This window comes from Sus scrofa, chromosome 12, assembly GCF_054392235.1.
Source record: "Sus scrofa isolate SSC_HxYL_T2T_F1_AM1 chromosome 12, Sscrofa_HxYL_maternal_Yorkshire_Landrace_v2.0, whole genome shotgun sequence".
Lineage (NCBI taxonomy): Eukaryota > Metazoa > Chordata > Mammalia > Artiodactyla > Suidae > Sus > Sus scrofa.
In genome coordinates, this window is record NC_139394.1 from 14,317,821 (window position 1) to 14,561,613 (window position 243,793).

Genomic DNA, 243,793 nt, shown 5'->3' on the forward strand with positions numbered 1-243,793 from the left:
ATCCCCGAAATAATACCTGTCGTCTAAATTCTAAGAATACCCCTCTCCCCGTAAAAGGTACTAGGGTGACCGACAGAGACCAGGCTCCGGCATATTCAATGGTGTCATAAATATAAAATGGTCACTTAGTTTCAATACCAGGTTTAAATTCTGGACATGGCTTATTGCAACTGGAGGTGTCCAGGGCTAATATGTGGACTCGGAAGAAAAACCCGTCCGGAGTGATGTACAGGCGGCTCATCTTGTACAGCCCGTCCCGGTCCACCAGCAGAGTCACCAGCCGGATCCCTGTGCCGAGCACGTCCACATCATGCACGATTCCGTTCACTGCTGCTTGCAAAAAACAAAGAGTTTGGAGAAATACAGAGCGCTCCCTTCCTCTTTCTCTCCCCAGAGCGTTTTTAACAAATCGCGAAATAGTCCACACGGCTCTGGGGCCTGCAGGACCGAGCGGGTGGGATTCTCTAGGGTTTGGTTTAGGATCCCGGTGTACAGCCCGACTCCCTCGGCTCGGAAAGGCTCTCCCCGCGGCCGGGGCTCGGCCGTCCGGGCCCGGGAGGAGCGGCGGGCGGGGCTCACCGAACTCGCTGGCGCAGTAGGACTCGCGCACGTCCAGGTCCGCCCCGCAGGCGCGCGCGCAGGGCTCGGCGCCTGGCTCGGCGTCCTCCGTCCGCGGCGGGCGCGGCGGCGGCGGCGCGGGCGCGGGTTCCGGGAGCGGCGCGGCGGCGCGCGGCCGGTTGAGGTAGGCGGGGTCGGCGGGGGCCTCGGCGGCGCGCGCGGGAGCTCGCGCGGCCGGGAGGCGCAGGTGCCGGGAGCGCGCGCGCCGCGGGGAGTCGTCCAGCGCGGGCACGCGGCGCGGTGACGCGCGGTTCTCGGCCTGCGCGAGGCGCGGGCTCGGCGGGTCGGCGGCCGCGCGCGCTGCCTCCCGGAAGCCGGCCCGGTTCTCGGCGGGCGTGGGGGGCTTCCGGCGCCGCAGGTCCGACCAGGCGCGGGGAGCGGCGTCGGCTGCGCGCGGCCGCCGTTGGGTTTCGGGGACCGGCTGCGCCCGGGGCCCCGGTGTCTCTTCAGCGCTCGGGCCGCCGCCGGGGTCGGGCTTCCTGTTGTGGGGCGACGAGGCTGTAGGGAGAGAGGAGCAGAGGCCCGGGAGGGCGTCAGGGGAGGGGAGGAGAGGCCGGGCGGGCAGAGGGGACGGAGGAGGGGACGGGGAGAGGAGGGGGCCGGCGTGGGGGTGGGGGGAGCGTCGAGGGGAAGGGGAGAGGCCGAGACGAGAAGGGAGAGAGGAGGGGAGGAGAGGTGAGGCCGGGGAGGCTGAGAGATGAGGCTGCCGAGGGGGAGAGAAGCCAGTGGGGGGGAGAAGAAAGGGCTCCGGGAGGGGAGGAGATGGGGGACAATGCAAACGTAGCAGACACCTGCGAGAGGCGAGGTGGGGCGGCCAGGAGACTTGCAAGTAAAGGAAAAAGAATGGGAGGGGGAAGAGGAAGGCCCCCCAGCTTCTGAGGAGCACAGGTTTCCTAGGCCCCACAGGAGGACGGAGATGAGGGTCTTGCCCTCTAAGAATGAGGCCAACTAGGAAGAATTTTCTCACCGCATGGGAACATTTCATTTTGTTAAGGAACCTTCGCAAAGCAACGGCTTTTAAAATTACAACCACCTATTTGTTCCAGGACTAAACATAACTGACAACTTTGGTTAAATAACAAACTCTTTTTGCCCTTTCTTTAATGTATATATAAACATCCGCCTTTTTGCTCTGTACAGTTTGTTGAGAAAGTACCAAGAGCAAACCCCAGGGGGAAAGGGCTCATATTACAGGTTCTCCTAATTGTTTAAGCGCCCCTGACAACAGAACTATTTGGTTTTCCCATCCGTGTTTACACTGTCATCTTGGTCTCTGCAGAACCCAGCATTTGTGAGTGGATTTTTATCTGGCTTCTTGGACACCACTTATTAGTAAAACACAGCTTAGAAAGATTTTTAAAGTGTGGCCGGGAGGCAGAGGCCCTTGGTGAAGTATAAAAGCACACACATCACTTACATTGCCCTCCCACCCCCGCCCCCTTGCATGGTGGAGGAAAAGCTCCTAAATGGCATATGGCATGAAAACACATTTTTGAAATTATTAGTGATTTTCCCCAGCTCTGCAGGCAGGTTGGTGAGCAAACTTCAGCCAGCTTAGAAGCTGGGCAGCTTTCCATGCCCAGTTACACAATATCACCTCCCCGTTTGCCTGGGTCCCAGTGCCCTCCAGACGGGCACAAGAGTCCAGCTTTATTTTTCTATTGTTTTAACGGCTGGTTTTTAGCATTTCTCTCCTCTGGCATCGAAGAGCTTGGTCTGTCCATGTGCAGCTCTTGCAACACTTCGTTTAAAGTGATTTATCTTGCCAAATGGACAATCTCCCTTAAAATCAGCTTTCACCCAGCAATAATAGCTGGTTATAGTTCATGTTTTTGCAAAGAGGTTGATTCTGACTCATTATGTTCAACGTTGCCCATACACAGCTGAATAAAGTTCTGGTGGATATCCAATTCCTGACTGTCAACTGTTGACCTCACAACTGCTTCCCCATTGATATCACCATCTGTTGTCATGGGAAAGATTGTCTGATATTTGGGTTAAATGCCACTGAAGTCATTCAATTTCCATGTGGAAAAATAACCCAAAGTAAATTGCCCTGTGAGGTGCGGAAGCTATTTTTCCCAGAGATAGTGGATAGAACAGAAACATCCAAATAAAAGCAAAACAAAAACACCTCCCGTAGAGAACCTCATGTCTTCGTTCCCTCTGTAATTTTCATCTCATGCAATGAAATTGTGTGTGTGTATTTTAAAGACTCAGGTGTCCCAGGGCCATGGGTTGGGGCTGCAGGGAGAGAGGAGAAAGGTCTGAGATTTCAGGCTCCCTGCAAGCCCCCAGCCCCGGCAGGGCGCACCCAGCGCCTCTGATCGCTCTCGGGACAGGGACCCGGGCGCAGGGCGGACCCCGCGCTCCTCCGGGCGCCCGCCGCCAGCCGCGTCCCCAGAGCCCGGCCCGCACGGCTCCCGAAAGGCGCGCCACGACCCCTTTTGACACTTTCCCTCCTCTGTGATGGAGCAACTACTTAACATGCAAAGTTTTCTCCAGCCTGCCCGGCTCGCTCGCGATCATTTCAGTAGCTGTGCTGGCTTCTTTCCGAAAAGGCTGCCAAGACACACACAATCTTGGGGACACATTTTGCTCCTTTCGAACACGAACACGGACCCGGAGTCTCCTCTCTGGCAAGCCCTGACCGCTTTCTCGTCCCGCCCTTCATCGCGCCCTCTCCCCAGCTCCCCCCGGATCCCAGCCCCTTTCCCAGGGCTTAGCGTTTCATCGATCTTACCTTTTCTCTCCGCCACTGGGGCTTCGGGAGATGATCCAACGATCAAACAGAGGAGCCAGAAAGCTCTAGCTGTCATGTTTGTAGACACGGTTCCCAGGCTCTAAAACTGAGCCTGGGCTTTTGCTCTTTCTCTCCCCCCACCCCTTCTCCACACCCCCACCCCCGTTCATGCTAATGAGGGGCAGCCTTTGGGGAAACGGGAATCACTCACTGAACAGACCATTGGAACAAAACGGAGCTGCAGGGATTTTTCCCACCTCCTAAGGGGGGCGAGCACGTGGCCTCTCAAAGTTGTCCCTGGGAACGTCTGTCCTGTGATGTGTGGGCAATGAGAGCATCAGAACCCACACTTTAGACCCGTGGGGGTTCGCGGGCTGCGGTGGGGTGGAGGAGAGGGCGAGGTGGCAAGGGAAGAGAAGAAGGGTGTGAGGGGCTGAGGGACTGGGTGGGGGCGAATGAGGGATATAGTTCCTTCTAGATTAAGCCAGCAACAAACAGGCAGATTCGTGTTTAAGACAGGCTTGTGGAAGGGAGGGGATTCCAGATGACAGAGAATTCATCCCAAGATGTGTCAGGGGTTCGAGAGGAACCAAGGCACTGCATCCTAGGTTTGATGACACTATTTTACTACCTAAACAATATTGATCTTCTCAATCAGAAGGGGGGGGGGGGACCTCAGCCAAAGACCTTTTCTTCTCCCTTTCCCTCCCCTCAATTGAAACTGCTCTCTACTTGGCTAGATCCATTAAGCCCATAGGAATGCTTTTACCCACCAGGTGCTGGAGGATAAAGAAGTAGAAATCCTTCCTAGCTCTCTAGTGATGGTTCATCTCCTCAAGAAAGGTGCATTTTTCTTGTCTTTCTAAGACAAATTCATTCGCCACTTGGGTCTGAATTCTTGAAATTGCTCTGTATGCCAGCCTTGAGCTAAGGACCTTGTCCCTCAGACGGAACAGAAACAGCATTCCCCCAAAAGGGATATTAGCTCACCATAGTCCACGCACAACCAGTGTGTATCTCATTCCAACAGCTTCGAATCCAAAAGAAAGGGGGAAATGCCTTGAGACGAAGGCGTTTTTATCTGAAGCACTCGAGCCAACAGTGAGATGCAGCTGCTACAAGAAGTAACAGACCTTTGCTGTGTCTCAAAAATAATAGTGCCAGTGGACCGATCAGATGGGGGGGGCAGATCATGTTTTCGAGAAAGGCTCTGGAAAGCTAGAAGGAAAGCAGAAGGGAGGTGAGACAGCTGGACTCCATCGTGGTCAAGTTCTTTTCGAGAAACTGAGGATAGGGAGCCTAGGCACACAAAAACACTTGTTATATTTTGGGAAAGAACCAGTAGGTAGAAGTTATGTGGTGAAAGCTTTCATTTCAGTTTGAGAAAGAATATTCTAACAACTCAGATCTCCAAGAAAGCAGGCTGCTCTGAAGAGTTATGACAATGAATTAGAAGTGTTGTGGTTTGAGGAATACAGTGAGATAAACATGTTCTAGAGAGGAGCTGGCTGTCTAGTCACAGACTGACAAAATGTTGAAGGGGTCACACTGTCTGTAATCTCGTCCTCAATTTTCCTCATCTTGAAATTCAGTGTTGTCAATGGAGCAGATTTGAGGCACCAACTCATATTAACCAAACTCATAAAAAGTAGATGTATAAGCCAGAAGGTCTTTTATTAATTTACCATAGAGAGAATATAGCAAAAGCGATTTATCTTTTTTTTTTTTAACCTTAAAAACTTAAAAAAAAAATTATTGGAGTATAGTTGATTTACACTGTTGTGTTAACACAAGTGATTTAGAAGTCTAACTATTAATCAGAAGTTTGCCTGTTGAGCACTAAATCAAATTGCAGTCGAAAGTGGGCTAATCTTCCTTCATTCGAGTTTTAGAGGAACGAATGCTCTGTTTCCTCCAAAAGAGTGTCTCTCTCCAGTTACCGCAAGGCTGATATACACCAGAGTTGGTGTCTCCAGATTCTGGCCAAGACCAAAGAACTCTGTGAAACCCATGCTTTTGGGTTTATAATTTATAGATTTCCTTCGATCCCCTTCTTTCACATGCTCTTTCTTCAAGTTAAGTGAAATAAAATTAATTAGGCTTAAGCTTTCTCGATTACAACCACATCTCAGACATAACTGCCTGAGATTATATTCAAGTCACCCAGATCCGATGTGGGGTGTTCCCGAAACTCTTCTGTGGCAGGAATGTTGTGAATGCCCTGAGCCCACACCCTGAAATGTAGAGTCAGAGAGCTGTATGGAAGGCTCCCACAGGCTCCTAGAGGCTCCCAGCTTGGCACCAGCCTGGAAGAACTTGCCAAAGTCCAAGGCTGGGTCTTGGGCATCACATAGCTTGCAGGCTCAGGAGCCAGATTCATGGTGGGAAACTCCAAGAGGTCAAAGAACGCCACTTTAGGAGTTCCCGTCGTGGCTCAGTGATTAACGAATCCAATTAGGAACCATGAGGTTGTGGGTTCGATCCCTGGCCTTGCTCAGTGGGTTAATGATCCGGCATTGCTGTGAGCTGTGGTGTAGGTGGAAGACGCGGCTTGGATCCCGCATTGCTGTGGCTCTGGAGTAGGCCGGCAGCTACAGCTCCAATTAGACCCCTAGCCTGGGAACCTTCTCCATATGCCACGGGAGCAGCCCCAGAAAAGGCAAAAAGACAAAAAAAAAAAAAAAAAAGAATGCCACTTTAATGATTTAGGCAGGGGTTCCCATCATGGCCCGGTGGAAAGGAATCCAACTAGTATCCATGAGGATACGGGTTCAGTCCCTGGCCTCGCTCAGTGGGTTAAGGATCCAGCATTGCCATGAGCTGTGGTGTAGGTTGCAGACCTGGCTCCGATCCCACATTGCTGTGGCTGTGCATAGATTGGCAGCTACAGCTCCGATTTGACCTCTAGCCTGGGAATTTCCATATGCCTCAGGTGTGGCCCTAAAAAGAGGAAAAAAAAAAAAAAGGTAGGCAGACCTGCAGGCTTGTGTCAGCCAGGCTAGTATTCTCTTTCTATAAACAAGTCACCTAAGAAGCCAAACATCAGGGTTCTTGGTAATATAAACCAGAGCATGAGGAGTTTGTCATATGATTAGAATATTTAAAGATATTAGTTTCTCATAGCCTACTAAATCCATTTCCACATGCCCATCTTCCACATATCAAGTGGAAGAATCTAAGAGCCTAGCTGCCTTCCCCTCCCATCAATTTGAGTGTGTCTTTCTACTTTGCAAATATTTGTTGAGCATCTGCTACATGTTGTATAATAAAGAATTTGTGGCATTCCCACTATGGCACAGTGGGGTTAAGAATCTGACTGCAGTGGCTCAGATTGTTGTGGAAGCTCGGGTTCAGTCCCTGCTCAGGAACTTCCATATGTCTCAGATGTGGCCATGAAAAAAAAGGAAAAAGGAAAAATTTGTGCCAGGTTCCTGGTATGGAGCTTCTAGCCCTTGGAATTTCCCAAGGGATGGAAACATCTTAATTATTCATGAGCTCCCTGGATCACACCTGAGTTATGCTAATGAGGTGACTCTTGAAGGGCCCCCTGAGACCTTTAGGGTGGGACCTGGTCACCAGAAAGATCAACCATGAGATTAGAGGCTTGGGACTTTGAGCCAGCCTGACCTCCAGGGAGCTGAGAGGGGCTGGAGACTGGGTTCAGTGCGATGCTCCACGATTTAATCCGTCGTGCCTGCTTAATGAAACCAAGGACAACTCAAGGGAGCTTCCTGGTTCGGGACCACACCGATGTGCCAGGAGGGTGTTGCACCCTGACCCATGGAGAGAGAACCCTGAAGCTATGCATTGGAGACCCCCCCAGATCTTGCCCTATGTGTCTCTTCATTTGGCTGGTTCTGATTTATATCCTTTATAATAGATCTTTGATCATAAATATAGCACTTGCCTGAGTTTTGTGTGTTATAGAGAATGATCAAATGTGTTGCAGAGAAGAAGTGTGAGAACACCCTAGATTTGTACCCGGTTGCTGAAATGAGGGCAGGATGGTTCTGGATCCTGCCCTTTAACTAGTGGTGTCTTCGCTAACTCTGGGTGGTGACTGTCAGAGGGAACTGCCGTCCACCACTTGGTAGGTATCAAAACACTATGTGCCAGGCATTTTAGAAGCCAGAACTACCAGTCATCATTCTTCCAAAAGAGTACAATACTATTGCTTTGGTCCCCATTAAGTAAATTAGGGTCATGTCCTAGTTGTATTTCAGGACCATCTTGATCAGGGCTGGGGTCTCCCCAGATGCCTCAGGCTTTCACAGGTAGCTGCTAGGTTTACTCCCATAGGCACTGGGCGAGGTCCTGGATGATTGGGACATAAAGCCTCCCTCAGGAGGCTCACAGACTGCTATGGGAAATACCACTCTGCTGCAGTAAGTGCAATATTAAAAGGCTATACCTGTTGGAGAGAAAGGAGCAGTCTGGGGTTCACCAGAGAGACCAAGGAGGGCAGGCAGTGCAGGCTGAGACAACAGCACATGCAAAGGCACTGGGGTAGAAGAGACTATGTGAGTCTACCCAGGCCCAGGAAGCATGGCAGTGCTCTAGGGAAGGAGCCCCTATGGCGAAAGGGGCTGAGACCCTCCACGCCTTATAGACGACTCTCCCACAGACAATGGTAAGTACCTGCTTTTTAATTCATTTTGTTTTCCTATCACTCTACATTATTGTAATGAAACATTGGGGGTGGGGTGGGAGAGTAGACGTGAGAACTACCACCATAACCCCAATAAGCACTTCAGTATTCCTATGGTTTTCCTTCTAGGCTTTTTTTTTTTTTTTTTTTTTTTTTTTTGCCACACCACATCATGTGAAAGTTCCCTAGCCAAGGATCAAACCTATACCATGGGATCCTTAACCCGTTTCACCACAAGGGAACTCTCCAGGCTCTTTTTTTTTTTTGTCTTTTTAGGGCTGCACCCGTGGCATGTGGAACTTCCCAGGCTAGAGGTCAAATCAGAGCTGCAGCGGCTGGCCTACACCACAGCTCACGGCAATGCTGGATCCTTAACCCACCGAGTGGGCCAGGGATCACACACACATCCTCATGGATGCTAGTCGGGTTCATTACCACTGAGCCACAATGGGAACTGCCCCGGGCTGTTTCTTGGATACCATTTTGACACAGGTGCCACCAGAGGACCTGCACTAATTTGGATCCTGTGTCTTTCACACAACGCCGTGACCAGGGCATTTCCGCATTTCATGTATCCTGTGTACAGTTTTGTGTTCAGCTTTTACTCAGTGAAAATTGTTCAAATATTAAAGCTCTTTGTAGATACATAATCTCATAGCTGCATAACATGTTCTCTTTTTTTTTTTTGTCTTTTCGTCATTTTAGGACCGCACCCACAGCATATGGAGGTTCCCAGGCTATGGTTCGAATTGGAGCTGAAGTCACCTGCCTATGCCACAAGCCACAGTAACACTGGATCCGAGCCACATACGCAACCTACACCACACAGCTCACGCCAATGCTGGATCCTTAACCCACTGAGCGAGGCCAGGGATCGAACCCTCATCCTCATGGATGCTAGTCGGGTACCTTAACCGCTGAGCCACGATGGGAATTCCTGATCTGTTAATTTTTTTTAAAATTTTTGACTGCGCCCGTGGCGGGCAGAAGTTCCCAGACCAGGTATCAAACCTGAGCCATAGCAGTGACAAGGCCAGATCCTTATCCTGCTGAGCCACCAGGGAACTCCTGACCTATTAATTTTTGATATCTTAAATAAGAAATGTTATAAGTTCCTTTGTGGTGCAGTGGGTTAAGAATCCGGTGTTGTCACTGCAGTGGCCCAGGTCACTGCTGTGGTGTGGGTTCAGTCCCTGGCCCTCCACATGCTATGGGCATGGCCAAAAAAAGAAAGAAAAAGGAATGTTACTGTTTATATAGTCAAATCTATTGGTTATTTTTGGTGATTCATTCGTCCCTTTAGAAGAGCCTTTAAAATTTATACAAGTTATACATATTAATTGCAGAAAAATTAGATATTAGATATAAGAAAAAAGAAAAAATCAACTATAATCCTACTGTTTAGAAATAACTACTGTAAATATTTTGATGCACCAATTTCCAGACTTTTTTCCTATACATATGTGTACATTGTAACTGTTACATAATTTCTTTCTTTTTCTTTCTTTCTTTCTTTCAGTCTTTTTAGGGCTGTACACATGGCATATGGAAGGTCCCATACGGATCAAATCAGAGCTGCAGTTGCTGATGTACGCCACAGCCACAGAACACAGTATCTGAGCCTCATCTTCGACCTACACCACAACTCACAGCAATGCCAGATCCCTGACCTACTGAGCAGGACCTGGGATTGAACCCGCATCCTCATGGGTACTAGTTGGGTTCGTTACTGCAGAGCCACGAGAGGAACTCCACATAATTTCTTTATATAAAAATGGGATCCTGGTATATGCATATTTTATGAGATGGTTTTGAAAATTTTAACAGTATGGTAACATCTTTTCCTCAATAAATACAGGATTCCATAATCTTTTTTTTTTTTTTCCTTTGGCCACACCCAAGGCATGTGGAAGTTCCCAGGCAGGGATCGAACCCATGCCACAGCAGTGACCCAAGGAACAATGCCAAATCCTTAACCTGCTGTACCATAAGGGAACTCCCCCATGATCATCTTTAATGACTGAATTCCTGGACTATTACATTACTGAATCAGAAGATAGGATAATTTCAATATTTTTGCTGCATATTGCTGAACTGTCCCCCAGATATGTTGTATCAGTTTACACTGACTGTCAGTCAGCAGAGGCATGAAATAACAAGTATTTCTCCATATCAGAATATCAAATCATCATTATTTTATATCCTTGCTGTTCTGAAGAGGTTTTTTTTAATATTTCTCTTTGTTTTAATTCACATTTCTTTGACTGCTTGTGATATTGCACACTTTTTCTTTTTTTCGTAGATATATTGGCCATGTAAATTTCTCTTGTTAATGGCCTGTTCATATTCTTTGTCTGTTTATTAGGATGGTGATACTTTTCTTTGATTTCAAGAGCCATAAGAATTTTAACCCTTTGTCCATTATGCATATCGCAACTATTTCCTCATAAGAATTTTGTTTGTTTGTTTTGCTTTTTAGGGGTGCACCCGCAGCATATGGAGGTTCCTAGGCTAGGGGTTGAATCAGAGCTGCAGCTGCCTGCCTACACCACAGCCACAGCCATGCCAGATCCTTCACCCACTGAGGCCAGGGGTCGAACCCATAACCTCACGGTTCCATTCATTCCGTTGTGCCACAATGGGAACTCCAGAAGTTTTTTTTTATATTAAACCTTTTATTTGCTTTAGTTCGCCATATTCTTCTTTTTTTTTTTTTTTCTTTTTTTTTAACTTTTTTGGCCATCCTGGCAGCATATGGAGTTCTGGGGCCAGGGATCAGATCTGAGCTGCAGCTGTGACCTTATGCCCTAGCTGAAGCAAAGCCAGATTCTTAACACACGGTGCCAGGCCAGGGACTGAATCTGCATCCAGGCGCTCCAGTGACACCACCGATCCTATTGCGCTACAGTGGGAGGGAACTCCTAGAACTTTTAATTTTGTAGAGTAAAATCCATCAACTTTTTGTTTAGCAATGTCCTTGGTTCTTTTGTATCATGCTTAGAAGGACTTTCTTTAACCCCAAATTTTGTTATATCTATTTTTTTCTAGTGCATGGTTAAATCCTGACTCCATCTGGAAATTATTTTGGTATGCAGTATGAGGTAAGAATCTAATTTTATTTTTTTCTTAAATAACTAGAATGTTGTCTAATCCACTTGGCAAGTAAATCCATCCTTTCCCAAATTTGAGATGTCACCTTTAACATGGAGAGTATGAACATCTAAAAATGTAGGTCTAGGGCGTCCCCATCGTGGCGCAGTGGTTAACAAATCCAACTAGGAACCATGAGGTTGTGGGTTCAATCCCTGCCCTTGCTCAGTGGGTTAAGGATCTGGTGTTGCCGTGAGCTGTGGTGTAGGTTGCAGACGCGGCTCGGATCCCACGTTGCTGTGGCTCTGACGTAGGCTGGAGGCTACAGCTCTGATTAGACCCCTAGCCTGGGAACCTCCATATGCCGCCGGAGCGGCCCAAGAAATAGCAAAAAGACAAAAAATAAATAAGTAAATAAATAAATAAATAAAAATGTAGGTCTATGTCTATATTTTCTTTTCTTTTTTTTCCCAGTGTACAGCAAGGGGATCAAGTTATCCTTACATGTATACATTACAACTACATTTTTTTTCCCCATCCTTTGTTCTGTTGCAACGTGAGTATCTAGACAAAGTTTCAATGCTACGCAGCAGGATCTCCTTGTAGATCTATTCTAAGTTGTGTCTGATATATATTTTCTTCTGTTACTTCATCTATTTCTTCCATGCCTCTATGTCCACATTGGGACATTGTTATAATCACAATGATCTTATCATATATCTCTCTTTTCAAAAATTGTTTTAGCTATTATAGTTTTTTCCCACATGAATTTTAGGATTGTTCTGCTAAATTAAAAAAAAAATCCAACAGGATTTGCATTCAATTACAATTGCATTAGGAGTTCCCCGGGTGGCCCAGCAGGTTAAGGATATGATATTGTAACTGCAGTGGCTCAGGTTGCTGAGCCACAGATTCGATCCCTGGCCGAGGAGCTTCCACATGCCACAGGTGCAGCCAAAAAAATTCTAATTCCAAATTTTGGAATATTCCATATAAATGTGTACTTGTAGTTCAATACATGATCTTAGAAATGAATGGTGGTGTACAACTACAAATGTAATAAAATTGAGTAATTAAAAAATAAAATACATTTCTATAAAAAAAGAAATGAATGGTAATAAAATTGGGAAATTTTTCCTTTTTTAATTTGGGAACTGCCTTGTCTCATATTACAATGAAATGTAAAAGAATATCTATTGTTAATAATCATAAATTAGGAGTTCCTGTTCATGGTGCAACGGAAACAAATCTGACTAGGAACCATGAGGTTGAGGGTTCGATCCTTGGCCTCCCTCAGTGGGTTAAGGATCCGGCATTGCTGTGAGCTGCGGTGTAGGTTGCAGACGAGTCTCAGATCTGGCATTGCTGTGGCTGTGGCCTAGGCGGGCAGCTGTAATTCCAATCAGACCCCTAGGCTGGGAACCTCCATATGCCGCGGGTGCGGCCCTAAAAAGACAAAAAGACCAAAACAAAAATCATAAATTATAGTAATAGCTGGCACCTATGAAGCACTGTTCCAAGTTCTAGATCCTTATGTAAACATGAGCTTATACTTTTAGTATCCCAACTTAGGGATAAGAGAAAGGTGAAGTAGCTTACCCAAGGTTATGCAGCTAGTAGTCAGTGGATACCAAAACCATTAGCTATGACCAGTGCTCTTTATGCAAGGTAGCAATTAAAGAGAAGGGAAAAGATCAGTTAACATAAAATAGCCGTGGAGTTCTCCTGTGGCGCAGCAGGTTAAGGATCTGGAGGTGTCACCTTAGTCCTTGGGCTGCTGCTGCAGTGCGGGTTTGATCCCTGTCCTGGGAACTTTCACATGTTGCAGGTGCAGCCAAAGAGAGAGAAAGAGAGAGAAAACCCACAGCTGTTAGAAACCTCCTCTACAAATGGCCATGAGGTCTGAGTTGATCATCACAGCTGTATTCTTGCATCACATTCGTGTTGCTTCTACCCTCAGCTGGGCAGAGCTCTAGGCTTGGTAAGGAGACTCAAAACTTTATTCCTGTAGGACTTGAGTTCTTGATGGTCCTGTCTTTATTGGATTGCTGTCCGTTCCCACTCACCAAATCTTCAGGACAAGGGATGTGTCCCCAGTGAATCCTTGGATTCCAGACATTTCCTTTTTCCTCCACTAAGCAGCAGAGCAGATTCCCTTGGCAATCACACTTCGTGAAGGCTGAGTTTGGTGACTGCCGTGGCTGGGGCTGCTAAAACACACCACCATAGACTGAGCAGCTTAAACAGCAGGTCATTTCTCACAGTTCTGGTCATTTCTCACAGATCCCACAGACCGAGATCAGGGTGTCAGTCTGGTTGGGTTCCAGTGAGAGTCCTCTTCCTGGCTCAGAGAAGGCTGCCCTCTTACTGCACCCTTACATGGCAGAGAGAGCACAACAGAGAGACAGAGAAAGGAAGGGCTCTGATTCTTCTCCTTCTTCTAAGGACACTAAATTCCATCATGCAGCTCGACTCCTGTGACCTCATCCAAAAACCTCAACTCCTAACACCATTACACTCGATTGTGGGGTAACATAAACATTCAGCTCCTATTAGTGACCCCCTTTTCTGCCTTTTGATTCAGCAGCATGAAGGGTCCCAGGCATCAGGGAAGCAGCTTCGGCTCCAATTGAATGGAGCCATGATAGTGTTTTCTGCCATAAACATCCCTCCGCTGGGCACTAGGACCTCTGGACCCACTGAGCCTCAGATGACTGGCAAGGAAAGCAAAAAAATTCTTCCAGTGAGTTATTAGGGGTCATAGTGAGAGAAGCCATCCCTACCTCCTCTCCTTGGAACATTCTGGACATGTCTAAGTCCAGACGTGGTAGTGCTAGCAGAAGCCCTGCTGGCAAGGAAGGCAAATCCATACCCAGAACACGTGTCTGTCCCTGTGAGGACCAGGCGCTGTCCACACGTCTTAGTCTTCCTGCTAACAAGAGACTATTGTTTTGCCTTCAGGGTGAGACCTTCCCCTTGGAGAGGCGCCCTCTGCTGGCCTTTCCTAGGATCTGCGGCCTTGAGCATCCTCTTCTCATTGGCCTGTATCCCTTTTGGGGGTTCCTCACTCCTTTGGGTAGTCCTTGATTTGAGGAGTTTCAGATGTCTCCTACTTTCATCGATAGTGTCGTTTGCGGTTCTGCTTCTCATTCTCCTTGTGCTTTTGTGGGATAGTCGAGAGGCATAGAGAAAAATGGCAACTTGACTGTAGTTTTTAATACTGAAATCTGGTAAAATTTTATAAAGTATGGTAATTCGAAATGTTGTTATTGGATTGTATCTTATTATAAATTATGGTGTCCTCTCTGGCATTCTTAAATGAGTTTTGAAAATTTGGACTAATACAATACTAATAAATATTTGTATTCATCTAAGTCTCTAAGATTTTTAAGTTCCAAAGCAATCCAGTACAAGAAGAAGAAAAACGAACTGATGATGTTAGAAATAAGGCTACTGGAGTTCTCATCGTGGCTCAGTGGAAACGACTCTGATTAGTATGTATGAGGACGCAGGTTCGATCCCTGGATTAAGGAGCCGGCGTTGCCATGAGCTGTGGTGTGGGTGGCAGACAGGGCTCCGATCCTGAGTTGCTGTGGCTGTGGTGTAGGCTGGAGGCTACGGCTCTGATTCGACCCCCAGCCTGGGAACCTACATATGCTGCGGGTGGGGCCCTAAAAAAAAAAAAAATAAGGCTTCTGGTCAGTCTGGGCAGCAGTCATTGGAGGGGGCTGGGATGGGAGCTTCTGCAGGGAGTCATGGTCTGTTTCTTGATCTGGGTTCTAGGTATACAGCGTGTTCTGTTTGTTAACATGAGTGAACTTGCTTAGGATATGTGATTTTTCTCTATGTATTTTATGTGTTAACAATTATTTTTAACCCAAATTAGAACACCCTATAATTAAAAATAAATAATTATCCTAGTAAGTATCTGATGTTTATCTGCTTCAGTTAAAATGGAGAGGAGAGGAATTCTCACTGTGGCCCAGTGGGTTAAGGATCCAGATTGTCTCTCTGGAGGCACCGGTTCCATCCCTGTCCTGGTGCAGTGGGTTAAGGATCCAGTGTTGCTGCAGCTGTGGTTTAGGTCGCAGCTCCAGCTTGGATTTGATCCCTAACCTTGGAACTTCCATATGCTGTGTGTGTGGCCAAAAAAAACAAAACAAAAAAATGAAAAGAAGGATTTTGTGGAAAACCTTCAAATATCTGAATTTTGCTGTATTCTTCCATTTATTAAGGATCCTATCTTTGATTCTAAGTAATGGGTTGTTGGGGTTTTTTTTGATAAGGAGCTGCATAAGGTATTTGTATATTTTGGAGATGAATCCGTTGTTAGTCACTTCATTTGCAAATATTTTCTCCCATTCTGTGGGTTGCTTTTTTGTTTTGTTTATGGTTTCCTTTGCTGTGCAAAAACTTTTAAGTTTAATTAGGTCCCATTAGTTTCGTGGATTTTTTGTTTGTTGTTTGTTTCTTTGTATTGCTTTTTTTTTTTTTTTTTTTTTTTAGGGCCTACACCACAGCCATAGGAACACCAGATCTGAGCTACGTCTGCCACCTACACCACAGCTAAGGGCAACACCCAATCCCTGACCCACTGACTGAGGCCAGGGATCAAAACCGAGTCCTCATAGATACTAGTTGGATTCATTTCTGCTGTGCCACAACAGGAACTCCTCACAATTCTTTTGTTGATGGCATCACATGAGAAGCCCCAGGCCAAACAACCAACTAGATGGGAACACAGCCCCGCCCATCAGCAGACAATCTGCCTAAAGTCCTAGGCACATAGCCGTCTCTAATCATACCCCTTTCCATGGCCCTGCCATGTCGGGAACTAGAGGAATCAGTCTCCCAGACTTCAGACTATACCACAAAGCTACAGTCATCAAAACAGTATGGTACAGGTGCAAAACAGAAATACAGATCAATGAAACAGGATAGAAAGCCCAGAAATAAGCCCACACACCCATGGTTAACTAACCTACAATTAAGGAGGCAGGAACATGCATCGGAGACGAGATAATCTCTTCAATAAGTGGTGTTGGGAAAACTGGACAGCTACATGTAAAATAATGAATTTAGAACATTCTCTAACACCATACATAAAACTAAACTCAAAATGGATTAAAGATCTAAATGAAAGACTGGATACTATAAAACTCTTAGAGGAGGCAGAGCCTCCTTGCCTGGCCGCTTGCATCTCTTACAAGCACCCCATCTTAATAAATGTATTTCTTGCCAAAAAAAAACCTCTTAGAGGAAAAACTAGGCAGAATGTTTTCTTTGCCATAAATTGCAGTAATATCTTTTCAGTCCCATCTCCTAGAATAGTGAAAATAAAAACAAAAATAAACTAATGGGACCTGGGAGTTCCCATTTTGGCTCAGCGGTAATGAATCCAACTAGTATCCATGAGGATGCAGGGTTGATCCCTGGCCTCGCTCAGTGAGTTAAGAATCCAGCATTGCCGTGAGCTGTAGCATAGGTCACAGACACAGCTCGGATGTGGTGTAGCTGTGGCTGTGGCTAGGCTGGCAGCTGCAACTCCGATTGGACCCCAAGCCTGGGAATTTCCATGTGCCGTGGGTGCAGCCCTAAAAAGCAAAAACAAACAAACAAACAATTGAGAGAGATTGGAGAAGGAGGCTGCTGAGGTGGGAAAAGGCACTTCCAAGTATGCTGGACAAACTGGAAGCTGACCCTGAGTGTGGTACCACCACTGATCGCTCCCTGTGGAAATTCACCAACAGCAACTACTCTGTGACCTTCGATGATGCTCCAGGCGCTGAAACTTTATCAAATCACCATCACCAGCACATCTCAGTCTGATGGTCCTGTCCTGATGGCTGCTGCTCATGATGGGGAATTTGAAGCAAGAATCTCCAAGGATGGGAAGACACCCCCCCCACCTTTTTTTTTGTTTGTTTTGGCTGCACCCAGGTCGTGTAGAAGTTTCTGATCCAGGGATCGAACCTGTGCCACAGCAGTGACCCATGCCACTTCAGTGACAATGCCGGATTCTTAACCCACTGCGCCACAAGGGAACTCCCCAAATTCTTGAAATCTGTTGATCCTGCCCTCTGTGAGAGGGTTCCTGGCAAGCCCATGTGTGTTGAGAATTTCTCTGATGATCCTCCTCTGGGCCCTTTTGCTGTTTATAACATGAGAGGATGGTTGGGTTCATTACTGCTAAGCTACAGGAGGAACTCCAGAAAGGAGAATATTTTATAGACTATTTGTTTTGTGTGCATGTATGGCAGTTTTAAGTTATTAGTTCTTAAAATCAATACCTTTTAAAGGAAAAAACTGAACCGAAACTCTGTCAGAGAGGAGTTTCCATTGTGGCTCAGTGGTAATGAACCAGACTAATACCCATGAGGACATGGGTCCATCCCTGGCCTTGATCAGTGAGTTAAGGATCTGGCATTGCCTGTGAGCTGTGGTGTAGGTCCCAGACTCGGCTTGGCTCCCGAGTTGCTGTGGCTGTGGTGTAGGCCAGCAGCTGTAGCTCTGATTCGACCCCTAGCCTGGGAACCTCCATATGTCACAGGTGCGGCCCTAAAAACAAACAAAAAAACCAAACTGACAAACAAAAATCTGTCAGAGAATTTTGAGACCCATTAAAACAAAGTTGAATGGAGGGGGAAAAAACGACAACCCAGTCTGGAATTCCCATTGTGGTTCAGTGGGTTAAGGACCCGACATTGTCTCCCTGAGGATGTGGGTTTGATTCCTGGCCTCAGTAGGTTAAGGATCCGGTGTTGCCGTGAGCTGTGGTGTGGGTGGCAGACAAGGCCCATGTCTGGCGTTGCTGTGACTGTGGTGTAGGCTGGCAGCTGCAGCTCTGATTTGACCTCTGGCCTGGGAACCTCCATATGCTACAGGTGTGGACAGAGAATAGAAAAAGTAGGAGTTCCTGTCGTGGCGCAGTGGTAAACAAATCCTACTAGGAACCATGAGGTTGTGGGTTCGATCCCTGGCCTCACTCAGTGGGTTAAGGATTCGGTGTTGCCATGAGCTGTGGTGTAGGTCGCAGACATGGCTCGGATCTGATGTTGCTGTGGTTGTGGCGTAGGTTGGCAGCTACAGCTCCAATTAGATCCCTAGCTTGAGAATCTCCATATACTGCGAGTGCGGTAGCCCTAAAAAGACAAAAAGAAAAGAAAAAACAAGCAAAAAACCCCCCTGCCAAGTCTACCTCACCTAAAATCAACAGTGGTGATGGAACAATTACATGGAATACTAAAAATAAAATGTATGAAATTTGTGCCAAGGAAAGTTGCCGGTGTTTTGTGTGGCTAGCGAGCATTCATGCCTCTTTTTCCTTTTAAGGAATTACCTCGTCCCCTTCATGGGAAGAACCGGGGGTGGGTAGTCCCTCTGTGGTCCCATGAATCAACAGGAGAAAGACCCATGACCCAAGGGAGCCGATTATAAGCTTTTACCTAGAACTTTTAATTCTGGAGCAAGTGGATGGGACCGAGAATGAAGAAAACTATCGGTGTCACTGATTGCAGCTTGAGCTGGTGATAAGTGACAATGACAGCAGCAGTGGTGGCATTCTAACGGGTGTTTCTGACTCTGAGAGTCATTGTGCTTTTTGGGGGGGCCATTGGCATGTCCTTGTTTCCTGCTAGTTCCCAAGCCAGCTCCTCTAGATTTGCCCCAGCACCCCCGGCTTTATCAAGCACCTCCCCTATCCCATGTCTTTCCAATGAATGATCATTTGCTTTGCTCAGGTTGACCTAGTTTGTTTCCAGAAACAAAAGGGACCTAGCAAAGGAGATGGCGATGTCGCTCGGAGAAGCAGGAAAAAGAGATTTTTCTGGAAGCCTGGGAACAGAGAGTGTTTCAACAAGAATTTCAAACTTCAGGGCGAAGTCAAGCAAGATGAGGACTGGAAGGTATTTCTTAAATCTGCCACTGTAGAGGTCACTACTGTCCGAGAGGAGGGTGGCCGGCAACAGGGGAGGGAGGAGACCACGGCAAGTGGGTGAAAGGAGACACTGGGGGCGTGGAAACTGCCCTCAAAGCAGCCTGGCTGCAGGGAGTGAGGGACCCAGGATGCAGGTCAGGTGCCCAGGACCAAGGCTGGGCAATTAAGGAGTGGAGAAGCTGTAGCAAGTTTAGGGCCTGAAAGGAAAGAGCCAGCAGAGGGAAACTAAAGACAGGCAAAGGGGAAATGAATGGCTTGCACCTTTTGAGCGTTTACTGGACTGGTTTCATGAGGGGAGAGGGCTTGGATTCAAAGCAAAATCAGAAGGAGGGACTGGCCTGGGACCAGAGGAGGGACAGCTCTTCCTGTGAGACAGAAGAGGGTAGAGGGAGTTCCTGTTGTGGCTCAGCAGTAACAAACCCCATTCATATCTATGAGGACACCAGTTCGATCCCTGGCCTCGCTCATTGGGTTAAGGATCTGGTGTGGCTGAGCTGTGGTGTAGGTTGCAGATCTGGTGTGGCCGTGGCTGTGGCACAGGCCGGCAGCTGCAGCTCCGATTCGACCCCTAGCCTGGGACCTTCCATGTGCTGTGGGTGCAGCCCAAAAAAGGAAAAAAAGAGGGACGAAATGGGGAAGACGCCAGCGGTGAGGGAAGAGGAGAATGTGGATCTTGCACGGAATGACTCGAACCTGGGGCGTTCAGTAGGCACTCAATGACTTTGCTGCCCTCAGCTGAATGAACTCTGGTGCGTGAGCCACACAGCAGGAGTGGGGCTGAGGGAGAGAAATGAGATGGGAGAGACCGGTGAGCCTGCTGGAGGCCTGAGCAGGCCAGGCAGAAGCCCACGTAACCTTCAAGGAGTTGTCCTGCACAGTCCGTGGGCTGAATATTGCCATCTGAGAGCCGTCTTGCCTTTGGGGACCAAGGAGACATGGCGACTGTCCATTGTTCCCAGACCCTGCCTACAGATGGGAGGCTGGAGACGATGCAGTTCAAGTGTTGGGGGGAGTTCCCTAGTGTTCCAGTGGTTAGGATTTGGCGACTGCTGTGGCCGAGGTTCAGTCCCTGGCCTGGGAACTGAGATCACACATCACGCTGATGCACGCTGCAGATCCCTCCCCACAAAAGACAAGATTTTTTGAGCATTTACTGTATGCAAGAACCTAATGTGGCCCACTCTGAGATTCCATGAGCGGAGCTAGAAATTATCCCCTGGGCTTATTTATTTGCCACCGTGCTCTGGTTTTCAAATTCAGCACTACATTTCTAATCTTAAAAAAGGATGGTAGGAGTTCCCGTCGTGGCTCAGTGGTTAATGAATCCGACTAGGAACCATGAGGTGGTGGGTTCGATGCCTCGGCTTGCTCAGTGGGTTAGGGATCCGGCGTTGCCGTGATCTGTGGTGTAGGTGGCAGACGCGGCTCAGATCCCGCGTTGCTGTGGCTCTGGCGTAGGCCGGCGCTACAGCTCCGATTGGACCCCTAGCCTGGGACTCTCCATATGCCGAGAGAGAGGCCCTATAAAAGGGAAAAAGACAAAAAAAAAAAAAAAAAAAAAGGATGGTAACGGTATCAGCTATATTTTCTCATTGATTGCGTGGGGATTTTTTTTTTTTGGCCTGCACCTGAGGCATGCAGAAGTTCCTGTGCCAGGGATAGAACCAGTGCCACAGCAGCAACCTGAGCCACTGCAGTGAGGACACCGGATCCTTAACCCGCTGAGCCGCATGGGAACTCCTGGTTTTCTTTTTAAAACACTTTTAATTTTGGATAATTTCAGATTTATATGAAAGTTGCGAAGATAGAACTGAGGGCTCCCATGTACCCTTCATTCACTTTCTTTTAATGTTAACATCTTACGTAACCATGTACATTTGTCACGAGGAAGAAATCAACATTGGTAGACTGCTGGTCACTAACTAGAGAATGTATTCAGAGTCCGCTTTTTTTTTTTTTTTTTTTTTCCATGAACATCCAAGCTCAAATCCAGGTATGACACTGCATTTAGTATTTTGCTGTTTTTCAAGAGTAGGAGTTAACTCAGTGATATTCGTCTTATACAAGTTTTACAAGAAGAGTTTAAACTTTTCTAGTCAACTGAACCAGTCTGAAAAGCGTAAAAACTCGATTGTATTTCTTTTATTGCAAATCAAATACACACACACAAACCTTATGATCCAGCTGTAATTTGTTGTTCATAATACTTTAGGGACAGAAACCATAAATTATATTTATTATATTTGTATGTTTTAATACAGTTAAAAACACAGTTGCTTATACATTCTCCTTAGTACTGGAAATAAGTCTGGAGTCAACACAGTTGGATCTGCTCACACTGTGAGCAGGATGGGATAAGGATGGGGAGGAAGTTTTGTCTGTGTGGCTGCCCATGGAAAACTCAGTTTATTCATTTATTTTTAATTTTATTGGAGTATAGTTGACGTAAACGTTGTAGTAATTTCAGGTGTACAGCAAAATACATATAAACTCAATTTAAAAAGGCAGAGAAAGAGGTGATGCCATCTGTCAAATTGGCGGTTCCTTTTCCTCAACCTTTTTTCCTTTAAAGACCCGTATAAACTAAATGATTCTGTAGGTGAGATTGTGACTTTCACTTGCAAGTTCTCACTTGCAGTGCTGTTAAAACACGGAGATGCATTTCCTAATTTGTAAGTACAACAGACCTCATAGCTCTGTAGAGAAAGCGAAATAATGACATTTCAAAATCTACTTTGAGTTCTAAGTGCCTGTAATCACTTTTTTCCCCTTGCACCAAAATTAGTCTGTGTACGACCCAGATGGGACTCGAACCCACAATCCCCAGCTCCGGAGGCTGATGCCTTATCCATTAGGCCACTGGGTCACCACAGGATCCGCGTTCTCACACCATCTCCTTACGCGATGCCATCATCGCGCCCCGCCCCCGAGCTTGGCGGCCTCACGTCGGGCGGCGTGGGATTTGGGAGCCGCCCCCAGCGACGGCAAAATGCGCCTGCGCTCTCGGCCCCGCCCGCCCTCAGCCCCGCCCACCAACCTAGCCTCCCCGCGCATGCGCGTTGTCCTCCCCACCCGCCTTCCCCGATGGTGCGTGGCCTGCCTGCGGGATTCTCTGCGCCGCAGTGAGTGGCCTCCTACCTGTTGGGTTCTTACGGTAAAGGTCTCAGCACTGGCTGCATACTAGATATTAAGCGCACTTGGGGAATTGTAAAGAAAATTCCGAAGCCTGTCCTCCATCCCACCCCGTTCTAATTCTATTCACCTGGGTAGGCCCAGGCCTCTGCATTTTACAGAGTTCAGGCCCCTTCCTCTGCCGGAAGGTTCTCCTGCATCCCCCTCAACCTTTCCTTCTTTATCAAACTACTTCTTTTTCATTCTTGCATTTAGTCAACGTACATTAATTGGATAACCCATTAAGGAAGGCAACTGTTAGGTCGTTGCAGGGTGAACAAAATTTTCTTCAAATTTGCCCGTCTAGGTTTGAATGCCATTTGTTCCTGTGTGAACCTGACAAGTTACTTAACCACCCGCTCTTCTCTTCTGTGAAATGGAACAGATAGTAATACTACCTCACAGAATTGTGAAGATGAATTTTCATATCGGTAATACAAAACACTTCTAGGCACGTAATACCGATATTTTCATGCAAAAGAAAGCCCAATTACACTAACTTAAACAACAAAGGAAGTGATGATATAATTATCACAAAGGATGATATAATTGCAGCCTTCTGAGGTAGGTCAGGATGGTGATCAAAGCTTTCATGGTTTCTCTACAATTGTCTTAACTCAAATTTCTAGAACTCACATCACTCAGTTCGGAACAGAGCCTGCTTTCCCACCTCCAATCATTAAACAAAAAGCATAGGCTTCACAACTGGATGAAATTAGGTCAGATGACTGCCCCTGAGCCATTCATTGTAGCAAAGGGAATGCCTTGCAGTGACTGGTTTACAGGTGAATTCCTTCCACGTTTTCGCATTTGGGCAGATAGGATTATACTGATTGGGTAGGTGAGAGGAGACAACCTCCTGTGATTCCCTTGGCTGCTACACAGTGCATGAAGCTGGCAAAAATGCCTGCAAGAAGAGACGAAGACCATTGTTTGAATTTATAGTAAAAAACACACAAACAACAAAACCAATACAGCTTTTCTTAAAAATACCCTTTTCAGAATACGGAAAAATTATGAAAACAAAGTGGCCTATAACACTGACATTACGAGAACCATCACTGATGCTTTTTTAAAAATTACAAGAAAATGCAAGCATTTTATTCAGAAATGTATAAATTGTAGCATAAGTCATTACTGGAACAACTGACAAAATTTGAACATGGACTATATAATAAATCACATCGAAGTTCAGATGTCTTGAATTTGATGATTGTGGAGTGGTTATATAACAGAATGTCCTTATCCTTCCAAGGTGCAACCCAAAATATTTAGGGATAAAGGGACATGATTTCTCAAACTTACCCTTCAAAAGGTTGAAAAGTATCATGTAAAAGCTATGCATATGGGCCTACTAGTACGTGTGGGTATTTACACAGAGAAAGAAATAGTAAATGTGGCAAATGTTAACACTTGGCAAATATGCATAAAGATTTATAGTTCTTTTGTATTTGAAAATAAAAAATAAGACTGGAGAAACAGATGTAGTAAACCTTTTGTTACCATTACTTGTGCCGTCTATGCAGTCTTTTATGATGCAAGTTAGAAGAAAAAAAAAACTAAACTAAAAAGTGCAGCACAAATCTGCTTTATCCATCCCCTCCTTGGTGGCCCTGCTAACCTTTGGTGGCCTTTTTCTTCTGAGTCCTATCAGAGAAAAAAATACATAGCAATGTATTTCTATATCGAAATTTTAAAAATTATTTGGGGAATCATTTGTGGTTCTCTTAAGGCAGACGCCAAGGGTAACGACCAACCACTGTACACGAGTAAACCCTCGGTAAAGGACCGAGGCTATGGCCAAGGCGGGCTGGAAACTAGCCCTTCGCGCTGCACGCCGGGACCTGAAGGCTGCCGCCTCCGAACTGCGGGGCGCTCTGGGATCGCCCGGCCGCTCCCTCATCTCGCGATGCTATCGTATCTTCTGGGCCCTCTGACCCCTCCCAACGTGTTTTTCAAATCCACCAATGGACGTCTAGCATAAGCTCGAACCAGCCAATCGGAATGCGGAGCCACCGGGAAATTTAAATCGCGCCGGCTGCACGAGCCACACTGTCCTCGCGCTGACCGTGGTGGACGTTTTGAGAGACCCTGAGCCGCAGCCTGAGCGCCCCTGACCGCCTCCTGTGGAAGCCTGAGCCGGCTGTGTAGGTACGAACCTAGGCCGCAGTCCGGCCTGAGTGGCAACGGCTGGCCTGTAGGCCGGGCTCGGCTTGTGGGTGGCGGGAGGGAAGGCCCGGGCTATACGCCTGGCCTAGCTTTGGCTTCTTTGGTTGACGAGGCCTTTGGGGTCGTTCGTTTACGAGACGGGTGTTTGGGGATGCGGGTGCTTGGGTTTTAGGGCCCGAGGCTCTGCAAACCGCCGCAATGGCATTTACTCGAGAATCAGAGTGAGGCCCGAGGGCGAAAGCCCAAGTAGGTTGCCGGGCGCCTCTGGCTCCTCCTCCGTCAGTTCCCGGCTGCTCCTTCCCCGAAATGGGGCGGGGAGGGGGGAGCAGGGGAAGGGACTGGAGATGGAGGTGGCAGTTGGAAGTGCTGTCTCTTAAAACACGTCGGCCCTGGGTTGGTTGTGTCACTATTTCGTAAAAGAACAAAATGAAATTAAAGATAGCCCCCTCCCCCCCTTAGGAGGACTTTTCCTTTTGTGATCTTTTGGGGAGTGCGCTTAAGTAGCCACGTCTGAGTGAAGCACAGCTGGGGATATCAACCTAATTTGGTGCATTCACTCGGAATTCCTCGAAAGTGTGCGAAGATGCTGAAGATGAAGAACTGCGTCGCGAGTTTTCAGTGTGGACAGGACATTTTATGAAAGACTCCATAACGTAATGATGAGTCAGATTTTTAACAACTTTCAACTGTGGAGAATGTACCTGTTAGGCCATTTAAAGACAGTGGAGCCTCCAGAGGATCTGAATTTATGGCCCCTAGGACAAAGATTTTACCTATAAGCTCAGTCCCCCTACTCCGAGTTCAGTTAAGTATTTGTAGATCCTCTATAGAGTCTAGAGCCGCTCTGTGCAGTGCGGTAGTCGCCAGACGCAAGTGGCTAGTCTGAATCGAGTTGTGCTGTAAGCTTAAAGTACAGATCTTGAAGAATTGGTAGGAAAAAAGAATGTGAAATATCTCAGTAATTTTTTTGATATTTTAACGTGTGGAAATGAGAATATGTTGGATGTGTTGGGTTAAATATTAAAATTAATTTCATTTGTTTCTTGTTACTTTTTTTAAACAAAATGTGGCTACTAGGAAATTTAAATTTAGGCTGCTTGCTTTATATTTCTGATGGACAGCACTGCTCCAGGAAGTCTCAGCCCTTCGGAGGGGAGGGGCCAAATATCCTTTGGCTAAAACTACATAGTGCTGAAAAAGGAAGTTCCTCTTCCATTACAAAAGTGTGGATTCAATATGTTTTCGATAATTCCCTTGATGCTTACCGTATTGCCAATCAAAATGATAAAAGGGAATTTTTTTTCTCTCCCTCATCTTATAGATACCTCCCTCCCTTTGTCTCATAACCATGTCCACCAATGAGAATGCTAATTCACCAGCTGCCCGCCTTAACAGATTCAAGAACAAGGGGAAAGACAGTACAGTGAGTACTTTCTGTTGCTTTCCTGTGGTATTTTTTAAATGGCAATATATTTGAAGGGGTCAAAACTTTGAAGGAATTTGAAAAAAATGCCATCACTTGGCAACAAAAACTGGTGTAATAGGTGAAATGATATGTAATTTTCTCTCAAGGAAATGAGGCGGCGCCGAATAGAAGTTAATGTGGAGCTGAGGAAAGCTAAGAAGGATGACCAGATGCTGAAAAGGAGAAATGTCAGCTCTTTTCCTGATGACGCTACTTCTCCACTGCAGGAAAACCGCAATAACCAGGTAAGGATATTTCAGCTTGTGATTATGGTAAACCCAGAAAATCAATATGGGTCTTTTCTTAGAAATTTAAATAACATTCCTAGCTTTATAGTCTTAACTATCAAATGTGAAGATCTTTTATTTTTGTGCTCCCAGTCAGTAATTCTAGTGAGCTGTCTTCTTTCCTTCCCACACTTAATAATCTACTAAAGTTGATTCCAAGATTGTCTTTGGCTCTGATCTCCCTTCAAGACTACCTGCATTTCTAGCTGTCAGCTTCGGACCTTGACCTGGTCATTCAAGTGTTAAGTGAAAGTGTGTGCAGGACCAACTTATTTCTACCTTTGTCTTTCTTGATTTTTTTTTTTTTTTTTTTGCTTTTTAGGGCTGCACCCTTGGCATATGGAATTTCCCAGGCTAGGGGTCGAATTGGAGCTACAGCTGCCAGCCTAACCACACCCATGTGTGACCTACACCACAGCTCATGGCAATGCCAGATTCCTCGACCCACTGAAGGAGGCTAAGAAGGATGAGTCCGCATCCTCATGGGTACTAGTCAGATTTGTTTCTGCTGAGCCACAATGGGAACTCCAGTTTTGTTTTGTTTTTTTTGGCCTTGCCTGTGGCATGTGGAAGTTACTAGGCCAGGGATTGGACCTAAGCCACTGCAGTGACAATGCCAGCTTTTAACCTGCTACAGCAGAAGGCAACTCTTTCTTGAATTCTTTTTTTTGTTTGTTTGTTTTTAAAGTATTCTCTATTTTTTTGTACTTGTCAGCAGCTTTAAAAAAAAGGAAAAAGTCAGATCTTTTTCCTCCTGAAGCATTTTCAGTAGTTTGCTAATTTTTTTTTTTTTTTTTTGGCCACTTCTTAGGCCGCTCCCACGGCATATGGAGGTTCCCAGGCTAGAGGTCGAATTGGACCTGTAGCCACCGGCCTATGCCAGAGCCACAGCAACACAGGATCTGAGCCGCGTCTGCGACCTATACCACAGCTCAGGGCAATGCCAGATCCTTAACCCACTGAGCAAGGCCAGGGATCGAACCCACAACTTCATGGTTCATAGTTGGATTCGTTAACTACTGAGCCACGTCGGGCACACCAGTACTTTCCTAATTTTATCCTTCCTTTCTTTCTATGCCACATACTATTAACCTAAAAAATTTCCTGGAGTTCCCGTCATGGCTCAGCAGTAATGAACCCAGCTAGTGTCCATGAAGACGAGGGTTCAATCCCTCTCCTGACTCAGTAAGTTCAGAATTTCGTGTGGCCATGAGCTGTGGTGTAGGTTGCAGATGCACTTGGATCCCACATTGCTGTGCCCGTGGTGTAGGCTGGCAGCTGCAGCAATTCAGTATCTAGCTGGGAAACTTCCATATACTGCATGTGCAGCCCTAAAAAGCAAAAAAAAAAAAAAAAACAAACAAAAAAAAACCCCACAAACACCTAAAATGTTGCTTTAATCATCTTAAGAAACTTTGATAATTTTTTTTTTTTTTTTTTTGTCTTTTTGCTATTTCTTGGGCCGCTCCCACGGCATATGGAGGTTCCCAGGCTAGGGGTCGAATCAGAGCTGTAGCCACCGGCCTACGCCAGAGCCACAGCAACGAGGGATCTGAGCCGCGTCTGCGACCTACACCACAGCTCACGGCAACGCCGGACCCTTAACCCACTGAGCAAGGGCAGGGACCGAATCCGCAACCTCATGGTTCCTAGTCGGATTCGTTAACCACTGCACCACGACGGGAACTCTGAAACTTTGATAATTTTAATCTACATTCTTTCAAGGTTTTTTAGTAAGTTAAACCCATTTTAGATTTTCAAATTTCTCATCTTTCAAAGATATATAGGCACTTTCTTGCTTTTTTCACATTATGCTTTCCTGTAGTGTGTCACATTTTATCAGTGCTTGTTTTTTGAATAACTATAGCATTGGTTCACAAACCTATTTTGATCACACCTATGCTGTTTATATTTGCAGCACTGCTGTGGAAATGCATAGGTAACAAACTTAGATATGAAAATTTCTAGCTCATGGCCTCTAACTCCACCTCTTTTTCCATAAAAGCATATCTGAATACAAGTGATTGAGAGTAATAAAGGAATAACTTTCACAGTGCTCTAATTTTATTTTTTTGTTGTTGTTCATTTTTGGCTTTGGCCATACCCAGGGTATGTGAAAGTTCCTGAGTCTAAGGATCAAACCCTTGCCACAGCAGTGACAATGCTGATCCTTAACTTGATGAGTCACATGGAAACTCCATCAAATTTCTTTCTTTTTTTTTTTCTTTTGTTGTCTTTTTGGGGCCACACTCTTGGCATATGGCGGTTCGCTGGCTAGGGGTCCAATTGGAGCTGTAGCCGCTGACCTACACCACAGCCACAACAATGCAGCTGTCAGAGCCATGTCTTCGACCTACCCCACAGCTCACAGCAATGCCCAGATCCTTAACCAACTGAGTGAGGCCAGGGATCAAACCTGTGTCCTCATGGGTGCTGGACAGATTTGTCTGCTGAGTCACGACGGGAACTTCTAATTTTATTTTTTTAATTGTTCACAGCCACTTTTTTTTTTAGCAACAGTTTGCTGGGGGTACTCTCATTACTTGAGACTTCATTGAATCATGACACCAAGTTTGACAACTGTTCTACATATTAAATAATGAACATTTAATTAGGCAGATTTAAATGTAGGATTCAGAAGTTCCCCTGTGGTGCAGCAGCTTGAGGATCCAGCATTGCTGCAGCTATGAGGCAGGTGGCAACTGCAGTGTGGGTTCAGTCCCTGGCCCAGGAACTTCCACATGTGGGTATGGCCAAAGAAAAAAAAATGTAGGCTAAACTTTTCATAGCTGTTAGAACAGTTTACACATTGCTGGTAGGGATTTTACTGTTTGTAGTTAATCTTAAAAAAATGATAGTTTGCAAAATTAATTCCACTGTTCTCTTAGGGCACCGTAAATTGGTCTGTCGATGACATTGTCAAAGGCATAAATAGCAACAATTTGGAAAGCCAGCTCCAGGCTACTCAAGCTGCTAGGTAAGCCTTGTCTCTATAGCATGGATAACCTTTTTAGATTTTTAGATTTTTTTTTTTTTTTTTTTTTTTGGTGGGAAAGAGGTGGTTTGGGTAAAGTCAAAGTTAAGCCATGCATAGGCCTGTTTTCATTAGAATCTTCCCTTGAGAGAATTTAAAGATTTCAGTAATTGCCAAAGACTCCATGCACCTCCACTGATAATGATTATTAGCTTTTTGGTGTATATTTAAGAAAATTACAAAGTTTTTATCAACATGGCATTTTAAGTCAGTGTCAGGGAAGAAGGAATTATTCAGTAAGTGGGATTGGTCCACCCATTTAGGAAATAAGTATATTTTTAGACTCTTATCTCTGTAGACAAATAGTTTTGACATCCATTTTAGCAAGGATTAATAATCTCTGGCTTGACAGTGTGCAGAAAAGCAAATCTAGTTGACAGATGATCATGGAAAAATGTTAAATGAGAGTGTAATGCTATCAGATTGTTAGTTTTTTTTGGATTTTTTTTGTTTTTTGTTTTTGGTCTTTTTAGGGCCACACCTGTGGCATATGGAGGTTCCCAGGCTAGGGGTCTAATCAGGGCTTGTAGCCACCGGCCTACACCAGAGCCACAGAAACACTGGATCTGAGCTGCATCTGCGACCTACACCACAGCTCACGGCAACGCTGGATCCTTAACCTACTGAGCGAGGCCAGGGATTGAACCTGAAACCTCATGATTCCTAGTCGGATTCGTTTCCACTATGCCACAACAGGAACTCCCAGATTGTCAATTTTTTAAAAGTGACAAGACCTAAAGTAGATTTCTGCAGGGATGCATCGAGAAGGGTTCTACATTATTGGTAGTATTTCAGTATGGGGGAAAAAGGTAATTTAAGACATCACATATAATAGCACCATGCAACCAGTCTGTTGAGGTCCTCTTAAATTTTAGGATATCTCAGCACTTAGTGCTTTACTGTAAAAGGTTGTCTAATGCTCTGAACTCCTGAGTTACATTTTAAATTGTTTTTCACTCAAACCTATTTTGTTAATTACCTTCATCTTTTGTTTCTCCTTTTATTTACCCTTAGGAAACTGCTTTCTAGGGAAAAACAGCCTCCCATAGACAACATAATCCGGGCTGGTTTGATTCCAAAATTTGTGTCCTTCCTGGGCAGAATGGATTGTAGTCCCATTCAGTTTGAGTCTGCTTGGGCCCTCACTAACATTGCCTCTGGAACATCAGAACAGACCAAGGCTGTTGTAGATGGAGGTGCTATCCCAGCATTCATTTCTCTGTTGGCATCTCCCCATGCTCACATCAGTGAACAAGCTGTGTGGGCTCTCGGAAACATCGCAGGTACTTGGATTTCAAGTTCTTTTGACTGAATGTCTCTAATACTGAGGTTGGTTGAAGTGCCTTTGAGTTAGGGATTGAACTTGCTTCCAGTGCTTATAAGAGGTAAAAGTGTCATTTATTTATTTTAGGAACTATCTGAGTGTTTCCTTGTATCAAGACACTGGTACTCAGTCAGTGAAATTGATGGTGCTAGACAAGTAGTTATGATTAACCTTGCCTTTTTAAATTTTTTTTAAGGGGATGGTTCCGTTTTCCGAGACTTGGTTATCAAGTACGGTGCGGTTGACCCGCTGTTGGCTCTTCTCGCGGTTCCTGATATGTCATCATTAGCAGTAAGTTACTTAACCATAAGTCAAGTTACTTGTTGATTCTGATTTTGCCCACCCCCTCAAAAAATGGAGAACTTCATTGCATTTTTCTTTTCCCCCAGTGTGGTTACTTACGTAATCTTACCTGGACACTTTCAAACCTTTGTCGCAACAAGAATCCTGCACCCCCCTTAGATGCTGTTGAGCAAATTCTTCCTACTTTAGTTCGTCTCCTACATCACGATGATCCAGAAGTTTTAGCAGATACCTGCTGGGCTATTTCCTACCTTACCGATGGTCCAAATGAACGGATTGAAATGGTTGTGAAGACAGGGGTCGTACCCCAACTTGTGAAGCTTTTAGGAGCCACTGAACTGCCGATTGTGGTAAGTTAATTTTCAAATGAGAAATAAAGTATGAAGAGCATAATCAGTCAGTACTAATATTGACATACTACCTATTTTAGGCCACAATGAGCCTCTTGTCCAGACTTTTAGGGTGTAGCGACTTCGAGCAGTGGTAGAAACGATGAAGGATAACCAGCAACATCAGCATTTTTCCCTTTCCAGACTCCTGCACTAAGAGCAATAGGAAACATTGTCACTGGCACAGATGAACAGACGCAGGTTGTCATAGATGCAGGAGCACTCGCCGTCTTTCCCAGCCTGCTAACAAACTCCAAAACAAATATTCAGAAGGAGGCTACGTGGACAATGTCAAATATTACAGCTGGTCGCCAGGACCAGATACAGCAAGTTGTAAATCATGGATTGGTCCCATTCCTTGTTGGCGTTCTCTCGAAGGTAAGAAGCCTTAGGCCTTCATAAAGGATTGCTTCCAGAGGCCACTTGGTAGAACTGTACTTCATAAGGTTCTTAATGTACTAATGTTAGGTCCTACTTATAGTCTTTTGCTAAATAATAGTCAGATGGTAGTTTTAGTCACTATTTTTCTAAAAGAGTACTTTTGGAATCTTATTTTTATGCCCATTCTGAAATACACCTGTTTTCTTGTGTTTATTAGGCAGACTTTAAGACACAAAAGGAAGCTGTATGGGCTGTGACCAATTACACAAGTGGTGGAACAGTTGAACAGATCGTGTACCTTGTCCACTGTGGCATAATAGAACCATTGATGAACCTCTTAACTGCAAAAGATACCAAAATTATCCTGGTTATTCTGGATGCCATTTCTAATATCTTTCAGGTAAGTTGCCTTTTTTTTTTTTTTGGCCACACCCTTGGCATGCAGAAATTCACAGGTCAGGGATCAAAGCTTAGCCTCAAAAGTGATGACACTAGAGGTTTGGTGGGTTTTTTTTGTTTTTTGGTCTTTTTTTAGGGCCGCACCGGTGGCATATGGAGGTTCTTAGGCTAGGGGTCGAATTGGAGCTGTAGCTGCCAGCCTCCATCACAGCTCATGGCAACGCCAGATCCTTAATCCACTGAGCGAGGCCAGGGATCAAACCTTTGTCCTCATGGATGTTAATCAGGTTCGTTTCCGCTGAGCCATGGTGGGAATTCCCTGGTTTACTATTTAGATGATGGCAAGGTGGGGGTGGAGGCAGCTAAATTTCCTGAGTGGGCCACAGAATCAGAAAGCCTCTTCATATGAGCCACACTCTTGATAAAATAAGACCTGGCAAGGATTATAAGAGATATAAAAGGAATGACAAATGCATGATGTGACTGAATTGAGGTCAGGTACATATGTGGACACGATTCATATCTGTTTATTTTGTCAAGATGTCTTAATCCCCCAGTTTTTGTTTTTTGGTTTTTTTTTTTTGGTCTTTTGTCTTTTTAGGGCCGCACTGGCAGCATATGGAGGTTGCCACGCTGGGGGTCGAATCAGAGCTGTAGCCACTGGCCTACACCAGAGCCACAGCAACATCAGATCCAAGCTGCGTCTGCGACCTACAACACAGCTCACAGCAACGCCAGATCTTTAACCCACTGAGTGAGGCCAGGGATTGAACCCAAAACCTTATGGTTCCTAGTCAGATTTGTTTTCTGCTGTGCCATGACAGGAACTCCTGATTCCCCAATTTCATACTGTAATTCAGTATGAAATTAAATTTGACCAACCAGGAGTTCCTGTCGTGGCTTGGTGGTTAACGAATCCAACTGGGAACCACGAGGTTGCGGGTTTGATCCTTGGCTCGCTCAGTGGGCTAAGGATCCATCGTTGCCATGAACTGTGGTGTAGGTCACAGACGCGGCTCGGATCCTGCGTTGCTGTGGCTCTGGTGTAGGCTGGCGGCTACAGCTCCTATTAGACCCCTAGCCTGGGAATCTCCATATGCTGCAGGTGCAGCCCTAGAAAAGGCAAAAAGAAAAAAAAAAATTCGAACGACCCGGTCAGTTATATTTTTCTTCTGGTTTCAAGCCCTGAGTGATCCACATGTGCTGGCACATGGCACTTTGTCAGTATTTAATGGTGGTTAGGTCTTACTCAACAACTTTGATTATGGAAATTTTCACATATCAAAGTTGAGTTTAGAATATGATTACCTAACATAAATAAGTCGGCAACATTTGGCTTCTTTTCCTACTCACACTTACCTTAAGTTTTTATTTTGAAGCAAATACGTTATTTTACTTGTAAATATTTATGTATGTCCTAAAAGTTGAGGACTTTGAAAAGTATCTGACCACCGTACCATTCTCTTGGTATCAACAAATGATCCAGTCAGAGGAATTTGTTTTTACAAACCACAGGCCATCTTTACCCTTGGACAGTGATTCTCCACTCTTACTACATACACCTTGGGATTATCTGGAGTCTTTACAAAACAGTAATTTCCTATTCCCATCACAGGCCAACTGAACCTGGATATAGTGTCATTTTTAAAGTTGCCTGGGTGATTTTGATGTACAGAAAAGGTTAAGAACTATACTAAGATCTTTGTGGCTGAAAGCTACAGAAGTAGTTGCTAAGAAGCAAAATCTGATTCGCTTGAATTTTTCAAAAATATAAAACATAGGTAAAATGCAGATAGTTCTCTCTCATAGGGTTGTTAAATAAACTCACGTGTTTATTTCTGTCTGATACACATGGACACTAAAACATAGAAATTGTTTTCTTCATTAAAATAGAACTTTCAGGGAGTTCCCGTCATGGCACAGTGGAAATGAATCCAACTAGGAATCATGAGGTTTGGGGTTCGATCCCTGGCCTTGCTCAGTGGGTTAAGGATCTGGTGTTGCTGTGGCTGTGGTGTAGGCCGGCGGCTACAGCTCCATTAGACCCCTAGCCTGGGAACCTCCATGTGCTGCAGTTGCGGCCTTATAAAGACAAAAAGACCAAAAAAAAAAAAAAAAAAAAAAAAAAAAGGTCTTTCAAAGTGTAGGCTACTAAACTTGGAATTTTTTGCAGGCTGCTGAGAAACTAGGTGAAACTGAGAAACTTAGTATAATGATTGAAGAATGTGGAGGTCTGGACAAAATTGAAGCTCTCCAAAACCATGAAAATGAGTCTGTGTACAAAGCTTCATTAAACTTGATTGAGAAGTATTTCTCTGTGGAGGTGAGTAGCAATGTCAATAAGAACTGGAAAAATACACATTTAAGGTTAAGCCCATAAGATATTTTTCCTCATACTTTTTAGATGAGCGCTGTTCAGTATAGCAGTATATCATATCAGTCTCAAGTGGGGTATAACATACATATTTGTTCATCTCATGTTTGACTTGAAGATAATACCATCTTTTTAAACTGAGGTATTAAAAAGTCACCCATTTACTTTCAAATGAATAGCCTTAGAGAGCTTAGACTATCTTGAGAGTGAGTTTGTATAGACGTTAGAGAAGTGAGCCTCTGGCCTAATAAGCTGCCTTCTGAAGTGACAGGTTAAGAAAATCTCTGCTTTTCTGTTGCCGTAGTAGCATTTCTTAACCTGTTCATAACTTCCCTCCCAGGCACTCATGAGTTGGCAAGTTTCAGAGCTTTCCATCCACTCTTTCAGATATTGAAAATATGGCGCAGGATTACAAAAGACAAAACAAAGGGGGGAGTTCCCATCTTGGTGCAGTGGAAATGAATCCGACTAGGAACCATGAGGTTTCAGATTCAATCCCTGACCTCACCCAGTGGGTTAAGGATCTGGTGTTGCCGTGAGCTGTGGTGTAGGTCAGAGACGCAGCTCAGATCTGACATTGCTATGGCTCTGGCGTAGGCTGCTGGCAACAACTCCGATTAGACCTCTAGCCTGGGAACCTCCATATGCCGAGGGTGCAGCCCTAAAAAGACAAGAGACGGAAAAAAAAAAAGATACAATGCAGGATTAAAGGTGAAATATGCAAATGAGGACCTTAGGAGTGAATACCTAGTAGGTATTTATGCTAAGTGAAATGAGTTAGACAAATACCACCAGGTGATCTCTCTTATATGTGTGATGTTAAAAACACACACACGGAGTTCCCCTGTGGCTAAGCAGGTTAAGGATCCTCTATTGGTGCTTCTGTGGTGCAGGTTCTATCCCTGGCCCAGGAACTTCCAAATGCTGCAGTCATTGCCATGGCCAAAAAGAAACATGCACACAAGAACAGATTTGTGGTTGCCAAAAGTGGGGGTGGGAGACATGGGTAAACTGGTTTTCGTTTTCAGCTTAGAGATAAAAGAAGAAAAAAGAGTAAATACAAACTTGTAGGCATCTGCCTCTTAGAAACATTTTATATTGTTTTGTTTTTAAATACTCCAGGAAGAGGAAGATCAAAATGTTGTGCCAGAAACTACCTCTGAAGGATATACATTCCAAGTTCAGGACAGCGCTACTGGGACCTTCAACTTTTAGACTGCACATCTGAGGCATAAAGTTGTTTGTTGCGTACTATGTTTGATAAAAGTTGGTCTTACTGTTTCTCTACTAAGAGCTCTTTTTAAATGTGGTTTGTTATTGTAGCACTTTTTACAACTGAAACTATACTTGAACAGTTCCAAACTGTACATACTGTATGAAGCTTCTACTCTCAGTAGGGTTCTTATTTCTATGTGGAATTTCATATCTTGCAGTGTCCTGTAAATAAAGATTAAATTCCACCCTTTTCTTTACTTTGCATTTCCTATGTGTTGCTTTCTAGTTTGGGGCTCCTAAAGGTTATAGATGAGGGGGAACTGAACCATGACTACCAAAGATGTTCTGGTTGCAGACATCATTTTGTCATGTCATCAAGGATATGGGCTTGATAACTTCCTGCCCACTTTTGATTCTGCTTTGTTTTTTTTTTTATGGAACGCTTCACGAATTTGCGTGTCATCCTTGCGCAGGGGCCATGCTAATCTCTGTATCTTTCCCATTTTAGTATATGTGCTGCCGAAGCGAGCACTGATTGATTCTGCTTTGTTCTAAACTGCTTCCCCTTTTGGTTGGTAAAAATGGCCAATGGCGCTTTCAGACTTCACATCCATTTCACACCTATCAATTTTTTCAGAAGTTTTCACTGGAGAACGAGTAAAATTTCCCAGAAACCCTCAGCCAGTGTCTCCATAAGTCTTACTGGCCAGGAAGATGGGATAAAAATCTTAAATTTCATCTTCATTTTTTCCTGGAGCTACAAGTGCAATTCATTCCTCCCAAACTTCAAGGCTGAAAGTGGTTTCAAGGCTGCACGTTGGCATCACCTGGGAAAGTTTAGTCGGGAAGGAGTGGGATTCAAGTCCTGTAGGTTCTGTTTTTTAATTTCATCCCTGTCTGTGCCGTCTGGGTTGCGAAAGCCACTTGCTGCTCGGAAGAGGTAGCTGTGCCATTAGCAGAAGTGGCAGGGGGAGGGTGGAGTATTGACTCCAGCGCCCCAGGAAACCAACTGCATTTTTAACGTACTGTAAGCCTCTGCTTTTTTGATGAGCGGAGAAGTGATGAGCCAAGTCTTCACTGCTCTGTTTCCCCCACAGAAGGTAAAAGCTGTGGTGGCAGAGGTGGGGATTTGGGCTGAAGACTCAAGGTGAAAGTAATTTATGACTGTAAGGGCTACTGTATTCAGAAAAATGAGAGAGTTCCTTCAAGTCAGTTGTACGATGCACTGAATTTCCACTTACCTCTCTCAGTGGGTGTAGTGGTAAGCGAACTTAGCCCAGTTCGTTCACAGACAAAAGTACATTTTGCTCTTTGTAGATAACAGGCTTTTAAAGTTCCTTCCACAAATAGTGCTCATCTTGTTTGTTTACAGAAATAGAGAATATGTTGGCTAATGCTTGTTTAAAGCACCTCTCACAGCCAAGTTCCTAATGAACCCTGTTACAGGTGTTCCTCCTAGAAATTCGGGGCACCTTGTTTGGAGCGCTGGTCATTTTCTCGGCTTTTTCTGTACAAATGCTCTCATTAAGTGGAGGGAGGAGAGAAGTGACCGGACTAGATCTGCAGCCTGTCCGCCTTCCCCGCCTACCTTTGCTGGACTCCCCATTTCCCCTCTCTTTCCCCCCAAGGAAGTCCCTTGGTTGCTGGATCCAAAAGGCTTTAACTTGGGAAAAGCAAGAGTGGAAGCCATCCTGGATGTCCTAGATGTTTGTTTTAAGGTAGGTGGAGTTTTATGGCTTTAAAGGGGCTGGTGTGATAACATAATACACTTGGATCACAGTATAAGGTCTGGATTTGCTGGTGTAGAGGCACGACTGAAGTAACGGACAGGAGCCAGCTGATTTCCAAAAATACATTTTTATATTTTAGATAAAATTCGTAACATGCTAATTTCCTTGGAGTTAAAATTTAGACAGGCATTTGTTTTTATTAACTTTAACTGGATAAAATCTTATATCTTTGAGTTTTTATACTCAGCTAGGTTTGTTTGGTTTTTTTTTTAATTTTTTTTTTTTTTTTTTTGTCTTTTGTTGTTGTTGTTGCTATTTCTTGTTTTGTTGTTGTTGTTCTTGTTGCGGCATATGGAGGTTACCAGGCTAGGGGTCTAATCGGAGCTGTAGCCGCCAGCCTACGCCAGAGGCGCAGCAACGCGGGATCCGAGCCGAGTCTGCAACCTACACCACAGCTCACGGCAACGCCGGATCGTTAACCCACTGAGCAAGGGCAGGGACCGAACCCGCAACCTCATGGTTCCTAGTCGGATTCGTTAACCACTGAGCCATGACGGGAACTCCTGGGTTTTTTTTTTTTAATTTTTTAGGGCTTCGCCCATATCCTTTGGAAGTTCCCAGGCCAGGGGTTGAATTGTAGCTACACCACAACCACAGCAACGCCAGATCCCAGCCGCATCTGCAACCTGCACCACAGCTCATGGATACTAGTCAGGTTTGTTAACTGCTGAGCCACAAAGTGTTTTTAAAAGTTAGGTTAGGTTTTTAAAAGTTGTGGTAAAACCCTACATAGCCACCCACCTTTCCCTCTTTCACAAAATGATAATGTCTAAATTTATGTATTAATGCACTACATTTTTTTAGCACCTAGCAATTTTAAATCTCAAGATTGCAATGAATTAATCTTTTAATGAATTATCTTCTGATAACTGTATTAGTTGTGGTAAGTAAAGGGGGAAGGTAACAATTTTAGTCAAATATCAAAGTAAAAACTGCTGACACTTCGCTTGTGGCAAAAAAATCTTTTTGGAGTTCCCGTCGTGGCTCTGGTTAACAAATCTGACTGGGAACCATGAGGTTGCAGTTTCGATCCCTGGCCTTCTCAGTGGGTTAAGGATCTGGCATTGCCACAAGCTGTGGTGTAGATTGCAGATGCAGCTCGGATCTCTAGTTGCTGTGCCTCTGGTGTAGGCTGGCGGCTACAGCTCTGATTTGACCCCTAGCTTGGGAACCTCCATATGCCGCGGAAGCGGCCCAAGAAATGGCAAAAAAAAAAGAAAATCTTTTAAGGAGTTCTCATTGTGACTCAGCAGGTTACGAAACCAACTAGTAGAGGATGTGTGTTCAATCCCTGGCCTTGCTCAGTGGGTTAAAGATCCAGGGTTGCCATGAGCTGTGCTGTTTGATCTGGCGTGGCTGTGGCTGTGGCTGTGGTGTAGGCCAGCAGCTGCAGCTCGGATTAGGTCTCTAGTCCGGGAACTTACAACATATGATGCAGGTGAGGCTCTAAAAAGCCAAAAGAAAAATGTTTTTAAAAGTTAGCATTACCGTAAAAGATTGAACATCAGTGTTAAATATTGATTCTTTAAATTGCTACATTTCATCTTGGCTTTTAATCCTATCAAGCAATGACTTTCTAGAAGGCAGGAAATAAACATTCCATTTCTTAAGGTTGTTTGGTATTTTTCCTCCCTCAAATTCAACCTGCATCCTCAATGAAAAGAAATTCTGAGTAATTTCTTGTTATAGTAAATCCTCATTGTTAAATAAGATTTTTGCTTCAGTCTTTGGCCTCTTAAATCGCTTTTTTTTTTTTTTTTTTTGAGCTTCTCAGAGCCAAGTCGATTAAAACCAAAATTGTCCTTAGCGCAGTGGCACATTCCTTTCCATCCTAAATAGTGGTAGAAGCAAAATCTTGGGTTTTTGTTTGTATGGGCGGTTGGAAACCTTGTGAGCTACGGGACCCCAAGTTCAGAAAGCCATTCAGGGAAGTGTAGCTGGCGGCTCCTTACCTCCCTCCACCCTTGCTGAAGCTTGCCAAAACCCAGCTGGCTCAGCTTGGAAAGCCCTTGAAATATGTCATTAATGGTGCTTGCTTTTGAGATTGGGCTGTTGACCTAATTTGTGATGAACAAAACCTGGCCAAATCATGCAGCGCTCCCCTCCCCCAAGGGAAAGTGTTAGTGAAAAGTGCTTCAGCAACATCGCTGATTTAAATTTCATAACCCCAGCTAATAAAGATGATAAAACACACTCAAGCCGTCACGTGGCGGCGGGGGTGGGGGTGGGGGAAGAAGAGCAATTTAATTTTGAGCATTTGTATATGAAATGGCACGTTGTTGGCATGGTTTGAAAGCATAATTCTGGTGTCTATAAACGCCCGGTTCCTCCTAAATATTTGGGACAGTTTCATAACACTGTGTAGCAGTTGTGCTCACCAAACCCTCTAAAACTGATCAGTTTGTGCATTCCTCCCAGGCTTTTCACAAAAATATCTTGCCCTATCCTAGTTCTGGGAAGTGGTACAGTGGAATAGACTAAAAATTAGGAGCCAGATCAGCCGAGTTCAAAGTCGGCCTCTATTGTGTTTTAGTGACTGACTTTTGGGCTGTTAAAGCAGCACAACCCCTGGTGTAACAGAAGTATTCTAGGAGTTCTCTTGTGGCACAGCAGGTTAAGGACCTGGCGTCGTCACTGCCAATGCTTGGGTGATGCTGTGGCTTAGGTTCGATCCCTGGCCCAGGAATTTCAATATGCTGTGGGCACAGCCAAAAATAAATAAATACATACTCTACAGATACTAATTACTATATTACTAAATACTATACGAATTACTCTTACTATACTAATTACTCTTCCAATACAATCATAATACAGTATTATTATACTATTAATATTAATATCCTTGATAAATATCGTAGCCATAGAACAGCTATTCCCAAATTTTTTTTTGGGGGGGTGTCTTTTTTTTCTTTTTAGGGTGGTACATGCAGCATACGGAGGTTCCCAGGCTAGGGGTCTAATTGGAGCTGTAGCCGCCGGCCTACACCAGAGCCACAGCAACACGGGATCTGAGCCGCATCTGCGACCCATACCACAGCTCTCAGCAACACTGGATCCTTAACCCACTGAGCGAGGCCAGGGATCGAACCCGCAACCTTATGGTTCCTAGTTGGATTCGTTAACCACTGAGCCACGATGGGAACTCCCTATTCCCAACCTTTTTTTTTTTCTTTTTGCCATTTCTTGGGCCGCTCCCGCGGCATATGGAGGTTCCCAGGCTAGGGGTTGAATCGGAGCTGCAGCCACTGGCCTACGCCAGAGCCACAGCAACGCAGGATCCGAGCCACGTCTTCAACCTACACCACAGCTCACGGCAACGCCGGATCCTTAACCCACTGAGTGAGGGCAGGGACCGAACCCACAACCTCATGGTTCCTAGTCGGATTCGTTAACCACTGCGCCACGACAGGAACTCCCAACCTTTTAACAGCAGTTTTCTTTTAGTTCTTCCACAGACCTCTCTGTTGATGTATTTCACCTTCTAGGCTAAGTTTATCATTACTCTTCCTGTTTTTTTCCTTATCAGTCACAGATATGCATCATCATGAGACATTACATGGTTTGCCTCTATACTCAATGGCAGGATTCTATCCCCAAATTGGATGTTGTCTCAGCCTTTCAGCCTTTTACAGGCTTGCTAGAGCTTTGCAAACAGGGGGACTGGCCTGAGGCCCACCAGCTTTTTTTGGAACTGGCTTTGCAGCTAAACCCAGTGAGAGCTCTGACTTCTCTTCTGTGCCCCAACTCCATCCCCCTTTCTCTTCATTCTACTGGACAGTTTATTTGGGGCATCTGCTCATCTAATGAGAACAGCCCTGTCTGAGCCACCCAAGGCAAGCTGGTGATGGTTTGCTCAGAGGCTTGTCAGTACAGACCACAGATAGGCCTTGACTTATGAGTGATACGAAGCTTCTCAAGTGAGCAGACATTTCACTGTGGGACAGCAACGCAAAGCTGTTATTTTCTACTCGAAAAAGGTTGAATGTTTACGACCGGTTCAGGTGGAGATGTTGGAAACTTGGCCATAAAAACAAGGGAATTTGAGGAAGGATTGGATGAATTGGAAAACTTTGAATTAATTCAAAATGAATGAAAAGTACTCACAGAACAGACTTGGGGTGGCCAAGGGGGAGGGAGGGGGAGGGACAGGGAGTTGGGGTTAGCAGATGCAAACCATTACCTTTAGAGCTGATAAGCAGTGAGGTCCTGCTGTACAGCACAGGGAACTCTATCCAGTCTCTTGGGATAGACCATGATGGAAAAGAATATAAAAAAGTATATATGTGTACAGCAGAGTCACTTCGCGGTACAGGAGGAATTGGTACAACCTTGTAAATCAACTATAATTTAAAAAATCTTTTAAAAAGAATGAAAAGGCAAAGGGTAATATAAATATATATGGAGTTCCCATCGTGGCTCAGCGGTTAAGGAACCAGACTAGGATCCATGAGGACGCGGGTTCCATCCCTGCCCTTGCCTTGGTTAAGGATCTGATGTTGCCTTGAGCTCTGGTGTAGGTCACAGACCTGGCTTGGATCCTGCATTGCTGCGGCTGTGGTGCAGGCTGGGGGCTACAGCTCTGATTCAACCCCTAGCTTGGGAACTTCCATATGCTGCAGGTGCGGCCCTAAAAAGCAAAAAATAAAAATATATTAAATAAATATATATGGAGCAAAAGGCTGTTCTGATTGTAGCTACAAAAGCCACGTGATTTTTCAGCAAGATTGTTGGATAGAAGAAAAATGGGAAATTGTAGAAATGAGAAGACTTTTTAAACTCCTTGACTTAAACCAAACTTTTAGGTGACCCCGTGACTGTCTCCATACCTTGCCTAGCCTTTCAACCAATGTCTCTCTCACTCCGAGAAAACATTAATTTCATGAAATATAAACTTAGTTCTTTTCTGTCTTTCTGGTAACTTGGTAAAATAACTTTTCCTAGTTACAGAAATGATCCTAATTTTGAAAAATTTAAAAAACAAACACTATGAAGATTAAAATAGCCTAAAATCCCACCACTGAATTGTATTTATTTTCATAGACATGAATTCTTTTTTTTCCAAGTTATTTTTACTTTTATTAAAAAAGAATACAAGGAAAAATATAACCACAGGACATAGTAGTTTTACATATGCCTAATTAGTATTGGATTTTTAAAAACTGACGTGTAGTTGATTTCCAATATTAGTTTCAGGTGTACAACTAATTATACAATAGTGAATCAAGATTTTTATGGAGTTATTATAAAATATTGACCCTATTCCCTATGCTGTACAATATATCCTTGTAGCCTTTTTATTTTATACATAGCAGTTTGTAGAGATAGAAAATTTTAATCTGAGTAAACAAATTCAGAGAAGGCCTTACAGGGCTCATGAGCCCCTGAAATTATATGCAAAGTTTACTGTCAAATATGTAAGTATAGCTTTAAAGGAGCTCATACCCTGATGAAAATTAGAATTTTATAGGTGTAGCCACCTTCAGGCATTCCTATTGTGGCGCAGTGGAAACAAATCCAGCTAGTATCCATGAGGATATGGGTTCAATCTCTGGCCTTGCTCAGTGGGTCTGGGACCTGGCGTTGCCGTGAGCTGTGGTGTAGGTGGCAGACGTGGCTTGGATCCTGCATTGCTGTGGCTGTGGTGTAGACTGGCAGCTGCAGCTCTGATTGGACCCCTAGCCTGGGAACTTCCATCCATGTGCCTCAGGTGCAGCCCTAAAGAGCCAAAAAAAAAAAAAAAAAAAAAAAAAGTGTAGCCACCTTCAAAATACTACAAACTTTTGAACTTTCTATTGTGGCCCTCCAGCTAACAAATCTGACTAGCATCCATGAGGACACATGCTCGAATCCTGGCCTCACTCAGTGGGTTAAAGCTCTGGTGCTGCTGTGAGCTATGGTGTAGGCCAGCAGCTGCAGCTCCTATTCGACCCGTAGCCTGGGAACATTCATATGCTGTGGGTGCAGCCCTATAAAGCAAAAAATAAAAAAATTAAAAACTTTAGGTTTATATTTCTAATTTATTTTCTATGTATTGGAGGTGTGCTTTATTTTTTCTGTCTTTTTAGGGCCACACCAACTGCATATGGACGTTCCCAGGCTAGGGTTCGAATCTGAGCTATGGCCACTGGCCTACCCACAGCCACAGCAACACTGGATCCGAGCCACGTCTGCAACCTACACCACAGCTCATGGCAGTGCTGAATCCTTAACCCACTGATCAAGGCCAGGGATTGAACACGCGTCCTTTTGGATCCTAGTCGGATTTGTTAACCACTGAGCCACGACGGGAACGCCCTGTGCTTTATTTTTTAATGCATCATCAGAGCTTGCTTCATGCAGTAGCTTAACACCTCAGATAATCTAGCTATAACTTGACTTGTGGTTGCCAAGGAGGAGGGCAGGGAGTAGGATGGACTGGGAGTTTGGAGTTAGTAGATGCAAACTATTACATTCAGCCTGGATAAGCAATGAGATCCTGCTGTAGAGCACAGGGAACTATAATCACTTGTGATAGAACGTGATAGAAGATAATATGAGAGAAAGTATATACATATATATATGTGTGTGTGTGACTGGGTCACTTTGCTGTACAGCAGAAATTGATAGAACATTGTAAATTAACTATGCTTTACTTAAAGAAATTTAAAAAAGAGGAGTTCCTCTTGTGGTTCAGCAGTAACAAACCCGACTATTATCCATGAGGACGAAGGTTTGATCCCTGGCCCCACTTGGTGGGTTAAGTTTCCCGTGTTGCCATGAGCTTCCATGCAGGTTGCGGACATAGCTCAGATCTGGCGTGGCTGTGGCCGTGGTGTAGGCCCAGCAGCTGTAGCTCTGATTCGACCTCAAGCCTGGGAACCGCCATATGCCGCAGGTGTGGCCCATTTAAAAAAGAAATTAGCAGAGTTCCCGTCATGGCCCAGTGGTTGATGAACCTGACTAGTATCCATGAGGACATGGGTTTGATCCCTGGCCTCGCTCAGTAGGTTAAGGATCTGGCATTGCCATGAGCTGTGGTGTAGGTCAAAGACGCAGCTTGGATTCTTTGTGGCTGTGGCTGTGGTGTAGGCTGGCAACTATAGCCCTGATTGGACCCTTACCTGGGAACCTCCATATGCCTTGGGTGCTGCCCTAAAAAGCAAAAAAAAAAAAAAAAAAAGAAAGAAATTAGCGGTAATTTGACTAAAGAACTCAAGCTGAACAGGAGTTTTAACTGCTGTCCCTAAAAGATGGCATTTGATGGACCTTCGTTCCAGAAGCATGATGAGGTACACTAAGAATGGGGTGGCTTTGTCCCCGGAAAGAGTTGATGGCAGGGGGTTATATTTCTCTGTGGCCTCCAGTTCAGCTTCCCCGAAGGCCCCAGAGGGTGGGCGGTAACAGACATGCAGTTTGGCTCCCGTCCTCCTGCTGACAGCCAGGTCTGAGAGGCAAATCCCAGCCTTCCCAATGCTGGATCCCAAGCACGTAGAGGGGAATGGTTTCTAATTGTTCTTAGGGAGCAGGGAACTTGCCTGGCCTTCAGCAGCATAATCGGATCTGTCATTCTCTTCGGGAATTGGCTGGCTTTCTCGGCCTTGTTCTTTGCTTGGGAGGCAAAACTGCCATTTCCCCCTGGTATTTCGGCCGTGGTAATCCTGCTAGCCCTTTCATCGGAGCCTGGGGGAATGCGCTGGCCAAAGTCACAGCTGGCTCCCAGATGGCTCTCATGACCCCACCAACATCCCAGCATTGATTTGCTTGGGAGGCTTAAACGTGGCCAGCAGGGCAGGCTGCCTGCGGACCCCCACCCTAAGAGATTTATGGGCTCAGGCCTTGGAGGGGGCAAATCTCTGGAGGTGGGATGGGGCTAATCAGCCTCCTTCTGTTGCACGTTCTAGAATTCTGCCTAAAACAGAAGAGGCTGACCTCATTCTTAACCCCACCCGGAGATGGCAGATAACTAGATAACTAGCAAGCTGTTACTGACATTGCTAAGCCACCTGGCAAGGAACGTTTCTTTCGGAGTTCCCTTGTGGCACAGCGAGTTAAGGAGCCGGTGCTGTCCCTGCCGTGGCTGGGGTCGCTGCTGCGCCGCAAGTTTGGTCCGTTCCTGGCCTGGGAATTTCCACGTGCCGTGGTTCGGTCCAAAAAGAAAAGAGAAAGTTTCCTTCTCTCTCTCTCTCTCCCCTCGCTTCCCTCTCTTCTCCTCCCCTTTCTCCCCCCCAAACACACACACACACACACACACACACACACACACACGCCGGAGAGTTCTCCTCTAGGGCATGTTCTTTAAGACACCGAGTATGACATCAAAATGATCTAAGGAGATTGTCATCTCCAATTCCCAGAATAAGAGTCTCCATCCCATTCAGGTGGAAATGAGCAACAGAGCCCACATAGTTTCTCGTTGCAAAGAAATTCTTCGGCGTCTATTTCCTGGAGATAATGTAGAGAATGTTAGCAGGTCTCTAACATACTTCAGCTGTTCAGGAAATACTTGAAATAATTTCCTGCTCTAGAGAATAGGAGGAGGGCCAGAAAGTTGGAAAGTATTACTCTCTTTTCTTTACCGTCTCAAATGCACTTCCCAAGGACTCCTTCCTCTATTCACACACCGGCTCCTATGAGCTCTTTTCTGGCTCTCTCAGCCTTTTTATGCGGGAATGTTCTTTTCAAGAGTGTGGCAGGAATCCTAGTAGCTTGGACTTCCCATCGCATCCTGGCCTGAGCTTCCTAAGGAACTTTACAAATATGAACTAATTAAGCTTGGAAAGCCCCATGAGAGCTCCCCGCCAGCCGCTGTTGAAATGTGGCCAGCTCGGAGGTGGACCAGCCGCTGTTTTTTCGCCCTGCACAGCAACCATTCAAACAGTGGAGAGGAAGGGAAGTGGGCTGCCTAATGCGATTGAAACTACAAGGAAGAAGCCAGCTGGGCAGCCCGTAATTAATTGCCTCCTTGATTTGCTTTTGTGTTGCATTCCGTGGGGTTCAGATCCTGGTGTTGAAATGGGGTCATTTCAAGTCATTGCAAAAAAATGTAACACGTCCCAGAGTCATTTTTATCTAAAGCAGTGGTTCTTAGAGTTCCCTGGTGGCTTAGTGGGTTAAGGACCTGGCGTCATCACTGCTGTGGCTCAAGTGGCTGCCGCGGTGCTGATTTGATTCCCGGCCCTGGAATGACCTCATGCCACGGGTAAGGCGGAAAAAAAAAAAAAAAAGTTGCTCTCCATCGAAGGTGCTTTTGCAACTCCAAGGGGATGGATGTCGGACAATCTGGAGGTTCATCTTGAGGACACAACTGGTTTCCAAGTGGGTAGAGATCAGGGGTCCTACTGAGCATAGTCTCTACAGCACAGAACAGACGACTCCCCCTCCCCTGACCCCCACAGTAAAGAATGATCTTGCTCGACATGCCAGTGGTGCTGAGGTTGAAAAACCCTGGCGTCAGTCTTCCAAGTGACTCAGCGATGGCTTGTGTCCTCTCTCTCAGCCCTGCATCTGGTGACCTGTCAGCCCATTCAGACCTAGGAACTAAGCTGGGTTCCTGGGCTCAGCCTGGAGCATGAGGACAATCTCCCAAGCCGTGTGGGTTGAAGACACACCTCTCCCCACACCCGGGTTCCCTGGAACCAGGTGCATTTTGCATTGTCCTTTTAGAAAAGGAACCACTTTGGCCACGGCTTCCGGTTGGGCCCCCCGAGCTTCGTGGTCCTGTTTGCCCCACAATAAATAGACTGAGCCATTCTGTTGCTCTGGCAGGGCCTCTTCAGTGAGCAGCTATTTCTCTTCTCCCTCCTCAAGGCCCAAGGAGATCCCAGGCTGTCACTGTCCAGCCTTCAGCAAGAGGCAGCCACAGGGAATTCCAGCCGAGGGACAGAGACTGGAGAATTTCACTTTCATCTCTCATTTTTGCAAACTTGAACTGTCCTTGGGAGTTCTCCCTATGGTGCAGCGGGTTAGGGATCTGGCATGGTCTCTGCAGCAGCCCAGCTTTGATCCCTGGCCGGGCACAGTGGATTAAAGAGCCAGCGTCGCGGAAGCTGTGGTGTAGGTCGCAGATGCGGCTCGGAATCGATCCCTGGCCCAGGGAACTTCCACATGCTGTGGGTGCAGCTGACAACGAAAGAACCGAACTGTCCTTCATGGAGGATCCTCCTGGACAGCCCTATGCAGTCCCTCGCTCTTCTCTGCCACCCGCTTTGGCCCCCTCCTGCCACTGCCCTCACCAAGTTGTGTCTATACCATTCCTTAGGGGAAGGGGGTCCCGTCATCCTGCTGACCATGGGCCGCCTGAGGACAATGTATATTCTTAGTGCCCCCCAACACCCGGGTAGACATTTAAAGCCAGAACATCCAGCCATGTCCCACTGGGTGGGGAGTACGGATGCCCCCGAAACTTGCTCCAGAAGCCAGGCAGCCTGTGGCTTCAGGGCCAGGGGTGGCTCAAATACTCTTTGTTAGGACAGAAGGGCTACTCAAGTGACCTGACCACGGTCTCAGTTTCCCGGGGCTGTGGTGATGAAATACCACAAACTGGGGCACTTAAACACCAGAAATTTATTATCTCAGGGTCTGGGGGCCACGAGTCTGAGGTCAAGGTACTAGCAGGTTTGCTTCCTTCCGAGGCCTGGGAGGAGGGTCTGGACCAGGCCTCTGTCCCTGGCTCGCCGACGGCCGTGCTCTCTTCACGTCATCTTCCCTCCACGCGTGTCTGTCTCTGTGCGCAAATTTCCATTTTCATGAGGACTCTTCGTGTTGGCCCCCTGCCCCCTCGAATGACCTCATTTTAACTTGAAGCCTGCTGTAAAGACCGTATTACCAAATAAAGTCACATTCTGAGGTACCAGAGATTAGAAGCTTGACATATCTTTTATTTTTTTATTTTTTATTTATTTTTTTTTGAGCGGAAACAATTCAATTTGTGACAATAACTCAATGCAGTCCATGATCTGGGATGGGATCCTTGACTGGGGGCAAATGTACATTAAAGGGGTTATGAAGGCAGATGCTGAGATCCAGGACACAGCCTGAAGGCAGGGATGGACCAGGAGGTGGAAAGTAGAGGCAGCCACGCTGTCTTTCTAGGTGAAGCTGGGAGAAAGAAGAGTGTGAAACCAATTTGCTTTTTAGGGCCACTGGTGAGGCATATGGAGGTTCCCAGGCTAGGGGTCCAATCGGAGCTGTAGCCACCGGCCTACACCACAGCCACAGCAACACGGGATCCGAGCCGCATCTGCAACCTACACCACAGCTCACGGCAACGCCGGATCGTTAACCCGCTGAGCAAGGGCAGGGACCGAACCCGCAACCTCATGGTTCCTAGTCGGATTCGTTAACCACTGCGCCATGATGGGAACTCCTGTTTATTTTTTTAATGGTGGCACCTGGGCATATGGACGTTCTCTGGCCAGGGATTGAACCTGAACTGCAGCTGCAACTTTTGCTGCAGCTGTGGCAATACTGGCTCCTTTAACCCACTGCGCCTGGGCTAAAGATTGAACCTGTGCCTCTGCCGTGACTCAAGCCAATGCGGTCAGATTCTTAATCCAGGGCGCCACAGCAAGAACTCCCAGCGGGGTCTTTTAAAAACACAAATCGCCTCCTATCACTCCTCTGCTTAATACTTTACAATGGCTTCGCAATACACTTGGAATAAAACTTGCTGTGGTGTGCAAAGCCTTCTGTGAACTGGCTCCCATCTGGCACCCAGCTCTCTGACCTCATCTCTCATACTTTCCCAGGCTCACTGTGCTGAGGCTATACTGGTCTTTCCTCTAGTCCTGAACCTAACCTTATTGCTGCCACAGGGCCTTTGCTTGTGCTATTCCCTCTTCCTGCAGTAGTCTCCCCACACATCTCCGTGTGACTCCTTCCTGCTAGGTCTTGCCTCAAACATTACCTCTTCCTAAAGCCTCTTATGACATCACTCCTTTTTTTTTCCATATAAATATATATTTTTATTTTTATTTTTTGCTTTTTTATTACTCAAATGAATTTATCACATCTGTAGTTGTATAATGATCATAACAATCTGATTTCACAGGATTTCCATCCCACAACCCAAGCGCATCCCCCCACTCCCCAAACTGTCTCCTCCAGAGAACATAAGTCTTTCAATGTCTGTGAGTCAGCATCTGTTCTGCAAAGTTCCGTCTACCCTTTTTTCAGATTCCACATGTCAGTGAAAGCATTTGATGTTGGTGTCTCATTGTATGGCTGACTTCACTTAGCATGATAGTTTCTAGGTCCATCCATGTTGCTAAAAATGCTGGTATTTTGTTCTTTTTAATGGCTGAGTAATATTCCATTGTGTATATGTACCACATCTTCTTGAGCCACTCCTCTGCCGATGGACATTTAGGTTGTTTCCATGTTTTGGCTATTGTAAATAGTACTGCAGTAAACATCAGAGTACATGTGTCTTTGCGAGTTGTGGTTTTCTCTGGATAGATGCCCAGGAGTGGGCTTGCTGGATCAAATGGGAGTTCTAGATTTAGTTTTCTGAGGATTCTCCATGCTGCTTTCCACTGTGGTTGCACCAATTTACAATCCCACCAACAGTGTACAAGGGTTGATACCACTCCTTTTCCCATCCCTTTACTTTGTTTCATTTTGCAGTACTTACTCCCCCCCCAGAAGCCTTGCTTAGAGGCCAAAGCACCCCCAGATCTCAGTAGTTTAACATAAAGAGGATGAGATCTTGCTCACATTGCATTCTGTTGGGGGGAGGGGGCTCTGCTCCACATGCTCATTCAGGGACTCAGGGTCTTTCCATCCACCGGCTCCATTATTTTCTAGGGGTTCAGCATCTGACCAAGCCAAGACAGAGCATGGACAACCAAGGATGTGTTCTTATAGGCCAGGCATGGAAATAACATGCATCACTTCTGCCCACATTTCACCGGCCGGAACTGTGACATGATTGCATCTAACTTCCCAGGAGGCTGGGGAGTGCAGTTTAGTGGTGTGTCCAGGGAGAGGAAGGCTCGGACATCTGCATGTACAGGGTTTTACCTTGTCTGTACTCACCACCATACCCAGGACAGGGGCAGGCACGTGATACGCACAAAGCAATCATTCACCCACTGAGTGCACCCTCACACACACACACACACACACACACACACACACACACACACACACTTGCCCAATAGATGGGCACAAAGCACCTTCATGATGGTACCAGGGAAAACTCAGAAACCTGAGATAGCCCTTTCAGTCAAAATGTGGGGAGAAATGAAGAAAAGGCACACAGCAGTCACTGAGTTATATCGGCAAAGGAGAGAAGAGACCACATAATTCCACATAGTCGGAGTTCCTATTGTGGCTCAGCAGTTAACAAACCTGACTAGTATCCATGAGGACGGAGGATTCGACCCCTGGCCTCGCTCAGTGGATTAAGGATCTGGTGTTGCCGTGAGCTGCGGTATAGTTCAAAGATGCAGGCAGCTCAGATCCTGCGTTGCTGTGGCTTCAGCGTAGCTGGCAGCTCTAGCTCCAGTTGGACCCTAGCCTGGGAATCTACATATGCCACAGGTGTGGCCCTAAAAAGACAAACAAAAAAAAAAAAAGAATCTGACTGCAGCAGCTTGGATCCATGCAGAAGCACACATCTGAACCCCAGCCCAGCACAGTGGGTTAAAGAATCCAGCGCTGCTGCAGCTGTGGCATGAGTTGCAGCTGTGGCTCAGATTCAGTCCCTGGCCTGGGAACGTCCATATGCTGTGGGTGTGACCCTTTAAAAAAAAAAAAAAAAAAGCTTTCTGTGTGAAGTTGGTGAGAATGCGTGGCTGTCCTGGGCGGCAAAGACCATGCCCACCAATGATAACAGCTGAGTCTGCCAAGCACTGACTGGGTGCCCCGGCACTGTTCTAATTGTTTTACTTGTGTTAAGTCATTTACCCCTCACAACAACCCCCCGAGGGTGGAAACTCTTTTCCACATTCATAGATGAGGAGGCTGAGTTACAAAGAAGCGAAGTAACTACCCAAGATCACCACGAGTAAGTGCTAACGGGGGCTCGACGCCGACACAGCCTCTCTACCGGGCACCCTCCCTGTTGCTAGCATGGGGGACTTCCAGGACAGAGAAGGTAGAATGAAAACCAGGTCCGGTCCCAGGGGTGCATCATTCCCCTTCTCCGGGCCTTGGCTTACCCGTTTAAGACGATGTGGAATTTTTTTTTTTTGGTCTCTCCACTGGGTGAGGCCAGGAGTCGAACCTGCATCCCCGTGGATACTAGTCAGATTCTGAACCCGCCGAGCCACAAAGGGAATACCTGCAGTCTGGTTCTTAACCTGTTGCGACACAGTGGGAACTCCCCACACTGAAAGCTTTGACTCAGAGGCAGAAACATTTGGAAAAACTAACACAGTATCTCCATTCATGGCAATATTTTATTTCACATATTTGCAGGTTCACTTCCCCCTGTCCTCACACTCACTCTGGGCCTCAGAATGCCATCATTGGGTCATCCCCCTACTCTCTTCTTTGCCCTTTTCTTGTGGCCCAAGAAAATAGTAAGGAACCAAATGCCCAACCCAACTTTAATTCAATCCTCTCACCCAGGCAAACCCCATCAGTTCTGTTCCAATCTGCTAATGAAAGGGGCCATAGGAGTTCCCCTGTGGCTCAGTGGTTAACGAACCTGACTGACAACTCTCTCTACCCTCTCTAACTTGGATTTTTCTTCTTCTTTTTTTTTTTTTTTTTTTTTTTTTTTGCCAGTCTGGTAGCTGGGAGATAGTTTCTCCACATGGGAGTTCCCATCGTGGCTCAGCGGTAATGAATCTGACTAGGATCCATGAGGACTCGAGTTCGATCCCTGGCCTTGCGAAGCCGGTTAAGGATCCAGCGTTGCCGTGAGCTGTGGTGTAGGTCGCAGACGTGGCTCGGATCCCGTGTGGCTGTGGCTGTGGTGTAGGCTAGTAGTTACACCTCTGATTCGACCCCTAGCCTGGGAACCTCCATAGGCTGCAGGTGTGGCTAAAAAGACAAAAGACAAAAAAAAAAAAAAAAAGAAAAGAAAAGAAAAAGGGCCACATTTGCTTCCAATCCCAGCAGATACATCAAGCCCACCCCACCCCTCCTTTCCGCTTCCCCACACCTTACCCACCACAGCCCAAAACCGGCCTCCCAGGCTGAAAACTTTGGCTTTAGCCTGTAAAAGTTTTAACAGAAAGACAGTAAGCCTGCCTCCCCGACACCTGAGGTAGCTGAAACACTGATGTGAAGAGCAAAGGTGTTTCTAAAACTCCGCAGATGGACCTACCTCGTCATTCCAGATGTAAGTGTCCAAACAATTTCTCCGACCAGGCCGAGCATCCTCGGATTCCCCTCCCTGGACTCAACCCTGGGGCTTCTAAATGGCTTTCAAGAGTTGACGGTGAGTGAATTCTTTTGGTTTCATATTGAAAGGTGAGAAAAATAATGCGTTCCTTGAGATAATCTAGAATCAGAGAAAGTGGAATTTGTTGGTAAAAAAACCTCACACTAATGGTATTTTCTTTTCTCCTGGTGGGTTACTATTTTTTGTGAGGTTTGCTATGAAATGCAGCATGAGGGACCCTGAGTTCTATGTGTCAAGGGCAGGGAGGTTTTTGTGAAAGCTGGTGTCTTCCTGCCAACTGGAAAAACCACCACAGGGGGGCAGTAGAGCTTAGTGGTTAATAGTGTGGGCTCTGGACTGGGACAGATGTGAATTTGAATTCTAACTCTGGCACCTCATAGCTGTGTGACCTCCAGATAGTTACTTAACTGCTCTGTGCCTCGCTTTCCAACTCAGCAAAATAGGGATGAAACTGGTATCAAACACCTAGGGATGTTTTAAGGCTGAACATGAACAGCTCAACAAGTAAACTCTCCATGAGTGTTAGCTGAAAAAAGCAGGAGTTTAAGGAGGTGGCAGGGGTGGGGTTGGGGTTGGGAACTGAAGACAATTTTCAAAGAGATAAGTGAATAGATGGGTTTTTTATTTTTTTGCTTTTTAGGGCTGTACCCACGGCACATGGAGGTTCCCAGACTAGGGGTCTAATAGGAGCAGCAGCTGTGGGCCTACACCAGAGCCAGAGCAACTCGGGATCCAAACCTCATCTGCGACCACAGCTCACAGCAATGCTGGATCCTTAACCCATTGAGCAAGGCCAGGGATGGAACCCGAAACTTCAGGGTTATTAGTTGGATTTGTTTCTGCTGCGCCACAACAGGAACTCCAGATTTTTTGTTGTTGTTGTTGTTGAGAGCACGATATATTTAAGGCTGTGCAAAATGGCTTAACTCCAAAACACTAAACAGTTACTCAAAGACCCTGTACCTATCCTAACCTATCATCGCATCCCATTCTAATCATGAAGCAAAAAATTTTTCCTCATCATTTTAGGGTCCCACCTGCAGCATGTGGAAGTTCCCAGGCTAGGGGTCAAATCAGAGCTGTAGCCTCTGGCCTACACCACAGCCAGACCCAAGGCGTGTCTGAGACCCACACCACAGCTCACGGCCATGCTGGATCTTTAACCCACTGAGTGAGGCCAGGAATTGAAACCTCAACCTCGTGGGTTCTAGTCGGATTCGTTAACCACTGAGCCACAACAAGAACTCTTATTTTTTTTAATTTTAATTTTCACTTCTCTGTCTTCTTAGGGCCACACTTGTGGCATATTGAAATTCCCAGGCTAGGGGTTGAATCAGAGCTGCAGCTGCCAGCCTACACCACAGCCACAGCAACTCGGGATCAGAGCCGTGTCTGTGACCCACACCACAGCTCATGGCCATGCTGGATCCCTGACCCACTGAGCAAGGCCAGGGATTAGATTTGCATCCTCATGAATACTAGTTGGGTTCTTAACCCACTGAGCAACAATGGGAACTCTTATATTTGGGGCTTTTTATTTAGGATTTCACAGAGTTGGGAAAGGCTGCTTTTTTCCTGCTCTTTTTCTGGTTTCAAGGTTTCAAAGAAAGAGCTTATAGCAAAAGCTTTCAATTTGTGTGTTGCTTACACTGAGCAGGGTCCACGTTTCAGGAGGGTAGTTAGATCATGACTGGTAGTTAAGTGGGTGATTGTCTGACAGTTAATTCTGTGTGTTGGGCTCTGAGCATCAGATGAGAGGAATTTAGATTTAATCACCTGATGGGATCACGGTTCCATCTGAAGATTGTCAGCTGACTTATAGGCGTGGGTTAGATGTTGCTGGAATTTCAGATTTCTCACTTGTGAGAGGGAAAAGAGAGACACAAAAGAGCCAAAGCGGAAAGTGAAATGTCACCTGTCCGTCCCCAGCCTCATTCTGACGGGGATGATAGCAACTGTGGGGTACAAAGCCCCCCTAAGATGTTTGCTCTCCACTAGAAGAGATAAGACTGGATCCAAATGGATTCCAAGAGGAGCGGCGTCATTGACGGAGGGCTTTCGGGAGCTGACTGTATCTTCTTCCGAGTTCCTCGAAGAGACGTACTGTGGCCCCGGGGAAGGAGGAACTGTTGTTCCCATCTTCCTGATGGAGACCCTGGGGCTCAGAGAAGTTGAGAAAGCACTCTAGATTCCACAGCAAGCCGTCGTGCCTTCCCAGCCAAGGGAGGCACCAGGGGAAGCGCAGACAAGCCCTGTGGGTGGAGGTGATTACATTTGGTGTGTGTGCGGCTCCTGCCTCCTTCTGGGCCTGAGATGCGTCATCGGCATGTCACAGCCCCAGCCCCTCTGGACACACGAGGAGGCTGTTTTGTACATTAGGGAGCGCCGGGTCCAGAGAATGGGGTTCTAAGCAGAGAAGCTGGCTTCATTCCAACCTCGGCCCCTCTGTAGAAGGCCCTGGGGAGCTGGCCAGGCCCGGTGACCCGTGGAAGAGGCGATGTGGTGCCCTGTGTCCAAGTGCAGGTGGGGCCCGGTCGCCTGGGCTCCTTCCAGCTCAGAAACCCGTTTGCTGTTGCCCTTCGATATGAACCAGATGTGTGAACACCTCACTCTGCCGGGCAGAGGCCACTCGGAGGCCCCTCAGCCCCTGGGGAGGGGGCTCATCAGAAGCTGCGGCTGGTGGCCCAGCCCCGCCCCCTCCCCCCTGCTCCCCTCACTCCCACATCCCATTCCTCCCTGGCCCCCCCACTTCCCTGCATCTCCCCTCCCCACCAACAGGAAGTGACACTGGACAGATCTCAGACGTCCTTATGTCCTGGACAGTCTCTCTAGGAATTTTCTGGGCCTCTGGTTTGCTCTATGTGTCATAGCCTTTCCATCCAAAGCACTTTTTTTAATAGGAAAAAGGAAAAAGAGAGTGAGCATCCTTCTTCCCGAGCTTCCTTACCCCCTTCTGATCCTCGGCAAGGAATTTGTTTGTTTGCGTGAACTTGTGGATTCAACAGGTTACTGTCCATTATTCTGATAATTAAATTATTCCACATTTGGCTGGTGGGAGCCCATTCAAGGGGGTCGTCTGCCTTTTGGCCACGAGCTGTCATTTCTTTGAGCTTTTTTCTAGCACAGGATGTTCCAGGCTCGTCTTGCATTTTCCGGTTTCTACCCTGGAAATCATGTCCAAGGAACATGATTGGTTTTAGTGAAAATGGTATTTAGAAGTCAAGATCTGAACGCCGGGTGTGCTCATGGCTCCTAGAGCAAGGCCTCCCAGACCCTCTCCGTGGACAGAGCAAGGAAGTGTAGGTGTGTATATGCACACACACACACCACACACACGCAGTGTAACACACACACACACAATCATTCACATCTATATTTATCATTTTTAAAAAGTGTGGTGGTGGTCCCTGCTGCTGGGCAATGGGTGGGTTAAAAATACAACTGAGGCAGATCTGGTGTTGCCCCAGATGCGGCTCAGATTCCTGGCCCAGGAACTTTCATATGCAGTGGGTGCAGCCATAAAAAAAAAAAAAAATTGTTGTAAAATACTCTTAACATAAAACAATCCATCTTAACCACTTTTCTTTCCCCCTTGGTCTTTTTAGGGCTGCACCCATAGCATATGGAGGTTCCCAGACTAGGGGTCAAATCGGAGCTGTGGCTGCTGACCAATACCACAGCCACAGCAATGCTGGATCCTTAACTCACTAAGCGAGGCCAGGGATTGAACCTGCGTCCTCATGGATACCGCTCAGCTTCGTTTCTGCTGCACCACGATGGGAACTCCCATCTTAACCACTTTTAAGTGTAGAGTTTAGCGGCCTTAAGTATGTTCCCAGTGTTGTACAATCATCACCAGCATCCATCCACAGAATTCTTGTTGTTTTGCAGAACTGAGACTCGACCTGTTCATCACTCATCTCTGTAGTTATTCGTGGGTCTCTCTGTCTGTGCTGGAAGCCGTGAGTTCACACCCATGTGTTCAATTCCCATCCAACCCTGGATTTCCTTCTAGTCCTTTCCATGATTGTCCCACTCTTCTCTGACAGCCTGCTTTCCTCTCGCTGTTGGCCTCTGACCCCTCACTCCAGGCCACTCCTGGGTGGTCCCTCTTCCCACCCTCCGCAGGCTCCGACTCCTTCTGTCTCCCTCCCACTGCGTGGACACCCCCCCTCTCAGTCCCTGCTGCTCCCCACACCTTCCATGGGGGACGCCCATCTTGCTCTGTCCCAACTAAATTTTAGGGCTGAATCATCTGGGAAAGAGAAGAGGGGTTTGAAGAGAAAGAGCTACTAGTCTTATGATTTAAAAACTAAACTACATGGAGTTCCTATCCTGGCTCAACAGTTAACGAACCTGACTGGCATCCATGAGGACACAGGTTCAATCCCTGGCCTCGATCAGTGGGTTAAGGATCTGCATTGCCATGAGCTGTGGTGTAGGTCGTAGATGCGGCTTGGATCCTCTGTTGCTGTGGCTGTTGTGTAGGCCTGCGGCTAAAGCTCCGATTGGACCCCTAGTCTGGGAACTTCCATATACAGCGGGCGTGGCCCTAAAATGAGAGTAAGATAAAACAAACAAACAAACAAGAAAGTAAACTATAGGAGTTCCGATTGTGGCACAACAGGATCAGTGGCATCTCTTAAGCACCAGGACACAGGTTCGACCCCCAGCCTGGCACAGTGGGTTAAGGATCCGGTGTTAGGAATTCCCATTGTGGCGCAGCGGAAACAAATCCAACCAGTATCCATGCGGAGGTTGGTTCGATCCTTGACCTAGCTCAGTGGGTCAGGGATCTGGCATTGCCATGAACTGTGGTCTAGTTCGCACACACTACTCAGATTCCCTGATGTGGTGGCTGTGGTAGGTCAGCAGCTGCAGCTCTGATTCGACCCCTAGCCTGGGAACTTCCATATGCCGTGAGTGTGGCCCTTAAAAATAAAATAAAATAAAATAAAGGGATCTGGTGTTGCCACAACTGTGGCATAGGTCGCAACTACAGCTCAGATCTAATCCCTGACCCGGGAACTCCATATGCTGCAGAGTGGCCAAAAAAGAAATTAAAAAAAACCCAAACAACTATAGATGTTTTTTTAGATTTCACCAGTTCTACTCATGGCCTTTTTCCATCCTAGTATCCAGCTCAGGGTACTTGTGGCTCTGAGTTGTCACGTCTTAATCTCTTCCCATTTGTGGCAGTTCCTCCGTCTATCCTTGTTTTTCTCTGTCTTGACACTTTTGAAGTGTCCACTCAGACATTTTGTATACTGTTCCTCAATTTGAGCTCGACAGATGTTTTCTCAGCATGAGGCTGGGGATGTAGATTTGGGGGCAGAATGCCAAAGAGGTGAGGCGCTCTTCTCGTGACAGCTCACAAAAGGGTGTGTGGTCCCAGCATGTATGAGTTACGTTTTAAAGATGGAGCAACTTGAGATTCCAAGGCTGTCACCTGCCTCAAGTCACACAGCCAGCAAGGGGTAGAGGGAGGATTTGAAACTGGACCCTTCTGAGCTTTGGGCCACTTCCTTTGTTTGAGAGGAACAGCTGGCCAGTGAGGGAGATGAACGGAGGCCGCTGGTGTGGAAGGGAAGGGTGGGATGTGGGGAGACTTTGCATCCATATTAGGTCCGTCAGCCAGGGTGATTCACCACCATGGCCCCTTCCCCAGGGCCCTGTCCAGTCTTGTCTAAATTCCCTCTGTCAGGTGCACATGGCAATGAGGTCTCCTCTTGCAACAGATCTGGTAAGATGAGCATTTGCCCATTAAAGGAGATTGTCTGGTCCTGGAGCCCCAAGGGATGGGATGAAAATAATCTGATAATTCAAAAAAAAGCTGCATTTTCCATGAGGGTTCAAGTTATACAAGGGTCCTGTAACCAAACCAGCTAGCGGTCACAAAACTATCTGTCCATCCCCCCGCTGCACCCCCGCACTCAGCCTTCAGTCTTCCTGCCTGCTCTTTGGGCCTCTCCCCCAGGGGTGCCTATAGGAGAAGCCATCCAAATGGAACTGGTTTATGGGTGTTGGGGACACTGGCTTTCCTTGGCCTGCTCTTGACTTCTTTGTCTAGCATTTATCAGCGGAATTACTGTCACCACCTCAGAAACTCCAGAACACCCTAAATTTCAGAGTAGACGTTCTAAACACATCTTCTGGGCAGTGGTCAAGTAGCATATGGGTTTTGTTTGGTCCTCACTTAATTTAAAAAAGTTTGAAATTAGTTTCCAACATGAAAAAATCAGGAGCTCATCATAACAGTCTGGATTTTGGCTTCTCTTGAAAAACCAGATGAGGCAAGAGGTGACCCACATTGCCCATGGCAGCAAGTGGCCGGAGCTGAGTAGTGGCTGCCCCTTTAGACATGGCATACGTGCTCCATTGCCCTCTAATCCTCACCACTCCCTGCTATCCACCACTCTCAACCACAATCACTTGTATGGTCTGCCTTGTTTCTGAAGGCATTCAACTCCCAAACCCCTGAGTTTGGTTCTTAGAGTTCATTTATTCACTCAACAAACATGCACTGAGCCCCTCCTGAGGCCAAGTTCTGTGCTAGGCTCCCAGATCAACAGCATGTGCGCTGGTGGTGATTTAGGAACCATGTGGTTAAGTCCCTATAAATTCCTGGTGGCCTAGTAGTTAAGGACCTGGCATTGTCACTGCCATGGCTTGGGTCAGTGCTGTGGCATGGGTTTGATCCCTGACCCAGGAACTTCCACATGCCGAGTAAGTGCCCCCCCAAAGATAAATCCTACTGATGTGGGAGCATTGCAGAGTGCTCCTAGCCTGGAGGGAGTCAAGGGAGGTATCCTGCTGGAGACACTTGACTTTTTTTTTTTCCACTCAGCATAAAGACCTAAGATCCCCTCAAATTGTTCCATGTATCAATAGCTCATTCCTTTTTATTGCTGAGTAGTATTCCATTGTATGGCAGTACCACAACTTGTTTATCCATTCACCTGTTGAAGGAAATTGACTTATTTCTGGTTTTTGACCTGTGATGGTTAGTTTTAAGTGTCACATTGCATGGGCTGCAGGGTGCCCAGATATTTGGTCAAATTTTATTCTGGTTGTATCTGTGAGGGCATTCTGGGTGAGCTTAATGATTAAATTAATAGACTGAGTAAAGCAGATTACCCTTCTTAATGTGGGTGGGCCTCCTCCGATCAGTTGAAGTCCTGAATAGAACAAAAAGGCTGGTTTCCCCCCACATAAGAGGGACTCCTGGAGTTCCCATTGTGGTACAGGGCTTAAGACTCCAACCACAGGAGTTCCCATCATGGCTCAGCGGGAACAAATCTGACTAGCATCCATCAGGATGCAGGTTCAATACCTGGCCTTGCTCAGTGGGTTAAGGATCTAGTGTTGCCGTGAGCTGTGGTGTAGGTCACAGAAACGGCTCGGATCTGGCATCGCTGTGGCTGTGATGTTGGTTGGCAGCTATAGCTCCAATTTGACCCCTAGCCTGGGAACTTCAAACTTCCATATGCTGTGGGTGTGGCCCTAAAAAAAAAAAAAAAAAAAAAAAAGAATCCAACTGCAGTGGCTTGGGTGGCTACAGGTTCGATTCTCAGCCTGGCACAATGGGTTGATGGATCCAACATCACTGCAGCTGAGGCTTAGGTTGCAGCTGCGGCTCGGATTCAGTCTCTGGCCGAGGAACTTCCAGATGTTGTGGGTGCAGCCACAAGGAAAAAAAAAAAAAAAGGTAATCCTCCTGCCTGCCTATCTCGAGCTGGTGTATTGATTTTTCCCGCCTTTAGACTCAAACTGAAACTTCAGGTCTTTCTCGATTTCAGACCTTCGTACTCAGACTGGAACTGCACCATTGGCTGGCTTCTGTCTCCAGCTTGCTGACTGTGAAACTCAGAACTTGTCAGCCTCAGGGATCATGCGAGCCAGTTCCTTATGCTAAATCTCTCTCTTTCTCCCTGCCTCTCTCCCTGTGGTTTCTTTTTCTCTGAAGACCCCTGCCTAATACATGACTCTTACAAATAAAACTGCTATCAACATCGATATACAGGATTTCATGTGAACACAAGTTTTTGTTTCTCCGGGATAAATTCCCAGGAGTGCAGTTGCTGGATCTTATGGCAAGTGTATATTTAACTTTATAAGAAACAGCCAAACTGTTTTTTAGAAGGGCTGTACCATTTTGACATTCCTACTGTTCATCATGTTTGTTATGTTCCTAAACTAGTTAAATTAGTTAAATTTGAGAGGGGCTGACATTTCGCAGGCTGGCCATGCAGGGGGTTTTGCCCACTTAAATTATAAATCACGGCTATCACACGCATCCTTGTTCTAACTTTCTGTTTACTCACCAAACACAGAGGTCTGCAGGGTTAGAGATTTGAAATAACAAACCTGGCTGCCTCAGATTTTCTTGGCTGGCACCAGGTCTTGCCAGGGCTTTGAATCAGCTGGGTGCAGGGAAGGGTCACCAGGAAACTCAGGCTGCCGTACCCGACAGGAAGCGTGGGACGAAACTTACTCTGGGTCTGGCTCGTGGTCAGCCCGGCTGGGGCCTGAGGCTTCCAGACCAGCTCAGTGAGCGCTGTCAGGAAACAGCTCTGGCTCTTTAAATCGCCCCACCCCTGGAAAAATAAATTCATAAACAAAGAAACCCTGAGCTCCTTCTTCTTCTTCTTTTTTTGGGTTCCACTCACGGCATGTGGACGTTCCTGGGCCAGGGACTGAACCCATGCTACAGCAGCAATCTGAGTTGCTGCAGTGATAACGCCGGATCCTTAACCTGCTGCACCACAAGAGAACTCCTATTTACAAATATTTTAGGTATTTGAAATGCAACTGTATTCAGATCTGCTTGCAAAATGAATGAACATTATTGTACATCAAGAAGCTGCCACTAGGAGTTCCCGTTGTGGCTCAGCAGAAACAAATCTGACGAGCATCCACGAGGACGCAGGTTCCATCCCTGGTCTCACTCAGTGGATTAAGGATCCGGCGTTGCTGTGAGCTATGTTGTAGGCCACAGAAGCAGCTCAGATATCGTGTTGCTGTGGCGTAGGTCAGCGGTTATAGCTACAATTTGACCCCAAGCCGGGGAACCTCCATATGCCACGGATGCAGCCCTAAAAAGACAAAAAGGAAAAAAAGAAAAAAGAAAAAAGAGGTTGCCACCAACTAATCATGATGTGACTAGAGCAGTCTAATACTTAAAGTCAAGGCAGTGATGGAGTCTAAAATATGGAGTAACTTGTTAAACCATCACATGCACTCCAGGGCTAATTCGTTTCCTGCAATCAAGCCTGTGGTTTGCTTGGCTATAGGATAACGTGGCAAACACTCTTGATGCCGCAGTGCAGCCTATAAAACTGCACTTCTGACCCAGGGCTTCAACTTGTTTTCTCAACATCTTCCAGGAAGGATGAGCATCTGAGAAATCTCCAAGTCACACTCCCATATGCTGTCCTGAGCCTCCTCCAGGGGAGCATTGGGGCAGGGGGTGGGGAGGTGGGGGTGGGGGGAGAACAGGCTACCAACTCCAGCGTAGGCTCTGCAGTGTGTGTGTGTTTTAAATCAAAATGTAATTCTCATTCCATAAAATTGACGCTTTTAAATTGTATGAGTCAATGCTTTTAGTATATTCCATTGCACATCACCACAATTTAATTTCAGGATGTTTCATCACTCTGAAAAAAACTCCGTACCCATTAGCAGTGAGTCCCTGTTTACTCCTCCTCCCCAGCTATAGGTACCCACTCATCTGCTTGCTGGGTCTATGGCGCTACCTCTTCTGCACATTTCCTACAAATGGGATCATGTAACACATGGACTCTTATGTTGGCTTCTTATACTCAGCATGTTACCCAGGTTCATTTATGTTGAAGCATCTATCGGTTCCTCATTCATTTGTATTGCCAAGTAATAGTCTATAATACGGGCATATCACATTTTGTGTGTATCCATTCATCAGTCTATGGGCATTTGGGTTATTTCCATTTGGGGGCTCTTATAAATGACGGTGCTATGAATATTTGTGTACAAGTTTTTATGCGGACATATGTTCTCAGTTCTCCTGGGTATATAGCTAGAAGTGGAATTGCTGCATCATAGGGTGAGTCTATGTTTAAGATTTTGAGGAACTGTCAAATGTTTTCCAAAGTGGCTGTACTTGGAGCTCCCTTGTGGCACAGCGGGTTAAGGATCCTGCCTTGTCACTGCTCTGGTGGCATGGGTTTGATTCTTGGCCTAAGAACGTCCACATGCTGTGAGCGTGGCCAAAAACAAACAGAAGCCAAAACAAAGTGGCTGCACGATTCTCCATTCTCCGTAGCAATGTGTAAACACTCCAGTTTGTCCACATCCTTGCCAACACTCTTAGTATCCATCTATTTGACTATAGCCATGTAGAGGGTATGGGGTGGTATCTCGTCGTTCTGATTTGCATTTCCCTAATGACTGTCGATGCTGAGTATATTCTCATGTGTTTTACTGGCCGCTAGTATGTCTTGTCTGGAGAAATATCTATTCAGACCCTTTGCTCACATTCCTATTGGATTATTTGTCACTTTGTTGATGAGTTATAAATGCTCCTTATATATTTTGCATACGAGGCCCTTATCAGATATATGAATCGCAAATATTTTCTCTCATTCTGTGGGTTGTCTTTCCACTTTCTTGATTGTGTCCTTTGCAGCACAAAAGTTTTAAGTTATAATGAAGTCCAAGTTATTATTATTTTTATTGCTGTGCTTTTGTCATAGCTCAGAAATCACTTGTCTAATCCAAAGTCGCAGAGATTTGTGTCCATGCTTTCTCCTATGAGTTTTATGGCTTTCGCTCCTTGGGTCTTTGCTCTATTTGAGTTAATTTTTTTTCTGTATGGTGTGAGGTAGGTGGTCCAGCTCACTCTCTTGCTTGTGGATATCCAGTTGTCCCAACACCATTTATAGAAAAGATTGATCTTTCCCCCCTGAGTTGTGTGGCCACCCTTGTCGAAAGTCAATTGATCGTAAAAATAAGGTCTCTCATTTCTGGACTCTCAATCCTATTCCATTCATCTACATATCTTTTTTTTTTTCCCTCTCTTTTTTAGGCTGTACCTGCAGCATATGGAAATTCCCTAGGCAAGGGCTCAAATTGGAGCTGCAGCTGGGGCCTATGCCACAGCCACACAATGCGGGATCCAAACTGCATCTGCGACCTGTGCTGCAGCGTTTGGCAGTGCTGGATCTTTAACCCACTGAACAAAGCCAGGGATCAAACCCGCCTCCTCAGGGACACTGTGTCAGGTTCTTAACCCACTGAGCCACAATGGGAACTCCTGTATGTCTGTCTGTATGCCAGTAGAGCACTGCCTTGATTATTGTAGGTTTGTAGTTTTGGAATTACAAGGTATGAGTCCTCCAAATTTGCTCTTTGTTCTTTTTTTTTTTTTTTAAGATTATTTTGGCTATTCTGTGTTCTTTCTAAGTCTATATGCATCTTAGGGTCAGCTTCTCAATTTCTACAAGAAGGGCTCCATTTTAAAAAAGTCATTAAACATTTCAAGTAGAAGATCAGAGTTTAATATAGTATCCTCTGTATTTACCATCTATTTGAGTAACTTTTGACATTTTGGTATTTTGACTTCTGATTTTTTTTGTTTTTAAGTAAATGAAGCATTACAGATAGAGGTTGCTACCACTGCTCCTGCTGTGTAACTCGCCAATCTTGCTTCCTTTCCTCCTTTCTCCAGAGCTAAATACTCTCCTGAATTCTGATGATGTCCTCATAACTCTACAACTTATATAGCATCCACAAATAATAAATAGAATTGTTTGAACTATTTATTGACTCTATTTAAATTACATCATGTACATATTAAACTTCAACATGCTTTCAATATATGGTTTTGAAATTTATCCATGATGATATATGCATATCTAGTTTTTTTTTAAGCTCCTCCATGGTATTCCATTATACAATTCTACGCAATTTATTTATCCAGTCTTTTATTGACAGATAATTTGCAATTTTTTGCTATTACAGAGTTGCAATGGGCATTTTTTTTTTAACTTTTTAAATTTATTTTTTTAGGGCTGCACCTGTGGCATATGGAAGTTCCCAGATTAGGGGTTCAATTGGAGCTGCAGCTGCCTGCTTACACTGCAGCCACAGCCACAACCACGCCAGATCCAAGCCGAGTCTGCAACCTATGCCACAGCTCGCGGTAATGCCAGATCCTTAAGCCACTGAGTGAGGCCCAAGGATTGAACCTGCATCTTCATGTATGCTAGTAGGGTTTGTTTCCACTGAGCCACAATGGGAACTCCAGGTATTTTTTTTTTTTTTAATTGAAGCTTAGGTGTTCCTGCTGTGATACAGGTGGTTAAGGATCTGGAATTGCTACGACTGTGGTGTAGGTTGTAGCTGTGGCTTGGATTGAATCCCTGGCCTGGGAACTTCCAGGGATGAAGAAGAGTGTACATTGCAAAAAGCAAGGCCCTACTATATAACAGAGGGAAGTATATCCAATATCCTATGATAAACCATCATGGAAAAGAATATTTTAGAAGAATGTGTGTTATATATAGCTGAATCACTTTGTTGTACAGCAGAAATTAACAGCCCAAAAAGAAAAATAAAATTGAAGTTTAGTTGATTTACAGTTTGTGTTAATTTCTGCTGTACAACAAAGTGATTCAGCTATATATAACACACATTCTTCTAAAATATTCTTTTCCATGATGGTTTATCATAGGATATTGGATATACTTCCCTCTGCTATACAGCAGGGCCTTGCTTTTTGCAATGTACACTCTTCTTCATCCCTCTTTGAGTGAGTGAGTGAGAGCTTGCTTATGGTGTATATCCAGAAGCAGACCTGTTAGACTGAAGCATTTGTTCACCATTGATTTTATTAGTGGTGGCCAACTTTTTATCAATGTGGTTATACTGGAGTTCCCGTCATGGCTTAACAGTTAACCAATCTGACTAGTGTCCATGAGGACGCAGGTTCAGAATCTGGCCTCGTTCAGTGGGTTAAGGATCCTGCGTTGCTGTGGCTGTGGTGTAGGCCGGCAGCTACTGCTCCAATTCAACCCGTGGCCTGCGAACCTCCATATGCCACAGGCGCGGCCCTAAAAAAAAAAAGGTTGAGAGTCTCTAAGTTAAACTCACAAAATGAAATCACTGAACCACTGCCTTCTGATTTAACGTTCAGTGGTAAGACAGGGCAAAACCCAAGGATCATACTTCCTACTTTTTATGGGACAGATGGTTGAATGGCTGAGCCCAGGTCATAGGGGCTTGTACCCCAGATACATAGGAAGAGGATTCAGATGCTGGGTGACCAAAAAGAATAAGTATCCACTACAATTACAAACACTCAGCACCTCACTAGCTACCTTGGTCATTAAGAGAGGCAGATTAGTACAGTGGTTATAAGTATAGATTCTGGAACTAGTTTCTTAGTCTAATAGTCGTGTGCTCTTGAGTAAGTTATTTAACTTTTCTGTACTTTGGTTCCCATCTGTAAATTATGGATAATAACAGTAGTTACGTCATGGGGCTCTTGGGAAGATTAAATGAGTTTATATATGTAAAGGTTTTCTTCTTCTTCTTTTTTTTCTTTTTACAGCTTCACCTGTGGCATGTGGAAGTTGCTGGGCTAGGGGTCCAATTTGAGCTACAGGTGGGGCCTATGCCGCAGCCATGGCAACACTGGATCTGAGCCACATCAGCGACCTATGCCGCAGCTTGCGGCAATGCCAGATCCCTCACCCCTTAAGTGAGGCCAGGGATGGAACCCGCATCTTCATGGACACTGTGTCATGTTCTTAATCTGCTGAGCCACAGCAGAAACTCTGTTCTATGTAAAGTTCTTATACCCATGCTCGGCACAGAAAATGCACTATATACTCTTAGCTATTGTGTTAGCTACCAGTCACACATGTATTGTTCTTAGAGTCACATCTGGAAATAAACGGCACACACCAGCTGTATAATTGGAGGAGAGTTTAGAAAAGGGTATTGGAATTTCCTTGTGGTGCAGAGAGTTAAGCATCAGGTGTTATCATAGCAGCAACTTGGGCCACTGCTGTGCCATGGGTTCAATACCTGGCCTGGGATTTTTCACATGCACGGGCCCAGCCAAAGAGAAAAAAGGGGCAATTATTTACAAAGGTGTATGTATTAGTCAGGGTTCTCCAGAAAAACAGAACCAGTAGAGAATTCCCGTCGTGGCTCAGTGGTTAACGAATCCGACTAGGAACCGTGAGGTTGTGGGTTTGATCCCTGGCCTTGCTCTGTGGGTTAAGGATCTGGCGTTGCTGTGAGCTGTGGTGTAGGTCGCAGATGTGGCTTGGATCCCGCGTTGCTATAGCTACAGCTCTGATTAGACCCCCTAGCCTGGGAACCTCCATATGCCACGGGGGCAGTCCTAGAAAAGGCAAAAAGACAAAAACAAAAAACAGAACCAGTAAGATGGTTGGATAGATAGATAGGCATTTTTTTAAATTTTTATTTATTTATTTATTTATTGTCTTTTGAGGGCCGCACCCGGGCTGCACTGACATCACTATGCAAAGACACAATGTTAATGACACCCAGGGGTCCCCCATTACCGCTCTCATCTGAAACTCAAACTGGTCTTCATATAAGCCAAAGGGGATATATAAACACATATATATCCATTCCACTATGATCTATTACAGGATAATGAATATAGTTTCCAGTGCTGTACAGTAGGAGTTTGTTGTTTATGTTTTTATTTTTGTTTTTTTGTCTTTTTAGGGCCACACCCATGGCATATGGAGGTTCCCAGACTAGGGGTCAAATTGGAGCTGCAGCTGCTAGCCTATGCCACAGCCACAGGAATACCAGATCCGAGCCACATCTGCAACCTCCACCACAGCTCACGGCAATGGCAGATCCTTAACCCACTGAGCAAGGCCAGGGATCAAATCTGCTTCAGATTCATTTCTGCTGAGCCATGACTGAAACTCCTGTCTATTTTATATGTAGTAGTTTGAATCTGCTAATCCCAAACTCCAGTTTATCCCTCCCCGTCCCCTTTCCCCTTTTGGTAGCCAAAAGTTTTCCATGTCTGTGAGTCTGTTTCTGTTTTGTAAGTTCATTGGCATCATATTTTAGATTCCACATATAAGTGATACCATGTGATATTTGTCCTCTGTCTGGCTACTTCACTTAGTGTGACAATCTCTAGGTTCATCCATGTTGCTGGCATTATGTCATTCATTTTTAATGGCTGAGTAGTATTCCATTGAATATATATACCATTTCTTTTTTGCCTTTTCTTTTTCTTTTTTTTTTTAATGGCCACACCCATGGCACATGGAAATTCCTGGGCCAAGGATTGAATCTGACCTGCACGTGCAAGCTCTGCTGCAGCTGTGGCAATGTCACATCCTCTACTCCACTGTACAGGGCTAGGGATAAAACCCACAGCTCCATAGTGACCTGTGCCACGGCAGTGGCATTCTTAACCCACTGCACCACGGTGGGAACTCCTGCCTTGTCTTTTCAGATTTTTCCCTCTGCCATCTGTCTGCCAGTCAAAAGAGGTTGTATGAGCTATTTGTGTCATTTGGACATGAAGTCCTTTTTGGTCACATCCTTTGCAAATATTTTCTCCCCTTCTATAGGTTGTCTGTTTGTTTTGTTTAAGCTTTCCTTTGCTGCACAAAAGCTGTAAGTTTGGATAGGTTCCATTTGCTTATTTTTTGCTTTTATTTCTGTTGCCTTGGGAGGCTGACCTAAGAAAATATTGCTACAATTTATGTCAGAGAATGTTTTGCCTGTGTTCTCTTCTAGGAGTTTTAAGGTGTCGTGTCTTATATTTAAGTCTTTTAAGCCACTTTAGGTTTATCTTCGTGCGTGGTGGGAGGGAGTGTTACTTCATTGATGTACACGCAGCCATCCAGCTTTCCCAACACCACTTGCTGAAGAGACTGTCTTCTCTCCATTGTATATTCTTGCCTCCTTTGTTGAAGATTCATTGACTGTAGGTGTGCGTGTGGGTTTATTCCCCAGAAACTTCTTGTCCCCAAGTTTCCAGCCTTGTACTTTCCAAGCCCCTGACCAGTCAGCCAACCCCTTAGCCACTGCCCATGAATCAGTGTGGATCCAAACCACAGGCCATCTTTCATTCCGCACAAAGTGGACAACCAGATGTTTGGTCTGAAGTCCTGCCCGCTGGCAAGATTCTCCCTCACCCCTGGCGTTGGGGGCTGTGCCTGAGTGGGATATGGTCCAGTCGCCATCTACTTCAGCTGATGCCAGCATTCGGTCCTAACTCAGCCAGAAACCAGGCCTACTGGTCCTTCCTCCTCTGTTAACTCATCAGAGGAAAACTGCCATGTGTCCATAGTTTTAGGGGTAAGGGGTATATGGCGAAGTAGCAGGAGCTCCCTGTCACCTGCTCATACAAACACTTGCACCTTCTGGGTCCTCCCCAGCCTGGATCCGATAGACCAACTGCATTTTATAATGGAAAGCTGGAATGTGGCTGTGCCTGTGGCTTGGTGGCCTGTGATCAGGTGTTGACACTTCTACCAGAGGCAAACCAGAAGCTGCTTTTCAAATGGAGAATAATTATTGGTTAGAAGAAGACGTGACCTTTCTCCAATCTGCTGCTCTCCTGTTGGAGCTTGTCAGCGCTCCATAGCGTATCTCTGTTGGCCAGAGACACTTGTGGTTCCATTAGGCGTGCTGAATCCTAAGGCCTAAAGGCAGAGCTGTCTGCACTGTAGGCTTTTTTTTTCCCCTTTCTTTCTTATTTTTTTTGCCAAGCCCAAGGCATGTGGAAGTTTCCAGGCCAGGGATCGAACCCACGCCACAGCAGTGACCCAAGCTGCTGCCGTGACCACACCAGATCCTGAACCTGCTGAGCCACAATGGGAACTCCCAGAGCCCTTTCTTACTCTAAGCCCCATCAACACTGGCCGACTTCTGGTCACCAGAGTGGCATGTGCAAATGTGTGCAGAGTGGCGTGTGCCATCCCCAAAATTCAGAGGTCCACCAGGGTTGCACCTTTATCTTCATGGAGGGGGGGGGCAAGGCCAAGTGTAACAACATATCTCTTACTTTCGAAGGGATGTTTTCACATGGCCCAGGCTGCTGGACCCTAAACACGTCACAACCTGGTAGGCTTTGAAAATCTCTGGGGCTTATCTTCCATCCTCCAGAATATGTTGCTTTACTGAGACATCCTAGCTGAGGACTACTTAAAGCTCTTCCGTGTAATGAACCAACGTGATGTTCTACAGGTTCAAGATTATCCACGCTTTCTGGACTAGATTACAACGAGAGAAAGGAGAGCTCATGGGGCCCTAAAGCAAAATGGTAAAAGATCATCTGCGGAGCTCCCTCTGGGGCTCAGTGGTTAATGATCATAACCAGGATCCATGAGGATGTGGGTTCGATCCCTGGCTTCGCTCAGTGGGTTAAGGATCCGGTGTTGCCCTGAGCTGTGGTATAGGTCGCAGACATGGCTCAGATCCCACATGGCTGTGGCTGTGGCGTAGGCCGGTGGCTACAGCTCTGATTGGACCCCCAGCCTGGGAACTTCCACATGCCGTGGGTGTGGCCCTGAAGAGCCAAAAAAAAAAAAAATCATCTGCATTGGCCCCTGCTTCTGATTTTCTTTTACTGCTGGGCACAGGGAATAAAGCACTTTTCTGGTGAGTAGCTCTGTATTAAGTGCCTAGAATAACAGCTAAAATTCTCACAGCTGGTGCCTGATTACACTCTGGGTCAATCTTCTGGCATTCTCCATAATCACTTGGGGCTTACACTATTCAAACAGGGGTGTTAGAGTTTTGAATAGTGGTGCTGCGGGTTAAGGATCTGCTGTCACGGCAGCAGCTCGGGTTGCTGCTGTAATGCAGGTTTGATGCCTGGCCCTGGGGATTGCCACATGATTTGCTATCCTGGCGGGGTACTGGGGGTGGGGGGATGTCCATAGCTTCTCCTTGGCCATTCCTACCATGATACTCGCATGGCCTGGGTCAGAGCATCAATGTGGCCGTTCAGCCCTTTTCCAAATGTGTTGATGTTTTATGACTATTGTAACAAATTGCCAAAACTTTCGTGGCTTAGAACAAGGCATAGTTGCTAACAGTTTGGGAGGTCAGAAATCTGAAATGGAGAGTTCCCACTGTGGCTCAGCAGTAACAGACCTGACTAGTATCCATGAGGATGTGGGTTCGATTCCTGGCCTGCTCAGTGGGTTAAGGACACAGCATTGCTCGGAGCTTTGGTATAGGTTGCAGCTGCAGCTGGGATCTGGCGTTGCTGTGGCTGTGGTGTAGGCCTGCAGCTGTGGGGCGGGTTTGACCCCTAGCCTAGGGACTTCCATGTGCCCCAGGTGCGGCCCTAAAAAGAAAAGAAAAGAGAAAAAGTCTTAGAAGTCTGAAATGAGTCTCACCGAGTTAAAAGTGTCCACAGGACTCCATGTCTTTCTGAAAGTTCTAGAGGAGAATCCATTTTCTTGCCATTTTTAGCTCCTGGAGCCTGTGTGCATTCCTTAGCTTATGGCCTCTTCATCTTTCGAGCCAGCGATGGTTGGTCAGTCTGGTTGGTTAAGTCTTTCTCATTTCATATCACTCTAACACTTCATATCACGTTGACTCTTCTGGCTCTCTCTTCCATATTTGAAGGATTTTTTTTTTTTTTTTTTTTTTTTTTTTTTAGGGCCACACCTGCGGCATATGGATGTTCTCAGGCTAGGGGTCCAATTGGAGCTACAGCTGCTGGCCTACACCACAGCCACAGCAACGTGGGATCCAAGCCTTGTCTGAGACCTACACCACGGCTCACGGCAATGCTGGATCCCTAACCCACTGAGCGAGGCCAGGGATCGAACCTGCAACCTCATGGTTATTAGTTGGGTTCGTTAGCCGCTGAGCCACTCACTATAGAAACTCCATATTTGAAGAATCTTGTGATGACACTGGGACCACATTATCCAGGATAATCTCCCTCTTTCAAGGTAATCTGATGAGAGAACTTAATACTTTCTATTTAATTCTCCTTTGCCATGTAAAGCAACATATTCACAGGCTCTGGGGATAAGGATGGACACATCTTTGGGGGCACCATTAGTCTGCCTCCTACACTAAGTATGTAACTTCCTTGTACACATTCGGGGACCAGGAAAAGAACCACAGGGCCCCGGACTTGGGCTGGGGTTCCATTTGTACCTGGTCTCCCTAAATTCTTATTCTTTTTTTTTTTTTTTTTTTGCTTTTTAGGGCTGTACCTGAGGCATATGGAGGTTCCCAGGCTAGGGGTCTAAATGGAGCTACAGCTGCCAGCCTACACCATAGCCCCAGCCACAGCCACAGCAATGCGGGATCCGAGCCGCATCTGTGACCTATGCCACAGCTCATGGTGACACCGGATCCTTAACGAACTGAGCAAGACCAGAAATCGAACCCACAACCTCACAGATCCTAGTCAGGTTCGTTAACTGCTGAGCCTTGACATGAACTCCTAAATTCTTACTCTGATCAGTAGATTACAGGAGTGTTTTGGGGCCTCCAGAAACATCCATTCAGAGCCAATATCTAAGAACCCCTAGAAAGTCTGGGTATATTTTTCCCCCAGGGCACCGCTGCCCTGGTAAATGGCCCTGCGCTCCTCTGTGGGGAAAGAGCCCCAGTATATACTGTGACTGCACTCCAAACCTCATCTCAAAAGGTCTTGGCCTCTCTCTCAGTCCGTGGGACCTGGGTCTGTGAAGTGGTAGCTCTGGGAGCTGCACATGAGGACATGAATCCTTAGCATAACAATTTGAGGAGTTCCTGTCGTGGTGCAGAGGAAACGAATCCGACTGGGAACCATGAGGTTTTGGGTTCAATCCCTGGTCTCGCACAGTGGGTTAAGGATCTGGCATTGCCGTGAGCTGTGGTGTAGGTCGAAGACGCGGCTTGGATCCCGAGTTGCTGTGGCTCTGGCGGAGGCCGGTGGCTGCAATTCTGATTCAACCTACAGCCTGGGAACCTCAATATGCCTTCAGTGCGGACCTAAAAAAAAAAAAAAAAAAAAAGACAAAAGACAAAAAAATAGCAATTTGAGTTAGATTTCTACCCACCAGCTCTGGACTTTTTCGTCCTTATGTGTCAGGTAGCATCTTACCACGCTGCTCACTTACTTAACTCTCAGGGACCCTATGACCAATTGGCCATCCCTGCAGACCCCCACAAGCCACTGTCGTCTGGTTACCATTCCCCTCTGTTGTTTATCAAGTTGTGATTGCGCCATGTGGTCTGGCCTCCACCCTTCTAGAATTTGGTTATTCCCATTAAAATCGAAGACTCCTATTTCTTTTCTTTTTTTTTTTTTTTTTTTTGCTTTTTATGGCCACACCCGGGGCATATGGAGGTTCCCAGGCTAGGGGTCTCATCGGAGCTGTAGCCACTAGCCACCAGCCAACAACACAGCCACAGCCACACCAGGGCCGAGCCGAGTCTGCAACCTGCACCACAGCTCACAGCAACGCCAGATCCTTAACCCACTGATCAAGGCCAGGGATTGAACCCGAAACCTCATGGTTCCTAGTCGGATTCGTTTCTGCTGCGCCACTATGGGAACTCCGAAGACTCCTATTTCTTTGGGGCACCCTTGACCTCATCTCCAGTCCACAGTGACAGTCACCACAGAGGTCCCTAAGGATACTGGTGCCCCCATCACGTTTCTATAAAAGTCTTCAGTAAAGGGAATGCCCTCTAAGCCTTGAGGGAGAGGAAGGGAGAAACCGTTGGCTGAGAGGTCACATCTAATTGATTCGTTTAAACCTTCCTATTTCTTTGAGTTTTCAGACTCCTTCTTTCATGCTCAACCGTGCTAGGGAATTTTTGGCATCTTAGCTTCATTATCTCTAGATCGCAATTAAATTTAGTCTGAAGTAGCCATTGGAAGAGATTATTCATGCCAAACTCCAAAGCCCAAGTCTGGGCACTCAGATGTCAGGGAATGCAACCCAATCAAGCCTTTATTTACCCTCCTTGGGCTATTGCGTTTAGAATCCATTCCCATGCATATATGTTCCCAAGACTCTCCCCTTGAATTTTCAGCTCCTGCAGCTGTTCCTGTGTCTAGGCCACCTCTCAGGGGCAGGCCACCTGGGCTATGTTGGGAATCTAATGTTCCTTTTGGCCCTGGAGGACTGAGGAGGGCGGCTATCCCTTTTGTGAAGCATCTGTCCTCAAGGCAAGGAAAAGTCGGTTCCCCTAGACAGGTGATGGAACAAGGGAAGTTCAAGGGGATTTGAGAGTTCAGACTTCTCACCCTTGTCTGCAGGGACCCAGATGCCCTCATCCTAACCTCAGGGTCCAACCACTTCCCCACCGTGTCCTTCCCTCAACATTTCATTGGAGCTGCATTTCTGCTGCATGTAGGGCAAGGCCCTGGGTTCAGTCTTCAGCCATGTCCACTCTGCAAGAACAGGAAATGAGGGCTCCTTCAGAGCTGCCACCAAGCCTTTCCCATTGTCCGCTGCTTGATCAGTTCGACAGCTTTCAATGTTTCATTTTCTCTATGTATTTTTCCAGTAGAAGACAAGCGACTCCATCATCTTTATTTTTTTTTAACTTTTTGGTCTTTTCTAGGACCGCACCTGCAGCATATGGAGGTTCCCAGGCTAGGGGTCCAATCGGAGCTGTAACAGCTGGCCTACACCACAGCCACAGCAACGCCAGATCCGGGCCGCATCTACGATCTACACCACAGCTCACGGCAATGTCGGATCGTTAGCCCACTGAGCGAGGCCAGGGATCGAACCCGCAACCTCATGGTTCCTAGTCGGATTCGTTAACCACTGAGCCACGACAGGAATTCCTCCATCATCTTTATAATGACCATTACTGGCCTAGTATCTAAGTGCCCGAGTCACTCCAAATCCTAGTCCCTTATCTGCCTTCTGTCCTAGATCCCATGCCACCCACAATAAGTTGAGTGATTATAATGCCACCAAATGCCATGGGTTACACATGATCTATTTTGTGCCTACCACTCCTTCAAGGAGGTTGTCACTGCTCCCCTCAATTAAATAAGCAACCTATCACAGGATTCTCTTTTGAGGGGCTTGCCCTTGGTACTGGGCCATCCCAGTTTACTAGCAGGAAATAGGTAGCCCATTCAAGCTAGGTAAGATGAGGAGAGCTTAATGAAAGGGAGACAAAGACAACAACGAGTCGGAGTGCTTTGCCATGTCTGGGCCTGACCTGGCAAGGGTAGGAGTGGTCACTGAAACGAGAGATGGGGGACGGGGCTGCCTAACAGGAGCTGTGACCGTCAGTCAAGGGATGGGACCGCCCAGACAGGCAGGTAGAGGAATCAGCACCCCAGTCATGAGCCCTCCTCCTGTCTTTTCTTGGTGCCCCTATTGGCTGAGCCCATCAGAAGCCAGGGAGTGGCTGAGGTCACTGCTATGGCATCGGTTCAGTGTCTGGCCCCGGGAACTTTCATATGATACAGGTGCAGCCAAAAATAAAAAATAAAAAAATAAAAAGGGAGGAGTTCCCGTCGTGGCGCAGTGGTTAACGAATCTGACTAGGAACCATGAGGTTGCGGGTTCGGTCCCTGCCCTTGCTCAGCGGGTTAAGGATCCGGCGTTGCCGTGAGCTGTGGTGTAGGTTGCAGACGCGGCTCGGATCCCGCGTTGCTGTGGCTCTGGCGTAGGCTGGTGGCTACAGCTCCGATTGGACCCCTAGCCTGGGAATCTCCATATGCCGCAGGAGCGGCCCAAGAAATAGCAAAAAGACAAAAAATAAAAAATAAAAAATAAATAAAAAGGAAAAGAAACTGACAAGGGCAAGGAAGCCCATTGATGGGGTCCTTAGGCTCCAGGGACAGGGACCTACAGCAGAATGGGGAAGGGTGAAGAGTGACGTGAAGGGACTGAAGTCCAGCAAGGCTATTATTGTCTCATTATAATTTTGATATTTAACAACCCTTGAATTCCCAAGGTAAATCTCAATTTTATTATTTTATTCTGTCTTAATTTATTGTTCTCCCTAATTTTAGCTACCTGTAAAAGAATGAAATTACCACATTCTCTAACACCATAAACAAAAATGAATTCAGAATGGATTGAAGGAGTTCCCATCTCGGCTCAGTGGTAAAGCACCCTGACTACTATTCATGAGCACACGGGTTCGATCTCTGGCCTCGCTCAGTGGGTTAAGGATCCAGTGTTGCCGTGAGCTGTGGTATAGATCGCAGACAATGGCTTGGATCCCACATTGCTGTGGCTGTGGTGTAGGCTGGCAGCTGCAGCTCCAATTCGACCCCTAGCCTGGGAAGCTTCATATGCCACAGGTGCGACCTTAAAAAGACCAAAAAAAAAAAAATTTAAAGACCTAAATGTGAGGCCAGATAACTATAAAACTCCTAGAGGGAAACATAGGCAGAACAACATAAATCACGGCACCATCCTGTTTGATCCACCTCCTAAAATAGTGACAAGAAAGACAAAAATAAACCAATGGGACCTAATTAAACTCAAAGCTTTTGCACAGCAAAGGAAACCATTAAAAAAAAAATGAAAAGACAACCCACAGAAGGGGAGAAAATCTTTTCAAACCATGCAACCGACAAGGGCCTCATCTCCAAAATATGCGAACAACTCATACAACTCAACAACAAAACAATCCAATTAATTTATTTTAATTTTAATTTGTTTGTTTTGTTTTGGTCTTCTTTTGTCATTTTAGGGAGCTGTAGCCACCAGCCCACGCCACAGCCCCAGCAGCTCAGGATCTGAGCCGCGTCTGCAACCTACACCATGGCTCACGGCAACACTGAATCCTTAACCCACTGAGCGAGGCCAGGGATTGAACCTGTGTCCTCATGGATACTAGCTGGGTTCATTAACCCCTGAGCCATGATGGGAACTCCCAATTTTAATTTGTTTTGATTCATTTTTTTTACTCCCTAATGACTTCGCTTGGCAAATATATTGATTAGGATTGTTAAGTCTTTGTTCTCTTCTAGCCCACCAAGGGATGGCTTTCCTCAGTCGCAATTAGTTTTGGGGGAAATGTCCTTGATTCTTCTTTTGGTTGAGCCAATGGGCTTTTCCCAGTGATCTTGTTCTTAATATCCATTTCCCTCTCCCACGTAGTATAAGACTCTAAGAATGTCTTCCTGTGCTTCTCCAGAACTCTGTGCCCCATAGTTAGAGTCTTACAAGTCAGTGGATCCCACCTTTGGTACCATCGTGATGCAGACAGAAAGTCCTACTTGTGCATGGTGGGTGGGGTAATCAGTGCAGCTGCCGGTGGCTGGGGACGCCCACCAGGCCAGCCTCCCCTGATGTCTGAAGGCCCGAGGGGCTCCCTCTCGAAGACTCACCTATGACCCATTTGCTCCCAGACACGGTCGTCACGACCATGGTCTGGTCTGGACTATTGTGGGCCTTTGACACATTAGATCTCTCTCTTTTTTGCTTTTTTTTGGGGGGGGTACTTTTTTTTTTTTCAGGGCCGCACTCAGGGCATATGGAAGGTCCCAGGCTAGGGGTTGAATCAGAGCTACGGCTGCCAGCCTGCACCACAGCCACAGCAACTCAGGATCTGAGCCGCATCTGCGACCTACACCACAGCTCACAGCAAGGCCAGCGATCAAACCTGCATCCCCATGGATACTATTCGGGTTCATTTCCACTGAGGAACTCCTGACACATCAGAACCTGAAGGAAGGCCACCCACTCTTGTCTGTGTTTCTCTGGGGGCTTGTTTCTGGGGTTTGCATTACATGTGTGATCCTTCCTTATAGAATCTATAAGAAAAAAAGAAAAGGAAAAACAGAGAGGGAAGGACACAGGACCCAAAATGTCATTTATCCCTTAAGGGAGCCAAGGCCCCAGCTCTGACCCCCCCTTTTGGCAGAGGGGAGCCTGGCTTCCTGTGGTGGCTTCACTTCTCAGACATAGGCTTCACCTCGGCTCCGAAGGTCCCAGATCACCTCACCCCTCCCTGAGAACTCGACTTCTTGTGCAACCACATAAAGGTGACCAGTGTCTGGTGGCTTGTTGGGACAGACGTGTAAGGACTTCCTGTCTTTTGATGCATGCCATTCCTGTGAGCTGGGCTGGGCCTCTGAAGACGAGAGGACCCTGTAGACTTCCGGAGTGTCTCAGCATTCAGACTCTTGGGGTTTGTGGTCTGAGACAGTGTCGTGAACATTGTGTTGTATCAAGTGTGCCTTCTGGGTCCTGCAAAATTAACAAGCAAAGCTTTGTGCAACTCCCCCCGCCAACCAAACTTACCCAGAAGGTCCGAAAGACCCTTGCCCTTGCTGCCTTTGGTGGGGGATGAGTGAATGGCTGGCTAACTCTGGGAGGACGAGGGGACCTGTCTGCCTGAGGGGGTGGTGGCAGCAGGGACCTCCACTAAGACATTCCTTGCTCCCACTCAAAGGTCACCAGAGATTTCTTCAGTACTTGCTATGGCCAAGGGCTGGACACAGGTCCCTGCATTGCAATCATCTTCCCACTTACAGATGAGGAAACTGAGGCTCAGTGAGATTAAGCCAAGAGTCTGGGGAGAGGCTACGGCTGGCCTCAGCCACGCGGAGCCCCTGCAGAGTGGGAAGCAGTCGGCATCCTTGGCTGGCCCACCTCCTGGTGGCCAGTTCTCCTCTGCTTCCCAGGCATCCAGCCCCTTTCCTGGTGAAGGTTTCCAGGGTGGCCGTGGGACCTAAGCAGATCCAGTGGAGTCTCAGATGGTATGCCTTCCAGAAATTTCCAAGCTGACCTTGGAAGAACTGTGAAAGGGGATCTCCAGCAACTCAGTTAAAATTGACCATGTCCCCCTGATGCCCCATGATTCTGGGAATAGGGTGACTAACCCTCCTGGTGTTCCTGGGACTGACCCGATTTTAAAACTCTAAGTCCCGTGTCCTGGGAAAAACCCTCTTTCTCAGGCAAACCAGGAGGGTTGTTCACTCTACGAGGAAGATTGGTCGCTTTGCCTTCCATCTGCGGCTTCTAGGAAGGAAAAAGTGAAGTTGGAGTAAGGCGAGGGGAAATTACAGGAGGGGAAACTCAAGGCAGCCTAGTGGCAGCCTTGCACCTTTCTAGCTGTCCCATGGAAGAGGGGGCTTGGACAAAAGATGGACCAGTATCTCCTTAACTGAACAAGGGCTGGGGTAGTGAGCTTCTCCTGTGGGAACCTTGAGCAGAGCTTCTAGTACAATGGATGCCTCCTTTGGGGCCCCCCTCCAGGTCATTCCCGAGATGACTCTACTTCTTCCACGAAGGAAGACCTCTTTAGCATTCCCACTGTGGCTTAAGACTCCAGCTTCAGTGGCTTGAGTGGCTGGGGAAGTAAGGGTTCGATCCCTTGCCCAGCGCAGTGAGTTAAAGGATCCAGCATTGCCCCAGCTGCAGTGGCCACAGCTCAGGTTCAATCCCTGGCCCAGGAACTTCCGTATGCTATGGGGGGTGGCCATAAAAAAAAAAAAGAAAGAAAGAGAAAGGAAGACAACTTTATTTCTCGGTTTAGAGAAAGCATATAGAAGAATGTAGATGTGTACATACTGATGTGAAAACATGATCACAATCAACTGCTTACGCAAAAAAGAAAAAAGGTTGTGGGATGCCTTGCGCCCTAGGAGCTCTTGTCTGTAAATAAATGCATTAGGAGCAGTCTGCCCACATGACACCTCCTGCTATATTTAACCTCATATCAAAGACAAGCTTAAAGATGCTTGCTTTATTTTTTGGAGAGGAAGAAAAAAAAAAAATACCGCAGCTTTTCTTATAATAATCGTAGTGCTCATGATAACATTCCAAACTTTGAGCTGCTCACTGCGTTTCGCCATAAACATAAGGCCGAGCTTGCCTGGAGATTGCTGTGGTCGCACCAAGTGTTGAGAGAGTTTTCTTGCTTTTTCTGTCCTTCTGGGAACTTGAATTGACGCATCTGCCCGTTTCTATGCCGAGCACTGTGTTTGTGGTTCTTGTCTTACATGGCCAAGCTGTTTTTCATCAAAAGTTTCCTGGTACAGATTTTATGACATTAATGCCCTCTGGCCAAAATGCAGAGTCCACATTTTTGAGCCCACCAGGGCAGCACTGCCATGGAGAGTCTGCAGGAACTGTTTCTCTCTCTTCTGGCTGCAACCTAAGACTTCAGACCACAGCCTCCCTGGTCTGGAGGCTGGACCACCTCCATCAAGCTGGGAAATTCCTCTGCTTGGGCGCCTGAGTTGAGAGGCCAAGCTTGCTCCCTAGCTCACACCCGGGGAAGGCACAGAAAGTAGGTTGCCTAAAGATCCCCAGAGAATGAAGAGCCTTCTACGCTGTCTAACCTCCGACCTCAAATCAAGGGCTACGAGATTGGTAAAATGACTTGCTAGAAAGCTGCCCCTCTTGACAGTTCCTGCAGAGCCTAACAGAGGCGCTCTTTCCTCTCTCTGCCACTGAGTTGTCCCTCCCCCAGGCGGCAGACAAAGCAACGAGACCTGCCGCCTCATTGCCCCACTCGCAGCATCCCCAGGGAGGCATTGGCACAGAAGTGGGTTAATCTCCCAGCCCACCCGAGCTGGCTGTGGGCTTGGCATGACCATCCTCTCCCGTCAGCAGTCAGTCACCCAAACTGGAACCCCAGAGAAGGAAACACCTGTTCGCCCTGTCTTAGGGATGGGCTGCACATTCCCCAAGATACAGAGTGAGTCACCGCAGGCCCATGGAGCGGAATTTACTCATCCCCCAGGAATGGACCCTTGGAAGGCTCCAGAATGACTAGCCTCAAGTGTTCTGTCTCAGGCACAGGGCATTTTCCCCCCCGAACCCTGTCTGCAGTCACTTCCTCTCTGGACACATCCTGTTTCTGAGAGCAGGCGACTTGCCAGGCAGATCGCAGCCTCTGCTGCTGGGAGCAGACGGGCGGAGACATCCTTCCTCTCATTTCTGGTACCTAATCCCATCTTCCTTCCCAGTCAGAGATATTGATCAGCATCTCCGCTTTTCCCAGGTCCCTGCACGCCAGGGAGAGAGCGTATAGCAGGAATATGTTTCTATGGGCAACTCCAACTCACTGGAGATGCTTAGAAGCCACCGCTGATTCGGCGCCAGCTTCGCAGGCGCAGGTAACCAGGACGGGATCTAAGGCAGAGGTCCTTTCTATCCATTCCTTCACTCATACAATAAATATTAAGTATCTACTATGTGCCAAGCCCTATTCTAGATGCTGGGCTATGGAGGTAAACAAAACATAAAAATCAATGTCCTCGTGGCAATTACGTACGATCCTCTGGCAGGGACAGCTGATAAACAAGATAAAACATATAAAAAATTATGGTGCGTAAGATAGTGATAAATGCTAAGTGGAGACAACAAAGCTGGGAAAGAAAATATGAAATGTTGGGTGTGGAGGGAAGTGTGAAATGTTAAACCAGGAGGCTGGAGGCTCCTTGCTGGAAGAGGAGTCTTTCAGTAAAGACTTGAAGGAGGCTGAGTGTAGGGGTAGGGGGCGGCAAGAGCATTCCAGGCAGAGAGAACAGCATGTGCAAAGGCCCTGAGGTAGAAATGTGCCTGGACTGTTGGGTGAACAGGGGAAAGGCCAGTGCAGCTGCAGTGGAGTGAGGAGGGGACAGGCACAGGAGTTAAAGTCAGAGAGGTAAAAGGAGCCATGTCACGCTGCCACCTGTGAGTGGGAGTATGGACTTTCGCTGTCACCCTGTGATATGGGAAGCCACAGGAGAGTTAACAGAGGAGTATCAGGATCTATTTTATGTTTCAACGAGACCTCTTGGGAAGCTATATAGATAGTAGCCTGAAGCGAGTGAGGGCAGGATGTGGAAACCAGGAGACCACTTATATGGGGGACTGCAGGAGACTAGGGGAGAGATAATGGTAGCCTAGAGAGGTAGCAGCAAGGGGTGTTGTGGCTCAGCAGTTTAAGAACCTGACATAGTGACCATGAGGATGCAGGTTCGATCCCTGGTCTCACTCGATGCATTAAGGATCCTGAGTTGCTGCAAGCTGCGGTGTGGGTTGCAAATGCGGCTCAGATCTGGTGTTGCCATGGCTTTGGTGTAGGCTGGAAGCTGCAGCTCTGATTTGACACCGAGCCTGGGAACTTCCATATGCCACAGGTTTGGCCATAAAAAAAAAGAAAAAACAAAAACCCCATACAAATGGTATTCTGAAGATAGATCTCACAGGATCTGCTGGTGGAATACAGGGCATGAAAAAACATGAGACAAAGATAACACCAATGTTTTTAGCCCAAGGAAGTTGATGGAGACCCCATCGGAGGAGTTGATCCGGGGCAGAGTATCAGGAGCTTGGTATTGGCCAGAGAAAGTGAATGCCCATTATATGTCCCCATGGAATTGTCAAGTAGGCTACGAAGATATGGGTTTGTGGTTCAGAGTAGAGGTCCCCTCTAGAGATATAACTTTGGAGTCCTGCTTTCAGTTCTGGCACTGGTTAGCTTGGGTTTTATGTCATATGAAATAAAATGTGATCTTTAAAATTTTCTAGTGGAGTTCCTTCATGGCTCAATCAATGGGTTAAGGATCCGGCATTGTCGCTGCTATGGCTCTGGTTACGGCTGTGGTGCAGGTTCATTCCCTAACTTGGGAACTTCCACATGCCATAGGCATGGCCAAAAAAAAAAAGTGAAGACAGTTCGGTAGCATCTATCAAAGCAAAACCTATGTCCCCAAGTCCCATCCCTGATATCTACTCAACTGAAATGCATACTCACGTGTTCCAGAAGACACAGATGAGAATGCTCATAGCACTATTATTTGAAATAGCCCTCAAACTGGAAACAATCCAAATGTTGATTGATGGCAGAATAGAGAGAGAGATTGTAGTGTATTCATGCAGTGCCACACAGTAATGAACCCAAATGAACCATGGCTATCCATAACGACATGGACAGATCTCACAAACATGACATGGCGTGAACAATGTCAGATACCAGAGGGTAATACCCTATGCTTCCATTTGCCCGAAGTTCAACAACATGCAATACGGTAATGGAATAATATTGCTGTAACTCTTTGGTAGTGGAGGTTGACATAGTGGCTATCCTTGTGGGGATAATGGCCAAGGTGGCATGAGAGAGGCTTCAGGGGTGCTGGCAATGTTCTGTGGCTCGGTTGAGAGGGTGGCTCAGATGGGTGGGTCCAGCTGGTGAAAATTCATTGAGCTGTACGTTTATGATTTGTGTACTTTTCTCTACCTGTGTTGTATTTCCATAAAAAACTTACACAAAGTCCTTATCTGAAAGGCCCTATGATAACACCACTGCCTCTCCCTAACCCCCGTTTCTGACTGTGCCCCAACTTTGCTCGCACCACTCTTCCATAGGCTGTTTCTTGTTCCTCCCTTGAGGATTTTGCTCTTGCAGCTCTGTCTGCTTCCAGATATCCACACAGCCAACCCCTCACCTAGTTCAAGTCTCTGCTTGAACTTGTCCTCTTCAGAGAACTCTCCCCTGACAAACATCTGTGAAATAACACACATGGTCTCCTTACCCTTCTTTATCTTTCTTAAACATTTATCACTGCTTTACATATTACAGGGTTCTTTGTTCATTCATTTACTGCCTATCTCTCCTACTAGCATCTAGAATGAGAATAGATACTTTGTTTGCATTCACTGTTGTATTCCAAGGGCCTGAATTGGGACCTGGCACATAGTAGGTGCTCAGTAAATATTTATTGCATGAATGAATGCAATATACAGTGCTAATAAGACAGACAAGGTTCCTGCCCCCATGGAGAAAAGAATGCTTAGACTTTAAAAGTAATGTAAATTGTCTAGGTGGCTCTTAGGAAGCAGTTGTATTTCTTTGTATTTTTATAGGGTCTAGGACAGGGACTGACTTTTAGAGTGAATTTTCTTCTTTTTTTTCCTTTTTTTTTTTGTCTTTTGTCTTTTTAGGGCTGCACCCACGGCATATAGAGGTTCCCAGGCTAGGGGTTGAATCAGAGCTGTAGCCACCGGCCTACACCAGAGCCATAGCAACTCGGGATCCAAGCCGCATCTGCAACCCACACTCCAGCTCACGCCAACGCCGGATCCTTAACCCACTGAGCAAGGCTAGGGATCGAACCCGCAACCTCATGGTTCCTCATTGGATTCGTTAACCACTGAGCCACGACGGGAACTCTCGCTACCCTGTTCTTCTAGTGACGGGAGCGTTTGGCCACAGCCTGCATCAGGTTGCCCCTGCACTGCACAGCTCTAAACCGGAGTGCTGACCCTCTGGTGGCAGGAGAGCATCACAGGATTTTAAGGGTTACACAACCGATAATAACCCCCCTCCCACCTGTTGGGTCTTTTATCCCCCCATCCCGCATACCTCCTCAGATAGTAATTAACCTCCCTGCAGCCCCAGGTGGAAGCCAGAGGATGTTAAACACAGCATTCCTTGTTCAGTTGGGAGAAAGGAGGCAGGAGCACGTCTAAGTGTCTTGGCTGGAGGGCACGCACAGTGAGTCAGCCACGTCTCCCAGGAGGGGAGTCTGGAGTCTCGTCCACAAGTGACACGGTCTGCTTTAATCACCACCCCACCCAGCGCCTTCTGGCTGCGTCCTTCGAGGCTCCATGGTGTCTGTCACCACACCTCCATCAGATTGTTTTCTCCCCAAAAACGTGTTGGAATTTTTCAACCATGAGCTCTTTTCCTTCCTTGGTTGGGAGGTAGGTTTGGAATCTTTTTACTTCTTTACAGTCACTGTCGCGAGGTGGCCCAAGGCAGAGGAGGAAGACCCATAGGGACAGGCTGCCATTATTAAAAATTAAATTTGAAAGTTTTACTGATACCACCACTTTCAGAACATTCAGGGGAAGAGGGAAGGGGAATCTCTTGTCTCTCCTCCCAGCAAAACCACTATTATTCTGGTGTATTGCTCATATGATTCTTTGCTATGCATGTTTTCAGAATGTGGTCATATTCTTGGTGAGCATAATTTTATAGCCTTTTTTGCACTTGACATTTGCATCAGAAGCATTTCCCCTACATTTGGACGAAATCTTTTTAATCATTGCTTAAAAGGAATTTCATCAGGGAGATTTACAGGAATATACTTTAACCAGAATCTTATTGTTGGTCTCTGTTAACAAACATTTAATATATCCCTGGTATTAATTCATAAAGAGTGTCTACTCAGTATTTTTTTTAAACTGGAAGAAGCTATCATTTGAAAGTTGCTGGTGAAATTTGACGTAAGAGTTAAAAATTAATGGGAAATATAGATAATTTTTTTAAATAATGTTGGGGACAACTAAGTAGCCATCTGGAGGAAAAAATCCTCAGATTCATATCATTAGGGTAAATTTCAAGGGCACCAAATATTTAGATATCAAAAAAAAAAAATCCAAACCCCACAAAAAAACCCAGAAACTATAAAAATCCTTGAAAAATCCATTGGAGAATTTTTTTATTATTTCATAAATGGAAATCTTGTCCAAGTATGAAACAAATTCCAGCACCCATAAAATAAAAAAGTGAATAAATATGGTCATATAAAAATCTAATTTCTTCATGGCAGAGACTGCTATAAAAGCTGTCAAAAGACAAATGACAAACTGTGAAAAACATTTTCAATTTCACATACAAAAAAGACTAATTTCTCCAATGTATTAAGATTTCCAAGGAGTTCTCATTATGGCGCAGTGGTTTAAGAACCTGACTGCAGTGGCTCTAGTCCCCGTTTGATCTCTGGCCTGGCAGAGGGGTTAAGGATCTGGCGTTGCCACAGCTGCCATGTAGGTCACAGCCAAGGCTCAGATTCAATCCCTGGTCTGGGAACTTCCATATGCTGCACAACAAACAAACAAAAATTGTTACTACAAATTGGTAAGGGAACAAGCCAATAACCTAGTGGAGAAATAGTCAAAGACTAGGAACAAACAATTCACAGAGAAGGAAACACAAAACTTTCTTTAACGTGTGAAGAAATACTCACTTTCTTTCATAGTAAGAACAATTCATAGGAAAACTACCTGGACAGTGACAGTCTTTATTTCTCGGATTGAGAGGGTCCAGAAATGCAGTTTGGTTTAGTGGTTAAGATCCTAAACCCTGGCTTAGGCTTAGAGAACCTTAGCTTGAGTCCCTATCCCACCACCTTTGGGTTTGGTGAATATATTTACTATTTAATCATTGATTTTTCATGAGCTATGATACCCCTTTGTGATACTGTGATTTTTGTGTGTGTGTGTGGTACTGTGATTTATAATAAGAAATAGGATAGGCAATGAGATCCTGCTGTATAGCCCTGGGAACTATGTCTAGTCACTTATGAAGCATGATAATGTGAGAAAAAAGAATGTATATATGTATGTGTCACTGGGTCACCATGCAGTACAGTAGAATATTGACATAACACTGTAAACCAGCTATAATGAAAATAAAAATAAAAAAATGAAAATGAAAGCCCTGGAAAAAAAAAAGGAAAAAAAAAAACAAAGAAATATACATCAGGTCTTGGTCCTGTTTCTGGCACAAAGCTCCTAAAACCCTTGGCACCCCCGAAGGGAGGAGTGTGGTAAAGGTGTCTTTTGTTATGTTAATATGACTTTTGGACCGCACTGAAGGTTAGGGGCTGGTTGCCTGGAGACCCAATCACGTGATTAGAGGGTTGTAACTTTCAGTCCCACCTGCCAGACCTCCCAGGTGGGAAAAGGGGCTGGAGATTGAGTTCAGTCACCAGTGGCCATGATTTAATCCATCATGCCTGTGTAAGGACGCCTCCATAAAAACTCCAAAGGAGAGGGTTCTGAGAGCTTCCTGGTTGGTGAACACGTGGAGATTGGCAAGAACAGAGCTCCTGGAGAGGATGGAAGCTCTTTGCCCTTTCCACGTACCTTGTCGCATGCATTTCTTCCACCTGTCTGTTCCTGAATTATATATCCTTTCTTTCTTCCTTTTTTTTTTTTGGTCTTTTTGTCTTTTTGTCTTTTTGCCTTTTCTAGGGCTGCTCCCACGGCATATGGAGGTTCCCAGGCTAGGGGCCTAATCGGAGCTGTAGCCACCGGCCTCTGCCAGAGCCACAGCAATGCCAGATCCAAGACGCGTCTACAACCTACACCACAGCTCACGGCAACGCCGGATCCTTAACCCACTGAGCAAGGCTGGGGATCAAACCCGTGACCTTGTGGTTCCTAGTCGAATTCATTAACCACTGAGCCATGACTGGAAGGCCTATATATCTTTTTATAATACACTGGTCATCTAGTAAGTAAAATATTTCTCTGACTTCTGTGAGCTGCTCTAAGAATTTAATCGAACCTCAGGAGGGGGTTGTTGGACTCTCTGATCTGGAGCCAATCAGTCAGAAGTACAAGTAACAACCTGGGCTTGAGGATGGCTTCTGGGTGTGGGCAGTTTTGTAGGACTGAGCCCTTAACTGTGGCATCTGACACTATCTCCAGGTAGATAGTGTCAGAATTGAATTGAATTGTAGGATACCCAGCTGGTGTCCGAGCATTGTTTGGTGGTTTGGGGGGGAAAAAATCCCTCTCTACACATTGGAATTTGGGTGCAGAAACCTTTTAAGTTTATAAGGGTATTTGCTGCATTTTTGATTGACTCGCACAAGATTGAAAACAACCTAAATAGGGGTTGGTTAAATAAGGTATATCCAAGTTGGGAGTTCCCACAGTGGCTCAGCCATAATGAATCTGATTAGTATCCATGAGGACACGGGTTCAATCCCTGGCCTTGCTCAGTGGGTTAAGGATCTGGCATTGCCACAAGCTACCGTGTAGGTCACAGAATCCGTTCGGATCCTGAGTTGCTATGGCTGTGTTGTAGGCCAGCAGCTACAACCCTAGCCTGATAACTTCCATATGCCGCGGGTGTGGCCCTAAAAAAAAGACCAAAAAAACCAAAAAAAGATATATCCAAGTTGTGCCTTGGTGTGGAATAATAATTAAAGAAAACTAGGTGTGGAAAAGATTATGTATTATCAGTTTTCGAGTTGTAATATTGGCTAGTCCCTAATACTATCCCTGAGCAAGGGGCTGGGATAGGATTGAATGATGACTTTTCACTGTGTACCCCTTTGTATTTTTCTGATTTTCCAGTGAATTTTATTTCCCGTTCACAGAAAACAAATGTTCCCATTTTAAAAATTAGAAATGGGAGTTTCCATCGTGGCTTAGCAAAAACGAATCTGACTAGCATCCATGAGGACACAGGTTCGATCCCTGGCATCGCTCAGTGGATTAAGGATCCGGGGTTGCCGTGAGCAGTGGTGTAGGCCACAGATGCGGCTCGAATCCCCTGTTGCTATGGCTGTGGTATAGGCCGGTGGCTACAGCCCTGATTCAACCCCTAGCCTGGGAACTTCCATATCCTGTGGGTGCGGCCCTCAAAAAGACAAAAATCATAATAATAATAAAATAAAAATAAATAAAAATTAGAAATAGAAGCTGCCAGCAGAAGGGCTGATCTTCGGGAAGAACTCCCTTGGGTGGCTCCTTGTGGTTTGGGACGTGTAGTGAGGCAAAGGGTCAGCGTCTGGGGGCTTCCAGAGTGTAGAGTGTAAGGCCCTTCCATCCACACTCCTTGGAAGGCAGAACTCCTTGTTGGGGAGGAGTGGAAAACTCTGCCCCGAATGAGGCTTACTGGTGTTAGAGTCTCCCTGATGGGCTGAGCTTATCCTCACTGTCGTCTGAAGGACATGGGGGACGGGAGGAGGAAGTCACCAAGGTGGGCCAGCGAGGGGCTGGGGCTGCAAGCCTGCCCTCCAGGGGAAATGCCTTGGGCATGGCCCAAAAACATTGTTTTTAATTGGAAACAACCTAAATGTTCCTCACTATGGGAAAGGGTAATAAATCAGGTATATTTACAGGATAAAATACTATATAGGCACTTATAATGCTAACTAATTATATGGAAACGGTTTCATATAAGTGAAATCCTGGATATAAAATTGATTTTAGGAGTTCCCGACAAATCCGACTAGGAACCATGAGGTTGTGGGTTCGATCCCTGGCCTTGCTCAGTGGGTTAAGGATCTGGCATTGCCGTGAGCTGTGGTGTAGGTTGCAGACGCTGCTGGGATCTGGCATTGCTGTGGCTGTGGTGTAGGCCGGCGGCTACAGCTCGGATTAGACCCCTAGCCTGGGAACCTCCATAGCCAAGAAGTGGCAAAAAGATAAAAAAAAAAAAAAAAAAAAAATTGATTTTACAGTATGATCCCTCAACTTGTTTTAAAAATATTTTTTATATTTGTGTATAAACTACAAGCTAAATAGAAATATTAATGTGATTATATAAAATTTTCTCCTTTGTACTTCTGATTTTCCAAATCTTCTATAATCAGAAAAATATCATTTAAAATAGATAAATTTGCATAGATGGCTCAGTGGTTAAGGAATCCAACTAGGAACCATGAGGTTGCTGGTTTGATCCCTGGCCTTGTTCAGTGGGTTAAGGAAGGATCCAGCATTGCCATGAGCTGTGGTGTAGGTTGCAGACGAGGCTCGGATCCTGTGTTGCTGTTGCTCTGGCATAGGCCGGCGGCTACAGCTCCGACTGGACCCCCTAGCCTGGGAACCTCCATATGCCGAGGGAGCTGCCCAAGAAATAGCAACAACAACAACAACAAAAAGATAAATTTGCACAGAATAAGCAATAAAAGGAAATATACCAAATTGATAACAATGGTTTTGAGTGGTAGATAATAAATTATTTTTAGTTTCTCCTTTTTTTTTTTTTTTTTTTTTTTTTTTTTTTTTTGTCTTTTTTGTCTTTTCTAGGGCCACTCCTGTGGCATATGGAGGTTCTCAGGCTAGGGATCAAATCAGAGCTACAGCTGCCGGCCTACACCAGAGCCACAGCAACGCAGGATCCGAGCTGCGTCTGTGACCTACACCACAGCTCATGGCAATGCCAGATCCTTGACCTGATGAGCGAGGCCAGGGATCGAACCGCAACCTCATCGTTCCTAGTTGGATTTGTTTCCACTGCACCACGATGGGAACTCTTATTATGACCATTTTTAATGAACATTTTTAATGCTCTTGAATATTCAGCTAAGATATAATTTTTTTAATTTATTTTGGCTGCACTGGCAGCTTATGGAAGTTTCTAGGCCAGGGATTGAATCTGAGCCTCAGCTGCTACCTACACCACAACCGCAGCAACGTTGGATCCTTAACCCATTGAGCCACAGTAGGAACTCCTAAAATAAAACTTTTTTTTTTGTTTTTTTTGGTGTTTTTAGGGCCACATCTGCAATATATGGAGGTTCCCAGGCTAGGGGTCTAATTTGGAACTACAGCTGCTAGCCTACACCACAGCTCATGGCAACACTAGATCCTTAACCCACTGAGCGAGGCCAGGGATTGAACCCAGGTCCTCATGAGTGCTAGTTGGGTTCGTTAACCACTGACCCACGATGGGAACTCCAGTCCACCACTTTAAGTTCTTTATGCGCTCCTGAAAGAGGAGAGCCCAGCTTCAGATTTCTCTCCAGAGTAACAGGGTACTTACCCCCCCCCGGGGGGGGGGTGCAGTCTAGACCAGTGTCTCTCTAACTTAAATGTGCATTTGAGTCACCTTAGGCATCTTTTTGAACTGCAGGTTGTGAATGAGTAGGTCTGGTCTGGCCCTGAAACCTAGCACTTGTTTTCTAATGGGCTTCCCCTGAGGTCCACGCTAGAGTTCTGCAGACTGCACTTTGAGGAGTAGGTTCAAAGCCAGTGTATCTTTTGCCAATTCATCTGACTCAAAAAGGCTTCCTCCTGTCTCAACAGAATTTCAGTCCCAGCTCCACCATACTGGTTGTGGCTCCTCCCTACAAAACCATGTGCAAGAAGTTTAATTCCCCTGAATGTGATTTGTATTGAGTATTTTTTTTTTTTTTTTTTTTTTTTGTCTTTTTGCTATTTCTTGGGCCGCTCCTGCGGCATATGGAGGTTCCCAGGCTAGGGGTCAAATCGGAGCTGTAGCTGCCAGCCTACGCCAGAGCCACAGCAACGCAAGACCCGAGCTGCGTCTGCGACCTACACCACAGCTCACGGCAACGCCAGATCATTAACCCACTGAGCAAGGGCAGGGACCGAACCTGCAACCTCATGGTTCCTAGTCAGATTCGTTAACCACTGCGCCACGACAGGAACTCCCATATTGGGTATTCTTTAAAATAAATTTTATTGGGGTATAGTTGACTTACAAAGTTATGTTAATTTCAGGTGTGCAAGAAAGGGAACCAGCCATACCTATACATACATCTCCATTCTTTTTCAGCGTCTTTCCCCATATAGGGCATCACAGAGTACTGAATAGATTTCCCTGTGCTATACAGTAGGTCCTTGTTATCCATCAACTTTGTATATATAGTAGCTCCCAATCCATCCGTCCCCACAATGTTTCCTCTTTGGTAACCATAAGTTTGGTTTGGAAATCTCCGAGTATGTTTCTGTTTTGTGAATAAGTTATTTTGTATCATTTTTATTAGATTCCATATGTTAGTGATCTCATCTGATATTTGTCAGACATTTCACTTAGTATGATAATCTCTAGGTCCATTCATGTTGCTGCAAATGGCATTATTTCATTCTTTGCTTCTTTTTTTCCTTTTTTTTTTTTTTTTTGTTTGTTTTTTTGGGTTGCACCCATGGCACATGGAGGTTCCCAGGCTAGGGGTTAGGGGCCTAGTCGGAGCTGTAGCCCCTGTCCTACGCCACAGCCACAGCAACGTCAGATCCAAGCCGAATCTGCGACACAGTTCACAGCAACCCCAGATCCTTAACCCAGTGAGCGAAGCCAGGGATCAAACTGGCGTCCTCCTGGATGCAGGTCAGATTCGTTTCCACTGAGCCACGACGGGAACGCCTTCATTCTTTCATTCTTTTCTTATCAGTTATTTTAAGGCAGCTGATGTGTTCCTCTGAGTTTTCCTTCTCAGTTTTTTTCCAGCATCCTGCATGGGACAGGGCTTGAAGCCCCTCAGCATCTTGATTCCTTTCTCTCTTGTCCCTCTTGCAGTGTAGCACCCAGAACTGAAAGGAGTGCTTATAGCGGCGGCTGATGAGCCACAGGTAGAGAGGGCCCATCATGACCTTCACCCCTGATAGAATCCTGCTGTGGATTCAGCCAAGAGCCCATGACACTGGAATGACTCATGCGGAGCCCATGGTCAGCTAAGAGCCAGCAGCCGTTTCCACAGGAGCTGTTGTTGCTTCACATCTCCCTCAGCTTCTGCTTGAGCAATTGACTCTTTGAATCCAAGTGACCCAGGGGATGCCTGTTAAGCTTCTGTTTTCTCACGTGAATTTGGCACGGGGCTGTCCTTGCCTCCGAAACATGCTATGACCACAGGAAGGGGGCGGTGTTGAGTCAGGGATCCCACCACCATTTGGACCAATGTAAAGGTGGGGCAGGTATTTGCAAATGACAACATTATTGGCTTCAGTTAGGAATCCTGCTGTTGACAGTCACATATCTGAAGAATGAATCTATAGCAATTGATGATAATGCAGAAGTATTTCTTTTTAGTTTATTGAAGTAATCTTTCTCCTAACTCTAACCATTTCCCTTCCCCTGCCCATTTATCCAATTTGAAGTGAAGTAATTTGTTTAATAGTGTGTGCTATTATTAACATACGTAGTATGATTTTATTATATGCTGTGTGTGAAAAATTCAGAAAACATTGAAGTTAAAAGGAAAGTGAAAATCTCACAGCAGAAATTAACAGGACATTGTAAATCAGCTATGCTTCAATAACATTTTCAAAAATAAAAAAACCTTATTTTTTTCTTAAAAAAAAAAAAGGAAAATGAAAATCCCATAGGATGCCATGATCTAGTTGATCATGTCATTTAGTTAATACACCACTGTTGATAATCCCAGGCTAGAAATTGTATTGGAGCTGCAGCTGCCGACCTACGTCACAGCTCATGGTGATGCCGGATACTTAACCCACTGAGTGAGGCCATGGATCGAATCTGCATGCTCATGGATACTCGTCGGGTTCGTTTCTGCTGAACCACAATGGGAACTCCCCTGTAGCTTACATTTTAAAAGTATATTTCCAGAAATTCCCTGGTGTCTCAGTAGGTTAAGGATCTGGCTGTTGTCACTGCTGTAGCATGGGTTCAATCCCTGGCCTGGGAACTGCTGCATGCCATGGGTGAGGCTTTAAAAATAAAAATATATTAATATATTTATATAGTATTATTTTGATGACTGAATATGAATGTACCATAATTTATTTAACTGTCTATGGTTAGATATTAAGATAGTTTCTGGAGTTCTCATTGGTTAACGAATCCGACTAGGACCCATGAGGTTGCCGGTTCGATCCCTGGCCTTGCTCAGTGAGTTAAGGATCCAGCGTTCCCGTGAGCTGTGGTATAGGTCGCAGACATGGCTTGGATCTGGTGTTGCTGTGGCTGTGGTGTAGGCTGGTGGCTACAGCTCCAATTGGACCCCTAGCCTGGGAACCTCCCTACGCCATGGGTGCAGCCCTAGAAAAAAAAAAAAAAAAAAAGATAGTTTCTAATTTCTTGCTGGAATATACATTTTTAAATATTTTATTTTTAAAAAGTATTTATTCATAGAGTTCCTGTCGTGGCTCAGTGGTTAATGAATCCAACTAGGAACCATGAAGTTTCGGGTTCGATCCCTGGCCTTGCTCAGTGGGTTAAGGATCTGGCATTGCTGTGAGCTGTGGTGTAGGTTGCAGACTCGGCTCGGATCCCGAGTTGCTGTGGCTGTGGGTGTAAGCCGGGGCTACGGCTCTGATTTGACCCCTAGCCTGGGAACCTCCATATGCCGTGGGAGTGGCCCAAGGAAAGGCAAAAAGAAAAAAAAATTATTTATTTATTTTGGTCTTTCTAGGGCTGCACCCACAGCCTATGGAGGTTCCCAGGCTAAGGGTCGAATCAGAGCTGTAGCTGCCAGCCACAGCCACAGCCACAGCAATGCCAGATCTGTGCCACATCTGCGAACTTCACCACAACTCACAGCAACACCGGATTCTTAGCCCACTGAGCAAGGCCAGGGATTGAACCCATGTCCTCATGGACCCTAGTTGGGTTCATTATCTCTGAGACACAATGGGAACTCCTAAATTTTTTTTATTTTAAGTGGAATCACTCACTAGGTCATGTGTTCTTAACTTTTTGTTAATATGTATTACTTGGTGATGCTTAACTCAATGTTCTTAAATAGTTTTTAAACTTTAATTTATTACAAATACGCATTCAGTGTATCAATATAGTTTACTTACTTGACATTTTTAATGGCTAACACAGCATTCTATTAGTTGAGTACATTATAGATTACTTAGCTATGACACAATCATAAATGGCACACTCAAAATTGCTATTCCCAATGAGAAAACTGGCAAGGGACATTAAACAACACAGTAGATAGATTTTGTTTTTATTTTCTAGATATTCTTATATTCATACTCATGAACACTTTCTAACATTTTCTATAGTCATGCCTCTTCTCAAATCTGTAGCAGCTGAGATAACTCAAGCCAACAGAACTTTCTCCTTTCGGGCTACTCTACTGTGAGGGTAGCTATATTTCACTTCAGTTAACTCAAGAGTTCTTTCTTTCTTTTTTTTCTTTTTTTGGCCCACACCCATGGCATATGGAGGTTCCCAGGCTGGGGGTCGAATCAGAGCTGCAGCTGCCAGCCCACACCACAACCACAGCAACGCCCGATCTGAGCCAAGTCTGCAACCCACACCACAGCTCACAGCAATGCCGAACCCTTAACCCACTGAGCAAGGCCAGGGATTGAACCTGCATCCTCATGGATGCTAGTCAGGCTGAGCCATGACGGGAACTCCTCAAGTCCTTTCTTGTGTCTCCTGGATAATGATGCAGCAGAGGAATTCCCTCCATGGTCTGGATTGGCTGAAATCCTTTTTATGGCTCCAGTTTTCTGGAACACTATTTCAGAGAATGTTTAGGGAACTTACTCTGTATGATTGCACATTGTGAGGATTTACTCTGTAAGAATATTATTTCACCTGTAGTTAGAGAAAGTTGCTAGTTTGGGCAAGCCCTCTTCTGTTAGGAGAATTCACGAATCAAATTCCACTTTCAGAAATGCTATGGGCCAAGCTTCATGCTGTGTAAGTTCATCCCTAAAGACTGCAAATTTCTGAATGGGTTCATAAGATAAAAAACAACTTACTTGTGCTCACTGCCTTGCCTTAGAAATTAATTCCAGAATGTTTTAAGTGCCTCCATACCATCATAGATTTAAATGAATGACAGTAGTGAGTGAATTCAGAAAAAAGACATCAATATTTTCAGATGGACTAGATCATATGTTTTAATAATTTTGCAATAATTTTGCAATTTTCCTTAAATAAGGAAAGTCTGATATTGAAGAGAAGCCCTCTTGGCTCCTGTAAAAATAATACAAGTCATTCTGAAAAATATTTTTAAAGGCAGTAACTTGAAAATTAAGAATTCCACCCATTTCAAGTTTGACAGGGTTTGATACAATAAATATTTGATGAATGAATGTATAGTTCACTTATTCTATCAGGATAGTAAAAAATATGGCTCTGATTTTTTTTTTTTTTTTTTTTTTTTTTGCATTTTAGGTCTGTACCTGCGGCATATGGAGGTTCCCAGACTAGAGGTCCAATCGGAGCTGTAGCCACCAACCTACACCACAGCCACAGCAACTTGGGCTCCGAGCTATGTCTGCGACCTATCCCACAGCTCATGGCAATGCCAGATCCTTAACCCACTGGCCAGGGATCAAACCCGCAACCTCATTGTTCCTAGTCGGATTTGTTTTGCTACACCACGACGGGAAGTCTGGCTCTGATCTCTTGATTGCCACTTGGAATATCTTTTGGTGGGGACATAAATTGACTGGGTGTCATTTTGTCTTTGGGTTTAATTATTTAGTTTTCAGGTGTTCTCATGTTGTCTTATCCCGGGCTCTATCCACTGACCATAGTGCTGCTTTTCCAATTCTCTGCCCTAAATCCATGTTCCAGCTCTTGGCATCATTTGCCAGCTGTGGTTAAGAGTCCTTGTCCTTTAGAAGGTCTAAGTGATACTGGCCATGAAATAGGCCAACCTCTGAATACTCCCTAAACTACGTGGGAATAGGACATAATGTTTATAGCATTAATCTTTCTGGGGAGTGAGAAAAGAAAATCCTTTTTCAGCTCAGTCCCTAATCAAAAAAACTTTTCCTAGAGCTGAGCTAAGACTCAATAGACCTTACACAGTTCACTCTCCCTCTTGGCGCTCTGCCCCGTCTCCCTGTGAACAAGCCCCGTCTTGCCTGCTGGAGGATGAGAGACCACGTGGAACAAAGACAAGCCATCCCACCTGAGGCCATCCTTGGCCAGCCAGTCCCCAGTCACTCTGCTGGCTAACTGGCAGCCAACCAAAGATACACGAGGGACTCCAAGTGAGACCAAAGCCCTGTCCACATTGCGGACCCATATAATTGTGAGCTAAATGAATGACTGTGGATTCTACACACTGAATTATGAGGTGGTTACACAGCAAAAGCTATGTGGTTCACCCTGCTAGGGAGGTCTGCTCACATCACAGGTTTAATAACGGGCTCAATTTTCCCTGATTTTGAGGCAGGGTCTGGCACTATCCTCTTCCTCCCCGGCGTCCCCAGCTCTGCACTTTAGTGCGGTGATGGAGGTCTTGGGCCCTGCAGTCACAGGCCTGGGTCCGAATCCAATGTCTTTCACTTATTAGCTGTGTGACCTTGGGCAAGTTACTTTCCTCTCTCTGAATCTTACTTTGTCACCTGTAAAACATGGACAAGAATAGCATCTAATAATGTCACTTGCGGTTGCTTACCCAATATCCATTCCTGGCTCCCATATTTCCCTCCTAAGAGAACCCTGATTTCATTCAGGTGTCTGTGCAGCCTCTGCATTGTTGTCTGAATTCTTTGTGTAGCCTAGATCAGCGCTGAGTCCTGATTGGTCTCAATTACTTGTGGAAATTCCATTCACTGTGCCAATGATAGGTTTAAGAGTAGGCTAGGATCCAATTCTGACCAATGAAAGTTGAGAGGGAAAGAGGCTAGTGTGGAGGGGCTTCTGGGAAAGATTTCTTCACTTCTGAGAAGCAGACAGAGGGAGAGAGGATCTGTTTCTTCAGAAGACACTTTGGTCTGTACACAAGGCCTGGGCTGGTAGTAGCCATCTCAGGGTCATGGTTACTTTAAAGCAAAACCAAAGTGCTGAGGAAGGCAGAGGCATAAGATGGAAAGAAACTGGGGTCCTTGAACATATCACTAAACTGCTGAAACTCCAATTATGGAATCAAACTTATCTCAGAGCTACTTTTGAAATGAAATAATACGTCTTCACTTAAAGTATGTTTCAGTCAGGTTTTCTTTTCTTTTCTTTTCTTTTTTTTGGCTAACCCAAGCATCCTAAATATGTCCTTTAAGGCAGCATCTGACACACAGTGAGCCTTCAATACACATTAGCTTTTGGGAGCTCCCAACTAGTATCCATGAGGATGCGAGTTCGATCCCAGGCACCACTCAGTGGTTTAGGATCTGGCGTTGCCGTGGGCTGTGCTGTAGGTTGCAGATGTGGTTTGGATCTTGCATTGCTGTGGCTGTGGTGTAGGCTGGCAGCTGTAGCTCCAATTCGACCCCCAACCTGGGAACTTCCATATGCTGTGGGTGCAGCCCTAAAAAGACAAAACACAAAAACAAAGAAAAAAAAAAAAAAACAACGTAAGCTTTTGTTAGAATTGTATGGTCTTCTTTCCCTCAACCATTAAATGGCTTTAGATTTCACAGATCTTGGAAAAACACCTTATTGCGTTCTACTGCCCTCCCAGCTGCGACTCTGATCTCCTTACTTACGGCCTTGGAGCCAGAGCAGGGGTTAGCACTATGGACAGTGAGCCAAATCTAGCCCACTACTTGCTTCCGTAAATAAAGTTTTATTGCAAAACAGCTATTTATCTATTGCTGCTTTTGCATTACCACACCCGAATGCACCAGAGTGGTTTTAGGGTTTTTTTTCGCCTCTTTTTTTTTGCGAGGAGGGGCATTGAACTGAGCCTGTCGCATGTGAAAGTTCCTGGGCCAGGGATTGAACCTGTGCCACAACAGTGACAATGCCAGATCCTTAAGCACTAGGTTACCAGGGAACTCCTACAATACCAGAGCTGAGTAGCTGCAGTATAGGCTGCATGGCTGGCACAGCCTGAACTATTTATCCTCTGGCCCCTTACAGAAAAAAGTGTGCTGGCCCGTGTTCTGGAGCTAATTCTTCAACTCCTTAACGTTATTCACTTGGAGATCTCACTAATCATGCAGACTGTAGTTTCTATCCCAGAGATTCTGCTTCCCTGAAGGTATCAGCTAGGGCTTTTGTTGGCAAGTGACTGAAAACCTGACCCCAGCTATGTGATGGCTTTAGGAATGGCTGGATCCAGGGGCTCCATGAGATAATGAGGATCAGATTCCACTCTGTCCATCTCTTGGCCCCTCTTCTTTTGTGTCGACTCCAGTCTCAGAATGTGGCCGCCACTGAGGGCTACAACATGGTCCAGCAGTTCCCCTCCTTCCTAGTTTATGTTTAGTGGGAAAGAGGTAAATTCTTTCTCAACATGTTCAGTAAAACTTTGGAGAATCACTGTGACTGATTTGACCTAACCATTGAAAATACTTTCTAGAAAGCAACAGATAATTCCCTTCTTATCCTTTTTTTTTTTTTTTGTCTTTTCTAGGGCTGCACCCATGGTATATGGAGGTTCCCAGGCTAGGGGGTCTAATTGGAGCTATAGCCATGGCCTATGCCACAGCAACACCAGATTCGAGGCCAATGAGCAAGGCCAGATCCTTAACCCACTGAGCAAGGCCAGGGATCGAACCTGCAAACTTATGGTTCCTAGTCGGATTCGTTAACCGCTGAGCCATGACAGAAACTCCTCCTTTGTATTTTATGCATTGTTTCCTTGTTAGTTGTCTTCCTCCACCAGATTACAAGCTCTAAGAAATAGCCTTCAGCAGCTAGTATATGCTTAGTACATATTTTGAATGAATAAATGTCTATTTATTTAAAAATTGGAATCAGGCAGTTCCCATCATGGCACAGTGGAAACAAATCCGACTAGGAACCATGAGGGTGCAGGTTTGATCCCTGGCCTCGATCAGTGGGTTAAGGATCCAGCATTGCCGTGAGCTGTGGTGTAGGTTGCAGATGCAGCTAGGATCTGGCGTTGCTGTGGTTGTGATATAGGCTGGCAGCTGTAGCTCCAATTCGACCCCTAGCCTGGGAACATCCATATGCTGCAGGTGCGGCCCTAAAAGGCAAAAAATAAAATAAAATAAATAAAAAAATAAATAAAAATAAAAAATTGGAATCATTCCTCACATCCATTTTTGTTTTCTGCTTTTTAAAAAAATTACTTATATCATGAGATTCCCTCTCTGACACTAAAGCTGTTTGGAATGGACTCTAAAGGCAATGAGCAGCCATTGAAGATTTTTAAGCAATGGTTGACATTGACCCACTGGCTTATGAGCCATGTTGATCTCATTCTGGCCCATATTCTCTACATTACCCATAAAGACTGCATCACACAAATATTTCCACATCTCCTCCCATCCCGCCCTTAGAGAATCATGTTGTAGCTACTACAGTTTTTATTTTGAAGATGATTGGGTATGACTCTTTTGTTGAGCCTGCTCATGTTGCTCGGTTGTCCAAAGTAGTTGCAGTCGAGTGATGCGTCCGCTCCCTTTCCCCCCGGGGCTGGGGCTGCTACCTCATCCCGAAAAGATGTGTTGCTTCATGATATCAGCTTACAGCAAACCATGCACAGATAACTTTTCAAACATTTCATTGTAATACTTCCACGCTTAAATCACCAAAATGGCTTTGGAAAATATGCAATCTCTTCAAATTACATTCTCTTTTAACTCAGAATTCCCAATATAATAGGGCAGTCTGTATACTTAAGACACTTGAAAATGGGTGCATAAAAATGGCCTCAATTTACAGAATTCTTAATTTTTTTTTAAAACAGTACAGGGGAGTTCCTGTCGTGGCGCAGTGGTTAACGAATCTGACTAGGAACCATGAGGTTGCGGGTTCGGTCCCTGCCCTTGCTCAGTGGGTTAACGATCCGGCGTTGCCGTAAGCTGTGGTGTAGGTTGCAGACGCGGCTCGGATCCCGCGTTGCTGTGGCTCTGGTGTAGGCTGGTGGCTACAGCTCCGATTAGACCCCTAGCCTGGGAACCTCCATATGCCGCGGGAGTGGCCCAAGAAATAGCAACAACAACAACAACAACAAAAGACAAAAACAAAAAACAAAAAAAAACAGTACAGGATTGTAAATGCAACAAGTGATGAAGATTATTTATACACTATGCCTTTTTACTTGTATGATAAATAATATAATTGGGTATGGAAGGGACTGAGAGGTTGTTTTAATTTCTTTTTTTTTTTTAATCTTTTTGCCATTTTTTGGGCTGCTCCCGTGGCATATGGAGGTTCCCAGGCTAGGGGTCGAATCGGAGCTGTAGCTGCCTGCCTACGCCAGAGCCACAGCAACGCGGGATCCGAGCCGCGTCTGCAACCTACATCACAGCTCACGGCAATGCTGGATCCTTAACCCACTGAGCAAGGGCAGGGACCGAACCCGCAACCTCATGGTTCCTAGTCGGATTCGTTAACCACTGAGCCAGGACGGGAACTCCCCTGTTTTAATTTCTTAAGACTCTCTTGACAAAGTATCACCAACTGGGTGGTGGAAAATAAATTTATTCTCCCACAGTTCTGAAGGCTAGAAGTACAAAATTAAGGTGTCGGCAAAACCTTGGCGTTCCTGCTGTAACGCAGCAGGTTAGGGATCTGGTTGTGGTGTAGGTCACAGCTGTGGCTCGGATTCAATCCCTGACTCAGGAACTTCCATATGCAGCAAGTGAGGCTGGAGGAAAAAAAAAAAAAGGCAAAGACCATACTTTCTCTGACACTCTGGGTGGAATCCTTCCTTGCCTTTTCCTAGCTTCTGGTGCGGCCAACAATCCTTGGTATTCCTTGACTTGAGGCTACACACTCCAATCTCTGCCTTTGTCATCACGGGGCATTATTTCTGCGTGTCTCTGACTTAAAACAGCATTTTCCTCTTCTTTAAGGATACTAGTTATATTGAATCATTGAATCAGGATCCACCCTAATGGCTCATCTTTTTTTTTTTTTTTTTCTTTTTTTCTTTTTAGGGCCACATGTGCAGCATGTGGAAGTTCCAGGCTAGGGGTCGAAATGGAGCTGCAGCTGCTGGCCTATTTCACAGCCACAGCAACACCAGAACTGAGCTGTGTCTATGACCTACACCACAGCTCATGGCAATGCCAGATCCTTAACCCTCTGAGCGAGGCCAGGGATTGAACCTGCATCCTCATGGATCCTAGAAGGGCTCATTACCACTGAGCCACAAGGGGAACTTCCTGGCTCATCTTAATTTGATTACATCTTCAAAGACCCTATTTTCACATAAGATGACATTCACAGGTATAGGGGGTGGAGTTTAGGATTGCAACATATCTTTTGGGGGCACAAAATTCATCCTATAACTGAGGTCATCTAGTCCATCTCTTTACTGGACATATGAATCTGTTCTATACGATACGTCCAATCTTAAGACTTAGGCACAAAATATGATTGTCAATTTAAGTTGAAACCAGGGAGAGGGAATAGGGACCGAAAGAGGGTCCTGGCACAGAATCTTCCTACACTCACTAGGGTGAGATGGTTGCTATTGAACTGACCTAACTATAGAAACTGGTTGCAGAGGAGTTCCTGTCGTGGCTCAGCAGAAACGCACCTGACTAGCATCCATGAGGACCGCAGGTTCCATCCCTGGCCTTGCTCAGTGGGTTAAGGATCCAGCCTTGCCGTGAGCTGTGGTGCAGGTCACAGATGTGGATCGAATCCCGCGTTGCTGTGGCTCTGGTGTAAGCTGGTGGCTACAGCTCCGTTCCGACCCTTAGCCTGGGAATCTCCATATGCAGCGGGTGGAGCCCTAAAAAGACAAAAAAATAAAAAATAAAATTGGTTGCAGAACTGGGTGGGCAGGGTAAGGTCTAAAGAGTGGTACAGGGAATGTCTGGCGCTGGGCAGAGCACAGAGCCCACTGGTGGGGCATCCAGCTGGCTGGCGGCGAACATTCTGGAGGTAGATGTGGGCTGGCCATCATCCTCTAGATCACCACTGTTCCTTCAATGGAAGCAGAAAGTGAGTCACACTTGTAGTTTCAGATTTTCCAGTAGTTATATTAGAAAAAGCAACGGGAAAATTTAGACTTTATTTAATCCCATATATCCATAACAGTATCATTTCAATGTCATTAATATAAAAACTATTAAGATATTTTGCCTTCTCCCCCCAACATGAAGTCTTTAAAATCCAGTGTGCATTTTATTTTATTTTTTCCACTTACAAAAATTTTTTTTTGGCCCCCACTCACAGCATGTGCACGTTCCCAGGTCAGGGGTCAGACTTGCGCCACAGCAGTGACACCACCAGATCCTGAACCCGCTGAGCCACTGGAGAACACCAACGTGCATTTTGTATTTGCAGCACATCCCTAAGCCTATTTCGTGAGCATGACAGCCACACGTATTAAAATACACGGGATTCTAGAAATGCTGCTCTTAGGTGGTAGGATCCAAGCCACAGGCTGGGATGCAAGTGAGACTCAGTTCTGGGTGAGGACACAGGCAGGAGCAAGGCAGACTCTAAGGGTGTCTGGGGGAGAGGGTAGGAGAGCCCGAAGAGGAAAAGGTGCTCCAAATGGAGACAAAGTGAACGAGAGGGAGAGGGATCCCCTTAATGTGCTTAAGTAAGGGGTGCGGTGGTTATTGCCCACAGTGAGATCCCTTGGAAATGACTTGTAAGAAGTATTCCTGGGCCAGGAGTACTAGCAGGAAATTAGTCAGACAATCACTCTCTTTGTTTCCCTTTTTGGTGTTATGAAGCCTCATATCTCCACTTCTTTTTGCCTGTTTTCTTAGTCTCTTTCTACACACTCATTTCCTCCTTTTTGTATCTAATTGAACCTTAAAATAGCTTCCTCAGCTGCTAACTCTAGGACTTCTTGACTTAGCTCCCCACCACGAACTCAGTTTCCCTGTGTCTCACTGCATGTTCCAAGGAGAGAAAGTCTGATCAGCCAGTAGGTCAGCCATTCCTCCTTGGCTCAGCTGACCGAGGCCAAGGTGACCTCGTACAATCGGGGCCAGCGAGGCTCATCCTTAGTCTAATGCACTGGTTCTCAAAGTGGGTTCTCTCCACCTGCAGCATTTGGAATATTAATTCCGGGATCCCACCCCAACCGGCTGAATCAGTATCTCTGTGGATGGAGCCTAGGATACTGTGTTAGAGCCACGTGTAAGGGCAGATTCCCTCAAAAGAGGATGGGAATAAGCACTACCATCTTGGTACACCAAGGTGCACCTAGAAATACCCCTAGAAGGCAAAAGCCAAGGTGAATAGCATGGGGGAGCCCAGATCTAGAGAGACACTTGTCCTGGATGTGACCTTAGCTTCCACCTTGGGGTCCAGGTCTGCTGGGAGCGGGTCAGGAAGGGGTCACAGAGACCAGCTCGGACTGTGACTTAATCCTAAATCATATGTGAGGGTTTTTAGTGAACCTAACTTTGAGGACCTGGGTTAGGCAGAGGGGGAAGAAATGAGTGGATTTGGGTCAGCGTCAGTTGGATAAGAGCAAGTATGCAGGGCCTCTCCTGGGCTGCTTCATCTGTGACAAGCTGATCTGGAGGAAGCTAGAACTAAATAGTACATGAAGTAATTTTTAAACATTAAAGAAAGTTGAAATGTTAAGCAGTGGTAGAAACTGCTGAGTGCCTGATGTTTGGTTTTTCCATGGCACATAAACTGCATTAACTGTGAAATTTACACTACAAAAATAGCTTCACAGGGGTACCGTTATTAACATAACCTTACCTCAGACACATTTTTTATTACTGGAGACAACTCTCCAATGTACAAAACATACTAATGGCTGGAGCAGAAGAAAAATACCAACTACAGATGGTAAGCATTTTCTTGCAAACTCACATCAAATTTAACATGAGCCTTGGAACACAGAAACATATTTAAACAAAGGGTTTTCATTATTCTTAGAACCCTGTGTAGATTTTCACCTCTGTTCTAGAACACCATCATAAAGAGCACAACCTTAAGTGATTAAAATAAAGTCCTGGAAAAGCTTAAATCTTTTGCTCAAAAATGCCATTTAATGAGTTATTGTTACAGCACTTTCGTTGGAAGATTCTATTAGGTGGCATTTATGGAAAAAGACATATTTCACTGGTATGAAATAGGTGGAGTTGGTATACTTGAGACAGATGCCTACAACAATGATTCAGTAAAAGGTGCACAATACCCCTGAGAGCAAATTTGAGTCTTGAGGGAATACAAAGGCTTTGAAAAGATTTTCTGCAATTCCCATACCCATTAAAGACATATGCAGGTACAATTTACATTAGAAGTAGATTTCTTTTTTCCTTTTTTTTTTTTGGCCACGTCTGAAGCATGCAGAAGTTTCTCTGCCGGGGATTGAACCTAAGTCACAGCAATGGCAACACTGGATCTTTAACCGCTAGGCCACCAAGGAACTCCAGAAGTAGATTTCTATTTTAGGAAGCAGAAAAAGAGTGAATTCCTTAAAAATTGTTATTCCTCCTTTCTTTTCTTAAAAAATATGTCTAAAAGTGTTGCCATGATAAAACGATGCAATGCACCTAATGCTGAAATTTAATCTAATGAAAGTTTAGCTCTCTTTAATGGTATGAATGGGTTTAAAGTATTATTGGTATCATGTGAATCTTTTTTTCCTTTTGACCCCCACACCCGCAGGATATGTAAATTCCCCCATTCAGGGATTGAATCCAAGCCACAGCTCTGGCAAAACAGGATCCTTTAACTCATTGTGCTGGGCTGGGTAGTAAACCCCTGCCTCCACAATAACCTGAGCTGCTGCCCTTGGTTTTTTAATCCACTGCACCACAGTGGGAATTCCTTAAACAATAAGAGTTAAACTTACATGAAGGCAAGCCTAAACAGAGTTGTCTTCTGCATATCAAGCCTGTGTACATTTTTTCTGAACTGTCACATATTTGAATGTTTAGCTTTAAACTTGACAAAAAGGAAGGACCTGTTGTAAACACAGGGAACTATTCTCAACATTTTGTAATAACCTATAAGGGAAAAGAATCTGAAAAAAATAAATCATATATGTATGTAAAACTGAATCACTTTGCGGTACACCTGAAACTAACACAACATTGTAAATGAACTGTATTTCAATTTAAAACAGAGAACAAAGAGTTCCCATCGTGGTGCAGTGGTTAACGAATCCGACTAGAAACCACGGGGTTGTAGGTTTGATCCCTGGCCTTTCTCAGTGGGTTAAAGATCCGGCATTGCCGTGAGCTGTGTGGTGTGGGTCGCAGACGAGGCTTGGGTCCTGTTGCTGTGGCTCTGGCGTAGGCCAGTGGCTACAGCTCCGATTCGACCCCTAGCCTGGGAACCTCCATATGCATTGGGAGTGGCTCAAGAAAGTGCAAAAAGACAAAAAAAAAAAAAAAAAAAAAAGTAAATAGATAAAAAATAAAAAAATAAGCTCCACAACAGTCAATCTCCACAGCTCCTGCATTATATTGTAAAATTCTAACTTCTATTACCTAATACAAGGCTACAAATTTTGCTGGTGGGTGGTTGGGAACAAAGTGTGTGCCATTAAAATGAGGCAAATGTGTATGTATACTTCAGTTTGCTAAGTTTTGTTGCCATTATCCACCCAGTCTTTTAAATTGTGATAGCAGCTATTGTTGAAATTGATTACTGTATTTTCAGAGCCTCTGTAGCACAAAGAAGCATTTCTAAAGGATCGTGTTCACTAGTTTACACGTAGTAAGCACTCAGTATTTGTTGAATGAATTTCTAGCACTGTACCTTGAATTTCTAGTCTGTCTTATAGAACTTTATATAATTTTGGATCGCTTTAATTGAGGACTGTATCCAGATTGAGGAGATGTTCCTGGGGGCAACCTCATCTGGAGAATAAAATGACAGTACTGATGACTTTTTAAAAAGACTGACATTGAATTAGGATTAAAACATGCTAGACCGTATTAAACATTTAAAATTGCAGTGGAAGGGAGTTCCCATTGTAGCTCAGTGGGTTACAAACGCCACTAGTATCCATGAGTATACAGGTTGATCCCTGACCTTCCTCAGTGGGTTAGGGATCTGGCGTTGCGGTGAGCCGTGGTGTAGGTCACAGGCTGGTTGGGATCCCCACGTTGCTGTGGTTGTGGTGTAGGCCAGCAGCTCATCTCCCATTTGACCCCTAGCCTGGGAACTTCCACATGCCACAGGTGCATCCTTAAATAGTGAAGGGGGAAAAAAAAAAAAAAGCAATAGTGGCAGCCTACAAAGGACAAAAAAAAAAAAAAAAAAATCCCCCATGGGTACTTTTGCATGAATACATACTTTTTATTCTGTTTTTAAACTTTGATTATTTGTAAACTCTTCCATATTATATGATCTTCTTAATTGCCACTTAAATGGCAGCATTAAAGCCCATGAATTTTATGTGATTTACCATTAGGCTGTTAGCTCATCTATCTTTTGTTTTGTTTTTGTCTTTTTAGGGCCACACCTGAGGCATATGGAGGTTCCCAGGCTAGAGGTCTAATCAGAGCTGTTGCTGCTGGCCTAAGCCAGAGCCACAGCAACCCCAGATTCGAGCCATGTCTGCGACCTACACCATAGCTCGCCACAAAGCCGGATACTTAACCCACTGAGCGAGGCCAGGGATCGACCCCACAACCTCATGGTTCCTAGTGGGATTCGCTTCCACTGTGCCACAACGGGAATTCCTACCTTCTGTTATTAACCGAACTTTGCAAAGAACATCTTCTGTACTATGTATGATATGTCAAGAATAACTTCCTAAGAGTGTAATTACATGGTCAAAGGGTAAGGTACACTTTTTTATTTCAGTTTTTATTTTCTCCTTCTGAGATAACGAAATACAGTTCTGCAGAAAAGCTTTCCATACATTGTTCTCCAAGGCTTATCTTGTTAATAACCCCTTTAAGGCATTATCATCCTCCTATCCTTGCACTACAGCTGAAAAAAGAGCCCAAGTAGGCTGGTAACCTGATCTCATTCACCAGGTGAGTCCTGAATGAAGGTGGCACCTATGGTATCAGTTGCAAAACACCCCTGGGGATTTGCTGGAACCCTCGGTGTGTCTCTTCCCTCACCCTAGCGACGTTCAACCCAGAGGGCTGCGGATTTAGTTCTAACTTTGCTCGCCCCAGCCTCACAGAGCCCCTTGCACGCAGTGGGCGTCTTATAAAAGCAGTCTGCATTGCACGGACAAAAGCTCTCTCTATTAAGTGGGCCAAACGCTAAGGCCCTCCTGGCGGCACAGAGCTCCGCGCCAACACCCTGCTCCTTTGTCTACTCCTTCCTCAAGTTCTGCGTGGCATCTTCTGCAACCAAGCACACCGGCCCGGACCGCCGCGCCCAGGCCGACACCGGGCCTGGCGCCCCGGCGCCCCGGGCACCCGGCGCGCGCCCGCACAGGCCCCGCCCACCGGCCCCGCCCTGCCCCGCTGGCCCCGCCTCTCGTCTCCTCCTCTCCTCCCCCCCCACCCCCCCGAGCAGACGAGTGGCGGCGGCGGCCCCAGGACCGGGTTCCCTCAGACAAGAGGGCGGGTGGAGGAGGAAGCGGCCGAGCCCTGAGTCCCGCTCCGGCGCCGCCGAGCACCGCCCGCCTCAGCCCATCAGCCCCGTCGGCTCCTGGGCCTCGCGGAGCCGAGAGGAGGGAAAGGCGGAGGCGGTTGCGTGGAGGCGGCGGGGTGCGGGCGGAGGCGGCGCGGCCGGCCGCGGCTACCGCTTTGTTGTGCGGCCCGGGCGGAGGAAGGAGAAGTGGGAGGAGGGGGGAGCTCGGCGTCCCGCTCCCTCCGCGGCTCATGGCGACGACGCTCGGCACATCCGGGACCCTCCGGCCGTGGCGGCCGCGGCGCCGGCTGCTCGGGCCCCAGCCCCGGCCGCTGTGGTGACTGCGCCGCGCCTCGCCGTCGCCCCCGCCCCGCCCGCCGGCTCCGGGCCCCGCGTCGGGGCCGTAGCCCCGCCGCCGCCGCCCCCGCCGCCGGGGACATGTCTAACCCCGGGGGCCGGAGGAACGGGCCCGTCAAGCTGCGCCTGACAGGTGAGGGGGTTGGGCGGGCGGCGGGAGCCGGGCTGGGGCACCGGTGGGGTGAGCAAGCTGGCGGGGGGTGCCTGTGGCCTTGAGAGGGGCCAGGGTCGCGATCAACGGTGAGTTGGGGGTCGGGGACGTGAAAGGCCTAGTTCAGGAGAGTAATTGCAAAACCACTCTCCCTTGTTTGGAAATTCTTAAAAAAGCCACGGGTGACTCGGGGGTCTTTTGTTGGGGGGGGGGGGTGTCCCGGATTGGAATTCCGGGAGGTTTTGAGGTCGAAAAGCCGTGGCGGAGAAGCTCGACTCTCTCCCGGGGCCTCGGGGAGCAGCCCCCGGGCTCCTGCCCAGCTGGGGTCGTCGAGAGGATGAGGAGCTCCTGCGGCGGGGATTATTGAATCCGGCTGCTGGCTGCGCGCAGTAAACACTCCTTAAAGATGGAGCGCTTAACGGGAGGGTGTGTGTGTGTGTTCCCTGGTTGTTAACTTGTTGGCCCACTTATGCCCGCCTGCAAAACCTTTCCTCTCTGCTGCCAGCGGCGGCAGCCGGTGCCACACACCTGAGACGCACGACTTTGAAAGGGAAGGAGACTGAGGTTGACTTTTCCGGTGTGTCTGCCTGATCCGACGACTCGGGCGCATTGTACACTCTGTGTTTTGGAAGTGTTTGATTGTAGGGTAGCATGCTTGGGGTTGTTCCTTGTAGGCCGCAGAACTTGTGTTTCACTTCTAGCTCTAGACCTGCTTTAAAAACACATTTTGCGGGTTGGGGGGGATACATTTCTATATACGTGCTCATATAAACTTCAGCGAAGCAAAGTTTTTCTCGTTCCCAACTCTGCACCCCTTTCCTTTCTAAATGGAAAAGAATGGAAGGGTTGCTAGATAGCAGGCTTTTCTTACGAAGTGTTTATGATTCCAAGGGTATTAAATCTTTAACATTACAGGTACGTTTTGCTTACAGTGCTATTTTTTTTTATATTCTTACATGGTCATGTTACCCCATTTTAAGGAAAAATTGTTTTGGCTTTGAAAAGAGTAGAGACCAGTGTATTTATTCCTAGTTTCAACATTCACTGTTAATAAATTACCCGCGTTGATATTCGGATTTGTCATGAGAAAAATGGCTTTCTTTAGAGAATCTGTGTGTACGTGTGTGGGGGTGTGTGTAAGAATAAACTAATTATGTTCGCCTACAGTAGACTTTGAGATTTATATGGACTAATTTTGTAATTGAGTGCTTGTGTGTCACATCCCAGTCCACTGGCTGAACTTTGAAGATAAAAACGTGCAGCTGAATTAGGTATTTGAAAATTTAGCCTTGACTGTATGTTGGCTGCAATTTTTAAAATACATTACTTTCATGACAGTTTTGCTTTCCCTAGGGAAAACCCACAAAAAATTATTAACTGAGTGGTTCTTAATGGAAAACCTGGGTTGCGGGATGCCTGTCCCCTTCATTTCCCCCATTCAGTTTCCTTATTTTCCTATGAGTCAATGGAAACCTTTATAAGGGATCTTTGTTGCTTTAGAGTTTATCTACTGCTGTTCCTCCCTGGAGTTAGTCTTGTGCCCGTGATCATGGAAAGAACCTGTGATTCCAGGTGTGCCAAAAGCATCAAATAGGCTGGTGGCCATTTAATTCCTTCTAGGCTATATTCACAATAGAAAATGAGGGAGAAAATGAGGATTTCGATTTTCTGCAAATAAAATGAGTTTCAGGTTTTTAGTGTGACTTAATCTTAAAGTGTTTTTCTGTGGTTTCCTTACTGCATATGATACATTATAAAAAGTCATGAGTAAAGTTAGGATAAAGATTACACTTATTTTTTGGAGGGAGGTGGAATACTGGGCTAATTTATAGAGTGATTTTGTATTTTTAGATTTTTCTGAGGAATTTTTAATACACTGTATCCCCTTAATTGCAAAAACAGTTGGAGATACTGTCAGTTTCTTAAAATCGTTTTGTTTTGAATTTGTCTCAGTCATATGTCATATTTTAAGAGAAAACCATTCAAATATTAAAAACATTGTCCTCTCCCTTTTGGTTACACATGGTAGATTCTCTTCTGTTTTGCCAGGAAAGTTAACGTGTATTTTTTCATTTTTGTTCATTTACAAATTAGATGGTATAGATTTTAACAAATAGATTTCAAGAGCTGGATTCAATTAGCAGCTTTTTAGGACATAAACATTAAAGAGTTAGATGGAAAAGATTGTTTTGACTGACTGGATAAATGACAGGGCTGTGTTTGATGTGCGTCCAGGAATTGGTCTGGAGCTGGTGCCCAACTTTTCAGTCCGTCTTGAGAAGCCAAATAAAATATTTAACCTAGGCCTCATTTTGTTTTTAAAAAAAAAAAAAAAAAGGTTGATTCTTTGTTAAGACTTTAAGAAATGTTTGGCATACCTTTAGACTAAGTGTTTAACAGTTCATTTAGATCCGGGTTCCATAATAGAGGAAAATTACTTAAAAAAAAAAGTGGATTCCATACTGAATTTTTATTTGGTTTACAATACACGTGGTCTGTAAGGTGATTTTAAATTGTTCTTTGCTTTAAGTTAATACCATGCTAGTATTTTAAATTTATAGTGCCTTTAATTCCAAGGTGCTTTATGAATTGTAGTTACTCAATTATATCCTTAATGTAGAGGTGCCCTTTTACTGAAAGGTGTAAACAGTTCTTGCATAGTATCTGTCTGTCTCTCTCTCACACGCACTCTCACATACACACAAACAGAAGAAATATTTGAACCATGAGCTCTCTGCCCACAACAGATATTAGACTTTGCCACGTATTATTTGTAAGACCACAGTCATCTAGCGAATTGTTTGGTGTTTTTTGATGAAAAGAAGGCAGGGCTAATTTAATCCCAAATTTGAGATTCCTCAGGTCATTGGTAGTTAAAATCTGACTTGGTCCATCAAGCTATTTTCTTTTTTATGACACAATAACACTTGATCATTAAAATGGGCTGTAAGGTAAAACTATCAATTTCAACTAGTATTTGTGGAGCAAATTGATTATAAAATGTGAAGTTTGTGTACAATTACTTATGATTAGGTTTTTCTTTGAATGATTTAGATAGAAGATACTCTTTGATTATGTTAAAAAATTTTGGGCATTTTTTATATTATCATTGCTTTTGAAAACCAAATGCTGGAAAAAGCAGTTTAGTATAATTGCTAATTTTTAAGATTCTTAGATACGGAGAAATAAGATTACTTTTCCAGAACATTTATTGCAGTTCTTTTTGTAATTTAAATGTTTTTGTTATGCTGCTCCTCATGTTACTAATTTATAAAATCCCCGGTAGTAATGAGGTTAACCTTGTCTATAGCTACAGGAAAATTAAAGGTCTCATGGTAGATATGCTCGTATCTTAGTATTGTTTACTGTGTATTTTATTGATTGAACGCTTCGAAAATTACAAATTGATTATATTTCCGAGGTTTCTAAGTAGGAATAGGCCTGCATATCATAATAACTTGTTTTAGGTGTGTTAGTGATTTGAATGTCCCCAATTCATTTTATTTTACTGGTTTCTGAGGAGGAAGCTCAGCTCTTTTCTCTTAAGTTTATGTCTTCTCGTCTAAGCTTCAGGCAGGCGGGCTGAACCTGCTTAGGTTCTTCATGTAGTTTGGTTTTCATTGGTGAGTAAAGAGTCTGTGTGTGTGTGTGTGTGTGTGTGTGTGTATGTGTTTCATAGTGGATTCTACTTTTTTCCTGTAGTTGGACTGTAACTGTTACAGCGTACTAACACGTCATTTATTTAGTATGCATTTTAGCATTTTTAGAATATAACTCAATTTTCAAGATAAATGAAGGTCCACAATTCGGTCATGTAAATTTTTTATTTTAGCCCTTTTGATGTCTTTTAAAGCTTTTGAGGGCTTTTAAAGATGTAATATGCCCTACTCCATTCGAATAGACCATACTTAACAGAACTTAATGTTTTATTTATGATTCAGTATCATTATGAATATAAGTTATTGTGTTCTTGTAATGCATACTGTGAGGATATCATCATGTGTGTATAGAGAACTGTTTGATTCTGGCTTATGGCGACATGTTTAACTCTCTTTTTACTGTTTTTTTTCCCCTCTGCCCTTGTTTTTGCTTACTGTTACTTTCTTTGTTCTAAGAACACAGAACCCTTGAAATATACTGTTGTAATCAGCATTTTCATGTGTCTGTATAATGGACATGTGTTGAATGCTTATTAAGTGCCAGACACTGTATTAAGTTTACATCTATTATTATTTCTAATTCTCATAATAGCTCCAAGAGGTAGGAGACACTCAGAGAGGTTAATTTAAGTACATGTCAGAGCTCAAGTTGTTTATCTAGAAAGCCTGTTACAAATCTCCTGTTATGACATTTTGTGTGGAAAATAAAACAATTTCATTTATTTGGAATTACCCTTGCCCCTTGAGATCCTTGCTCATCTTTTAAGGCTCAGCTCAAGATAACCCTTATCCATAGATCTTTCCTTGACTTGTGTTGACCTTTCCTCTCTGACTAAGAGGCTCTTCCTCTAGTTTTAGACCTAACTCACTGAATGGCATTTCTTGTCTATGCTGTAAGCTCCGTGAAAGCAGAATCCTGTTTTCAGCATGGATTAAGAGCTTTTTGGCATTTTATTGAATGAATGCTGGAAACATAAAAGTTATTTTACATAGTTTTTATACATGTTCTTTATGGCGAATGCACTGGGTGTGAGTGGCAAGAGATGAGACTGCAAACAGGGACCAACCCATTTAAGACTTTGTTATAAGTTGCCAAGAGGTTTGGTTGGGTGTTTTTTTTTTTTTGGCTGTGCTACAACATGCGGAAGGTCCCAGGCCAGGGATTGAACACGGGGCACAGCAGTGACCCAAGCCATAGCAGTGACAATGCCAGATCCTTAACTCAATGAGCCACCTGGGAACTCCTTGATTTTTGGGGGTGGGGGAGGGTGTCTTTTTTTTTTTTTTTTTTTTTAAGGGCATACTTGGCATATGGAGGTTCCCAGGCTAGGGGTCAAGTTGGAGCTGTAGCTGCAGCCTACGCCACAGCCATAGCAATGCCAGATCTGAGCTGGGTCTTTAATCCACAGCAACGCTGGATCTTTAACCCACTGATCGAGGCCAGGGATCGAACCTGCAACCTCATGGATACTAGTCAGATTCATTTCCACTGCACCACGACAGGAGCTCCTTATTTCTAGATTTTGTTATTAGAGATAATTGCTATAAACATCTTGGGGTAGATAATTTTTTTTTTTTTTTTTTTTGGCTGCACCCATGGCACATGGAAGTTACCAGGCCAGGGATTGAATCTGAGCCGCAGCTGAGACCCATGCCTCAGCTGTGGCAACACCAGATCCTTAACCCATTTTACCACAGTGGGAACTACCCTGACCCCCTTTTTAATTTTTTTTTATTTTATTTATTTATTTATTATTATTATTATTATTTTTTGTCTTTTTGCTATTTCTTTGGGCCACTCCCGTGTCATGTGGAGGTTCCCAGGCCAGGGGTCTAATTGGAGCTGTAGCTGCCGGCCTACTCCAGAGCCACAGCAACGCGGGATCCAAGCCACGTCTTCAACCTACACCACAGCTCACAGCAATGCCGGATCGTTAACCCACTGAGCAAGGGCAGGGACCGAACCCGCAACCTCATGGTTCCTAGTTGGATTCGTTAACCACTGCACCATGACGGGAACTCCGTGACCCCCTTTTTGAAAAGGATTGTTTTCTTAGGATGGTTCCATAGAGAGAGTGCTATTGCATTAAAGGATGTAGCTCTTTTTAGGGTTCTTGATTAATTTTTCCTCAAGTGGTCTCCCAAAAGAATTGTGCTTATTTAGAGCACATTGAATAAATGTGTCCCTTCTTACTATTCTATTGCAAGAATTGGCTTTTGTTTTTAAAGATGTTGGCTAACTTCATGGCATTTAATATTTAACATTATCTTGTGAAGTTGAGTATTTTCCTGTCTGCTTACTAATTATATTTCTCTTAATTTGTTTGGTCTTGTCCTAGTTATTGGTTAGGGCTTTTGTGTTTTTCTTATTGATCTACCTGATAATTAAAAATATATTAATCTGTCATCATATTTGTTACAGACATTTTCCCCAGTCTGTTTTTTAATTTTGGTTGTATTTGGACATGAAGAAACTTGTTACTTTAGGAGTCAAATCTGTCCAACTTTTCTTCCTTCCTTCCTTCTGTCCAGCTGTCTGTCTTGCCCATGGCATGCAAAAGTTCCTGGGCCAGAGACTGAACCTTTGCCACAGCTGTAACCAGAGCTATAGCAGTGACAATGCCGGATCCTTAACCTACTGAACCATGAGGGAGCACTTTGTTTTCGTGGGTTTTTGTTTTGTTTTGTTTTGTTTTTTGGCTGCACCTGAGGCATATGGAAATTCTCAGATCAGGGACTGACTGAATCCAAGCCACAGCTGCAACCTGTACCACAGCTGTGGCAATGTTAGATCCTTAACCCACTGCTGCAGACCAGGGATCAAACCCCCACCTCCATAGCAACTAAAGCTGGTGTAGAGACAATGCCTGACCTTTAATTCATTGCACCACAGCTGTTTTAGGGTTTTTAAAAATGATTTCGGAAGATATTTTCCCCTACATGATGAGATGACTGAATAGCAATTATTTATTAACCAGTTCTTCTTTTCCATAGTGATATAATATCATTTTAGTTATGTTACAAATTAGTTGAAATAATTATCTCTGTTCAGTGCCATACTCTTTTCTTTATTGTAGCTTTATAATTTAGTTTAATGTTCTCATTGTGCCAGAAATTTTTTTGCTATGTTTATTTACTTTTCCACATGAATATTGAAATTAATTTTTTTTATTTTTTAAATTTTATTGGAGGATAGTTGACTTACACTATTGTATTAGTTTTACGTGTACAGCAAAGTGAATCAGTTATATGTACACATATATCCATTCTTTTTTCCCAAATAGATTACTACAGACTACTGAGTAGATTTCCCTGTGCTTTGTTAATTATCTATTTTATATACTAAAATTAAGTTTAAAAAGAATTTCATTGAGGAGTTCCCTTTGTGGCTCAGTGGTTAATGAATCCGACTGGTATCCATGAGGATTCAGGTTTGATCCCTGGCCTTGCTCAGTGGGTTAAGGATCCAGCATTGCCATGGACTGTGGTGTAGGTGGCAGGTGTAGCTCCCATTCAACCTCTAGCCTGGGAACCTCCATATGCTTCGGGTGCAGCCCTAAAAAGACTAAAGACAAAAAAAAAAATTTTTTTAAATTGAGATTGTAATGAGAATTGTATTACTTTGGGAAAAGGAGGTATTTAAGTATATTTAGTTTTCCTACCTAGGAACATGCTTTGTTTTTACGTTTATTCAAGTTGTCCATATCGTTCAGGATAATGTCATAGTTTTCTTCCTATGTTTTAATATAATTTCAGCTAACTTATATTTGTGGCATTTCCATTGTATTTTCTAATCTTAGTTATTGGCTTGTATTTAGGATTGTAGTCATATGTATTTTTGTTTGATTAGAGCAACTTTGCTGAACACTAAGCCTACTAATATTTCCCTAATGCTAGTTTTCCAGATAGAAGTATTTGGCATTTTTACAGTTGAATGTTAACATTAAAATTTTTAAATTTATTTTGGATTTTTCCTCTAATGTATAATTGAACAAAGTGAAGAATTTTGTTTGTTGTAGGATAACTTCTGAAGGCATTGACTGCTTTTTAAAAAATCACATTTGATATGAATTAAGTTTCAACATGTGTTTTTTTTTCAGTTTGGTAGTTTTGTTAGGTTGCTTACTAAAAATTGACAGCAGACATGAAACTTAATTTTTAAAATAAATCTTGATGATTCATTTTAGGTAGGAATTCCTACACAGATGATTGCCCAAATGGCTTTTCTTCTTTCTTCCCCAGTTTCCTTGTGCCCCTTCACAGCCAGTCTCCTCCCTTTCCCAGTCGTTGGCAAGCACTGATTGACTTTCTGTTGCTATAGTTTTGCCTTTTCTAGAATTTTAAGTAAATGGAATCACAGAATGTAGTCTTCTGGGTCAGTCTTCTTTCACTTAGTATATGTAGCGCTTTTGAGATCCATCCATATTGTATATCAGTTGTTTGTTCTTTCATTCCTAAGGAATATTGCATTGTACACACATATCCCATTTTGTTTATCCATTCACAAATAGCCGTAACAGTTTGGGACCTTTATGAATAAAGCCTCTATGAACATTTGGGTACACTTCTCTTTGTGAACATGTTTTTATTTCTCTTGGGCAAATGAGTAGGATTGTTGGGTCATAGTAAATTTTTTTAATATGCTGTGAGAAGTAAGGGTCAGGTTCTTTTTTTTTTTTAATGGATATCTGATTTTCCTAGCACCATTTGTTAAAATGCTTTTGTTTCCTCCTTTGGATTGTCTTGGTACCTTGGCTAAAAATCAGTTGACAGTATACATATTCTATTTTTATACTCCCTTCTGTTCATTTTACCTATAGTTCTATTCTTTATAAGTTTTTTTGCTGCACCTGTGGCATATGGAAATTCTCAGGCCAGGGACTGGACCCTCACCACAGCATTGACCCGAGCACCTGCAGTGACTCCACATTCTTAATCTGCTGTACCACTAGAGAATGTCCCAGTTTATTGTTTATAATTCACACTTCCATATTTATTTATTACTCAGTGAATTTTAATACATTTATAGTTGTGCAGCAGTCATCACAACCAAATTTTATAGCATTTCCATCCCAAACCCTCAACCTGTGTGCATCCCACCACCCCTCAACCTGTCTCATTTAGAAACCGTACGTTTTCAAAGTCTGTGAGTCAGTATCTGTTCTGCAAAGAGTTCATTGAGTCCTTTTTTTTAGATTCTATATGTTAGTGATAACATTTGATGTTGGTGTCTGACTGACTTCACTTAGCATGATAATTTCTAGGTCCATCCATGTTGCTGCATATGCCATTATTTCTTTCCATGGTGTATGTGTACCACATCTTCTTGATCCACTCCTCTGTTGATGGACATTTAGGTTGTTTCCATGTTTTGGCTATTGCATATAGCGCTGCATTGATCACTGGAGTGCACGTAATTCACACTTTCTTTATTACTGTAGCTTTAACTTGTCTTCTGACTTTAAACATTGATGAAACTTTTCATAATATTTTGATAACAGTTTAAGCATAATTGAGTCTAACTTAGGACCCCATAATGATTTAGGAGCTTGTAATGCTTTAGAGCTATTATTTCATTTATTTAGTCAACAAATATTTATTAATTTCCTTTTTTTATTTTATTTATTTTTTTTATTTTATGGCTGCAACTGTGGCATATGGAATTTCCCAGGCCAGGGATTGAATCTAAGCTGTAGCCGTGGCAATGCCAGATCTTTATAACCTACTGTGCTAGGCTGGGTATCAAACCTGTGTCTCAGTAGCAGTACAAGCCCCTACATTCGGATTCTTTTTTTTTTTTTTTTTTTTGTCTTTTTTGTCTTTTTTTGTCTTTTTGTTGTTGTTGTTGTTATTGTTGCTATTTCTTGGGCCGCTCCCGCGGCATATGGAGGTTCCCAGGCTAGGGGTTGAATCAGAGCTGTAGCCACCGGCCTACGCCAGAGCCACAGCAACGCGGAATCCGAGCCGCGTCTGCAACCTACACCACAGCTCACGGCAACGCCAGATCCTCAACCCACTGAGCAAGGGCAGGGACCGAACCCGCAACCTCATGGTTCCTAGTCGGATTCGTTAACCACTGCGCCACGACGGGAACTCCTACATTCGGATTCTTAACCCACTGCACCACAGTGGGAACTACTCAATTTCTTGACATGTGTCAGACATTTAAAAAAAATTATATGGTACCATGAATGGAAATATAAGAAATCAGAATAAACCTAGCTTGGGTTCAGTATTTTTCTTTTCACATTTTCAATTATAAACCTTTAAAAAGTTTATTGTTATTATTTTATCTCTTCTGATGAAAGTGGATTACAGTAAGTATGACTTGAAGTTTCTATTCAGTAAGCTTTCTTAAGTGAGTCCCTTAAAATCATTTTTTGGAAAAAGGTGGGATAAGAGAATAAACACATTTAAAATGTGGCGATATATAAAAGAAAGAATATAACTGTTAAATGTGGGTTGGGTTATAGTTTTTTTATTTTTTAATTTTTTAAAGTGATTTTTATTTTTTCTATTATAGCTGGTTTATACTGTTCTGCCAATTTTTTACTGTACAGCAAGGTCACCCAGTCACACATACATACATACATTCCTTTTCTTACACTATCATGCTCCATCATAAGTGACTAGATATAGTTCCCTCTGCTATACAGAGAATCTCATTGCTTATCCATTTCAAAGGCAATGGTTTGCATCTATTAACCCAAACTCCCAGCCTGTCCCACTCCCTCTCCCTCGGCAACCACAAGTCTGTTCTCCAAGTCCATGATTTTCTTTTCTGTGGAAAGGTCCATTTGTGCCTTATATTAGATTCCAGATATAAGTGATATCATATGATATTTGGCTTCCTCTTTCTGACTGACCTCACCTAGTATGAGAGTCTCCAGTTCCATCCGTGTTGCTGCAAATGGCATTATTTTGTTCTTTTTTATTACTGAGTAGTATTCCCTTGTGTATATATACCACATCCTCTTAATCCATTCATCTGTTGATGGACATTTAGATTGTTTCCATGTCTTGGCTATTGTGAATAGTGCTGCAGTGAACATATCAGTGTCTTTTTCAAGGAAAGTTTAGTCTGGGTGTATGCCTGAGAGTGTGATTGCTGGGTCATATGGTAATTCTGTATTTAGTTTTCAAAGTACCTCCATACTCTTTTCCATAATGGTTGTACCTGTGTTATGGCTTTTTAGACTTACATTTTGTAACTTTTTTTCTTTAAGAGAAATGAAGAAACAGTAGTATTAAAATCTATGCAGATTTTTTTATTTGACCACAGTGCATTCCTGGGAACTGTCACAAAGCAGACATCCATAATGTAGACCTTATTTACCGTTTTTGTGGAAGGCGGTTGGGATGTTGTGGAAGGAGAAAATTTGGGTTCAGATCCTAGTTATGCCACTGATAAGTTTTGTGCCTTTAAGCAAATCTTTTATTTTCTTGGTGCCTGTGCTTTTAATTATAAATGCATGTTTAAAATGACATTGTTATTTATTTTAGAATCCTGCTAAAACAAGAAATAATCTATGTGAGAAATACTGTTCAGGCTTTAGAGAATTAGGTTAATGTATTTTGACTTTTTTTTAAATGGCTGCACCTGTGGCATTTGAAAGTTCCTGGGTCAGGGATTGAATCTAAGCTGCAGCTGTGACCTCTGCCACAGATGCTGCAGTGCTGGATCCTTTAACCCACTGCTTCTGGCCAGGGATTGAACCCGAACCTCCACAGCAATCAGAAGCACTGCAGTCAGTTTCTTTCTTTCTTTCTTTTTTTTTAAGCTAGTTGCTGGCCTACACCACAGCCACAGCAATGCTAGATCCAAGCTGAGTCTGCGACCTGCACCACAGCTCAAGGCAACGCCAGATCCTTAACCCACTGAGCGAGGCCAGGGATCAGACCTGCGTCCTCATGGATCTTAGATTCATTTCCCCTGAGCCACGATGGGAACTCCAGCAGTCAGATTCTTAATCCATTGTGCCACAGCGGGAATTCCTATATTTTGACATTGTAGATCAAAGATTGTTTTTTTTTTTTTTTTCCCTTTCTTTTTTGGCTGCCCTGAGGCATATGGAGTTCCCAGGCCAGGGATCAGATCCAAGCAGTAGTTGCAACCTACACTACAGCTCCCGCATTGCTGGATCCTTTAACCCGCTGTGCTGGGTTGCTGATTGAACCTGTGTCCTGATACTGCCGAGATGCCGCCGATGCCATTATGCCACAGTGGGAATGCCAAAGATTGTATTTTAAATAAAGTAGTCATAACCAATTATATGCTGCCTTATAGGAGAGCAAGTACAATGTTAATAATGGTTAAAATAGGTATTGACCTAAATGAAATCATGTCTTAAAAAATAGGCCTAGGAGTTCCTGTTGTGGCTCAGCGGAAACAAATCTGACTAGCACCCATGAGGACGCAGGTTCGATTCCTGGCCTTGCTCAGTGGGTTAAGAGTGTTGCTTTGGGCTGCAGTGCAGGTCGAAGATGAGGCGTGGAGCTGACATTGCTGTGGCTGTGGCGTAGGCCAGCAGCTACAGCTCTGACTTGACCCCTAGCCTGGGAACTTCCATATGCCGTGGGTGTGGCTCTAGAAAGAAAAAAAAAACATAAATATTTTGTACACCTTGGGGCACAAGTGTGTTATAAAGAATTCATATAGTTAAATTAGCTACTTTATAGTTTTATCTTAATATAGCAAACATTTAAACAATTAATTTTGTCCCCCCAGCCCTATTTTTGGTAAGAAGTGGAAAAGTTTTGGAGAATAGTTTGAAATGGCTCAGGATTTTGGAGTTGGGAGAAATTTTTGGATCCAAGTTCCTGTAGCTGGTTTGTACTTTCAAAAATAGCCTGCAGTTTCATCTCTTGTCAGTAGATGGGGATATTTCTGCACAAGTAGAGGTCAGCAGTGAGTTAAGACCTTTCAAACTAAAACCCAAAATGTAAATAAGAGTTTTTGAAATAGAGTTGGAGAATTAGAAATTGTCAAAGCTGACACTGGCTTCTAATAAAAATCTATACCATAAGATAAGCTTTCTTTTTTTTTTTTTTTTGGCTTTTTGCCATTTCTTTGACATGATAGAACTCTTTTTTTGCACTCTGCAAAATTTATTTCCTAACAAAGTGAAGAGCAATTGGATAGTCACTGTAAAAAGATCTATTTTTGTAGTGTCATCTAAGAAATTCACATATGTAACTAGTCTGACAATATTGGGAAGATAATTTTTTTCAGAACTCTGTAGTTTAACTTTTTCTCATTTGTTATCTTTTTTTTTTTTTTTTTTTGTCTGCACCCATGGCATAGGGAAGTTCTGGGAGTAGCGATCCTAACCCATGTCACAACAACCTGAGTAGCTGTAGTGACAATGCTGGATCCTTAACCCACTGTGCCACCATCTTTTTTTTTTTAATTTTGCTTATTTTTTATTATCTGATTTAATTGCTATTCAGATCCTGACATAATAGGGACTCTAAACCAGTGAAAGTGAAATGATAATCTTTTATGTGATGAAATTTTTTCTTGAATGTTATGAAGAGAATAGTAATAGTTTTTTTTTTTTTTTTTTTTTTTTTTTTTTTTTTTTTTTAATCTTTTTGCTATTTCTTTGGGCCGCTCCCGAGGCATATGGAGGTTCCCAGGCTAGGGGTCTAATCGGAGCTGTAGCCACCAGCCTATGCCAGAGCCACAGCAACACAGGATCCGAGCCGCGTCTGCAACCTACACCACAGCTCACGGCAACGCCGGATCGTTAACCCACTGAGCAAGGGCAGGGACCGAACCCGCAACCTCATGGTTCCTAGTCGGATTCGTTAACCACTGCGCCACGACGGGAACTCCAGAGAATAGTAATAGATTTTTGAGGGAACAATTAATACAACTGTTCCATCCTGTAGAAATGAGGCTAGTTGTACCAAAAGTATTTTGCAGTAAAATATGAATCTTTATACATTTTAGTTTTCTATTTCCCAGCTATTTTGAATCTTCCTTATTTTAGATAGGTGGTAAAGCTTAGATAGTAAACCAGTTTTTTACTTTAAAATAGGGTTGGTGATGATATTTCAAGTTTCTTCTGATTTCCAGAGTTTCTCTCTTGTCTTTTTTTCTCCAACTAGAAAGAGGACTTGGAATGGTGATGAGATATTTACATATTAAATATTTGTTGAGAGTCTTACATGAACCTTACCCTGAGGTGTAGGTTCTGGGATTTCAAGAAAAGGTTTGGACTCTGATCTTTCAGGGAACTTGGAGTGTAAACAAACAAGACTCGATGATGGATGAAATAACTGAACAGTCAGTGAGAGAGTGTTACACACAATGAGGGTGAAATAAAAGAATGAACTGTAGCTGTGGCGTAAGTCACAGCTCTGCTTGGATTTGATCCCTGACCTGGGAACTTCCATTTGCTGGGGGTGCTGCTGCAAAAAAAAAAAGAAGAAGAAAAGAAAACCCATGTATATTTTTAAGGGAGCTCAATTTTCAGACTCTAAAATTGTTCAGTTTTTCATATTTTCTTCCTCTCACTTTACAAAAGAAAGGCACATCTGAGGCCATCCCAAATAGTACATTGTCCTATGGTAAGAGGCCTTTCCAACACAAAGAGACAAATCAGAATATTGATGAGGTTGCCAAGAAGGCAATGACTCCGATGACTAGAATCTTCACAAGTAAGGTGGTTTACAGTCCTTCAATTTCAACAAAATTAGGGACCTGATCAGCTTGTTAGCTTATCATTACAAACAATTTTCTTAAAAATAAGTTTCCTCATAAAACAACAAAAAGACAACCTATGGAATGGGAGAAAATAGTATCAAATGATGCAGCTGACAAGGATTTAATCTCTTAAATATACAAACAACTTATTATACAGCTCCACAGCAAAAAACCCAACAACCCAATTGAAAAATGGGCAAAAGACCTGAATAGACATTTCTCCATAGAAGATAGGCACATGGCCAACAAGCACATGAAAAAAATGCTCAGCATCACTAATTATTAGAGAAATGCAAGTCAAAACTACTATGAGGTATCACCTCACATTGTTCAGAATGGCCGTCATTAACAACACATAGCAAATGCTGGAGAGGGTGTAGAGAAAAGGATACCCTCCTATACTGTTGGTGGGAATGTAAATTGGTACAACCACTATGGAAAACAGTGTGGAAGTTCCTCAGAAAACTAAATATACAACTACCATATGACCCAGGAATCCCCCTCTTGGGCATATATCTGGACAAAACTTTGAAAAAGATATGTGCACCCGTATGTTCATTGCCACACTATTCACAATAGCCAAGACATGGAAACAACCTAAATGTCCATAAACAGATGCATGGATTAAGAGGATTTGGTATATATACACAAGGGAATACTACTCAGCTATAAAAACAAACAATGCCATTTGCAGCAACATGGATGGAACTGGAGGCTCTCATACTAAGTGAAGTCAGAAAGAGGAAGCCAAATATCGTATGATATCATTTACATCTGGAATCTAATATACAGCACAAATGAACCTTTCCACAGAAAAGAAAATCATGGACTTGAAGAACAGACTTGTGGTTGCCAAGCGGGAGGGAGTGGGATAGACTGGGAGTTTTGGGGTTAATAGATGCAAACTATGGCATTTGGAATGGATAAGCAATGAGATCCTACTGTGTAGCACAGGAAATTATATCTAGTCACTTGTGATGGACCATGATGGAGGATAATGTAAGAAAAAGAAGGAGTTCCCGTCGTGGCGCTGGAGTTCCCGTCATGGCGCTGGAGTTCCCGTCGTGGCGCAGTGGTTAACGAATCCGACTAGGAACCATGAGGTTGCGGGTTCGGTCCCTGGCCTTGCTCAGTGGGTTAAGGGTCCGGCGTTGCCGTGAGCTGTGGTGTAGGTCGCAGACGTGGCTCGGATCCCGCGTTGCTGTGGCTCTGGTGTAGGCCGGTGGCTACAGCTCCGATTTGACCCCTAGCCTGGGAACCTCCATATGCCGCGGGAGCAGCCCAGGAAATAGCAAAAAGACAAAAAAAAAAAAAAAAAAAAAGAATATATGTATGGCTGGGTCACTTTGCTGTACAGTAGAAATTGACAGAACACTGTAAATCAACTATAATGGAAAAAATAAAAATCATAAAAAGATTCCTTATCACTTACATTTATAAAAATAGGAATAGAATATTTAAATATTCACTGATAGACAATGAACTAGTTGAAAAAAAGCTTCATCCATCTTGTGAAGAGATGAATTTCCAATTTTTCTTTACCTTTTTCTCCCCTCCCCTTTTTTATAGTTGCGTTTGTTCTAATCGGGATGCGGAAAAGATGTACACATTGTACTTGGCTGGTATGTCTGAGGTCTCTTTTAAAGAAAAGGCCCATTCTTCTGCCTGCCTTTTTTCTTTGAATTTATTATAGAAACTAGGTCTGTTACCTTTATCTAAAAACCCTTTATGATTTGGTTTTAGCCTTGTTTCCCTTCATAACCTTACATTCTACCGCCCTGAATTCTTCACCTTTCGTTATTCAAATTTTCTTATATCTCCAAGTTTTAATGGTTCTGTTTCCTTTGACTATATTACAGTGCTTTCTTCCTTACCTAGTCGTCCTGCCTAATTTACTGGGCTGTTAAGACAGCTGAAGCATTATCTCCTTTGAGAAGTCTTCCCAACTTCCCTAGTCTGAGTTAGGTGCTCCTCTCTCATGGTTGGGGGCCTAATAAAAAACAGGTAACATTTTCACAAAAGGTGAAAGAATGTTGTGAAGGGACTACTTACAATGAATGGGTACAGTTAAGGGAATAGTGCAGTACCTAAAGACTAGCAGTGGTAGCAGGTCACACCATCTTTGGGCAAGAAAGGGAAAAAGAGAGAGTGGTCATGGAAACCTAGAGACCCTTCCTGTTGGTTCTCAAACAATGAAGCCAGGGGGTAAGGGAGCCTAGCTCATGTATCCATAAAGGTCAGCCTCCTAGAACACTAAGCGCTGGTTAAAGGATGGAGAATGGATCTGAAGGAGTACATAGAAACATCTAGAATATCTTTATTTATATTCCTACAATATGTTAACATACTTCATTGTGTTATTTATTATACTGACTTAAAATTCATTAGTCGTAATTGATATTTCCTTCACAGCACTGTGAGCTCCTCTGTAGCTGTGAACTAGTTCTTATTCATATTGGCCTACCCACAGTGCTCATTAGATAATTTGTTAATTAAATGACTGAAAGTTCAAAAAAGAGATGAACGAGAGACATAATTTAAAAGATTTGTCCTGCTTACTAGTAATCTGTGGTGATTTTTAGTTCAAAGAGTACATCTAATAATTTTTGCTCTGTTTGGCAGTTTTGATGCTTCTGCAATAATTGACTCATTTTGGTTGAAGAAAGGCCAGGAATTAATTTAGGCCATAATAGATAGATAACTTCTATGTTTAGAAGGATTATAATGCAAGACTCTGATTTGGCTGCTCAGTGGCATGTTAAGTGTATTTATGAACTTTGTTTTACTGTGGGAGAATTATGATGCAGGGAAACAATCTGTAGAGGCTGTAAGGCCGTACAATTATACTGATTTCAGGAAGAATGTGCCTTACTTATTATTAGACTTTCTCTGGGTTATTCTGTTGCTTTTTCAAATCTCTTAAATAAATGAAAGCTGGCCTCTATTGGAAAATTCAACGTTATTGCTAGCCAGTTCTTCCTTTCCTCCCAGTTAGTTGAACTAAATTGTCATATCTTTGCTGCAAGGCTTGTTAGAATTGCTGCATAAAAATTACTCCAAAACTTAAAGGCCTAAAAAACAAACAATTTTTATTCTCTCTCGTGTTTCCTGTGGGTCAGGACTTTGGAAAGGTCTCTGCTGGGTGGTTTTGGCTCATAGTCTGCCATGTATTTTATTCAGATGGTGGCTGGAGCTGGAATAGCTGAGGGCTGGCTAGGCATTTATCTCTCTTCAGGGCATCTAATGGCCACGCTGTGTGGTTTTACTGCACAGGCTAGTTTATGGCAGCTCCAGGGCAGTTAAACTGCTAATGTGACTACATAGGCCACCAGCAGAAATTGTCAGGAAACAAGGTGAAAGTTGCATCTCCTTTTCTGATTTAGCCTAGAAAAGTCCTTGTTGTATTTTGTTGATTATAGTGAGTGAGTTACAGGCTCTTCTAGGTTCAAGGGGAAAGAACATAGATTCCATCTCTTGAAGAAAATGGCAGAGAATTTGCAGCCATTTTAAAAATTGTTATAGGTGATAGCGGTGGTAGCTACTGCTGCTTCTTTTGTTTTAGGGGTTGGACTCCATGGTATCCTATTCTAATACATACTGTTTTCCAGCTTTTATAATTTAGTTATTTAAATGTTCTGCTTTTGAAATTTTCAGGAATTTTATTATAGAGAAATGGCATAAAAATGTTCAACAGTTTCTAGAAGAGTTATAATTTGCTGTTGAAGTATAAAAATCCATAAATTAATTTGGTAAAGGATGAAAAAGATACTCAATGGAAACAGAGGCAGACTGGTAAAAAGAAAGAATGCAGGTATTATTTGAATAAAATATTTTAGGGAAATATGTGAATTCAAGTACTTAATTCTCTGGAATGATTTTTATATTGAAAAAATATTATAATTCAGGGCTAATAATCAAAGAATTTCAGTCCTCCCTCATCAGGTATGCAGGCCTGCATGGTTTTTCTTATTGCTTTTTAGGGCTGCACCTGTGGCACATGGAAGTTCCCAGGCTAGGGGTCAAAATGCAGCTGCAACTGCCAGCCCGTACCACGCCACAGCAACGCCAGATCGGAGCCAAGTCTGTGACCTACACCACAGCTCACTGCAATGCTGGATCCTTAACCCACTGAGCGAGGCCAGGGTCAAACTTGCATCCTCATGGATACTAGTCTGGTTCTACTGCTGAGCTGTAATGGGAACTCCCTGCATGATTTTTCTTTAACCCTTTTATGATCCATTCTCCATGGAGCAGTTTCATAAATTAAAAAAGAAAATATAAATTGGAAAATTTTACTCCCCTGCTTCAAGCTTTCCAATGGCTTTCCATTATGTTTTGAGTAAAATAGACATTATTTGCACAAGATTCTGTATAATCTGGCCCTGCTGACTGATCTTTCCTTTGCTCATTATCCTTTTAGTAACCTTGATAGTGTTTTGATTTCTTGAAAAGGCCAGTCTTTTTCCTACGTGAAGGCCTCTCCATCCCCTTTTTTTTGCAGGGATTTTTTTTTTTTTTTTTTTAAATGGTCACACCTGGGGCATTTGGAAGTTCTTGGATTTAGGGATCGAATCTGAGCTGCAACTGCACTGAGGATCCTTTAACCCACTGCACCAGTCTGGGGATTGAACCTGCCCCTCCATAGTAACCTGAACCTGAACTGCTGCAGTGGGATTTTTTTTTTTTTTTTTTTGCTTTTTAGGGCCTCGGGTGCGACATATGGAAGTTCCCTGGCTAGGGGTTGAATCTGAGCTACAGCTGCCACCCTACGCCACAGCCATAGCAACGAGGGATCTGAGCCACATCTGCAACCTACACCACAGCTCATGGCAACACTGGATCCTTAACCCACTGATTGAGGCCAGGGATTGAACCTGCAACCTCATGGATCCTAGTTGGGTTCGTTAACTGCTGAGCCACAAAGGTAACTCCTGCAGTGGGATTCTTAACCCACTGTGCCACAGCAGGAATTCAGCAGGGATCTTTTTACTCCAGTTAACTTAATTACTTTTTCTGTCTTGGTTTATCATTTCAAAGAGCTCCTAAATACTGTGTCTAAAGTAGATTCTACCCTCATTATTCTCTATCACAGTATACTGTTAACTTCAGAGGACTTGATTATGATTTATATTCATATTCATTTCTTTGTGTTTATTGTCTTTTAAAAAACTTTAAATTTTAGATTAGTTTTAGATTTACAGAAAAACTGGGAAGAATTTTCAGTTTCTGTATACTCCCTATCCAGTTTCCCCTATTACTGATTTTACATTTGTCACAATTAATTCATCAGGAGTTCCTCTCATGGCTCAGCGGAAATGAATTCAACTAGTATCCAGTGGGTAGGGGATCTGGTGTTGGAGTGAGCTGTGGTGTAGGTCACAGATAATGTGGCTCAGATCTGGAGTTGCTGTGGCATAGGCTGGCAGCTGTAGCTCCAATTCAACCCCCAACCTGGGAACTTCCATATGCTATGGGTGCAGCCCTAAAAAACAAAAACAAAAAAAAAAAAAAAGAAAAGAAAAAAATCAGTAGTGACAGATGATGATTTTTGCTTTTAGGGCCGCACCTGTGGCATATGGGAATTCTCAGACCAGGGGTCAAATTGGAGCTGCAGCTGCCAGCCTACTTCATAGCCATGTGGAATCTGATCCAGATCCCACAGCACCAGATCCTTAACCCACTGATCAAGGCCAGGGATTGAACCTGCATCCTTATGGATACTAATTGGGTTTGTAACCCTCAAAGCTGCAGCAGGAGCTCCCAGTGACAGATATTATTAACTAAATTCCATACTTTTTTCAGATTTCCTTAGCTTTTATCTCTGGTAGATTGGGAGCTCCTGCAGGGCAGAGACTGTGTGTGTTTCATTTGCCTACTGTAATATAAACACTTAGGAGGTACTCTAAATAATTATTGGCAGAATAACAACTACCAGAAAGATGCCTTAGAGTTTGTACTAACCTTCTCCCCATTTTAAGTGAGTAACTTTCTCAGGGAGGTCATGTGTATCTTCTCTAAGTTCCATGGCTAGTTGGAAAGATCCAGGTCTCCAAGGTGGTACTAGAACCACATCTTGTGCATCTAGTTTGCTAAATATAGAGATGAGTTTACTGTGAAACTAATGAAGCTTAACTTTAGGATTCTAAGGGCTTGGGAAGCGCCCTGGAAATGAGTTTACATAGTCAATTAAAAAAATTGTTTTATTGGCATTCATTATACATACAGAAAAAGTACAAAAATTATAAGTGTGCAGTGTGTAGCTTAAAACTTTTCATACACTTAACACACCTACATAACCAATGCCCAGATCAAGAAACATTTCCTGTACATTGTCACATGGTTATGAAGGATTTGCAAATGTACAATATTTCAACCACAATCAGTTAAGATACCTATTTCCCTTCTATTATACTTCTCATGTTGGTGGCACTGGAATGGCTGTAGGTATTTTGGACATCTGGCTGTGGAAAAACTGACTTGGGGATACATTTAGTTGGGTTTTAGGAGGATATGTTTATATGGCTCATAGTCTCTTCATGTACAGTCAAGGTATTGCTAGCCATCCCAGAATGGGGATGGTTTCTAGGAATACTGCACATTGTATTAACTCATTTGGCATTGTGACATAAACATGCAGGGGTAGAGATGATAGAGCATAGGATTATATCTCATGGCATCTGGCACCTGAAGTATGTGGTTAGTGTAGGAAAAACGAAGTTTGATGCCAAAAGGCCAGTCTGTGAAATATTCTCCTGCATCTTAAAGCTTCATGTGAAAGAGACTTGTTAATAGTTTTCCCAAGTTTGACCACAATCCTAAAAGTTTACATAACATTACCAATAATGGCCCTGTGCTAAAAGAAACTTTTCTAAGTTTTACAACAACAAAAATGTGTTCAACTATGCTAGAGAAAGGACTGAGTTATTTTTCCATTATCTCTATAGAAGATAACATTATAAAACTCATGGGAAAATATGATATTGGTATAAGGGGTGACATACAGGTCAGTGGATAGAATCAAGAGTCCAGAAATAAACTCATACATCTATGTTCAGTTGATTTTTTTTTTTTTTTTTTTTGTTAAGGGTGCCACGGCCATTTAATGAGCAAAGGTTAGTCTTTTCAGCAAAGGGTGTTGGAACAACTGGATATCCACATGGTAAAGAATGAAGTTGGGCTGTCATTTCTCACACACTATAAAAAAATTAACTCAAAGTAGATTAAAGATCTAAATGTAACAGCTAAAACTATAAAATCTTTCATTTATGTAACTAATTAATTTATTTTGGGGGAGAACCCACAGCATGTGGAAGTTCCTGGCGCAGGGATTGAACCTGTACCATGACAGTGACCGTGTTTTCTATATAACTATATTGAAAGCATGTGTTCACACAAAACCTTGTACACAAACATTCATAGTAGCGTTATTCATAATAGCCAAAATAGTTGGGTAGAAACAGCCCAACCAAATGTTCATTAACTGATGAATAAACAAAATGTGCTATATCTGTACAATGGAGTAGTATTCACCTGTAGAAGGGAATGAAGTACTAATACAGGCTACAACATGAATGAACCTCAGAAACATTATGCTGAATGAAAGAAGCTGTACGCAAAGGGTCAGATATCACGTAGTTCTAGTTGGAAAATCTGTAAAGATACAGAATATTTTGGTGGTTGCCAGGGGAAAGGGAGAATTGGGAAAGACTTCCAGGTATGGGGTTTGTTTCTAGATGATGAAAATATTCTGGAATTAGATAGTGGTGATGGTTGTATAGCATTGTTGGAATATATTAAAAACCGTTGAGTTGCACAATTTAAAATGGTCAATTTTGTGTTATGTTACATCTATCTCAATAAAACAAATTGCAAAAAAAAAATCATATGGGAAAAGGTACTCTAAGAGTATATAGCCAGAAAACTTGGGGAAAAAATGTTATAGGTTGTGTCAGTTAACAAAATATTACTTTCTGGTTTTTATGTTTGTGAAATTTGTCAGCTTGTTCAAATTTATGATTTCTTACTTGAAGTGGAATATTTGCTTTCATACCTAATTCTGTTTTCTTATTCTTTTTTTTTTCTGGGGCATATGGAGGTTCCCGGGGTAAGGGGTCTAATCGGAGCTATAGCCACCGGCCTACACCACAGGAACGCTGGATCCAAACCGAGTCTGCGACCTACACAACAGCTCAGGGCAACGCCGGATCCTTAACCCACCGAGCAAGGTCAGGGATCGAACCCGCAACCTCATGGTTCCTAGTCGTCTTTGTTAACCACAATGGGAACTCCCTGTATTCTTATTCTAAAGTAGGGGCCCCCAAATTATATAAACTCCAGGCTCCACAAAACCTGGATGCAAACCAGGATACATATTAGCGTTAGATAAAAATGATTCAATACTGTGTCTTTTTTTTTTTTAAGGGCCACACCTGTGGTATATGGCAGTTCCCAGGCTAGGGGTTGAATCAGAACTGCAATTGCCAGCCTACACCAACCACAGTGACACCAGCTCTGAGCTGACACCACATCCGAGCTGCATCTGCTGCCTATGTCACAGCTTGTGGCGGTGCTGATCTTTAACCCACTGAGTGGGCGAAGGAATGAACACACATCCTCATGGATGCTACTCAGGTTCTTAATCTGCTGAGCAACAACAGGAACTCCAAGAACTGTTGTCTTTTTAAGCACAGGATATTAACCAAATATTTTTTTCCTTTCTCTGCCAAGCTTCATTCGGTTGTGGTAAAGTGATAAGAACAGCATGCAGCTACAAGAGCAAAAAGAACAGAAGAGGAGACAGCAAATAAGTGATATCAGAAAAATCTCAGGAATATGGAAGGAAGGTGGTTAAGGTAATATAGCTGAGAAAGTAGACTATAAAGTATCTGCAGAAAGGAGAAAATTGCCTTGCTGTGCTACAGCTAGTTCATATTACAGATCGCTAAAGACTCAGGAATTTGAGGCATCAGTTATCTGAGGGTGCAGGTGAGATGTGAGGCTGAAAACGAGAAGTGATTTAAAGTCTGTACATATGGGAGTTCTGTGGTGGCTCAGTGGTAACAAATGTGACTAGTATCCATGAGGACGCTGGTTCCATATCAGGCCTTGCTCATTGGTTTGGGGATCTGGTGGTGTTGTGAGCTGAGGTGTAGGTCGCAGACGCGGCTTGGATCCCGCATTGCTATGGCTCTGGCGTAGGCTGGCGGCTACAGCTCTGATTCCACCCCTAGCCTGGGAACCTCCATATGCCATGGGCGTGGCCCTAAAAAAAACAAAAAAAAAAAGATTGAGTCTGTATCTAGGTACATCATCCTAGGCAGCCATGTGACTTTTCTTCCTCAACCCTCACAGAAAGTTAAAGACATTTTGTGGAGAAAGTTAACCAAATTGACTCCAGAGCCAAGGATACCTGGCATTGTGGAAGGTTGGGGAGAAATGCACCCCTGAAAGTGAGGAAAATGGCAGCATCTGAAATAGTGAAACTCCCTGCCCCCTTGTATACTGTTCAGCTCCACAAACACTAGCAACCAATTAAATCTTTTCTCTTTTATGAAAACATTGCCAGCTGTACAGAAAGCACTAATAAGTACTGATATGTAGAGTCTTCTAATGAAATAGTTAAGTCACCCAACGTGAAAGTTATCAGTTGCTAGTTCCGGGAGTGAGGGCTTCTTCACTCCTTAAACTTTCACTTGCACATGAAGAATTAGAAATAATGGGAGTTCCCATCATGGCTCAGCAGAGATAAATCTTACTAGCATCCATGAAGACGCAGGTTCAATCCCTGGCCTTGCTCAGTAGGTTAAGGATCCGGCATTGCCGTGAGCTGTGGTGTAGGTCAAAGAAGTGGCTCAGATCTGGCGATGCTGTGGTGTAGGCCAGCAGCTACAGCTCTGATCTCTGATTCAACCCCTAGCCTGGGAACCTCCGAGTGCTGCAGATGCGGCCCTAAAATAATAATAATAATTAATAATAATGAGTTGCTGCTATGGTGAGATGAGATTGGCAGCATCTCTGCAGTGCCAAGATGCAGGTTCTGTTCCCAGCTGGCACAGTGGGTTAAAGGATCCAGTGTTGCAGTGGCTAGGTCAACTTGGCTCAGATCTGATCCCTGGCCTGGGAACTCAATATGCCTCGGGGCAGCCACAAAAAAAAAAAAAAAAAAAAAAAAAGAACGAAAAGAAATAACATTGATCTCTCAACAGCGGTATCAGAACTGGGAAGATAGTTGAGCAATGCCTTTGGAATTCTGAGGGAAGATGACTTCTTGCCTAGAACCCAACCATTTGTGCAATCAAGTATGAAAGCAGTATAAAGGCATTATGGGGGCATGCCAGATCTTAAAAAATTATTTCTATTTACCCCTTTTTGGAAAGCTACTGAAGGATATGTCCATCAAAATGAGGGAAAATACACTGAAGGATGAATACAAGGGCCACAGAAGGAAGGGCAGAGAGAGGCAAAAGAAAGTCCTAAACCTAAAGCCCAGGGAAGAAGACTCACTGAAAGTCTCTGCAATGCCTTTGTAGTTTTTCTTGGAAGAGGATCTGTGTCGGGACTCTTGTTTATAAAGGAACAAAATACAATCTTGTGAAAAAACATTGCAGTCGTGAACATTATCAGTTTTTTAGTGTTTGACAATTTTGTAGTTGAGAGAAATGGCATGTTTAAAGAATCTTGAGTTTGATGGACTTCTCTTAGTGCTGTTGATCACGCTTTTATTGTTAGAACTTTTTTCTTTTTCTCCCCTTTGTTCAGTTACCTTCTGGCTTTATTGCTAAAAATACCTGAAATAGAAACACTCAAGTTTTAGAGCTGGCTGAGAACCAAGTACAAATTACCTTAACCTGGGATATGTAGACCTTTAAGAAGTCTGTGAATTGGCTCCACTTGAGTTCTGTGAATCGCCTGGACTGTATATGTGTACTGCCCCTGCCCCTAGGGTCCAATTTCATGCCACAGAAAAAGAAGCTCAGGTTAAGTGACTTTACTCAACAGTGATCTCCTGTCTCCTGTTTGGTGTACATTCCCCTATTAAATAACACTGTCTTCAAAGTCCTTAGTGTCATTTTTGTTACATGATGAGCTTTTAAATTTCTTGAACAGTATGTGTAATGATTAAGATGAATCTAAGAACTGATAGGAATTTCTCTTGAGTGATAAACTGTGTTAAAACACCTTAGGAGTTGCCATTGTGGCTCAGCAGGTTAAGGACCTGGTATTGTCTTTGTGAGGATGTGGGTTGAGGATCCGGCATTGCCCCAAGCTGTGGCGTAGGTTGTAGATGCGGCTTGGATCCGCTGAGGCTGTGACATAGGCCGGCATTTGCAGCTCTGATTCGACTCCTAGCGGAGGTACTTCCATTTGTTGCAGGTGTGATCCTAAAAAATAAAGAAGAACCAAAACCCTTAAAGTTTTTTCTTTTTTTTGGTCTTTATAGGGCCGCACTGGCGGCATACGGAGGTTCCTAGGCTAGGAGTCTAATCGGAGCTGTTGCTACCAGCCTACACCAGAACCACAGCAACACGGGATCCGAGCCACGTCTTCAACCCACACCATAGCTCATGGCAACGCCGGATCCTCAACCCACTGAGCAAGGGCAGGGATCGGGCCCGCGACCTCATGGTTCCTAGTTGGATTCGTTAACCACTGCGCCACGATGCGAACTCCAAAAACCCTTAAAGTTTTAAAATGTAACTAACCTAGGAGAAGGGCAGCATGATTAAGAGGTACAGACTATTAGGTATAACATAAGCTACAAGGATATGTTGTACCACACAGGGAGTATAGCCCATATTTTATAATAGCTATAAATGGAGTATATAACCTTTAAAGATTGTGAATCACTATTTTGCACACCTGTAACTTACGTAATATATAGCAACTACACTTCAATAAGTGATTAACCTAAAATGAGACATTTCAAATAGTCATCATTATGAAGAATAAAAGTTTTGTACTTTTCTGTTAAGGAAATGTGAAAAAAATTCTAGAAATATTCTTAAAAGGTTAAAGTGTGCATCTCTCAAACACATGTTTTAGGAAGGTTGTTGAAGAATGGGTATTTTGGGGACAGCTGTATCTTCTGTGTTAATTTTTTCTACAATGTAAATCTCTATAATGAGACTCTCAATGTAAATTTCTGCCCTAGTTAGTAATACCTTAATGGCTGTTTTGGGATCTTGTATCGCAGCATTTTCACATTGAAGCCATAAGTGGGGTAGGAAATTGGACAGAATACACATTCCCAAACTTTTAGTTAATTTTGGCGGTAAAACTTAAGGACTAGTGTACTTTTCTGTACCCTTTTTGTTGAGCAGTTACTGAGCTTAATGCTGTGTCATGTCTCTTATTAGGCTGAAACCTCTTTGGAGGAAGGCACTTATTTTGTGTAATTTGTATTAAGAATATAAGGAGGAATCAAAGCTTATTAAATAATAAATCCTCAGTTTAAGTCCATTAGGATGTAAAGGTAGAAATATTTGTCAGTTTTGTAACATCAAGAAAAACTTATTACAGAAAAATACAGATAACATTTTAGAAATTTTGAAAATTACTAATTATTTTTAGAAAATTACTAATTATTTAGAATATAAGTCATTACTCAGAGATAACTTTCCATTTTGGAATCGTATTGAAGCATTTTCTTTTTTTAATAATATGTGACCCAGAAATATGTTTTAATCGGGATTACTTTATTTTATTACATTTAAAAATAAATTTATATTGGGAATTCCCGTCGTGGCTCAGTGGTTAATGAATCCAACTAGGAGCCATGAGGTTTCGGGTTCGATCCCTGGCCTTGCTCAGTGGGTTGAGGATCCAGTGTTGTTGTGAGCTGTGGTGTAGGTTGCAGATGCAGCTCGGATCCCGTGTTGCTATGGCTCTGGCGTAGGCAGGTGGCTACAGCTCTGATTGGACTCCTAGCCTGGGAACCTCCATATGCCACGGGAGCGGCCCTAGAAAAGGCAAAAAAAAAAAAAACAAAAAAAAAAAAAAACCAAACAAACAAAATAAATAAATTTATATTGATTTGCAGTCAAGGACATCCCCCCCTTTTTTTTCTCTATTTAAAAGGTTTAAACTTCGTTGCACAATGAGGGGGGAGAAAGAACACAGTTGCCTTGGGTAGTTGTTTGACTTGAACTGTGAAGAACAAGACTTTAGGACTTGTTCTGATGTTGTGATTGATTTTGAGGTGACTTGAAGAAACAGGTTGTTAACCAGTTTTTATATCTTTTCTGCGTGATTTTACAAAGTTAAAAACATTGAATAAGCTAAATGTATATTGTGGCAAATTGTACAAAAGACTGTGAAATTATTCATTTCTATCTATTCCCTAGTTTTCCTTTTTTCTTTTTTTTTAAATTGAAGTCTAGTTGATTTACAATATTATGTTAGTTTCAGGTGTACCTCAAAGTGATGCAGTTATACATTATATATTCTTTTTCAGACTCTTCTATTATAGGTTATTATAACGTATGGAATGTAGTTCTCTGTGCTGTACAGTAGGTCCTGTTGTTTATTTTATATAACACAGTAGTTTTTGTTAATCCCAAACTCTTCATTTATTCCTCCTTCCCCTTTGGTAGCCGTAATTTTTTTTCCTGTGTCTGTGAGTCTCTGTTTTGTAGATAAGTTTATTTGTATAGTTTTTTAAAATTATACATATAAGTGATAGCATATGATGTTTTGTCTTTCTCTTTCTGATTTACTTTTTACGTCTGTCCATGTTGCTATAAATGGCATAATTTCTTTTTTATGGCTGAGTGGTATTCCATAGTACATATACCATATTTTCTTTATTCATTGATTTGTTGATGAACATTTAAGTTGCTTCCACGTTTTGGCTATTGTAAATAGTGCTGCTGTGAACATTGGAATGCATGTGTCTTTTTGAATTAGTTTTTGTCTTTTCTGGGTTTGTGCCCAGGAGTGAGATTGCTGGATCATATAGTAACTTTTTAGTTTTGTAAGGAAGCTCTGTTTTCTCAGCTGTTTCTTAATGTGGCTCCCCCAGAGGTAATTAGTTGCCAGTTTCACCAATTTTGTAAAGTGACAGCTGCTGAAGTAAAGGATGCTTGCAGTTTTGCCCCCTTCTCTTTGGGAACTTCTTCTGTCTCATTCTCAGTTCACCTAATTCCAGTGGTCTAAACTGTTCCAATCTCCAGGTGGAAAGAAAAGCATGAACAAAAGCAAAAGATACAAAATGTCAAGTGCTTAGAGTAGGGTAGGGAGGGGAAGAAAGGAACACCTGAGGTCAGATTGTATAGTTAATTAAATGATAGGCTAAGGAGTCTGCATTTTATCCAATAGGTAGTCCAGAGTTTATAAACATTTCCAAACAGGGGAGGAATTTTGGATTTATAGTTAATTCCCCATTCCTCCAAACCCTAATTCTCAAGACCTTTTTCTCCTTTGAAATCTCTGGACCCATCCTTCCTCAACTGTTCTTACTCATTTCACTATCATAATACAGTCATTATTACATCAGATTGAGATGGTTGCCACAAATGACAGATGGTTTCTCAGCTTAGAGTCTTTGTTCTGCAGCCCATTCTGAACATCATTATCAGTTTAGATTAGAGCTTCGCTTTGGTTAGTTCTTTCTCCTGGTCAGAAACCCTTAGTATTTCCATACTGTTGGCAGGATAAGATCCAGACTTCTTGGCCTGTCATTCAAGTCATTCAAATAATTAACCCAGTCTGCCATTTAAACCTTACTGTTTCATGTTTCGTCTTTTCCCCTTGGTTCTAGAGAACTTTTTATTTTATTTATTTGTTTTTTGGCTGTGCCTGTGGCATACAGACATTCCTGGGCCAAGAATCGAACCTGCGCTGCCACAGCAGTGACAATGCTGGACCCTTAACTCACTAGGCTACCAGGGAACTCCAAATGTTTCTTTTTACCCTCTCATATACTTTGCCCTTTTCCATTTAAAAATTTTGTCTTTCTTTCTCCTGAGTTATTCATTCTCTGGACTCATCTCTACTGATTAAAAATCATACCCATCTTTAGAGTTTAGTTAAAAGTTATACTTCCCTTGTACAGCTTCTTCAGATTATTTAGAAGCTAGTTTGAGTTCTGTCCTGTGAAATCACACAACTCTTTGTACTTAGGGTGCTTAATATTTTCTATTGTGCTTGTTTGTCTTAACTGCATTGCTAGACGATATAACTTAGTTATGGTGTTTGTTTTCTACACGTAGTTCCTTCATATTCTTGTGTGATTGATAAATATTTGTTCTGTTAGTTGAACTTTCCTATTTTGGTCTGTCTTTTGTGCTGACTATAAATGTTTTGGTAGTTCAGTTTAGCACTAATTTGATAGTAGTTGCTTTATGTTTCTTAGTCATGGCTTCCCAACTAGACTATAAAATTCTTAAGGGCAGGAAATATGTCTAATCTAAACTTTCAGAATTCTTCCATAATGTATACATAATGTTTTTTTGTTTTTAAAAGTGCTGAGGTGCTCTTGTCTGGCATGAAATATTTGACAACTGATTATTGGACTTAGAGCTTTTTTAATAATTGAAAAAAAATTAAACCTGTTTCTTGGAACCCTAAAAACATAACATTTGTATGAAAAGGAAATATAAATATGGAATTTCTATAGCTTTCAGTTAGGTTATGTTTTAAGGAAACAGAGGTTCAAGTTGCCCCCTTCATTTTGGGGGTACAAACACAACATGGTACCCTTTTCTGTAATTTTAGTTTTCCTCTGTTCAAAGAATGAAAACTTAACTACTTGAAATAGTTTTATGGAAATTATCCTGTGATGAGTGCCTTTTTCTATGTTATAAATTTGAGTTTGATGGGATAGTTGGTTTTATGACAACTCTCTGTGAGTGTATTTAGAGTTTGTTGTACTGTGTGCTTTAGAGTTGCCACCTAGTATAGTTAATATCTTTTTTTAAGGGGATATGAGTATGTTTGAGCATTATGTTTATATATGAAGGGCAATTGAGTTTAATAATATTGTATATTCTTTTGTCTTTGTTTTGCCTAGCAATTCTTTTTCTTAAAATCATGGAGGAATCAGTACTTTTCATGTTGTAGTATTATGCTAATCATCTTGGAGTATTTGAACATTAAATACAAAAATAAAATAAAAACATAAATAAGGACCTGTGACAAAAATATACTTAGATGGTGTGCCCCTCTGGTTTTATAATAGACAAATGTTAATATGGAATCAAATTATCAGTATTGTCTGCTTTTGAAATGCAATTTGACAGTTTGTGTTCAATCCAGAGGCTTTGAAGCAAGGTGGAGAACAAAAGGAGAAACATTTAATTACTTATATGTATATATATAACAATTTAGATTAAAAGCAAGTAACTCTTGGCTCTTTTATTGTTTTTTAAAACTGCAAATACATCTCTCTTTATAATGCAAATTTTTGAAATATAAATATTTAAAAGCCAGAAAGTAGTAGCTGTTAACTGAGCATTTTAATTTTTGTTGTTTTTCGCTTGCATAAGTATTATAAATCTGTATGCTCACTGTAGAAATCTCAATATAGAGTAAAAAATACAGGTTCCTCCTGTACCTCATCTTATTACTCTCTTTTCCAGAAATAACCACTTGTTCATAGTTAAGTATATGTGTAAGTTTTCTAGATTTGCTGTACGCATTTGGCTATTTTTTTTGGCCACGCCTATGGCATGTGGAAGTTCCTAGGTCAGATATCAAACCCTTGCCACAGCAGTAACCTGAGCCACTACAGTGATAACATTGGATCTTTAACCTCTGTGCCACAAGGGAACTCCTCTGATTTTTATTTTATATTGGAGTGTAGTTGATTTACACTGTTGCTAGTTTCAGGTGTACATCTTTACTGTTTTAATATACACATTATGCTACTTGAACAAGATATTTATCTTTTGTCTTTTTTTGTTGTTGTTGTTGTTGTTGTTGTTGTTGTTGTTGTTGTTGCTATTTCTTGGGCCGCTCCCGCGGCATATGGAGGTTCCCAGGCTAGGGGTCGAATCGGAGCTGTAGCCACTGGCCTACGCCAGAGCCACAGCAACGCGGGATCCGAGCCGAGTCTGCAACCTACACCACAGCTCACGGCAACGCCGGATCGTTAACCCACTGAGCAAGGGCAGGGACCAAACCCGCAACCTCATGCATGGTTCCTAGTCGGATTCGTTAACTACTGCGCCACGACGGGAACTCCTTGAACAAGATATTTAAACGTAGATAGAAATTGCATGTCTTAGGAGTTAGCTTCATGGCTCAGTGGTTAACGAATCCAACTAGGATCCATGAGGATTTGATTTTAAGGTAAAGAATAAGAGCAGAAAGTCCAGTATTACAGTAATACTGCTTTTTATTCATCACTGTACTGGAAATCACAGGCAGGTCTTTATAAGACCAGAAAAGAAAATTAGGAAGGAAGATATAAAATCATAAATGACAGGAGTTCCCATTGTGGCTCAGTGGAAATGAGGACACAGTTTCAACCCCTGGCCTCACTCAGTGGGTCTGGTGTTGCCGTGAACTGTGGTGTAGGTCACAGACATGGCTCGGATCTGGTTGCCGCGGCTGTGGTGTAGGCCAGCAGCTACAGCTCCAATTCGGCCCCTGGCCTGGGAACCTCCATATGCTGCAGGTGCAGCACTAAAAACAAAAACAAACCAAGAAAAAAAGACAAAATAATCAATGACAAAAAAAAACTTGGGCTAAGATGGTACCCTGGGATAATCACCACATTTGAAGGTAGACCTAAAGGAGCCAACAAGAGTTGGACGATGTAATTTTTAATGTTTCTGCTAACTGTATTTGACAGTTCGAAATTTTACTTTTAATAAACCATCAAAGTTGTTTAAACCATCAAAGTTGTTTGCCTCATTTTGGGAACAAAACACCAGTCTTTTTGTGTCTAGGCGATGGTCATTTTTAGTGTTAAACACACCAAGCTGCAAATAATCTTTGAGATTTAGACTTTACTTTGAGAGTTACTTTAGAGTTGCCTTCCTTGGGGGTTCACTTGTGGCACAGTGGGTTAAGGATCTGGCATTGCACAGCTGTGATGCAGGTTGCCACTGTGGCTTGGCAACTTCTACATGCTGCAGGTCTAGCCAAAGGGGGGAAAAAAAAAGTTACACTTCCTTGACAAAAAAAGGTATTACATGATATTCACCAGTAATTGGTGGATTTGCAGTTATTTCTCAGTTGTCTCTGAGGTAAAATATCCTCATTGCCTGTGGATATTCATTAATTCATTCTGCTTGCTGCTTTGTCAAAATAAAGGCTCTGGATTTGGTATTGTGACTACATGGATGGATAGAAAGATGAATGAAGCAGTCTCTCTTTTGGAGATCAGTTGATAGCTGCAGTGATAAAAATTATGTAAACAAGTATTTCATAGGTATATATTCTATAAAGGGATGTATGTCAAATATATTATGGGAAAATAATGAAGTAATTGAGTCTATTTGGGGATTTTTCTATTCTTTTCCATCAGTCTGGCTATTAATGCACCAATACCTATGTTTATTTGATTTTTTAAACTATTGGTTTTTTAAACTATAGAAGTTGTGTAGTTTGTTTCAGTGGCTGGTCTCTCCTTTACCCCATAGCTTTTCCTTTTCTCCATATTCTTTTGTGTTATTTTTGTATATACTTAGGTACCAGTTTTTCTAGCTCCAGAAAATGATTGCTAGTATTTTTATTGGAATTTCATTAAATTCATAAATTAACAGAAAGCCTATACATACATACATTCCTGCAGCATATGGGGTTCCCAGGCTAGGGGTCAAATCGGAGCTGAAGCCACCGGCCTACACCAGAGCCACAGCAACGCAGGATCCAAGCTGTGTCTTCGACCTACACCACAGCTCACAGCAACACCGGATCTTTAACGCACTGAGCAAGGCCGGGGATCAAACCTGTGTTCTCACAGACGCTAGTCAGATTCCCTAACCGCTGAACCACGACGGAAACTCCTGAACACAAATTTTTGCTTGTTTGTTTGTTTGTTTTTTTAAAGGGCCACACCTCAGCATATGGAGGTTCCCAGTTAGGGGTCAAATTGGAGCAGTAGCTACCAGCCTACACCATAGTCACAGCAATGCAGGATCCGAGCCGTGTCTCCGACCTTCACCACAGCTCATGGCAACGTTGGATCCTTAACCCACCACCGATCGAGGCCAGGGGTCGAACTCGAATCCTCATGGATCCTAGTTGGGTTCATTACCACTGAGCCGTGGCAGGAACTCCTGAACACAGATATGTTTTACTCTTGTCTCTGTGCTCTGTGTTGTACTCTCTTCCTAAGTTGTTCAGGTCTCTTGAAAGAGAGATCTGAAGGACTTTGAACAGTTTGATTTTTCCCCTGAGCAGTTCCTCTTTGTCTCACCTTTCCCTTTATTTTTTTTATTTTTTATTTTTTTGTCTTTCTGCCTTTTCTAGGACCGCTCTCATGGCATATGGAGGTTCCTGGGATAGGGGTCTAATCCGAGCTGTAGCCGCCGGCCTACGCCACAGCTACAGCATCGCGGGATCCAAGCCACATCTGCGAGATCCTTAACCCACTGAGCAAGGCCAGGGATCAAACCCGCAACCTCACGGTTCCTAGTCGGATTCATTAACCACTGAGCCACGATGGGAACTCCATCACCTTTCCCTTTAGTTAAAGGGAGATAGAAACATTTGTAACGCCCCTTAGAACCAGATGTCAAATGAGCTGAGTGTTTTGAATTAAGAGAAGTTTGGAGCATGATAATGGAAGAAAAAAGAATGTATACTTGTATGTGTAACTGGGTCACCATGGTGTATAACAGGAAAAAAAAATTGTATTGGGGAAATAATAAAAATTAAAAAAAAGAAAAGCAAAACAAACAAAAAAACCCACAAAAATAATAAAGCACCACAAGGTTCTGACATTAAAAAAAAAAAAAAAAGAAGTTTGGGTTTTTTTTCTGCCCATCTCTTTGTCAACAGCTGACTGAATGTAACTCTATTGGAAATTCATTTCATTTATTTAGCAAACGTTCCCTGGGAGTGTTGATGTTAGGAGAATGTTGGGGCCTGCTGAGTTATTAACCATGTGGTGTGGATTACTCCGAATACTCTAGCCATTCTACCTTCAGACATCTGAGCTAATGGAGAAATTTGTGATTAATGTGCCCAAACTTAAGTCAAAACTTAGGGAGATTGAATGTTGCCTTTTTCCCTTTTTTAAACAGAGAGGGTTAGGGGTGGTTAATAGACGATGAGAGGCATATGATAGTCAAGTACAGCTTCACTGGTGATCTTCGTTAAACTTCTGTTTTCTTCTGTAGAATGGGAATAAATATTATTAATCCAGAGAATTTAATGAACTAACCCATATCAAGTGCTTAGCCGTGTGCCTGAGAAATGGTAAACACTCGATATTATTATTGTGTGGATACTTTTTTTACACCTATTCACGGTATAAAAATGAGAAATGAGCTCAAAAGTAGAATCTAGGTCTTGCCACATTTCTTTGGTGGTTTTTGGAGGGCACTGGTTAAGTGCGTTTGTGAAAGAGTAGATCATAGGAGCTTGGACTCCTCATCAGTTAAGGCCAGTTAATTTTCCTTTTGGCATGTGGAATTTTACCCTATCAAGTTCCCTTTTCCACTTCTTTCAGAATCGAAATATCTACATATGCCTCTCATATTAAAAAGTCCTTCTTCAGCTCATTTCCTTTAACTTCTGCATTTCTTCTTTTCAAGTCTGGCTTTTGGAAAAGAGCCATCCCTTCTCATTTCTATCTGCATTTCTCACCTTTCATTTATGTATTAATCAGTTTTTGCCCAGTACTCTTCTTCGGTGAAGATAATGATGCTCTAATTGATAAAATGGAGACTTTTCTGCCTTACCTTTCTTGACTTCACTACTTGATTCGATTTTTTTTTTTTTTTTTTGTCTTTTTAGAGCCACACCTGCAGCATATGGAGGTTCCCAGGCTGGGGGTCTAATTTGAGCTGTAGTCGCTGACCTACATCACAGCCACAGCAACACCAGAATCGAGCCACGTCTGCAACCTACACCACAACTCACGGCAATGCTGGATCCTTAACCCACTGAGCAAGGCCAGGGATCAAACCCGCAACTTCATGTTTCCTAGTCGGATTTGTTTCCCCTGCGCCACGATGGGAACTCCAATATGTGTGTATTTTCAATTGTTTTTCTCTTTTTGGCTGCACCTGTGGCATGTGGAAGTTCCCGGGCTAGGGATTGAACCTGTGCCACAGCAATGACAAACGTGGGTCTTTAACCTGCTGAGCCACAGGGGAACTCCTGAGTTCTGTTTTAGAAAATTTACTATAGAAAGTGTATGGATGATGGATAAAGATTAATATCTAAACTGCCTTGTTGACTATGTGGATTTGAAATGCTATTAAATTGAGGGGGGAAGGGAAAGATGAATCAGAATTTAATAGTGGGGAGAAACCTAGAAACAGTTATTAAAGAGAAAAGACTATTAGAGACCAAAAATTGAGCATTGAATGAAGGAATTGTATTGTCAAGCAGGGAACCTGATCTAGCTCACAGTCTAGGTGGGATCTGGGGGACATCATTAGGGGAAGGAGAACTGGGATTTGTCTTTTAAGGCCAAAAGCCATGAGATGTCTCTGTTCTGTATTAGGAAAGCAAAGTCTCTGAATGTTGTTGATAGGCTGGCAGTATAGGTATTGGTTGGTTAGATAAGCAGTAGACTGGCCAGAAGTAGTCTGTGTGTCTTGAGTATATATATGTGCCTGTCTTAATATTATGATGTATGGCTAGCTGCTAATACACAGGCTAACCTGGAAATGTGTGTTCCTGTACCAGGAACTAAACATAGGGTCAGTCCAGCTATACTAAGAATATACAGTCACTGGTGTTTGAATTAAATCACCAGAATACTGTAACAATTATTTTTTTAAAAGAACAAATTATTCTGTGTTCCAATATCTTGTGCAAAAACTGTCAGTATGTATAGTCATCAACTTGATCTGTGGTTCTGGGGCAAATTTTAAGTTTCTTGGAGTCATCTGCTTCTGGAGTCCTTTGAATTAGACTCTTTAGTGCTCCCTTGGGCAGCACATATACTAATTAGACTTGGTTTAAGGCCACTCAGGGGCATGGAAATCCACTGGTCTGGATTAGTAGCTTCTTTTCACTGTGACATACCAACCTATGCATCAACACCTTAAAGTTTGGCTGTTGTAGCTGTTAATAGGAGGACCTGAAATGTCCCTTTAGGTGAGGTCCTATTGGGAGAGGAAAGGTAACTTACACTCGTTGAGTAGAAGATGGGGAAATCAGGTTAGTCACTGACACTATTTAGAGAGATGTGCGTGTTAAGAGTATAAAATTTGTAGAGTTCCCTAGAGGCCTCGCGTTGAAAGATTTGGTGTTGTCACTACTGTGGCCTCAGGTGGAGTCCCTGGCGCAGGAACTTCCGCGTGCTACAAATGTGGCCAATTAAAAAAAGAGTACAGAATGAGTTTTTAGTGGAATTGGGTCCCAGTTGTGTTGGGCATTTTGGTTTGTTGGTTTGTTTGTTTGTTTTGTCTTTTTGCTATTTCCTGGGCCGCTCCCGCGGCATATGGAGGTTCCCAGGCTAGGGGTCGAATCGGAGCTGTAGCCACTGGCCTACACCAGAGCCACAGCAACGCGGGATCCGAGCCGCGTCTGCAACCTACACCACAGCTCACGGCAACGCCGGATCGTTAACCCACTGAGCAAGGGCAGGGACCGAACCTGCAACCTCATGGTTCCTAGTCGGATTCGTTAACCACTACGCCATGACGGGAACTCCTGTGTTGGGCATTTTGTAATGATTTCATAAAAAGGAAGTTTGTGTGAGCTCTGAGGGAACGATTGCTTGGCCGTTAGTGCTGGTGGTAAAATTTGAGTAGGCTAGGAAAAAATGAAAGGTTTCTGAAATTTGGGGATAGTATGAACAATGGAGTGTTTGTGTTAAAAGGGGTGGATATTGCAGAGTTTTTGTTTAACTCCTCCCTCCAGTGAAGTGAATTCCTTGATTATTTGATAGCAAGGTAGGGCCCTATGTTTCATTAAACAGTGAACCTGCTTGAGTGCCTGTAGCTTTAATGGAATGCCCTTGTCATTTTTGAGACAAGTGTTTCTACAAACAGTATTAAATCATAGTTGACAGTAGGGGATATCTGTAGGATCAGAGCTGGGCATTATATTTGTGAATTATTGTTAAATATTCAAGTGGTTTCCCTTCATCCAAAGAGGCAGCCGTGTTGCATAATTAGGTTTTGAACAAAGTTGAAGAGAAGTGAAGAAAAACCGATTTCATGACAGTTCAGATGGTTGGCAGAAGTGTTGGATATTGCTTAGAGGTAACAATTGTGTAACATCATGTGAGTGGAGAAGGTGCAGAATGGGTATGCATACCAAATGCAGAATGGGTATGTCTCAGTAAGTAATAGGCTTCTGGTATGGAAAGTGCTGTTAAATTACTTATGGAAGGATTAGCATAGGGAGGTGTTTGCTTAAGGGCCACTGGGAGTCTAAGGATAATAGTGCTGTTGATTGCCTTGAGATCTTGAACAAATCTGTAGTCTTTTCCATTAGGTTTCTGAGGGAGCAGTAGGGGAGTTTTAAGAAAAGACACTAACTCTTGGTTCTAATTTAGACTCAATATGAGGGAGTTCTGCTGTGACGCAGTGGGTTAAGAATCCAACTGTGGCGGCTCTGGTCACTGCAGAAGCATGGGTTCGATCCCTGGCCTAGCGAGATGGTTTAAAGGATCTGGTGTTGCTGCAATTGCAGTGTAAGTCATAGATGTGGCTCTATTCAGTCCCTGGTCAGGAATTGCCATATGCCACAGGCCTGGCCATTAAAAAAAATAAAAAGCTTAATACGAGATTTATTCCTGATAATCACTTCAGGTTTAAATGGATATTGGAGTAGTTAAGCATGGTTTTGTAGGGATCATTTGAACTTTTTTTCAGAGTCAGCACCATATATTCTGCCTGTGTCAATAAAATCTTTAACTCAAAATAAGGAATATAAGGACTCTTTAGCTCAAAGAAAACAAAGATGTGTAGGGCTGCTGTAATTTGGCTTTGTGTACGCTTTTCATTTGCGGTCTCTCAAATAATTGGTAAAAGTTGGGAGACTGGGAAAATAATAGGGTTTTTGGCATTACCCACCACTGTTATTCTCTTAGTTTTATGAAGAGTAGAAAAGAATTTAAGGTAGAAACAGAAGGCCCTGTATCCAAGAAATTTTAGATCTATTCTTCAACACAGAATTTATTTTGTGTAGTAATAGCAGAGGGTATAATAGGGTATAATTCAGATGCTCAGAGATAAGTCATTACTGTTTATCTCTGACTTGACTTTTTTAACTCCTTAGTTTTTTAAGGGATAGTCACTTCTAGCAACTGAACTCTATGGATTTGGCAAACCCCCTCAGATAATTCTTTATTCTTTTATCTGTCATAGAAGGGAATGTTAGAATTTGAGTAAATTTTTTTAATTTCAAGGAGACTTGTGGTTTTTTTCCCCTTTTCATTCTTTAAGAATTCTTTAACAACTTTCTGTTGTAATTCATCTAAATAATGTATTTGCCAGTCCACTGACATCCTTCTCAGTAATCTGGTTATTTGTGGTTTTAATCTACTAAAGGGCTTGGGGAAGATCTCATGGGGGTCTTCCCTTAGGTCTATATCAAAATGTTTCTAAAAGATTATAAACTTTTTTTTTTTCCCTTTTTACAGTTGGACCTGTGGTGTGTGGAAGTTCTTAGGCTAGGGGTTGAATTAGATATGCATCTGAGGCCTATGCTGCAGTTTATGGCAATGCCAGAATCCTTCACCCACTGAGCCAGGCCAGGGATTAAACCTCCATCCTCACAGAGACAGCATTGGGTCTTTACCTTGCTCAGCCACAGCAGGAACTTCTAAAATTTCTGAATATGAATAATTTTGCATGCAGTTTTAGATTTTTGTCCAATCTACTTTGGTAAGAAAGGCTTCTGAGATGGCCAGAAGCAAACATTTTACTGTGTCTTTAGCTTTCTTTAAATTTTTGTCTGATTTGTGATACTCTGATCTGCATTAGGTCCCCAACCTGTACTTTCTTTTGACCCGTTGAGGAAATTACTCATCTATATAAGCTTGTGAAGATCTGGAAAGTGTGAGGATGTAGGTGTCTAAAAGTCTTCTAGGGACTTCCTCTGTGGCACTTTGGGTTAAGGATCTGACACAGTCACGTCCATGGCTCGGGTCAGTGCTGTGGCATGGGTTCGATCCCTGGCCCCAGAACTTGCTCATGCTGCAGGCTCAGCCAAAAAAAAAGTATTCTAAACTCCAAAGAAAACCTTTGGTTCTCAGTGGGCTTGGGGATTCTGTTTGACCAAAGTGTTAAAGTAACAGCATGACCTTCTTTTCAAGAGTGGCAGATTAACTACATAATGGAAGTTGTGTGATTGCCTGTCCATTACTCTGTTGGATTCTCAGCAGCAGGGGAGGAGGTAGGACCCTGATATCTAAGAGAGGAAGATGTTAGGGAAACTGATGATGATGGAGAAGTTGTGAGAGAACTATTAGGTCTTCATCTGAAGAGTCAGAACATGAGGATTATAGAAAATGGGATGGATAAAGGCTGAGCTTTGGAGGCTAGAAGTCAGGAACAGAAAAGAAGCTGCCTTTTCTTCAGCCTTTGCCAAGGAAGCTTTCAGGAAAGCTAATTTTGAGTTACTGAGGCATTTAGATATCTTGGTGTATCAGTTTAAGAAGGCAAACCATTGCCTTGGGGGTTTTAAGACATTGCAGAAGTACAGCAAGTACTTTGCTGAAAGCGTAAGTTCCCCAAAGTAGCTGCCGCAATTAGAAACTATCCTTGGTGTACAGATGCCGTATTATTAGACATGTATTTGGACTATAATGAATATACATACATGTAGTTGATTCTTTGAATTGATAGTCCCTACAACACATTTAGTAGACAAATGTATGTAGAGTAGCTCGGCAGTTGAGAGAGACCCAGAAGTCTAGTACCTCTAAGTCCTTAATCTGGCCCAAACCATAAGTTTTCTGAGAAATCTCTTAAACAAGACATTGGTAGACTAACAACAGAACATATGTAGACTAGATCCTCTCTCTCTCTTTGCGTTTCAAAGAAAGAAATCAAGGAGTTCCCTTCGAGGCTCGGTGGTTAACGAATCCGACTAGGAACCATGAGGTTGCAGGTTTGCTCAGTGGGTTAAGGATCTGGCGTTGCCGTGAGCTTTGGTGTAGGTTGCAGATGCGGCTCGGATCCCGAGTTGCTGTGGCTGTGGTGTAGGCCAGTGGCTACAGCTCCGATTCAACCCCTAGCCTGGGAACCTCCATATGCCGTGGGAGCAGCCCAAGAAATGGCAAAAAAGACAAAAAAAAAAGAGAGATCAAATTTCTTCTACCCAGAGAAACCAGATGGCTCTGAGCCAGAATAAACCAAAACTTGTGAGACAGAACAGAACAAACTCAGAGCTGAAATGAGCTGAATTGCTATCAGAAAGTGTCAAAAACCTGTTAAATCCAGTGCTCAGTAGATTCTTAAGTGTCAGTTGTCTGTCAGCTTCACTGGGTGACTCAGTCATACCATCTCTGTGGGACCTCCAAACTTAAAGAAAGCACAATGACTATTAGAGACCAGAGATTGTGCCCCAAATGAAAAAGTTTTATTGCCAAGCATGGAACCTGATCCAGCCCAGAGTCTATAAGCAGGTCCTCAGGGATGAAGTCAAGGCAGGAGAAATAGGGTAGATCCTTTAAAGCCAAAAGACCATGAATTATCTTTGTTGCATAGTAGAGGAGCCAGATCTTTGAGTGTTGTTGATTGGTTGGTGATGTCTGGGTTTGTTGGTTGGTAAGCACTGGACTGGCTGGAGATAGTCTGTAGTATACATGTGGTATGGAACCATGATGACTAACTGCCTCTGTTTTTTATGTAGTATGTCCAAGTTAAGATTATGTCACTCTGCTTGCTGCTGCATTGGCATCAGTAGGTGAACTGACCAGGTTAACATTTTACCCGAGTTTAGTTAGTAGTTGTCTGGGTATGAGGGTATGGGTGTTAGGAGAGAGGTTTGGGTGTGGTATAGACTTTGAAAGGAGGTCTAGTAAAGAAAAATGCCAGCTTTAATGGATCTTAATCTGTTCTTAACCCATCTAATGGTGTTCTGATTATCTCTTGTTCAGTAAACCACTTCAAAATTTAGTGGCTTGAAACAGCATTTAGTTTGCTTGAGGATTTATAATTTGTTCAAGGTGTGGCAGGGCCAGCTTGTCTGTTCCACTTAGTATTAGGTGGGGTGTTTCAAAGATGGGGGCCTCCTTTATCTGAAGGTTTATTCACTAGTATTTCTGGCAGGTCACCTGGCTGTCAGCCAGAATCTTAGCTGGGACTCCCAGCTGAAATTCCCACCAGTGTCCTTTCTCTGTGTCCTGAGTCAGTTCCAAGGTGAGTATCCAGAGAGAGCCAGATCACCTCCCAGAGGCCTCCACTTCCAAACACCATCATGTTGAAGATAAGGTTTGAACATACAAATTTTGGAGGGACACAAGCATTCAGTCTATAATATACCTATTTTTCAACTATATCAAAGTTACATACCCAAAGTAACGTCTTAATTTCCATAAAATACACCTTACTAAAAATAAAACTTCTTTATCTGGGATTTTCCAAATATGGAATAAAGGTTTATGAACTATAAATGAAACAATACGACTTTTTTTTTTTTTTTTGTCTTTTCGCCTTTTCTAGGGCCGCACCCGCGGCATATGGAGGTTCCCAGGCTAGGGGTTTAATCAGAGCTGCAGCTGCCAAGCCTACGCCAGAGCCACAGCAACGCGGGATCTGAGCCGCATCTGCAACCTACACCACAGCTCACGGCAACGCCAGATCTCCAACTCACTGAGCAAGGCCAGGGATTGAACCTGCAACCTCATTGTTCTTAGTTGGATTCGTTAACCACTGAGCCATGATGGGAACTCCTGACTTTTCATTTTTTACAGGTTTTACAGATTTTTTTGTGCCTGTCACATTTTAATCACTGGATAGATACTCTTCAGGAAAATGGAGCTAATAACCTTTTGAAACAAAACTCCTAAATATTCTGCCCTTATAGGATAAATGATCTAAATATTATACATTATATATAAGTGCTTATGCATTTGGATTTTTCCAGTGGCCCAGAGAGCTCTCAGAGAATGAGTTTCTCAAGCTTTGTCCAGGTAAGGTGGATTACATGTGTAGGTTTCAGTGGAAAACTTGCTTTTTGGAATAATTCTTGGTGGAAAAGAGTTTTTTTTAGGGCCGCTCCTGGGGCACATGGAAGTTCCCAGGCTAGGGGTGGAATTGGAACCGCAGTTGTTGGCCTATGCCATAGCCACATCAACACAAGATCCAAGCTGAGTCTGCGACCTACACCACAGCTCACAGCAACGCTGGATGCTTAACCCACTGAGCGAGGTCAGGGATCAAACCTGCATCCTCATGGTTACAAGTCAGATTTGTTTCCACTGTGCCACAGTGGGAACTCCCAAGAGTTTTTACATTAGCTGTAACCTATAGTTTTATATATATATATATATTGGTCTTTTTAGGGCCATACTTGGGGCATATGGAGGTTCCCAGGCTAGGAGTTGAATTGGAGCTGTAGCTATTGGCCTACACCATAGCCACAGCAATGCCAGATCCGAGCTGCATCTGCAACTTATACCACAGCTCATGGCAATGCTGGATCCCTAACCCACTGAGCAAGGCCAGAGATTGAATCTGCCTCCTCATGGATACTAGTCAGATTCATTTCCACTGAACTCCTACAGTTTAATTTTTAAAAAGGGAATATAGGTATGTCTGTCTTTGTTGCTGTTTAGTTAAATCTAGATAGAGATTTTGTCTGTTTTGTAGATATAATTTTGTCCTTTTTCATGGCAAGGTGAAATTGTTTCCAGGTAAGTTTTGAAAATAGGTTCTTCTTTAAGTTAATTAGGAATTTGAATGAAAAAAAAAATCTCTGCTCTTTAAAAAAATGAGGATGAATGTGTGAAATAAACTTTAGGTTAAAATTCCAAAGTGTACGAGAAAAACATGGATATGTAAGGGCCCTGTGTTACTATTTTAATGAGTTTCTGAAGCCAGAATACTTTGGAAGAGGATGCAAATGAGCTTCTGAGTTTCCATAAACCCTTTAATATATGATTATGTGTGCATGTGTGTGTTTAAGTATATGTTTTCATCAGATTTTCAAAATGGCCCTTTACCACGCCATCTCATCCCCCCGAGAGTTATTCTGCTGTGGTTTTGAAAGTGTGGTACCGAGACCAGCAGCATTACCTGTGAACTTACTTTGGGGACCCCACTCCAGTCCTACTGAATTAGAAACTCTGAAAGTCCCCCCTACTTACGTATTTTAATAAGCACTCCAGGTGATGTGATGCATCCTAAAATTTAAGAACCATGATTTTAAGGTGGTAGAGTACATAGAACCTAATAGATACTAACTCTGTATATTGTTGGCCTGTAATCTCTGTTAATCTACATAATCCACGCTGATGTTAATTTGCTGGCTATAGAACAGAGGTATCTGTTGAATACTAAATTCTCTAAGCATGTTCATATGTTCTTGTCTGCATAGCAGTTTATTTAACACAAGTATTGTTTTGTTGATATTTAAGACTACAACTAATATTTGAAAACTTTTTTTTTTTTAATAGGGTCTTACCTGTGGCATATGGAAGTTCTTGGACTAGGGGTGGAATCGGAGCTATAGCTGTTAGCCTACGCCACAGCAACACAGGATCCGAGACACATCTGTGACCTATGCTGCAGCTTGTGGCAATACTGGATCTTAACCCACTGAATGAGGCCAGGGATCAAACCTGCATCCTCATGGGTACCAGTTGGGTTCTTAACCCACTGAGCCACAGTGGGAACTCCTGATTTATAAAATAATGACTTTTGGGTTTAACGTATTTATACTTTTGGTTAAATGTCTTTTGGTCTTTGAGTGTGCTTTAGTTAGCATTGTAGATTACCTTTGTTCTCATGAAGACCTTTTTGGTTTCAAGTTATAAGAAGATAACCCACTTAACTAACTTAAGCAAAAAGAGACATTATTGGGAGGATGCAGTTTTCATACTGGAGGGATAAGTGCAGCCTAGCTTTAGGTGCCGTAGGATCCAGGAAAGGGAAAGCCTCAGGAATTTAGCTATTCCCTGGCCCCCTAGGGCCATTTAGGACTCTCCTGTTTCTTTTTTTTCTTTTTTTTTTTTTGTCTTTTTGCTATTTCTTGGGCCGCCCCTGCGGCATATAGAGGTTCCCAGGCTAGGGGTCAAATTGGAGCTGTAGCCACTGGCCTACGCCAGAGCCACAGCAACGCAGTATCCGAGCCGAGCCTGAAACCCACACCACAGCTCACGGCAACGCCGGATCCTTAACCCACTGAGCAAGGGCAGGGACCGAACCTGCAACCTCATGGTTCCTAGTCGGATTCATTAACCACTGCACCACGACGGGAACTCCAGGACTCTCCTGTTTCTAAGTGCAATGTTTCTGTCCTTGTACTGGCCCTGACTCCCAGTGCAGTTTCCCAGGAGAGGGGATTTGACTGGATCCTTGTAGGTCTGGTGGCTACTCATCATCCAGTCAGCTGTGGTCAGGATCATGTGTTACAGATACAGCCGCTGATACTTTCTTCTCTGGCTCATGTTGTCGCTGTTGCTATAAATTACATTTTATTGAGGAAATTAGTTTATAGCATTTAATATCCTGTTAAGGTTAAAATAGGCTGACTTGCATTTTAGGCTACTTGTTTTAGTAGTGAGTAGTTTTCTTTTTCTCCACAATAACTTTCTCTAAAAAACAAGTCATCACAAATTATTTAGTGAATGTTACAATTATATTGTAGATATAAAGTTTGGTAGAACCATTTCATTATAATCCTGGCTTATTTTTGCATACATTTTGGATAGGCTGTGGAAACATGCCTTCAAATTATAATCAAACCGTGTACACATAAGACAATATATGTTTAGCTTATTCTTTTTCCTTTTTACATATTATGGATTTATAAAAAGATACCAGTGGCTTTTAGATGCTTTATTTTACACGCATACTAACTGGGGGTTTGAAAGAGGGGGGCATTTTGTGTAAACAAGTATTGTCAGTTTTTGGCACTTTCATTATCAATACTTTTTCTTCTGTTGCCAAGGTTGATAGAGATTGGGCATTATGCCTTTCATTTAAACTCTGCATACCAAGTCAAAATGATCATTTGGGAGTTCCCTTGTGGTGAAGGGCAAGGGTGAGGATCTAGTGTTGTCACTGCAGTGGCCTGGGTCACTGCTGTGGCTTGGGTTTGACCCCTGGCCTGGAACTTCCACATGCTGAGGGTGCAACCAAAAGAAAAAACCCCACATACTATCATTTGAATAGAACTTGGACAGGATGATGTAAATGGTGGTACGCCATTATAAAAAGAATCTAGGGGAGTTCCCTCAGTGGTAACGAATCCGACTAGTATCCATGAGGATGCGGGTTTGATCCCTGGCCTTGCTCAGTGGGTTAAGAATATGGTGTTGCCTTGAGCTGTGATGTAGGTCACAGACACAGCTCGGATCCTGTGTTGCTATGACTGCGGAATAGACCAGCAGCTGTAGCTCTGATTTGACTCCTAGCCTAGGAACCACCATATGCTGCAGGTTTGGTCCTAAAAAAAAAAAAAATTTTTTTTTAATAAAAAGAATCTAGGAAATATGCATTAATCCTTTGCCTTGGAATTTTTACTGGGAAATAGTTAACAGTCTTTTGGCTTGCCATGGAATTAAGAGAGGGGAACAGTGGAAAAAGGAACCATTTTGTTTACTATAAAACAATGCAGTGAATTAGACATAGTGATGTTAGGACAGGAGTCTAAACAGGACAAATCTAGGCAGATTCCATTGGAATAGTGAGTTATATTGTGACTCAATCCTGGTCCCTCTTGTGGAGAATTTCTAAGACTTCAGTATTTTTAGTAGTTATTGAATATGTACTCTGCGCATGGTTTTATAGGCTCTCAGAATACAGTTCCTTTTTTTTTTTTTTTTTTATGCTTTTTAGGGTCATACCCACAGCATGTGAAGGTTCCTAGGCTAGGGGGTCTAATCAGAGCTGTACCACTGGCATACGCCACAGCTACAGCAATTTGGGATCTGAGCCGTGTCTTCGACCTACACCATAGCTCATGGCAATGCCGGATCCTTAACCCACTGAGAGAGGGTAGGGATCGAACCCACAACCTCATGGTTCCTAGCTGGATTTGTTTCTGCTGCACCATGACAGGAACTCCAAAATTAAGTTTTTGATCTCATGGAGTTTAATGTTGTGGTAGTGGAAGACCTTAGGAACCAAGGATTAATTGGCTTAACTGTTTATATTTGAAAAATGTGAGTCTTTATTGATGTTTAAATTTGGTAATCCTAGAACTCCTTAGGAAAATGACCAGTTCTAGGGCTGGGGCGGGGAACATACAAGATGAGCCTAGAGCATTTCCTTGCATCAGAAAGCACAGAAGTGGCCCCCCTCATCTCAATGATGTGGCTGTCAAAAGATCACAGGAATCAACTGAAAGAGATCCCAGTGGCTAAAGCCGGAACAGTTTGAACAATGAAATAAAGTCGTACTGGATTATAATCCAGCGTATAAGATTATTTATGAATCCATACTGATACAAATAAATGGTCTAATAAATAAATGAAGGAGGATCAACAAATTTCTCCTGCAGAATTCCAGATAATTTATGTAGATGTTGCACTGCTGAGGAGCGGGAGAAAAACTCCCTAGTCTTTAAGTGCGAGCTGCACCTGGTGATTTCCCTCCAAAGAATACAGTATAGAAAGGAGGGTAAAAGAGTACCTTTACAGTGGAGAAACCTTACAAACATTCCTTCAGCCAGGTCAAAGTTAATATCAACAGTGATAAGTCATGTTGATAATATATACCCTTGGTAAGATGTTATGTGGTATTCTCAGCAACCCATAAACCCAGAATAATCATGAGAAATCAGACAGGTTTAATAAAGGGACATTCTGGGAGTTCCCGTCGTGGCTCAGTGGTTAACGAATCCGACTAGGAGCAGTGAGGTTGCGGGTTCGATCCCTGGCCTTGCTCAGTGGGTTAGGGATCCGGCATTGCCGTGAGCTGTGGTGTAGGTTGCAGGCGTGGTTCGTATCCCGATTAGACCCCTAGCCTGGGAACCTCCATATGCTGCAGGAGTGGCCCTAGAAAAGGCAAAAAAAAAAAAAAAAAAAAAAAAAAAGGACGTAAAAATAAAAATAAAGGGACATTCTATAAAACACCTGACCAATATTCCTCAAGACTCTCAAGGTCATGCATATCATAACAAAGTCTGATAAAACTGTCACATACAAGAGGAGCCTAAGGAGACATGATGACTAAATGAAATGTAGTACCCTCAGAGGACTCTTAGGTAAAAGACATTATGTGAAAACTAAGGAAATCTGAATAAAATGAGAACTTAATGAGATTGATTAAATTGTGAAAAATACAGTAATGAAAAATTTTAGGACAATCTTTATAACTTCTCTATAAATCAGATTACTCTATAAATCAGATTAAAATGGAAAGTTTATTAAATTTAGTAATCACCAACAAACCCTGGAGATATTTCAAAAGTATGAAGTCATATAGAAGTATTTTCTTATTTTAATTACAGTGTTTTTTGTAGTTGCAGTCTTCTTTCCTATTTATGCTAGTAACCTCTGTTTACAAATGGAGCTAATTTGGGAAACTAAATATCTTTGGCACCTTGTTCTATTGGAACAAGTCATCAGGTATTTGAATGACTATAGTTTTTAGAGCCTGGGAGAATGCAGATGACCAGGGAGCTTATCCTTGTTTCCTCTGTTACAGAAATAGATTAATAAATTTGGAGAATATTACATAAGAATATACCTTCTTATTGTGTGTGGGAGTGAAAGCTCAGTGAGATCTGTTATTAGGAAAGGGCTCCAAAAGGCAGTTGGACCACTTGGGAAAACAGAGTGCTTATAGATGGTTGAGGAAGCCATCCTGGTTTGAACAAAAAGATTTTTTGAACAAAAACTAGGTTAGGAGAAGCAAGGAGTAAGTTTTATCATTTACCTTTTAGTTTGCTCATCCTTGTACGTCATCAGTAGTTTTTGAAGGATTTTCATTGATTTATCAAGTATTTGAGTGCATATAATATATAATAAACTGTAAGTTAAAAATAAGTTAGACTTTGTCTTCAAGAAATTTACAGCATAATGGGACATAAAGGGAAGGGTAAGACAACATGTGAATAACTTTAAGCAAAGTGAGAGGGGGCATACAAAACAAGTAAAGTCAGTATTGGAAGTTCACAAAGATCAAAATCAGATTGTAAAAAAGGAGAAACAGAAAAGTTTTCACACAGAGTTGAAATTTGATGAATGGATAGGATTTTGAGGATTAGTAGTTACAATAATAGCACTTGGGATGGGGGGAGTTTATTTTGTTTGGGGTTTTTTGTTTTGTTTTGTCTTTTTAGGGCCACATTGGCAGCATTTGGAAGTTCCCAGGCTAGGGGTCAAATTGGAGCTGTAGCAGCTGGCCTGTGCCATAGCAACACAGGATCTGAGCCATGTCTGTGGCCAACACCACAGCTCATGGCAATGCAGGATCCTTAATCCACTGAGCAAGTCCAGGGATCAAACCCGAGTCCTGATGATACGAGTCGGGTTCAATGGGAACTCCTGGAGCGGGGCAGTATTTGGAATAAAGGCAAAGGCAGAAAAGTCCTGGGCTTATTTTAGGGGACAAAGAGGATGGTAAATTTCAATATTGGGATTAATGAGAGGAAAAAGTAGGAATCATTGACAGCTTCAGAGTGAGGAATCTCTAGAAAAGGAAGATGAAGTTTGGATTCAAAATACCTAAGCTTAGGAGTTCCTGTCATAGCTCACTCAAAATAAATCTGAAATAAATTTCTGAAATAAATCGAAATAGTATCCATGAGAATGCAGGTTTGATTGCTAGCCTCGCCCGGTGGTTAAGGATTCTAGCGTTGCTGTGAGCTGTGGTGTAGGTCGCAGACATGGCTCAGATCTGGCGTGGCTGTGGTGTAGGCCAGCAGTTACAGCTCCAGTTTTGCCCTAGCCTGGGAGCCTCCATATGCTGCGGGTGTGGCCCGAAAAAGACACACACACATACACAAAACCACCTAAGCTCATTTACTCTAGGTGACAGGTTGGGGCAGGCCACAATTCTTGAATTGTAGTTTCCCTTTCTGTGGATTTTAGAACCTAACTCACAAACTTGTAAGGACAAGCAAAGACTGTACAAGATTTGTGGGCACATTATAAAATACTCTAGATATATTCTTTAACTGTGAATATTGTAAGTGGAAATAGATAATGTGATACTGGATATAATATGGCAACTGCTTTAGATGTGGGGTGGTCAGGGAGAGGGAAAGATAAAGACATTTGTTTTCTGGATGATTGGAAGCATGTGGTGCAGTTCATAGAACTAGGAAGGTCAAAGGAAGAAGAGTTGGTTCAGTAGGGAAGCTGATTAATTCAATTTTGGATGCATATAATTTGGAGTGCTGGTGAGGTATCCATGTGAGTATGTGTGGCAGGCAATTGAAATGTGGACTTGGAGTTTGAGAGAGGAGTGAGGCTAGACATACAGATTGAGACTCATCAAGTTACTGAAATCTTGCTGAGTTCATAAACTTTGTTATTGCCTGAATGTATGTGTCTTTGTGCCCCACCTCACCCCCATATTTCATATGTTGAAGCCCTAATTCCCAATATGATGGTATAAAAACGTGGGGCATTTTGGAGGTAATTACGTCATAAAGGTGTAGCTCTCAAAATTGGGATTAGGGATTAGTGCCCTTCAAAAAAGATGATGCTTCTTTTGGCCATGTGAGAACACAGCAAGGAGGTGGCTGTCTGCAAAACAAGAGGGGGGCTCTCACTGGACGTTGCATCTGCTGACACCCTGACCTTGGACTTGCCAGCCTCAGAACTGTGAGAAATAAATGTTATTTCAGCCATCCAGTCTATGGTATTTATTACAGCTGCCTGAACTACAACAGGCTTCTCACCAGGTTTTGAGAAGACCCTTTTCTTGCTATTTAAGATGCTTGCAACCTGGTGGATTAATTTTATTAGAAACTTTAGAAAGAATAATAATACCCAGTATTTATTGAGCATTGGCTGTATACCAGGTACTGTTCCAGGTGTTTTAGGTATTTCAGTTTATTTAATCTTTAAAATAAACACCGTGAGGCTGCTTCCTATCCTCATCATTACAGATGAGATGTCTGAAATAAAGAATCATTAAGTAGTTACTCCGGGTCGCAATAAGTGACAGCACAATTCAAACCCAGGCATTCTTACTCTAAGTGTTTAACTTTACATAATGCTTATAGCTTAACACTATACTATGCTGTCTCTATGAGTGTCTCTGGAAAAAGAGGGTAAAGGAGAGAAACTTGGGAGTGGCCAGAGAGTGACAAAACTTTTCCCCTACACATAGAATAGTGTTCAGGCTTCGTTGCAACTAAGTACTTGAATTTTATAATGAGATTTCCATCTCTTCGTGTTTTAATGAAGAAAGTAAATTATTGTGTGGTTAAGTTTTGATATGCTAAAGCAATCTCTTGAGCAGCCACCAGTTATGAAGTGGGTCTCTGAATGAAAGTGTCCAGCTGAGAAGGGGCAATGGCTATCTCCAACAGTACTAGCCTGATAGCTTGTAGACAGCATTGGAAATCCTTAAATCATAGCACATTTACAGTTCTTAGGAGTGGAGGACAGTGCTTTTATGTATTTTCATCATCAAATTGGATAAATAATTTGTCTTTATGATTAAATTTATCCTAATTTAAGGTAGCAGAAATGCTTTCAGATAGTTTCTTACAATAGCAGCTTCTGTAGTGGTGTGCTTACTGCATGCCAAGTATCTAGGCTACATGCTTTACATTTATTTCGTGCTGAAGGTGTTGTTTGGCTTTAGCAAAATCTTTTTTTTTTTTTAAACATGTGAATTTATGCCAGAACTTGATTATGTTTGTAAGAGAAGCTTTATTTTAAACTTACCATGATTATTATAAGGTAAAAATTTACAGTTGTGGCTAGAAGAAATAATATCTACACTTATCATGTCAAAGTAGATCATTGTTTTTGTATTGAAAAAGTTTGCTTTTTTTTTTTTTTTTTGGCTTTTTAGGGCTGCATATGGAGGTTCCCAGGCTAGGGGTTGAATTAGAGCCATAGCTGCTGGACTGTGGCACTGCCATAGCAATGCAGGATCTGAGCCGCGTCTGTGACCTATACCACAGCTCAGGGCAATGCCGGATCCTTAACCCATTGAGCAAGGCCAGGGATCGAACCTGCATCCTCATGGATGCTAGTCAGATTCGTTAACCACTGAGCCATGATGGGAAGTCCCCTGCACTAAATTTTAAAAAAAACTTAATTTGTGCACTCTCATCTTGTTTCAGTTTTATTCAGTTAAAAAGGATACTAGTTTAGAAAGTTTTTTTTGAGCAAAATAGTAATATGTTTGAAAAAATTTTTCAATGTAGTTACCTAAAAGTTGTTTGATATGAGTGAACTAGAAGGGTCATTTTCAGTTGGTTAACTTGAGAAACTGCCTTTGGTGAAATATTTAAATGCTCACTTTTGTGTGTGTGTGTGTGTACTTTTTATTTTTATTTTTTAATTTTTTTTTTTTTGGTCTTTTTTTGCTATTTCTTGGGCCGCTCCCGAGGCATATGGAGGTTCCCACGCTAGGGGTCAAATCGGAGCTGTAGCCGCTGGCCTACGCCCGGAGCCACAGGAATCCGAGCCGAGTCTGCAACCCACACCATAGCTCACGGCAACGCCGGATCGTCAACCCACTGAGCAAGGGCAGGGACTGAACCCGCAACCTCATGGTTCCTGGTCGGATTCGTTAACCACTGCGCCACGATGGGAACTCCGCTTTTTATTTTTTAAGGCTGCACTTGTGGCATATGGAGATTCCCAGGCTAGGGGTCATATTGGAGCTACAGCTGCCAGCCTATGCCACAGCCGTGCCAGATCCGAGCTGATTTGGTGGCCTACACCACAGCTCATGGCAATGCCAGATTCTTAACCCACTGAGTGAGGCCAGGGATCGAACCCACAACCTCATGGTTCCTAGTTGGATTCATTTCCGCTGCGCCACAACAAGAACTCCAATGCTGACGTTTTTAAAAAAGTAAGCATGTGCATCTCATTTTGGTAGAACCTGTATATTTTATACTTCATCTATATACTAATTAAATTACCTGCCAAGTACTAAATACATTGTTACAGCTCAGAGGCCTAGTTTGTTTTGTAACATGCATGAAATGAATTGCCTAAAATTCTTTGATTAAATGGCCCTGTAGCAAGATATTGAGTTAAAACTGGTCTAATGTGATTGTAAGAGTAAACTGTATCTATTAAAGGTGGGAAATTGCTAATGTTTTGAAGAAGGCCCTTCTGCAACCTGGGTTTCTACCGTTTTTGTGAACCTCTGTTACCAGTATTTGCTTTAACATGTTAAGTTCTTTTAAAAAGGAGGAGCTTACCTATGTTTCATTCTATGCATAGTGGTTAGGAATCTGGGGTCTGTGTTTAGATTATTTGAATAGATATCTCCACTCTAGCACTTACAGGGTAATCTTTGGCAAGTCTTTTATGCCTTAACCTCAATTTCTTCTCTAAAAGGTAGGCAGTCCTACTGCTTAATTTCAGAGAGTGGTTGTTATACACTTGCACATAGTAGATATTTATTAAATGTTTTCTAGTCTTTAATATTCGTTACTAAAATTCCTTTTTATTTAATGTATTATTTACTCCATGGACTTTTAACAGCATATTAAGAAATATTTTCTTGTCAGTAAATATTCACATAATGTTAATGGCTGTATGATATTTCAGCATGCTATTTGTCATCTGTAACCATTTCATTATTGTGCAAATAGGGTTGTATCAGTTAATTTTGCTAAGTATAGCATTTTGTAATACTTTTTTGGATAATATTCTTGAATACGAATCTTTGTCTAGTGCTCCTGTTTCAGGCAACACTAAAACACACATAAAAATTATATTGTGTAAAAAAGTAAAAATCGTGTACAAGTTTTCAATAGAATTTGAATTTCTTGTTCAGGAGTTTGAGGTAGAGGTTTTTTTCTTGGAGCAGAAAGATCTAAATTACTGTCATCAGAAAGTATTAGTAGACACTTTTAAACACTAGGCCATCTTGTTGGAATTTGTATAGGGGTGCTATTCTGTACTTCAGTTTTATTTTACAATGTTAATATAAATGCAGATACAGAGTACTCTGTTCAAAAATAGTCTGTACAAAAAAAAATAGACTGCACAACTTGCAGAAAGAGTACTATATTATAAAATCTGTTTTTGTGGGGTGAAGAGAGTTGGGATGTTTGAGTGGTTTGTTTTTTTTTTCTTTCTTTCTTTCTTTCAGGCAGCCTCATTCCAATCAGCAGTGTAATTGGAATGCAACTCCAATCTGGAGGAGGAAGGGAAATTTTTGGCAAGAACATACTGAGCAGTTGGGAGTTTTATTCAGATTTAGCATAGGCAGCTATTCATTATGAGTACAACTCAGTGAGAACAGCAATAGCATTCTCTTTCTACAGTTAGGATTTATACTCTGGTATTATTAGTGCATTGCATATAGATAGCTTCTTTCCAACCAGAAAAAGAGATTAATGATTTAAATGAAGTGGTAATATTTATTGCATCTGCACTTCTGCAAATAGTTTCCTCCAGTCACTGCCTCAAATAAAGTATACTAAAGGAGAGTTGTGTGCAGTTTAAAAATATTTCTTGAGAAAACAAAAGCATTTATGGCATGATATTTAACTTTGTGTCCAACCTGCAAGATTTGAGGGCGTTTATCTTTTTATCTGCATTATCTATTATTGCACTTGGCATAAAGTGGGTGTTCAGGAAATGTTGAATGAAAGCATGAATGCACAGTGTTCCCTTCTCATTAAGCATCTCAAGACAGTCACATCTGCTTGTGTGTGAAATAGGAGTTACCAGTTTACCAGCAAGGCTGACCTTAGGTTATTTTGATTATCTCCTCTACCTTTTTCAAATCTGTCTGCTGAAGAATAGAATAGCTAGAAGAAGCTAGGTTTTGGGAATGTAGACTTAAGAACAGGAAATGCTTTGAAGAAATTTGAGACAGTAACATCATCAAATTAGTCTTGTAAAATTAATCTAGGGCCAAATCTACAGTCTGGGTGAGACATGGTCCCTCATATAACGTGAAGTAATGGTACTGTGCTGGTGTAATGCCACATTCGTAGTTAACATTATGCAAAATTGGTATGTGGCTGCCAAATAGCTGGAGTCTCGTGTAATGTTTTTAGTACAGAAATTAGTGAAAGTTCATTGAATTACATTCCTAAGGCTTCTGCACTTTTCTGTATGTATTCCTTCCATATAAAGCATGCTAAACATTAAAAATACTGAAATACTGGCAGTGGTATAGGAGAAAGTCTGCATGCCTTAGCCTTTGTTCTGGCCCCATTCACCTTAAAAAGTTTCTCTCCTGCTAGTCCCTTCCTCTAATTTAGTTCAGTGTTTCTCAACAGAATTTTTACTTCTCTCCTATAGTAATCATTTAGAAAACAGAAATGGAAGTTCTTTGTACTGCTACACTTCCCTAGCACCACAATCCCCAATATTGGCCCAACTCTCTAGTTTCTATTACAGAAAAAATGATACATTTGCAAATATAAATTCATGCAAATATAAATGTAAAATTAACACTACAAATATAAAAATCACATTATAATATTATGCATACATTTTTAAGGAGATTCTGATATATACCTCTTTTTTTTTTTTTTTTTTTTGTCTTTTTGTCTTTTGTTGTTGTTGTTGCTATTTCTTGGGCCGCTCCCACGGCATATGGAGGTTCCCAGGCCAGGGGTCTAATCGGAGCTGTAGCCACCGGCCTGCGCCAGAGCCACAGCAACGCGGGATCCAAGCTGCATCTGCAGCCTACACCACAGCTCACGGCAACGCCGGATCGTTAACCCACTGAGCAAGGGCAGGGACCGAACCCGCAACCTCATGGTTCCTAGTCGGATTCGTTAACCACTGCGCCACGACGGGAACTCCTATACCTCTTTAATTGAGAATTTGTTATGGTGACAAATAGGAGTTTGTCCTAATAAAATTCATTAATTCATTGAGCATTTAATGAGCTCCTATAATTGATACTGAGGATGGAAAGAGCAATGGGCTGTGAGTCTAGTACCTAGAATACATTCCCAAGAAAAAGGACAGTAAAGGCTCCAAGGGATAATAATTTTTTCATGCAAATAAGTTACCAAATCTCAAATGATGCTTGACAGTTTCCTTTTAAGATGTATAAATTTGAGTTTTTACTTTTGGGGTGGGGTGTAAAGTAATTTAAAAACTGTTGGTGAGTTCACCGTGTGGCTCAGTGGTAATGAACCCAACTACTGTCCATGAGGATGCAGGTTTGATCCCTCGCCTTATTACTCAGTGGGTTAAGGATCCTGCGTTGCTGTGAGCTGTGGTATAGGTCACAGATGGGGCTCAGATCCTGTGTTGCTGTGGCTGTGGTGTAGGCCAGCAGCTGCAGCTCCGATTTGACCCCTAGCCTGGGAACTTCCATATGCCATGGATGTGGCCAAAAAAAAAACAAAAAAAAAAAACCAAAAACAAAAACAAAAACAAAAAACCACCAAAAACCAAAAATTGTCAGTAGCTGTTGAGATCTGGTGTTGAAGTTAGTCTGACAAATGTTGATATTTCTTTGTTTTATTTCTTTGTTTTAAGTTAATCTTGTTTCTTCTGTGTTAATCTTCCTTAGTCTCTGGGTTACTAAAATTCAATTTCTCCTTATAAACTTTGAACCTGACTATAAAGTTCTTTTGTTCTTTTGATTTTTCAGTCACCCTTTAGAAGCTTAGTCATGTATCAGCAATATCTTATTTGTGATTAAAAGAAAATTTGTCAAATTTGACCTGATGCGTATGTTTTAATAAAGGGAAATGATAAAAATAAGGTTTCATAAATCAAATTTAGGATTACTTGCAGATTGGTAGTCTGTCAGATAGTATAAAAAGTCCCCCTTTCAATGGTTATTTTGGAGTTTACTCATAAGTTTACTGAGTATCCGTCAGATGCCTGGCACACTGTTTGTTTGGTGTTGGAGATAGAAATGATACAGACATGATTTGTGTTGAATGGAGTTTACCACCTCCATGGTTATAAGCAACATTCTAAACTTTATTTTATTTTTTGTCTTTTTGCCATTTCTTGGGCCGCTCCCATGGCATATGGAGGTTCCCAGGCTAGGGGTCTAATCGGAGCTGTAGCCACCAGCCTATACCAGAGGCACAGCAACGCGGGATCCGAGCCTCGTCTGCAACCTACACCACAGCTCATGGCAACGCTGGATCATTAACCCACTGAGCAAGGCCGGGGATCGAACCTGCAACCTCATGGTTCCTAGTTGGATTCGTTAACCACTGAGCCATGACGGGAACTCCCATCTGAACTTGAAAAATTATAATAATAAAGTGTGATGAGTGCCTGTGATTAAATTTGTGCTTCCTTGAAAATACAGGTGGGCAGAAGTTTAAAAGAAATATGTTCTAAAAAGCTTACTTCCCTTTTGAGACCTAAAAGATGAGTAGGTGAAGAAGTCTGGGGAAAATGTTCCAGGCAAAGGGTATGGTAGATGAAGCCTTTGGGTGAGAGATGGAATATATTTGAGAAAGTAAAAGTTTAGTGTAGCTGGAATCTGGACTTGGGTACTTGGAGGAAAGGGGTGGTCATGGAAGATGAGGTCAGAGGTAAGCAGGACCCATGCCTGAAGGGCTTGTAAACCAATAGGTTTTGGGCTTGAAGATCTTGGCAGTATTCTAAGGGTGTAGAGGTCAGTAAAAGAGATAAGAGAGACAAGGTTCCTGAGAAAGTGGTAGGTTGGGTATGTGACCCAGAGCACAGGTGGAAAGACTGTTTTGAGAAATGTTTTAAGCTGTTTTGGAATGTTATTAGGAGAGGAAATTGATAGAAAGAATTAAATCATATTTTTAGAAACATTACGTTAAGTTCAATGTGAGAACTGATTGGAGGAAGTTGAGGCTTAAGGCAGGGGATTGGGAGGTTGTAATGACCTAGACAATAGTTGATGATGGCCTGAACTAGGGTGGTGGCATTAGTAATAGAAGTGGACAGATGAAGAATATTTCAGAGTCAGAGTCGATTAGAACTGGTAATTGCCAGGAGGTGGAGAGGGGTAGGAGTAGTGAAAGTTGTTATGGTGTATTTTGACTGGGGCAGTGGAGTAGAGACAACACTCTTTAGTGAAAGAAAGTAAACTGGAGAAGCAGTTTTGGGGGAGGGGAGGATGGTGATTTTAATTTGAGGGCATATTTAGTGTCCCTGTGTTGACCCGGAGTTCAGAAGAGAGCTCAGAGTTGGGTTTATAAACTTAGTTGTCATCAAAATGGTGAAAACCAGGGAGAATGTGTGGAAGATTGGCTCTTCAAATTTATTTTTCGAGGTGGTACAAGGAGCTTTATCAGATTGTTAAACTGTGACCCCCCCCATACACCTACATATAACAGTTTTATATGGTTTTGTTTGTTTTTTCCATTATGATTTATTACAAGATATTGAATATATAGTTCCTTGTGCTATGCAGTAGAACCTTATTGTTTATCTATTGTATATATAGTAGTTTGTATCTGCTAATCCCAAACTCCTAATTTATCCTTCCTCCCATAAATTTGTTTTCTGTGTCTGAGTCTGTTTCTGTTTTGTAAATAAGTTCATTTGTGTCATATTTTAGATTGCACAAATAGGTAATATCATAATGGGATTTGTCTTTCTCTTTCTGACTTACTCCACTTAGTATAATAATCTCTCCATCCATGTTGCTGCAGATGGAGTTATTTCATTCTTTTTTATGGCTGAATAGTATCCCACTGTATATATACCATACCATCTTTATTCATTCATCTGTTGGACATTTAGGTTGCTTCTATGTCTTGGCTATTGTAAATAGCATTGCTGTGAACATTGGGACACATGTATCTTTTCAAATTAAGAGTTTTATCCAGATTTATGCCCAAGAGTGAGATTTCTGGATCATATCACAACTCTTTATTTTTAAACTTTTGGGGATTCATACTGTTTTCCATAGTGGCTGTATCAATTTACATTTTTTTTTTTTTTTTTTTTTTTTTTTTTTTTTTTTTTTTTTTTTTTGTTGTTGTGGTTGTTGTTGTTGTTGTTGTTGTTGCTATTTCTTGGGCCGCTCCCGCGGCATATGGAGGTTCCCGGGCTAGGGGTTGAATCGGAGCTGTAGCCACCAGCCTACGCCAGAGCCACAGCAACGCTGGATCCGAGCCGCATCTGCAACCTACACCACAGCTCACGGCAACGCCGGATCGTTAACCCACTGAGCAAGGGCAGGGATCGAACCCGCAACCTCATGGTTCCTAGTCGGATTCGTTAACCACTGCGCCACGACGGGAACTCCTCAATTTACATTTTTATGAGCAGTGTGGGAGAGTTCCCTTTTCTCCATACGCTCCCCAACATTTATTGTTTGTAGACTTTTTAAGGATGGCCATGCTGTCCAATGTGAGGTGATAACCTCACTGTAGATTTGATTTGTATTTCTCTAATAATTAGTGATGTTTAGCATCTTTTCATATGCCTATGTATGTCTGTATGTCTTCTTTGGAAAAATGTCTCTGTAGGTCTTCTGCCCATTTTTTGATTGGGTTGTTTATTTTACTTTAATTTTTTTTGTCTTTTTAGGGCCGCGACCGTGGCATATGGAGGTTCCCAGGCTAGGGGTCTGATTGGAGCTACAGCTGCCAGCCTACACCACAGCAACGTCAGAGTTGAGCTGCATCTGTGACCTATACCACAGCTCAGGGCAGTGCCGGATCCTTAACCCACTGAGTGAGGCCAGGGATCTGATTCATGGTTCCTAATCAGATTCGTTTCTGCTGCACCACGACGGGAATTCCCAGGTGATTGGGTCCAATTTGTTTAATTTTTGTTTTTATTTCTATTGCAAGACTGACGGAAGAAAATATTGGTACAATTTATATCTGAGAATATTTTGCCTACATGCCTTTCTAGGAGTTTTATGGTGTCATATCTTATATTTAAGTCTTCAAGCCTTTTTTTTTTTTTTTTTTTTTTGTCTTTTTGCTATTTCTTGGGCCGCTCCCACAGCATATGGAGGTTCCCAGGCTAGGGGTCAAATCAGAGCTGCAGCCTCCGGCGTATGCCAGAGCCACAGCAATGCGGGATCTGAGCCGCATCTGCAACCTACACCACAGCTCACGGCAACGCCGGATCGTCAACCCACTGAGCAAGGGCAGGGACTGAACCCACAACCTCATGGTTCCTGGTCGGATTCGTTAACCACTGTGCCACGACGGGAACTCCTTCAAGCCATTTTTTATTTATTTTTGTGTATAGTGTGAGGGAGTGTTCTAATTTCATTGGTTTACATGTGGCTCTCCAGCTTTCCCAAATCCACTTGCCAAAGAGACCATTTTTCCTCTATTGTATATTCTTGCCTCTCTTGTTGAAGATTAATTGACTGACGGGTGTGCGAGTTTTATTTCTGGGCTCTCTATTCTGTTCCATTGATCCATATGTCTGTTTTTGTGCTACTACCACTGTTTTTTTGTTTTTTAATGGCTGCACTCATGGCATATGGGAATTCCTGGGCTAGGGATTGAATCTGAGTGCCAGCTGTGACCTATGCCAGAACTGCAGCAGCACTGGATCCTTTAACTCACTGTTCCAGGTTGGGGGGTGAATTTTTTTTTTTTTTTTTTGTCTTTTTGCCATTTCTTGGGCTGCTCCCGTGGCATATGGAGGTTCCCAGGCCAGGGGTCTAATCGGAGCTGTAGCCACCGGCCTACATCAGAGCCACAGCAGTGCGGGATCCGAGCCACATCTGCAACCTACACCACAGCTCACGGCAACGCCGGACCCTTAACCCACTGAGCAAGGGCAGGGACCGAACCCGCAACCTCATGGTTCCTAGTTGGATTCGTTAACCACTGCGCCATGACGGGAACTCCTTGGGGGGTGAATTTGTACCTCTGCAGTGACCCAGGCTGCTAGAGTTGGATTCTTAACCCACTGTGCCACAGCCACACTGTTTTGATTACTGTAGCATTGTAGTATTGTCTGCTGTTTGGGAGGATTATGCCTCTAGCTTTGTTCTTTTTCCTCAGGATTTCTTGGCAATTCTGGGTCTCTTACGGTTCTGTATAAATTTTAGAGTTATTTGTTCTAGCTCTGTGTAAAATGGCATGGCTAATTTGATAGGGATTGCGTTCAATTTATAGTTTCCTTTGGGTGGTATGGACATTTTAACAATATTAATTCTTCAAATTCAAGAACATGAGATAGCTTTCCATTTCTTTGAATCATCTTCATTTTCCTTTGTCAGTATTTTATAGTTCTCAGTGTATGTCTTTTACCTCCTTCCTTGGTCAGGTTGATTCCTAAGTATTTTATCTTTTGATGCAATTTTAAAAAAGAGTTGGTTTTTCTTTACCTATCTGATATTTCATTGTCAGTGTACAGAAATGCAGCGTATTTTTGTATGTCAATCTTGTATCCTGCTCCTTTGCTGAATTTATCAGTTCTAGTATTTTTCTGTGTGGGTGTCTTAGGTTTTTCTATATATAGTATCATATCACTTGCATATAATGACAGTTTTACCTCTTTGCTTCCAATATAGGTACCTTTATTTCTTTTTCTTGTCTGATTGCTATGGCCAGGACTTCAAAATTTTGGTGAATAGAAGTGGTGAGATTGGGAGTTCCTGTCCTGGCTCACCAGTAATGAACCCAGTTAGGATCCATGAGGATGCAGGTCTGATCACTGACTTCCCAAGGTTTACAGGATGGGCATCTGTGTTCCTAAGGTCATAGAGTGAAAGAGGATCTAAGGCAAAGCCCTGAAGAACCTCAACTTTCATGAGTGGAGCAAAGGAAAAAGATCTGGCAAAGAAGACTTAGAATAAGTTTTATGCTTTGTGTAGAACCAGGTGAATGTGTTAAACAAAACCCAAAAACCAAAAGGAGAGAGTTTCCAGAAGAGGAAGGAGTCAGTAGTGGCAAATATCCCTCACAAGTCAAATGCAATAAAGGATGAAAAGTGTCCGTTGGATGGATTTAGTAATTAGGTCCCTAGGGTCTTGATAAGAGGGGAAATCAAATTGCAGTGGATTGAGGCATTAATGGGAGATAAAGAAGTGGAGTCACAAAGTGTAGTGGGTGTTTGTATTTTTTTTTTTGGTTTTTGGTTTTTTGTTTTTTGTTTTTTTTTTTTTTGTCTTTGTCTTTTTAGGGCTGCACTCGAGGCATATGGAGGTTCCCAGGCTAGGGGTCCATTTGGAGCTGTAGCTGCCGGCCTACACCACAGCCACAGCAACGCCAGATCCGAGCCACGTCTGTGACCTACACCACACAGCTCACGTCAGCACTGGATCCTTATCCCACTGAGCGAGGCCAGGGATCAAACTCACATCCTCATGGATGCTAGTCGTGTTCATTAACCACTGAGTCACGATGGGAATTCCCAAGTTTTTTTTTTTTTTTTTTTTAAGTAGTTCAGCTTTGAAAGAAAAGAAGTAGGACGATGGCTGGAGTGAGGAGGCATGGGCAAGACTTGACTGTGTGTAAATACTGATGGAGGCCATCAGTAGAGGAACTGGAGGGACAAGTTCTTGAGAAAGTGGTGGGTTGAGTATGAGATCTACAACACAGGTGCAAGGATGGTGTTAGAACGGAGAGTGGGCATAGCGGAAGCAAGAAAAAAGAATGGGTGTCAAAAACAGTATGTTTGTAGGTTTGGTGATAAGAAGTTGGAAGATTTCTCATATATTTTCTGTTGCTCTGAAATAGAATGTGCAATTATTTAGTTTTTTGAATCATGGGATGGTGGTTAAAAATCATGAATACTTTATCAGTACTGGAGATTATAATTTGGATTTGTGTATGCAAGGTGTATGTATTGATCGTGAGTATTAAGTTTATATGATGATAACAAAAGTTTAGGAAGGAATTCTTCTGATTTGGTACTCTGAGGTATGGCCTTGGTTTCCAGGCTTGAGTGTTTATGATTTTAAAAACAAAACTGTTTTTAAAACAGGGCCTAAGAGACTCAGACTAGTAAATTAGTTTCTTGTGTTTTCTTAATGATTTTATTCATTTACTAATTGCATGTCTTCAAAATTATTTTCATTTGTACTTTTAAAGTGATTAATTGTATTTAGACTTATTCCCAAGGTTTGTTATATTAAATGAGTTTTTGTACACTAAACTTCTAATAATTGTAACTGTCAATAAATGTAACACTTCCAGTTAATGTTAACCAAACATTGCTTTCATAGATATTTTATAAATTAAAATACAAATATATGGAAATTGGTAGTTTCCCTTTTGTAACAAGTTTGAATAAAAGAAGTCATGACTCTATATAAGCATTGATTTGTAAATTGACATATAATATAATTCACATACTGTAAAATTCATCCCTTTAAAGTGTGCAGTTCAATTGTTTTAATATATTCATAAGGTTGTGCATCCATCACCTTATGAGTAATGCAGGGTAATCCAGAGAATGTGGATTTGGGATATCTAGCTCAGTAAATTAACTTGTAATTTTTATTTTATTTTATTTTTTGTCTTTTTGCCTTTTCTTGAGCCGCTCCTGCAGCATATGGAGGTTCCCAGGCTAGGGGTTGAATCAGAGCTACAGCTGCCAGCCTACACCACAGCCACAGCAACTCGGGATCCAAGCCTCGTCTGCAGCCTACACCACAACTCATGACAACGCTGGATCCTTAACCCACTGAGCAAGGCCAGGGGTCGAACCTGCAACCTCATGGTTCCTAGTCGGATTTGTTAACCACTGTACCACGACAGGAACTCCCTAACTTGTAATTTTTAGAAAATATAGTAGATCTTTCTTGTCATTGAGCCTGATGATTTAGAAAAAGGTAATTTATCTCTCCTGTTAAAGTTTCTGTGGAGTTTAGATGAGAGTAAATAACAGAATGTTATTTTTTAAAAAATAAAGCTTTGTTTTGAAGTTCCCTGGTGGTGCAGTGGGTTGGGGAACTGGCATTCCCTCTGCTGTGGCATAGGTTCCATCTCTGGCTTGGGAACTTCCTCATGCCACAGACATGGCCAAAGTAAATAAAGCTTTGTTTTATTTATAATCCTCTTCAGTATAAAATTATTTTACCTTTAAAAAAACATATCAACTCCAATTTAAATATTTCCTTCTTAAGAACTATTTTTCCCTTTCCACCAAGCTACTCTGAGACTAGATCTTGATGGAAGATGGGAATTGGTTGGTATTAGAATACCAGATTTATAAACTTTATTGCCTTCAGCCATTAATGGTGATTAGGTTCATCTTTCTTTTGCTAGTCTTTAGTCAGAGGTTGTGATCATATTTCATCTCTTGCTGTAGTTAGTGTTTATTATCCACTGGTGTTTTCAGTGACTTAAGGTGAAACTTTAACACTGCAGTCTCACCATTTTAATGTTTCTCATGTATTTTTTGTTTCCTTTACAGTACTCTGTGCAAAAAACTTGGTGAAAAAGGATTTTTTCCGTAAGTAAATTAACTTTGTTTTGTACATTGTGTGTAGTTTTTCTTTTTAGCATAGCATTTTCAAAATTATTTGGTTTAGGGATTTCTCAGAAATACACTCAATGTTGTTTTATGAACTCTTTGATTCAGAGCCTTTTGGAATCTCATTTTTTAAGGAGGATTTTGTGCTCTTTTAGCCTTAGCCCCTTTCCCTTTATCTACCCCTCCCACACATATTGGTGTGAAGTGTGTGTGCATGCATGCGTGTGCACAGGTATGTATGTTCAAGAGTATATAATGTATGTTGAAGGTGTGCATACTACTAGATTTCTTTAAGGTTTGAGGTTATTTTGTAAACGCTTTTTTTCCCCTAACATTTTGTAGGAAATTTTACCCATGCATTCAGGAGTTTTTGGAAGGTAGAGAAGTCATTCATCCTGCTTGGAATTTCCAGAGTATAGGAAAGAAATATCTACCACATTTGATTGTAGAAGCTTTTAATGTCTCAGACTCCAAAACAGACATTTAGTTCCTGTATTTGCAGTCTCTTTGCCAATCTGTTGTGAATTTTTTTGGCGTGGCTTTATTTAGGATAAAGTTTTGTGAGGGAGGATTTGGAAGTACACCTCATGTTTGTCTAAAATCTCTACCATATAGGAATTCCTGTTGTGGCTTAGTAGGTTGAGGACCCAATATTGTCTCTGTAAGATGTGTGTTCTATCCCTGGCCTCACTTTAGTGGGTTAAGGATCCAGTGTTGCCATAAGCTGCAGCCAGCTTAGGTCGAAGATGCGGCTCAGATCTGGTGTTGCTGTGGTGTAGTCACAGCTGCAGCTTCAATTAGACCCCTGCCCTAGGAACTTCCATATAAAGCTCCATAAAATCTCTACCCTGTAATACTATCCTTCACATTAGCTTTAAATTACTGAGTAAAATAATACAGTTTTTAGCATTAAAAAAAGAAGTCTTAGCCAACAAAGATATATAAAAAATTGAAGGTAGAAATAGAGGAGTTCATTTTATATATATATATATATTTTTTTTTTTTTTTCTTTTTATGGCTGCACCTGGGGCATATGGAAATGCCCAGGCTAGTTGTAGAATCTGAGCTGCACGCTGGATCCTTATAACCCACTGAGTGAGACCAGGGATGGAACCTGCATCCTCCCCGACACTATGTTGGGTTCTTAACCCACTGAGCCACAACAGGAACTCCAGATTTTTAAATTCAAGTCCTACTAGCCAGCAAAAATGGGCTTATGTGTGCTCTCTAATTTAATTTGAGTTGGTTAATTTTCAAAGGTTTGATTAAAAGAGGTAACAAGTTCTTGATATATTTTTAAATCATACTTAATTCATCCCAGTTGAAATTTTATTACTTCCAGTCTTCCTAAGTAGAACCCGAATTAAAGTTTATAAAATAATATAAACTATATAATTTAAAAATGATGATATCTGTGCTTAAATGGGAAAGCAATTAAATACGATAATTTGGGACATAATTAAGCAATTTCCAATTTATGTCCTGCCACATACCCTATTCCTCACAGCATGTCACAGGAGGAGAGACCAGTTGTCTCTCCTGTTGCTCCCATCATTAATGTCCTCTGCACAGGCTACTGCTGAACTGCTTCTCTCATCACTGTTGCTAATAACCTAGTAACCAATGTATAATACTCCTTTTACCCTCCGGAAGGTTGATCTGAAGTGGGCTTTATCTTAGGAGGACTGCAGAGTGGCCAGTAGGATCGGATAGGCAGGTGACAAGGAGAAAAAGGAGAAAAGTGAGGAATGCACTCTTTTAGAGCTACTTTTATACCCAAGATAGCTGCTCTAGTTTTAAAGACACACTCTTTAGTTTTATCTCTTAGTCTTCCTTCCCAAATTATTTTCCTCCCTCTAGGGTCCTGGGGCACAGCTTCTTCAATAGAATATTAGATGTCCTTGTCTCAGTTTCCCTAGGAAATCTAGAGGAATCTTACTTTAATTCTTTGTAACCCCCTGAGAGCTGGTTATTATCAATTATATGATCTTTTATCTGTTCTTAAATTGTATGTGGAAAAAAGGGATAGAAGGAATTTTTCCCCCTTTTTATTGATTTAAGCAATAAAACTTGATAAAAATTCTTAAGTTGTGAGCTTGCTTCAGGAATAAGAAAACTAGGGGAAACTGTGATTATCTTTAAAATCCAGAATGCAAAAAACGCTTGATGGCCGTGGAAAGGAAAACAGAAAAGCCAATCCTGAGGCCTTCAGGAGAGACTCAGTCGGAGATAGAATATACTTCAGGTTCATGCTGACAGGTCCTCCCATTGTGGTAGACTCATATTTATTTTTGATTGATTTATAAGTTGAAGTTTGCCCACATTAATGTCTTTTTTTTTTTTTTTGGTCTTTTTTAGGGCTGCACCCATGGCATATGGAGGTTCCCAGGGTAGGGGTTGAATCAGAGCTACAGCTGCCGACCTACGCCACAGCCACAGCAATGCCAGATCCAAGTCACATCTTCGACCTACACCACAGCTGACAGCAACTCCAGATCCTCAATCCACTGAGTGAGGCCAGGGATCGAACCCACAACCTCATGGTTCCTAGTCGGATTCGTTTCCACTGTGCCATGATGGGAACTCCTGCCCACATTAATTTCAAAGAAAGAATTAAATAATACTTCCTAAACCTCTTAATTAAATTTGAGTGAAATGTGTGTTTATTGATCAGAATGCAATCATCATTGATATTTTTGGTTGTTTTTGCTTGTACATCAGTTTAAATCATATGGAATGAGATATTTTATTTTATTTATTTTTTTTGTCTTTTTAGGGCTGAACCCTCGGCATGTGGAGGGTCCCAAGCTAGGGGTCCAATCACAGCTGTAGCCGCTGGACTACATCACAGCCACAGCAATGCCAGATTCAAGGTGCCTCTGCAACCTACACGCAGCAGCGGATTCTTAACCCACTGAGCGAGGCCAAGGATCAAACCCACGTTGCGATTGATGCTGGTCAGGTTCGTTAACCGCTGAGCCACAACAGTAACTCCGAGAAATGTAATTTTAATGTGAAGCATAAGCAATAGGCTGATAGTATAGATATTTAATTATAGGGGGAAAATGCGCTGCCCTGTGTTATCTTTTGTAGAATAATTTATATAATTTGAGATAATACTGTTATATTCTAGGGTATCTACCCTTGCTGAGAAAAGTTTTGCTAACTCATTTTTTGGAATTATTTTCACGCTCATTAGCTTTTGAAAATAAGTTACTTACCCTTTTCCCAAAAATTTTGGCAGGAAAAATTTCGAACATATAGGATCATATAAAGAATTTCACAATGAATACCCATCATCTATATTCTACCATTAACTTCCATGTAACTACGATCATTGTCTCTCTTTTTTTTTTTTTTTTTCTTTTTTGGCTGTATGCGGCATATGGAAGTTCCCAGGCCAGGGATCAAACCCACACCACAGCAGTGACTTGAGCCCCTGCCATGCCAATGTTGGGTCCTTAACCTGCTGTGCAAAGGAGCTCCCCTGTCTTTTTTGCAACATTTAAATAAAGTTTTGAATGTAAGATACTTTGTTAAGGTGTTGTATAGGGGCCAAATTGAAGTCACTGAGCTCCAACATGGTTAGTTGAGTGTTCTTTTTCTTTCCCCAAAAATAAAGATTGGAATTCTTGTCGTGGCGCAGCAGAAATGAATCTGACTAGGAACCATGAGGTTGTAGGTTTTATCCCTGGCCTCGCTGAGTGGGTTAAGGATCTAGCATTGCCATGAGGTATGGTGTAGGTCACAGATTAGGCTCAGATCCTGTGTTGCTGTGGCTGTGGTGTAGGCCAGCTGTAGCTCTGATTCGACCCCTAGCCTGGGAACGTCCATATGCCGCTGGGTGCGGCCCTAAAAAGCAGATAAATAAATATTTATTTTTCTCTGGTAAGTAATTAATTTTTAAGTTGAAGTTTTCGTTTTATTATTTACAGCTCATAAGTGCATTAGTGCAGTGAGGAAATTCCTGAGCTTTACCTGTTTTATATGACTCAGAAATGATAGAGAGAATTGAGAAATTTTTAAAAACAGAACACTGGAGTTCCCGTTGTGGCTCAGTGGTTAATGAATCCGACTAGGAACCATGAGGTTGCGGCTTCAAGCCCTGGCCTTGCTCAGTGGGTTAAGGATCCAGCGTTGCTGTGAGCTGTGGTGTAGGTCGAAGACGAGGCTTGAATCCCGAGTTGCTGTGGCTGTGGTGTAGGCCAGCGGCTACAGCTCTGATTCGACCCCTCGCCTGGGAGCCCCCATGTGCTGAGGGTGTGGCCCTAGAAAAGACAATAAATAAATAAATTAATTAATTAATTAAAAAAAAATCTTAAGTTACTTCCTGTTTACCACTAGAGGTCTCACTAACTTCTGAAAACTTGGTAGTTTCTGACCACACTAGAGCAACTTGGCTCTCAAGTTAAATTCTTGTATAATATGATGAGGTAAGTTGAAACCTAGGTGTTTTTTGTTAGTGCCTGGAGCTTGTATTTTGTATTACTTAGCAGAAGAGAAACATAGGAGGATGGAGCTTAGACTTTGGTACTTAAGCATCTGGAAGCCACACCTAGTGACTTGTGTGTGGAAAAAGTTGTTTTTCTTAGTCCTAATTCTTGAACTAGTTAAAAATAACATGTAAAGGGAAAGCCAGAAATGTGGTTTTTGTTTGCTTTTGCTTACGGATGGACATTTACTTGTTTATTTGTTTAGATAGTAGAATAAAAAGAAAAAGATAAAATGAATTCCTCCCAGGAAAAAAATACTTAACATTACTGAAGGTGTAAGGAAAAGTATTCCTCCATTAAACACATTTGCAAATGATTAGGTGTTATTGAAATACTACTATGAATAACGCTAAACTTCAAGAATAATAGAGTTGGAGTTCCCGTCGTGGCGCAGTGGTTAATGAATCCGACTAGGAACCATGAGGTTGCGGGTTCGGTCCCTGCCCTTGCTCAGTGGGTTAACGATCCGGCGTTGCCGTGAGCTGTGGTGTAGGTTGCAGACGCGGCTCGGATCCCCCGTTGCTGTGGCTCTGGCATAGGCCAGTGGCTACAGCTCCGATTCGACCCCTAGCCTGGGAACCTCCATATGCCTCGGGAGCGGCCCAAGAAATAGCAACAACAACAAAAGACAAAAAGACAAAAAAAAAAAAAAAAAAAAATAATAGAGTTAAATAAATTGATATCCTAACCTGCCAGATTTCTTCTTGAACACTTAACATTCTTAAATATTAGTCTTCTTTCATTTTTTGAAGTTGACAGATTGCAGAATCATGGAATTGGAGAACTGGCTGGGTGATTTCTGTCTGGCCTTGAATCTTGACCAGTTAGTATCTTGACTTAAAAATGAGTATATGGGGAGTTGCTGTTGTGGCTCAGCAGAAATGAACCAGATTAGTGTCCATGAGGATGCAGGTTGGATCTCTGACCCACTCAGTAGGTTAAGGATCTGGTGTTGCCATGAGCTGTGATGTAGGTTGCAGACACAGCTCAGATCTGGCATTGCTGTGGCTCTGGCATAGGCCAGAAGCTGTAGCTCTGATTAGATCCCTAGCCTGGGAACTTATATTTGCCACAGGTGCAGCCCTAAAAAAAAAAAAAAAAAAAAAAAAAAAAGTATAAATATCAAGGTATAAAGTTTCTGCAATTATTAACACTTAACCAATGTCATGTTTTAATATTTTTTAGCTGTCTATAGGAAATTTACCCTATCCCAATATATCTGACATCTAAATTGTCATTTTGGTCTCTAACATTTTTAGTTCCACCTTCTTCCCCTGACTTTTAAAATTCTACTTATCTTACTGTTCTTATCCTACTATATGAAGCTTACAAGACAACAGCTTCTGTGTGCTTCTAACCTTTCCTTCTTTGAATACCTTTAATGATAAAAATGACAGTTTATTTATAGCCATGCTCAGGAATCTTACATGGCTCCTCTGTTCTCTACTTAAATCATTCCAAGCCTTTATTTTCCTACTTTTAAGCCTCTCTTGCTAGATCAGATCAGTCTTACCTTTCCAGCAGTATTTACTTTTATGCCTTAGCACAAAAGCTTTGATTAGACTCTTCAGAGCTCTTCAAATACTGTCATACTCTCCTTAGGACTCTTCCTATTTGTCGTTTACGTAAAGCCCAAATGAGTTCCATCCCCTTAAAAAGGGAAGAAAAATTGTTTTCCTGCCTTTCTGAGCTCTTATACTCACTGTTAAGCTGAATAGTACCCAAGAGGTGTGACACAGCATCATGGTAAGAGCATGAAATCAAGAACCAGATTGTGCATGTGGGTTTAGAATCTAACTTTAGACCCTGGCTCTACCCCTTACTACTGTGTGACCTCAGGGCGGTTATTTAACCTCCTTTGTGCCTCATTCCTTGTCAGTATAATAGTAGTATTTACCCTACAGGGTAATTTTGAGGATTAAGAGATTTAACATATGTTAAACATTTAGAATAGTGCCTGACATAGTATTGTAAGTGTTTAGTGTTCTCTTTATAATCGGTCCAGTCAAAAACTTGTTTATTAAGAGGTTTTATTGTTTTTGTTGTTACTGTTATTTTTATTCCATCTGGAAATGTTTAAGACGACATACCCAAAGACTTTTTTTTTTTTTTTTTTTTTTAAGGGCCGCACCCGTGGCATATGGAGGTTCCCAGGCTAGGGGTCAAATCAGAGCTGTAGCTGCCAGCCTATGCCACAGCCACAGCAGCTCAGGGATCTGAGCCAAATCTGCCATCTATACCACAGCTTATGGCAATGCCAGATCCTTAACCCACTGAGCAAGCCCAGGGATCAAACCTGCGTCCTCATGGATGCTAGTCAGTTTCATTAACTGCTGAGCCATGACGGGAACTCCCCAAAGAACTTTTTTACATAAATGTTTGTTTATATATTTTTAAAAGAAAGGGATGTATTATTTTTAATAACTTTAATTAGCTGTCTACCCTTATCAGCTTTGAGCAGTTAACTAAAAATTTACCTCTCCAGCCTGACTTTTTTTTTTAATGAAGCAGTTTTTAAAAATTTATGTATTTATTGGCCACGTCCATGGCAGATGGAAGTTCCAAGGCCAGAGATCAAACCCACATCACAGCAGCTGCAGTGACAACACTGCATCCTTAACCCACTGTGCCATGGCAGGAACTCCATATTCAGTGACTTTTAATACAAACATTTCAAAAGGAATGCCTGGATATCATCCAAAATTCAGTGTTAGAAGAATGGCACTTGGTATTTTTCTTTCTCAAGCTAGCCTCTCTTAATTGTCCCTTTTCAGTGCTACTATCATTGTCTTTCAGTATAGAAAATGTGTAAATTTTTTTTTTTTTTGGCCATACCCACATCATATGGAAGTTCCTAGGCCAGGAATTGAACCCACACCACAGGAGTGACAATGCCAGATCTTTAACCCACTGAGCCAACAGGGAACGTCTAAAAATGTGTCATTTTGACACCTCCCTTTTCTCCAATTCATTATGATATGCCACAATTTTTCTTTCTTTCTTTTTTTTTTTTTTGCTTTTTAATTTCCCTAGTTAGATAGTAAACTCTTTTAAGGCAAGGTATTAGATTTGTTTTGTTTCAATTTCTCATCCCTCATGGTAATTACTTGGTAAAACTTTTTGGCTAATGTGATTTCTCTGTAGCCTGTGTTCCTGTGTGAAAACTTTATTTAATAAGCTCTCTCTCCTTAAATGAGGTACTCTGGGAAACCTTGGGAAGGCTCCAAGAGAGCCAGGAATATTTTAAGCATTCACCTTTCTGGGGGCAAAAGACTGGTAAAGATCTGTGATAACTTCTACATTATGAAGTAGTCTCTAGATTTCAGTAGTTTAAGTTGAAGGTGTTTTGAGACAGGAGCAATAAAAAATGTAGTTTGGGGCATATGTAGAAATTACTGTAATCTTAGTTTTAGAATGGACCGCTTGTTCATTTATAGCTTAATGTTATTTTTTTTAAATTTAAGAATGGAGTTTTATAGCAAATATTAATCTTTATATCAGTAATATATCTTCCATTTCAAAATATTCTTTAATTAAAAAAAAAAAACTCCCTCTTTTTTCACAGGACTTCCTGATCCATTTGCTAAGGTGGTGGTTGATGGATCTGGGCAGTGCCATTCTACAGATACTGTGAAGAATACACTCGATCCAAAGTGGAATCAGCATTATGACCTGTAGGTTTCAACAATTTATTTGAAATAAAATACAGAATCACTATTATTTGATATAGTCTTTGAAAAGAGTCACTGAAATCTGTGTTTGATCTGTGGTGTAGTTTGGTCCTCACCGAGGGGTACAAAACCTGGTGTGAAGGCATTTTGGCCCATTGATTGCTGGTTTTAGAAGATGAAGTGTCCTTAATAAGCCCATGAAGAATCGAATGTAGGAGTTCCCGTCGTGGCGCAGTAGTTAACGAATCCGACTAGGAACCATGAGGTTGCGGGTTCAAGCCCTGGCCTTGCTCAGTGGGTTAAGGATCCAGTGTTGCCGTGAGCTGTGGTGTAGGTTGCAGATGTGGCCCGGATCCCGCGTTGCTGTGGCTCTGGCATAGACTGACAGCTACAGCTCCGATTCAACCCCTAGCCTGGGAACCTCCGTATGCCACAGGAGCGGCCCAAGAAATGGCAAAAAGACCAAAAAAAAAAAAAAAGAATAGAATGTATACACAGTATAGAGCAACCCCCCAATCTTTTTTTCAATCAAATAAAGATGCTACTTCACTTTAGGTCAGTTATGAGTATACAATCGGAAATCATAATTGGAGTACACTCATAGGCATTCCTCTTGTTTCTTACATGGATCATTCCTTCTCACTTTTATTTTAATCATAGTGGCACATGTACCTTTTTAAAAAGGCAAATGATACTGTAAGGTTTTTTTGTTGTTGTTGTTTTTGACTTTTTTTGCCTTTTCTAGGACTGTTCCCTTGGCACTGTAAGGTTTTTAATGGGAAAAGACAGTTCTCTATCCCATTCTTATACCTGATTCCCATTCTCAAAGCAAAACTCTTTTTAATGACTTTGGCTGTTTTAGAATTCTCTTTTGTTTCTAGATATCATGCCTGTTCATAGCGTTTTAATATAAGTGTATATATTTACTTAGCGTTATATTATTTTTAAATTCCTGCTGAAGAATATGATTTAGCTTTTATAGCTCATCTCTCTCATCTCATTCTTACAACATCCACATGCCCCTCTTCTTCTCCTGAACCTTTTTGGCTAAACCATTATTCTGTGTTTATGTTTTCATGGTCATGTAATGTTCATAACTGAGTCACATGGTGTGCAATGATTACATTTTCTTTCTCAACAACTTTTGTTTGCCATTTGTTTAGTTTTCCATCTGTCTCATTCAGTAATTCACAATCTCTCCTACAGTACTGAACAACTCTCTGCATATGTTCACCGTATGAGATAACTTTGGCTTTGTTTTCTTCTTGGAGATGTCCCTGCTAGAGCCTCTGTCCTTCTGCTTCAGTCTGGGCTGAGGGGTGTCTAAGACCTCCTGCACAGTTGTCCTGGGACTTGCCTTTATCATTATGTTGGGAATTTCTTTTCTTTCTTCTAGGTCCAATGACTGTCTTTTTTTGTTTACCTCCCAATGTCTTCCATTATTACCTTGAGAAAGAGTACAACGATGGGGAAAATTTCTTTGAGATCTTACCTGAAAATATATTTTGTCATCTTACTTGATTGGTAGTTTGAGTATAGACTTCTAGAAGGTGAGACATAACTTTTCTTTAATTTTTTTTTCTTGGCTGCGGCGTACAGTTTCTTAATGTGGGATCTCAGTTCCCAGACCAAAGGTTGAACCTGGGCTGCAGTGGTAAAAGCACCAGATAACCCCTAGACCACCAGGGAGCTTCCTACTTTTCCTTCAGATTTTAAATACATTGCTCTACCTTCTTCTAGGTCTAGATCAGCACTGCCGAATAGAAACACAGTGTAAGCCTAATACTGTGTTTTATTTCATTCAGTGTATCTTAACTATCTTCATTGCAACATGACATCAATTTAAAGTAATCACGTTGTTTCTTTTAAACTAAGTATTTGAAGTCAGGGGCTTGTTTAGCACTCACACAGTGCATCAGTCTGGATTAGCTACATTTCAAGGACTCAGTAGCCCCATGTGCCCAGTTTGGATAGTGCCAGTTTCCAGTACTGCTGATGACCTCCTGATTGTGATCCTTCATGATTGTTGTTTTCCACTGGAAGACTTCAAGGTATTCTTTTCATGCCTGATGTTAAAATTTTTTAATGATGGACTTGGTATATCTGAAATACAGTGCTAGATACTTAGTGTGACGTTTTAATGTGGATACTTAAACTCTGTAGTTATGGAAAACTTTTCTGTTTATTTACTATCCAAGGATGATTTCCTCTCTTCTCCATCTTCTTTCTTTCTCTCTTCCCTTTTCTGGAACTCCTGTTGTTAAGATGTTATTCCTCCTGACATGCAGCATTTAGTTGTCCTATCTTTTTTCTCCCATATTTTATCTTAGTTTTTTTAACAATAAGTTTTTAATAAAATTTATTTTAGTAAAAAATTAAAAACAGTGAAATATTTGGGATGTTTCCCCAACTTTATATTCCAGTGTTCCTCTTTGTTATAATTTCTGCTCTCAAATTTTTAATTTCCAGTATCATTTTGCCTTCTGATGATCCCTTTTTCATAACTTCCTCTTATTTCCTTAGATGCAGTATCTTCTCTGGTGAAAGAAGTATTATAGTTTTTTTCTGTTGCATTGCCTCTCTTTTCTCAGGTTTTGTTTTTTTGTATTAGTTTGGTTTGGGTTTCTGTCTTTTTATATTTCAGGGAAGGCATTTAAATGTTGATTGGAAACTTTCTACCCATAAGTAGAGCTGGTCAACTTGCTAGGGTAATCAGAAGTAACTGTGACATTTTCATTGAGCAGAATTCTCCCTTCTTCCTGGGGACTGTATTTGTATTCTTAGATGCTAGTGTTCTTGGATCTGAATGGTGTAAGGATGCTAGGAGGTCTCTGCATTCACTAGATTGACCTCTTCCTAATACTGTTTTTATTACAAAACGTCACTCCCTCCCTTGGCTGTGCTTAGTGTCCCTGAGTAGAGAAGGTTTTAGAGAATAAGCTGTGGTTTCCTGCCAGGATTGAGGATGAGCTGGGTTGGGAAAGGGATTCAAGAATTTGTACCATTCCTTTTACTTTATTTATTTTATTATTTTACCTTTTCTTTTGGCCACACCCGCAGTATATGGAAGTTCCTGGGCTGTAACTGCAACCTATGCCACATCAACGGCAAAACCAGATCCTTACCCCACTCTGCTGGGCTAGGGATCGACTCCCCACTGCTGCAGAAACAATGCAGGATCCTTACCTGCTGCACCACAGTGGGAACTCCTATTTTACTTTTTAAATTGAGGCATAGTTGATTTACCCTTTCTATTTTTTTAAAACAATTTCACCAATCCTTCCATTTCAGCCTAATCTCACCGTTGGAGTATATTGAGCTTACAATGACAGTATTTCAGAGGTTTGATGGCAGTAATAGTCTTGTTTCAGGGGGTCTTTTGCTTCCTGCAGGCTTTGGTTTCAGTTTTTTCCAGGTTGTTAATTCCATTATCTCATGCTCTCTCTAAACTCCCATTTTCTTAACACCTCTCATGTTATATGTTAATTGTCCTCATATTCTGACTTTGTAAGTTTTTAGCCTTTTAAGCTTCATAGTAATTTATTTCACTCTCCATCAGCTTCAACTTTTCTTCTAAATGTTCCACTTTATTTATTCTCTATGAAGCTGCCTAGGCTTTTGAGTTCTTTTTTTTTTTTTTTTTTGAAAGTCACACCCATAGCATATGGAAGTTCCCAAGCTAGGGGTCCAGTTGGAACTGTAGCTGCCAGCCTACACCACAGCCACAGCAACACTGGATTCAAGCAGTGTCTGTGACCTACATCACAGCTTATGGCAATGCCAGATCCTTAAACCACTGAGCAAGGCCAGGGATCAAACCCGCATCCTCATGGATGCTAGTTGGATTCGTTCCCACTGAGCCACAACAGGAGCTCCTTGAGTTCTTAATCAAATTGTTTAAAGCCATTTCTTTTAGCTTCAGTAGATCTAAATTCAGCCAAAGACCCAGCTACAACAATGAACAAGACTAGTCCTCTGAACTTATAGTTATGTGCTGAATAAAGTATATAGGAAATTATAAACAGGGTGATAAGAATATGGGTGCCATGGAAATAGATAGAACTTCTTTATACAGATGTAGGAGTTGGGAAGAGCATCCTAGAAAAAGTAGCACTTAGACCTTAAGTAGGAGTTAACTTGAGGAAGGAGAAGGTGAGAAGGCTCTAAGCAGAAGCAGTCTTTGTGAAGACCCAGAGGTAAAAGAGAACATGATTCTGAAAACATTTCAGAGAGGCAGCATTTGGTAAGTTCATGTAAGGTAAAGGGAGTGTAGTGAAAGACAGGCCATGAGAGAGGCAAGCAGGAGCCAGCTCATGAAGGTGCTTGCAAGTCTCTTAGTAAGTTTGAATATGCTCTTAAAAGCAATGGGGAGGAATGAAGGGCTTTTAAGTGGGGAAGTGCTGTTAATCAGATTTATTATATTCAGGAAGGGACACTTTGGCTATAATGTGAAGAATGGCTTAGAGGGAGCCAAGAATGGCAAGGAAACTAGTTCCAACATTATGAAAGACGCGGGCAAATAGAAAATGATAACTTTATATTAGAAGAGTGGTAATGTATATGGAGATATATAGGCATTCTAAGTATTTCTAATATGGCCTTAAAACTTAAATTCTTTTTTGGCCACAGTGTGCAGAGGCTTGATGTAGGATCCCAATTCCCAGACCAGGGATTAGACCCAAGCCACAGTGGTGAAAGCACTGAGACCTAACCACTAGGCCACCAGGGAACTCCCTCCTCCCCCAATTTTTTTTTATCCTTGGAAAAAAATGAAACAAACGAAACTGTACTATACCCTGTGCTTGCTGTATTTGGCTCACGGGCTGTGGTTTTCCTGTGGACCTCCACCTTAGAGTCCTTGCTTTCCTACTTTGCTGCTGCTGCTCTAGTCCTTCTCAACACAGTCTCTATAATGATCCGGTTAAAAGGTTTTTCAGATCTTGTTACTCTTCTGTTCCACATCCCCCACTGGCTTCCTATCTTAGAGTAAAAGCCAGAGTTCATACCACGACTGACAGCGCCCTTTATGTTTTGTCCCTTGTGCTGTTAAGACAGGCTAACTGAAATGATAGAAAACCCCGAATTTTCAGTGGCTTGATACAATAGAAGTGTATTTTGATATAAAGTCCATTTGGCGGGGAGGTGAGACACTGTCACACAATCATTCACACAGCAAAAGCTCCCCTATTTTCAGTGTATGTTCCCAAGGTCTGTCTGGGCTTTGACATTCAACCTCCTAACCGGATGTTTAACAGTGATTTGGTGGGTAGGCTGCTGTAAGGCCTCAGGCAATCACTCTTTTAGCATACCTGTATGTCAGGCTTACCACTTGGAAAACTGATTTAGTGCCATTTTTTTTCTTAATATTTGGATTGGGGTAATTTAGCTGTTTAATACTTGATTGTGATTCTAGAATTTTGACATATCATGGAGCACAGACTTGCCAAGTTAGGTTTGTTTAAATCTGTTTGAAAATCGATAACATGCATTACTGAAAGATATTTTAGTTCATATTTTTATTTGCAGCAGTAGAAATGAAACTCGAGTTGACTTAATTTTTAAAAATCATTAGCTTGCATAATTAAAAGTCTAGGAAGGTAGGCATGCTTTAACATAGCAGGATCCAGGGCCTCAAGTGTGCCTTCCATGTTACTCATTTAAATTTTAAGTGGTCTAGGTTTATTTATTTTTTTTAATATATCAGGTGAAGTTTTATAATATTATTGCTTTACTGAATGACACTTTAAGGTCAAGGTTGCTGGACCAAAAATTTGACCTCGTAGAGTCATTGAAATATATTTAGGGTTCTATTGATATAATTATTTTATTATATTTTTGCATGGGATGACACCATGTTAACAATTGGCTGTGGTAGAGCTCTACATACTTGCAGGTATATGCACAGACAAGTATAGTAACGCTTTTCCCTGCTCTGCTTGTCTGCAGGCAGTGAAGTGAAACCTGCAAGAGTCCTGCTCGCTCAAGGCCTGCATACAGGAAAGAAGCAGGGGAAAAGCGTTACAATCAGCTTTTGTTCTACAGCATTTTAAAACATAACAGGTATGTCAGATTTTTGGTCTGTCAGCCTTGACAATGCCCCTTGAAAATGAACTGAGCATTGGCTGAGGTAGTAGGTCATGCCATTGAAATGTATTTAAAATGTGACGGTGATAAAAGTTCTAAGATTTTTATTTTTGGAAAGAAAAAATCATCAACTTCCATAGGGTTATTTGGCACTAGCTATTAAAATCGTAAAAAGTAGTATTTTTATGAACAAAATTGTTACTCAGTCTGAGAGTGACAAATATGATAAATATATTAAAAATTCTTTGTGGATTTTACTTTTGAGTTTTTAAAGAAATTTAATTTCAGTTCTGTGGATAGATTGAATTCGAAACATACTTTGCAGAGTCTAGCCATACTCTAAAACACCTGTGATTTTAGACTATAGAAACAAAAGAAAATTTACACTACTCATATTTGCCAAGTTATTCATGCCGTAATTTGGGTTTTTTTAGGTATATTGGAAAGTCTGATTCAGTTACGATCAGTGTATGGAATCACAAGAAGATCCATAAAAAGCAAGGTGCTGGATTTCTTGGTTGTGTTCGTCTTCTTTCCAATGCCATCAACCGCCTCAAGGACACTGGTTGTGAGTACATACTAGTGCTTTAAAAAGTTTAAATACACATATTTAAATACACACACACACACACACGTATAGGTATTTTTTGATAGGCAGGGGTCCAAAAACTTAACTTCCTATGTATGTGTGAAACATTGGTAAAAAGTCCTGGTCTGAATTTATTTTGTTGACTTTTTAAAAAGAATGAAACAGTTTAAATATGTGAAGCCTAGAACAGAATCAGAGCTGATAGCTAGTTTCCAGTGAATAAGTGCCAAGAAATGATTGGTTTCTAGAAGAGTAAAAAGAAAGGTGTCAAAGTATGTATTCCTTTTTTTTTTTCTTTTCTTAGCACTCTTCTCTGGTTTTAGTGGATTTTCGAGATAAAGTTGAGTTTTACTTAGGTGATGGGAGTGTTTAAGGGAGGAATTCTTAGCAAATAAAAATATGCATACAACTGCTTTGAAAAATTAAAGGTTCTAAAAGTAAGACATTATTTTGAGTGAAAGATAGCTGTATTATCAACTTAACTATAGCTTAATTTTTTGTCAAACTGGTCAATTAGAAGATGAGACCAAGATCGAGACATTAGAAATGATATCTGTTTTAGATTGACAAGTTCACATTGACAAGTTCACTTATTAGCAGATATGTAACTCATGTAATGAAGTGACAAAACATCTTTTCCATGGAGCGTAGATGGAAATACCTTTTTGGCCACACCCGTGGCATATGGAAGTTCCTGGGCCAGGGATCTAATCTGAGCCGCAGCTGTGACCCATGCCACAGTTTCATCAGCACTGGATCCTTAACCCCACCCACCTCTCAACCCCAGATGTTCTTGGCAGAGGATCAGGCCTGTGCTGCCACGGAGACAATGCCGGATCTTAACCCACTGTACCACAGTGGGAACTCTGGAAATATCTTTTTCAATAGAATTTTTTTTGCTTTTTCTACAGAATTATTTTACATATATATATACACACACATATATGTACACATATATACATATACACACGTATACACACACACACACACACACACACACAACACACAAATCTAGCTGTTGTCATGGGATTTTAGCCCAGATGCCTATTCTAAGCAAAAATTCACATAGAATCTAGCTAAGGAAATTAATAAAGAAAAATAAATTTAGCTTTAAATGTTAGATACATTAAGAAATGATCCCATTTTAATGTAGAATGATACCATAGCCTAGTTATAAAAATATTACTGTTAAAAAGGACAAAATTGAGCTAGAAATTCTGAAGGGAATTTAAGGGCACCTGAGAATTTCTTAAATTTCTGGGTTAACAGGGTGAACAGTAGGAGATAGAAGACGGGATTGGAAAAGGTCTGGCGTATGAAAACAAACCATTTTTTTATTCTAACGCAATGCAGCAGGCAAACTGAAAACTTACAAGTCCACACGTATGACTTTATTTCTGGTTCAGTTTAGCTAACGTTTATTGGAACTTAAACATGCCAGGTGCTATTCTAAACTTTGATGATATAAAGGTAAATAAGCATAAATCCTGTCCTCTGAGAAACAAGAGCAAAGGCCTGTTGGCAAAGGGAGTAGGACACATCAGAAGGACTGAACAGAAGAGGGATTGTTCTGCACAGGTCCACTATGCCGCTGTCTTAGTAGTGTCCCTTTATTTTGCAAAGGGAAAAATGTCTATTTGTGGCTGGATAGCCAGATGTGGTATAGATTTTTCTTTCTATTGCTTGTGAATGTTTCATTGCAGTAATTTATATAACCTTTTTGATGTATAGTAGCATTTAATTTTTCAAACACCTGTGGGTTTGAGTGTAGAATGCAAGGGCTAAGATATGGTCTCCTCCTTTTATCAATTCATAATTTATTTAAGTAGACAGATGGCATACAGCTATAAAAGAATTCAATTATAAACTCTATGAGCAAAGTAAAATCAGCATGCAGTGGGTGACATTGTTCCTTACTACAACTGGCCAGGCTAGTATTATATCACAGTTTACATAAATAATTTAATGTGAGGTAAGTAATACAGTTAGACATTAGAAAATCAAGACTTGGGGGATAAATTGCTTGAGAACGACAACTATTAAGTGGCAAGCCAAGACTTAGACTAAAGTGTTCTGAAATCTTTGGAGAGAAAATAACTGCATGTTGGCACCATTGTCTTAGAATTTTTGAAATCTGAATTTGTCAAAACTTTTGTTGAGACATTTATACTAACTATGTATGCAGTTAGAGCATTTTAAATATTTGTTTCATCATTAAAACAATTCTTTAAATGATTGGTCTGATTTCTAATGGATTGTAGAAATTTACTGTCAGTCTGTAGATGTTAGAATTGCTAATACCAGCTAATTTTTTTTAATTGCCTTTTTGTTGTTGTTGATTTGAAATAGATCAGAGGTTGGATCTATGCAAACTTGGGCCAAATGACAATGATACAGTTAGAGGACAGATAGTAGGTAAGTGTGGAATTTAAAGTTATGTGAATTTTGGCTTCTTTAAGCTGACCTAAACTCTGAATACCTTTTAAATCAAAGTACAATAACTATAGCCTCATTGTATTGGCATGTAATAAAGGAGTTATGCACAATTATTTGAATAGTGGATCCAGAATCCAGGCCAACTTAATTTTTAAAAAAAGCAAAAAAAAAGGAGTTCCCCTTGTGGTGCAGCAGTGGGATAAGGATCCTGCATTGTCGTGAGGTCACAGATGCGGCGTGGATTCCGTATTCCGTGTTGATATGGCATAGGCTGGCAGCTGTAGCTCCGATTAGACCCCTAGCCTGAGAACTTCCATATGCCTTGTGTACGGCCTGAAAAAACAACAACAACAAAAAAAACAACAACTATATGATGTAAAAAGTATAGGCTCCTAATATGAAGAACTGTTGATCCTTTAGAAGGGAATTCATTTGAAGTATACAGAAACAGTAGGGCACTGAGAAAGAAGTATTAAATTTTTCTGAAAGTAATTCTCAAACTTTTTTGAGTAAGAAGAGAATATTCTATTGAACTCTTTGTTTATTAATGCTTTATAGTTTTAATGTAATATATATATATATATATATTGGTCTTTTTTGTCTTTATAGGGCCACACCCGTGGCATATGCAGGTTCCCAGGCTAGGGGTCTAATTGGAGCTTTTTTTTTAGTTGAAAAAAGTAGAATGAAGAATGGTGGAATATCACTGACTGAAGAAAGGAGAAAATTGTTACCTTACTTACAAAATACTTAGTGGGTTAGTGGGGCTATCTTAAATTGACTTCTTTTATAAAATTTCTGAGACTTAAGAATTGCTAGATTGAAATTTGATACCTAGAGTGGTAGGACAACTGAAGTGGGCTCCTTCGAAGCTTCTTGAAGAAAAATGCAGTTTGAATCTTACTATTTTATTATAGAGCAGAATTTAGAATGATTACATTATATGAAACTATCAGAGAAGTTTTAGTTGTATTTGAAGGACTTAATTTTACAAGGCAGTGAATTGGGTTCATAGTTCAGGAGTTGCCAGAGTAGCACAGCATCATAACAAAAGCCTTATTGTGGTTATCACAGGGAAATATTAACAGTACAGCATTATTCATAATTCCTGTCATTCTTAGATTGAAAAGGGTATTAAAAAATCAAAAATAAATTTTGACATATAAAACTTTTAAATATAATTGTTCCTACTTTATTGATTTGCTGTGTTGTGTAATGTTTGCCAATTAATGTTCAGTAGTAACAAAATAGTTTTACTGGGTGTGAATTTGCACTTATAAAAATAGCAGACTTGGGGTTTTCCTTCTGGCATAGTAGGTTAAGGATTTGGCATTGTCACTGCTGCAACCCGGGTTGCTGCTGTGGCACAGGTTCTTTCCCTGGCCTGGGAACTTCCACATGCTACAGACATGGCAAAAAAAAAAAAAAGACCCCCCCCCCCATTGTCAGTGGTTAGAAATATACTTACTGGAGTAGGCTACATAAAAAAAGAAATTAAAGTGTGCGTGTGTGCATGAAATTTAAAGCTCTGTGAATTTGGTATTCATAATACCAACTGCTTTATGATCCTGCAGTTGGTGGCCCAGACGCAAACATTATGCTTTATGATCCTGCAGTTCTGTCTAGTTCTGACATTTAATAACAACTTGTTATTGCTGAATTAGAACTTTATAGATAATCGTAAATATATGCATATAATACCTTTTGGGAAATGGAGAAAAGAACACTAGAACACTAACTTAAAATATGCATATGTCCCTTTCTAATAGTTTCATATATATGTATATGTATATTTTTGATTTTAATTACAGTGAACATAAATTTTTTTATTTTATCTTTTTCAGTTCCTGTAACCATTATTAGTATTTATAATTAATGCTTTTTAAAGGACGAATTATAACTTTAAGTCCAGTGATTTAAGTTGTTTTGCTATTGTAACACCAAAACTTGAAAACATTTTTGTACATTTAGCTTTTTTTTTTTAGATTACCTTAGAAAAAAAACTCCCAATTTGAGATGATTAATTCAAGAGTTGCAAACCTTTTCTGTTTAAAATTGTTACTCAGTTCTTTCCATCTCTTTTGATGTTTTTCTTGTTTTTTATAATTATAAAATAAAATGTAGACAGAGAACTTAAGGAGCACCTATAATGTGCCACCATTGTCATTACCCTCATGTATACCTTCTTTGTTTTTGTTTTTGTCTTTTGTCTTTTTGGGGGCCTCACCTGGGACATATAGAGGTTCCCAGGCTAGGGGTCTAATCAGAACTGTTGTTGCCGGCTTACGCCAGAGCCACAGCAATGCCAGGTCGAGCCACGTCTGTGACCTACCCCTCAGCTCACGGCAACGCTGGATCCTTAACCCACTGAGCGAGGCCAGGGATTAAACCCACAACCTCATGGTTCCTAGTCGGATTTGTTTCCATTGCGACGTGACGGGAACTCCCCCTGTTTTTAAAATGAGATTGTACCTTGCAGATTTTTAAATAAGCTGTGTTTTAATCTTACAATTTCTTTTCTTTTTTTTTTTCTTTCTTAAATCTGTGGATACATTTCTATAGCATTTTTAATATTGGTGCATGTTAAGCAAATAAATAATTGAACCATTCCCTTATTGGATGTTTACCTTGTTTCTGATGTTTTAAAACTATGAACAGTGCTCTGAATAACATTTCTGTGACTCATATATTGCTAGAATTAGGCTGTTTAGAAGTACAATCTCACCTAAAAATTGTTTAGATGTTTTGTGATACAGTCTGGAGATGTACATTAATGTTCATGAAATCCTTTAGCTTTGAATCTTAATATTATTCTAAACAAAGTTAATGAGAAAATACATTGTTTCTGCTGTGATTATATTTTGATTAGCATTTCACTTAGCTTTTCTGTATAAAAACTGCGTAGCACAGTTTGCTGGTCTAATTTCACCCTAACGTTTTATTTACATTCACTGAGGAGTTTGCTAATGTTGTCTCCTATGGCTGGAACTTACATAAAAGAGCGATGTGGTAAACTTCATGATTTTTCGAATTATTCACAGAGCTAGAAGACTTCAGAATTTTGAGACCCTTACTAGAATGAAGGGTTTTAAGATGTCGTGCTTTATATAGTAACCTATGAATTCCTTAAAAAGTTGGGTTATAGTCAAGTTTGCCTGTACCTCTTTTGGGAGAGTTGTCAAAAACAGATCAAGAAAAGACTTCAGGCATATCATTTAGCCTAATTTCCTCATTATTCAGGTTGAGATTATCTAAACGTCAGGAATGTGAAGACAACAGTGCTAAATAAACTAGTTAGTAGAGCCCAGCCTAGAGCTCATATCTCTTGCTTCCAAGTTTATAGTGGTTGTTTTATACTATACTGGATGATCATGTACTGTTGTTTGTTTGTTTTTTAACAGCCGCACCCTGTGGTACATGGAAGTTCCTGGATTAGGGGTCAAATCAGAGCGGTAGCTGCTGGCCTACGCCACCGCCATGGCAACCCCAGATCTGAGCCACATCTGCAACCTGTGCCGAAGCTTGTGGCAACAACAGATCCTTAACCCACTGAGCAAGGCCAGGGATTGAACCCACGTCCTCACGGACACTATGTCAGGTTCTTAGCTGCTGAGCCACAATGGGAACGCCTCATGTTCTGTTGTGACTTGTGAAATCAAAATATTTCCTTATTGCTAGAATCATGTGTGTGTGTGTGTGTTTAAATGGGTCAAGAATTAAACCTAAATTTGGAGTTCCCATCGTGACGCAGTGGTTAATGAATCTGACTGGGAACCATGAGATTGTGGGTTTGATCCCTGGCCTTGCTCAATGGATTAAGGATCCGGCATTGCCATGAGCTGTGGTGTGGATTGCAGGTGCGGCTCGGCTCCCCCGTTGCTGTGGCCCAAGAAATGGTAAAAAGACCAAAAAAAAAAAAAAAAAAAAAAAAAAAGAATTAAGCCTAAATTAATATGAACTTTTCAAATTCCTCTGTACATAAATGTACCTTTTCTTGTGTTACGCCTCTTCTTAAGTGCAGTAATGGCCTTCCATTGCACCATTACAATGGGAAAAAAGACTCTCCTCCATGAATATGATAAAATGTAGAAAACCTTAAAGGGAAAAAAATCTCATTAACAAAGAAATTGCAGAATTGAGTGGAAACTAGAGTTCAATCTAAAATATTAAAGTAAGCTAAGCCAGATATCTTTTTTGTGTGTGTGTGTGTGTGTCTTTTTGCCTTTTCTTGAGAGCCGCTCCCATGGCATATGGAGGCTCCCAGGCTAGGGGTCTAATCAGAGCTGTAGCCACCGGCCTACACCACAGCCACAGCAACATGGGATCCAAGCCGAGGCTGAGACCCACACCACAGCTCACGGCAACGCCAGATCCTTAACCCACTGAGCAAGGGCGGGGACCGAACCCGCAACCTCATGGTTCCTAGTCGGATTTGTTAACCACTGTGCCACAATGGGAACTCCAGCCAGATGTCTCTTAAAGATAAATCTTTTAAATTGCAGTAATTATTTCTAGTTCTGTGATTCTTAGTTTGTTTTTGTTCTTTGATAGTAAGTCTTCAGTCCAGAGACCGGATAGGCACAGGAGGACAAGTTGTGGACTGCAGTCGTTTGTTTGATAATGATTTACCAGATGGGTAAGCTAAAATCACTAGAGGAATATGTAGATGATATCCTTAAAATAATAAAAGATAAGTTGGTGTTTTTTGTATATTTTAGAAATTTGTTAATTTCAGAATCTAGGTTTTCCTTGTACTTAGGAAATTATTAGTGAGGGATCTTGTCATAGTGAATTTATAAAATAAGCCATGAATTAGATATGTTACATATTTTTTTTAAGAGTCTTGAGTCAAATCAAACTTCTTAACAAATATAAATTTCCTGTAAATAGTGTATATTTAAAAGAAAAACTTTTTAAAATCAAAACTCAACCCATTATACACTTTAAATGGATATAATTTATTGTATGTAAACTATACCTCATGGAAGTTAATTAAAAATACTTTGCAAGTTAAAATCAGTGAGGTTTCAGAACTATTCTCAAACAAAGACAGGAAGCAGTGCTAAAAAGCCTAAGCTTTGGAATCACAGGTGAAATTTGTGTTTCAGCCCTGCCATTTCTATGTGGCCTTAGGAAAAATACTTAACTTCTCTGACTCTTTTTTTTTTTTTTTTGGTCTTTTTGCTATTTCTTGGGCCGCTCCCACGGCATATGGAGGTTCCCAGGCTAGGGGTCGAATCGGAGCTGTAGCTGCCGGCCTACGCCAGAGCTACAGCAACATGGGATCCGAGCCGCATCTGCAACCTACACCACAGCTCACGGCAACGCCGGATCGTTAACCCACTGAGCAAGGGCGGGGACCGAACCCGCGACCTCATGGTTCCTAGTCGGATTCGTTAACCATGCCGCCACGACGGGAACTCCCTGAGTCTCAGTTTTTTAAGTCCATAAAATGGATGAGGATAATAATAATAGAAGCAGTAGTAGTAACAGTAGCTAATTATTTATTAAGCACTTACTATATGTGAGACAGTGTGCTCAGTGCTTTACATGAATGATTTCATTTAAACCTCATTAACTACCCATGGCACATGTACTATGTAGGTATCATCCTCTTTTATAAATATAAGATAAAACTTATAGAAGTCAAATAAACTGATTAACTCATAAAACTAGTAAGCATAAGAATAAAGATTGGAATCTGGGTATCTAATTCTAGAATCACTTTATGAGAATTAAATGATATGTATATCATGTAATGATATATATATGTATGTAATGATAAATGATACAAAACACTTGTAACAGACACATACAACTCAATAAATGTTACTTATGTAGAATCTGAAAAATAATGCAAATGAACAAACAAAACAAAAACAGAATCATAGATACAAAGAACAAACTATTGGTTTGCCAGAGGAGAGAGGTGGGGAAATGGATGAAATATGTGAAGGGGATTAAGAGGTACAAACTTTTAAGTTGCAGAATAAATAAGTCTTGGAAATATAATGTACAACATAGGGAATAGAGTCAGTATTGTAGTAGCTTCATATGGTAACAGATGGTTTCTAGACTTGTTGTAGTGATCATTTTGTAGTGTGTACAAATGTTGAACCACTATTTGTGTACCTGAAACTAATATAATGTGTCAACTATACTTGATTTTTTTAAAAAAATCCATAGTTTTTAGTAGAAAGTGTGTAAGAGAAAATGAAAATATGAAGATGAGAAAAATTAGTTTGGGTAGACTAAGTGCTTTAGAAAGCTTTTATATATTTTTCTAGTTAAATTTAATTTAAAAAATTATGTCTAATTTTTTTTTTTTTAATGTGGTCTTTTCCCCCAACTAAATTCTGGAGAAATTAGTATAATTTAACTGAGGCTTGTTGACACATTGAGAAATTTTCAGTTTGGCTGATGGAAGATATTAGTCATACTTAAGTATAAATATTTTAGAAGCTTCAGAATTCCAGAAGATATATTGTACAGTTGTAAAATAAGTTTTAACAATTCCTGTATTCTGTGTATTGCTTTTTCAGTTTGTCATTTCTGATGCATAATAGCAAATCTCTTCCTGGTTTGCACTAAAGCCAGGCTTCCTGTTGCTACTTTATCTCTCGTTATTTTTATTTAAGCTGGGAAGAAAGGCGAACTGCCTCTGGAAGAATCCAGTACCTAAACCACATAACGAGGACGACACAATGGGAACGCCCGACACGGTAAGAATATGTACAGGTATCTTCCCGTGGTCTATGCTGTTCGCCCTCCTGAAGTCATCCCTTTCTGTTTATCTATCAGCTTTCCCAGATTTCCTTTCTTGGTTTAAACTGCTCTAGATTGATAGATCTTAGAGCAAATACCACTGTTATTTTTAAAAAGTAATTTTTTTTTTCTTTTTTGGCCAAGCCACGGTACATGGACTTCTCAGGCCAGGGATCAGATCCGAGCTGCAGTTGCAATCTGTGCCACAGCAGTGGCAATGCCAGATCCTTTAACTCACTGTGCCAGGCCAGAGATGGAATCTGTGTCCTAGTGCTGCAGAGACACTGCTGATCCTGTTGCACCACAGTGGGAACTCCTTTAATTTTTTTCCTTGCTTTTTAGGGCCGCATGTGGGGCATATGAAAGTTCCCAGGCTAGGGGTCAGATCAGAGCTGTAGCTGCCTCTGCTGGCCTACACCACAGCCACAGCAACAGGAGATCCGAGTGCGTCGGTGCCACAGCTCATGGCAACTCCCAGGTCCTTAACCCCCTGAGTGGGGCCAGGGATCGAACCTGCATCCTCATGGATACCAGTTGGATTCATTCCCCTTGAGCCATGAGAACTCCCGAAAGTAATTTTTAATAAGGATTGCTTAGCAGGTCATCTTGTTACTGTAACTCCAGGGCCTGTGGTGATACTTAATATATAGGTATATGTGTATGTATATGTGTGTGTGTGTGTGTATATACACTTTTTTTTTTTTTTTTTTTTTTTTTTAAGGCCACACCGGTGACTTATGGAGGTTCCCAGGCTAGGGTTGAATTAGAGCTGTAGCTGCCAGCTTATGCTACAACCACAGCAACTTGAGATCCGAGCCGCATCTGCGACCTACACCACAACTTAAAAGAAGGCCAGATCCTTAACTCACTGAGCGAGATCAGGGATTGAACCTGCCTCCTCATGAATGCTAGTCAGATTTTTTTCTCTGAGCCACTGTGGGAACTCTTGTATTCAATAAATATGTAATAAATGAGTTAGATGAATAAATTTAGAAGTCGTCTTATTTTCTAGGACTCAAGTTTTTTTGAGTCCATTATTGAAAGGCTGTAACAGAATGTGTGTACAGGATCTCCATTTATTCAGTCATGTTGGGGGGTGATTATATTCTATTGTGTCCAGTGAGGTCTGTGACCAAGATAAGTACTAGATGCTCTGAGACCATACGGAAGGGCACCTAACTTAGAGTGGGTGGGGAGAGGGGTAAGGGGATGGTAGAACTTGCAAAGGAAAACTCTCAAGGAGGGAATCTCTGAACTAAATCATGAAGAATATTAGAATTTAGCCAAGTAAGGGGAATGTGATAAAAATGTTCAGAGTAGTGATAACATCTATAATTCAGTTCACCAAATTGTTATGTATCAGGCACCATGCTCAGCCTTTGGGCTATAATAATGAATGGGGCAGAAAGGCCTTCCTGGAGCGTAATGTGTAAAGACATGGGGATGCAAGGTAATTTTTAGAAACTTCAAGGAAATTTTTTTTTTTTTTTTTTTTTTTTTTGTCTTTTTGCTATTTCTTGGGCCGCTCCCGCGGCATATGGAGGTTCCCAGGCTAGGGGTCGAATCGGAGCTGTAGCCACCGGCCTATGCCAGAGCCACAGCAACGCGGGATCCGAGCCGCGTCTGCAACCTACACCACAGCTCACGGCAACGCCGGATCGTTAACCCACTGAGCAAGGGCAGGGACCGAACCCGCAACCTCATGGTTCCTAGTCGGATTCGTTAACCACTGCACCACGACGGGAACTCCCAAGGAAATTTTTTTAAGTAATTGCAAATGAATAGGATAAGTTGCTTAATGTCCTTGTGTATTTGTTTATTTATTTATTTATTGGCCATGCTTGAGGAATGTGAAAGTTCCTGGGACAGGGATCGATCCCCATGTCACTGCAGTGACAACACAGATCCTAACTCAAAGCCCCCCCCCCCATTTTTTAATTATAAAGAAAAGTTTATTTGCCACCTCTACTTAGTGTTTTGGGTTGTTTGGTTTGGTTTGGGGTTTTTTTGGGGTTTTTTTGGTTTTCTTTTTTTTGCTTCCTTTACTTTTTTTCCCCCTGAGCAGGACTGGCACCAGACACAGACTATCAAATACTTCTCAATAGCTAAGCCTACTTTTATTTATTGGAAATAAATTCCTTAACTCATTGAATCAAAAAGTTTCCTTTGTTACAATTCTCATATAGAAGCTTATCTTATGTTGCCATTTAAATAAATGCTTATTTGAGGAGTTCCTTTTGTGGCTCAGCAGGTTAAGAACCTGACTTGTATCCAAGAAGACGTGGGTTCGATCCCTGGCCTCGCTCAGTGGGTTAAGGATTCAGTGTTGCTGCAAGCTATGATGTAGGTCGCAGATGGCTGTGGCATAGGCTGGCAGCTGCAGCTCTGATTTGACCCCTAGCCTGAGAACTTCCATATGCTGAAGGTGCAGCTCTAAAACGGAAAAAAAAATAAAAATAAGAAATGCTTTTTTGAGTTTTGATTTCTGGTATTAAACTGCCAAGGATTATGTTAAAGTCAGAGACCTATTTTTATCATATCTGAGTGTAAATAAATGTGTTCATTTGTCAGCGTTTTGGTGATGTCCATTTCCAACTCATTTAACATTCTGCATGTATAAGATGTGTTGTAAATGTTAGCTTAAATACTAACTCTTCATTACCTCTTAGTTTGGATGACCTGAAAGAGACTGGAAGCTCTTTGAAGAGATTCTCTTCTTTCCTTTATTCATTCAGTATTTAGAACTACTCTTAAATATATGTCAAACACTATTCTAAGTGCAGGGGCATGTATACGGTGGGAAACAAAACTACACAGACTCTCTTCTCTCAGTAAATTTTCTAGTGGGTGAAGACAGATAAAACCAAGGATGCAATGAGAAAAATAACAAATAGTTGCTATACCAAGGAAGTAAGGTGATGTTCGGTCAAATGCCTGGGTGGCTACTTTAGATTTGAAGGTCAAGAAGGACCACTTAGAGGCAATATTTAAGCTTAAGCTGTGATTTGAATGACAAAAAGTAGTCTGGTCTAGGGAAATTAGGAGGAAAAAAATCATTCTAGGTAGAAGGAAGAGGTACTTTCCAGCACTAAAGATAGAATGACCCGCGCAGCCTTAAGGAACAGGAAGCATGTCAGTGTGGCACAGGTGGTGAGAGGATGATGAGCTCACAGGTCGCAGGTCTGAGGTAGGCTGTAGCTAAGTCATGTAGGGCTTTCTGAGCTAATACATCTACAGATGCATGTGGATTTCATATAAACTGTGGTTTAAATCAGTGTAAAATGATTTGAATATATAATTAACAATCTGCTTGTCACTTGGGTTTCTTTGGTGCTTCAGGGCTTCAGGTTTGCTTTTATATAGAATTCTTGAAGTTATTATTATCTTTGTATTAATCATTCCATTTTCTTACAAGTTTTGTAAGAAAATGCAGTATATGCATTTTCTATAGAACTCTACTTTTGATATCTGAGTTGAGTGACTTTTTTTTCCTTGTTATTTGTTCAATAGACCGGCATCTGAATATTCTAGTCCTGGCAGACCTCTTAGCTGCTTTGTTGATGAGAATACTCCAATTAGTGGAACAAACGGTGCAACATGTGGACAGTCTTCAGATCCGAGACTGGCGGAGAGGAGAGTCAGGTCACAACGACATAGAAATTACATGAGCAGGACACATTTACATACTCCTCCAGACCTACCAGAAGGCTATGGTATGACAACAGAGGAAGAACCAAGTGTGATTATTGATTTCAGCTTGTTAAGAAAGCCAGAAAGTCAACTTTTAAAGAAGTTAATAATCTGGTTTAGGGATTCTGCATGAAAATAAATGTAAATACGCCCCACAACTTTGAAAAGTCTTACAGCAGTTTGACCTTGGGATAGTTGTTTAACCTCAGCCTTTTTGCTTAGTTATAATGAAATGAGGTGAATGATACCTCTCCTTATCACAAGGAAGAGCAAATGCAACAATGTTGAGACTGCTTTGTAAATAGGCAGTGTATAAAGTAAGATGGCATTTATTGTTCTTGATAACGGCAATCTGAAGTCAGACCTGTAATGTAATCTTCTAGACATACATATTTAGAAATAATTTTGAAAGCATATTTCTCATGGTATTTATATATGATATTTGTATTGTCTATAATTTGGGGTTATCCAAGTGGGTTATTGTAAATTTTTTAGTCACTACTGTGTTTCTGTAAAATTATTATAGATAACTTCCTAAATTTTAGAATTTCGTGTAAAAGATGAGATGAATCTTCTCTTAGTTGAATGCAGACCTTTCTAAATTAATGACAATTTGTGAACTCTTGTTGATGGTATGGACTCAACTGTCCTCTTTCTTGCTAAAAGCTTAACCAAGTTACATCCTTGCCCTTTCTTTGTAGATCAACTATTCTGGGCTGATGGTGACACCTAGTGACCAACTTTGGGAATGCCTGGTCTAACTTGTATTCTATATTTACAGTATTTTTTAAAGTATTTAACTCTTTAATTAAAAAAGTTTTTCCCATTCATTGTACTAGGCCACACAGGCTTACTTAAAGCACGGTGATTAGCATATTAGCTTGGGATACAGACAGACCTGGGTTTATAACCTGGCTTTGCCACATATTAATTGTATGATGCCAAACACATTATTTAAGCTCTCTGAGCCTCAATTTTATCTTCTATAAGATGGGGAAAATAATAGTATCAATCATGCAGATTTGTTGCAAGAAATAAGTGAAATTTCATGTGAAGCTAAAATTAGTCAAATTTAGCTGTGAATAATTAATATTCAGACCTTAGAATAAAGTTATCTCCTACCATTTCTCTTTAATTGAGATTATAAGACAAGCAGTTTGCAATGGAGTGATTATACTTGTATAATATTTGTATGGTTTGGCTTTTAAAAGAAAATTTTACACAACCAAAACAGGAGTAAAGTGGGTACCAAGGCTGAAATGACTGCAGTTGCTATCTAGAACCAGTTTTAAGCATTTTTATATTTATAATTTTAGAAGTTTAAATTAGGAGTTCCCGACGTGGCTCAGTGGTCAACGAATCCGACTAGGAACCATGGGGTTGTGGGTTCGATCCCTGGCCTTGCTCAGTGGGTTAAGGATCTGGCATTGCCCGAGCAGACAAGGCTCGGATCCCGAGTTGCTGTGGCTCTGGCGTAGGCTGGCGGCTACAGCTCCGATTGGACCCCTGGTCTGGGAACCTCCATGTGCCGTGGGTGCGGCCCTAGAAGAAGGCAAAAAGAGACCAAAAAAAAATTTTTTTTTAAAGTTTAAATTGGTTTTTATTGTAGGTTTATAAATAAAATTTATACTAGTAAATATTGGAATTTTTCCTCAGATTTTTTTTTAAATTTTATTTTGTTTGTTTGTTTGTTTTTTGTCTTTTTGCTCTTTCTTGGGCCGCTCCCGCGGCATATGGAGGTTCCCAGGCTAGGGGTCCAATTGGAGCTGTAGCTGCCGGCCTACGCCAGAGCCACAGCAACGCGGGATCCGAGCCGCGTCTGCGACCTACACCGCAGCTCACGGCAACGCCGGATCGTTAACCCACTGAGCAAGGGCAGGGACCGAACCCGCAACCTCATGGTTCCTAGTCGGATTCGTTAACCACTGCACCACGACGGGAACTCCCAGATTTTTTTTGAAGTGGTTTTATTGCTTGAAGATGTAAATAAAGACTAAAAACCACCATTGAAGAAACCCTTGCACAATTTCTTTTCTTTGCCTTGGCTAACTCTCTTCCCAAATGCTTTGTCTTAATTTTACCTTTGACTTTTTTCTGCCCAATAAGCACACTCTGTAGTCTTCCTCTTTGTAGCTTGATTAATATGCCTTTTTTGGTTATAGTATGTTTCATTGTATCATATCTTTTTTGCTTCTCTTTGAGTCCAAATGTAGTCTCGAGAATACATTTCTCTCAAGAAAGAAAAAAGCAAAAAGCATAAGTTTTGATACAAAATTAGGCATAATTAAAAAACTATTACCTAGAGTTCTTTGGTAATCTGGTTGGTGTTAGGACTCAGTGCTTTTCACCACTCCAGACCAGGTTCAATTCCTGGTCTGGGAACTGAGATCTCACATCAAGTTGCTGCATGCTGCAGCCAAAAATAAATAAAAATTTTAAAAATGAAAGGCATTATCAGCCTGCAAACTCGTTGAAAGTTTCTGCACATCCACTGAGTATCTCCCCAAAGTTGGCCAAATTCTCTGAGCCCTTCTGTTCCCCTTAGGCTTCATATTTAAGACAAATATAATTTCTTCGTTTCATTTATCATTGGTACTGCGACCATCTCATTTTCTATTTTCCATTGCAACCTGTTTAATATTTGAGCCACATCGTAAGTGTGGATGGCTTTTAGATAGCTGGCCTCTGACCCTCACACAGTTTATAAGATTGTTTCCAGGAGGAAATGTGTTCTGAGTTCTGAACAAATGATTTTGTAAAGCAGTTCTTTTGTAATTTAATAGATTGGAAATTTGGAGAATTAACCTTTTGATAAAATATCCTAGTGTCTATCACTGTTTTTGACTTGCTTCTGAATATATTTTTATTATTAGTGTTTCTTAATTTTACAGAACAGAGGACAACTCAACAAGGTCAGGTGTATTTTTTACATACTCAGACTGGTGTGAGCACATGGCATGATCCAAGAGTGCCTAGGTAAGAACATATTCTAATACCCTTCATACCGTTGAATATCCATTTTATCTAATATGTTTCTGTGTTTGTTTATTTAATCTTTAGCTTCTTCAAATAGTTTGTGTAAAAGTTTGGCTCTTTCTGATCATCTTTTCAGTTTCATATTTAGTAGTCCTACCTGCTCTGCAATCCTGTCCCAATGCCATACCCTCCAGTGACACCCCCCCCCATTTCTCTCACCGTTAAAAAAAATTGCAGAAAGGGAGTTCCCATTGTGGCTCAGCAGAAATGAATCCAACTAGTATCCATGAGGATGGGGGTTTGATCCCTGGCCTTGCTCACTGGGGCAGGGATCCGGCGTTGCCATGAGCTATGGTGTAGGTTGTAGGCATGGCTTGGATCTGGCGTTGCTGTGGCTGTGGTGTAGGCCGGCAGCTATAGCTCCGATTAGGCTCTAGCCTGGGAACCTCCATATGCTGCAGGTGCAGCCCTAAAAAGACAAAAGACAAAAAAAAGAAAAAGAATGTTTTACTTTGTGATAGAGCTTAATTAGAATCTTTTAAGGGTGGCAGCCAAGGAAATGTATTACCATTAATTATTATATAAAGGTTGCCATTTCTGTCTTTATGATATAAGATGTTGATTTTTAAAAAGTAATAGGAAATTTTTGTTGTGTTAATACGCTTACTGAAAAAAAATCCAAGTGCCTAACTTTTAGACATAATAGTTTTGTTAAATATATTATGAAAACTAGTGTTTTTGGATTCTATTTATCAAATTGAAGGTCTATAGTGAACCTTTCTATAAAATAATTTAAAATCATTGGAAAGAAATACAAAGAAAAAAATTTTTTTAAACTAAATGATTCGTAGTTGGGCGAAAGTTGATCTTGAGATGCCTGTTCAGTGAGTAGTATGTAGGGGTTCTCCTGTGGCATGGCGGGTTAAGATCTGGCTTGTCTCTGTGGAGGTACCAGTTTGATTCCTGGCCCTGCCACAGGGGAAAAAAAAGAGAAGAATGTCATTTAGCATCAGAAGTTGAAATTGAGGAGTTCCCATTATGGCACAGTGGTTAACGAATCCGACTAGGAACCATGAGGTTGCGGGTTCGGTGCCTGCCCTTGCTCAGTGGGTTAACGATCCGGCGTTGCCGTAAGCTGTGGTGTAGGTTGCAGACGCGACTCGGATCCCGCGTTGCTGTGGCTCTGGCGTAGGCCAGTGGCTACAGCTCCGATTCAACCCCTAGCCTGGGAATCTCCATATGCCGCAGGAGCGGCCCAAGAAATAGCAAAAAAAAAAGGCCAAAAAAAAAAAAAAAAAGAGAGAGAAGTTGAAATTGAGAAAGATTTTGGCACCCCTGTTGCTAATATATTCTTATTCCTAATGAAACAGTGTCAGTTTTTCATTAATGAATAAAGACTTTCTATAAAGACTTAAAAATATTTCATGTTGACTGTTGAATAATGACCTTATGAAATAATGCTCTGGATTATATTTCTTTCCTTTAGTCTCTCTGCTCCAAATGGTTATCTTAAAAATTAGTCCTGGAGTTCCTGTTGTGGCGCAGTGGAAACAATCCGACTAGGGATGATGAGGTTGTGCGTTTAATCCCTGGCCTCGCTCAGTGGGTTAAGGATCTGGTGTTGCCATGAGCTGTGGTATAGGTTGCAGACATGCTCGAATCTGACATCGCTGTGGCTGTGGTGTAGGCCGGCAGCAACAGCTCCGATTAAACCCCTATCCTGGGAATCTGCATATGCTGTAGGTGCGGCCCTAAAAGGACAAAAGGCAAAAAATAAAATAATAAAACTAAATAAATAAGTAAATACAAATAAGTCTTTTGTTTGGGGGGATCCTTTAGTAAATAGGTCTTTTGTATGGGGGATCTTTTATCAAGGCAGACTATAAATATTTAGATTCTATTAAAATAATCACTTTTTAAAAACATTTATAAAATAGTGTAACTTGGATACTTTAAAACTAACTTTATTTAAATATATCTAGGATACAGATTATCTGAGAAGTCCCCTTTTAGAATGTTTTATTTTATTTTTTTTAAATAACAATTAATAGGGAGTTCCTGTTGTGGCTCAGTGGAAATGAATCTGACTAGTAATCATGAGGTTGTGGGTTCGATCCCTGGCCTCGCTCAGTGGGTTAAGGATCTGGACTTGCTGTGAGCTGTGGTATAGGTCGAAGACATGGCTCGGATCCTGCATTGCTTCAGCTGTGGTGTAAGCTGGCAGCTGTATTTCCAATTCCCTAACCTGGGAACTTTCATATGTTATGGCTGCAGCCCTAAAAAAAAGCAAAAACAAAAACAAACAAAAAAAATTAATAGGAGTTCCCTGGTGGCCTAGCAGTTAAGGACTTGCCCTTGCCATTGTCACTGCTGTGTTTCAGGTTCGATTCCTGGCCCAGGGGCTTCTGCATGCTGTGGGTGTGGCCAAAAAAATAAGATAAAATAATGATTAATGCTTTGTTGTTATACTGCATACTAAATACTGATCTGTATTACTTTTTATGGCTGTGTAACATTCCATTTTCTTTTAATCATTTTCCACTTTCACAAAGAGTGCTTTCAGTTTTCTGCTTTTCATCAATTCTTTAGAGCCCTCCCATGTATGACTATAAATTTATGAAATTGTAAATAAAATGATATAAAATCAAATTCTGCATTCTATAAAAAGAATTTTTCTTCGATCGTAATAATTGCTTTTCATTTCTGAAAGTTGTTTTACAATTTTGTCTATTCATTTTTAATAATCGTTTGTAATTTGTAATTGCGCCCTTTTATTTTTTTTTTTAATGTTACATATTGTAGCTATTCTCTTTGATCTCTGACAGTACCTGGGGATCTACTTCTGTGGTTTTATTTCTTCTGACTCTCCGTCGTCATGACTTCCTTTCTAAAGTGATTGGTGATCTTTGATTGTGAGTTAGAGTTTAATTGGAGTTCTTTGGACCTAAAGTGAGAATTCAGGAAGTTTTCCTGGAATCCCTTCATCTTCCCTTTGAGTTTTTAGTGGGGAATTTCCAGGTTTCCTTTTCCAGCTTTGTGGCTGGCCTCAGGCTGAGTTTCCCAATTAATCACTCCCCTCTGGCAGCTCTCCACTCTGCCTGCCACTCAGGTACCAGCTCCAGCTCTATTCACTTAAAAAAAATTTTAGGAGGATTCTTGGAACTTTTCCCCTTGCCTCTTTTGAGGCTAGCAGTGTCTCAAATAGTGTGTTCTTTCTCGTCTTTAGCTGTTCGTGGCAGAAGAATCTCCAAGGCGCCTATAAGCAGAAGTCAGAAATCACTGTTTCCGTACCCATCATTATGTTTTCCCTACGACCAGGAAGAGATTATTTCATGAAAAATCTTTTTCTAGATTAACTTTTAAAACATAATTTTTATAAGATTTTCCATTATAATAATTGGTTACAGTTTAAATTTACATTAGACTTGCTTTTATTTTATTCTTCAAGGTCCTATAAATCTTTGTCATGTATAATAGTGTTTTTAAGAACGCGAGGATAATGCCAATGGTCCTTGGTCTGTTAAAAGTCTCTGCTTCTTCTATCGTAGCAGGAAACCTTAGAGCCTTCTTCCTAAGGTGTCTTAAACAGGCTCGTCTTTCATTAGCTTTACAGCTTTCAGAATTTAAAATGGAGCCATTATCCTTTAATGTACATACCGTGGTTATTTTTAGGATCTTAATTTCAGTAACACCTCTAGTTTTGCTTTGTTGAAAATCTTAAAATTAATCGTGGAATGAACAGTTATACAAATTTTATGGTATAGCCAAGAAATAATGGAAGGGAAATATTTTAGAAAATAATTACTTGTATCACTGACGTTTGTAAAACTACTTTGTCAGACAAATATTGAAGTACAGTTTATGTTGGCAAATGTTGTGATTGCTTTTATATTAATTTAAAACCTGAATTGCACTAAAGCCCAAGAATGGACTTACTGAAAATGTAGGCTGTGTAATAAGTTTCTGAGCCCTTTATGGATTGGGTTCTAAATATGCAAGTTTGTTAAACCATTGGGAATTAAAGATTTCAGCTGAACATCTCAAGTTTCTGAAACAATACATTTTCTCAGACTTCATGGAATTGTTCTGTGTCATTTACACTTGCTTGGCTCAGCAAGCCCAGCAGTGAGGTATTTTTTATTTTATATTTGTTTTTGCAGGGATCTTAGCAACATAAATTGTGAAGAGCTTGGTCCATTGCCTCCTGGATGGGAGATCCGGAATACAGCCACAGGCAGAGTTTATTTCGTTGACCATAACAACAGAACAACACAGTTTACAGATCCTCGGCTCTCTGCTAACTTGCATTTAGTTTTAAAGTAAGTTTTTGAAACTTTGAAACAATACCTGTTAAAATGCACATCTGAACAAGACTGATAGATTCTTTTTTTGTAATAAATGTGATCGGATGTCCATTCTCTTCAATTATAAATTACTTTTGTTGAGCATCATTTTATGTAAGAGTATGGCTACTTTTATCTGGTGTATGAGTATTTGAATTCCACTGTGCTTAAATAGGAACCTGTCCTGAAATGTTAGGAAAAGGTGCACCCTAGCACATCTGCAGAGACAGGCTGCTTTATGTGGTAGGTGAATTTTTTTCCCCTGAGTGTATCAGAAATAGCTCCAGGAGAGCTGGATCTATTCCAGAGGGTTTTCTGTTATGTCAGTTTTGTCCTCCAGCTTTAAGCCTTCTTTACCATTTTCAGGACTTAGTCTTCCTCACAAGTTTTTGTGAATGGACTTGATGTACCCTGGTTTTTTTTTTTTTTTTTTAATTGAAATATAGTTGATTTACAGTATTGTGTCAGTGTCAGATATATAGCAAAGTTATATATGTGTGTGTATGTATGTGTGTGTTTATATATACGTGTATATGTGTATATATATTACATACATGTGTGTATATATATTTCCATTTTAGGTTATTATATTGAATATAGCTCCTTGTGCTATATAGCAGGACCTTGTTGGTTGTCTATTTTTTTATATAGTAGTTTGTATCTGATAATCCCATACCCCTCATTTATCACTCTCTACCCTCCCTTTCCCCTCTGGTAACCATAAGTTTATTTCCTGTCTGTGAGTCTGTTTCTGTTTTATATATCAATTCATTTGTATTATTATTATTATTATTTTATTTTATTTATTAAGCCATGCCATGACATGGGGAAGTTCCTGGGCCAGGGATTGAACCAGTGCCACAGCAGTAATCCAAGCCACAGCAGTGACAACGTTGGATCCTTAACCTGTTAGGCCACCAGGGAACTCCATTATTTGTATGATTTTTTAGATCCCACATATAAGTGATATCATATAAGTGATACATCCTTATTCTCTCTCTGGCTTACTTCACTTAGTGTAATATTCTCCAGGTCCATTCATGTTGCTACAAATGGCAGTGTTTTTTTATGGCAGAGTAATATTCCATGGTGTGTGTGTAATATATAGATATCACATCATCTTAAACTGAGCATCTGTTCATGGGTACTTAGGTTGTTTCCATGTCTTGGCTGTTGTAAATAGTGCTGCTATGAACATTGAGGTATATGTATCTTTTCAAATTATAGTTTTCATATTTTCCAGATATATGCCCAGGAGTGGAATTGCTGTATCATATCATTTTTAGTTTTTTCAGGACTCTCCATACTATTTTCCATAGTGGCTGCATCAATTTATATTCCCACCAACAGTGTAGGAGGGTTCCCTTTTTTTTTTTTTTTCCCTTCACATCTTCTCTGGCATTTACTATCTGTAGACTTTTTTTGGGGGGGGGGGTGCTGTGTCTGTGGCATTTGGAAGTTCCCAGGCCAGGGATTGAACTTGCACCACAGCAGCAACCCAAGTCACTTCAGTGACAACATCAGGTCCTTAATCTGCTGAGGCGCAAGAAAACTCACTATTTGTAGACTGTTTGATAAGCCTTGCTTTTTTTAAAATCATCTTTATTGAAATGTAATTGACACACAAGTTGTACTTATTTACAGTTTAACTTTTGACGCATTATGTACCTGAGAAACCATCACCGCAGTGGAGATATCCATCACCCCTGAAAGTTTCCTCATACTACATTGTAGCCTCTTGGCAGTTCCTCCTACTGTCCCTTCCCTAGTATCTAAGGCCGCTGTAACAAAATGGCACACACTGGGTGGTTAAAAACAATAGAAATTTATTTTCTTACAGTTCTGGAGACTAGAATTCAGTATAAAGTTGTCAGCAAGGTTAGTTTTTTCTGCACTTTCTGAAGGAAAATGTGTTCCATGCCTCTCTCCCAGCTTCTGGTGGTTATCAGAAACCTTGCTGTCCCTTGGCATGTGGACACAGCATCCTCATCTTTGCCTTTGTCTTCACATGCCCTTCTGTGAACTGTTACCCACAAAACTTCTGACACCAAATGTGTGGGGTTTTCCCTCAAGCATACCAATTCTCCATGCCTGCAGACACTAACTAGGTATACAAATCTTGAATTCAGTCTGACACCACCTGCAGTTAGCATCAGGCCCTACAGGTGAAGGGCTCAGTCTTACGAGGCTGTCCTCATTTCTGATGTCAGTTGCAAGTCCCAGGCCTCCCCAGCTTCTTGCCAACTGGCTGTAAATCGAGGTGTTCTCAGGACTCCCTCCTTGGGTTCAATAATTTGCTAAAATGGCTCATAGAACTCAGAAATTATTTCTTTTACTATTAGCAGTTTACACTAAAGGATTCAACTCACCAACAGCCAAATGGAAGAGAGGCATAGGGCAAGGTATGGGGCTGGGGACAGGATAGAGCTTCCATGTCCTCTCCAGATGCTCTATCCTCCCAGCACCCTCAAGTATGTTCACCAGCCCAGAGGCTTTCCGAGCTTCATTTAGGGGTTTTAAAGGAGATGTTATCACATAGGAATGATTGATTGTTAACTCAGTCTCCAGCTCTTCTCCCCTCCCCAGAAGTTGGGGGGATGGGACTGAAATTTCTGGACTTCCAATCAGGCCTTGGTCTTTCTGGTGACCAGCCCCCATTCTGATGCTATATGGGGGCCCAGCAAGTCACCCCATTGAAACAGAAAGAATGCTCCTGTACCCAGAAAATTCTAAGAGATTTCGGAGCTCTGTATCTTGTCCTGGGGACAGAGACCAAATATTGGAACAAAAGACACTCCTTTCACCTCTGTAACTCAGGAAAGTTCAAGCATTTCTGGAATTTTATGTCCAGAACTGGGGACAAAGACCAAAATGTATTTCTTATTATATCGCTTCTTATAAAGATACCAATATGTCAGGTTTAGGGCCACCCTAATTCAGTGTGACCTCATTTAACTTGATTATGCATCTGCAAAGACCTATTTCCAAATACAGCCGTGTTCACAGGTACCAAGAGTTAGAACTTCAGCGTACCTTTTTGGACATATCCCATCTTCAGACAACCACCTATTTGCTTTCTGTCACTATACATTTGCAGTTTTCAGAGTTTTAGATGAGTGGATTCATATAGTATGTATTCTCTTCTGTTTGGTTTCTTTTACCCAGCATAATTATTTGAGGTTCATGTCTGTTACATATATAGTTCTTTTCATTTCTGAGTGGTGTTCCATTGTATGGCTAGACTTCAGTTTCTCTCTCTGTTTATCTCTTGATGACCATTGGATGATTTCAGTTTTTGGCTCTTACAAAACTGTTGTGAGCATTTATGTTTAAGTCTTTGTGTAGACATGTGCTCTCACGTCTCTTTGATAAATACTGAGTCTGAATCATGTGGTAGATTTGTTCAACTTTTTAAAAAACTACTAGATTGTATTTTGAAGTGATTATATCATTTGATGTTCCCGTAAGTGTATGAGAGTTGTAGCTGAGCCACATCCTTGCTAATATACACTTGGTATGGTTGATTTTAGACATTCTAATAGGTGTGTATAGTGGTATTTTATTGTAGTTTTAATTTGCATTTCTGTAATGACTAATGATGTTGTGCATCTTTTCATGTGCTTATTTCCATCTGTATATCTTCTTCAGTGAAATTTTTTACGTCCTTTTGAAAAAAACTGAGTTTTTTATTTTTATACTTTTAAGTGTTTCTTTTTTGGCCATGCCCAAGCATGTGAAAGTTCTTGGACCAGGGATCGAACCCATGCCAGAGCAGCGACCCAGGCGCTGCAGTGACAGTGCCAGATCCTTAACCCACTGCACCAGAAGAGAACTGCTTAACATTTAAGTTTGGAGAGTTCTTTAGATGTTCGAAATAAAGTTTTATATCAGATATATTCTTTAGAAAGATCTTCTAGACTCTGGCTTGTCTTTTCATTTTCTTTTTTTTTTTTTTTTTTTTTTTTTTCTTTTTGCCTTTTCTAGGGCCGCACCTGCGGCATGTGGAGGTTCCCAGGATAGGGGTCCAATTGGAGCTGTAGCTGCCGGCCTTCGCCAGAGCCATAGCAACTCGGGATCTGAGCCATGTCTGTGGCCTACACCACAGCTCACAGCAACGCCGGATCCTTAACCCACTGAGCAAGGCCAGGGATCGAACCTGCAACCTCGTGGTTCCTAGTTGGATTCGTTAGCCACTGAGCCATGACGGGAACTCCTTTTCATTTTCTTAATAGTGTCTTTTGAAAGCAGAAAGTTTCTTTGAAATTTCAATGAAGTTCATTTTATCTATTTGTACTTTTATCAATTGTGCTTTTGGGATCATATTTAAGAAATCTTTCCCTGACATCAGTCATATAAGTTTTCTAACTGTGTTTCAAAGATTTCGTGGCTTGAGATTTTACATTAAGGTCTCTGATCCGTTTTGAGTTTTGTATTTGGTGTAAGGTATACACCAGTTCTTTTAGGGAGAGTATAGGATTAATATAGTTAAGGTGTATTTTAGGAGTTTTTTATATATTTGTTTTGATTTATATATATGTGTGTATACATACATATATATATATAACACCTTTATTATAATGTTTACAAGAGTAGTAAATAGTGATTTATAATTTTTATCAAAGCTGCTTTTTTCTCTGGATAGTTATTAGTTAAATGTTCCAGGTATAAAGTTTAGCATGGTATTTAAGAATCACATATATAAAGTAAGTTTGAGTGATTTGTTAGTGAACTGAAGGTTTTTGTTTTTGTTTTTATTTCCTCATAGCTATCATTACTCTTCACTTGTAAGTTAGGAGATTGTAGTCTTGTATGTAAAATTCCAGCTGAATCACTCAAGGTCTGCATAGATGTCCATAGTAAATTCTCTGACTTTTAATTTCCTGACTGTTTATTGGAATTAACTAGTTCATTATATCGTAAGAGTCTTAAAAATTCTTAGATGCAACTTACATTTTTGCCAAAGAATAAATATATTATTAGGCAGTGTGCCTTTTAAAAATTGTTATATTTCTGCTGTACTTGGGAGATTATTTACATGTATTTATGGTAAATCATATATGTGCAGTTAGAAGTCACTTCAGCACAGTAGACAATGTGAATGTACTTAATGCCACTTACTACAATGCTTAAAAATGGTTAAAATGGTAAAGTTTATGTTACGTGTATTTTACCACAATAAGAAGTTGTCATAAAGCATTTAGACTTGTTTGTAAAGTTCTCATTTCTCTGTGCCAATAATTTCCACGTGACCTGTGGTCTAGACTGTAGCGTGCCTTGAAGGGGGCCCCTGTCAAGCTGCCAGTTCAAAGTTTGTCTATTCCAGAGAGACGGACTCTAGATAACAGGGCCAGGCTTTGGCATGTGCCTGAATTTTAAAATGAGTGATGGTAAACTATGCGGAAGAAAATGGAAATGGTATTTGAGAAAGTTGTTCTCAGCAGCTGTATAAAGCTTTTGAGATAAAACTCTATTATCCAAGTCCATAAATTCTGAGAGATAAACTTTAGAATTAGTTTATTGTTGTCAAAAATGTCAGGCTAAGAATATAATAAGGCCTAGAAATGATATAGCTAGACTTGGTTTAGAGTATGATGCTATTTTAAATATATGATTGCTGTCTTTTTTGTTTAAAATACTTTAGTAATATTTGTGTACTTTTAGTCGACAGAACCAGTTGAAAGACCAGCAGCAGCAGCAGGTGGTATCGTTATGTCCTGATGACACAGAGTGTCTGACAGTCCCACGGTACAAACGAGACCTGGTTCAGAAGCTAAAAATTCTGCGGCAAGAACTTTCCCAGCAACAGCCTCAGGCTGGCCATTGTCGCATTGAGGTTTCCAGGGAAGAGATTTTTGAGGTAAACTCTTTTTTATAGTTAATTGAAGTGTAGTTGATTTGCAGTGTTCTGTCAATTTCTGCTATACAGCAAAGAGGTAAACTTTCAAGTCTTACTCTAAAATAGAGAAAAAATTAAATTTCACTGATTTATTCTGTTTTCCAAGTATATTTTGGGGCACTTAGGTCTCTTTAGAATGGGAGAATTTTACTTCCTTTTTTTTTTTTTGGTTGTGCCCAATGCATGTGAAGTTCCCTGGTAAGGGACTGAACTTGTGCCACGGCAGCACCCCAAGCTGCTGCAAAGACAGTGTTGGATCCTTAACCTACTGCACCACAAGGGAACTCCTAGAATGGAAGAATTTTCATTAATTTTTTTTAAATTGAAGTATAGTTGATTTACAATGTTGTGTTAATTTCTGCGCTACTGCAAGATGATTCAGTTACACATATACATACGTCCTTTTATTTAAATATTTTCCATTGTGATTTATCATAGGATATTGAATATAGCTCCCTATATAGTAGGACTTTGTTGTTCATCATTAATTTCTTTTTTAATTGTGGAGAATAAAGGCAATTATACTGGAGACATTTAATATAAGATAAACATATAAGTAAGAGAGGGAGTGAGATACTCTGTGCAGCTTGATCTATGTATTGCAAATATTTATTTTATTTGAATTTTTTTTTTTATTTTATTTTCCCACTGTACAGCAAGGGGGTCAGGTTATCCTTACATGTATACATTACAATTACAGTTTTTCCCCCACCATTTCTTCTGTTGCAACATGAGTATCTAGACATAGTTCTCAATGCTATTCAGCGGGATCTCCTTGTAAATCTATTCTAGGTTGTGTCTGATAAGCCCAAGCTCCCGATCCCTCCCACTCCCTCCCCTATTTGAATTTTAAAAGTCTGCAGTACTATCCATCCCTTATTTTCTGATTCTTCCAAAAGGTAAGGGACTCTTAAGTCAGAAAATCACTTTGTTTCATTATTGTTGGACTATTTCCTTAATTTATTGAAAATCTTCCTTTCTAGTATATCCTTTTATCTTTGGATTTTATAGCTCTAATAGCAAAGTTCTTACATAGTAAGTGGCAGAGGTCCAAGGCAGAGTTTCCCACTCATTAAAGGGTTCTTAGGCAGTAGACGTTTGGGCGACTTTGTAATCCTTCTCCCAAAGGATCAACTTTTTTCTCTCAGAACAGTTCTGACCTTATTTGTAATCCATCATTTGTATTTTTAAAATAATACAAAGTTGTCAGTTTAATGAAGATTACATTAATGACTACTTATGTTTTCTGAAACTTCCTTTTTCTTAACTTTACTTTCTATGGTGTCTGTGACCTAGAGTTAAAAAAGTTTGGTCCTGCTATGAACTTCTGTTTTTTGATGTGAGTGGAATCATTGCTATGGTTCAGAGGACTTAAATATGGAGTTTTGCACTTAGTAGGCTTTTAATATAATATTTATCAAATGAATTGGTTCCAATAGTTTTAAGCTATATCGCATTTTGTTTTTAGAAGTTTGTTTAGGTTTCAAACACTTGGAGTTTATCTGTTGATTTGATAAACAATTTCCACCTTATTTAAATAAACATATGTTTTGTAGGTGGAATGGGAGGGAGAGTTTAAGTAATAGGTTAAAGGCACCTAGTAATAATAGTGCATTAAATGTTTTTTTCAGGAATCATATCGGCAAGTCATGAAAATGAGACCAAAAGATCTCTGGAAGCGATTAATGATAAAATTTCGTGGAGAAGAAGGCCTTGACTACGGAGGAGTTGCCAGGTGAAGACTTGCTTCTCAGTAACTGATGTGTGGATCCTCATGTTCGCAAATTTAAGATATTTCCTGTGGCGTTGCTTTCTCATTGATACGTGTTTTCTAGCATAATACTCCCTATTGTGTGCGATGTAAAGGATACCCGAATAGGTGTATTGCTAATGAGGTTAGGATGGTACTGCTGCCAGAAGAGTGCTTGTGATCTCCCCCATGGACCGGGCAGTCCACTGAGACTTTCTCTGAAACCTCGCTGCAACCCTCTGGGGACTGTTTGTAGGCCCTGCAGGCCAGACTTTTCTCCTTCTCTCTTCTTCAGTACATGTTATCCCCTCTGCTTTACATTGTCAGGAACAATCTTGAGATTTTAATGGTGTGTATTCTGCTGTTTTCCTTTGCTTTCATTGCCATACTTTTTAACTTTGGTAAAGGAATGTTTGTAAGTATGTGTATGTATGCGTGTGTATCGTAAATCGTCCTTAGAATGTTTCAATACAGAAGCTGTAATGTTTATGCTATGTGCATCATCAAGTTTTTTTTTTTCAAGGAGTGAGAATTCACTTTATATAAATGCGGCAGAAACACCATAGCTTCTGAATTGAAACATTTCAAGGACTATCATGATAAATTCCACTTCTCCTGTTCTAAATCCAACCTAAATTAATTTGGGTTTCCACCAAGCCCCATAATTCTTATTTAGCATTATTTGTTTTCGCCATAGACTTACTTTCCTTCTGTGACCATTTTACCTACAAATGGATAGTTTGGATTTTTAGAACTGATCATTTGTACATCATACTTGAGGCTTGATAGTTTCTGTGGAATGCTTATGATTTGCTTTTAACTAGATTTTGAATGCTTGTTGGGAAAACTTTTTAATTTTCTGCTGATGGAAACTAAATGCTGTAATTACACATGTAGGTCAAATAAGTAGTTTAGTTGTTTGTTTATTTCTTAACCTCACTGCTCTCAGGGTTTGGGCAGACAAATGGGATGTGGCAATGAACTCTGCTTTTTCTGATCTTTGGTAGTAGAACACAAAAGTAATTGAGCTTTGCTTTTATGCATGTTTTAAAGACTTAGCAAAACAAAACAAAAATTTGGATTTTATTTTAAAAAACGCATACATAAAAAGCGTAAGACACATCAGGTGAGAAGAAAAGGACTTCACTTTTTTCTTTTTAATTTCTAGAGTTTTTAAGTATTAAATGGTAGTGAATTGATTTCAGCTCAACCAAATGATAGAACTTTGAAGTGGTTTCCTTTAACATCTTGTTAATGGTGTTTCACTGCATTTCCTAGGAAAAGTTACTCTGTTTAATCCATAATATCAGAATATATTACTTAAGTACCTTTCCTAGCTGAGGAATGATGGGAATTGAGACTAGAACAATACCTCCTTAAGTATTGGACTAGTGATTTTATTTCAGTTTCACCAAGATGAATAACAAATTATCTGATTCTTTGAAAAGTCTAAGTGATTTAATAAGCTTAAGGTGATAGTACTGTTTACTGTCAGGTTGTAAAAACACTGGTGTATACTTGGAACCCAGAAGTGGTAAGCAGCATACCCAGAAAACACAGGCTTGCCCTTGTGTTCCCACCTGGACCAGATGCCTTGCAGTTTCTCACCACTTACACTTTTATCATGGTATGCTTCAGGGTTTACACAGATACTGGAAATGGATAGTGGAATTTTCTTACTAAAACAATACCAACAGTAAAATGTAACCTTGTCCAAAAGTGAGAATAAATTATTATGTTGTATCTCTAAGTCTGCCATGATAGGAACAGACCAGAATGATACAGATCACATGATTGTTTTGAAATAAAACTGTATTCTTCCCTTCAGCTTACATTTATCATGGATTACAAATCTGACTTGCAATTAAAAGTAGCAGATCACTGGACTGCAGCATCTAATGAACAGTTGGTACTTCTGGATATTATCCTTGTATTCTGTGATGTTAAAATGTCATAAGGAGTTCCTGTTGTGGCTCAGCAGGTTAAGAACTCGACTAGTATGCATGAGGATGAGGGTTCAATCCTTGGCCTTGCTCAGTGGGTTAAGGATTCAGGGTTGCTGCAATTTCAGGCATAGGTTGCAAATGTGGCTTGAATCTGGCGTTGGCTGTGGCTGTGGTGTAGGCTGGCAGCTGCAGCTCCAATTCAACCCCTAGCCTGGGAACCTCCATATGCCTTGGGTGCAACCCTAAAAAGACCAAAAAAAAAAAAAAAAGTCGTAAAATTACCCCAAATTGAGTGAGAAGTGACTGCAGTATGACAAAAGAAGAGTTTTCATTTGCTTTTTGGACATGGTAGACTTTTCTAATGTGACCTTGTATAACTAGTTAGTGCTTTATTTTCTTGTATTAAAAAATTCTGTTAACATGATTAATTAATAGCATATCTTAGTAAAAGTACATTCATTAACAAAACAAATTCCTTTGACATATCTTGTTTTTTAGGGAGTGGTTATATCTCTTGTCACATGAAATGTTGAATCCTTACTACGGCCTCTTCCAGTATTCAAGAGATGATATCTATACATTGCAGATCAATCCTGATTCTGCAGTTAATCCGGTATGATTGTGGTTATGATGATATGGATTACCTTGTGAACTACAGTGTTTTTCATCTTTAAGTGTCAGTGAAGTTTATGAAATAGGTTTACTGTCCTGTCCAAGTCACGTCCTTGGACTAGGCAAGTCCACTGTAAGAAAATTTTCTCAAGTAAAAATTTTCTGATGTGCAGTAGTTTGGGCACAGGGGCGTTTACTACATCACTGTTTATAGTAGCCCTTAATTGGAGGTAATATTGTTGTCCATAAATGGAGATTGATTAAATTACAACATGAAGCAGAATATGATAGTAATAGTTAAGAGCATCAAATCTGGAATTAGAAAGACATGAGATCATATCCTGGCCCCATTGCTAACTCACTTTGTGACCGTAGGCAGATTCACCTGATTGAAGTCTCAGTTTTATTATTGCTAATAATTACATGGTTCGTACCTAGGAGAAGGCTTGCGACAGTTAAATGAGACCCTGCACATTAAGTATTTCGCACATCAGCAACCCTATTACATATTATAAAGCATTCAACAAGAGTTAGCAGCTGTTATTAATTTGTTGTTTTCATATTATTTTTATTACCTTCTCATACAAGTACATGTTATACAGCCACTGAAGTGATGTTGTGGGATAATAGTTAATGACATATAAAGATGGTATTTGTAATATATTAAGTGAAAAGAAGATTATAAAATAGTATGATGCAGTTTTGGTAAACACGTATATGTGTAAACATTGAAAGGTTCTGCACTACAATATTGATGGAGCTTATCTCTGAGTGTTGGTCTCTGGGTTTTTTTAAATTTTTTATTTTATATTGGAGTATAGTTGGTTTACAATGTTGTATTTTATTTTATTATTTATTTATTTTTTTTGTCTTTTTGCCTTTTTCTTGGGCCACTTCCTGTGGCATATGGTGATTCCCAGGCTGGGGGTGGAATTGGAGCTGTAGCCACCGGCCTACTCCAGAGCCACAGCAACGCTGGATCCAAGCCGTGTCTGCGACCCACACCACAGCTCATGACAACGCTGCATCCTTAACCCACTGAGCAAGGGCAGGGATCGAACCCGCAACCTCATAGTTCCCAGTCGGATTCGTTAACCGCTGCGCCACGACGGGAACTCCTACAATGTTGTATTTTAGATGTACAGCAAAGTGATTCAGTTATACACATATATAGATATATATATATATACGTAGACTGGTTTTTAGGTTTTTGTTTTGTTTTTTTTGTTTTTTTGCTTGTCTGTTTTCTAAATATTTGTAGTGAACAGTATTGCTCTTTAAAAAGAGAAAGTTTTTTTTAAGATTAAAAAAAAGTGAGGCTTAAAGATAGAGGGGTAGGGAGTTCCCATTGTGGCTCAGCAGTAACAAACCAGACTAGGATTCATGAGGATGTGGGTTCGACTCCTGGCCTCACTTGGTGGGTTAAGGATCTGGCGTTGCCTTGAGCTGTGGTGTAGGTTGTAAACGTCGCTCAGAACCCGCATTGCTTTGGCTGTGGTGTAGGCTGGCACCTGCAGTTCTGATTTGACCCCTAGCCTGGGAATTTCCATATACTGCAGATGAGGCCCTAAAAAAAAAAAAAAGAAAAGGTAGAGAAGTAAAAGAGTTTAAAATACATATATCCAGGAGTTCCCGTCGTGGTGCAGTGGTTAACGAATCCAACTAGGAACCATGAGGTTGCGGGTTCGATCCCTGCCCTTGCTTAGTGGGTTAACGATCCGGCGTTGCCGTGAGCTGTGGTGTAGGTTGCAGATGCGGCTCGGATCCAGCGTGGCTCTGGCTCTGGCGTAGGCCAGCGGCTACAGCTCCGATTCAACCCCTAGCCTGGGAACCTCCATATGCCGCAGGAGCAGCCCTAGAAAAGGCAAAAAGACAAAAAATAAAATAAAATACATATATCCAATTAATAATATATGATGAAAAACCAAATCTATTCAAACATAATAGGCATGTTAGATTCATTGCAGGGTATTCTTTATAAAGGGAAGATATTTAGATAAAAGTTCTGCTTGGGGACCCCATTACTGTCAACGTAGTAATAATAGCTCATGTTTGTTGAGCATTTACTGTATGCCAGGTCCAGTGCCTTGAGCTTCATCATCTCATTTTACTCATCAGAGACTTTTTAGATACCATGATTACCCTCATTTTTCCAGATAAGGAAAATTAGTCCTACAAGGGGGTAACTTGCCCACATATGTATAGTTAGGAACTGGCAGAATCAGAACTCCAAGTTAGGTGTGAAATCTGTGTTCTTAAATCTGTGATGTTTTGGGAGTTCCCGTCGTGGTGCAGTGGTTAACGAATCCAACTAGGAACCATGAGGCTGTAGGTTCAATCCCCAGTCTCACTCCATGGGATAAGGACCTGGCATTGGCGTGAGCTGTGGTGTAGGTCGCAGACATGGCTTGGATCCTGTGTTGCTGTGGCTGTGGTGTAGGCCAGCAGCTGTAGCTTCAAGTTGACCCCTAGCCTGGGAACCTCCATATGCTACGGGTGCAGCCCTAAAAAGCTAAATAAATACATAAAATTTTAAAAATAAAATTTAAAAAAACATTAAAAAAAAATCTGTGATGTTTTGAAGTTCAGTTTCTGATTCGGTCAAGGGAAGAGGAAGGTATGGGATTGAAAGCTTTTTTCCCCATGACAGAGCCAGGATTGTAAAGGACTCAGGAGATGTGAGGAAGGGAAGAGAATAGGATCTGCAGGTGATTTAATGAAATGCGAAGGGACAGTAGTTTGAACCTTAATTTCTAAAGAAAAACTCTACAAAGTGATGCCCTGTGAGAGAGGCCTTGACACTGCTATAGTATTTTATAGCAATGGGTGGAGTATCTTATGCATGCCCTGTAGAAACTCTCCCTAATGATTGTTGGTTTTGATATTTAAATAGTTGTAAATAAGAGTCTAAGTTGACACTTCTTATTTTTCAAATTGCTGTTGCTTAAATACTTAATTTTTATTAAAATTCCCTTGATAGTGTTTACTTGAATATTTATATATAAATTCTTTTCAATTTCAGGAACATTTATCATATTTCCACTTTGTTGGACGAATAATGGGAATGGCTGTGTTTCATGGACATTATATTGATGGTGGTTTCACGTTGCCTTTTTATAAACAGTTGCTTGGAAAGTCCATTACTTTGGATGACATGGAGTTAGTTGATCCAGATCTTCATAACAGTTTAGTGTGGATACTGTATGTATTGAGTCTTGTGTTCATTGTAGTTAGAATATGAGCTTTTAAAAAACATACATGTTTCCTGGCTGGCTCAGGGTTAAGGGTTAAGGATCCAGCATTGTTGCTACTGTGGCTCAGGTTGCCACTGTGATGTGGGTTTGATCCCTGGCCCAGCATGCTGAGGGCATGGCCAAAAAAAAAAAAAAGATACACATTTCAAAATGGATATGCTTTTTTTAAATTTAAAAAATGATGCACAGAAAATGTTAAGGGTGATTATCTGAGTGATAGGACCACGTAAGACTTTGACTCTTTGTGCTGCTTTTATGTATATTTCAAATTCCTAAAAGTTAGCAAGTGTTACTACTATAAAAGGGAAAAATCTAGTATATTCTGTTTTTAAAAGAACTTACATATAACAATTTCCTCAACATGATGCAAGTTCTGTTTCCATTTTGCGTGTGTTAGAATAACAAATTTCTGCTGAAGTGGTGATTGTTGAAACCATACTTTAAAAAGGATGTTTGTAAGAATCGGTTCTGTTTTTTGGGAGATCTTTTGTTTATGAAGCTATATTGGCCATACTTATTTTTACCGAGTACACAAGTAGCTTTCTCAGTGGGGTTACTCAGGCATTTGGTCACTCGGGTTACGTAGATTCAGGCAGAGCTTCTTACCTGAAAGCCAAACATAGCTGAGGTTTCCCCGTGTAAAGCCCAGCTTTCCAGGGCTTTCTCTTTGCTCTGGAAGTAAAACGTTCCCTGTGTTTATGAAGGTTAAAGCTCTTTTGACTTTTCTGCCTAAGAACTAGGCGATACGGTGGCGTATTAACTAGTAAAAGGAATCTGACCCTATATTTGTCATGTCATAAAACTACCTTATTTTTTTGTCTCACCAATTAATACATCTGTAAACTCTATATTTTAGATTTTCCAAGGAAGTGTCTTTCTTTTTTTTTCCTTTCTAGTGAGAATGATATTACAGGTGTATTGGACCATACCTTCTGTGTGGAACATAATGCCTATGGTGAAATTATTCAGCATGAACTTAAGCCAAATGGCAAGAGTATCCCTGTCACTGAAGAAAATAAAAAAGAATATGTCAGGTAAACACTTTTATGTTCTTAAGCCAGAGGACTGTTTTAATGTTCTAGAATGGCAATACAGAAAAACATTTATGTATTTAGGCAGTGTTATAAAATAGAATGCTGCAGAATTTAGTGGCATAGAAATAACCACCATGTATTTATTTCCCACAATCCCGTGGGTCCGTATTTTGGGTGGAGGACATAGCGATAGCATGCTGCTCCTCCACGGGATGTCTGTCACCTGGGGCCACGATGGTAAGAATGCCTCTCCCCTCATATAACTGATGCCTCACCTGGACGGCTGGGGGCTGGACAGGATGGACCCTTCGTCACCATCTGCAGCTTCCTTCTCACCGTTGGCTGGCTTCCTTGGTTATCCCCGGGTGCTGTCAGAGGCCTCTCACGCTCCTCCTGGCCTCTTTCTCTGGAAACATAGCCAGACTTCTGATGGGGTGGCTGGTTTCTCAGAGAACAAAAGCGGAAGTTGTCAGATCTTTTTAAGGCCCAAGCCTGGAACTCCGCTGTATTCTCTTGGTTAAAGGCAGTCACAGGCCAGCCCAGGTTTGGTGTGGAGGAGGGACTGCCCAGAGGCACGAATACCAAAGACTCATTACTAGCACTTGGCCTATTTATAAATAAGCATATTGTGAGTTTACATAAGAAATATATGTTTATATGTATTTCTTAAAAAGGCCAGAAAATGTTCTTGGTTTTACAAAATCACCTGTTGATGGGAGAGTTTAGAAGTGTTTAGTTAGATCATTTGGTTCATGGTATCTAAAGTTCTTCTAAATATTAAACTATGATGATCAGCTTTAAGAGGTAGAACTTTGCCGTATGTACCAGAAACATGCATGTTATACTTTTTTGTACAGAATATGTCCCCAAGTCTTATTGGCTAAAATTTTCTAGTTTACATATGAGGCCCGTCAGTCTCATGGACTGTGACTAATTGGTACAGCTTTTTGGGAAAACAATTTGATACCACTTAGCAAAATGAAAACACATATGCCTTTTAACTAACAGCACCATTTTTAGGAATCTGTTCTTTGGAAACACATAAGTTGTTATTATTATTATTAGTCTTTTTGCCTTTTCTAGGGCTGCGCCCACAGCATATGGAGGTTCCCAGGCTAGGGGTCTAATCAGAGCTAGAGCCGTCCGCCTACACCACAGCCACAGCAACGCAGGATCCGAGCCACATCTGCGACCTACACCACAGCTCACGGCAACGCCAGATCCTTAACCCACTGAGCTAGGCCAGGGACTAAACATCTAGAAGAATCTCAGGTTCCTAGTCGGATTCGTTAACCACTGTGCCACAACGGGAACGCCCCTGGAAACACATAAGTAATTAAAGAAACATGAATAAGGATGTTTAATATTACTTGTGAAAAATTGAAAACTGCTAAAATGTTTTTGGAGGAGAATGATTAAATGCATACATTAAACAGAATATTGTGTGGATATGAAAAGAAAGATTCTGCCTAAGCTGTCATTTAAAAAGCAGGTCTTAGAAGGAACAAAGTCTGCATTGTTTTGTACTCACACAGAAGGTGTTTGGGAATGCTGTGTACCAACTAAAATGTTTGCCTAGGGTGAGGGGGCGAGGGTGGTGGGCCTGGAGTAGAGGGAAAAGAAAGTGAAAGAATGGGCTTTCAAAAGGTTTTACTCTGTCTCCACCTTTGTTTTTGTATAATTTTTCTTTGAGTAACAAACTTGTATTAATTCATTTCTCATTTTTATTTTTTATTTTTACAGCTGCACCTACAGCAAATGGAAATTCCGATTCATGCCAGGGGTTGAATTGGAGCTGCAGCTAAGGCCTATGCCACAGCCATAGCAACTCCAGATCCTAGCCACATCTGCAACCTATGCTGCAGCTTGTGGCAGTGCTGGATCCTTAACCCACTGAGCAAGACCAGGGTACGAACCCTCATCCTCAGAGAGACAGTGTCAGGTGCTTAACCCCCTGAGCTACAGCGGGAGTTCCTCTAGTTTTTAAAAAAGAATGAACGGGAATTTCCTGAAATTTGGTAATGTGTCATTTCCAAGATCTTGGACGGACTGCTCACTTCCAAGATCCCACTTTCCAGGATTCAGTCATATTTATAGCACACAGTAATTATCCTTTACCAAATAGTTTTGAAATTTAAAAAGTTACAAAGAAAAACTTTTTATAGATGTGCAGTTTTTCTGTCCCCTTAAACAATATAAAAATGAGGTTCTGGAGTTCCCGTCGTGGCGCAGTGGTTAACGAACCCGACTAGGAACCATGAGGTTGCGGGTTCGATCCTTGCCCTTGCTCAGTGGGTTAACGATCCGGCGTTGCCGTGAGCTGTGGTGTAGGTTGCAGACGCGGCTCGGATCCAGCGTTGCTGTGGCTCTGGCGTAGGCCGGTGGCTACAGCTCCGATTAGACCCCTAACCTGGGAACCTCCATATGCCATGAGAGTGGCCTAAGAAATGGCAAAAAGACAAAAAAAAAAAAAAAAAAATGGTTCTCCAAAGGATGTAATATTAAGTAACTTCTTAAAGTAGAGAACTATTTCTCCAAGTTTAGAAAAGGAAATAGTGACAAACTGGGAATGTGAATAGTTCTGAGATTTGTGGGATAGAGAGGTTTTCCTGGGAAGATAGATTTTTGAAAAAAGCAATTCACTTAAAAATTGTAAATCCAAATCAAAAGCGTTAGTAGAGCTATACGTGAGATATATGTTAGTATTCTTTTTGTTGCTAAAATTACGTCTTCTAGGGCCTTTAAAGCCTATAGGAAAAAACGAGTTTTAGTCAAAAAGTGCTTGATATTGGCTTTTAGTGTTTCTCCTCATTTTGGATACAAGGATTGTCTTTACCTCCTCTTCCCCCATATACCACCCACAAAATGTGAAAATACCCAGCACTCTCCGATTATATTTTGAAACCAGAAAAATAGTCCTTTTTGCTTGAATGGGCTCTTTTTCTCTGGCCATTGGCATGAAGTTGAGAAAGAAATTTCATTCAGATTTTAACTTCAGGCCCATCTACACTTCGGCCAACTTCCAGTTTAACAGGAGTTTTTCTGATGTGAAGAGTTGCTGTATTGATGCTGCTTTTGTTAGGGGAAGGTTACCACTTTTTAATTGAAGGTGAACTGCCTCACAGCTCGGGCTCGGGATCCATCTATCCTCAGTAACCTGAGATTCTTCTAGATGTTAGACTAAGTTCTTAATGCTTGATTTTTGTGAAGTGCAATTTGCCACAGTGCTAGAGATTGATAATAATTACCCATTCTGAATATATTTGATCATATGAAATCCCTGCCCAATGTTTCCAGGCTCTATGTGAACTGGAGATTTTTACGAGGCATTGAGGCGCAGTTCCTGGCTCTGCAGAAAGGATTTAATGAAGTAATTCCACAGCATCTGCTGAAGACATTTGATGAGAAGGAGTTAGAGGTCAGTGTATTAATATCATAGCATCATTTAGTGTAACAAAGGAAGGTCGGGACTTTGGTATTACTTACTTTTAGAGGAAAGTTGTCTTTCTGGTGCTTTTGAAGTTTTGTGATGCAATTCTGTGAGAATTCTAATTCACAGGAAAAGTCTTTCCTCCTTTGGAAAAGCCTTTTATGTTTGGAATTTCTATACTAAGCAATCTCTCTTATGTTGTGACTACTCTTAATTTATTTTTCCATATTACTCGTTCTTATGTTCAGTAGATTTTGTGTCTTATGTGTACATTCTTCCAGTGTTGGTTTTTATTCCCTAATTGGTGATTGATTTAGTGAAATAAAACTTTATTACTTGGTGTCCACCATATTGAAATTTATTTGGAATAAAAGCCTAAGTTCAATTGGATTTACATTAAGCTTTGCAAGAAAGCACTCGATAGACAAAAACGGAGAGAGAATAATTAAAACACTTAGGATAAACCCTATCGAAACATCTTTAGTCTCCTTGGAAACATTCATTACTAATAATAGCTATAATAAACATTTAACTGATTTTGTTTTAAAGCTAGCCTGTAAAGCACCTTAGGTCTGGTTTTATAATTAAGACCTTGAACAAATACATCTCAATTTCTGCTGAACTGCCTTGAAGAAGCAATGAGGTTTTATTCTACCTGAGGCCTCAAATTTAATTAGTGATTAGGAATAGCATAAATATTTGAAGTCTACAGATAATTTAAAACATGATTTTATTCATTAACTTCAGTGTCCTTGCTAACTCAGTCTGTTAACAGACCTGTTAGCAAACAAGTCTAAAAAGACTGGTTTGACTCACTACCATCCCCATTCCTCTTGAGATTAAACTATTCTTTAGCGAAATGGGCAGAGGGAAGTAGTTAGGAGGAGGAAGAAAACAGCAGGAGTGGCAATAAAGTTGAAATATGATGCATTTTCATCTGTTCATATAATGGTAAATAAGGAATTTGATCTTAAAATTCCACTCCTCTGAAGAAAAGAATTCAGGGAGGCATCTTTTGGGTTACAAGTACTTCTGTAATCCTCTTTGGTTAACCACTTACCTGTTAGTTTGGTTATGATTGAGTACTTGTTTCAGAACCCTATAGAAGCTTCATTGGAGATTTTATTCAGTTGAGTTAGGGTAATTTTTATATAATTTCTACTGCTGATGAAATTAAATTTTTAATCACTATATATATATTTAATTTAGTGTTATACTGGGTTAATAGAATTATATAGGATGAGCAGGTTACGTTATGTTTTATACCACACACTATTACAATTCAGTGTTATAAACATGTTAGTAAGATGAGTAGTCTTGCACCCTCCGGAGGTGTGAGTGTTAATAGTATCAGAGTGATTTTTTTGTTATAGTTCATCTATACTGACCCTGTGTTGGGTTGCCAGCCGGAGCTCTCTTTCAGTGTATTCATGTATTTTGTACTTTGATACAACTTTTTTGGGAGGGCTGCACCTGTGGTGTATGGAAGTTCCTGGGCCAGGGATCAGACTTGCACCACAGCAGTGACAATGCCTGATCTTTAACCACTAGGCCTCCAGGGAACTCCCTGATAAAACCTAAGTAGATTGTGTTACTTATTCAACACAATTTCTTGAATTCCTGTGCAGTCTTTTTTTTTTTTTTTTTTTTTTTTTTTGCTTTTGAGGGCCACACCCGTGGCATATGGAGGTTCCCAGGCTAGGGGTCGAATTGGAGTTATAGCTGCTGGCCTGCACCACAGCCATAGCAATGCAGGATCTGAACCTGTGACCTACACCATGCAACACCAGATCCCTGAGCTCATGGCAACACCAGATGCCTGAGGGAGGCCAGGGATTAAATCCGCAACTGCATAGTTCCTAGTCAGATTCATTTCCACTGCGCCACAGTGGGAACTCCCCTGTGCACTCTTGGTTGCATTCACAGGATGTGGTGAAACAGATGTTACTGCCATATCTTAGCAGAGGAAACTGCTGGCCAAGGGAGGTAAACTGAATTGCCCAGAATCCCAAAGGTCATAAGTGTTGAAAACCAGAATAACAGATCCAGGTCTTAAGAGAGGCACATAAATTGTATTTACTCTTTGAGTCTAGTTTCTGTGCATTAAAATTTTTTTTTTTAATTACAGAACTTTTCATCTTGTCATGTCCATCACAGTGGTGGTTCTCAGATCTTGGGTAGGGAACCTGCAGTGAGTAGGTACCTGAGGAGCTTTTATGAATACAGATCCTTAGTATCACCCCAGATTCAGAGAATTAAAATCTCTGACCAGAGAACCTAGTGTGTATTTTAATTTATTTATTTACTTTGTGTCTTTTTGACATTTCTGGGGCCGCTCCCGTGGCATATGGAGGTTCCCAGGCTAGGGGTCGAATCGGAGCTGTAGCCACCGGTCTACGCCAGAGCCACAGCAACACCAGATCCAAGCCACGTCTGCGACCTACACCACAGCTCACGTCAACGCTGGATCCTTAACCCACTGAGCAAGGCCAGGGATCAAACCCACAGCCTCATGATTCCTAGTCAGATTTGTTAACCACTGAGTCACAACGAGAACTCCATAGTGTGTATATTTTTAAATTTTTTCCACATGATTCTGATGTGTACCCTTGATTAAGAACACCATATGAGGAGTTCCCATTGTGGCGCAGTGGTTAAGGAATCTGACTAGGAACCATGAGGTTGTGGGTTCGGTCCCTGGCCTTGCTCAGTGGGTTAACGACCCGGCGTTGCCATGAGCTGTGGTGTAGGTTGCAGACGCGGCTTGGATCCTGCACTGCTGTGGCTCTGGTGTAGGCCGGTGGCTACAGCTCCGATTCGACCCCTAGCCTGGGAACCTCCATATGCCGCGGGAGCGGCCCAAAGAAATAGCAAAAAGAAAAAAAAAAAAAAAAAAAAAAAAGAACACCATATGAAAGCCAACACTGCAAATCTGAAGTTCTATTCTGAGGAATTTTTGGCTAAACTTGGGTTTCCATTGACTCATTATTTGTGCAATATTTTAACAGCTCATTATTTGTGGACTTGGAAAGATAGATGTGAATGACTGGAAGGTAAACACTCGATTAAAACACTGTACACCAGACAGCAATGTTGTCAAGTGGTTCTGGAAGGCTGTGGAGTTTTTTGATGAAGAACGACGAGCACGGTTACTTCAGTTTGTGACAGGCTCATCCCGGGTGCCTCTGCAGGGCTTCAAAGCTCTGCAAGGTAAGAAAGCCAGAGGGGCAGATGGCGTGGCATCTCCTAATCGGGGCAGGGGGTCAGTACTTGGTGTACATAGATGGTGTACAAACATGTGCTTACAAACAGGTTTTCTTTGCACTCTTGTTCCTCTCTGTGACTCTCACGTCTTGATACCTTTTTCTCCTTCCTCTCCTTTGCGCCCCTCCCAAGAGCCTTTTCTGCTGGGGTGTTCTGTGACTGTAGTGAGTGCGCATGTCAGAGACCGTATGTGGTGATGCTCTGCCTTTCCCTTTCGGGTCACCTTGCTTTTAAGTTCGGTTGCTCATTCCCATGGGCGAAGTCTGTCTGCTTCCGCGTCCACATCTCAACCTGGCAAACGTTTACCCACTTGGGATGCCTCTTCCCTCTGTGTTTTCATTTTTTTTAATAGAGGCAGCATGAGTCGTGCAAGGCATTTGTTTGGTCAGAACGCTTTACTTAATGCATGGCATCAGACCATCTTATGGGCACATACCATTTTTAAGAATTGTGTTCCATGGAATAGCTGTTTAATTTTGGGATAAACTGGTGATATGGCTAATGATTATGGTACTTCACTGGGTGGTGGTTGCTTCCTTTACCTCTGAAGCTCTTCATTTTCAAAGCTGCTGCTGGTGATGACTGAGGGTATAGGCAGCCAGACTGGTACATAATTCAACAGTGTTGCCCATAGTCCATGGAGAAAGCATACTCTGGTCATGCTTGCATTCCCTGTTTGGACAACTCATCATTATCAGACTACCCAGATGCATAAAGTGAAATTGATTGCTGCATACATTTGTATGGGGTGTCACATGTTAACTGAAATTTATTCCGTGGACTCTTGCAGTTCCCTGGTGGCTCGGTGGGCTAAGGATCCATCGTTGCCACTACTGTAGCGTGGGTTTGATCCCTGACCCCGAGAACTTCCACATGCTGTGGGCACAGCACCCCTCCACCCACAAAAAAGAGAAAGAAAGAAATGTGTTCTATAGTTTGCAATCTGTTGCTGTCAGTGAATTTTGAGTTATGAAGCACAAATTTGCATTAGGTTGTCATCTTTTTTTTTTTTTTTGGTCTTTTTAGGGCTGCACCACAGCATATGGAGGTTCCCAGGCTAGGGATCGAAGCAGAGCCATAGCTGCCGGCCTACACCACAGCTCACGGCAATGCCGGATCCTTAACCGACTGAGCGAGGCCAGGGATCGAACCTGTGTCCTCATGGATACGAAGTCAGATTTGTTTCCACTGAGCCATGATGGGAACTCTGGTTGTCATCTTTTTTAATATGGGTATGTGTATTGGATCTTGAATTTGCCCATTTACTTCTCTTGGCATACTTTGGGGACATTGACTTTCTGTAGAAGATAGGAGTTGGGAAAGGATTTCAGTCTTGAACATTAAAACCTGAATTCTTTTCCTACTGCCCTTTGGCAGCTTGTATGGAATCACCAGTTCTCTCCTCTTCTAGACCCTGTGGTTTATGTACCAGTTTTATTCTGAGATTTCGGAGACTGATACATGCACGTGCAGTGATTTGACCCAGGTTGACTTCCTTTGCAGGCGCTGCGGGCCCACGACTCTTTACAATACACCAGATTGATGCCTGCACTAACAACCTGCCCAAAGCCCACACGTGGTGAGTTATTTCTGTAGCTTTTTTCCCTCAGTCCCTGTATGGAGGTGTCAGTTTCAAACAGATTTGACATTTTATTGTTCTTCTTACTAAGTGAACCATTAAAAGGAATGATAAGTAACTCTTATAAGTGATTAAGATTATCCAGAAATTGGTAGGAAAACCTGAAAGCAGTAATCTCTACTTGAGAGAAATATAACCTTTTTCTTCCAGTTTTCTTTCTTTCTTTTTTTTTTTTTTTTTTTGTCGTTTTGCCTTTTCTAGGGTGGCTCCCGCGGCATATGGAGATTCCCAGGCTAGGGGTCCAGTCGGAGCTGTAGCCACCAGCCTACGCCAGAGCCACAGCAACGCGCGATCCGAGCCGCCGAGCTGCGTCTGCAACCTACACCACAGCTCAGGGCAATGCCAGGTCCTTAACCCGCTGAGCAAGGCCAGGGATCGAACCCGCAACCTCATGGTTCCTAGTTGGATTCGCTAACCACTGCGCCACGACGGGAACTCCTCTTCCAGTTTTCTATGTGACACAAAGAATAATGTAGCTGTATTAGTGTAAACTAAGAAGTATATGTTTGCTATACACTTGCTCGGCTAGTTTGCCGATTTTGAATGAGCTGTGTAAAATCTGATTTGCTTATTTACAGCTTCAATCGAATAGACATTCCGCCCTATGAAAGCTATGAAAAGTTGTATGAAAAGCTGCTAACAGCCATTGAAGAAACATGTGGATTTGCTGTGGAATGACAACTCCAAGGATTGACCCAGGACTCTATTTATACCCCTGACCCACAGCCTCCTTGCAGCAGACTTTCAAGGAATGCTGAAATACAGGAAAATGCCCCCCCCCCCCCTTTAAAAAAATTGTAGGACACTGTGAGGGGAAAGGACAATTTTGAAATTCCTTTTCAAGGAAAAAAAAAAAAAAAGAGGTCTTTATGCTTTGCCATGAGGCCACATTCAGCTGCTATTTAAAATTAATATCTTGAACCTAAAGAATGCTGACTTTTCCTACATTTCCAGAGTTAGGCAGTATTCTACACTTAAAGACTACTACTATTTTTATAAAAGCTAATCTATTCAAATCGCTTCACAGATTTCAAGTCTGTCAAACATCAAGACAACTTCAGCAGTCGGTACAAGTCACATTTCATTTTGATTGAGTACATGATTTTGAACAGCTCCTGTACTTGTTCTTTGTAAAAAATAAAACGAAATAAAATTATTTTGAATTATTCTACCTTTGTAAACAATTGGCTATAAAAGAATCATTATCTTTAAAAATTAAACCATTTACATGTTTTAATTACATTTTTCTATAGCAAAGCATTATATTTTAAAAGCATTATATGTTTCAACCTAGCCTAAGTGAGTCTTTTTTATATTTTTCAAGCATGAATGTCCTGGAATACAGCTATATAATTTTGTTTGTCAAATTTCTAATGCAACCATTTAGTCTAAACTTAGTAGCTTATTTGCTACAATAAGATGTATTCAGGGACTCCCTGTTTTTAAGAGACTTTAAAAAAAATCTTAATTTTTTTATCTTCAATCAATATTGTCAGGTATTTTGGATTTGCTTTTCATCTTGAAATACTGCATTTTTATAGTTACTCAGATCACGTGGATGGGATGGGATTTTCATTCTTTCGCTGGGTCGGTTTATCTTTAATATGTATACTGTTTCTGTAAACCAAAGTCTCCTATGACAAATGCACCTAATTTATATTACATTTTAATTATGGTGTAAGTTTCTATCAAGTAAACCATCCTGAATCTCTTTTTAGCTGCTCATATTTTAATCAGCTAAAATTACGAAAAAGGAAAACTTTTGCTCAAAAGATTGTTTAGCAAGCTTAGAAAACCCTGCTTTTACCTAACAAACTGCAGTGGAGATGGTGGGGCAGGGGATGTGATTACTAAAAAGAGAAGTGATTCTAACTTTATTGTGTACATTACTTTGAGTCCGAAGAGTAATTTTTGGAGGTTAGGGAATCCCAGTTCCCTTGGTGTTGAAGATTGGCATTGGATTTTTAAAATATCCACATTGAGCTTGCAAGGTGTGTGGCATGTTGCGTGGTCCAGAAGGCAACCAGACTTCTGAAGTGAGAGGTTAGAAGAACCTGAAATCATGGGTGGATTTTTAAATTCAGCTATCAGAAATCTGTACTGTTATTTTTTTTTTTTTACATTGATGTGAAATCAGGAATAGCAAATTTCAGTGAGAGAGCTTTAAATTTTACAGCTTAATTATCAAGTGAATAAGCCCTTTGTGTTCTTGCATTTGATGGATTGGTTTTCAGTCTGTGTTGTGGGGGCCAAGGGGTTGCTCCAAGGTGCCTCAGGAGTGATGGTTAAGAGAGAAGGGACAGAGAGAGAGGGAGCGGAAAGGCCCAGCTGGTATTTGAGCAGGGCCTCTAACTCCCCACCCCCCTTGACCCAGAGCAGCTCTGATTTTTCTCTTTGATAAATATTGGAATTCCATGTAAGGTTTCATAAAGGGGGTGGGGGGGAATAAAAGAGGTGGAAAATTTGCTGCTTAAAAAAAGGTCGAGAACTGCTTGTGTCGTTTCTAAGTATTTAAATTTGTTTCTTCAGCCAAATTTGACAGCTACACGCAAGCTGGTTATAGTCAAAACTGTGTAGTGGCGATTGACGTGCTTATGCTGACCTTTTTCTTCCCGTTTTGTTTTCCTCCTGCGTTCTTCGTAATACCGAAGAACCTCTTGAAATACACAGACAAGGTTTTTATACTTGGATATGGTTCTCAGCCTTCACAGGAGTACCTGTAGTACCATCCCTCTTTTATATTAATTAAAGCACTAGCGCAGTGTAATTGTGCCTCTTGTAATCTATCAGTAAAAGTAAGTACATGATGAACTTTGGGGGAATCGTAGCTGATGGATGCAGAAATAGTGAAACGCTCCTCCTCATAACGTGCTACATAGAGCAGGCAGATACCATCGCTTTTTGAGTGCCTTTTTAACTTCATAATAATGACTTCATAGAGCTTTAAAAGAAAATACCCTCCTTTGCCGTCTATGGTATCGCCAACATAATTTATAAAAACATGATTTAGATTTCATTTTCAAAATTACTGATTACTTCCACATAGGTGCTAAGCAAACAACCCCCGCCACCCCCAGCCCCCCTCCCCCGATGTATCATTCAAACTTGGACTTGCACCTCATGTTTAATGTGAATATTTATTTCCACATGTCCCTCTTAGCTGGGTTTTTTCTAATCCTTCCTCTAGTTGTGTTATTTCAGATATGTGATGTCACTTTTCCATACATTGCCTTCACATCATGAATGCTTAATTGTGAACAGTGGTTACTTTGTAGAGCTCATATGCAGTTACAGAGGTGAGTTTTGTTTCAGAGGGTCTTATTTCTTGGTGTAAAGATTTTTTAAATAGTGCTGTGTATAGTGTACATTTTGTTTTGCACATAGTTTGTTGCCCTGAACGGGTTTTATTTTTACCAAGTCTTTTATTTTTCTCTTGTAATTACAGTCCAGAGCACAAGTTTCCTTTCTTTTAAATACAATGTAATTTGCTCTATCTTACAACACTAAGTCTGCTTGAACTTCCGGGGCATTGAGCTGATTGCATTGATGGGAGTTAGGGATTGTTCCAGATGCCCTTACAGTTTGATAGAGCAGCTCCTTCTGCTTGTCTTTAAGCTGCAGCACACAGTCAGTGGGTGCCATTTGTGGTATTTAATGTACTTATGTTAGGGTGATGATTGTACCAAATGCTGAGTTGTTTTGTTTCTAGATGTAATTAGTTCACTTAATGTAATATTCTTCCTTCTCTCAAACTGACTTTAAAAGCAAAGTTTTATCATTTTCATTGTATTTGTATTTATTACAGAGTGTTTTAGCTTTGATATTCTTTGTATTTTCACTCAGTTGTTACATGAGCTTTATCAATAACATCTGTATAAATGGTTTTTAAAAATTAACTATGTATGTGCCCATGCCGAAGTTGAGCAATAAAATGAATGCTGTTTGCACTGTCACAGCATCAAAGTTTTTAAAGAACGTTGAGTTTATAATGAATTGTTTTGGAAAAATTCGGTTGGCTCTTTGAAGAGTGACAGCATACAAGCCATAAAATGAGAAGTTTCAGAAGATTCTCAGGCCTTCCTTAATGATGCCTTTTTCTCATGCTTGCAGAGACTTGGAGGGCTCGGGACCCCCTCTCTGTCCCCAGGGAGAGGAGAGAAGCTGCTTGTTTTCTCCTGCCATGGCACACATCGTTAGCTTGAGGGTGGCTTCTGGTGGGTAATGTGGCCTCTGACGGTCCAGGCTCTAGAGGGCAGAGCTGTGACAGGGGCCTCATTTGCTGCCTTGACATTGAGCAGTAAAACCCTCAAGATGAGAGCAGAAATCAGTTACATTTTTCCAAGAAGCCGTGACTGAGTCATAATTATAATTCCCAACTCTGTAAATGCAGCAGATTAAAGTCTAGCTAAATGCGTGGGTGGAAAATGACTGGATATGATGTTTCTATCATCCAGAAGTCTGTGTCTCTCCACAGCACAAACCAAACAGAAAGGAATGTCTGGGAAATGGCGTGGACACAGCCGTGATGAGTTCAAGTTCACAGAGTGGGCTCGGCATCCACCTTTTACATCCTCTGGCAGCATATGTATTTGCTTTGTTGCCATTTTACTGATTGTTATCTAAAATTTATAAATGTTTTGTACATTAAGGATTTTAGTATTATCATCTATAAATCACCCAGAAGTTTGACTTGAGTAATACATGATGTTTTTCTGCTCTGTGGTGACCCGAAAGGTTTGTCCTTTGACTATAATGAAGTGGCACCCACTGTATTTATTTGTACTTTATATCCCAAATGCTTACAATGGGAGGTACACAGCAGAACAAGAGCCTAGTAACAGAGTGGAGGTAATTATACAGAAAAAGAGTTGAATCCCTATGTTAAGATTTTTAGCAAGCTAGACAAATCAGATTTTAAAGTTAAATATATATTTTTAAAGGTAAAGGCCCTAAATGTGACTTGTTCTTGATTCATTCAGCAATATCTGCTGTGCTCCTGTTACGTGCCAGGCTCTGTACTGGCTGCTAGAGATGTAGCTTTGAATGGTCGTTTAAAAGCTTCCAAACTAGTGCTTCTAGCATATGTCTCAACAGAAGCTAAAATTCAGACCGAGGCACTGAAAACTCAGTTGTGTACAGGAAAGAAGTCAGTCACGATGGGAGCACAGGATTAAATGCCTCAGCTCAGCAAGGCTTCAAATCCCAGATTTGGTTTTTATTTTTTATTTTTAGGGCCATATTTTCCGCATATCAAAATTCCCAGGATAGGGAACTTACACCTAAGCTTGTGGTGACACCAGATCTTTAACCCACTGAGCAAGGCCAGGGATTGAACCTGCATCCTCATGGATACCCATCGGGATTTTATCCCACTGAGCCACCATGGGATTTCCCATCAGACTTGGGGGGGGGCGGTTGGTGGTTTGTTTGTTTGACTTTTTGTCTTTTTCAGGGCCATGCCCGCAGCATATGGAAGTTCCTAGGCTAGGGGTCTAATCAGAGCTCTTGCCCCCGGCCTAGGCTACAGACACAGCAACGTGGGATCTGAGCCACATCTGTGACCTACACCACAGCTCACGGCAACGCCAGATCCTTAACCCACTGAGCGAGGGCAGGGATCGAAGCCGCAACCTCATAGTTCCTGGTCAGATTCATTTCCGCTGCGCCACAACGGGAACTCCAGACATGGTTTTAAAAACAGTTGGTTTTGTTTCCCCATCCCCCTTTCTCCCAGACAGCTCAGATCCTAGCATACCTCTCGTGGATATTTGGGTGGGGATTTATCTAGGTTATCAAAGTAGTCTGAGTTATAAACCCCACTTCTTCCTCCCTTATAGTATTTTATAAGCAAAAGTGGAGCGGCAACTGCAGTAGCCTGTGGGGTGGGCATGGGACCTTCCAGGATGTTTCTCCTATTGACTTAACTGTTCATGAAGTCTTCTGACTTTCAGCCCAGGAATTGAGAGTAATGATAGAGAACCCATCACACTCAACCTTTGAGACCACGCACTTCTCCCCAAGATGAAGCTGACACAACAAGAAGGTGGAGAATCATCAAGACTAGGACGACAAAATTTTTTAAAAATTGAGGTATAACTGACACCCCACATTATATTAGTTGCAGGTTTACAACATAATGATTCAATATCCATCACCACATGGGTACAAAAACTTTTTCCTCCTAAGAAGAACTTTTAAGATCCTTAGCAACTTCCAAATACGCAATGCATTATTGTTAACTATAGTTAAAATGCTTTACATTACGTCCCTGCAACCTGTTTATTACTGAAAGGTGGTACCTTTGGGCCTCCCTTCACCCACTTTGCTCCCTCCCTACCTCAGTCTGTTCTCTGTCTATGCACTCAGTCATGTGGGAGTCTTTCTGGTTTTTGCTGTTTTAGATTTCACATAGAAGTGAGAGCCTCTGGTATCTGTCTTTCTTACTTTACTTAGCATGATGCATTCAAGGTCTATCCTGTTGTTGCAAACGGCAGTATTTTTTAAATAGGGGGTAATATTACCTTGTATAAATAGACCCATTTTCTTTATCCAGTCATCCATCGGTGGACACTTGGCTTGTTTCTACCCCTTGGCTGTTGTAAATAATGCTTCAGTGAACATGGGAATACAGATACCTTTTTCACTTAGTTGTTTTTCCTTTTCTCCAGATAAATACCTAGAAGTGAAACTGTTGAGTCCTATGGTAGTTTCTATTTTTAATTTTTTTGAGGAACCTCCATAGTGGCTGCACCAATTTATAGTCCCACCCAACAGTGCACACGGGTTCCCTTTTCTCCACACTTTTGTGAAAACTTATTTCTTGTCTTTTGGTAACAGCCAGTTAAACAGGTATGAGATGATATCTCATGGTTTTGATTTTTATTTCCCTGATGATTAGTGGTATCAAGCACCTTTTCAGGTACCTGTTGAATCTTTGTATATCTCCTCAGGAAAAATGTCTATTCAGTTCCTCTGTCCATTTTATATTTGGATTGTTTGTTTGCTGCTGAGTTGGATGAATGCTTAATTTTGGATATTAACCCCTTATCAGATGTCTTATTTGCAAATATTTTTTCCCATTCAGTGGTTGTCTTTTTGTTTTGTTGATGGTTTCCTTTGCTGTGGAGAATTCTTTTTGTGTTGATGTAGTCCCACTTACTAATTTTTGGTTTCGGTGTCAAATTTAAAAAAAAAAAAAAAATCATCGCTGAGATTCAGAGAAAGATGGCAGAGTAGAAGGACTCACGTTCACCTCCTGAACAGCCATCAACAAAATAGACTGGAAGCTGCCATAAAAGATATCCTGCACCCAAAGACAAGTAGCCACATGGAGACGGTAGGAGGGGCGTTTTCATGATATAAGCAATTCCACACCCAGGGGGTGGGTGACCCAAAGATGAGAATAACTATATTGCAGAAGCTCTCCCACAGGAGTGAGAATTCCAAACCCCAACTTGGGGGTCTGGCATTGGGAGGGAGAGCCCCTGGAGCATTCAGCATTGAAAGCCTTTGGAAGCAGGGACTCCCTAAGGATCTCAGTCAGACCTACCTGCAGGTCCTGGAGGGTCTCCTGGGAAAGCATGGGGCATCTGTGGCTTGCATGGGGGCAGGACATTGCAAGCAGAGGTCTCAGGGAATAGTCACCAGCATGTGCTCCCCTGGAGTCAGTCATTTTGGAAACACCTGGGCCCACCCATCAGGGCTGAGAAGCCCCAGGCCAAACAACAAATGGGGTGGGAACACAGCCCAGCCCATTAGCACAGTCTGCCTACAGTTCTCCCAGGCACACACAGCTGCCTCTAGTCACGCTGAGACAAACCCCACCCACCAGTGGGCAGGCCCCAGTCCCTCCCATCAGGAATTCTGCAGCACACCCCCATCTCAACTTCACCCACAAGGGGGCAGACACCAGAAGCAAGAGAGGCTACAACCCTGTACCCTGTAAAAAGGAGACCACACAAAAGCTATAGAGAATGAAAAGACAGAAACATGAGCCAAATGAAGAAACAAGACAAAACCCCAGGAAAACAGCTAAATAAACTGGAGATAAGCAACCTATATGAAAAAGGCTTTAGAGTAATGACAGTAAAGATGATCCAAGATCTCGGAAAAAACCTGGAGGCAAAGACTGATAAATTACGAGAAGCATTTAACAAAGAAATGGAAGATACAAACAAGAAGACATGAAAAACAGTAACTGAAATGAAAAATTCACTAGAAGGAACCAATAGCAGAGTACAGGAGGCAGAAGAATAAATAAGCGAGGTGTAAGACTGGTGGAAATCACTGAGGGGGTAAATGACAGCAACATCTTCTCAGTTCCACCTCTCAGAGTATTGACAATAAAAAGAAAACAAATGGGACCTACTCAAACTTCAAAGTTTCTGCACAGCAGAGGAAAACCTAAACAACACGAAAAGACAACCCACAGAATGGGAGAAAATCTTTGCAAGTGAATCGACTGACAAGGGATCAATCTCCAAAATTTATAAACACCTGCAGCTCCATACCAAAAAAACAAACAACCCCATCAAAAAATGGGCAGAAGATCTAAACAGACAGTTCTCCAAAGAAGACATACAGATGGCCAAAAAACACGTGAAAAGATGTTCAACGTTACTCGTTCTTAGATGCAAATCAAAACCAAGATGAGGTACCACCTTACACCAGCCAGAATGGCCATCATCCAAAAGTCTACAAACAATAAGTGTTGGAGAGGGTGTGGAGAAAAAGGAACACTAGTACACTGTTGGTGGGATTGTAATTGGTGCAACCACTGTGGAAAGCAGTATGGAGAGTCCTCAGAAAACTAAACATAGAACTACCATTCGATCCAGCAAGCCCACTCCTGGGCATCTATCCAGAGAAAACCACGACTCGCAAAGACACATGTACTCCAATGTTCATTGCAGCACTATTTGCAATAGCCAAGACATGGAAACACCTAAATGTCCATCGACAGAGGAGTGGCTCAAGAAGATGTGGTACATATACACAATGGAATATTACTCAGCCATTAAAAAGAACAAAATACCAGCATTTTTTGCAACATGGATGGACCGAGAAACTATCATGCTAAGTGAAGTCAGCCATACAATGAGACACCAACATCAAATGCTTTCACTGACATGTGGAATCTGAAAAAAGGACAGACTGAACTTCTTTGCAGAACAGATGCTGACTCACAGACACTGAAAAACTTATGGTCTCCGGAGGTGAGAGTTTGGGGGGTGGGGGGATGTGCCTGGGCTGTGGGATGGAAATCCTGTGAAATCAGATTGTTATGATAATTATACAACTACAGATGTGATAAATTCATTTGAGTAATAAAAAAAATGGAAAAAAAAATCACTGAGAGGGAACAGAATTAAAAAAGAAAAAAAAAGAATTAAATGAGGATGGTCTAAGAGAACTCTTGGACAATTTTAAATGCACCAGAGTGCCAGAAGGAGGAGAGAGAGGGAGCCAGAGAAAATATTTGAAGAGATAATAACCAAAAACTTCCCTAACGTGAGAAAGGAATCACTCATTCAAATCCAGGAAGCACAATGAATACCATATTTAAAAACAACCCTGCAGAGGAGTTCCTGTCGTGGCACAGGGGTTAACAAATCCGACTAGGAACCACGAGGTTGTGGGTTTGATCCCTGGCCTTGCTCAGTGGGTTAAGGATCCGGTGTTGCCATGAGCTGTTGGTGTAGGTTGCAGACGCAGCTCAGATCCCGAGTTGCTGTGGCTCTGGTGTAGGCCGGTGGCTACAGCTCCGATTCAACCCCTAGCCTGGGAACCTCCATATGCTGCGGGTGCGGCTTAAGAAATGGCAAAAAGACAAAAAAAAAAAAAAAAACCCACAGAGGAACCCCCAAGACATGTATTCATCAAGGTGACCAAAATTAAAAACAGAAAAAATACCAAAAGTAGCTAGGAAAAGCAGTAACATACAGGGGAACCCCAATAAGGTTATCAGCTGATTTTTCAGCAGAAACTCTGCAGGCCAGAGGGAGTGGCACGATATACTTAAAGTGACGAAGGGAACAAAACCTACAACTAAGAATATTCTACACAGCGAGGCTCTCATGCAGATTGGAAGGCAAAATCAAAATTGTTACAAGCACAAGCTGAGAGAATTCAGCACCACCAAATCAGCTTTACAACAAATACTAAAGGAATTTTCTCTCGGTAGAAAAGGCCTAGAAACAATGAAACTACAAATGAGAAGTCTCACCAGTAAAAGCAAACATATCGTAAAGGTAGGAAATCATCCACACACCAATAATATACCAAAACCTCCAACTGTAAGAAGAGGAGGGTATAAAAGCAGGATACTAGAGATGCAATTAACAGACCAGCAACTTAAAAGAGTCACATGTATATAGACTCCTATACCGAAATCTCATGGGAACTGCAAACCAAAAATCTACAATAAATACACAAATAAGAAAAAGCAATCCAGGAGGTTCCCGCTGTGGCTCAGTGGTAACGAACCTGACTAGTATCCATGAGGACATGGGTTTGGTCCCTGGCATTGCTCAGTGGGTTAAGGATCCAGCATTGCTGTGGCTGTGGTGTAGGCTGGAATCTACAGCTCCAATTTGACCCGTAGTCTGGGAACTTCAATATGCTGTAGGTGTGGCCCTAAAAAGCTAAAAAATAGTCATCAAACCATAAGAGAAGACTGAAAGGAAGAAAAAAACTAACAAAAACAAATCCAAAAGAACAAAATGGCAATAATTACATATCAATAATTACCTTAAATGTAGAAGGACTAAATGCTCCAACCAAAAGATATAGACTGGCTGAATGGATATGAAAACAAGCTGGTTCTTTGAAAAAAAAAAATCAACAAAATCGATAAATCTTAGCCAGACTCATCAAGAAAAAAGGGCTCAAATCAATAAAATTAGAAATGAAAACGTTACAATAGACATCATAGAAATACAAAGGATCATAAGAGACTACTACAACAACTATATGCCAATAAAATGGACAACCTAGTGGAAATGGACACATTCTTAGAAAGGTGCAATCTTTCAAGACTGAACCAGAAAGAAATAGAAAAGATGAGCAGACCAATCACAAATCCTAAAATTGAAACCATGATTTTAAAACTTCCAAAAAAACACAAGTCCAGGATCAGATGGCTTTACAGGCAAGTTCTAGCAAACCTTTAGAGAAGAGTTAACATCTATCCTTCTGAAACTATTCCAAAAATGCAAAGGAAAAAAACCGAAATTCATTCTATGAGGCCACCGTCACCCTGATACCAAAACCAGAAAATATGCCACACACAAAAAAGAAAATTATAGGCCAATTATCACTGATGGACAAAGTGCAGAAATCCTCAACAAAATTCTAGCAAACTGAATCCAACAATATATTAAAAGAAAATTATAGGCCAATTATCACTGATGGACAAAGTGCAGAAATCCTCAACAAAATTCTAGCAAACTGAATCCAACAATATATTAAAAGTCATACACTATGATCACGTGGGACTTATCCCAAGGATGCAAGGATTTCTCTATCAGCAAATCAATCAGTATGATAACCCACATTAACAAATTGAAGAGTAAAAATCATATGATCATCTCAATAGATGCAGAAAAAGCTTTTGACAAAATCCAACACCCATTTCTGATAAAAACACTCCAAAAAGTGGGCATAGAGGGGACCTACCTCAATCAACATAATAAAGAGCAAATATATGACAAACCCACAGTTAACATCATTCTCAATGGTGAAAGGCTGAAAGAATTTCTGCTAAGATCAGGAACAAGATAAGGATGTCCATTCTTGCCACTTTTATTCAACATACTTTTGGAAGTCCTACCTATGATAATCAGAAAAGGAAGAAGAAATAAAAGGTATCCAGGTGGGAAAGAAAGAACTGAAACTATCACTGTTTGCAGATGACATGATGCTCTACATAGGAAATCCTAAAGACACTACCAGAAAACTATTAGAGCTCATTAATGAATAGGGTAAAGTTGCAGGGTATAAAGTTAATACACAGAAATCCATTTCATTTCTATATAGTATCAATGAAAGATCAGAAGGAGAAATTAGGGAAACAATTCCATTTATCATCACATCAAAAAGAATAAAATACTTAGGAATAAACCTACATAAAAAGACATAAGGTACTCTGAAAACAGTAAGATGCTGATGAAAGAAATGAAAGATGACATAGATGGAAAGACATACTGTGCTCTTGGATTGGAAGAATCAATATCATCAAAATGACTATACTACCCAAGACAACCTACAAATTCAACACAATCCCTATCAAGTTAACCAACAGCATTTTTTGCAGAACTAGAATAAAAAATTTAAAAATTTCTATGGAAACACAAAAGACCCAGAATAGCCAAAGCAATCCTGGGAAAGAAAAATGGAGCTAGAGGAATCTGTCTCCTTGACTTCAGACTATATACAAAGCTATAGTAATCAAAATAGTATGGTATTGTCATAGGAATAGAAATATAGATCAATGAAACAGGATAGAAAGCCCAGAAATAAATCCATGCACCTATGGTCAACTAATCCATGACAAAGGAGGCAGGAATATACAATGGAGAAAAGAAAATCTCTTCAGTAAGTGGTGCTGGCAAAACTGGACCGCTACATGGGAAAGAATGACATTAGAACACTAACACCATACACAAAAATAAACTCCAAATGGATTAAAGACCTAAATATAAGACTGGATACTATAAAGCTCTTAGAGGAACTCATAACCAGCACACTCTCTGGCATAAATCACAGCAATATTTTCTCAGACCCACCTCCTAGAGTAATAAAAATAAAACAAATGGGACCTAATTAAACTTAAAAGCTTTTTCACAGCAAAGGAAGCCATAAGCAAAAGGAGATGACAACCCACAGAATGGAAGAAAATATCTGAAATGAAGGGACTAACAAGGAATTAGTCTCTAAAATATACTAACAATTCCTGCAGCTAAGTATCAAGAAAAAACAACCCAATCAAAAAATGAGCAGAAGACCTAGACATTTCTCCAAATAAGACATATGGATGGCCAAAATATACATTAAAAAATGCTCAACATCACTAATTATTCAAGAAATGTAAATTAAAACTACTGTGAGGTACTGCCTTACACCAGCCAGAATGGCCATCATAAAAAGGTCTACAAACAATAAATGCTGGAGAGGGTGAGAAAGAAAGGGAACCCTCCTACACTGTTGGTGGGAATGTAAATTGATACAACCACTATGGAAAACAGTATGAAAGTATCTCAGAAAACTAAAAAACTAAAAATAGAACTACCATAGAATCCTGCTCCTGGGCATCAATCCAGAGAAAACCATAATTCAAAAAGATACATGCACTCCCAATGTTCATTGCAGCAGTCTTTACAACAGCCAAGACATGGAAGCAACCTAAATGTCCATTGACAGACGAATGGGTAAAGAAGATGTGGTACATATACACAATGGAATATTACTCGGACCTAAAAAAGAATGAAACAATGCCATTTGCATCGACACAGGTGGACCTAGAAATTACCGTACTAAGTGAAGTTAGCGAAAGACAAACATATGATATCACATATGTGGAATTTTTAAAAAAGGATACAAATGAACTTACCTGCAGAACAGAAGCAAACTCAGACTTTGAAAACTAATTTATGGTTAACAAAAAGGACTGAGGTTTTAGAATTGGCATGTGCACACTGTGGTATATGGAATGATTGGCCAAACGGGGACCTGCTGTATAGCACCAGACACTGTACCCAACCTTATGGGATGGTCTGCATGGGGAAAGAATCTGAAAAAGAAAGGATGTGTGTACATGTATAACTGAGTGACTTTGTTGTACAGCAGAAATTATCAAAACATTGTAAATAAACTCTAATAAAACTTTAAAAATGAAAAAAAGACCTTTAACCAAAAAAAGAGAATCATGAGTATTAGA

At 41.9% G+C, this 243,793-nt stretch overlaps 3 protein-coding genes, 1 long non-coding RNA gene and 2 other non-coding genes across 11 annotated transcripts in view; 3 read left to right on the plus strand and 3 right to left on the minus strand.

Moving 5' to 3' along the window:
* Positions 1-3,463, minus strand: part of C12H17orf58 (chromosome 12 C17orf58 homolog) — a 5,233-nt gene extending 1,770 nt beyond the window's left edge. The window contains exons 1-3 of the mRNA XM_021068119.2: positions 3,362-3,463; positions 580-1,116; positions 139-330 (exon numbers count right to left, since the gene is read on the minus strand). Coding sequence (XP_020923778.2) covers positions 139-330; positions 580-1,116; positions 3,362-3,437 — 805 coding nt within the window. The 5' untranslated portion in view covers positions 3,438-3,463. The remainder of the gene's footprint in view (positions 1-138; positions 331-579; positions 1,117-3,361) is intronic.
* An 18,365-nt stretch (positions 3,464-21,828) lies between these two features.
* TRNAR-CCG (transfer RNA arginine (anticodon CCG)) lies at positions 21,829-21,901 on the minus strand. Its single transcript has one exon. It is a non-coding gene; the product is annotated as a tRNA-Arg (tRNA).
* A 2,322-nt stretch (positions 21,902-24,223) lies between these two features.
* On the plus strand, positions 24,224-35,803 carry KPNA2 (karyopherin subunit alpha 2). 3 transcript variants are annotated; one of them, XM_084982930.1, is made up of 11 exons: positions 24,224-24,357; positions 25,697-25,798; positions 25,948-27,033; positions 27,685-29,104; positions 30,176-30,444; positions 30,682-30,776; positions 30,875-31,138; positions 31,322-31,555; positions 31,776-31,958; positions 34,131-34,280; positions 35,454-35,803. In XM_084982930.1, exons 5-11 carry the CDS (start codon positions 30,264-30,266, stop codon positions 35,544-35,546), a joined length of 1,200 nt encoding a protein of 399 aa, XP_084839056.1. In that variant the 5' UTR covers positions 24,224-24,357; positions 25,697-25,798; positions 25,948-27,033; positions 27,685-29,104; positions 30,176-30,263; the 3' UTR covers positions 35,547-35,803.
* Positions 35,804-35,974: 171 nt separating this feature from the next.
* On the minus strand, positions 35,975-36,078 carry LOC146398058 (U6 spliceosomal RNA). The gene has a single exon (XR_014822166.1). It is a non-coding gene; the product is annotated as a U6 spliceosomal RNA (small nuclear RNA).
* A 71,244-nt stretch (positions 36,079-107,322) lies between these two features.
* SMURF2 (SMAD specific E3 ubiquitin protein ligase 2) lies at positions 107,323-233,832 on the plus strand. 4 transcript variants are annotated; one of them, XM_084984024.1, is made up of 20 exons: positions 107,323-107,871; positions 171,926-171,964; positions 180,044-180,152; positions 186,096-186,209; positions 186,668-186,801; positions 189,172-189,237; positions 193,810-193,894; positions 195,897-195,980; positions 199,534-199,736; positions 202,605-202,689; positions 206,850-207,008; positions 212,694-212,889; positions 214,560-214,663; positions 217,123-217,237; positions 220,259-220,437; positions 221,387-221,524; positions 224,822-224,942; positions 227,963-228,164; positions 229,722-229,797; positions 230,436-233,832. In XM_084984024.1, exons 9-20 carry the CDS (start codon positions 199,688-199,690, stop codon positions 230,533-230,535), a joined length of 1,524 nt encoding a protein of 507 aa, XP_084840150.1. In that variant the 5' UTR covers positions 107,323-107,871; positions 171,926-171,964; positions 180,044-180,152; positions 186,096-186,209; positions 186,668-186,801; positions 189,172-189,237; positions 193,810-193,894; positions 195,897-195,980; positions 199,534-199,687; the 3' UTR covers positions 230,536-233,832. The 4 variants fall into 4 exon arrangements, with proteins under 4 accessions (XP_084840150.1, XP_084840151.1, XP_020922412.1 ...); XM_084984025.1 differs by lacking the exon at positions 206,850-207,008; XM_021066753.2 differs by lacking the exon at positions 186,096-186,209.
* On the plus strand, positions 126,264-132,444 carry LOC146398059 (uncharacterized). The gene is made up of 2 exons (XR_014820972.1): positions 126,264-130,718; positions 132,347-132,444. It is a non-coding gene; the product is annotated as an uncharacterized LOC146398059 (long non-coding RNA).
* Positions 233,833-243,793: the final 9,961 nt, after the last annotated feature.

Coding starts and splice junctions, on each gene's coding strand:
- KPNA2 (XM_084982930.1), top strand. CDS start 30,264: ATGGATTGTAGTCCCATTCAGTTTGAGTCTGCTTGGGCCCTCACTAAC. Junction 30,777..30,874: donor CTGATATGTCATCATTAGCA/GTAAGTTACTTA, acceptor CTTTTCCCCCAG/TGTGGTTACTTACGTAATCT. Junction 31,959..34,130: donor CCATTTCTAATATCTTTCAG/GTAAGTTGCCTT, acceptor AATTTTTTGCAG/GCTGCTGAGAAACTAGGTGA.
- SMURF2 (XM_021066753.2), top strand. CDS start 107,820: ATGTCTAACCCCGGGGGCCGGAGGAACGGGCCCGTCAAGCTGCGCCTG. Junction 180,153..186,667: donor TGGAATCAGCATTATGACCT/GTAGGTTTCAAC, acceptor GGGTTTTTTTAG/GTATATTGGAAAGTCTGATT. Junction 199,737..202,604: donor AGACCTACCAGAAGGCTATG/GTATGACAACAG, acceptor TTAATTTTACAG/AACAGAGGACAACTCAACAA.